The sequence below is a fragment of the Brienomyrus brachyistius genome, unplaced genomic scaffold (assembly GCF_023856365.1).
Source record: "Brienomyrus brachyistius isolate T26 unplaced genomic scaffold, BBRACH_0.4 scaffold118, whole genome shotgun sequence".
NCBI lineage: Eukaryota > Metazoa > Chordata > Actinopteri > Osteoglossiformes > Mormyridae > Brienomyrus > Brienomyrus brachyistius.
This window is the reverse complement of record NW_026042393.1, coordinates 61,636-290,723: the sequence shown is the minus strand read 5'-3', so window position 1 is coordinate 290,723 and position 229,088 is coordinate 61,636. Positions and strand designations below refer to the sequence as shown.

At 48.2% G+C, this 229,088-nt stretch overlaps 26 protein-coding genes and 4 long non-coding RNA genes across 76 annotated transcripts; 9 read left to right on the top strand and 21 right to left on the bottom strand.

The window, feature by feature from the left end:
* Positions 1-2,642: 2,642 nt before the first annotated feature.
* bsdc1 (BSD domain containing 1) lies at positions 2,643-7,410 on the top strand. The gene is made up of 11 exons (XM_049004755.1): positions 2,643-2,725; positions 3,060-3,117; positions 3,202-3,318; positions 3,476-3,643; positions 3,868-3,922; positions 4,102-4,217; positions 4,335-4,403; positions 5,404-5,503; positions 5,755-6,162; positions 6,259-6,362; positions 6,462-7,410. The coding sequence occupies exons 1-11, from the start codon at positions 2,715-2,717 to the stop codon at positions 6,492-6,494; spliced, it is 1,239 nt and encodes a 412-aa protein (XP_048860712.1). The 5' UTR covers positions 2,643-2,714; the 3' UTR covers positions 6,495-7,410.
* A 14,155-nt stretch (positions 7,411-21,565) lies between these two features.
* LOC125727802 (histone deacetylase 1) lies at positions 21,566-30,275 on the bottom strand. Its single transcript, XM_049004746.1, has 14 exons — positions 30,130-30,275; positions 29,506-29,618; positions 29,313-29,430; positions 29,152-29,226; positions 28,934-29,072; positions 28,704-28,845; positions 28,154-28,246; positions 26,749-26,857; positions 26,466-26,606; positions 24,570-24,678; positions 24,259-24,389; positions 23,884-24,027; positions 23,761-23,812; positions 21,566-23,656 (listed from the first exon to the last, which is right to left on the bottom strand). Exons 1-14 carry the CDS (start codon positions 30,176-30,178, stop codon positions 23,629-23,631), a joined length of 1,443 nt encoding a protein of 480 aa, XP_048860703.1. The 5' UTR covers positions 30,179-30,275; the 3' UTR covers positions 21,566-23,628.
* Positions 30,276-31,130: 855 nt separating this feature from the next.
* Positions 31,131-47,231, bottom strand: lck (LCK proto-oncogene, Src family tyrosine kinase). The gene is made up of 13 exons (XM_049004741.1): positions 47,024-47,231; positions 44,002-44,111; positions 43,032-43,092; positions 41,700-41,790; positions 40,013-40,114; positions 39,638-39,741; positions 39,363-39,512; positions 38,626-38,778; positions 37,066-37,242; positions 36,171-36,247; positions 34,776-34,929; positions 32,811-32,942; positions 31,131-32,706 (listed from the first exon to the last, which is right to left on the bottom strand). The coding sequence occupies exons 2-13, from the start codon at positions 44,104-44,106 to the stop codon at positions 32,501-32,503; spliced, it is 1,512 nt and encodes a 503-aa protein (XP_048860698.1). The 5' UTR covers positions 44,107-44,111; positions 47,024-47,231; the 3' UTR covers positions 31,131-32,500.
* A 2,104-nt stretch (positions 47,232-49,335) lies between these two features.
* Positions 49,336-57,656, top strand: LOC125727794 (myotubularin-related protein 9-like). 9 transcript variants are annotated; one of them, XR_007388854.1, is made up of 12 exons: positions 49,336-49,752; positions 50,118-50,180; positions 50,645-50,753; positions 51,633-51,758; positions 52,145-52,318; positions 53,460-53,677; positions 53,771-53,932; positions 54,305-55,466; positions 55,592-55,733; positions 55,811-56,031; positions 56,258-56,409; positions 57,124-57,262. XR_007388854.1 is itself a non-coding variant. In XM_049004733.1 (11 exons), the coding sequence occupies exons 1-11, from the start codon at positions 49,568-49,570 to the stop codon at positions 56,315-56,317; spliced, it is 2,622 nt and encodes an 873-aa protein (XP_048860690.1). In that variant the 5' UTR covers positions 49,336-49,567; the 3' UTR covers positions 56,318-56,469. The 9 variants fall into 9 exon arrangements, 7 of the variants coding, with proteins under 7 accessions (XP_048860690.1, XP_048860692.1, XP_048860691.1 ...); XR_007388853.1 differs by having other exon boundaries at positions 49,337-49,752; positions 57,111-57,249; XM_049004733.1 differs by lacking the exon at positions 57,124-57,262 and having other exon boundaries at positions 56,258-56,469.
* Positions 52,870-53,361, bottom strand: LOC125727797 (uncharacterized). Its single transcript, XR_007388855.1, has 3 exons — positions 53,259-53,361; positions 53,034-53,183; positions 52,870-52,958 (listed from the first exon to the last, which is right to left on the bottom strand). It is a non-coding gene; the product is annotated as an uncharacterized LOC125727797 (long non-coding RNA).
* Positions 57,657-57,976: 320 nt separating the features above from the next.
* eif3i (eukaryotic translation initiation factor 3, subunit I) lies at positions 57,977-61,246 on the bottom strand. Its single transcript, XM_049004742.1, has 11 exons — positions 61,087-61,246; positions 60,573-60,665; positions 60,404-60,491; positions 60,086-60,151; positions 59,856-60,005; positions 59,396-59,523; positions 59,134-59,244; positions 58,887-58,976; positions 58,692-58,765; positions 58,509-58,601; positions 57,977-58,268 (listed from the first exon to the last, which is right to left on the bottom strand). Exons 1-11 carry the CDS (start codon positions 61,087-61,089, stop codon positions 58,187-58,189), a joined length of 978 nt encoding a protein of 325 aa, XP_048860699.1. The 5' UTR covers positions 61,090-61,246; the 3' UTR covers positions 57,977-58,186.
* Positions 61,247-61,299: 53 nt separating this feature from the next.
* Positions 61,300-63,261, top strand: tmem234 (transmembrane protein 234). Of its 3 annotated transcripts, none has more exons than XM_049004788.1 (5): positions 61,300-61,366; positions 61,867-62,018; positions 62,212-62,278; positions 62,463-62,495; positions 62,584-63,261. In XM_049004788.1, the coding sequence occupies exons 1-5, from the start codon at positions 61,354-61,356 to the stop codon at positions 62,667-62,669; spliced, it is 351 nt and encodes a 116-aa protein (XP_048860745.1). In that variant the 5' UTR covers positions 61,300-61,353; the 3' UTR covers positions 62,670-63,261. The 3 variants fall into 3 exon arrangements, with proteins under 3 accessions (XP_048860745.1, XP_048860744.1, XP_048860743.1); XM_049004787.1 differs by having other exon boundaries at positions 62,460-62,495; XM_049004786.1 differs by having other exon boundaries at positions 62,403-62,495.
* Positions 63,090-67,258, bottom strand: dcdc2b (doublecortin domain containing 2B). Of its 3 annotated transcripts, none has more exons than XM_049004785.1 (12): positions 66,727-67,258; positions 66,462-66,519; positions 65,823-65,893; positions 65,568-65,699; positions 65,339-65,482; positions 65,232-65,271; positions 65,084-65,149; positions 64,841-65,003; positions 64,654-64,763; positions 64,449-64,526; positions 63,811-63,915; positions 63,090-63,712 (listed from the first exon to the last, which is right to left on the bottom strand). In XM_049004785.1, exons 1-12 carry the CDS (start codon positions 66,999-67,001, stop codon positions 63,632-63,634), a joined length of 1,323 nt encoding a protein of 440 aa, XP_048860742.1. In that variant the 5' UTR covers positions 67,002-67,258; the 3' UTR covers positions 63,090-63,631. The 3 variants fall into 3 exon arrangements, with proteins under 3 accessions (XP_048860742.1, XP_048860740.1, XP_048860741.1); XM_049004783.1 differs by having other exon boundaries at positions 65,084-65,152; positions 66,727-67,134; XM_049004784.1 differs by having other exon boundaries at positions 63,811-63,912; positions 65,084-65,152; positions 66,727-67,125.
* A 402-nt stretch (positions 67,259-67,660) lies between these two features.
* iqcc (IQ motif containing C) lies at positions 67,661-69,452 on the bottom strand. Its single transcript, XM_049004795.1, has 5 exons — positions 69,088-69,452; positions 68,703-68,846; positions 68,293-68,554; positions 68,092-68,213; positions 67,661-68,002 (listed from the first exon to the last, which is right to left on the bottom strand). The coding sequence occupies exons 1-5, from the start codon at positions 69,223-69,225 to the stop codon at positions 67,961-67,963; spliced, it is 708 nt and encodes a 235-aa protein (XP_048860752.1). The 5' UTR covers positions 69,226-69,452; the 3' UTR covers positions 67,661-67,960.
* A 238-nt stretch (positions 69,453-69,690) lies between these two features.
* Positions 69,691-74,413, bottom strand: ccdc28b (coiled-coil domain containing 28B). 3 transcript variants are annotated; one of them, XM_049004779.1, is made up of 6 exons: positions 73,631-74,413; positions 72,606-72,901; positions 72,268-72,437; positions 71,761-71,915; positions 71,521-71,543; positions 69,691-71,368 (listed from the first exon to the last, which is right to left on the bottom strand). In XM_049004779.1, the coding sequence occupies exons 2-6, from the start codon at positions 72,839-72,841 to the stop codon at positions 71,314-71,316; spliced, it is 639 nt and encodes a 212-aa protein (XP_048860736.1). In that variant the 5' UTR covers positions 72,842-72,901; positions 73,631-74,413; the 3' UTR covers positions 69,691-71,313. The 3 variants fall into 3 exon arrangements, with proteins under 3 accessions (XP_048860736.1, XP_048860737.1, XP_048860738.1); XM_049004780.1 differs by lacking the exon at positions 73,631-74,413 and adding an exon at positions 73,454-73,611; XM_049004781.1 differs by lacking the exon at positions 73,631-74,413 and adding an exon at positions 73,454-73,611 and having other exon boundaries at positions 72,606-72,896.
* On the bottom strand, positions 73,688-76,028 carry LOC125727798 (uncharacterized). Its single transcript, XM_049004743.1, has 3 exons — positions 75,977-76,028; positions 74,349-75,135; positions 73,688-73,801 (listed from the first exon to the last, which is right to left on the bottom strand). Exons 1-3 carry the CDS (start codon positions 76,026-76,028, stop codon positions 73,753-73,755), a joined length of 888 nt encoding a protein of 295 aa, XP_048860700.1. The 3' UTR covers positions 73,688-73,752.
* A 587-nt stretch (positions 76,029-76,615) lies between these two features.
* On the bottom strand, positions 76,616-82,925 carry tmem39b (transmembrane protein 39B). Of its 2 annotated transcripts, none has more exons than XM_049004776.1 (9): positions 82,816-82,925; positions 79,810-79,994; positions 78,943-79,162; positions 78,788-78,871; positions 78,547-78,701; positions 77,970-78,282; positions 77,483-77,670; positions 77,158-77,278; positions 76,616-76,962 (listed from the first exon to the last, which is right to left on the bottom strand). In XM_049004776.1, exons 2-9 carry the CDS (start codon positions 79,938-79,940, stop codon positions 76,729-76,731), a joined length of 1,446 nt encoding a protein of 481 aa, XP_048860733.1. In that variant the 5' UTR covers positions 79,941-79,994; positions 82,816-82,925; the 3' UTR covers positions 76,616-76,728. The 2 variants fall into 2 exon arrangements, with proteins under 2 accessions (XP_048860733.1, XP_048860732.1); XM_049004775.1 differs by lacking the exon at positions 82,816-82,925 and adding an exon at positions 80,430-80,559.
* On the bottom strand, positions 80,655-88,808 carry LOC125727814 (KH domain-containing, RNA-binding, signal transduction-associated protein 1-like). Of its 2 annotated transcripts, XM_049004778.1 has the most exons (11): positions 88,404-88,808; positions 86,623-86,744; positions 86,379-86,495; positions 86,161-86,307; positions 85,930-86,060; positions 85,660-85,846; positions 85,295-85,356; positions 85,093-85,148; positions 84,743-84,922; positions 83,176-83,248; positions 80,655-82,924 (listed from the first exon to the last, which is right to left on the bottom strand). In XM_049004778.1, the coding sequence occupies exons 1-9, from the start codon at positions 88,495-88,497 to the stop codon at positions 84,804-84,806; spliced, it is 1,035 nt and encodes a 344-aa protein (XP_048860735.1). In that variant the 5' UTR covers positions 88,498-88,808; the 3' UTR covers positions 80,655-82,924; positions 83,176-83,248; positions 84,743-84,803. The 2 variants fall into 2 exon arrangements, with proteins under 2 accessions (XP_048860735.1, XP_048860734.1); XM_049004777.1 differs by lacking the exons at positions 80,655-82,924; positions 83,176-83,248 and having other exon boundaries at positions 83,991-84,922; positions 85,930-86,063.
* A 116-nt stretch (positions 88,809-88,924) lies between these two features.
* Positions 88,925-100,122, bottom strand: zbtb8os (zinc finger and BTB domain containing 8 opposite strand). The gene is made up of 10 exons (XM_049004782.1): positions 99,416-100,122; positions 96,376-97,285; positions 95,991-96,258; positions 94,221-95,873; positions 93,295-93,319; positions 92,745-92,866; positions 92,228-92,310; positions 91,732-91,784; positions 91,575-91,611; positions 88,925-90,777 (listed from the first exon to the last, which is right to left on the bottom strand). The coding sequence occupies exons 4-10, from the start codon at positions 94,438-94,440 to the stop codon at positions 90,691-90,693; spliced, it is 627 nt and encodes a 208-aa protein (XP_048860739.1). The 5' UTR covers positions 94,441-95,873; positions 95,991-96,258; positions 96,376-97,285; positions 99,416-100,122; the 3' UTR covers positions 88,925-90,690.
* Positions 100,052-126,029, top strand: LOC125727812 (nascent polypeptide-associated complex subunit alpha, muscle-specific form-like). Of its 4 annotated transcripts, XM_049004771.1 has the most exons (9): positions 100,052-100,115; positions 100,293-100,407; positions 105,045-105,307; positions 115,346-115,489; positions 115,585-115,628; positions 115,734-115,872; positions 116,004-116,111; positions 116,263-121,407; positions 121,996-126,029. In XM_049004771.1, the coding sequence occupies exons 3-8, from the start codon at positions 105,079-105,081 to the stop codon at positions 121,383-121,385; spliced, it is 5,787 nt and encodes a 1,928-aa protein (XP_048860728.1). In that variant the 5' UTR covers positions 100,052-100,115; positions 100,293-100,407; positions 105,045-105,078; the 3' UTR covers positions 121,386-121,407; positions 121,996-126,029. The 4 variants fall into 4 exon arrangements, with proteins under 4 accessions (XP_048860728.1, XP_048860730.1, XP_048860731.1 ...); XM_049004773.1 differs by lacking the exon at positions 100,293-100,407 and having other exon boundaries at positions 100,065-100,115; XM_049004774.1 differs by lacking the exon at positions 100,052-100,115 and having other exon boundaries at positions 100,142-100,407; positions 105,045-105,289.
* On the bottom strand, positions 111,213-111,877 carry LOC125727818 (uncharacterized). 2 transcript variants are annotated; one of them, XR_007388862.1, is made up of 4 exons: positions 111,605-111,877; positions 111,491-111,547; positions 111,377-111,433; positions 111,213-111,262 (listed from the first exon to the last, which is right to left on the bottom strand). It is a non-coding gene; the product is annotated as an uncharacterized LOC125727818 (long non-coding RNA). The 2 variants fall into 2 exon arrangements; XR_007388861.1 differs by lacking the exon at positions 111,213-111,262 and having other exon boundaries at positions 111,353-111,433.
* A 6,414-nt stretch (positions 126,030-132,443) lies between the features above and the next one.
* LOC125727776 (CD276 antigen-like) lies at positions 132,444-135,025 on the top strand. The gene is made up of 5 exons (XM_049004698.1): positions 132,444-132,653; positions 132,872-132,966; positions 133,668-134,018; positions 134,268-134,549; positions 134,646-135,025. Exons 2-5 carry the CDS (start codon positions 132,891-132,893, stop codon positions 134,807-134,809), a joined length of 873 nt encoding a protein of 290 aa, XP_048860655.1. The 5' UTR covers positions 132,444-132,653; positions 132,872-132,890; the 3' UTR covers positions 134,810-135,025.
* Positions 135,026-135,169: 144 nt separating this feature from the next.
* Positions 135,170-140,791, bottom strand: si:ch211-67f13.7 (uncharacterized protein LOC565426 homolog). Of its 4 annotated transcripts, none has more exons than XM_049004696.1 (9): positions 139,299-140,791; positions 139,095-139,189; positions 138,908-139,011; positions 138,450-138,624; positions 138,081-138,180; positions 137,903-137,988; positions 137,744-137,832; positions 137,428-137,642; positions 135,170-135,477 (listed from the first exon to the last, which is right to left on the bottom strand). In XM_049004696.1, the coding sequence occupies exons 1-9, from the start codon at positions 139,659-139,661 to the stop codon at positions 135,451-135,453; spliced, it is 1,254 nt and encodes a 417-aa protein (XP_048860653.1). In that variant the 5' UTR covers positions 139,662-140,791; the 3' UTR covers positions 135,170-135,450. The 4 variants fall into 4 exon arrangements, with proteins under 4 accessions (XP_048860653.1, XP_048860652.1, XP_048860651.1 ...); XM_049004695.1 differs by lacking the exon at positions 135,170-135,477 and having other exon boundaries at positions 136,853-137,642; positions 139,299-139,620; positions 140,223-140,791; XM_049004694.1 differs by lacking the exon at positions 135,170-135,477 and having other exon boundaries at positions 136,853-137,642.
* A 123-nt stretch (positions 140,792-140,914) lies between these two features.
* Positions 140,915-146,418, bottom strand: LOC125727777 (transmembrane protein 54-like). Of its 2 annotated transcripts, none has more exons than XM_049004701.1 (7): positions 146,400-146,418; positions 145,450-145,487; positions 144,367-144,563; positions 143,028-143,087; positions 142,721-142,912; positions 142,288-142,440; positions 140,915-141,977 (listed from the first exon to the last, which is right to left on the bottom strand). In XM_049004701.1, exons 2-7 carry the CDS (start codon positions 145,460-145,462, stop codon positions 141,852-141,854), a joined length of 741 nt encoding a protein of 246 aa, XP_048860658.1. In that variant the 5' UTR covers positions 145,463-145,487; positions 146,400-146,418; the 3' UTR covers positions 140,915-141,851. The 2 variants fall into 2 exon arrangements, with proteins under 2 accessions (XP_048860658.1, XP_048860657.1); XM_049004700.1 differs by lacking the exon at positions 146,400-146,418 and adding an exon at positions 145,583-146,393.
* An 842-nt stretch (positions 146,419-147,260) lies between these two features.
* gjb3 (gap junction protein beta 3) lies at positions 147,261-154,821 on the bottom strand. Its single transcript, XM_049004702.1, has 2 exons — positions 154,685-154,821; positions 147,261-149,858 (listed from the first exon to the last, which is right to left on the bottom strand). Exon 2 carries the CDS (start codon positions 149,797-149,799, stop codon positions 148,984-148,986), a length of 816 nt encoding a protein of 271 aa, XP_048860659.1. The 5' UTR covers positions 149,800-149,858; positions 154,685-154,821; the 3' UTR covers positions 147,261-148,983.
* On the bottom strand, positions 149,865-154,678 carry LOC125727773 (putative uncharacterized protein DDB_G0290521). Of its 2 annotated transcripts, none has more exons than XM_049004692.1 (2): positions 153,041-154,678; positions 149,865-152,932 (listed from the first exon to the last, which is right to left on the bottom strand). In XM_049004692.1, exons 1-2 carry the CDS (start codon positions 154,108-154,110, stop codon positions 152,386-152,388), a joined length of 1,617 nt encoding a protein of 538 aa, XP_048860649.1. In that variant the 5' UTR covers positions 154,111-154,678; the 3' UTR covers positions 149,865-152,385. The 2 variants fall into 2 exon arrangements, with proteins under 2 accessions (XP_048860649.1, XP_048860650.1); XM_049004693.1 differs by having other exon boundaries at positions 149,865-153,253; positions 153,569-154,678.
* A 2,241-nt stretch (positions 154,822-157,062) lies between the features above and the next one.
* Positions 157,063-159,747, bottom strand: gjb10 (gap junction protein beta 10). The gene is made up of 2 exons (XM_049004703.1): positions 159,650-159,747; positions 157,063-159,394 (listed from the first exon to the last, which is right to left on the bottom strand). Exon 2 carries the CDS (start codon positions 159,243-159,245, stop codon positions 158,529-158,531), a length of 717 nt encoding a protein of 238 aa, XP_048860660.1. The 5' UTR covers positions 159,246-159,394; positions 159,650-159,747; the 3' UTR covers positions 157,063-158,528.
* A 7,919-nt stretch (positions 159,748-167,666) lies between these two features.
* pabpc4 (poly(A) binding protein, cytoplasmic 4 (inducible form)) lies at positions 167,667-182,016 on the bottom strand. Of its 7 annotated transcripts, none has more exons than XM_049004758.1 (15): positions 181,390-182,013; positions 177,837-178,030; positions 176,983-177,098; positions 175,209-175,348; positions 174,910-175,004; positions 174,491-174,628; positions 174,243-174,338; positions 173,845-174,114; positions 173,660-173,750; positions 173,478-173,573; positions 171,603-171,736; positions 170,458-170,548; positions 170,187-170,317; positions 169,397-169,517; positions 167,667-167,934 (listed from the first exon to the last, which is right to left on the bottom strand). In XM_049004758.1, exons 1-14 carry the CDS (start codon positions 181,583-181,585, stop codon positions 169,416-169,418), a joined length of 1,890 nt encoding a protein of 629 aa, XP_048860715.1. In that variant the 5' UTR covers positions 181,586-182,013; the 3' UTR covers positions 167,667-167,934; positions 169,397-169,415. The 7 variants fall into 7 exon arrangements, with proteins under 7 accessions (XP_048860715.1, XP_048860713.1, XP_048860714.1 ...); XM_049004756.1 differs by having other exon boundaries at positions 173,451-173,573; positions 181,390-182,011; XM_049004757.1 differs by lacking the exons at positions 167,667-167,934; positions 169,397-169,517; positions 170,187-170,317; positions 170,458-170,548 and adding an exon at positions 170,557-171,467 and having other exon boundaries at positions 171,513-171,736; positions 173,451-173,573; positions 181,390-182,016.
* A 1,810-nt stretch (positions 182,017-183,826) lies between these two features.
* Positions 183,827-188,134, top strand: zbtb8a (zinc finger and BTB domain containing 8A). Of its 4 annotated transcripts, none has more exons than XM_049004726.1 (4): positions 183,827-184,026; positions 185,520-186,310; positions 186,821-186,990; positions 187,164-188,134. In XM_049004726.1, exons 1-4 carry the CDS (start codon positions 183,962-183,964, stop codon positions 187,479-187,481), a joined length of 1,344 nt encoding a protein of 447 aa, XP_048860683.1. In that variant the 5' UTR covers positions 183,827-183,961; the 3' UTR covers positions 187,482-188,134. The 4 variants fall into 4 exon arrangements, with proteins under 4 accessions (XP_048860683.1, XP_048860684.1, XP_048860685.1 ...); XM_049004727.1 differs by having other exon boundaries at positions 183,860-184,181; XM_049004728.1 differs by having other exon boundaries at positions 183,860-184,891.
* Positions 188,135-188,896: 762 nt separating this feature from the next.
* On the bottom strand, positions 188,897-191,609 carry LOC125727793 (uncharacterized). The gene is made up of 2 exons (XR_007388852.1): positions 190,964-191,609; positions 188,897-190,363 (listed from the first exon to the last, which is right to left on the bottom strand). It is a non-coding gene; the product is annotated as an uncharacterized LOC125727793 (long non-coding RNA).
* Positions 191,610-192,845: 1,236 nt separating this feature from the next.
* Positions 192,846-198,237, top strand: hmgcl (3-hydroxy-3-methylglutaryl-CoA lyase). 2 transcript variants are annotated; one of them, XM_049004730.1, is made up of 9 exons: positions 192,846-192,962; positions 194,084-194,167; positions 194,752-194,859; positions 195,019-195,114; positions 195,419-195,567; positions 195,720-195,783; positions 195,955-196,143; positions 196,488-196,613; positions 197,128-198,237. In XM_049004730.1, exons 1-9 carry the CDS (start codon positions 192,864-192,866, stop codon positions 197,227-197,229), a joined length of 1,017 nt encoding a protein of 338 aa, XP_048860687.1. In that variant the 5' UTR covers positions 192,846-192,863; the 3' UTR covers positions 197,230-198,237. The 2 variants fall into 2 exon arrangements, with proteins under 2 accessions (XP_048860687.1, XP_048860686.1); XM_049004729.1 differs by having other exon boundaries at positions 192,864-193,040.
* LOC125727792 (uncharacterized) lies at positions 192,977-202,072 on the bottom strand. Of its 2 annotated transcripts, none has more exons than XR_007388851.1 (3): positions 201,474-201,708; positions 199,153-200,593; positions 192,977-193,055 (listed from the first exon to the last, which is right to left on the bottom strand). It is a non-coding gene; the product is annotated as an uncharacterized LOC125727792 (long non-coding RNA). The 2 variants fall into 2 exon arrangements; XR_007388850.1 differs by lacking the exon at positions 192,977-193,055 and adding an exon at positions 201,989-202,072 and having other exon boundaries at positions 198,141-200,593; positions 201,474-201,899.
* LOC125727788 (piggyBac transposable element-derived protein 4-like) lies at positions 201,975-203,849 on the top strand. Its single transcript, XM_049004724.1, has 2 exons — positions 201,975-202,653; positions 202,908-203,849. The coding sequence occupies exons 1-2, from the start codon at positions 201,975-201,977 to the stop codon at positions 203,828-203,830; spliced, it is 1,602 nt and encodes a 533-aa protein (XP_048860681.1). The 3' UTR covers positions 203,831-203,849.
* Positions 203,850-204,643: 794 nt separating this feature from the next.
* On the top strand, positions 204,644-210,934 carry gale (UDP-galactose-4-epimerase). Its single transcript, XM_049004731.1, has 11 exons — positions 204,644-204,790; positions 205,980-206,109; positions 207,093-207,208; positions 207,622-207,735; positions 208,162-208,338; positions 208,443-208,556; positions 209,193-209,259; positions 209,386-209,471; positions 209,782-209,859; positions 210,006-210,120; positions 210,519-210,934. Exons 1-11 carry the CDS (start codon positions 204,779-204,781, stop codon positions 210,581-210,583), a joined length of 1,074 nt encoding a protein of 357 aa, XP_048860688.1. The 5' UTR covers positions 204,644-204,778; the 3' UTR covers positions 210,584-210,934.
* Positions 210,350-227,478, bottom strand: LOC125727786 (disks large-associated protein 3-like). Of its 11 annotated transcripts, none has more exons than XM_049004719.1 (13): positions 227,128-227,240; positions 222,325-223,399; positions 222,241-222,282; positions 221,975-222,198; positions 221,367-221,578; positions 221,135-221,237; positions 220,867-221,050; positions 220,303-220,772; positions 220,140-220,210; positions 219,664-219,995; positions 219,472-219,563; positions 216,205-216,327; positions 210,350-216,011 (listed from the first exon to the last, which is right to left on the bottom strand). In XM_049004719.1, the coding sequence occupies exons 2-13, from the start codon at positions 223,370-223,372 to the stop codon at positions 215,787-215,789; spliced, it is 3,126 nt and encodes a 1,041-aa protein (XP_048860676.1). In that variant the 5' UTR covers positions 223,373-223,399; positions 227,128-227,240; the 3' UTR covers positions 210,350-215,786. The 11 variants fall into 11 exon arrangements, with proteins under 11 accessions (XP_048860676.1, XP_048860678.1, XP_048860673.1 ...); XM_049004721.1 differs by having other exon boundaries at positions 221,975-222,072; positions 227,128-227,239; XM_049004716.1 differs by having other exon boundaries at positions 222,241-223,399.
* Between the last annotated feature and the right edge of the window lie 1,610 nt (positions 227,479-229,088).

The window sequence follows — 229,088 nt, the reverse complement described above, 5'->3', positions numbered from 1 at the left end:
TAAAGGCCTAGCACCTGCTTAGAAGGCATATGAGACAGGCTGACCGTGCACTGGTGAGGCCGAAAGGGCGTTGGTAAGGCTGAAAGAGTGTTGTGAGCCGGAGCTCAGGGTGTGTACAGCTAGTCGACGGACACAGTAAGGAGCTCACTTGCATCACTTTCTACTGGGGGATCGATCAGTAGGGTTAGCAGACCTCTCCCAAATGAACTTCTGACTATGGGCCTGCAGGAGGTGTCTGATGACACCCTTTATTCCTTGGTTTGCTGTGCCAGGTGGGTGGAGTGCTCTCTACTTGACTGCATCCTTTCTCTAGTGGAGATTAAAGAGGAAGTGACTGGCTCTCTATTATAACTTCTGCTGCTGCCAAGCTCAGTAAAGCGGATTTAAGGCTGTGGGGGCAGGCAGGCCATCCACCCTCCCTAGCCTCCTGTTTGCTGACAGCAGATTGCTGGGGGGGGGGCTGTTCTCCACAAAACACCCAGTGAGCTTGTGCTGACAATAGTGAATCCAGAGAGAACGAATCAGATAATGCTTAAGAGATGATGGCTTACCTGCCCCACTGCTGGCTGGGGGCTTCGTGACCTGTGGGGGGGTCAGAGAGAAGCTAATGCTGACTTGGATCACGGGAGGGGGGATGTGGTGAAGGAGGCTGAGCTACAGAAGATGAAAGTCTAGCAGCATTCAGCCAGGCGTCCTTCAGAGACCTCGGCGGGAGCATTAGGTAGACTGATGGTCAATAGGGACTCTGACAGTCAATACTGAGGGACCCTGATCCCATTAGCCAGTTAACTGTGGTTGGGTGTTGGGGGTCCAGATTTTGGGAACATAGACAATTTATGCATCGATAAAAGGATGGGAATGAGCGTTATCTCGGCGCCGCTGTGCCCCCCCCCGCCTTGTACGAACTACAGTACTTAGCGATTGAGGGGGGCCAAACTTTGTACTGAACTTTGTCACTCTAAAAAAGGGGAACCAACTTGCAGGCAGGCAGGGGAGGGGGCCTAACCCCTAGAGTATGGAGTAATTATAATTAGAAAACTAGAAGGTGTATTACAAGGGTAATGGTGACATTGTGCTTTTGCTTGACCTGCTGGGCCTAACAAGGGAGGGTCGCTGATGTTACAAAATGATATTAACAAATAGGAAATGGCAAAATCAAGGTGGGTGGGGGTATTAACAAATAGCAAATGGCAAAATCAAGGTGGGTGGGGGTATTAACAAATAGCAAGTGTCAAAATCGAGTTGTATGTCAAAATTGAGTTGTATGTCACGTCTGCCACGGGAGTGGAGAACAACAACCAGACCAGCAGACGCACCAGACGGGCTATACAAGCCAGACACGGACAACAGAGTTTGAGCTTCCTTGGTATGTACTGCTGTGCATATAGGTTGGATCCCAGATCGATCTGAGCAACAAATAAACAGAGAGCTGACTTGCAACCATCCTTCGCCTCCAGTGTGCATCTCTTTCCTCATCAACGGACTCGGTGGAGTCGAACTCCAACACGATATACGAAGCTTTCGGGAAATGCACCCCAGACTAAGTGCAGGTGACCTTTCTCACCACTAGGGGGACTACCGCTTTAGAAACGGAGCAGGTGCAAGAATTAAAACAACATAATTAAATCGTTATCAAAAGAGGGGGGCGCCAATCACTTGTGTGCTGCGTGTACGACCATGTTGAAATAATATAATATAATATAACTAACAATCTCTGTTCACATTGCTCTCCCATTGGAACACCTGTTTTATAAGTACATACCCAGACAGCACACATATGTTGAAATGACACTGATTCCATATTAGACAAAAAGGTTGAAACAATGTTTATCTTCAATGTTTTACTTTATATAAACACTGAATCAAGGTTTTGCCACCATCAGTTTTTCAATATTGAAAATCTGACCAAAGATCAATTCAGTTTCAACGTTGATAATTTAACACTGACCATAATTCAACGCATTTAACTATAATTCAGCGTTGAAACAATAACGTACTGCTATCTGGAATAATTATTATTGATTGTATTTATTTATTTATTTGCTTGATTATACGCATGATATCATTCATTGCGGTATTACACAAAATTCCACAGTATTAAACAATGAAGAATCGTTATTTCGTGCGCATTTATTTTGGCATTGGCTGCGGTGGAATCCGGATCAAGGTTTTGTTTCAACCAACCAGCTGAGTATAAAGAACAAAAGTCACAGAGAACTCAACTAGCAGGTTGAAACTTCTCACTTTCTGGACTTGAATTATCCACCTGTGACCGGTGGTAATTCTTACCTGGGGCGCCACACAGATTAAGACCCGTGCCATGTCGAAAAATTGCTGCCTTATCGAATTTTGCTACCATAGCGCGATTCCACACCAAAGTACCATAGATTTATGCACGTGGAAAAATAAACCCGAGATTGTCCAGAACCGCTTAGTAGCACACTTTGATAAGCAGTATGTATCAAAAGAACATCGTTCTTGATTATTAGGGGTCTAAGCAGCGTAGCAGCTGGGTCATTGTAGCGTTTTTAAAACCATTATTTTTATTATTATTATTACTACTACTATCATTATTATTTATTTGTTGTTGTTGTCTCAGTCAACAACAACATCAACGCGAGGCCCAATACCGACCTCGGACAGTATGGCCCTTCCGGGAACCCGTACTCAATGACGACAGCGTTTGTTTTACTATGTGACGTTGTGCCCTGAAGATGGCTGACGGGTAAGTCCGGAGCTCCAGCTTGCCACGGCTCGGCCCCTTGCATGCCTGCGTAGGGGCTGTGCATCTGAAATGCAGCCGTGTGGCTCGCTCCGTGTGTCAGTCCGCGGTGTCTGCTGGCCGCCGGGCTCGCTGCTTTTGGGCCGTCGCGGCCGGAGGAAACGCTCCCGGGTCTGCTTACTGATAGCCAGGGGGGCAGGAGGCCGTAACCGCTACAGGGGTATCGGCACCGCGACGGGATGTGGCTTGAGGGCCCGAGCCACGGCTCCGGCGGGTTAATGGGCGACTTCACAAGCTCTGTAGCGCTCTTATTCCGGATTAATGTCTCTGGCTGTAGGGAAGAAGGTTGGTGGGGAGGCTGGTTCCAGCAGAGCTTCCAGGCGGTCCGGGATAAGGTAAGCCCGGCCACCTAACCTTAAGTCTAAGCCTCTCGCGATGTGTAAGCACCCTGTGACCGTGTGTGCCTGCGTTCTGCCCAGTCCGCCGAGGCCTACGAGTTTCTGAAGCGGGATTTGTCCGAGTTCGGCAGTGTGGTGCAGCATGATACTGCCTGCTCCATCGCGGCCACGGCCAGCGCTGTCCGGAGCCGGCTGGCGGTGAGTGGGGGGCGACCAGGGGCGGCGCGGAGCAGCGCGTGACCGCGGTATAAATAACTCTGCTCTGATTACTGTAATAGATAAAAGCAGTCAGAGTAGACATTGAGCAGGCGCTGTGTAATGCGCCATGTGGATAAGCAGCTGAAGCTGTTCGCAGGTGGAGGGCACCTCAGAGACCACAGAGAAGGTGAAGAAGAGCCTGTCTAACATTCTGGGGGTGATTACGGACACCCTGGCCCCGCCCCCTGACAAAACCATTGACTGTGACGTTATCACGTTGATGGCCACGCCCACTGGGACCACGGAGGAATATGACAGCGCGAAGGTGATTGTCATTCGTTGAGGTCCTTACTGGCCTTTTATGCACTTTTCCTCTGATACTGACAGTGAGGCAGAATCGGCCAGTGGGTGTGGTAACCTGACCCCTGGCAGTGCATAGTACTGCCGACACGCTGAGTGTCATCTTCCTGGTTGTAGTGTGTTTGTGAGAGAAAGCGTCTCCCTGCTGTGTGTGAAAGCTCTGCCCCCAGCACGTGTGTTTGCCCCCAGGCTCGTCTGTACAGCCTCCAGGCCGACCCAGCGACCTACTGCAATGAGCCTGACGGTGAGCCCCCCCACCGTGTCAGGTGTGCATGCAGTGGTGGCGATAATTCGCTGCTCATTCTGGGTTATGAGCAGGCGTGATGTAACTGTCAGGCGGCCTGCTGGATGGCAGAGTTACGGGTTCGAGCTGAGGCGTACCTGAAAATGGCTGCATTCTCTATCCACTCTGCTTTTCATCAGGTCCTCTAGAGCAGTTTGACACCTGGCTCTCCAGCTTCCATCTGGAGGACAAGAAGGGCGAGATCTCAGAGCTCTTGGTCAACAGCCCCTCAATCCGGGCCCTGTACACCAAAATGGTACAACCCCCCCTGCTGTGTCGGCTCTCTTGGGGAGTTTTCGCAGGTGTAGCTGCTTTCTCTCTTATGTGGTGTAATAACCCATGTGATGCTGGCTCTTTGCTCTTTAAATGACAGGTTCCCGCAGCTGTGGCACACAGTGAATTTTGGCAGCGTTACTTTTATAGGGTTTTTCAGCTTGATCAGGTAAAATCCTTTGGGGAGGGGAGGGGAGGGGGGTGGGGGCATGTGGCCCTGCAGGTTAGGACATATCTGGGCTGACTGAGGGATGGGCCCAAACCTCATGGCTGGTAATTTAAATGTAAATCCTAAAATGTTGTTGTTATTGATAATGATTACTGAGGACTAGGGCTGTCGCAGTCACGTGTGCATGTGATCGTGGTTATATGGCCCCAGCGCAGGCTATTTGCTTCGTTACGGATATTTACTTGCACCCGACAATTTGATAAGCAGAGTAGTGGTGCCTCAGATATTAGTGAGATGCATATTGACACCCAAAATGTAATAGTCTTTTTAAATTCAGCTAGTGGAGCCACATGCTACTGTTTTAGTAAATGATGGAAACGATGTGCGGCGGTGAAGAAAGGGACAGCTCAACAGCTACAACATCTTTTGAAAAAGAAAATATTATGGGTAAATGGGGTGTGGTGTTGTTTTTGCAGCGTAAAGTCCTACACATTTATTAAACATAAAGATAGGTAGATTTTATACAGATCACTAAGTTTTGGGCGTCACAGCACATATCTTATTAATATTTTAGGGACACCACTAATCTGCTTACTGAACTGTGGACGCAAATAAACGTCTGTATAGTACCAGAAAGCCAGCGTACTGACAATGTTTCACCCGTTACCTAAAGCCCTGGTGATTATTGCACATGCGCCATATAAGCACGATGACATCATGACATGATCGCAACAGCCCTACAGAGAACTGATGTATTCCTTTACAGTACAGTCAAACTGCCATCTAGTGGTCAAGTCTTGAGTCACGCCTGTCTGCTGCCTGCAATGTTGGCTGTCCAAACCTGCCATGGCTGTAAAACTTGAAAACTGTAAGAACTAAAAGAGTCTGACTTGCTCTTGGTGCCGGGAGCCCTGCTGCCTGGGACAGCCTGTTCCTGCGTGTGATGCTGAGACTGACCTGGGTTCAGCTGGAGTCTTTTAGACTTTGACCTTTTGGACAGGAGGAGGCCAGGAGAGTCGCACTGAAGCAGAGAGCGGAGCGAACTGCCTATTCAGAGTCCCCTAGATGGGAGGAAGATGAGGAGGAGGAGCGTGCCCGTGGTAGGTCACATGTGCGATTTGGCTCAGCAGTTTTGAGGTCTTTGCTCGTACAAATTATGGTTTTGAATCCCAGAGTAATGATATCACTGTTGGACCTTTAAGCCCACGCGTCGTTCAGAAGGATGTTCACTATTCACATGAGGAGTACACATGAGATGCACCTCGTTCTGATCCTTATTGAACTTGGCTGCGCAGTCTGACCATCTGTAGACAGAAGGTGCTCACAGCCTAAACCCCTCCTCTGTTCTCAGACCAGTTCTGTGGGGCAGCTTCTGCGTCCCGGTGGGAGGAGCCTCTGCTCTCGTCCCCAGAGCAGGCTGAGCCGGCCAGCGAGAGCTGCAGCCTCCCGACCCAGTTGGAGAATCTGCCAGAGGAGTCTCCGGTTCAGAAGACGACCAAGGTGCCTGTTGAGGATCCCCAGGCTCCAGGCGACCCTCTGCAGTCCCTCCAAACTCCAGCGCCCAGCGTGGGACTCAACGCGATTGCACCACCCACCCAGGATGCAGCAGCAGGAGCTGGAAAAGCAGAAGACGAGGCCACGGGGCTGAAGGTGCCCCCTAGGGGCCAATCTGGTAGAGAAGAGGGGCCCCAGGACCTTCGGGTATTTGAGCTGAACTCTGACAGTGGCAAGTCTACTCCCCCCAACAGCGGCGAGAAAGGTGAGAAAGGATGGAGCTGCTCTGTCTGTGGTCAGGGGGTTGGGGCCAGGTCTAGTGAGCAGTGTTCATTAAGGCTCTTTTCTCCGTCTGGCTCAGGTTCCAGTACAGATGTCAGTGAGGACTGGGAGAAGGACTTCGACCTGGACATGACTGAGGAGGAGGTTCAGCTTGTGCTGTCCAAAGTCAGCGGCCCTGGGGAGGTATCAGACGCTCGTCATTCCTGTGAGGCGAAGGCTCCATGTATGAGAGGCAGCCTGTATGGTTGGCCTGAGACTCTTGGGTGTATTTCTGTCTCGCAGCTGGAGGAGGAGGACTGGGAGAGCTGGGACTGAAGAGGAGACCCAGAGCTGCTGTCACACTGTGGATCTCCTGGCCCAGGGCGCCCCCTGGCGTCACTCCTAGTCCATGCCGTCACCATTTCCCTTGCTGCCTCTGTTCTCGGGTCGCCGGCGGGTGGCTCTGCCTGGGACTGTGCGCTGTCGCTCAGAGACCAGCGCTCGGCACATGCAGGCCGACATGCCCTCCGCTTGTGATTTCTGGCTTCGGGGATAATCTCGTGTTTCTGTGGGAGCTTTGAGCCGGTGTCTGGGGCGGCTGGCCCTCCGCCTGCTGGAGGAGTGAGCGGCCGCCCGGGGATCAGAGGCGGGGGGGGGGGGGGGGGGGGCCAGGCTGCGCACCATTTAATGTAATATCACCTTTGCACTTTTCCTCCTGTATAGGGCCACCATTCATAAATCTTTCTGGGTGTAGGATTGTCATAAAGCAGATTATTAATATTTGAAGTGTAAGATGATATATATTAATATTTTTGTGTAACTAATGTATTCTCTTCTTGCTTTGTATTATCTGGACTTGCTGAGCACCTGCTGTCATATGCAAGCTGAAATAACTGGGTTAAGTAGAAAGTTCTCGGCCATGTCCTAGGGCACTGAAAGCCGGATCTCTGGCTGTTGGCCCTCACTCGGCCTCGTGGAGCCCCCCCGGGCTGAGGGAGACGGCTGAGCAGAACGCAAAGCTTCGTGTCCCACGTCACGTCCCCACATCCCCAGCAGCATGTTCGTGACAAGAGTGCGACAGGCTCTGTTGATTGGCCCATCAGACAGTCACATGACCAGAGCTGGACACAGCTGGGAATAATAACCTAAGGTTTGCTGTACAGCGCATGTCTGACATTTTCTCCTCGATGGAGGCATATGTTTATCCATTCCTGTTTATATTTTTTGCTAATTAATAAACATAGTGCTGTCATTCCTGTGAGCAGGAGAGCGTGTTTGTAAGCGATGTTCTAATATTTCAGAATTATACCGACTTTACAATTAAACTATATGCATGTTAGCAGTCTTTAGGACTCTTTCGTAATTAAGGCAAATGCAAGAATAGTCTTACTGTTACTTGCGGGTGATGTAGCATCGTGGTATGTTGTGCTCACTTTGGATGGGATAGAGGGCATGATGGGTGACGTGTGTGGGAATAAGGGTGAGTAAGGGGGCCGTCCTGGTGTTGCTGCTGGGGAACAAGCGACTCCCCACAAAGGCTTAAAAAGTACAGGCAGGCTGTGTCTGTCTGTATGTCTTCCTGCTTGCCCGTGTGCCTCTGTCTGTCTCTCTCTCTGTGTGCCTCTGTCTCTCTCTCTGTGTGCCTCTGTCTCTCTCTCTCTCTGTGTGCCTCTGTCTCTCTCTCTCTCTGTGTGCCTCTGTCTCTCTCTGTGTGTGCCTGGTCTTGTTTTGTCTAATAACCAGGATAGGATTGGAAAATTAGAGGTTTTAGAACCATTGGATAGTGATCATAGCATGCTTACATTCGAGGTTAATTTTAGTGTCCGAAGTGCAAAGTCCAAAACAAAGGTATACAATGTTACTCTCCCTGGGGGGCTGGGTCCCTCGTCCTGTTAGTTAACATCTAGCTTAGCTACCAACACTAAATACTAAGCACTAACTACATGCCCCAAGGAACGAGACCCCCGGTGGCCTGAGTTTGCCGTTACAGTTTGCAGTGTCACCAGCACAGTGCCATTTCCTTAATTAAACAGACACTTAACACACGGTTTTTCACAGGCCAGTCTCCCAGTGCCTCTTCTGTTTTTTTTACGCCCCGCCCCCCACATTAAATATATGCACTATATATGCAGCACTATTGTGACTCGGACGCACCAAGAATGTGAAACGTCCTCAGGGTGGTGGGGGCTGCGTCAGCTTTCAGGACGGTCCTCGTCGTGGGGATTGTGTGGTGCTGTTGGAGGGTTCGCTTTGCTTTGTGTGCAACAAACATTCATGTAATGCGACACACATTCCGTTCGGGAGATCGCAGCTTCGAACCTCACTCAAGTTCTGCTTTTGCTGTCGCTTCAACCGGCAGAACTTTATAGTGGCCTTAAGGGACAGTGGGTCGGTGGACAGATGGGTGGTGCTACCCACCGAGTGTCCGTTCCTCCAACTGTTCTTGCGATTGGCAGATTTAGCGCAGGTGAGTTTGTAACACTTTGCACAGGTAAACCTGCTGCGATTTCTGTTGCAGTTCTCTTGTACCTGGCACTGAGTCCATACAAGTCCTGGCACAGCAGCAGCCATTCAGTGATCATTCAGTGTGCTTGAGGGCTTGCCCTGTAACTATTCCGCTGAGGTCAGGCTTGAGCACACTGACCTGATCACAAGCACAGAAATTAGCCACTCACTACCCTTTTTTTGAATAAAAAAAAATTGCAAATAATTTTTTTGTCACCTGTCTCTGTGTGTTACTCTGGCCCTTCTTCTACAGTCTGCGCTGTGACTATTCTGCCAAGGCTGGGCTTGAACCAGCAACCTTCTGATCACACATAAAGAGATTCTGTTTTCCCCAAAAACAGAAACTCTACTGAGTGAGGTTCGACGCTGCGATCTGCTGATCGCAAGAATCTCTGTGTCCGTTCCGTCATGATGATCGCAAGAATGATGACGGGACGGACACTCTGTGGGTAGTGCCACCCAACCAACCCCGACCCACCGTCCCTCTTAGGCCGCGTTATAAGGCTCTGCCGGTCGAATCGACAGCAAAGAGAAACAGCACTAAGCTGCGTGTTTGAGAGTCAAAATAACGAAAAGATCAATGCCAAATGGGAGTGGTAAGTGGCTCAGTGGGCAAAGTCGCTGTGCTTGTGATTGGAAAGTTGAGGTTGGTGGTTCAAGTCCGCCCTCAGCAGGATGGTTACCGGGTGGGTCTTTGAATGCACTGAGTGACCCTGGAGAGTGTCTGTGTGTGTGTGTGTGTGTGTGTGTGTGCGTGCGAGTGTGAGTGTGTGAGAGAGAGAGAGAGCAGGATCATTCAGTGTGCTTGAGGTCCTGCCCTGTAACTATTCTGCTGAGGGCAGGCTTGAGCACACTGACCTGATCATAAGCACAGAGATTAGCCACTCACCACCCCTTTTTTTTTTTTTTTAAGAAAAAAAAATTGCAGATAATTTCTGTACCACCCATTTCTGTGTGTTACTCTGTTTCTATGGCCCTTCCCCTAGGGTCTGCGCTGTGACTATTCTGCCGAGGCCGGGCTTGAACCGGCAACCTTCAGATCATACATGAAGAGGCTTAGCCTGCAGCGCCACTTGCCTTCCCTGCTTGTGTGCTGTTTTTCGTATATGTGTTTTTTGTGTCGACGCGACAGCGAAGAAAGAAACTTCACTGAGTGAGGTTCGAAGCTGCGATCTGCCGATCGCGAGAATGATGACGGGACGGACACTCTGCGGGTAGTGCCACCCATCCATCCCCGACCCACCGTCCCTTATAGACCTTGTTTTATAACGGTCGTCGCGACAGCAAAGAGACAAACAGCACTGAGTGAGGTTCGAAGCTGCGATCTGCCGATCGCAAGAATGTTGACTGGACGGACGCTCTGCGGGTAGTGCCACCCAACCAACCCCGACCCACCGTCCCTTATAGACCTTGTTTTATAACGGTCGTCGCGACAGCAAAGAGACAAACAGCACCGAGCGAGGTTCGAAGCTGCGATCTGCCGATCGCAAGAATGATGACGGGACGGACGCTCTGCGGGTAGTGCCACCCATCCATCCCCGACCCACCGTCCCTTATAGACCTTGTTTTATAACGGTCGTCGCGACAGCAAAGAGAGAAACTGCACCCAGCGAGGTTCGAAGCTGCGATCTGCCGATCGCAAGAATGTTGACTGGACGGACGCTCTGCGGGTAGTGCCACCCAACCAACCCCGACCCACTGTCCCTCTTAGGCCGTGTTATAAGGCTGTCGAATCGACCGCAAAGACAAACAGCACTGAGTGAGGTTCGAAGCTGCGATCTGCCGATCGCAAGAATGATGACGGGACGGACGCTCTGCGGGTAGTGCCACCCATCCATCCCCGACCCACCGTCCCTTATAGACCTTGTTTTATAACGGTCGTCGCGACAGCAAAGAGACAAACAGCACCGAGTGAGGTTCGAAGCTGCGATCTGCCGATCGCAAGAATGATGACGGGACGGACGCTCTGCGGGTAGTGCCACCCATCCATCCCCGACCCACCGTCCCTTATAGACCTTGTTTTATAACGGTCGTCGCGACAGCAAAGAGACAAACAGCACCGAGTGAGGTTCGAAGCTGCGATCTGCCGATCGCAAGAATGTTGACTGGACGGACGCTCTGCGGGTAGTGCCACCCATCCATCCCCGACCCACCGTCCCTTATAGACCTTGTTTTATAACGGTCGTCGCGACAGCAAAGAGACAAACAGCACCGAGTGAGGTTCGAAGCTGCGATCTGCCGATCGCAAGAATGTTGACTGGACGGACGCTCTGCGGGTAGTGCCACCCATCCATCCCTGACCCACCGTCCCTTATAGACCTTGTTTTATAACGGTCGTCGCGACAGCAAAGAGACAAACAGCACCGAGTGAGGTTCGAAGCTGCGATCTGCCGATCGCAAGAATGTTGACTGGACGGACGCTCTGCGGGTAGTGCCACCCAACCAACCCCGACCCACCGTCCCTCTTAGGCCGTGTTATAAGGCTGTCGAATCGACCGCAAAGAGAGAAACTGCACCCAGCGAGGTTCGAAGCTGCGATCTGCCGATCGCAAGAATGTTGACTGGACGGACGCTCTGCGGGTAGTGCCACCCATCCATCCCCGACCCACCGTCCCTTATAGACCTTGTTTTATAACGGTCGTCGCGACAGCAAAGAGACAAACAGCACCGAGCGAGGTTCGAAGCTGCGATCTCCCGATCGCAAGAATGTTGACTGGACGGACGCTCTGCGGGTAGTGCCACCCAACCAACCGTCCCTCTTAGGCCGTGTTATAAGGCTGTCGAATCGACCGCAAAGACAAACAGCACCGAGTGAGGTTCGAAGCTGCGATCTGCCGATCGCAAGAATGATGACGGGACGGACGCTCTGCGGGTAGTGCCACCCATCCATCCCCGACCCACCGTCCCTTATAGACCTTGTTTTATAACGGTCGTCGCGACAGCAAAGAGACAAACAGCACCGAGTGAGGTTCGAAGCTGCGATCTGCCGATCGCAAGAATGTTGACTGGACGGACGCTCTGCGGGTAGTGCCACCCAACCAACCCCGACCCTTATAGACCTTGTTTTATAACGGTCGTCGCGACAGCAAAGAGAGAAACTGCACCCAGCGAGGTTCGAAGCTGCGATCTGCCGATCGCAAGAATGTTGACTGGACGGACGCTCTGCGGGTAGTGCCACCCATCCATCCCCGACCCACCGTCCCTTATAGACCTTGTTTTATAACGGTCGTCGCGACAGCAAAGAGACAAACAGCACCGAGCGAGGTTCGAAGCTGCGATCTGCCGATCGCAAGAATGTTGACTGGACGGACGCTCTGCGGGTAGTGCCACCCATCCATCCCCGACCCACCGTCCCTTATAGACCTTGTTTTATAACGGTCGTCGCGACAGCAAAGAGAGAAACTGCACCCAGCGAGGTTCGAAGCTGCGATCTCCCGATCGCAAGAATGTTGACTGGACGGACGCTCTGCGGGTAGTGCCACCCAACCAACCCCGACCCACCGTCCCTCTTAGGCCGTGTTATAAGGCTGTCGAATCGACCGCAAAGACAAACAGCACCGAGCGAGGTTCGAAGCTGCGATCTGCCGATCGCAAGAATGATGACGGGACGGACGCTCTGCGGGTAGTGCCACCCATCCATCCCCGACCCACCGTCCCTTATAGACCTTGTTTTATAACGGTCGTCGCGACAGCAAAGAGACAAACAGCACCGAGCGAGGTTCGAAGCTGCGATCTGCCGATCGCAAGAATGATGACGGGACGGACGCTCTGCGGGTAGTGCCACCCATCCATCCCCGACCCACCGTCCCTTATAGACCTTGTTTTATAACGGTCGTCGCGACAGCAAAGAGACAAACAGCACCGAGCGAGGTTCGAAGCTGCGATCTGCCGATCGCAAGAATGATGACGGGACGGACGCTCTGCGGGTAGTGCCACCCATCCATCCCCGACCCACCGTCCCTTATAGACCTTGTTTTATAACGGTCGACGCGACAGCAAAGAGAGAAACTGCACCCAGCGAGGTTCGAAGCTGCGATCTGCCGATCGCAAGAATGTTGACTGGACGGACGCTCTGCGGGTAGTGCCACCCAACCAACCCCGACCCACCGTCCCTCTTAGGCCGTGTTATAAGGCTGTCGAATCGACCGCAAAGACAAACAGCACCGAGCGAGGTTTGAAGCTGCGATCTGCCGATCGCAAGAATGATGACGGGACGGACGCTCTGCGGGTAGTGCCACCCATCCATCCCCGACCCACCGTCCCTTATAGACCTTGTTTTATAACGGTCGTCGCGACAGCAAAGAGACAAACAGCACCGAGCGAGGTTCGAAGCTGCGATCTGCCGATCGCAAGAATGATGACGGGACGGACGCTCTGCGGGTAGTGCCACCCATCCATCCCCGACCCACCGTCCCTTATAGACCTTGTTTTATAACGGTCGTCGCGACAGCAAAGAGACAAACAGCACCGAGCGAGGTTCGAAGCTGCGATCTGCCGATCGCAAGAATGATGACGGGACGGACGCTCTGCGGGTAGTGCCACCCAACCAACCCCGACCCACCGTCCCTTATAGACCTTGTTTTATAACGGTCGTCGCGACAGCAAAGAGAGAAACTGCACCCAGCGAGGTTCGAAGCTGCGATCTGCCGATCGCAAGAATGTTGACTGGACGGACGCTCTGCGGGTAGTGCCACCCATCCATCCCCGACCCACCGTCCCTTATAGACCTTGTTTTATAACGGTCGTCGCGACAGCAAAGAGACAAACAGCACCGAGCGAGGTTCGAAGCTGCGATCTGCCGATCGCAAGAATGTTGACTGGACGGACGCTCTGCGGGTAGTGCCACCCAACCAACCCCGACCCACCGTCCCTCTTAGGCCGTGTTATAAGGCTGTCGAATCGACCGCAAAGAGAGAAACTGCACCCAGCGAGGTTCGAAGCTGCGATCTGCCGATCGCAAGAATGTTGACTGGACGGACGCTCTGCGGGTAGTGCCACCCATCCATCCCCGACCCACCGTCCCTTATAGACCTTGTTTTATAACGGTCGTCGCGACAGCAAAGAGAGAAACTGCACCCAGCGAGGTTCGAAGCTGCGATCTCCCGATCGCAAGAATGTTGACTGGACGGACGCTCTGCGGGTAGTGCCACCCAACCAACCCCGACCCACCGTCCCTCTTAGGCCGTGTTATAAGGCTGTCGAATCGACCGCAAAGACAAACAGCACCGAGCGAGGTTCGAAGCTGCGATCTGCCGATCGCAAGAATGATGACGGGACGGACGCTCTGCGGGTAGTGCCACCCATCCATCCCCGACCCACCGTCCCTTATAGACCTTGTTTTATAACGGTCGTCGCGACAGCAAAGAGACAAACAGCACCGAGCGAGGTTCGAAGCTGCGATCTGCCGATCGCAAGAATGATGACGGGACGGACGCTCTGCGGGTAGTGCCACCCATCCATCCCCGACCCACCGTCCCTTATAGACCTTGTTTTATAACGGTCGTCGCGACAGCAAAGAGACAAACAGCACCGAGCGAGGTTCGAAGCTGCGATCTGCCGATCGCAAGAATGATGACGGGACGGACGCTCTGCGGGTAGTGCCACCCATCCATCCCCGACCCACCGTCCCTTATAGACCTTGTTTTATAACGGTCGACGCGACAGCAAAGAGAGAAACTGCACCCAGCGAGGTTCGAAGCTGCGATCTGCCGATCGCAAGAATGTTGACTGGACGGACGCTCTGCGGGTAGTGCCACCCAACCAACCCCGACCCACCGTCCCTCTTAGGCCGTGTTATAAGGCTGTCGAATCGACCGCAAAGACAAACAGCACCGAGCGAGGTTTGAAGCTGCGATCTGCCGATCGCAAGAATGATGACGGGACGGACGCTCTGCGGGTAGTGCCACCCATCCATCCCCGACCCACCGTCCCTTATAGACCTTGTTTTATAACGGTCGTCGCGACAGCAAAGAGACAAACAGCACCGAGCGAGGTTCGAAGCTGCGATCTGCCGATCGCAAGAATGATGACGGGACGGACGCTCTGCGGGTAGTGCCACCCATCCATCCCCGACCCACCGTCCCTTATAGACCTTGTTTTATAACGGTCGTCGCGACAGCAAAGAGACAAACAGCACCGAGCGAGGTTCGAAGCTGCGATCTGCCGATCGCAAGAATGATGACGGGACGGACGCTCTGCGGGTAGTGCCACCCAACCAACCCCGACCCACCGTCCCTTATAGACCTTGTTTTATAACGGTCGTCGCGACAGCAAAGAGAGAAACTGCACCCAGCGAGGTTCGAAGCTGCGATCTGCCGATCGCAAGAATGTTGACTGGACGGACGCTCTGCGGGTAGTGCCACCCATCCATCCCCGACCCACCGTCCCTTATAGACCTTGTTTTATAACGGTCGTCGCGACAGCAAAGAGAGAAACAGCACCGAGCGAGGTTCGAAGCTGCGATCTGCCGATCGCAAGAATGTTGACTGGACGGACGCTCTGCGGGTAGTGCCACCCATCCATCCCCGACCCACCGTCCCTTATAGACCTTGTTTTATAACGGTCGTCGCGACAGCAAAGAGAGAAACTGCACCCAGCGAGGTTCGAAGCTGCGATCTCCCGATCGCAAGAATGTTGACTGGACGGACGCTCTGCGGGTAGTGCCACCCAACCAACCCCGACCCACCGTCCCTCTTAGGCCGTGTTATAAGGCTGTCGAATCGACCGCAAAGACAAACAGCACCGAGCGAGGTTCGAAGCTGCGATCTACCGATCGCAAGAATGATGACGGGACGGACGCTCTGCGGGTAGTGCCACCCATCCATCCCCGACCCACCGTCCCTTATAGACCTTGTTTTATAACGGTCGTCGCGACAGCAAAGAGACAAACAGCACCGAGCGAGGTTCGAAGCTGCGATCTGCCGATCGCAAGAATGATGACGGGACGGACGCTCTGCGGGTAGTGCCACCCATCCATCCCCGACCCACCGTCCCTTATAGACCTTGTTTTATAACGGTCGTCGCGACAGCAAAGAGACAAACAGCACCGAGCGAGGTTCGAAGCTGCGATCTGCCGATCGCAAGAATGATGACGGGACGGACGCTCTGCGGGTAGTGCCACCCATCCATCCCCGACCCACTGTCCCTTATAGACCTTGTTTTATAACGGTCGACGCGACAGCAAAGAGAGAAACTGCACCCAGCGAGGTTCGAAGCTGCGATCTGCCGATCGCAAGAATGTTGACTGGACGGACGCTCTGCGGGTAGTGCCACCCAACCAACCCCGACCCACCGTCCCTCTTAGGCCGTGTTATAAGGCTGTCGAATCGACCGCAAAGACAAACAGCACCGAGCGAGGTTTGAAGCTGCGATCTGCCGATCGCAAGAATGATGACGGGACGGACGCTCTGCGGGTAGTGCCACCCATCCATCCCCGACCCACCGTCCGTTATAGACCTTGTTTTATAACGGTCGTCGCGACAGCAAAGAGACAAACAGCACCGAGCGAGGTTCGAAGCTGCGATCTGCCGATCGCAAGAATGATGACGGGACGGACGCTCTGCGGGTAGTGCCACCCATCCATCCCCGACCCACCGTCCCTTATAGACCTTGTTTTATAACGGTCGTCGCGACAGCAAAGAGACAAACAGCACCGAGCGAGGTTCGAAGCTGCGATCTGCCGATCGCAAGAATGATGACGGGACGGACGCTCTGCGGGTAGTGCCACCCAACCAACCCCGACCCACCGTCCCTTATAGACCTTGTTTTATAACGGTCGTCGCGACAGCAAAGAGAGAAACTGCACCCAGCGAGGTTCGAAGCTGCGATCTGCCGATCGCAAGAATGTTGACTGGACGGACGCTCTGCGGGTAGTGCCACCCATCCATCCCCGACCCACCGTCCCTTATAGACCTTGTTTTATAACGGTCGTCGCGACAGCAAAGAGACAAACAGCACCGAGCGAGGTTCGAAGCTGCGATCTGCCGATCGCAAGAATGATGACGGGACGGACGCTCTGCGGGTAGTGCCACCCATCCATCCCCGACCCACCGTCCCTTATAGACCTTGTTTTATAACGGTCGTCGCGACAGCAAAGAGAGAAACTGCACCCAGCGAGGTTCGAAGCTGCGATCTGCCGATCGCAAGAATGTTGACTGGACGGACGCTCTGCGGGTAGTGCCACCCAACCAACCCCGACCCACTGTCCCTCTTAGGCCGTGTTATAAGGCTGTCGAATCGACCGCAAAGACAAACAGCACTGAGTGAGGTTCGAAGCTGCGATCTGCCGATCGCAAGAATGATGACGGGACGGACGCTCTGCGGGTAGTGCCACCCATCCATCCCCGACCCACCGTCCCTTATAGACCTTGTTTTATAACGGTCGTCGCGACAGCAAAGAGACAAACAGCACTGAGTGAGGTTCGAAGCTGCGATCTGCCGATCGCAAGAATGATGACGGGACGGACGCTCTGCGGGTAGTGCCACCCATCCATCCCCGGCCCACCGTCCCTTATAGACCTTGTTTTATAACGGTCGTCGCGACAGAAAAGAGACAAACAGCACTGAGTGAGGTTCGAAGCTGCGATCTGCCGATCGCAAGAATGTTGACTGGACGGACGCTCTGCGGGTAGTGCCACCCATCCATCCCCGACCCACCGTCCCTTATAGACCTTGTTTTATAACGGTCGTCGCGACAGCAAAGAGAGAAACTGCACCCAGCGAGGTTCGAAGCTGCGATCTGCCGATCGCAAGAATGATGACGGGACGGACGCTCTGCGGGTAGTGCCACCCATCCATCCCCGACCCACCGTCCCTTATAGACCTTGTTTTATAACGGTCGTCGCGACAGCAAAGAGACAAACAGCACCGAGCGAGGTTCGAAGCTGCGATCTGCCGATCGCAAGAATGATGACGGGACGGACGCTCTGCGGGTAGTGCCACCCATCCATCCCCAACCCACCGTCCCTTATAGACCTTGTTTTATAACGGTCGTCGCGACAGCAAAGAGAGAAACTGCACCCAGCGAGGTTCGAAGCTGCGATCTGCCGATCGCAAGAATGTTGACTGGACGGACGCTCTGCGGGTAGTGCCACCCATCCATCCCCGACCCACCGTCCCTTATAGACCTTGTTTTATAACGGTCGTCGCGACAGCAAAGAGACAAACAGTACCGAGCGAGGTTCGAAGCTGCGATCTCCCGATCGCAAGAATGTTGACTGGACGGACGCTCTGCGGGTAGTGCCACCCAACCAACCCCAACCCACCGTCCCTCTTAGGCCGTGTTATAAGGCTGTCGAATCGACCGCAAAGACAAACAGCACCGAGTGAGGTTCGAAGCTGCGATCTGCCGATCGCAAGAATGATGACGGGACGGACGCTCTGCGGGTAGTGCCACCCATCCATCCCCGACCCACCGTCCCTCTTAGGCCGTGTTATAAGGCTGTCGAATCGACCGCAAAGACAAACAGCACCGAGTGAGGTTCGAAGCTGCGATCTGCCGATCGCAAGAATGATGACGGGACGGACGCTCTGCGGGTAGTGCCACCCAACCAACCCCGACCCACCGTCCCTTATAGACCTTGTTTTATAACGGTCGTCGCGACAGCAAAGAGAGAAACTGCACCCAGCGAGGTTCGAAGCTGCGATCTGCCGATCGCAAGAATGATGACGGGACGGACGCTCTGCGGGTAGTGCCACCCATCCATCCCCGACCCACCGTCCCTTATAGACCTTGTTTTATAACGGTCGTCGCGACAGCAAAGAGACAAACAGCACCGAGCGAGGTTCGAAGCTGCGATCTGCCGATCGCAAGAATGATGACGGGACGGACGCTCTGCGGGTAGTGCCACCCATCCATCCCCGACCCACCGTCCCTTATAGACCTTGTTTTATAACGGTCGTCGCGACAGCAAAGAGACAAACAGCACCGAGCGAGGTTCGAAGCTGCGATCTGCCGATCGCAAGAATGATGACGGGACGGACGCTCTGCGGGTAGTGCCACCCATCCATCCCCGACCCACCGTCCCTTATAGACCTTGTTTTATAACGGTCGTCGCGACAGCAAAGAGACAAACAGCACCGAGCGAGGTTCGAAGCTGCGATCTGCCGATCGCAAGAATGATGACGGGACGGACGCTCTGCGGGTAGTGCCACCCATCCATCCCCGACCCACCGTCCCTTATAGACCTTGTTTTATAACGGTCGACGCGACAGCAAAGAGAGAAACTGCACCCAGCGAGGTTCGAAGCTGCGATCTGCCGATCGCAAGAATGTTGACTGGACGGACGCTCTGCGGGTAGTGCCACCCAACCAACCCCGACCCACCGTCCCTCTTAGGCCGTGTTATAAGGCTGTCGAATCGACCGCAAAGACAAACAGCACCGAGCGAGGTTTGAAGCTGCGATCTGCCGATCGCAAGAATGATGACGGGACGGACGCTCTGCGGGTAGTGCCACCCATCCATCCCCGACCCACCGTCCCTTATAGACCTTGTTTTATAACGGTCGTCGCGACAGCAAAGAGACAAACAGCACCGAGCGAGGTTCGAAGCTGCGATCTGCCGATCGCAAGAATGATGACGGGACGGACGCTCTGCGGGTAGTGCCACCCATCCATCCCCGACCCACCGTCCCTTATAGACCTTGTTTTATAACGGTCGTCGCGACAGCAAAGAGACAAACAGCACCGAGCGAGGTTCGAAGCTGCGATCTGCCGATCGCAAGAATGTTGACTGGACGGACGCTCTGCGGGTAGTGCCACCCAACCAACCCCGACCCACCGTCCCTTATAGACCTTGTTTTATAACGGTCGTCGCGACAGCAAAGAGAGAAACTGCACCCAGCGAGGTTCGAAGCTGCGATCTGCCGATCGCAAGAATGTTGACTGGACGGACGCTCTGCGGGTAGTGCCACCCATCCATCCCCGACCCACCGTCCCTTATCGACCTTGTTTTATAACGGTCGTCGCGACAGCAAAGAGACAAACAGCACCGAGCGAGGTTCGAAGCTGCGATCTGCCGATCGCAAGAATGATGACGGGACGGACGCTCTGCGGGTAGTGCCACCCATCCATCCCCGACCCACCGTCCCTTATAGACCTTGTTTTATAACGGTCGTCGCGACAGCAAAGAGAGAAACTGCACCCAGCGAGGTTCGAAGCTGCGATCTGCCGATCGCAAGAATGTTGACTGGACGGACGCTCTGCGGGTAGTGCCACCCAACCAACCCCGACCCACTGTCCCTCTTAGGCCGTGTTATAAGGCTGTCGAATCGACCGCAAAGACAAACAGCACTGAGTGAGGTTCGAAGCTGCGATCTGCCGATCGCAAGAATGATGACGGGACGGACGCTCTGCGGGTAGTGCCACCCATCCATCCCCGACCCACCGTCCCTTATAGACCTTGTTTTATAACGGTCGTCGCGACAGCAAAGAGACAAACAGCACTGAGTGAGGTTCGAAGCTGCGATCTGCCGATCGCAAGAATGATGACGGGACGGACGCTCTGCGGGTAGTGCCACCCATCCATCCCCGGCCCACCGTCCCTTATAGACCTTGTTTTATAACGGTCGTCGCGACAGAAAAGAGACAAACAGCACTGAGTGAGGTTCGAAGCTGCGATCTGCCGATCGCAAGAATGTTGACTGGACGGACGCTCTGCGGGTAGTGCCACCCATCCATCCCCGGCCCACCGTCCCTTATAGACCTTGTTTTATAACGGTCGTCGCGACAGCAAAGAGAGAAACTGCACCCAGCGAGGTTCGAAGCTGCGATCTGCCGATCGCAAGAATGTTGACTGGACGGACGCTCTGCGGGTAGTGCCACCCAACCAACCCCGACCCACTGTCCCTCTTAGGCCGTGTTATAAGGCTGTCGAATCGACCGCAAAGACAAACAGCACTGAGTGAGGTTCGAAGCTGCGATCTGCCGATCGCAAGAATGATGACGGGACGGACGCTCTGCGGGTAGTGCCACCCATCCATCCCCGACCCACCGTCCCTTATAGACCTTGTTTTATAACGGTCGTCGCGACAGCAAAGAGACAAACAGCACTGAGTGAGGTTCGAAGCTCGATCTGCCGATCGCAAGAATGATGACGGGACGGACGCTCTGCGGGTAGTGCCACCCATCCATCCCCGGCCCACCGTCCCTTATAGACCTTGTTTTATAACGGTCGTCGCGACAGAAAAGAGACAAACAGCACTGAGTGAGGTTCGAAGCTGCGATCTGCCGATCGCAAGAATGTTGACTGGACGGACGCTCTGCGGGTAGTGCCACCCCACCGTCCCTTATAGACCTTGTTTTATAACGGTCGTCGCGACAGCAAAGAGACAAACAGCACTGAGTGAGGTTCGAAGCTGCGATCTGCCGATCGCAAGAATGTTGACTGGACGGACGCTCTGCGGGTAGTGCCACCCAGCCAGCCCCGACCCTCTTAGGCCGCGTTATTAAGGCTCTGCCGGTCGAATCGACAGCAATACGCTCTTGATAGGCTCTGGCCCCCCGCAACCTGGACTGTCGTACCTGAATGTCACTGGCACCCAGATTTAAGGAGTTGCAGGTGGATCTGGTCCAGGACCAGTTGCTATTTGGGGACCCTGAGGAACATCCCAAAGGTACAAACAGCATTAATGTACCATCAATGGTACAGAAATGTTCCTCCATGTCCTTTTCTGTAGCTTAAAAGGTACAATTAGCAACAACTAAGGGTAAATTTGGCAGATCCTTGAGGGTACACTAAGGTATTTGGCCTACCTGAAATTACATTGGTCGCCACCTTTACAAAACTCAATTGTGATTGGATAAATGTTGGTTGGGTTTGTAAGGAGGGAGAGACTAAAGTCTTTTGCTATTAAACATTTTTATTTAACAGCTGTGTACAACAAGAAATAGAACTCAGAATGGTGTTAAATCAGACTAAAAGACTTTATTTAAAATACAGACCCAAGTACAGCTGGGTGGACAAGATCTCTCTTTGATACAAACACCTCAAAAACCATGTGATTAACAGCGACGGTGTTGCACCTCGCAGCACAGGGGACCTACACCGATGACTGGCACCACACCTGAACCGAAGCTACGCTGCATTCGCGAAAAATAAGAGAAAATGACCTACTGGCAATTAAATGCAATTTGCACTCAATATCAGAAAACCTGAAAACAAAAAACAGGCTGAGGCCCCACTGTAGCATCACAAAATCAGCAGGTCTGATGCCAAGCTCTTCCGTGCAGAGTATCATTAACACACAAACACACTTCTGCATACTAACACAAATGCAGACACCCACTTGCCAATCCACTCTCCTTTGCGCACCTGTGCACACATACCCACATGTGCATTCACAAAACATGTGCATGCGTGCAAACACAGGCAGGCACACTTGTAGAAACACAAGAACCCATGGACTCTCACACAAACACACTCACCTGCATGCACACCCACCTTCTGGTCCAGTTCCAGCCAGAGAGGCTCTTGCCCACAAGGTTGCTTGGAATGTCAGGACCAAAATGAAAAACAGTCCAAATAGCATATTTACTCAAATAAAAGGCAGGCCTCAAATAATGCTAGGGGTGTGGTCGACAGGAGGCAGCACAGGCCAGGGGAAAAGGCAGGATCCTAATGATGTTTAATGTATCACAACACATCCATATAAAGAACCTTCGGATGATTGTGGTGAAAAGTGCTATATAAAAATAATAATTGAAGGTGTATGCACATCTATACGAAGATTATGGGACTTACAAAATGAAAGATGAACAGGCTTGCACATTTACAAACGTTCAGAGCAGTCTGGAGTTCAGATAGAAATGTGCATCTGGGCTGCATTTAGTCAGTGTCAGTGCTTCGTGAAATGCGCGTTAATAAAAGTTTAACATCCTTATATCTGATGGACAATGAACATTCAGCACTTGTTCGGTTTTAAATGACTTTCTAGGTTTCATTTATCATACCTAAGCTGCAATATTTGTATTTAAGTAAGATCCTAGTTTTTCAGTTCAGATTTTGCTTGCAGTTAAATATGATTGTTATAAGACATTTGATTGTGCTGTGAAAAGGGAATATATAACGTTCATATTTGGAGTAAGGTTTTGGTCATATTCTAGGCGTACTTACAATAAATTCTCGTACATGTCTGGCCATACTTCACACAAGTTAATCGCGTGTATGATTTAAACGGCATTCAAGTTAATTTCCACCCTAAAACACATTTAGAAGGCAATCACTGGTACACTCAAAATTTCAATGGCCCTGTTACACTAATCTATCATTAAGAGCATATTTCCAGTAAATGTATGCACTTTGTTTTACAGGGTTCAAATTGACACAATGGTGGTGTTTGATCCATTCATATACAGAATCTATACTAACGGCAGAATGCAGCAACAGAAGGAATTAGAAAATAAGGGCTACCAACGGCGGTCCCATTATTCCGCCAGTGTCTCTAAATACAGGCCGGCCTCTAATTCAGGCCTGCCTGAAGTAAAGGCCCATTACTTCTGCAACTCTGTTAAATAAAGGCCCCACTACAACTTGAAGAAATATGATAGAGTAAAAGCAAGGAACCTCATGGCAACCTGAAGGAAGTCTGATCATGACTCAAACAAAAGCCACACAGTGAAAACCAGCCATTCTGATTCATACCCATGGGGGTGGGGGGGGGCTTCACAAGCAAATTTAAATTTTAAAAAAGTAAAGTAACGGGGAGGAGGGCGTCAGGGGGCTGGGATGAGACGGGGCATCGAATGCCAAGCTGCTCGTACTGGTGTTACCAAGAAAAGCCCATCAGGCACATGGCCGATGTCCAGAACAAAGGAAAGTCACATGGGAGACGTCCACATCCCATCTGCCATGTAAAAACCAACAAATCTCAGTTCCTTCTGAAAGGTCATTAAAGGTGAAATGGCTTGTCTTCTGCATGCAGGTGGGCCAGTGCCTTTGGGGGGGCGGGGGGTGGTGGGGGGGCAGGGCTCACGCCGTTTTCAGCTCCTCTTTTGTACTGGTGTCACAGAAAACAAGTAAACATCCAGGTCAGGGTGCAGGAGGCCGTGCAGAGTGACCGTCAACGTAGTTCCCTCTTCAGCCACTAGGAGTTCCACTCACCTCTTTGTGTCCATTTTTTCTTCAACTGTCCCCTTGTCCTCCTCTTTCACCTCTGCAGGACATGAAAAGGCACAGTCATGCCATGGTACAGGGAGCCCGCGCCCCCCTCGGGGCCCCACTCACCCTTCTCCTCCCCATCCTTCTCCTCCTCTGTCTTCGCCCGCTTAGCCTTCTTGTAACTGGTGGTGTTCCTGCGGCCACCCTGTCCTTCATCCTCAGAGTCTGAGAACTCCTCATCACAAGCAATACGTTTGTCATGGGCGAGGACTGTGAACATGATACAGGGGGGGGGCAGTTCTGTGTTACTAAGAGGGGGTCGGGATACAGGGGTCACCCTGCACAGTCACAGAGACAGAAATAAACCCAGAAAAAAAGACAGACAGACACTCTGTGGTGTGAGGGGACAGGGGCACAGGAAAAGCAGCACTGAGCAGTGCCTTTCCTGTGACCCACCTACTCCAACCCAGGAAGGGGAGAGGCACTACAGTCTGCACTCACTGGAGATCCGCTTGTCAGGGTCGTCTTCGTCCTCGTCCCCACTGTCCTCCTGCACGGCGTCCTCTGGGATGGCCTGAGTCTGCACACCGGGGGCATGAGGCAGCATGCGGAGGTTCTCAAACAGACGCTGCCTGCGGGGGGTGCAACAGAGCCCAGGGGTCGTTCTTGGATTAGGCTGCCTCATAGGCCTCATTCAGCATCTCTTTAGGGAAAGACGAGTCTGACCTTTGACCCTTGGCTGACAATTCCCCATGTATATAAACCACATCTGACCACAAAGCAGGGCAAAATCACAGAGAGGCTCTGCTCACTTGATCTTCTCCAGGTAGTCATTGGTGTTCTGGTTGGTCATGTTGGAAGGACTGATGTGTAGCTTAAAGTCAGGTCCAAAGTACTCGAAGTAGTCATTATAGGGAAGCTCTGTAGGGGGCGACACGGAGAGAACGTAGTCATTATAGGGAAGCCCTGTAGGGGGCGACACGGAGAGAACGTAGTCATTATAGGGAAGCTCTGTAGGGGGCGACACGGAGAGAACGTAGTCATTATAGGGAAGCCCTGTAGGGGGCGACACGGAGAGAACGTAGTCATTATAGGGAAGCCCTGTAGGGGGCGACACGGAGAGAACGTAGTCATAGGGAAGCCCTGTAGGGGGCGACACGGAGAGAACGTAGTCATTATAGGGAAGCCCTGTAGGGGGCGACACGGAGAGAACGTAGTCATTATAGGGAAGCTCTGTAGGGGGCGACACGGAGAGAACGTAGTCATTATAGGGAAGCTCTGTAGGGGGCGACACGGAGAGAACGTAGTCATTATAGGGAAGCCCTGTAGGGGGCGACACGGAGAGAACGTAGTCATTATAGGGAAGCTCTGTAGGGGGCGACACGGAGAGAACGTAGTCATAGGGAAGCTCTGTAGGGGGCGACACGGAGAGAACGTAGTCATTATAGGGAAGCCCTGTAGGGGGCGACACGGAGAGAACGTAGTCATTATAGGGAAGCTCTGTAGGGGGCGACACGGAGAGAACGTAGTCATAGGGAAGCCCTGTAGGGGGCGACACGGAGAGAACGTAGTCATTATAGGGAAGCTCTGTAGGGGGCGACACGGAGAGAACGTAGTCATAGGGAAGCTCTGTAGGGGGCGACACGGAGAGAACGTAGTCATTATAGGGAAGCCCTGTAGGGGGCGACACGGAGAGAACGTAGTCATTATAGGGAAGCTCTGTAGGGGGCGACACGGAGAGAACGTAGTCATAGGGAAGCCCTGTAGGGGGCGACACGGAGAGAACGTAGTCATTATAGGGAAGCTCTGTAGGGGGCGACACGGAGAGAACGTAGTCATTATAGGGAAGCTCTGTAGGGGGCGACACGGAGAGAACGTAGTCATTATAGGGAAGCTCTGTAGGGGGCGACACGGAGAGAACGTAGTCATAGGGAAGCCCTGTAGGGGGCGACACGGAGAGAACGTAGTCATTATAGGGAAGCTCTGTAGGGGGCGACACGGAGAGAACGTAGTCATAGGGAAGCTCTGTAGGGGGCGACACGGAGAGAACGTAGTCATTATAGGGAAGCCCTGTAGGGGGCGACACGGAGAGAACGTAGTCATTATAGGGAAGCTCTGTAGGGGGCGACACGGAGAGAACGTAGTCATTATAGGGAAGCCCTGTAGGGGGCGACACGGAGAGAACGTAGTCATTATAGGGAAGCTCTGTAGGGGGCGACACGGAGAGAACGTAGTCATTATAGGGAAGCTCTGTAGGGGGCGACACGGAGAGAACGTAGTCATTATAGGGAAGCCCTGTAGGGGGCGACACGGAGAGAACGTAGTCATTATAGGGAAGCCCTGTAGGGGGCGACACGGAGAGAACGTAGTCATTATAGGGAAGCCCTGTAGGGGGCGACACGGAGAGAACGTAGTCATTATAGGGAAGCCCTGTAGGGGGCGACACGGAGAGAACGTAGTCATTATAGGGAAGCTCTGTAGGGGGCGACACGGAGAGAACGTAGTCATTATAGGGAAGCCCTGTAGGGGGCGACACGGAGAGAACGTAGTCATTATAGGGAAGCCCTGTAGGGGGCGACACGGAGAGAACGTAGTCATTATAGGGAAGCTCTGTAGGGGGCGACACGGAGAGAACGTAGTCATTATAGGGAAGCTCTGTAGGGGGTAGACCTGGAGAAGAGAGAGGCAGGGTACGCGGGGGCCAGTACCATTGGGGATGGCAGTGTCCAGGGCCACAGCGGTCTCATAGGTCCAGCAGCGAGCCACATTGCGGATGGTGTAGCCGCCACCCCCCAGCATCAGCAGCGGCAGGTTGAAGCTCTTGATGTACTCCACACACTTAGCGTGCCCTAGATGCAGAGACATCTTAGGGGGACAGAATGGTGCAAAGATGCAGGATGGAGGGCAGTGACAGAGATATGCAGGATGGGGCATGCCAGGGGACAGGGGTCAGCCCACAAAGAAGCAGGACAGGGCAAGGGGGGGGCTCACCTTTGATTGTGACGTTGAAGCAGCCCAGTCTGTCTCCTGACAGGGAATCTGCCCCACACTGCAGCACCACTGCGCTCGGCTGGTAGGTCTCCATCACCTTGGCCATGATCTGAAGAAGCAGGTCAGGGACGGAGTCAAATAGGACTGCACAGTAAACCGCACCCGAAAAAAAGCAGTACGGGGGGGGGGCTCGTGCCTGCCCACAGCAGTAATATACACATTCATGCATAAATCTACAGCCATGGTCACCAACTGGCAAACGCCGGCTCACATCCAGACCAAAGCAAATTACTTGTCAGAGAATACTTTAAAAACTCACACTAGATTTTGAAAAGTGTCTGTTAAAATTTGTCAATTTTGTTCCCTGACTGATCAAAAACACTTTAGCACAACATATTGGACTGAACCCAGCATACTATTGTGGCATGGGTGATGCTGCAACCGCAACGTCCACATCAACATGGCACATGGCGTAAGCCGCCACACGTGGAAACCTCACGGGCTCTATAAGGTTGCGGCGGGTGAGAGTGGATGGCTAAAAATGGAGAATGTAACTGATGTCATTTATTTTGTTATATATTCGTGTTTGTTCTGAGCCATTGTATTAACTGATGGTGTTCAGCTAGTTCAAATGTATTTCTTTGAAATAAGGCTGTTTGTAATAATGTGATATTTAAGCATTTGTTGTATAGATTCGGTTATTGTTTTTTAAATAACATTTTTATTTGCACATCTGATTAGTGTTTGGGCTCAGTTTACATTTATTTGCTATTCAAAGTTGAGAGTTTTGTTGAATTCGTTTTATTTATTTAGTTCTTGTTCTATTGGAATAAAACATTTAATGCATATAAACTTATTTCACCATACAGTATCTCCGTTTGTGGGTCTGCAGGTGTGGGCGGGATTGTATAGAAATTCAGCAAGTGCGGGATTTAAAAAAAAACAGTCCCGCGCAGGGCGCGTTCACACCCCCACCCAATGTGGACGGGGCTTTCCCGCAGGGGCTCCCATTTCCTTCCGCTGTCCAGATACACAACTTAAATTAGTTGGTTCCTGTGTTATACCAAATTCAATGTATCAATATTACTCAAAGAATTAGATTAGTACAGGTAGATTATTGGATTATGGATATAAAATTGATAGCGACACCCCTAATGGTTATTTTATTGTAACTGAACTGCACACATACCATCCAAACATTTTCAAAAACATTTTGTTGAGTAGTAGGCGCCAGGCTCAGATCCATTACAGAGCCCAGGAGGGGTCTGGGGAGGGGTCAGGGGAGGGAACGAGAGCTTTTCCCCTTTCTAGGGGAGATGAAGAGTCACTGAAGCTGAAATTCGATATTGAAGCAATACTTTTGGTATCGTGACACTAGAGCCACAGACAGAGAGAAGGAACCTACAGGTTTGAAGATGGCTTCATAGGATTCGTCATCGATTCCGTCTCGGAGGGGGTAGTTTACAGCGTAGTACTTGCCCTTCCCCGCGCCGATGTCCTGGGGGGAGAAACAGTCAGGCTCTCAGACACAGATTAACTGTAAGGAACTTAAAAAAAAAAAAGAAGAAGCAGAAAGTTAATTCTTTTCACCCTAACAAGCTACAGTAGTGACAAGGAATCATAACCAGACAGGAACTGATCAGTGCAAGGCTTTGCGCCCCCTGCTGAATGCAGACATAATAGCCATGTATTTATTAGGCAGTTTTGTACAAAGTGACGTCGAAGAGACATTACAAGCGTACAGCTAGGCCATGGAATTGGGCATAAATGCTGCCAGGCTGAGCATGAAATGAAGAAAAATCAGTAATCCAGGAGCTACACAATACTCGGCAAACACAGAAAGACACCCACAGTCCTTGGGGGGAGCTATCCAGACCTGGCAGACTATAATCAAACGACCGTAATCAAGGCGGCGCCAGTGCAGAGCTCAGCACTCCGATGGGCGGAAAACGCACCCTGAGGTCCCCAGTGCCTGGAAAGTACTCTCCGTACTTGTGGAAAGACACGGTCATGACGCGATCAGTGGTGTAGAAGGCCTCTTCCACACCGTCTCCATGGTGAATGTCGATGTCGATGTACAGCACCCTCTGGTGGTACCTGCCAGGTATGCAGTGACACAGCTGGAGGTCACCCTGTGTCGGCAGCACCCCGGACATTCCCCCACATGCCGTTCAGTCCTGCTTACTTCAGCAGCTCCAGAATGGCCAGGACAATGTCGTTGACATAGCAGAAGCCAGAAGCCTCAGATTTCTTGGCGTGATGAAGTCCTCCCGCCCAGTTGATGGCGATGTCTGTCTGCTGCTTGTTCAGCTTGACTGCTCCAGCTGTGGAGGGTGTTTGCAGGAGATAAGACTCGTTGACACCCTCCCCCCACTGCCCCTCAGCAACAGCACCCCCACTCACCGACAGAGCCCCCAGTGGAGAGCTGGCAGAACTCAAACAGGCCATCAAACACTGGACAGTCCTCACCCACATTAACTATGCAGAGAGAAAGGGTGTTTAAACACAGAGAAAGAGCAGGAGTTGAGGCTGGAGGCGTGGGCCTCCCCACATCATCCACTCACATCTCTGCATCTGCTTGCTGTACTCAGACATGTTGTCTGGGCGGATGGAGCGCAGGAACTTGATGTAGTCGTCACTGTGGTATTTGGTCATCTCTTCCGCATTGGCCTTATGGGGGCGCTGTGGAGGGGATAGGCAGATCACACACACATGACCACAAAGAAGTACTTATGGCCGGATCCCCTGCATACATACATAGATCTCCATCTTGCGATAGAGGCCGTAGTTGAGCAGGAGGTTGTGGGTCATGCGGATGCGGTGCGGCTTCATGGGGTGCCCCTGGCCGTAGTAATAGTTACCGACGTCACCTGGAGTCGGGGGCAGGGAGAAGACCTGAGCTCACACTGTCAAAACGGGGAGCAGCATAAACCGCAGCGCACAAGCATGCAGCCTCGTCAAAGCCGAAATATTAATGGTACATAAACATGGCCCTGAGAGTGGCTGCTGAAGGCCCCGTCCGCGAACAGCCCGGGATGGACAGATACCGGCCACTGGGGAGATGCCAACGTGACGGTCCGGAGAGCGCGCTCACCCCGCCGCATGCAGTTCCGTGTCAGCTCTACATGTCTAACTGCATAAACAACGGATCTTCAGAGAAAGACGCGGAGCAGCGGTCACCAGGAACCCAGCGGCTCCGTCCTTGGCAACATGCAGCCCGGCGAGCGGCCCCCGCGAATTGACGGCGGCCCGCCCCTGCAGCCCGTGTCGCCTCGGCCGCTAAAAACACGCAAACGACTTCCCTCTCCCTCCAGCTCATAGCGCAATCCACGTCCCAATACCCCCAAACCGAGCGGTGGTGCACAGCGTGCCGGAGCTTACCGTCATAATAATAACAAACTTTCTTCTTTGTTCCTTGAGTCAGCGCCATTTTACCTCCGGACTAAGGCACGGAGCGTCGGCACAGGCGTCTGGGTGCAGTAACGGGGACTGTGCTTTGAAATCCGATTCAGCCAATAGTCGTGCGCAGTCCGGCTGGAGGGCGGGGCTTAACGCTCTGCTTAGCCAATCATACGACGGAAAATTCGATAACTGGCGATTGGGGAAAGGGACCCCTCTGCTCGGCCTGTGGCCGAAGTGTGCGGTTCAGTTAAATTTGCAGTTTTTACTGATGCATAATGCAGCAATAAGATAGACTCCAAAATCATGTATCGATAAATAAATACTAATAAGTTAAACATTTCCAGCCATTTAGGGTTTTCCATAACTTTACATACATCCTTTAAGGTGTAATTGCAGTTATATTATTTACCTACTTACTGAATGACACAATTCACCGTCCCAGCTGTATGTGTAACTGCAGTAGGACACAGAGAGGGTGGGGCTGAATCTGACCCTGGGACACCTGTTCTGTCACCATTTTTACGGTAGCATGAGGAGCCACTGTCCAATGGCATAGGAGAGAGTTTGATATTGGGGAGACACAACTTAATATTTTAAATATGAATGCTTGTTTGTTGGAGGATATGAAACCTATTTCTTCAAAACAGTCATATACATTCCTCTATGAAGCTGTTTGAGCTACTCAGAACTTTTAAAAACCGCGTCTCAGATTTCCCATGAAGCTGAACAGCCCAGTGTCTGTGAAACCGCGTCTCGGAGCCCCCAGTGAAACTGAACAGCCCAGTGTCTGTGAAACCGCGTCTCGGAGCCCCCAGTGAAGCTGAACAGCCCAGTGTCTGTGAAACCGCGTCTCGGAGCCCCCAGTGAAGCTGAACAGCCCAGTGTCTGTGAAACCGCGTCTCGGAGCCCCCAGTGAAGCTGAACAGCCCAGTGCCTGTGAAACCGTCTGTGAAAAGTTGAGTGTAACTGTGACACATCACCTCTTTGCTCAGATTTAATTTTCTTGCATGTGTCCTCAAAGGCATCATATAAAATACATAGAAAAGCTCAGAAGTGATAAAACACATTTTTCCCATACAAAATCCCAAGCAAGAAAGACAATAAAAGGATAAAGGATAAAACAGTAGATACATGGGCAGCGTAAGGAACACAGGTTCTGGGATAGCATGTGCTGTGGGCACGGTGATCCTGCAGGGGGCGCTGGGGTGCTAATCAGATATACAGGTAACCTACACGTGGGGTTTCATGCCATCGTCTGACCTCAGCCTTTACTGGTGTGGGTGATATGTCTTTGTTAAGGAGGAGCTACTATCATTTACCAGGTGAGCGTGACCCTCAGCTCTCTGGGAGTCCACAACGACCTCCCAGTGAAATTCCAGAAGTGTATGTAGGTGTGAGCGTGGGGGTGTTTACCTCACGTCAGTCTGGCATGTATGTCTGTGTGCATTAGTGTGAGTCTGTGTGTGCATGTGGATTGTGTTTATATTACATTGTGGGGACCAAATGTCCTCCACTATGTAATAAAATCCTGTTATTCTGACTCAGATCATTTTTCAGGTCCCCACAAATATCTGTGGATGCAATCAAAAAACTAAAAATGGCAAAAGTCTTGTATTTAGTTTGGTTATTTATGGTTAAAGGTAGGGCTGGGTGGGGGTTAAAGTTGGCATGTTGGGGTTACAGTTTTCCCCATAGAAATCAATGGAGAGTCCCCACAAAGATATAATTACAAACCTGCTTGTGTGTGTGTATGACCTCTGAATAGTTCTCTCTGTCTCTGTGGTTTTTCATCTCCATATCTATCACAGTGATTGCACCACCTGATTGTTCTCTCTGTCTGTCTGTCTCTCCGTTTTTCAGTAAGTCTATCAGTCTCCTTCAGCCTGTCTCTCTGTCTCTCAGTCTGTCTATCTGTCAGTCTCCTTCAGCCTGTCTCTCAGTCTGTCTCCGTCTGTCTCTCACTCCTTCTGTCTGTCACTAAGTCTGTCTGTCAGTCTCCTTCAGCCTGTCTCTCAGTCTGTCTGTCTCCGTCTGTCTGTTACTCCTTCTGTCTGTCTGTCTGCATCTCAGCTTGTCTCTCTGTCTATGTCTGTCTTTCCCTCTGTCTGTAACTAAATCTGTCTCCCTCAGTCTGTCTGTAACTAAATCTGTCTCCCTCAGTCTGTCTGTAAGTCTGTCTGTCTCCCTCTGTCTGTCAGTAAGTCTGTCTGTCTCCCTCTGTCTGTCAGTAAGTCTGTCTGTCTCCCTCTGTCTGTCAGTAAGTCTGTCTGTCTCCCTCTGTCTGTCAGTAAGTCTGTCTGTCTCCCTCTGTCTGTCAGTAAGTCTGTCATTTCTCCCATTTGTCTGGATCTCAGCCGGGCTGGCTCTGGTACTGTTGCTCTGTGGCAGTAAAGAAGTCCTCCAGAACACTCCGCAGGTACTCGAATGTGGGCCGGTTCTCTGGGGTCTCCTGCCAGCACATATTCATGATGCTGTACAGCTCCTGTGGGCAGTTGTCAGGCTGGGGCATGCGGTACCCCCGCTCCAGGTTCTGGATCACCTCAGAGTTGGTCATGCCTGATGGGGGGAAGATGGCACATGGGACACCCTCAGCCATCAGTGCCTCACCTCATTGAAGCATTGTTCTGGAATGTTGTGGACTGGCAGGTCGGCATGGGTACCTGGGTACGGGATGCGGCCGTACGTCACAATCTCTGTCAGCAGGATCCCAAAAGACCACACATCCGACTTGATGGAGAAGGTTCCGTAGTTTATGGCTTCAGGGGCGGTCCATTTGATGGGGAACTTGGCACCTGAAAAGAGGAAGGAAAGCAACAGGTGATTCACTGTGATTTGCCATGATGCTGCGGAGACCCTTTCCAATGCCGACATGTAGCATCACGAAGTTACAGCATGCAAACCCCCCATCCCAACCGTGCATGTCAGCAGTGCTTTCTGAGTTTTTCAGTCCAAAGCCTCTGATATATAAACAAATCCACCTAGGAAAACAGCATTTTGGTGCTGAGAGCTCAAATAAACACTAGGTGGTGCTATACTAAAGCCATGGATTCACAGGAGAGCAGAAGGGCTCTTAATTCTGTCATAATCAAAGGGACATGACAAAGCCACATGTCACAGTCAGAGGGACGTGACAAAACCACATGTCACAGTCAGAGGGACGTGACAAAACCACCTGTCACAGTCAGAGGGACGTGACAAAGCCACATGTCACAGTCAGAAGGACGTTACAAAACCACCTGTCACAGTCAAAGGGATGTAGCAAAATGTCACCTGTCACAGTCAGAGGGACGTGACAAAACACCACCTGTCACAGTCAGAGGGACGTGACAAAACACCACCGGTCACAGTCAGAGGGACGTGACAGAACCACCTGTCACAGTGAGAGGGACGTGACAAAGCCACATGTCACAGTCAAAGGGATGTAGCAAAATGTCACCTGTCACAGTCAGAGGGACGTGACAAAACACCACCTGTCACAGTCAGAGGGACGTGACAAAACACCACCGGTCACAGTCAGAGGGACGTGACAAAGCCACATGTCACAGTCAGAGGGACGTGACAAAACACCACCTGTCACAGTCAGAGGGATGTAGCAAAACGCCACCTGTCACAGTCAGAGGGACGTGACAAAACACCACCGGTCACAGTCAGAGGGACGTGACAAAACACCACCGGTCACAGTCAGAGGGACGTGACAAAACACCACCGGTCACAGTCAGAGGGACGTGACAAAACACCACCGGTCACAGTCAGAGGGACGTAACAAAGTTGTCTGTCACAGTCAGAGGGACGTAAAAGTTGAGTGCACAAGTATAAATGTAAGTCAAATAAAACACGTTTCATTTATAACATGGAAAGAGTATGTATGTAACAGTGCATGTCTGACATCCTATTAACAGGTTGTGTGGTGATGGCATAGTCAGGTTTAGGCTGTCCTTTAACTTTAAAGGCACTAGGTTACTGTTTCATCCCAAGAAAAAGAGCAGTTTTTAATGTCTCTTGCAGAGAGAATGCCTTTAATCTTCTAAGCTATTCTAACTGCTAGAGGAGGTAACTTTGATGAATAAAAGATTTTTCTGGAAAGATGACATTTTCTTGCTAATAAAGGCACTTAAATGGTGAACATATGATAAATTTATTTGTTAGAAAAGAATATTGAGTGTATTTTTGGTATGGACGTCGCCGCCATTAAATCTGAGGGGGACGTGTTTGCTTGGACATAAAATATTAGTTTTATGCCAGTGTGTCCCCCTCACATTCAAAATGCTTCTGACACCCCTGATTTTTAGTAAATGTTAAGTAACATACAAATGTAGAATATCTTAGTGTGTGCAGAAATTTGTGACTGGTAGTGTACATGCACGGGATTTTCAAATGAATTCTCTGAATCGCTTGTTTTTCTTTTTTGGATTCCAATTATCTGACTTTCCACTCATCTTATCAAAGAAACGCGTATCATTGTAACCAGAAAACCAAATTTACGGATCTTTCTGAATAAATCGCATTGATTCGTGGGTTAATAACACCACCACCACCAAACAGAGGCTGTCCTGAGTTTTGCAGGTTATATTTTTGGTCAGCAAAAGAGAGAAATGATTCCAAAAGGTCCAGCACGACCCAGGTACCCTCTCTGGCTGTGTACTCATTGTCCTCGATGAGGCGGGCGAGTCCGAAGTCAGCGATCTTGCAGATGAGCTCCTCAGAGACCAAGATGTTAGCGGCTCTCAGGTCCCTGTGGATGTAATTCCGCTGCTCAATGAATGCCATACCCTCAGCCACCTGGAGGGGGAGACAAATCTTAGAGGAAGCATTCAGCTGGGTGGGGCACTCGCCCAAAGAATCTCTCTTGCGTCCTATGTTGCTCTGCTCCACCAAGCCCCCCTGGCAGAGGGGAAGTGCCTCTGGGTCAGACACATGCTCCTGCAGTGCAATATCAGACTCGGTTAAACATCTGAAGGATGTCAGCTAGCCTGAGCTAATCTGCTTCATCTCTTCTCACGTTTGTACATTTCTTGCCTTCTTATGTACGTCTTGGAGTCACCTGTTGCTTTGAGTTGTTCCAATACGAGTCACATGATGCCCATTGTAGATCAGGCGGGGGGAGAATTAGTGGAGTCCCTTCGACCGGCTTGACTGAAATTTAAGGTCGTGTGACCCAGGGAATGGCAGCACCGTGCTGTTTGGGAGCTGAATGGGTGAGCCTCCATGGGTGATCAGGGTCATTATTGACAGAGCAGGCTGTTGTCTGTTAGCTGCCACTTTAATTGGCTTTTAGCTCCAGCTGGCATCCGAGCCTCCGTTTAAGGAACGGCTGTCTACACACGTGGTGCTGGGCTGCGGTCCGTCATGGACCGTCACCTTCACAAAACCTCTTACAGCATTGTGCTCAGTCTCTGTCACAGTCACTGTGACAGCAGACAGAGCCAGGGGACCAGGAGCACTGGCCCCAGGTGTACGACGAGCTGGTGGGACGAGCTGGTGGGGGTAAACTGGCGGGACAAGCCAGGGGGCTAGCTTGCGGGAATGAGCTGGCTGAAGATTCTGAGCAATTTTCAGGAGGGGCAGAGTCACTGTGACAGCAGACAGAGCCAGGGAACCAGGAGCATTGGGCCCGGGTGTACTACGAGCTGGCGGGTTGAGCCAGGGGGATGAATTGGCGGGGAGAGCTGAGACAGACACAGGGACACACAGAGACATGGACAGCAACAGACAGAGGGACAGACAGAGACATGGACAGCAACAGACACAGGGACAGACAGAGACAGTTACAGAGACAGACACAGGGACAGACAGAGACATGGACAGCACAGACACAGGGACAGACAGAGACATGGACAGCAACAGACACAGGGACAGAGAGAGGGACAGAGGCACAAACAGGGGCAGAAACAGACACAGACAAAAACAGAGGTCGACACTGAGACAGAGACAGACACAGTATCAGAACCAGACAAAAGGACAGGAATAGAAAATGAGAAGGACATAGGGACAAAGATAGACACAGGTATGAGCAAACTCACCTGGGAGGCCATATCAATCAGGGTATTAATGGTTAAATTCATTCCTGCATTCGTCTTGAGAAAATCCACCAGGCTTCCTGCAAAAAGGAACAGCACGCAAGTTAGACTACTAGTTTATCAAGGTTAATCAGATACGCAGCTGGATTAAGGGTCTGATAGGATGATCATCCCTCTTCATCTTTACTCAGTTTTGACCTTGCTGGACTGCACACAAGTAGCATGAGCTTTAGTGTCCCTCAGAGTTGGAGATGAGCCTCCTGCCTCCTATTGGTGCCCCAGGACTTCAATGAGGAAACGGGGGCCAGCCTTTATCCCATGTGCGGGGGCAGGTCTCCATCTCCCAACACACCCCGTTATTACCTGAGGCTTTGTGTCCACATAAAGGAGCAGGTACACAGAGAGTCAGGTGGCCACGCAGCAGGGCGGAGCCTCCACCACACCGGCAAGATGCTGCTCAGCGTTGATGGAACAGCCGAAGATCTCATCAGGAAAGGAGGCAAAGCGCGGAAGCTGCCGTGTTTCTATCCAAGAATCGACCATTTCTGACAGGTGTGTGAGCTCCCAGTCCTCAGAACCAGTTTATTATAAACATCTGCTACCACACCCACCTTCACTATATCACTGGTGCAGCTTAACCACTGAGGGGGACTTTGGTTAACAAATTAAATAATTTCACCTGGCTAATGTGGGGGGTGAGGGCAGTGTTTGTACTTATAAGGATCACAGGAACCCACGATTATGGCATCTTATGGCTACTGGACTGTCAGTCAAAAAAGCCGTTTTGCACTAAACTCAATCTTTGCAGAGATACTAACAGAGACCACAACATCATCTTAAAGACGTCCATTTGTCTAGACTGTTCTCCTTGGGTGGTCTTGGAGCGAGGCAGGCTCACCATTCTCCATGTACTCTGTGATGATGTAGATGGGCTCCTGCGTCACCACAGCATAGAGCCGCACCAGGCGTGGATGCTGCAGGAGCTTCATGAGGTTGGCCTCCGCCAGGAAGGCCCCGGGCGACATGGTCCCCGCTTTCAGGTTCTTGATGGCCACTTTGCGCTGGTTATACGCGCCTGTGGAGCAGAGAGATTACAGGTATCCATTGGGGACAGTATGAATACGCTGTCTCACTACAAACCCAAAATCAACGGGATCCTCACAGTCTCTCAAGTCAAAGTCCACCTCCCCAAACTGTCCCTCACACTCACTCACCCACACCTCCCCAAACTGCCCCTCACACTCACCCACCCACACCTCCCCAAACTGTCCCTCACACTCACCCACCCACACCTCCCCAAACTGCCCCTCATTCAGCCACCCACACCTCCCCAAACTGCCCCTCACACTCACCCACCCACACCTCCCCAAACTGTCCCTCACACTCACCCACCCACACCTCCCCAAACTGCCCCTCATTCAGCCACCCACACCTCCCCAAACTGCCCCCATTCAGCCACTCACCCACCCACACCTCCCCAAACTGCCCCCATTCAGCCACTCACACCTTCCCAAACTGTCCCTCATACTCACCCACCCACACCTCCCCAAACTGCCCCTCATTCAGCCACCCACACCTCCCCAAACTGCCCCTCACACTCACCCGCCCACACCTCCCCAAACTGTCCCTCACACTCACCCACCCACACCTCCCCAAACTGTCCCTCACACTCACCCACCCACACCTCCCCAAACTGCCCCTCATTCAGCCACCCACACCTCCCCAAACTGCCCCTCACACTCACCCACCCACACCTCCCCAAACTGTCCCTCACACTCACCCACCCAAACTGTCCTTCACACTCACCCACCCAAACTGTCCCTCACACTCACCCACACTCACCCACCTACCCACACCTCCCCAAACTGCCCCTCACACTCACCCACCTACCCACACCTCCCCAAACTGCCCCTCACTCACCCACCCACACCTCCCCAAACTGTCCCTCACACTCACCCACCCACACCTCCCCAAACTGCCCCTCACACTCACCCACCCACACCTCCCCAAACTGTCCCTCACACTCACCCACCCACACCTCCCCAAACTGCCCCTCATTCAGCCACCCACACCTCCCCAAACTGCCCCTCACACTCACCCACCCACACCTCCCCAAACTGTCCCTCACACTCACCCACCCAAACTATCCCTCACACTCACCCACACTCACCCACCTACCCACACCTCCCCAAACTGCCCCTCACACTCACCCACCTACCCACACCTCCCCAAACTGCCCCTCACTCACCCACCCACACCTCCCCAAACTGTCCCTCACACTCACCCACCCACACCTTCCCAAACTGCCCCCATTCAGCCACTCACACCTTCCCAAACTGCCCTCACTCACCCACCCACACCTTCCCAAACTGTCCCTCACACTCACTCATCCACACCTCCCCAAACTGCCCCTCATACTCAACCACCCACACCTCTCCAAACTGCCCCTCACACTCACCCATCCAGACCTCCCCAAACTGCCCTGCCCCAAGGCGGCGCTCCAGTTTCAGTGATTCCCGGGGGATCTCCCACTCATCCTGCCACCATGGCTTCTGTGGGGCCCGTGTCTGGCACGGTTTGAGGAGGCGGAAACAGAGGCCATCCGCTTCACCTACGGGGGGGCAACAAGCAGATGGACTAAGAAACACTCAGAAAGAAGGAGAGCGAGAGCCTCCAAATAGCTGCATGTCCACCCGTAATGGTGAGGGGCTGGAGGCAGGGGATCATGACCCTTTCAGTACTCTACAGCCCCACCCCCCCTTCAAATCCGAGGGGGGTAGAGTTGCAGCAGGATGGCTCCCTCTTCATTTTCATGATGCATTATCTCCAGAAGGGAGGAACAGAACCTCACAAGGATGGAGGCGAAGCTGGAGGAGGCGAATATGGAAGAACCTGCATTTCAGAGGAAGAACAAAGTGCGACATCCTCCCCACTTAGAGGCGAGGCTGCAGCTCGGTTGCCACAGCGCCAGCACACTGCTCTGACATCACACTCGCTGCATTGCAGCCCGCGCAGGATGTGGCCTCAGTGAGCAGCCTGTGCAGCCCACCGCACCCTTGCCGGAGCCAAGAGAAGTGGTAGCACAGCATCCAGGCGCCCAGCTGCCATAGCATCTGGACCCGCAGAGCCACACAGCAGACATGTGTGTCAGACAGTCAGCAAGTACATGTGAACATGGGCTCAGAGAATACCCACAGGAGTAATGCTGCACCAGGTCCGAGAGGCAGTTGAATGAGATCCGGGGCGTGATGTAAAAGCCGCCCTTGTCTAGGTTCCGGATCTTGTAGTGCTTGACGGTGTCGCCACATTCAGGATCCAGGTCCCGCACAGACAAGGAGTATGAGCCTTGGGGTTGAAGGGGTCAAAAGTCAATATGGACCAACCAGACGCACAGCAGCCAAACACAGAGCAATCACACTGTGCTTAGATACAATCACACTGTGCTTTAAGCAGCACAGAATGCAGAGCACCTTTGCTGGTCTCACTCTCCCGGATGAGGAAGGAACCCTGGGTGTTTCCTGGGGCCAGCAGCAGCCTCATGGCATCGTTTCTGGAAAGATCTTTGAAGAACCACCTAAGTGACAGAAGAGTTTAATAAAAACCTGCTAGGGTGCCACTGTGAACCTTTTTGAAACCTTCCACAATTTTCTTTTGTAATTTCTAGTGATGAGCATACAGAGGAATTGGCAGTGCTCTGTCTGTAAAATACGTTGGTGTTTCAGTATGTCACTGTGGGACTGGCCAGTGTCCCCTGCACACTGTCTGCACACACAATAGCCAGGGACACATCAATGTCTGCTTGTGTACACATTCTTGAGATGGTCCTCAACACTCATCTGACTCACGGTTCGGTTTCCATGGTGTCCATCTTGGCCACAAAGTTGAAAGGAATGAAGCCCTTCTGGCCAGTGGTCAGGGACTCAGCCCAGTACCATTCCGGGTCATCCCTGGGAGAGAAGGTTCCAGAATCAAGATGGTTTATTGTCATTCTGAGAACATAGGGACAGTATGTTCGGTACCTAACTTCATTCCCTAAGTCCCGTGAACAGCACTACAGTCCCAAACAAACATTCACTTCCAGTAAGAAACACTGGTTCCAAGCAATTTACAGTGCATTTGAAGTGCATAATAATCACTACTTCATTGAAAACGTCTTTATACCTCCCACAGCTACCTCTTTTTTTGTAGAGTAAGTTGTCTTTGAAGGGCACACAAGCTGGAGGGTCTGCAGGTGTGGTGGGGTTTGAACTGGTGACCTTCTGGTCATAGGCGCACAGACTTAGCCCACTGAGCCACACGCCACCCCCACCCCCATAAATACAACAGTGTGAGTATAAATAAAAACTAGCAGTTAAAAGTTTTTGACATTTTTCCATTTATTTGATAAGCTGCAGATTTTTTATTCTCGTTAAGCACTGGAAGGTTGAGCGAACAACTAAAAATGAAAATATACATCAAATAAAATGTATGTTCCTTTATAACATGGAAAGAATATGTAACAGTGCATGCCTGACATCCTGTTAACTGGTTGTGTGGTGATGGCAGAGTCAGGTTTAGGCTGTCCTTTAACTTTAAAGGCACTAGGTAACAAACAGCAGTATTTAATGTCCCTTGTTGAAAGAATGCCCTGAGTTTTCTCTGCTGTTATAACTGCTAGAGGAGGTAACTTTGATGACCTTTTCTTGCTAATAAAGGTCCTCGAACGGTCCTCCTCCCTGCTGGTGACCATCTCACCTAGCGATGTGTAAATAAGGACTCCTCCCTGCTAGTGACCATCTCACCTAGCGATGTGTAAATAAGGACTCCCCCCTGCTGGTGACCATCTCACCTAGCGATGTGTAAATAAGGACTCCCCCCTGTTGGTGACCATCTCACCTAGCGATGTGTAAATAAGGACTCCCCCCTGTTGGTGACCATCTCACCTAGCGATGTGTAAATAAGGACTCCCCCTGCTGGTGACCATCTCACCTAGCGATGTGTAAATAAGGACTCCCCCTTGCTGGTGACCGTCTCACCCAGCGATGTGTAAATAAGGACTCCCCCCTGTTGGTGACCGTCTCACCTAGCGATGTGTAAATAAGGACTCCCCCCTGTTGGTGACCGTCTCACCTAGCGATGTGTAAATAAGGACTCCCCCCTGCTGGTGACCATCTCACCCAGCGATGTGTAAATAAGGACTCCCCCCTGTTGGTGACCGTCTCACCCAGCGATGTGTAAATAAGGACTCCCCCCTGCTGGTGACCATCTCACCTAGCGATGTGTAAATAAGGACTCCCCCCTGCTGGTGACCATCTCACCTAGCGATGTGTAAATAAGGACTCCCCCCTGCTGGTGACCATCTCACCTAGCGATGTGTAAATAAGGATTCTCCCCTGTTGGTGACCATCTCACATAGCGATGTGTAAATAAGAACTCCCCCCTGTTGGTGACCATCTCACCTAGCGATGTGTAAATAAGAACTCCCCCCTGTTGGTGACCATCTCACCTAGCGATGTGTAAATAAGGACCCCCCCCTGCTGATGACCATCTCACCTGTTAAGGACTTTCAGCTTGTCCCCCTTGTGGAAGCCCAGGTCATCGTTGTGGTCAGGTTCATAGCTATACAGGGCAATGACCAGATTGTCTGGAATGCAGGAAGTGAGTTGGCTCAGGGTACATGGACAGTAAGTCATACACTGGGCAGAACATTCTAGAAGGAAGACACACATCACTCTCAGTCTTGCAACAGACTTTGACTTTAGACCTGTGGAGAACCAGCTGTGAGGATCCACAGACCAGTGGCAGGCAATCCTCTGCTAATCCGCTAACTGCTAATTAACTGCTAATTAATCAACTTTTTCGTTAGCAGATTAGCATTTCTTCTTATAACTTCTGCTAAATTTAGTTTCACTAACTGTAGATCTGCTAACATTTTTTTGCAGGTAAAGTGAATAAAGTTTAATGGTTTAAAATGTTAGTACACCTTAAAAACATACACATTTGACCCTGCCTGTTGTTAGCGTGTCAGCAGCAGGCTGTCTGACATGCCGTTAGCTAACTATGTGTAAACACAAGATGTGATTGGTCCATAACTTGTCGCATTTAAGATAGTTTGGGCTAAATGTAAGTGCACGAAAATAACGGCCATTGAAACTGGGGCACCCTGAACTCAGCAGAGAACAGGGGCCTGTAATTCTTGCTTAGCCGGATAACTTTTTGGATTGAAGGTACCCTAGTTTGAATTCAGTTTATCTTTGTTCACTTACATATAGCCTGGACTGCCTTTAATCCAACAAATTATCTGGCTAAGCAAGAAATCCTCTGAAGAAATCCAGCTTCATGATACAGGCTCCCAGTATTTTCTGCATTCTGATTGACAGAGTCATAGACCAACAAAGAGCTGAAACCCTCCTTTCAAGTTCCAGGTAAACAGCGCCATGTTTGTAGTCCCTAATGGGCTTCACTGAGGGCAAAATGGCAACATGGGCCAGTTGCAAAACAGGGCTTCTCCAACAAAAACGCATATGTCTAGCAAATGGAGTATCTTACATTTAAAATATCAATGCAGGTTTATTCCAGAGAATTCAATGATACCCAACTGGTTAAGTCCTAAATATCCCCTGATAATCACTCCAGTCTGACAAATGGACCTTCAGTGTTGAACAGGTTAAAATTTAAGTTCTCCAAGTAATATTTTTCAGGGTGTGAGAGCCAAAAACCAAATGGAAGCTAAATCCATATAATAAAAATTAGAGGTTAGCAGTTATGATTAGCTTCTGCTAAATTTATCAGTGGTTTATTGGTTTAGCGTTGGACAGATAGATAGATAGAGAGAGAGAGGAGGAACTGCAGAAAAAGACAAGCAGACTGCGGGTGCAGACTCACCAGGCGCTGGAGAACACGGCGGCGTTTGCTGGGAGGGGTAGGGGATCCTGGTGTCCGTGTACTGAAATAACACGCATGTCAGTGGGAGAGCACCACACGCCGCCACACAATCACTCTAAACTGGAAACAGACCAGAGTCCTCTAACACATAATGATTCATGAGAACATCTACACCTAGTACGCTGTTCCTGAAAGGACTTCAGAGAAGCATCACCAAATGAGGAGGTTTGGCAACAATTCTGGGTTTGACCCTACTGTCCCACACGATTATTATGGGATGTTTCAGGGTGGACTCTGGTTGCTGTTCCCACTGAACCGTCAGGAAGCACGGAGAAGGAGCAGGAACAGTCTCCTGCCTTTCAGGGGGGCTGAACTAAAAACCAGATCACACATACAGAGGCTTAACCCCCTCAGCAGCCCAGACAGCATCTCTGTCTCCGCTACTTGTAACAGCATCTGCCCTGTATATCAGTAACGCAGTGGTAAGGAAAATTCTGCCTGATAACGACAGCTGATTATTTAAAAACTACTGATAGAGATTGTTTTGATTTCGCACTGTCTACACTGACTTTTCTTTTGCTATCACATGCTTGCCTTACTGACGGACCTGCATTAATCGCCAGGACTGCAGCCTTCTGTACTGGAAAGGGTTTGTTTGTCAGAAACTCTTCATTGTCTCACCTTAAGGTGAGCAGTCAAATTAGATGTTTATTAGTAGATCATCTTTATGAAAATTTAGCAGATCAATTTGCAAAATGCATCTCTAATGTAGCTTTCGTTAATATTAAAATAATTCCATACAGCAGAAATTATTCAAACCGTTTAGTATGCAGGTGTGCAAGGCATTATAGGTCACCATTTTAAATAGCATCCATATTGAGGGCATGAGGTCTGAGGGCATCGGCCAGCTGGCTGCGGTTGGCACCTGAAGGGCACATCAGCAGCAATTGATTCAATTCCCCCACCTTACCTGGTTTGCTGTCTGGGGTGGCAGCGGGCAGTTGCAATGCTCACAGACTTCGTCCAGGTTCTCGATCCAGTCATCATTGTAATCGGAACTGCAGGTGCACCCCATCCTGCCTGCGGAGAGAGCATGTCGTGTTAAACAGAGAAACCACACCACAGACTGAGATACTCTCCTTGTTTAGAGAAACACAGCACTTCGTAATGATTAAGCTCCTCCAGTGACTTAAGAATGACATTATGAGTGAGAATTTATCATGGTTCTCTGTGTATGCAATGTGTACGCACCCTAACTTTCAATATACACGCCATCTCCGTGTACGCACCCTAACTTTCAATATACACGCCATCTCCGTGTACGCACCCTAACTTTCAATATACACGCCATCTCCGTGTACGCACCCTAACTTTCAATATACACGCCATCTCCGTGTACGCACCCTAACTTTCAATATACACGCCATCTCCGTGTACGCACCCAAACTTTCAATATACACGCATCTCCATGTACGCACCTTAACTTTCAATATACACGCCATCTCCGTGTACGCACCCAAACTTTCAATATACACGCCATCTCCGTGTACGCACCCTAACTTTCAATATACACGCCATCTCCGTGTACGCACCCTAACTTTCAATATACACGCCATCTCCGTGTACGCAGCCAAACTTTCAATATACACGCCATCTCCGTGTACGCACCCTAACTTTCAATATACAAGCCATCTCCGTGTACGCAGCCAAACTTTCAATATACACGCCATCTCCGTGTACGCACCCTAACTTTCAATATACACGCCATCTCCATGTACCACCCTAACCTTCTTCATACACACAGTCGTTTTTGAGCATGTGCAGACCTACATGTTTCATGTGTATTAAGCACATGTCTGTAATTCCTGTGTTATGCTGTTTTATTTAAAATGTGGTTCAGACCCTAACAGGACATTTCAGTGATATGCAGTGATTGACATGGTTCCGGGTGCAGCTGGTTCTCTGCGACGTAGGCAGGGACACATCCTGAGGAACTGAGATCAACAGCTGAGGAGACCAACCCTCCCCGCTATGGATGCGTGAGTCTGGGGCATGCTCCAGCCGAGTGGCAGCATGAGACGCAGAACACTGCACAATCACAGTGTAGTCAAACAGCACATTTATTCACGGTGACTGTGTACCGCAGTGTGTGGCTCCTCGACCCAGCATGCAGATGACAAAAAGTGCTGCATTTTGTTTTCTGCTCTCGGTTACTGATGCTGACATAATCCGCATAATTCATTCATGTTCCCTCTGCGTCAGTGAAACCGAAAGCTCTGAGGGCGGCCATTTTGAGACACAGGCAGAAGGAAAATGTCCCGGCGCTCGGAGAACAATAGCCAGGCCTCATGGGGCTGTCCATGCCCCGCGGTCGTCTGCAGCTTTGGCTATGTGTCACTGCAGAGAGAGGCCATGTCCCCATCAGTGCTGGGGTGAGACATCGCTCACTGCTCTCTACAGTCTGACTCCCGTCTCTGTGTTGTTGAATCCGCTCTCAGATACAGCTCCGGCTGCGCCCTTAAATACCCCAAGCGACCCCTAACCCTGCTAAGTGTAACTTGGTGCTTGGTGATTTGTGTGGTTCTTTCAGACCAGGTGCCTGCAGTGTCCGGGGTACATTCATGCTTTGGTGATCCCAGACGTGGGGAAAATGAAACAGTTCAACACCACCTGACTGTCCTTGTTTATGTCGATCTAGGGCCCCCAGAGCAAAGCATCCACTCCTGGCCATATAGATCATCTTTTTGCCTTTGCTTGCGCTGCCACCGCATCCCAAAACAGCACTAGATCATCTTGTCATATTTTTTTGTGATCAAATTTTATTAAAGAAAAATCACAGGAATGAAAGATCAGATCATCCAGACAGCAAAGACCTTCAGTGCTGGATTTTCAGGCAAGCCCGGTCTACGGGCAAGCCCGGTCTACGGACAAGCCAGATCCACGGTCCACAGACAAGGCGGATGAATGATCCAGCAGAAAGAGCAGCATCAAACACCAACCTACGTCACTATGCAGGATGGAGAGGGCAGTGGGTGATCGGGAAATCACAAGGGACACTGAGATGACAGCGAGGGACGACTGAAGAACAGCATGAAGGACAATGAGGAGTGAAAGCAGAGAATGACAGCAAAGAAATAAGAAAAAAAAAATGGCAGAACTGTAGGAAGCAGAGACAAAAGCGAACAACAGGGAATGATAGATAGATAGAGACAGAGAGATAGAGAGATTTCAAAATGTGTTTTTTAAATGAAATATAATTCATTTTGCTTTCTCTGATCTTAGATCCATCTGTGGCTGTTTCTCTGAAGACCCTTGCAAATGTCACTAAAAATGTCAGCAGTTTTCCAGGCTGAATGCCAAAAGGCAGCCCCAAGCGGGTCTCACACCTCTCCTCCCAACTTGGGAGTCACTTCTCATGTAACCATCGTGTAACTCAGCACAGTACACAGAGCAGACATGCCATTTTGTGGGTTCTAAAGAACACATGGACTGACTGACAGATCACAGCAGCCTGGGGCAAAGCAGCAAAACTCATAAGAAAAAGCACAATGGATCTGGGCCAGGACACACAAACCAGCAGACTACAGATCAGCACCTTGGCAATTCTCAAGAGTTACTACATCAATAATAAGTAAGTAAAAGAACAAAACAGAGGTTGAATTCTAGACCTTTGGGAAAGAAATTCCATTTCACCAGCCGGATGTTTAGTATTGCTAGTCTGCCTGATATTAGCAGGTAAGATGTGGGGTAAGTGGGAGACCCAGAATGGAGAAGGTTCTCTGTGTCCTGCTGATGCCCTCAGTGTCCAGGCCAGCAGGCTGCTTAGGCTGGGCACAAAATCCCAAGAGTTTCCCCCCTCCCACGCCAGACACCCCTATTGAATTCCTGCTGTGTTGATTTTTTGGGTCCAATCGGCCTTTTGGCCACAAAAATCTTTCCTCTGCTGAAAACCACAGAGCCCCAGGCGGACAGGGATTGACCCCCTCACCTACCTGGTGGCCCTCAGCGCTGTCCGGGTGGCGGTTCAAGATTCTATTGATTCCCGGTCCAGGTGGACACGCCCATGGCGGGGGATGCTGATCCTTGATTAGAAAAAAAAGCACCAAAAGAAAAAATGGTAAAAGCGGAAGAGAAAATGGCCGTGTGGAGCTCTGCAGGTGCGAGAGAATGCCTCTGGTTATGAGGCTTCCTAGCCGTTCAGAAGAATCGCATCAGCTCCTCCCCTGCCTGCCACCACTGCGCAGCCGCACCATGGCAGTGCCGGGGCTTCCTGTCGTTAGGAGTGCCGAGAGTCCTCACAGGTGTCACCTGTGCCGCGGGGTCCCAGGAAATGTCAGGCCAGGCCACAGGGTCTCGGAACCTCGTCTGCAGGGTTGCTTACAGGCTCAGGATTCCTGAAGCCTGTCACATGGAGCACAGTCACATTTTTGGGACACGGTGGCAGCGTCGGTGAAGGCAAGCCTCAGACCTGGTGCTCCTCACACTGACAGGGAGCCCCTGCAGAACTTTCCGTGGTGGAGAACAGGTGTTCATCATGATAAGATCATGATAAGCTAGTGCAGAAAAGAAGGCCATGAACACGGAACACACAGGGCTGGGGGCCAAGGGGGACAGGCTGCTGGTGTCATGCATCTCTGTCTCACTTTGTAACTAGCTTCACCAGCCATTCCTTCTGACAAATGTAGGTCCTTTGAAAACACAGCTCTGTTCTGTCTCTACCCCAAACCTGCCAAAAGCAGCCAAGTGGGAGCTTTTGCTCAGAGAGAGAGACATGAGGTCTCCTACAGAGCCAGCTAGGCTCTGCCTTGACCAGTCAAGTTGCTCATCTGGCATCGGGCCTGGAGAGGCCCTGAAGATGGTGGCTTATGTTTCTTCTTTTAATGCTGCTTTTGTTCAAGGGAGCGGTTGTCCCATTGTAGCTGCAAATGCCGCAGGTTTTTGTTGTGGTGGCAGAGAGGAGCCTGAGAGTGCGATGACAGGAAGTGGGGCCTAGTTCGCACACAGGAAGTGAGTCACAGAGCACACAGGAAGCGAGAAACTGCAAACACAGCACGGGAGAAGGCAGAGAGGGTCCTGGGCAGGATTGCAGCTGCCTGTCGCTCCCCTCCGTGGTGATTCTCAGGTATGTTGAGTGCATGTTTCTCACACCACCTGAAGGAGGTGGATGGAAAGCAGGCCAAGGCAAAAGACACCCCCTCTCTGAGCAGATTCTGCTACGCTCTGCTTTCCTGTGCTGGTGGAAAACCAGCGTCATTGCCGGTATCTGGAGTGGAGAGAGGTGATTCACCAGCAGGGTGGGAAGAGCAACCTGGTCGACGTCACACCAAGCTGTGATAGTGATCATTTCACATTCATTCATGCTGCTCATGCTCAGACTGATTTCAGGAGACTCTGCCTCCCCTCGGACGTCAGGCCTTCAGTTGCTACTCAGGGATAGTCACCGCTTATGCTCCCCAGGCAGTGCTCTGGAAACTGCCCTGCCCACGCCAGTCTAGTGCATGGGTGCATGCCAGGTTTAAAGGTTAAAGATTAGAATGTTACAAACTAAGCATCCACCACCAGCATGTCAGTTAGGGATACGTGGAATTTCGCACTATGTGTATTAGATTCGGTCAGCGGAGCACACCACATCCTACTGTTTTACTAAGTTTAAAGCGGTAATCACTGAAGTAGCACTGAAGAAAGACACAGCAACAGCCACAGCATATTTTAAAAGGGGAGAGACTGCAGATAAATAAGACAAAAAGACGTCTGACCCCCACCCGACACACACAATACTCCTACAATCATCACCAAGACGGCAGGAAAACCCATCACTCCCACCACAGCGTCAATTATTAAGTTAAGCATTCCTTGTGGAAATATTGGCATTTTGAGTATATAACGCCACCTGCAGGCCTGCCGGGGAGCTTCTCCAAACATTACGAAGTCTTAAATTATTACTACTTTTATTTTGGCCTAGTATTTTTGAACCTTCTGAATAAAACTTATACAGAAATACCTCATGTTTAACTTCTGGCACGCCCTTGGTGATGGCAAATACCTGTTCGTTCAAAATTATCCTTATAACCGTGTTTTATGAAACCCAAGCTAACACATTTACCGAATTTTCTGGCATGAAATCCCATACAACATGAGTGCATAAACAGAATAAGTACTTGTTCGGATAGGTGTGGGTTTTTAATATTCATTTTAGTCAGATGAATACGCTGTAATGAAGTTAACGGTCACAGATAGTGCACTTATATACGCATCACTTCACACCCATAATTAGCTTAAAACTCATAAAGCTGATTGGAGAAGCTTTAACTGGTGAACAAACGGAAACGGTCATTTGTGAAACAGGAGAAGCGCTTGCTGCGTCTTACTCAACTTAACACCCCGCACATGAAAGCGAAAGCGAGAGCCGCCGACAGTTCGGCTGCATCCAGCTGACGGTGCGAGTGTCGCCTCTGAGAGCCATAGGGCGGCGCCCCGCCACAGCCGGCACTCGGGCACCATAAGCCCCTGGCACCCATCGCTCCGGCGATAGTGTGATGGAGTTCGCCGAGCATATCAGGACCGCCAACGTAGAAAACGTGGTTCTCACACAGCAGCTCGGAGCGCCGCTGAAGGGGACGCTTTGTGTTACCGGCCACCACCTGCTGCTGTTCGGCAGGGACGGCGACAGCGCCGCACAGCTTCTGCTTTTGCTCCGGAACATCGACGCCGTCGAGAAAAGGCGAGTAGAGTCGTTTCTGCTCCGACTCCGTCATTTGACCAACCCGCTTTTCTCGTGCAAGGTCGCATTACCCCCATAGTAAGATAAATAGCCTGTTATAGGTATTTCTTAATAAAGCGCAGCCGTTCGGAATCACAAATCCTATAAGCAGTCTGATCACCTTAATTGGTGATTTATCGTAGTTACAGAGCTGTGACATAATAGGGATCCTGTCTAAATCACAAAGACACTCGACTTGATCTGCACCTGCATCTCCCGCACTCCTGAAGGAGATTGAGAGCTGTCCCGATGGCCTCAAACTGCACGGAGATGCCATGACACTGCCCGGGTGCTCACCCTGACTGCCCTGCTGTTTCTCCTCTTAGCAGTGTGGAGAACCTGATGGAGTTCTCGGGCCTGCGCTTAAGTGCATGGAGCCAGAGTGACAGGTTTGGCACAGGGGGCTGTGCATGTGCTCCTCCCGGGCAAGCTTGCTGTGTGCCATGCAGGGACAGTTTGCTTTGCTTTGGCCTGTGTGCTCCAGAGTATACGAGGACAGTGGAGCGCTCAAACGTGCAACGTTCGTCCGGAAGAAGCTAGCTGGAGGTTGAAAACACATGTTTCACCTACCGAGCAGGACAGGCTGACTGTTCTAGTGCATGCAGAAGGCGGCAGACAAGAGCACCCACGTGGGGCATGCTTGGGGCACTCTCATGCTCGGGACACTCTCATGCTCGGGGCACTCTCATGCTCGGGGCACTCTCATGCTCGGGGCACTCTCATGCTCGGGGCACTCTCATGCTTGGGGCACTCTCATGCTCGCTCTCGCCATGATGTCTGGTACGCGAACTGTGTTAGAGGTGGCCCAGTGCACTGTGGGTAGCACTGACCGTTGTGTCTGCTCTATGTAAAGGGCCATCGAGTCCTCTGGAACCATCACTATTAAGTGCAAGGACTTGCGGATTCTGCAGCTGGATATCCCAGGCATGGAGGAGTGCCTGAATGTCGCCAGCTCCATTGAGGTATGGCCCCCAGCCTGAATCCATGCTTGGACACCATGTAGCCATCCTCTAAGGGAGGCCCTGCCTCTAAGGGAGGCCCTGCCGCTAAGGGAGGCCCTGCCGCTAAGGGAGGCCCTGCCGCTAAGGGAGGCCCTGCCGCTAAGGGAGGCCCTGCCGCTAAGGGAGGCCATGTTTCTAAAGGCCAATTCACACATCATTTTTCTGCTTTTAGTAGCGGACAAGGGAAACTGACATAAAATTTGTCATCTGGGGTTGGCTGTGGACGGCTGCTGTCGGTGCCCAGGTTTTTATGTGGAAGTCAAAACCATTGCACATGTGAAAGATAATTGATTGGCCAATATCCAGTAGGTGGCAGCGAGGATTATGACAGATTAGCAGTCAGTGATGAAAGAGTAGAGGAAGGATAGTAGTTGCAGCTTTGGGGGGGGGGGGGGGTCGGAGGTACCCGCCCATCTATGGCCAGACATTATACTGAGGTGTACGGTATTTTAAAAACAACACTATTCCGATATAAATTTGTCAAGCCGATGAGGGGGGTTGGGGTCCCGGCTAATTTTGTCGTAAGGATTTCAAAGTACTGGGGCATGCCGTATTACCATAATACCGCCCAAGCCTTGCCAAACAACTTTAACCCTATTCATAAAAGTTTACTCGTATTACGATACTGCCTGTACTTGTATCTGCCCTCTCCTGGTCTGGTGGAATATCTCTGCTCTATGCAGCACGGACTGCAACCATCCGATTCCACAGATGAATGTAGCATGAACACAAGCTGCCCCGCAGATGACCGTCCGCAGCCAGAAAGCACACGGGGAAAACTGAAGTATGAACTAGGCTTAAAGATACGCTCCTTCTCTAAGGGAACCCCTGTTTCTACAGGCCCTTTCCTCTCTGGACACTGTGGCGGATCTATACCCATTCTACTACAGACCCTCCCACCTCAGTCTGAAAGGCCCCTGGGGGCTGTCTTTGCCAGTACAAGACTTTGCTGAGCTCAGCGCACAGGTGAGCCCCCCGACACGCTGGCAAACAGCCCTTTTGGAATCAAGATGAACACGTGAAAAGGTAGATGTATTTCCAGTACAGCCACCCTGCAGCATGAGACAGGAAGTGGCAGAGGAGGAAGAGGAAGTGCTGTGTGTGCGTCTTTTAGACTGCGAGGAGAGGAGAGCAGTACAGGCAGGAGCCCCCCTCTGCCAGACTTCACTGACCTGGAGTCAGCTGCAGACAGAGGAGGGCAGACATGTAGACTTTGCAGTTGCTGCCGTTTGTAGAATGTGTAATAAAGTGAAATATAAATTTATCAACTAGTTTGTATTATCAGTTTCTTCTTCGCTTACCCATGAAGACAGCAGCAAGACTTTGATGGCGGCTGTGCTTGTCCTCCCCAGACTGGAAGGTGGCGGCTGTCGGAGGTGAACAGGGATTATTCAGTCTGCCTCTCCTACCCCCCTGCTGTCATCGTGCCACACACTGTTGATGACAATACCTTGAGGAAGGTTGCCAGGTTTCGGCAGGGGGGCAGATTTCCCGTCCTCTGTTATTACCACAGACCGAACAACACGGTGAGAGACACACACACACAGACCTGCACTCATATCTTTGTGGGGACCATCCATTAATTTCTAAGGGCAAAACCCTCATCCTAACAATGACGGCCTTAACCAAAGTAACCAAACAAAATGCAACTCTTTCGGCATTTTTCATTTTTTGAATGCAGTCACAGATTTTTATAAAACTGAATTTCCCCTTGTGGGGACTGAAAAAAAATAAATGGTTTTTATCACACTGCTCGGACAGTTGGTCTCCACAGTGTATCATATATCTGACCCCCCCACCACACACACACCCTGAATCAGACGGATATGTTGGTGTGAGCAATCGCACCCCCACTGGCACAGCCAAGGACACTAAAGCACACATTAATACAAAGGCAGCAGTGCACACAGTTTGCAGTACAATGACCAATCACAAGCACGGTGTAGGCATAGGCGCCCCTACAGGCCTGCCTTTCCTCAGCCTGCCACATCGCTAACTGCAGGACCGTATGCTCACCTAAATCCACAGCAGCCCTACAGGCCTGCCTTTCCTCAGCCTGCCACATGGCTAACTGCAGGACCGTATGCTCACCTAAATCCGCAGCAGCCCTACAGGCCTGCCTTTCCTCAGCCTGCCACATGGCTAACTGCAGGACCGTATGCTCACCTAAATCCGCAGCAGCCCTACAGGCCTGCCTTTCCTCAGCCTGCCACATTGCTAACTGCAGGACCGTATGCTCACGTAAATCCGCAGCAGCCCTACAGGCCTGCCTTTCCTCAGCCTGCCACATGGCTAACTGCAGGACCGTATGCTCACCTAAATCCGCAGCAGCCCTACAGGCCTGCCTTTCCTCAGCCTGCCACATGGCTAACTGCAGGACCGTATGCTCACCTAAATCCGCAGCAGCCCTACAGGCCTGCCTTTCCTCAGCCTGCCACATTGCTAACTGCAGGACCGTATGCTCACGTAAATCCGCAGCAGCCCTACAGGCCTGCCTTTCCTCAGCCTGCCACATGGCTAACTGCAGGACCGTATGCTCACCTAAATCCGCAGCAGCCCTACAGGCCTGCCTTTCCTCAGCCTGCCACATGGCTAACTGCAGGACCGTATGCTCACCTAAATCCGCAGCAGCCTTACAGGTCTTTGGGATGGCACGTTGTCTCCTAGGTGATCATGCGCAGCAGTCAGCCTCTGCAAGGGGCCAATAGGAAGCGCTGCAGAGAGGATGAGTCCCTGCTCCATGCTGTGATTGACGGCTTACCCCAAGGATACATCATTGACACTCGTTCAGCACAGCTGGCCCAGCAGGCTCGAGTGATCGGTGGAGGATTTGAATCCAAGGCCAACTATAGCAATTGGAAGAGGCTCCATCGTAATCTGGAGAGGTATGGCCCAGTCACGAGGCTCCACCCCCACACAGAGGAGTAAGGCTGCATCAGAGAGGCGTTCCTCATCCACTCTCTGTTTGCTCTCTGTAGAGGGAAGCCGCTTCTGGAGGCCTTTGTCAAACTGGTAGAAGCTTGCAGTGATCAGTGGCAGAGTGTGGAGCGCTGGCTGAGTCGTCTGGAGAGCTCCCGCTGGCTATCCCACGTGCAGAACACACTGTCTGCTGTAGGCCTGCTGGCTGAGTGTGTCGAGAGGTGAGGCCTGGGTAACCACTTGTCCGGATTTCATCAGGACAGTCTGCTTTTCCAGCTCACTCTCCAGACTGTTGATGGGTTTCCGCTTTGTAGCCCCCTTATCCTCCTTTTCTCTTCCCCCTACCCGCTCCCCGTCAACAACTAGCGCCACTCTCCTCTACCCCCGGTTGCACAAAAACGTGAAACACATGAACAGACACACTACAGAAGTCGAGAATAACTGTGCTAGCAATTATGTTTTTATGCCTTTCTCTCATGACAATGAGATAATTACCTTGAACGATATGCCGTTCTTAGACTCTGTAGTATATGCATAATATAGCCAACCCACCCACTCAAAAACTTCTCATGGGTGTTCTTTTTGAGCCTTAGTCCTCATGCTAGTGGTCACCCTAAGAGAGACACTGGAGATAATGAAGCTAACACCATAAGGAGGGCAGGGCCTGATGCTGTAGCTAATGAAGCTGACGCCATGAGGAAGGCAGGATATGACGCCGGGAGGAAGGCAGGGCCCGACGCCGGAGATGATGAAGCCGACGCCGTGAGGAAGGCAGGGCCCCACGCCGGAGATGATGAAGCCGACGCCGTGAGGAAGGCAGGGCCCAACGCCGGAGATGATGAAGCCGACGCCGTGAGGAAGGCAGGGCCCGACGCCGGAGATGATGAAGCCGACGCCGTGAGGAAGGCAGGGCCCCACGCCGGAGATGATGAAGCCGACGCCGTGAGGAAGGCAGGGCCCGACGCCGGAGATGATGAAGCCGACGCCGTGAGGAAGGCAGGGCCCGACGCCGGAGATGATGAAGCCGACGCCGTGAGGAAGGCAGGGCCCGACGCCGGAGATGATGAAGCCGACGCCGTGAGGAAGGCAGGGCCCGACGCCGGAGATGATGAAGCCGACGCCGTGAGGAAGGCAGGGCCCGACGCCGGAGATGATGAAGCCGACGCCGTGAGGAAGGCAGGGCCCCACGCCGGAGATGATGAAGCCGACGCCGTGAGGAAGGCAGGGCCCGACGCCGGAGATGATGAAGCCGACGCCGTGAGGAAGGCAGGGCCCGACGCCGGAGATGATGAAGCCGACGCCGTGAGGAAGGCAGGGCCCCACGCCGGAGATGATGAAGCCGACGCCGTGAGGAAGGCAGGGCCCGACGCCGGAGATGATGAAGCCGACGCCGTGAGGAAGGCAGGGCCCCACGCCGGAGATGATGAAGCCGACGCCGTGAGGAAGGCAGGGCCCGACGCCGGAGATGATGAAGCCGACGCCGTGAGGAAGGCAGGGCCCGACGCCGGAGATGAAGCCGACGCCGTGAGGAAGGCAGGGCCCCACGCTGGAGATGATGAAGCCGACGCCGTGAGGAAGGCAGGGCCCGACGCCGGAGATGATGAAGCTGACGCCGTGAGGAAGGCAGGGCCCGACGCCGGAGATGATGAAGCTGACGCCGTGAGGAAGGCAGGGCCCGACGCCGGAGAAGATGAAGCTGACACTGTGAGGAAGGCAGGGCCCGACGCCGGAGATAATGAAGCTGTTGAAAGCAGGGTATAGTACGGTACAGTGTAAAGGCACACTATAGCGAGTAAACTTGTCTTGAGTGATACCATAAGCCTAACATACATTTGCACTACTGAGCCATGCTCTTGGTTTTGTCACTTCCTTTGTCCCAGAGAGGGCTGTCCGGTGCTGGTGCACGGCTCAGAGGGCACCGACACCACTCTGCTTCTCACCACCCTGGCCCAGCTCATTCTCGACCCTCGCTGCCGCACCCTACCTGGCTTCTTGGCCCTGCTGGAGAGGGAGTGGGTGCTGGTGAGTCCCCCAGACCTTATCTACGCGCCGTCTGCTGTGGTCTGTTTACAAGTAGTTTCCCCCCCCCCCCCCCCCAGGCTGGACACCCTTTCCAGCAACGCTACACCCATTCGGCTTACTCGCATGCCCGGCCCAGGCAGGAGGCTCCCGTGTTCCTGCTGCTCCTCGACTGCGTGTGGCAGCTTCAGCGCCAGTTCCCGCTGGCCATGGCCTTCGGCGAGCCGCTGCTGCTTCGCCTGGCCCAGGAAGCCTACGCTTCCAATTTCGGCACCTTCCTCTGCAACAGCGACGCCGAGAGGTAGGGGGAGACGGCCACCATGGCCCAGCCCAACAGGCACACCGGCCACACACTGCTTGGATTGCTGAGATTACCTGTAGCAAAGGTCCCACAGCAGTGTCCTGTCCTACATTTGAACGTATCACTTATACACCCAAAACGCCCTAAATGGTGTGCAGCTCCCTGGGTGGCAGCAGAGAGCCAGATCCTACAGCCCTCACAAATTTGCTCCTCTCCTCTCATGCAGGTGCTATCAGGCAGTAAAGGAGAAGACACACTGCCTGTTCCAGTTCCTGCTGAGGCCTGAGGAGAGGGAGCGGTTCGCTAACCCCCTGTACCAGCCCACAGAGCTGGCCATCTGGCCGTCTGTGTACCCACAGTGTGTACAGCTGTGGCAGGGTAGGCGGCAGGGGCAGATTAACAAACGCCGGGCCCCTGTTTCTGCCACACTCCTCAAAACCACATAATTAACTATAAGGCTATTAAATTAGTAACTATAGAATTATTTCTACAAAGTCAAAGAGAATGTGATGGTGTATCAAAGGAGAGCAGTGACATTAGAAGACAAACCAGCAGGCTTTACACTTTCACCTTCATATGCAGCAACCTGAAAAAGCATGAGACGTCACTGAATAACCATCTCAGCTGTGCTAACCTTACATTACACTCTGACCCAGTGCGCATTAACTGCATCCACAATGTGTGCTAAATACGCATTTACCATAGTAGAGAGCCAATTTCTACATCCAATAGTTTGTTTTTGGCTAATAAGTGGCATTTGTGTTTCATTTCACTGGGAAGAACTTGTATGATGTACAGGAAGGTCATCCAGATAAAATTTGGCTCTTGGGAAAATATATCAACAACAAAAAGCCAAGATGATCGTTACCTCTAGTTTTGCCAGATGGTAATGGCGCCTCTGCCAGAATGCAGTGATACACACGTGTTTTGCACGCCCCAAACATTCTGACAGGCTGCTTATCAGGGAACCCCGCAGTAGAGGGTGTGGTTATGCTCTCTCGTGCACCTTGCTTAGGAGAAGGTGCTTTTGGACAGCTGAAGCCTGTGTCTGACCTGCATGGCCTCTTCATGCTTTTCAGGGCTGTTTTTCAGGTGGACTTACAGCACCAAGTACCTGCAGGAGGCCATGGAGGAGATGCAGAGCCTGCTGGCCAGGAGCACAAGCCAAGGCTGCAGCCCAGATTCGACAGAGCTGGAGGCAGAAAGGTGTTCGGCCCCCACCCCTGTGGCTGACTGACGAGAGACTGGCCATGACAGCGGCAGCATCTCCACAGCGACTCTGCGGCACCTCGACTTGCACACGGAGGACAGTGTGAAGCTTTGTGTAACATGAAGAATATGCGGACACTATGCTTATGGGTAGCTATGGCTAGCTAACAGTGACACTGGGGGCTTGGTAGGCACCTAGGTCAGGCCTACTGTGAGAAATGAGATGGGTACAGGCCTCGTTGTCCATCTGGACAGGCGTGCAACTGTGAAGTGCCCATTAAGCAAACTGAACTGATCATTGTAAACATGCCACAGTCCCCTTAGAACAGCTGGTCAGTTACATATAGCAGCAGCATTTCTGTAAAGTGATGTCATGATGTACTTTAGAACAATGAGAATAAACTTTTCAAAGATTAGCCGTCAAGCTGGATATTTAAAGCCCGTACCCCCAACTTCCCCACCCCCTTTGTAATCGGTCACATTATCTCACACTACAAACCCACTCAAGTGACACGACGCACCAAGTGAGCAGGCAACACAGGGCAGAAACTTAAGCAAAACGATGCACGGCCTGCAGGCAGCCGCAACAGTGCCCACTTCAGCTGGGAAGAGCTGCCTTCCCTGAAGCTCTACTGTACATGCAGAGGAACAGCAGCTTCAAGAGATTCCATTCCAGTACGTCTTACTGTGTCTCCCCGGAACATAAGACATGAACAAGATTGCAACCAACAGCACATTAAGCTGAGATTCCCTTTATTGTGAGAACTGCATGAATCACTGCTCAGCATTTGAGGGGGGGGGGGGGGTTAGCACTTAGCAGTATCCACAAAACCAGACAGTCCAGACCCTCAGCAGACTGGTGCTGCAGCTAAGGAGAACAGCTGTCCTGACACGCGAGGGGCAGAGCTGCAGGGTATCACTGAAGGTGGCAGGGGGTCCTTCTCCTTCACCCCTCAAATTCAAACTCAAAGTAGTGTGGGTCAAAGTAATGTATCCTGACGTAGCCATCCTCCCCTCCGCTGCTGTAGCTGCAGGAGAGATGAGACAAGACCGTGTCACACGCGCGCGCTCCATGTCTCTCTCTCACACACACACACACTCACACACACACACACACACACACACACACACACACACACACACACACACACACACACACACACACACACACACACGCTCCATGTCTCACACACACACGCTCCATGTCACACACACACACGCTCCACGCGGCCGCCGCATACTTCAGTCAACGAAGGGGAGGGGCAAACCTCTTTCCATCTGGATGGAATGCAACGCAATTGATGGGCCCGAAGTGACCTTTCACCCTTCCAAACTCTTCCTCATATGCAGCATGAAAGAACCTGGGTAAGGAGACGCCATTGGGTCATGAGCCCGGTTCTGACACCCCAAACCCGATACTGACCCCCACCCCACCCCAGCTGTACACCTACCTGGCCTCGAATTTGCCAATTCTCGTAGAGGTGGTGGTGACCTCCATGGCCTCCTGTCCACCTCCCATGACCACCTGAACAGGAACAGAATGACACTCACACCAGTGTCCACTGATGAAACATATATGCAGTGTGTGTGTGACATGAGCCCACGGGGCAGAGGCACATAGCGGACTGGGGGGAGTCAGGCCTTACATGATCCATGATCGGGGAGATGGCAGCAGAGTTCACCGGTCTCTCTGTCTTGAAGGTCTTGATGTGCTCCAACGAAGTCGAGTCAAACAGCTACAGAAAGTGGCAGCCAATCAGCTCCAATTAATGTTCTGGGCAAACAAACCTCTATCTGTGAGAATGAAAAAATGGTCCTGCTCTTCGACGGACGGTCAATGATCCTGCAGTCCCCCAGTGGAGTCACCGTGAAGCCCAACACTGTGCTGCATACCTTGGCAGTGTTGTCCTTAGAGGCGGTGATAACCATGGTGAGATCCACAGAGGACTGGATGTCATTGATTTGCTTGGTGTGCTCTTTGACCTTCTTCAGTATCTCTCCAGACTGTGATGATAGAGCATACAGGAAAAGGCTTAGCTCACTGCAAGCCCTACCTGAACTTGGAATGGTACCATTTTAAGGCACATCAGATAAACAGAGCCACAGAAGGCAGACTTTGTGAACACCACCCATCATAGATGGACGGGATCAGTACCTTAGCACTGAACTGATTGATCTCTCCATTCTCATGGCCAGCGATGACAAACTCCCCCAGTGGCCCCCACACGGCACTGGTGACTTTAGATTCGCTGCATGGTACTGACACGTAGGGCTGGTTTTCCTCTGGGGAGGGATGCAAACATTAAGAGATATGATCATTTCCACAAGGAGATGAATCCAATCCTGGATCTACAACCAGCACTACAGCCACATCCCAACTTTAACATCAGTGCTGCAGCTTTGGGGTTCAGCTATAGCCGAGTGGGGGAGGGGTATAATGGGAGGGGCCATGAGAGAGGATCGCATGCTGCAACATTCCCTGAAGACAGCAAACCTTTAGATTTACATTTGCAGGGAAATCAGCCAACGGTACATTAAGTTACTTCTGGATCACCATTACAGCACTGGTCAGGGTTCACCAGCGGGGGGAGGGGGTCAGTCTGGCATATGCCTACCGATCTGTTGGGGGTCCCGAAGATCAAAATAGTTCAGGTAGCACTGGTAACCCATCTGCTTGTCTGTGGAAAACATGATGATGTTCCCACTAAAGTCAAAGCCGCAGGTCCTCACTGCAGAGCTGGTCTTCAGTAGGGCCAGCTGTCGGCCTGAGAGCAGAGAGACACGTCAGCTGGAAGGCGAGAAGCCGGTGGTGCCCAACCCAGACCCCCACACAGGTGCCACTCACCCGTCTGGCAGTCCCAAAGACGGCATGTGTTGTCAGCTGACCCTGTTAGAACATGTTTGGTATCCCCTGAACCAACCATTAAGGAAACTAGAAACTTGGAATGCCAGGAGATATTAGCAAAGGCATTTTTTCTTGGTGTTTGTGGCAATCAACATAAAAGTTTTATATGGTAAGAATCACCAGGAGAAGAAACAAATTAGTTCCATATTCCATTGAAAAGGGCAGATGACACACTTTTGGGAACACCCCAGGAAGATCAAAAAGGGGTGGTTTCCAAGCTAACAGACCAGCGCGTAACGGTATGCAGCATAAGGATACAGTCAACATCGACACACCAGACGGCGCCCGTGTGGCCGTTGTAGGTGCCCAGCCTCTCGCCGTTCACCGAGTACCACACATTCGTCACCTGCGTCCATGACAGTTGTATCACAATCACAGCTTTTCTTTTTTAAACAAAAATTCACAATATACAGTCAAACGTCCCTACCGTGTCCTTAGCCACAGAGAAGAGCAAGTCTCCTTCCCGGTTGTACTTGATCTGGGTGATGGACCGTTCATGGCCCTGCAGGAGGATGGGTCTCTGGGTACGGGGGGACAGGGCAGCTGAAATCCTCGACAAACATTAAGGCACGGTTTCTATGCTAAAAACGTACAATACACGTTATATAAAAGCAACAGGACTCTGACTAAAAGTTGCCGCTCGACATTAAACAATGACCAAAGGAAAAAGACTTGGATCTAAGACTAAACAGATGTGATAAACTGGGGAACTTTAGGTCCATTTAAGCCATTAAAAATGAACGTTTATAGATGCATCAGCACTCCAGCCGCGTCGTCACTATGAGAAACCTCAGAAACAGAAGCCGGCTTCCTCCGCCGGTTCCACACGCATTTAACGGCGTGCTTAATTACTTACGAGGAACACTCAATCATAACGGAATCCCGAAAGATAAGGACAGTGATTAAATTGAAATTTTTATTATCGTGTGTTTAACACTCACCATAACACCACGACACTGTAATACAGAAAGTAAATCTCTTTAACTTTTAGGATTATTTGTCTATAAAACAGAAACGAGTAGGCCTGGCTACAGCATGCAGATAAGTACGAGCGTAAAAAGAACAACCGCTTCCGGGTCAAAGCATTAAGGAAACGCGACCTTTTCCTCTAACAGACTACATATAGTATAGCGCCCTCTATCGTTGGTATTAAGTATTACTACCGGGTCAAAGTGATTGTTTTGGTCATGTGATATGCAACGTCTGTTATGGTGTCTTTGAGTAAGTATTGCAAAGGCTGTTTGATTAACAAACGAATTGTTACGGTTTAAATGTTGGAAATGCACCTCTCCCCGTTTTGAGCCGTATAAAACGAAATGCCTTTCAGACTATTTATTGTTTTTTAACATTTGTTTGTCAGACGTTTTTATCCAAAGCGATGTACATTTTGAGGAAGCAGGTCAGGAGTGATTGGGGGTTACATACTTTATTCAAGCGCCCAACGGAGATTTAAACCGGCAATATAATGATCCTGGGCACGGCGGCTTCACCCGCTAAGCCGAACACCGGGAAGCCATTTAAACGAGAAAAATACTTAATTACTTTTCCTCATTTCTAGTTAAAACTGCGAAAATAAAACAAAAGAAGACTGACAAGAATGATTGTCACAAGTGAATGGCTTCAGAACATTATAGCGACACCTAAGGCAAATAAGTTCGGTGGGTTAAGGCATATAAGTCCGTCATTTGAAAATGAATTTGCCCTCTGCCCTCTCCTCGCAGCAGAGGTCCTGAGCCTGCTGCTGGTGGCTCTGCTTTGGGGAGCTACTAACCCTTTCCTGAAGAAAGGAGCAGAGGGGATAGAGGATGTCAGAGGGGGCAGAATGGTCTTTCAGCTTATAGCTGAGGTCAAGTTCCTCTTCATCAACATCAGGGTGAGTATAGAGCACAGTGCAGGTGATGAGAGCAGCAAAAGATGTGTAGTATTAGTGCTTCGGTTTAGAGATTGATTTTGGATATATGGTGACCTAATGTACACAGGATTACACACGAATTGCACAGTCATCCCTGAGCATTATGGAGCTCTGCAGAGGTTGAAATTTCTCTTAGCTGATCCTCTCTTCACAGTACCTTGTGCCCTTCCTGCTGAACCAGAGTGGCTCCCTTGTATACTACCTCACTCTTGCCACCACAGGTGAGCTAGCCAGCCTGTCATGTCAGCCTTGGCTTGCCATTTCAGAGTCTCTATCTTATGTCCTGATGCTGTACTAGATCAAGATCAGTGATTAGATGCTCTGGTGCTCTGTGACTTAACTCAGACCTGTCCCTGGCTGTGCCTGTGACGAATTCCCTCACCTTCCTCTTTACGCTGCTAGCAGGGAAGCTCCTGGGAGAGGAGGTCGGTGGGAAAGGCAAGTGTCTTCTGGGTCTTTGAGTACTGCTATGTGCACCCTGAGAGAAATGGCGCCGTAACTTAGAGCAGCTTCCTTGTGCCCTCAGGAGCTCTGCTGGGGATGTTCCTGACCATGCTGGGGGTCACGCTGTGTGTCACCAGCTCCATCAGGGAGAGCAACACTGCAGGATAGAACTGAACCTCGACACAGAAGCCTGTGTGCGAGGGTCCTTCTACACCACTGACTGGAATGAAGCCTCTGTAATCTTCACAGAGCTCAGCCTGGGACAGGAAACTGCTTATACTGGAGTTCAGTGAATTTAGCCAGAAAATGAGTCTCTCACCCACAGTTTAAAAAAAAAAAAAGCTTGTTAGTTCAAATATACAGCTGACCTCATGTGAATTTCCAGAGTGTAGCCATAAGTAGGGAAAGACCTTCATGTGCACCTACATGGTGTGCAGAGAATAGGCCCTTTACAGGTCAGCTCTGTGATTATGGTTCATTTAGCTGTTGTGGGGTTCACTGAATATTGCAAGCTCTTAAATGGATCCCTTTGTCTTAACCTCAGATGGAACTTCAATTCCGTGTTTACAGTAAATCCTTCCAAATGTGTGAAATTATTCAGTTTTCTTTTTATTATTCCAAGTAAAATAAGAAAACATGGCTACAAGTTATTAAAAATCCCATTTTTTATGTGAAAGGATTTTTAGCTGTACATTTCTTAGATGTGTTAATGAATGTAATCTTAATTAAGTAGTTAATAAATGTACTCGAATGATTGTCACATTTGATGTTGCTCCTTTGGAACAGGGCATCTAAGAGCATTGAGGCTTATTCAATAGCTGAATTTGATGAAAGATAACCTGGAGTCAATTGCAGAAATTTTCTGGTCTTTCACACTGCACTGTACTTGGTGAATTAGGTCACGTGACACCCACGGTGGGTAAAATATGTGATATTACTTTCAGGCTGTTGTGCAAGTTTACATATTAGTGATTATAAACCCTAAAGTTTAGAAAGATTGGCTGGAAATTTCACCTCCTCCAGGCTTGGGCTGCAGCTCTGTCCTGTGCTGCCTAAACTGAACATCCAATCACAGTTATGTGTACTATGCTTGTCTCACACAGTAATTATGCCATCAGGTAGTTGGTCTCTCAATTATACTTGACTTCTTGGTGGGTCAGAGAATTCCCTGATGTCCTAGATGTTGGTCTGGATCCATGGAAATTTGTTTCCTGAAACAGATTACCGATCAAAAGGGTCCTGTGCATTAATCTGAAAATTAAAATGGAATCAGAGCAGTTCTCCACTGGCTCACTGGTCCTTCACTCACTTCTTGCTGGGTGGTCTGCAGGTCTGGCCTGTTGGCTCCTCCAATGTGATCAGTTTGTAGATCTGAACTTGAGGATCGAGCTCTCCAGTTCTGAGTGGCCAGCTGCTTAAACACAGGTGAAAACAGCAATGGGATGGGCAGATTCAGGCAGAAGTGCACTCAGGGACAGCAGTGTTCAGGTACAGAGGCAGGAGTGTTCATGCATGGGTGCACTCAGTGACAGGAGTGTTCAGGCACAGGTGTGCTCGGTGACAGGAGTGTTCATGCATGGGTGCACTCAGTGACAGGAGTGCTCAGGCACAGGTGTGCTCAGTGACAGGAGTGTTCAGGCACAGGTATGCTCGGTGACAGGAGTGTTCAGGCACAGGTGTGCTCGGTGACAGGAGTGTTCAGGCACAGGTATGCTCGGTGACAGGAGTGTTCAGGCACAGGTGTGCTCGGTGACAGGAGTGTTCAGGCACAGGTGTGCTCGGTGACAGGAGTGTTCAGGCACAGGTGTGCTCGGTGACAGGAGTGTTCAATGCCAGTGTGGGTCACAGCTCTCACCTCGTCCGGGGTGCCTCTTCTAAACACCGCTGGACGCTTGGAGGGTGACAAACAGGAGAGACGGCTGCAGTCAGATTCTTTCACATGCCTACCTGCGGTCTGTGATCCTTGGGGGAAGCGCTGCCATCATCTTCACGAAGAGCTTCATCCTCCACCGTCTCTGCCACCCTCTTAGACATTCAGAACAAAAGATGAAGTTCCCCCTCACCAGAGACAGCAAAGCGGCAGGATCAGTGCATTCTGTGAAGCTTACAGACCATGTTTACAGACCATCGTCACACCCAAACCAGAGGTCACCTGATCAAGAGGAAGTTCTACAGCAGTGTCTTCATCCTCGGCCACTTGCTCAGCGCCCTGCGTCTCCTCCCTCCTCTTCCTCACAGCACCATTGAACACACTGGACTGGGCTGAAATGTAGTGAGCATGAGTCAGAGCCTCAGCGTGTGTGTGATTCCATACCTGGACATGTGGGGGCTCCACTCACCCTGTCCCCCCTTCGCTGCTGGGACTCTGGGTCCAGCTCGGTTCTTGTGGACCCTCATGGGTTTGGCATAGAAGAGAGATTCTTCCTTTTTGGGGCTCCTACCCTCCCTGGGCCCTCCGCCCTCTGCCTCATCACCAGTGGATCTGACTCGCCGGCTGTCGCCCTGCAAGGGTCCAGGATATTAATTCCCTCTTGACGAGGGAGCTGCAGCACAGGCAGGCTGCCAGCAGGAGGCGCTCCTACCTCTGGGGACACCAGCAATGCCGAGTCGCTGTACCTATCCTGTGGGACACTGACGGGCTTCCTGGTCTGCTGGAGAAATGGATAGGAAATTACATCAGTGTTGTGAGTCAGGAAAGCAGTGGATTTCTGTTCCTCCATTGATTCCTACCTGCCGATGCTGTGGAAGCTTCCGGCTTCTGGGGTGGTTCCTAAAAGACCTGAGAGTCAGAGCCCAGGTTGCACACCCCCTCCTGTACCTCGCCCACCCCCCTGTACCTGAGGCCTGGGCCGGGTGCTTTCGGGACGAGCATCTCAACATACGGCAACTTCTTAAACTTCTCCGTCCCCACGGCAACGTAATACTGGCCGCTCACCAGCTCGTCCACAGATGACACAGTCCCACCTTCCAGAGTGCACAGCCTGGGGGGGTCAAACACGATGATGTGAAGGGCCCCAGACCTGCTTTACTTCCCCAAGGCCTCTGTTCAGACCCCCGGACCCCCACCTGCGCACAGCTCCGGTGCGGAGGTCAGCCTTCTCAGTGAGCAGGCCCAGCACCTGCTCCAGGTCCCACTGAAGGCTCCGGGGGATGAGGAGGCGCAGTGGGGGGGCCAGAACGTCGCCATTACGGAACACACTACACAGAGACACCGGGGGGGGGGGGGAGTCACACGGCTGTGAGCACACATGGTATGAATATCCATGTGTAAGGATGCACAGGCTAATATGCGTGTGTGAGGGTGCACAGGCTGTTACCCACTGCACAACACGGGGAAGGTGCACAGCCTTCCTCCACCTGGCAGACACACTGGGCCTCTGGGGGGGCTGTACCTGAGAGAGAACCAGGAGTCACCCATGGATACCACAGGGCCTGCAAAGGGTCCAGCACAGCTAACACAGACGACTAGAGAGGAACAGAGACGGGGAAAGTGGCGCACAGCCAACGCCTTCAGGCGGGGTGTGTCAGTGTGCCAAGTATGAGGCCGAGAGCATGGACCCCTTCCCACTAGCCAAAGGATCAGTGAGGTTAGACCCAACACAAGCCTGGCCCAGGGAATGCTGGGACCTGGAGTCTGCTGCCCATCAGCCAACGATGTTTCAGCCTCAACCGTGCGGCTCGATTTGATTCACGGCTGTGATTCGCAGCCACACCCACCAGCCATCCACCTGCCCAGTGGTGTGACATTCCAGTTGCTCTTACTGAACAATGGCCTGAGAGTGGCTGGCATTCCCCAAACGTCTGACTCACACACTGCCTTACAGGGCAGGACACAGATTGTCACAGGTGAATGAACCGGTTTCCATGGCGATGACATGACTGACAGTCTGGGAGTAGGAGGTTACCACAGCTTTCCTGATTAATGAGTAACGGGTCTGGACTGAGCCAGAGGGGACCCACCTGCGGTCCAGCAGCACCTCGGCCTGCTTCCGGCCTCCTGGCTCCTGTGTTCAAGTAACTGAGAGGAAGAGAAGACCGATGAGACGCCATGACAGACCCGGACGACACCGCAGGGGGTCTTCCTGAACCCTCCCCCCTCCCATTTAACTATTAACTCGCATGCAGAACATTCTGGAAAGCCCAGGCTCGGTGGCCCTCCCTCTCTGTTCTGCCGCTTGCACATACCCACCCCCCAGTCGACAAGCTGCCCACCAATGGCACTCACTCCAGCTTCTTGAACTTCTCCACGCCGGTCGCTACGTAGGCCCCCCCGGGCCGCAGCTCCTGCAGGTCCCGCACGCGGTGGCCGTGCCGGGGGGTGCGCAGGGCCCTGACTGCCACCGCCGCCCCGATGCTCTGCGTCACTTCGTTGAGGAAGGCCTCCAACGTGGCACCAGCCCTTGGTCGCAGCAGCAGCCGCTGGCCTGTATGGAAGGGATCACCGTTCCTGAACACCAGCATACTCTTGGCCGCCGGCACTGACATCCAGCTGGTGGCCATGTCTCTGTGGAGCACGATCGCCCTGCAGAGCCTCAGCACCGCCAAGCGCACTGCTCCCAGTGCTGGGTCTCACTCGCACAACTGCCTTCAGCGTCACTGTTGCTGGTTGCCATGGCAGCAGAGCCAGGCACAATTGGCTGCATGGGCCAGAGAGACAGAGAGAGAGAATATGACTGGCGATAACCTGACACCTGGTCCCCCAATCACATGCAAGGCCGGCCCCTCATGACATCAAAGCAACAGGAGGCTAAGGAGCACAAACATTAGCAGGAAGAGAACAAAAACAATCCAGTGCTTTGGGAAGAGGGGAGGCAGAGGCACACAGCACCCACCAGGGGGCACACTTCTGCAGCAGCTGACTGAAGCTACGCATTTAAACAGGTTTAAGTACATAGGTTACACGTCACTCTTTACTTACAGATCTGATCTTGCAGAGATATAGTACAATGAAACCCCAAATTCAAAATCATTGCAAATTCCTGACCTTTACGACTGAAATGCAATGAAAAGAAAAAAAACTGGAGCCACGTCATCTCGTCTATGTACCTGTACAGTATATAGCAGAGATGACAAAGTTTACTTTGACTTTGAACACCGTACAGCGCATGTGTAGAGCAATCACATCACTCTGCAGATTAATAAGACAGGACGAAACACACTACAAAAATATGTCTTTATTACTGGTTATTAATTACACACAGAAACAAAACAGATCCATGTCACATTTACAAATTTAGCAGATAGTGGCAATGCATCAGGCCAGACCTTTATAGAATCACAAACACCAGGGTAGCTTATCAAGCTCATGTTCTTCACATAGGAGGCCCGGGAGGTCAGGAGGAGGCCGGGAGGGGGGCGGGAGAGGGTCCGTGTGCGCCTGGACAGCTACACGACAGAAGTGCTCCCACACTGTCCAGCGCGGTGTGGTCAGTGTAGAACAATCCAGGCTGGGGTCCCTGTCACTGTACAGGAGCGGCCAGCCCCTGCTTCAGCATGAGGTACTGCAAGGAGAGCGGTGACAGCACACATTAGCCTCACCCTACACGAAAGCTAACAGCAGAGCAAAATGCACGGCCCGTGGGGGGGGCACCTTCTTGCGGCTGCCGATGGCTTGTTGAACCCACAGCAGCTCCATGGCCAGGCTTCTCCGCTGTAGGCGCAGCTCCTCCCATCTTCCAGGCAGCTCCTGGGCCCAGCTCTGCCGATGCATCCCTGAGAACACAGCAGCCCTGTGCTGAGAGGCCACACAGCCGATGCCTGGCACTGCGGCGCTTTGGGCAGCTGCCCTTACCCATCTGCCGCAGTTGGGTGGTATAGTTGCAGTCCACAGCCACGTTGTGTGACACAGTCTCGTCCCTGCCATCTGATTCATGGAGGCAGGGCGCTGCCTCGCTCTCGCTCTCTGCAGGCCCATCGTCCTCCACTGTGGAGAAGAGCTGGGATGGTGCACCTGGGTCATGGTCTTTCTCTGGTGTGTGGGTTTCCTGCTGTGAATCTCCACACCATCTTCCTGGGCAACTGGCACTCAGTTCCCCAGCACTGCCCGCACTACTCTGGTGATGGGACACGATTCACAATAACAAAGAAAGACATAAGCAGGGCAGTGCTTGGAATTCTCCTTCAGTGTTTTATGTTAAATTCAGCAGTCATCCTGCAATGCAGCACTAAGCCGTAAATCCACATCAGACTCCGCCGGCTCACCGGTGCAGGGAAGCGCGGGGTCGGCATGACAGCTCCCCTCCACAGCAGGCCGCTCAGCTCCCCCTCGATCTCCCTGACGATGTCCTCATAATCCCGACGCGCCAGGCCGAGCTCCCGCCGAACCAGCCACCCTCGGCTGCTGGCCTGCCACGGCACGGTTCCCGTTTAGCACGAACAGCCTTTTACACACCGCGGGGGTTGTTTACAGGACGTTAAACCGGAAAACGGCACCCATTCGGGACCGTATGATTACTACGGCCAGCGATACAATTGGCTTTTTATTGTATCAACCAACGGCTACAACCGGTTACTTAAGTATTACATCACAGAATAAAATAGCGAGATACGCGCATAAAAATGCGACAGTGCGACGAGCCCTGTTCACCTGAAACGCCGTTATCCGCCGCTCGAAGTCCCGCGTGCTCATCTGGCCGCGTCTCCAGATCCGCGAGCCGGAAGCGCCCCTTCGTGCTTCCTTAGCAACGATTGTCACGTGAACGCTTTTTCTTGTGCGTGTCGCCATCTGTGTTGTGGTCGTGCGGAATGTGAGAGCAGAGAGGCGCTTTCCTTCTGGCCTGAACAATCGGCGTGCATAAGTTGTTGCGCCTTGGTCCTCACCGTAGCCCCAGAGATACCGGAGCTGCGACTCAGACTGTTACTCGCGCGCTGTGAAATGCATTTTAAAGCAGAATCTGCCAGCTACGTGTTAGTTGTATCATAACAGGATAGGTGGTCAGTCTGCGTATCAAAGAGCCAAACACCCTGAACAGGACATACTGGCCACTCTAGAAAGGCGTGCCTCAATATACTTTTTAGTTAATTTAGTTAGTTACCCAAACTGTATTGCATTAAACACATTAAAATAGACTTTGCTTGACAAAGAAGTAGGAGCAGAACTCGCTAAGGGTGACGTTGTAGTGTAAAGAAGAAAGAAAACACATAAACTTGTAAGTAAATTTTATTAAAAAAAAAAAAAAATCTTGTTAAATAGACATAAATATTGACAGCATACAGTAAAAAGAAATCCCACAGGAGTCAGAGACCCCTAAACGACACCTATCAGGCGACAAGTGGTCATCACTTCGTGACGGGCCACTGCCACTTTGTGGACCTCCACCAGTACCACCGTCCAGAACCACAGAACTGAGGCCTGGCTCCAGAAGCATACAGAGCTCCAAAGTTTGTCATGCTTGTCATGCAGTTGTATTATGCTGTCTATAAAGATGATATCAGCTTTTAGTGGAATCTAAATGCTCCTACCCAGCATGCAATATGTCATGGAAGGTTCTGTTATCACCGCAAATATTTGGGCACATTATAAATCAAGGATGTAAGACCCCCCCTCCCCAACTATTTCAAAACATGAACACTGCTGTGAAAAGGCATCAGAACAGATGGGAATTACTGAAGACTTACTTTTCTTGCTGTTGCTGGAGGTTTGTCATTTGTTCCTTGAAATAGCTTGTTAATAATATGCTGCTTCCAGCATTAGCACTGCTGAGAAAACAGCGTAGCGAGACAGCAAGCCCAAGTCCCAGAAACAGGACTTTACCTCCAGGCAGGAATATAACCAGAGTCACTTCAGCAGAGACGCTGTGCTGCACTATGTCGCCGAACTCCGAGATGCAGCTAAATCCTAGTCACAGCATCCTATGAATGTAACGTGTTGCTGTGCCTCTGGAAATTCCTTGTGCTTTTTGACCAGGATGATGAACCAGATCAGAATCAGCTTGTTTCCTGTCTATAAAAACTAAGGGTGTTTTGGTGGTTAATGCAGCACTGGCAGACCCGCTGTGAGAAGCATCTTCCATTTCAAGACGCTCAAGTGATCTCATGAGAGTTTCTCAGAAAAGATCTAGGGCACATTAGCAGCATCATGGCAATATGTGTGCTCACTGACTAAAAGCTGATCCCACTTAAAGTATGTGCAGCCCCACGAAGAGATGGTGGGATGGGAGGAATGAGAGAAGGATGGAGGAAATACAAAGTAGGGGACAGAAGATGGGAAAAGAAGGAGGTCAGGCAGAAAACAAAATCACAACATGCCCAGCCAACAAGGCCTCAGAGCACCCTGCCACCGCGTTGCTTCTGGAGAGTATAGCAGATGCTGGACTCCTGACACTCATCCTGCTGTGTTGCTGCAATGCTAATGGACAGCGCCCCCACCTGTCTCCACTGGTGTCAGGAGGCACCAAGAAAAAACCAGGACAGATCTGCTTACAATGTGTGCGGACTGGTCCACGGCGGAGGGCTGGCTCAGACGCCCGGGTTCCTCTTGGACGCCCAGGTTCCTCTTGGACGCCCAGGTTCCTCTCAGATGTCCGGGTTCCTCTCTGCACTGGGCTGTGCAGTCTGCTAAGCTGAAGACTTTCCCAGTTTTCTACATGTACTTCCACATTTAACCATGTTACTGTAAAGGTCAGAGCTGCGTACTTACACAACACGGAATTCTACACATGGAGAGAAAAGGAGCTCATCACATTGGTCCTGTGTCTGGCTGTATTCCCAAAGCAGCCAATCACAGCTGCAGTCACTTCATCGCTTGGACAGTCACATGACTGTCTTTAGCCTTCCTCGTGAGACTGCTCCTTCCCATCAGCTGCATGCTTCCTCATGGGTTGGAGGTCTTGGGCAGGTCCTGGTTCTCAGCCAAGTGTAACTTCTGTCTGGAAATGTCCACGTTAAGGTTAAGTAATAGCAAACCCAAGAAAGACATATCTGAATGACAGATGAACAAAATGCACCAGCCTCACTCAGGGCTTGGTAGTTATTAGTGAGTCTTCTGATGTAAACTCGCATTTCTCACTGCCAAGGATACATGGAGTTGCTGAGCTCTTCCAGCTGCGGATAGAACACCAAGAGGAGCAAGTCACTGAGGGAACGCTTGAGCATTCACTGCAGAAAAACCCTGCAGCTGCCACCAGCTGTGCTGGTCTGCTGCTACCATGGTGACACATGTTGCTATGGAGACTAGGCGAACCCACAACTTTTGCATTATTAGCCCATTTGTCTACTTGCTACAGGAACAGCACGCGGTGGCTGAAGGTACAGATCTTACATTGGACAGCAGGTGTTCCAAGTTGTGATCGGAGACAGACTTCCTCTGGTCTTCAGACAGCTCCTCCACGTGACTGTCGAGGCTGAAGTGCAGCCTGGCTAGTTTCTCCTGCATCTCCCGCACATGCTCTAGCTGCTCAAAGGAGCACACTTTACCTGGGGAGCAGATAGACAGCAATGGCTACAGAAGGCCACAAAGACACCCTCTTCATCAGGACTCACACATGCTGCATGCTCCTTCCTAATGTCCCTGTCAAGCCGAGACCCTCAGGGCTGTGACGGTGCCCTCTTAAATGTGACAAAGTCACAAAGGTCATGTAGTATGACAGACTCTCAGCTGTTCAGGTTTGCCGTTTATTTGTGTCTCTCTCTGACTGACGTCTCCAGCAGGATCTCATCAGTACCGGGTGAGACCCGTCCCCCTACACTGAAAGTCTGAACACTGCAGTCCCCCCCCAACCCCCTAGTCCCTACTGAAGGTCTCAGCGTTGAAGATCCGCCCCCTCACCAAAGGCCTGCAGCTTCCCGGAGTGGAAGTCGTTGAGGAGGTTAAGGAGCCCCCCCTCCATCTCGCGCACGTCGGACACATCTGTGAGGAACGAGTGCTGCAGGGGGGACGACTGCGCCGCCCTGCTGGGGCCAGCAGGGAATGGCACCCTGGGCCTCTCCTTGTGCGGCCTGCAAGAGATCAAGTGTAAGGAGGGGGGGTTACTGCCAGCACAAGCTGCTGCCTGTCTGACTGGTTTTACAAGCAGAGGAAGATAGAAAACTGAATGCAGCAGATATTAAATACAAAATTCACAACGTAAGCATGGCCCAGACTGTCCACACCAGCTCAGATCTTACCTGGTGGTCTTTGGGGGGGGGACAGTCGCACTGAGCCCTTCTTTAGACTGTCCAGAAGCTGCCACCGATCTCTTGACCTTGCCCCGGGGCTTGGGGGACGGCGGCTGGGGCAGGCCGAGGGAGAAGCTTGTGCTCTTACTGGCCGGGAGCACAGAGAGCTTGCGGGGGTTGACGGGGGGTGGGGGCGGCTGTGGCAATGACACTTTGGGGCTCCTCTTCTTCCGCTTGTCTTCCATGAGTCGGTCTGTCCACAAAGTGGTGAGTGAAAGAAGGAAGGAGGGGCACCTCCTGCTGGTCTGGAAAACAACAAGGGACAGAGGAAGTCAGACACAGCTCTGTAACAGACATGCATTTCAGGTTGCCAAACTCCTCCTCACACCATGTGCATATTTAACAACCCCACGGAAAAGAAGGATACCCCGAGGCTGCCCTCCTCTGGCCAAGCGCGCGCACCCACCCCATTCTGTCCCAGCAGTGAAATGAAACAAGTGTTAGAACCACGAAAAAGATTCAGTAAGCAGAGCTCAGATATCCCGGGACATGCTGCATTAAATGCACAGAACCTATGTATATTTATTAATAAAATTTGCGGATTCGTATTTATCAATAAAATGTATGTAACAAAATACTGTAACAAACAGTAAAAATCGAGCATTACTGAGTGTGACGGGCATCGCTGCAATGACGAGCAAAAGCAGCGGGGGGGGGCTCTGAGCTCCTGCCTCTTTTATACAGACGTGTCCCTTTTCGAATTTTACCAAGCCCCCCCCGTATCTGCACGGTGGAGATGTTTGCTGTTTTATTTAAGCGATTATTATCATTACATTAATATTATACACAAATCATACCTGACAAATCAAACGTGTGTCGGTAAGATCCTGCGACTCGCCACACGCTGATGCCCGAGCTGGTTAGCAGCGTTAACGATAAACTGTGTGTTTGTCTGCAGCACACAAAGCTCGATCGCTACTGAGAAGGGTGATGCGCGGCCGCGGCGATGCGCGCTCCCGTGCCCGTGTCCTTACCCTTGCGGTAACGTCTTTTAGCGCCGACCGTTGTCCCAGCGCCGCTTTCAGACCCCGTAGTGTCGCCCTGCTCCCCCTCGGCGTTCACTGATGGCCGGTGGGCCGGACACCGGCCGCTGTTTTTAAAGAGACAGAGCAGCGATTCTGGCAGCTGCTCCCTCCACTATGAATCTGCACGGAAAACGGGACAGTAAGATATTTATCCCAACAAAGATCCATGCATTCGGATCTCTATCATGTACATGTCTGCAGCAATCATCATAACGTTTTTCAGAATATGTGATCTGCTGAAAGCCTCTCTGTGGTTACAATCCCCATCTACAGCGATGAGATGAATTTTATATATATAAAGTTCTCGCCCTATACAAGGTGTTTGCATTAGTCTTAGCCGGTCATAACCGTGTAGGGCGTCACATGGTGAACTCAGCAATTACAACCCCTTGTTTTCGGTCTGTATGGGAGTGGAAAATGTTTTACCTACAGTGAGGCTGACATTTGGCTAACAACGGAAACAAACATAAACGTATTGAACAGAAAGATGCTTTTACCCAAAGCCACATAAATACGAAGGGAAACAAACCGATGTGGTCAAATGGTTATAATGAGCTTAAGGTGCACTGCAAGGCTATATTTATATACCAGATACAAGTGCATGACTGTTGATACATTATAAGCGGTATAAAAAAAATGCAAGTAAACACTAATCGCAAACGCGCACCTCCTGCCAGCCCTGATGACTCCCCCTGGCCTCCTGCCAGCCCTGATGACTCCCCCTGGCCTCCTGCCAGCCCTGATGACTCCCCCTGGCCTCCTGCCAGCCCTGATGACTCCCCCTTGGCCTCCTGCCAGCCCTGATGACTCCCCCTGGCCTCCTGCCAGCCCTGATGACTCCCCCTTGGCCTCCTGCCTACCCTGATGACTCCCCCTGGCCTCCTGCCAGCCCTGATGACTCCCCCTGGCCTCCTGCCAGCCCTGATGACTCCCCCTGGCCTCCTGCCAGCCCTGATGACTCCCCCTTGGCCTCCTGCCAGCCCTTATGACTCCCCCTGGCCTCCTGCCTACCCTGATGACTCCCCCTGGCCTTCTGCCAGCCCTGATGACTCCCCCTTGGCCTCCTGCCAGCCCTGATGACTCCCCCTTGGCCTCCTGCCTACCCTGATGACTCCCCCTGGCCTCCTGCCTACCCTGATGACTCCCCCTAGCCTCTTGCCAGCCCTGATGACTCCCCCTGGCCTCCTGCCAGCCCTGATGACTCCCCCTGGCCTCCCCTCCTGCCCTGTCTCCTTCTGGCTTCCCGCCCGCTCTCAGACAGGATCTCTCCAGCCCTTTCTGGGCATCTCTGACTGTGAGCAGGTGGTAGCAGGTGATGCAGCCCAACTCCAGCAGGTATCTGCAGGAAGAAATGGTCCATGAGGGAGCAGGAGAGCCACCAAAATCCACACGCTCTAATCCAGGGTCACTCTGGTTATCAGGCTGACTTACAGCACCACACCTGCGTACCACACCTCATTATGTAACTGCTCCATCCCCCACTTCAGCATGTCATAATATGCACAGTGGAGGCGCTCTTCTGCAGAGCAGCCACATGGGGGCACTCAAGGCCCATATCCCTCCTCACCTGCTCTGCTTTGCAGTATTATCCAACACGTCTACACTGCCTGTTTTATTGAAATAAAGGGGCCTGCAAACCTGATGCAGTTACATTACCTGTTAAGAGGAATGGGGCAAAATCCCAGCACTTTATTGTAAGACACTTGTGGAAGGCCACCCAAAATGTTTATCCCAAGTTATATTGTTTAAAGGCAATCCTACCAAATACTTACAACGTGTATTCACATTCCTGACCCACTGGGATTGTGATATAGTCAATTAATATGTAAATAATATGTCAAACAATTGTTGGGTAAACGTCATACACAAAGTACATGTCCTACCCGACTTGCCTAAACTATAACTTGCTGACATGAAATCTGTGGAGTGGTTAAAAATTAGTTTTAATGACTCCAATCAAACTGTAATCTTACGACTTCAACTGGAGATTTGGAGAGCTATGTTGTCGGACATCAAACCTTTCTTTACATGAGCAGTGTGTTAACACAGGGACATATTGTCATATTCGTTATTTCATTGGTCTCACAGTCTCAAAACGTGATGTCTGGTGTCCGTTTGCCTTTGTGAGCCAAAGCGCATCATAAACCCAAAATGGCCCTAATATAACCGCCATTTGTAGCCTATTAAATCAGAGCACCGCTTCCGAGCATGTAGCGTTCTAAACCAAACCGCGATTAGAACGGTTCACGTCTAAATGTGGGCTATAATACATCTATTAGTGGGAATTACAAGTACGTTCCACAACGGGGTACGTTGCAAACTTGGTTTGTAACGCCACGCATATCATCCCGTGACCTCTGTCTCCCTTCGGGAAGACATCACCCCGGAAGCGATACAGCGCAAAACAACGGCAACCGGAGGAGTTCAAACGTCATTGCCATGCAGGATGTTTCGCTCGAGTTACCAAATGCTCGTTGAAATGCAAAGGACCGAAACCCGCACTAGAACACCTTCCATACGTTTTCATTTCGTTGCTTATGCAGGTAAAGTGTTAGTTTTAATTCCTTATAACCGAAGCAAGTTAGAATACTCACCCTTCTGATTGTTTCTTTGGTAATTTAAACAGAATTTTCTACCCTGTACGTCTTCCCCTTTGCCTCTATCACCCCCTACCGGTAATACGTATTCAAATGCTTACGAGTTTTCCGAGGTAAAGCGCGAGCGTCATATCAGGGGACTTTGGCAACAATATTTAGGTTAATAAGGATGGTGGTTACATTTCATACACCTGACTGGGATGACGTGTTTTAAGTACTGCAACATAACACACTTGCTTAATATCCCCTCTTTTTCAGTGAGAGTCAGACGGACTGTAAGCTGAGTTCAGACCACCGGAACTAGTGTCATGGAGAAAAGGAGGACAACATTAAAGAATACAAAAATATGATTCTTTATAAGATCCAAAACAAAAACACAAAAATGCAAGTGTAAAAAAAAAAAAAGAAAGCTCCTATGCCAATTGGCTGACCGAGGCCGAGTGGAGCAGCTTAAGTGGCCTTGGGATCCGCCGAGCTGTGCGAGTACGAGTAAGCTTTGCCCAGGACGAGTCTGTCCCTCAGCAGCTTGAAGAAAGCATAGTAGTTACTAAAGAGGATCAATGCCAGCGATATGGTCTGGTGCCATTTCTCTGAGCAGATCAGGGAGTACAGCTGGTAGAAGATCATGGCCCCCTCCAGGATGATGAGGATGTTCAAAATCCTCAGAGGCTTGTTGAAGAAAAACTGGGGAAGGAAAAGAATAAGCGATAGACTTAATTAGTTGCCTTCAGTCTTAAAAAAAAAACTCAGTTAAAGCCACAGCCAAGCATGTTACAGGTTACACTGCCGGACTGAACAGCGCATGGCTTAGGAGGCAAACAGGCATCAGCCCCCCCGCACCCGATCAGGTGAGCCCCTCCCTGCCCTGGCAGCACTCACATAGAAGCGGTAGTGTGACACGTCCGAAGGTACAGCCACATTGTAGTGGCCCATGGCCTTGTACACATTCTTGTTGTGTTTCACCAGCACACCCTGTGGCCACATGTATTCCTCTGTCCACCTACAGGGGGGGGGGCAGAGAGGTAGGGAAGGACTCTTAGGAATGACAAAAGGGAGCAAGTGGGTAGGAGCACACAAAGGTGCCCACAGGAGGCTCGCCAGAAGGAGGAGAAAGACAGCAGGAAGCAGCAAAGCAGGGGGGGAGGACACCATCCTGACCATGAGCACACAAGGCTGACTGCAGTGTAACGGGGTCACTACCTACACGTGCTGCAGGACGTTGGAGCAGAGCGCGGGGTCCACCCTCTGCCAGCAGCCCAGGTGGGCGGCTGCCTTGTGCAGTAGGTCGCAGTAGCGGGGGGGCAGCAGGTGTCGCATGAGGATGACGGATGTGCTGATGGCCACCAGAAGAAACAGCTCACAGGACCAGCGCTTGTCCACATACTGCGTGCTCTGTGGGGCAGGATAGAGGAGGAGTCACACAGCCACCCCACTCACACAGCCACCCCACTCACACAGCCACCCAACTCACACAGCCACCCAACTCACACAGCCACCCAACTCACACAGCCACCCCACTCACACAGCCACCCCACTCACACAGCCACCCCACTCAGGGCGTGAGCCCTGCCCACGCACCTCAAAGAAGCGGACTGCCGGGGGGGGGGGGGGGCCCACACAACTCAAGGAAGCGGGTGGCTGGGTGGGGGACACACCTCAAGGAACCAGACGGGCAGGGGGGGGGCACGTACCTTAAGGAACCAGACGGGCACGAAGGCAACATAGTAGGCGCTCAGCATGGAGCTGAGCAGCACGTCCTTCATCCTCCAGTTGAAGTCCATCTTAAGGTACTCGACCTCCTTTCGCACCAGGTCGGGGGACAGGCAGCAGGCGTGCGTGGGTGTGGCCTGCACCCCGTACAGCCGGCTCGTGTGCTGCTTCCAGGTGTCTTTCAGGATGCTCAGGTAGTCTCGCCCCCCAACGCCAGTGCCCGACGCCAGTGAGCCGCCCCCACCTCGACGCACGTCGCAGCTCAGCCGGAAGAATGGGATGTACATGCCGAAACTGCGGAGAAGATGGGCGTCAGGCGCAGAGTCAGCGAGGGCCTGGAGCCCATAGTAGCCACGGCCCGAGGGCGTGTGTACGGCTCATTTGCACGCACACACATTACAGTGCTGCACTTACACTTCAGAGTTCAGTGCAAGAACAGAGGAGCTGCAGTCAGCCTGAAACTGAGGCCCGTCCCTCATTTCCACAGCTAAAGCTCTGACATTGGCGGGGACAGCTGCTGATGTTAAGCAGGAATGGCCCCGGACGAGCCCCACTTACGGGTAGCAGAGGAAGAGCAGGCTTAGGGCGGAGTACGTCCTGAAAAGATGGATGAAGCAGCGGCAGAGACTCCAGCCCGTGAGCGTGAGAACAGCAAAGCGGCCCGTCACCAGCACCACGGAGTGGGGGAAGGATAACTTGCCGCTCTGAGAGGCCTGATGGGGGAGGGGAGGGGTTTAAGATCACGCTTTCCTTTTGTGTCCCAGTGCTCGTCGGCCACAGAGCCTCCTCAAACACTGACCTCTTTCACCACAGCAGCGATGAGGCGACGGGCCAGCACGATGACGGTGAAGACCAGCATGTTGTAATCGATGAGATGGAAGTTCTGAAGAGCAGCAGGCAAATGCTGGTCACACAGTCCAGATACACTCTGCGGCCTGGCAGCACGGTACTCACCAGCGAGGTGTGTGAGGGTGGGTGCGAAGACGGGTACCACCACACCGTCCGGTAGATATTGATGTAGTGGACGAAGAGGGCGATCAGGTGGCACAGGAGTAGGTGCAGTTCAAACAGCAGGTGGCGCTCCACTGACAGATCGGGGATCTTGTAGTGCTTGAGAGGCACCACGGTCTGGGCCGCCAGTGGGGGACTGCTCATGCCAGTGCCAGCGTTGCTCCTAAGCACAAAACCTGCATGTCCAAAAGGAGCTCGGTACCTGATACCACGTTAATCAAAGACACCTGACACCGTCCACTGTGATGGTCAGCGAGGACGTCACGGGCAGGCAGCACCGGAGACTGACATAAGGCTCATTCCATGTCAAATCATCACAATTTCGGATCTCATCGTCACGGATTTTAATGAAACTTTGCATGCTGATTTGGTCACATGAGTAACTCCAGGAACTGAAATTGGGCGAGTCTTGCATCAATATTGAAGGAGATTTAAGCAAACAAAGTTATAACTTTTTTTTTGGGGGGGGGGGGATGGCTATTACTTTAACTGGCTATATTTACCTTAACATAAGCTGCATAGAAGTGGCCCTTATATTGTTTTAAAACTATTGTCCAGCTCTGTAGATTCAAAAGTACTAGTCCACTAATAGTTTAAAGTAATACCCCCTCCCCCCAAAGTTATAACTTTGTTTGCTTAAATCTCCTTCAATATTGATCAAAGTCTCGCCCAATTTGTTTCACGAGTTACTCATGTGACCAAATCAGCATGCCATGTTTCGTTAAAATCCGTGACGATGAAGTCCGAAAGTGTGATGATTTGACATGGAAGGAGCCATAAAGGCTGCGAAGCGCCGGCATCCCCTCTCACCTGGTCCGCGACCGCACGCCCGTCATTGGCGAGCTGCTGGAGTGGCCGCCGTTCCCCACAGAGCCGGACTCGCCTCCCAGAGGCGAGCGGCAGTACGAGGTGCGGTTGCCCCCTCTGCGCCCGCCCGCCATGCCAGGTGCCGGCGCGTCAGTCGAGCTTCAGGTGCAGGTTAGCTGCTCCACCACCTGGCCGGGCGACAGAGATCAGGCCCCGTCAGAGGGCCGAGTCATCGGCTCGGTTCGTCCCGAGATCCGCGGGTCAGCGCCGCTCAGTACCGAGCTCTTCCCGCCGTGTCGGAGATCTCCAGGCTGAACTACACAGGGAATGGCTAACTGGCACTACCCTCGGAAGCTAGTTAGCAATAACCCAGGAAGCTAGTTAGCACTACACACTACACCAGGAAGCTAGCTAACATTATCCCGGGAAGCTAACTGGCCCTACTCAGGGACGCTAACTAACACCCGGCGTGCAGCGACGCCGGGGTCTGGACAGCCTCCGACCGACAGGAGCGGTTTTATTGTAGCTGTAAAGCGGCGACACAGCCGCCGGGCGCTCGATGCCAAGCGTCTCTTGGACAATAACGCAAAACGGAAGCCAGCGGCGCGCGAACGGCGGCCTACCACAGGGATCCCTCCGGCGGCGCCACGCTTCCCGAAGCGGCTGTTTAGGCGACGGGCGATTCGCAGCGAAGAGCGCGCCTCAGGCAGCGCACGCGCGGACAGGATGAGCTGCGGCGTGGAGACGGGAACGCCCGTCGAGAGCGCGCGCTTTTAAAGGGACCTCGGCGTCGTCAGGTAACAAGACAAATCACCAACGTCTATGAAATTCACATTAAGCAAACCCTCCACAATAAGATGGACTTTATTAATCCCATGAAGAGAAATTTCAGTGTTACAGCAGCAGTCAGAGAGGATCAGACAGAACACACAACAAAGAGCACAACGCGGTGTATTTGTGGTGTATTTCATAGAGCAAAGGCTGCCTTAGTCACAAAAATTCTATTATCACCAATCATTTTAATTTACATTTTTTAATTTCATTAATACAATTTTCGTTCATTCGATTTTTAAAATAATATACAGATCAAGCTCATAGATTATGCATTCATAAGCACGTGGACAGATATGATGAACAGAGACACCAACTGTGACGTCATTTTTCACGTCAACACTACATGAAGCAGATGAATAATTTTCCCGGAGTGACAGCAGTGGCCACTAAAATACTGTGGCCACTGCCAATGGCATCACAATTACTGGGCATTTTCGAGAAACTTAAGACACTCGGCTGCTGAGACATTTTGCAATGGTATGTAATCGATAGAGCCTGTCGATGCAATGGCCAAAGTCAATGACACAATAATGCACTGAGACAAGACTAGACAATAGCTAATTAATATACACACTCACCAGCAATTGGACAGGGTATGAATTAATTAGGCTATATTTTAATTTTTAATTGTAAACAATCTGTATCCATACCGTTTATGATGTAGCTGTTAGCATATGTGCATCAACAATGATGGGTAAGTGAGCTGCTTTGTGAACAGACATGCAGCAGTTACACGGTGTATCGTGCTATTTACCTGCATATAGGTCAGTAACAGGGTAGGCACCACTGAAAGTGGATCCCAATATTCATCATGTTGGAATACAGGTCTCCCCCGCTATCCGAAAGTGGAGCGTTCCTGTGAAACCTTTCGTAAGCCAAAATCAGGTAAAGTGAATATGTTATTAACATTAATCTGTATGGGAAATTTGAGTGTTCCCAGAGCCAAAAGATAACTGACTAAATCACTAAATAACACATAAAACCTAAAATAAACACTAACATGTAAACCACGTAAACGTGTCGTACGTGACTGTATGTCGTACGTGACTGTATGTCGTACGTGACTGTATGTCGTACGTGACTGTATGTCTATGATGACGGTTGGCCTTCAAAACTATCCATTGTGAAAAATACTCAATGATGAAAAACAGAGCATTCCGGCTAAGAAGCAGCCTGAAAATGGCCCACGAACACCCAGGAGTCCCCCTCACATGGCTGAGCCAGAAGGCCCCAGCTGAAAGGACCCCCACAAACCACTAGTACTTTAGCTCTTATGCAGTCTTAGTGTCACACCTAGGGGTGCGAATAGAGAACCAATTCCACCTGAAAACCAGTTCCAAATTTTTGCATCCCCTGGAATCATAGGCCTCACATTCGGCTGGAGACGGCATTTAAATGTTGAGGTGCAAACGGTCGAGAGAGGAAGAGAAACAGGTGGGTCACAGCCAACATTATTCAGCATTATTCAACAGATAATGAAGAACAGTATTTTAAGTTATTTAACTTATTTTTCCAAAGAATAATTTTATTAGTCCGTTTTATATTTATTTTCCAGGTTAGATCCTGTTCTAGCTTTGCTATTTATTTTAATATGTTAAAATGTGGGGGTGGCATGGTGGTGCAGTGGTTAGCACTGTTGCCTCACACCTCTGGGACCCGGGTTCGAGTCTCTGCCTGGGTCACATGTATGTGGAGTTTGCATGTTCTCCCCATGTTGTCGTGGGGTTTCCTCCGGTTTCCCCCCACAGCCCAAAAACATGCTGAGGCTAATTGGAGTTGCTAAATTGCCCGTAGGTGTGCATGTGTGAGTGAATGGTGTGTGAGTGTGCCCTGCGATGGGCTGGCCCCCCATCCTGGATTGTTCCCTGCCTTGTGCCCATTGCTTCCGGGATAGGCTCCGGACCCCCCGCGACCCAGTAGGATAAGCGGTTTGGAAAATGGATGGATGGAAACAATGTAGATTGTCTAGATAACATTTTCAGACGAACAAAACTGTTACGTTGACCCTGAAAACCTATGCAAGCCGATGGTGAATCGGACTGATAAGTAGAACTGATAATAGCATCAGTATTGATAAAAACATCAATTCCCATCCCTAGTCATGCCGAGCTCGTGAGCGTGCCGCTCTGGTGCCCAGTCCTGTACAGCGGCCACTTGGAACCCGGCCAGACTTACCAGTGCTGGGTGCCATTGCTTCTTTCATGCCTCCATCCATGACGTGTCTGCACATCTTCTACCCTCTGAGTCGCTCAGTTTGATGGCATCGTGCCAGCCTGTCTCCTGCCTGTAAGGGGTCAGCACACGGTATGTGCCAGTCGGCCTGCGAAGCACAGCTCACTGCACAGCTGTAGACATGCAGAACAATCTGTGGGCCAGTTCACCATGGAGCCACTGGAGGCTGGCTCCCTGCTTTCCAGGCCATGGGCCCTCTCTTCTACCACAGTATCCATGGGGGACGGCAGCCTGACCCCCCACCACCCCCAAAAACGAGTGGCCTCAAACTCAGGGCACATTCCTTCAGTGCCACCAACCTACCGGAGGAGGAGAGTGCAGATCCCTCCTGAGGAACAGCTGTGATCCAGTGGGACTCTCTCACCTTACAAAACTCCTGCAAGAAACAAACAAGGTAAAAACATCTCTAAAACCAACACCAGCAGAGGCGGGAAGGAGATCCAACTCAAGGCTCATGTAACATTCCCCAAACGTGAAGGCAACATTTGAAGGCAAGAAGCAACTCTCAAAATCAATGAGGTAAAGCGGTTTATCATCCCTCAGTGTGGCTTTCCATCATGTTCTGAGGTAAATATGTAAAACTATTAGCAGGAGTTCATTTGAGACAGTAATTCACTTTTACTCTAGTATTTTTTAATTCACTGATCATGCACAGTCAGTATTAATGACCCAGTGAGAGACGGAGTTGGGGTTAAAAAGGCTCCTTTCTTCATTTTACCGAAACCAGCCAACATGACTTAGTCGAGGGCAGGAAGCTGAACTGAATGCTGTTCCAGATCGTGATTTCAGAACGACAGACTCTCTCATGAAATGAAAACATGGTGACCTTCACTGTGGCTGGTACTCAAGCAGAGTTAGCAGAGGGGCTGTGAGCCCCAGACTTGCTTAGAGGACGGGAAACATATTTTTAAATGTGCTGAGGATGATCTTATGCACAAGCTTCACTACTCATTTTGGAATTGTTTTGTATTCCTTTAGATACCAAGTCTTTAGACTACATAAAAATGTTTAAACTCCATATTGGCAGTTTGACCTTCTTGAGAAGCTGCTAATGGTAACTTAAATTTGAAAAAGCAATTTTTTGGTTATTTTATGGCAACAGATAGAAACGTACCAAGTTTAGTTTGATAGAAAAAAAAACTAGGCTTTATTGACAAGCGACTGAAAAACATTTTGGGACAGGTTTGGTGCCCTATTTAGACAAGTGTACAGAGGCAGGGCTCTGCTTTATGGAGAGAGTACATTGGGTGTTTGTGTTGTACAGAGCCCGGGATCAAGCTGCAGGAACTTCTGTGTCAAGGGGGGCAGTCGCAAACCTCTGCAGAGGTGTAAGGCAGCAGCAGCTGTCTGGGCCAAAACACCCCCCTGCAGTGGCCAGGCAGAGAGAGGGGCGCTTCCAGAGCCCTTTGGGACAAGACGTCTCCAGCCTCTACAGGGCTAAACTTCAAAATCCAACATAAAGCAAAACTTACGAAGTCTTTTTTATACCAGCAGTAGTAGTCAGACTAAACTTCCCCCACATTGTTCTTCAGTCAGTTTGATTTGACCAATATGTAAGAAATTAACATTTACTTTTGAAATTTTAAGATGCAGCATAAGTGGGAATCTGTAATTTAGTAAATAATTTTTGTAAAGCAACATTTTATCCAACAGTATGCTGAACTACACAGTGAAGATTTTTGTTTTTCACAGATTAAATGTTTAACCAACCACTAATTAATGGTTTTTTGTTTTATTCAGATTGAATAAATAGCAGTAAATGGAGTATGTTTTTAAATGCTGGCTAGCTATAAGTTAGAAGAACTGACGTGCACATGATCCAGTTTTCAGATTAAAAGTGTCCAGCATGGGGGGGGGCATGGACAATTACTTTAAAGCTGCTGATAAAAGCAAGAGCTGTCGTGGGGTGCAGTTGCCAGGGTGATGTGGTGTCAGTATCGGCCATACGGATGCTCCCTGTAGGAGCCCTTGGCAGGACGCGCTGCGGCCGCTTTGCCAGGGGGCACCGCTGCCCATGTTCCGTTCCAGTCGTCCTGGGCTGCAGAAAGATCTGGGGGTGTTGAGGGGCACAAACATTGTCAGAGTTACAACTGAGGAAAGAGCACGGGCAAGGGGCCGGGCACGAGGAAGGAGCCGGGCAAGGGCACGGGGTCGGGCAAGGGGCCGGGCACGAGGAAGGAGCCGGGCAAGGGCACGGGGTCGGGCACGGGGCCATCTTACCGTAAGCCTCATATGGCTCCTGTGTCTCTCCGTGACCATAATCAAAGTTCATCTCCCTGGTAACAAACAGAGACCAGGCCTGAAACGCCACAGGCTCATAAACCCCCCCGTTCAATCAGCACCCATCTCTGTATGGAGCCAATCAAAGCTTTCAGAGCATATAAACAAGGCGACAGACACGTTGGAGGGAGAGCACAATTACCCCGCAGCCGACTGGCTGTAGTAGTGGTCATAGGTGGACTCTGCATAGCTGTCCTCATAGGCCTGCAAGCAACATTACAGGCATTAAGACAAGGAGCAGCTGAGAGCACCACACACACACACACACACACACACACACACACACACACACACACACACACACACACACACACACACACACACACACACACACACACACACACACACACACACACACACACACACACACACACACACACACACACACAACATGGAATCGGGGAGCAAGACCCAGCGAAGGAAAAGCGGAACGAACCCAAAAACCCCAATGACACCCAGGCAGCAGTCTGCAGTGTTACTGTGTCACCGAGGCCACGCCAAACTCACATAGCCCTCATAAGTCTCCAGCTCTGGGGGGGCCGTGTGCACAGGAGGGGGCAGCATCCGCTGGGCTGGCCCGGGAGGCCGACTTCTTGCAGCCACCGCCCCTCTGACTGCCGGACTGGGCCTGGATGCTGGTCCTCTAGATGCTCCCCCCCGTTGGGTTCCACTGCGAGCAGGCAAACCCCGGCCCCTGGGAGAAGAGCAGACCACAGCTGGTCAGCCACCACGGCAACCTTCTCTTTCAGGCGGAGCTCATTGGGGGGCGGAGCTCACCTGGATGATGGCAAAAGGGCTCCTCTGCCACGGATAAGGGGGGTCCCTCGAACCCTAGTCACAGGCTCCTGAGCCCCATTCAGGAAGCCCCTTTGAACTAACTGCTCCTGACAAAGGTCACCCTTTGTGTCCTGCTTAAGAGAGAGAAACAAGCAAACGGAACTTAAATGCCACTTTGCAGACAGCAACGTGCTGCAGAGCATGCTGGGGGATAGGGGCGGAGCTACTCACGGGTATGAGGAACTTCTTGACCTGCTCCAAGGCACGGGCCATGCGAAGGTATGCCTCAGGTACAGGCGCAGACACCTCGACGAACACATGGAGCTCCATGGAGAGGTGTGCATATTTGGCTTCACCACTTTTGCGCAACTGCTCCTCCTGCAGGAAGAGGAAGTACTTCAAGCGAGTGCCACTGTGACGGACAACTGGCCAGGAGAGGGAAGGCTCACCTTGGATTTGTCCCGCATGGAGCCCTTCCCCAGGATGGAGATCTTGGCCCCGGTCTCCTCCTGCAGGCGCTTAATGGTGTTTCCCTGAGGACCGAGGATCTTCCCCACAAAGTTACACTGAAGGTAGAGGGTCTGCGTCAGGTGCTGCTACTGTCGCCCCTGAAAATCACAGGCCAGCCCCCTCACACCACCCCAGACCGACTTTGCACCCATCATCCCGGGAATCTCAGGCTGCACGCCTCACCTTGGGATGCTGCTTGACTGGAATGAGGACTCGCTCCTTCAGCTTCACGTTCTTGGTGGCAAACAGGTCTAGGTAGGCATTGTCCCCTTGCTTTGACTCACCTTTCTGAATCCTGTCGATCTCTGATTAAAGAGAGAAAAATCCATTGTTTGTGTGTGCGGATCTTCAGTAATTCCATTCTGCCAGTATGAGTACATATCAGCCACCCCTGGAGAGGAGATGGCTGCGCTTCAGCAGGGTCAGCAGCCCTTGAGCCAGTGGGTGAAATGACTGCGCCAATGACCTGCAATCACGAGCCCCAACCCAGAGCCACACAGCACCCCACAACACTCTAACCCTAACCCATCTCAGGATTGGAAGATTGTGCCAGTAACTGAGGGAGGCGCATTTTGGATCTTAGAGAAGTATGCAGTCTGCATGTAAAGCACAGCACCAAAAGTCAGCCTCAACGATGCTGGACTGAACAAAGGCTGTGAATATGATCATTTCACACGGCATCATCAAAGAGCGGCAAACAACAGAGATAGGCAGCGCGGGGCACAGAGTGAGAGAGCGGGGACAGACGGGCAGCGCGGGGCACAGGGTGTGACAGCAGGGACAGACGGGCGGCGCGGGGCACAGGGTGTGAGAACGGGGACAGACGGGCGGCGCGGGGCACAGGATGAGAGAGCGGGGACAGACGGGCGGCGCGGGGCACAGGGTGAGAGAGCGGGGACAGACGGGCGGCCCGGGGCACATGGTGAGAGAGCGGGGACAGACGGGCGGCGCGGGGCACAGGGTGAGAGAGCGGGGACAGACGGGCGGCGCGGGGCACAGGGTGTGAGAGCGGGGACAGACGGGCGGCGCGGGGCACAGGATGAGAGAGCGGGGACAGACGGGCGGCGCGGGGCACAGGCTGAGAGAGCGGGGACAGACGGGCGGCACGGGGCACAGGCTGAGAGAGCGGGGACAGACGGGCGGCACGGGGCACAGGCTGAGAGTGCGGGGACAGACGGCGGCACGGGGCACAGGCTGAGAGTGCGGGGACAGACGGGCGGCACGGGGCACAGGCTGAGAGAGCGGGGAGACGGGCGGCACGGGGCACAGGCTGAGAGAGCGGGGACAGACGGGCGGCACGGGGCACAGGCTGAGAGAGCGGGGACAGACGGGCGGCACGGGGCACAGGCTGAGAGAGCGGGGACAGACGGGCGGCACGGGGCACAGGCTGAGAGAGCGGGGACAGACGGGCGGCACGGGGCACAGGCTGAGAGAGCGGGGACAGACGGGCAGCACGGGGCACAGGCTGAGAGAGCGGGGACAGACGGGCAGCACGGGGCACAGGATTAGAGAGCGGGGACAGTCGGACAACCACATTACATTACGGACCTTCCTAGACTGATGAAACCACCGACAGCCAGGTCAGTCCAGTCCCAACGCTATGGAGGACCATATGTGGGATGTGTCGATCCAGCAGCATCCACAGGTTGGGTGCATCCACAGTTTTATCCTACAACAGTAGCCGGCTACACACAGCGCAAGCCGAACCATCCCGCTACACGAAGAGCACAGAGATCACAGCCGCATACTAAACGCCGGCACGTGAGCAGACAGCGCGACACCAGGCCCGCGAACTCGGACCGACAAGCAGAGAAAACGCAGCTAACAAGTGGGCTAAACAAGGCGCATATAAGCGATTAAATGCTTCCGTGGAATCCGCGGAACCAAAAGTAGAACTAACAGGCGGAGGGATGGTGAGCCGAGTGGGGCGCGCCTTTCGCCGCATCTCGCGAACCAGCCTTTACCTGCGGATATAAGGTTCGTAGCGTGAGTAAAGGAGGCGTCCAGACTGTCCTTCTCTGCTAGAAGCTCCGGTAAATATTTGCTTTCGTTCTCCATTTTGTGAATTACTATAACACACTGCCAAGTTAAGTTAATGTCTGGCAATAAATCTAAAAAGAGCTTAATTTCTGACGAATACACCACCGAACAGTCGTCCCTGTATCAGACTTCACAAGCCGAAGTAGACGGTCCGGCTGTCTAGGTCTTCGTAATGGCTTCCTTCTACTCAGCCAATGAAAACCTTTCGCCTGGGGAAACGGCCTGAAGCGGAAGTGACGTAATGGGTCTTCGTTTTTTTCAAGGCACCGGGAGCCATGCTCACTGGCTTTCCGCTGCGCCCGGTACCGTAGTTTTGACTTTACCTTTTCCACTGATTTCAGGGCAGGTACCAGTACCTGAAGTACAAACGTGATTAGTTACGAACTCAGGAAACAATTACAAACGATGTTTTAAAACAATAAATAATAACGGTTGCAAAACCAAATGAGGACACCAAAGTTTTAATTGCAATTTGGTCGGAATAACAGATTTAATAAGCGGATGGCATGACAAGAACTAAAAAAGTATTTGCCACTAGGGCTGCACAATGTTGGCAAAATTTAAAATATCTCGATGTGATTTTGATACAGTAAACATTGTAATATTTATAAAAAAAAATATCAAAATAAGTTTCTGACAGTTGTCCAGGAATAATTCAAACTGTAAAAATGAAAATGATTATGATCGGCAAGCAGTGCTCAAGCAAACGTAACGGTATTAAACTTTTAAGTTAAAGTGGTTGTTTAAATCAAACCATTTTTGCAGTTTAAGCAATAAAAGTAAAATGTGACATTTGAGGACACTCAAATTTCATCCAGTGACACCAATGCTTACACTGAAGTATTTCAGACATCAGTTAATTTAATATTGTTGACAGTGATTAACAAGTTCTTTCCTAAATACAGTACCATATTCTTCATGACAATGGACATTATTAAAGTTACTGGTGTTACAAGCTGTAATGATTCCAGGAAAAGCACAGTTGAGTAGAGAACACATACCTTGACACGTACTCTCTTTAGGTAGTGTGTTTGGATTGTCAGAACACACAAAGGAGCGGCACAGCCCAGATTCTTACTTCTTTAATTAGTGGTTCATTCAGTTTAATTACCAGATTAAAGCTACCAGTCTGGCAGCGCACTGTGCAGGGCGGCTGATCGAAACTCCCGCAGGGCAAACAAATCTGAAAAAGCCAGACACAGACCTACTAGCGACTGCTGTTCCCACTCAGTATATATACAAGTCCGGCCGGGTGCTATCAGCTTTGGTACAAGAGCACGGGCTACGCAGAAGCTCAGGTCTGCTACAGACACTACAGCCCAGCTCAGCAGCTCGCCCATCCCCTGCTCCGTTTGGCTGGGGCCAAGGGACTGCTCTTGCTGTGTACCCAGGCATTGGTGTCAAACAGCAAACCAGACATAAATTTTACCTTTACTCTAAAGAACCCAGCCATGGGCCAGGTTCTGCAAAGGACCATGAGCTTCTGCCAAGGTAGCCAGAACCTTCTTTTGTTTGAGGAAACATGGATAAATACGAGTTAGATCAGGTGAACCTCCAAAGATATGATGTGCTGTAGCAGACACACCCACAAGTATAGATTAGTCAGACCGGGTTTGCATTCACACAGATGTGGGCCTTTACTGCCTGGCTAAGCTACACACTGCCTTTCTCAAAAATTAGGAAATTTAAATACATTTTAACACCTGCAAGCTAGTGACCCACACAGAAATGTTAATGAAAACACAAAGTAGCTGTAACTCAGGTTCGAGAAAGACCAGAAGCAAAACAAGCACAGCTTTCTGTTAGAGGTCATATTCTCAATGTGCTTATTATGAATAAGTATAATAACATGATTCAATCCCTGCCAGTGAAGCGAAGTCAGGTAAATTACGAGAAGATTCTAGTGGTAAACTTTGGTTTTAGTCCAATGTTGAATTAACACGTTAATGCAGGATGGGTTCCGGAACCTTCTGAGGCTCATTATGGTCTGCCCAAAATAGAACACAAACAGCTGCCACCACCTCCTCAGAAGCCAGCACAGTCCAGTTCATTTAATTACCAACTCTGCTGAGGAACATACTTGCTATATTAATCTAAACAAAATGCTTACATTCAAAGTAAATTCTGGACTGTGATATTCTTAAATGTAAAATGTGTATCCATGGGCTTCCACTGAAGCCCAACCATGGCTGAGATCCAACATCCCCCCAATCATATATCGATGATGACCAAGATTTCTGGCTTGTCCTCATCACGGATCTGCATGGCTGAGTATGTGATCGCCTTCACCTCTGTCCCCTGCAACACAGAGGACAGCAAGCCGATATTTTCAGAGCGATACCTACGTCTGCTGGCTGAAGCAGCCCCACCTGACCCTTTGCGGGGGGCATTCAAGGGCATGCTCACGCTCGAAACTGCGTGTTGGGACCTTGCCTGTGTGAACACCAAACCTAGCAGTAGAACTTAAGTGGACTAGTTAACAAGTGGACTTTACGGCCCTGTGATGATGGTTGCCGTGAACTAGTCACTGGTCATGTGATCATGACACTAACATACCACTTACGAGGAGATATATGGAAGAGTTCTAGAAATAGTGAAGCAAAAACTAAGCATTATTCTTGTACCTCATTTAATGCATTAATGAATAAGTTTTACCAGCGTTACTGTAATTCTGCCTCAGAAGATTCAATCACAGTTTCTGTTGCAAAACACACAAGTTCCCAGTATAGACAGGCCAGGGACGTGGAACCAGGTACTAGGTTCCTGAACTTAGGTGGGAAAGTGCCTAATGACCACAAGGAGCAGGCTTACGGGCTGGATCTGGCGTGAGTTGTGTCCTTCTCTCAAAGTGTTATACCGACATTTCAGTCTTCCGTCTTTCGCATTGTTTTTGTTGCATAAATTGTTTCAGCCTGTTTCTATTTGTTTCCATTCCACGCAAAATATACGTTGCAAAGCATTGGATTTCCTGTGGTTTTATCAATGACTACACCAGCGCCTAGTCGGTGTCCACTCCACTTTCATGACAACTGCTGACTTAAAAAAATCCAAAGTGGTGGTGCAACGCCCTCAAGCCTGAAGGTACCTGCGCTTACCTGTGGGTGCTTGGACACACTGAACTCCTCTCCCCACCTGTAGAAACAGAATTGTCACTTGTTTCAAATTGCTGTGATTGGAGTTTGGGGGAGTCCAATCACACCACAAGACTAACACATCATCCCTCCAGGCAGGGAAGGTTGATGAGTCACCTACCCGATGGACCGGACCCGGAACCGCATGCGGTCGATGTTCAGCACTTTGACCTCCTGGAACACACAGACGGATGGTCACCTCTACCTGACAGTGACTCCTGAGTTTGTTACACCATGTACATAAGAGGAATGTAAATACTGTGCTTTTTGGTAAGTCAGTCTGCGGAGATCGCCAGGGACTGTATGTGTGTGAATACAATGGTGGGCATGTTTATAAAGAATTTCACTTTCCTTCCTGGACCTGCTGCATGAGCAAGATATTCCAGTACAAGGACCAAAAAAAGAAGGAATCACAGAAACAAGGTGTTTATTTCTCCATCACAAGAATCTTGTGTTCGGTGCCAGAACAGGATTAAGCACAAGCCACCTTTAATATAAGGGCTATTCCAAATATGAAATCCCTTTGCTGCATGACAGTCACATAATGGCATTTTGAGCACAGAATAAGAAAGGTTTCCAGTGAGTGTCCAGTGAACACTGCAGACGGTGATGCCTACCCGTGGAACAAAGAAGGCGTCAGCACTGAATTTAAACAGCCAGTCATCCAAGAAATGAAACAGCAGAGACTCCATGTCGTCCCCTGTGTGGTGGCATGATGGACAGAAAATGACTGCCTGTTTGCACACACTGCACGCTCTTAAGTCCCTGTGAACATGAGGTGACACACAGGTCCCCATGTGGGAGGCCACTTACAGTTGCAATTTACGTGGAATGCAAATTGCACAGTGCCTGTGATTTCTCACACTGCCATGCTGCCCATGTGTCTCTGTGTACCATCATCAATCTTAGCATTTCACTTGCCATCTGACCATTTTGTCTTAGAACACCCCCACACTGCAAAATGTTACCAAGGGGGACTGAAGAGAGGGACGGGGGCAGGCTAGCATCCCATATTTCTTCTGATTGTAGGTGGCATCAGTACTTAGCATGCTGTGAGCACCTAGACTACTGCCGTTCCTTAGCCCTGTTTAATCGATGTGCACTTTTGTTGTGTTTATGTGCAGTTTGCCTCACCTTCAGACTCCACCTCAATGGTGTCAATGGGCTCCACCGTCTCTGTATCTGTCATGTACCCAAACATGGCCATTGCACACTGCTCAAACGCCTCCTCCAGTGAATTCCCCCAAGCATGGAGCCTTGAATCATGAAAACAGGCAGCTTTTTGTCCACTGCAGGGAACCTTTCAACACTGATCAGCCAGACCATACTGCCAGGTTTCTCTATGTTTCTTCTCGCTAAACTCCACATTATAGTTAAAGCTTTCATTTCCTGTCATCTAACGTCCATGTAGCCTGTAACGGTGGGTTATGGCAGCTTATGATAATGGATCTGTGTCCTTAAACTTGTTTATGGCATTGGTGCACTTCCCATCATTGTTTGTCGTGGACCTGGCTATTTCCTTAATGTCACTATTATACTGCAGTTTGTCTGCAGTCTACTGCTTTCCACATCATACATTTTATCATCCGTTTGTCATAAGCAGCTTACCCATGTGATTCCTCTCACCCATGGCTTTTATTAATTACCAAACTGCCTCAAATGAGTGCAAGACTCAAACACTTACTGTACATCAGCTGTATGGTCCAAATCTACAAAGCACACAAGAAAGTAAGATAAGACATACTTTATTGATCCCAGCAGGAAATGTTTTTACAAAATTCTTGCCAAGTGTTCTTTAGCTGAATTTAAAAACTGCTCTGTTCGTGTCACTGCCCCTGGTCATACACACATTCTAGTATTAAGTTCAATAATTTCTTAAACTCTTTAGACTGTGCGACATAAATCGCACTGTCTGTTGCAAAGATGGCTGAAGATGGCATATCGCCATCTAACTCAATGGTGGGTAATCTTATACAGAAAGGTCATTGGGTATGCGGATTTTTGCAGCACCTCCGTAATTAGACTATTAGACTGATTGGCTGACGAGTCCCCACACCTGGGTTTGACCTAAATAGCTGACCTAAAGGTTATCCCAAAAACCTGAATACACACTGGCCTTTTGCGCATAAGACTGCCCAACCCGGTTTAGCTCTACTTCAGATTTATTAGGACTGATTAAGAGATTCGCTGAGTCACTTAATACATTACGAATTTTAAACTGTACCATGTAATCATAAATAGCTTCCCATTATATAAAAAACGCAACGTTTATTCAATTCATTTGATTTAGGTAGGCCTACGTCAGTCCTTAGTCGTTAAGTACAATAAACGAGAAATAACACTTTAAAAGGCCCTGAAATATAATTGGAAATAAGATGGTTAAGTGTAATCATTAAGGAAAATACTTTGATTTAGCTTAGATAAATTCAGCCCCCCTGGAAAAAAAAGTAAGGAAAGAGAAGAAAGGGTGCGCTTAACTCCTATTACGAGCGCTTCTACTGAACATCGCGTAAATAACTTTCAGACCAGAAGTGCACAAACCCAGAAACACCACCGCTTCGCCCTCCCGATCGGAGCGGCGTTAAAACACACCGAGCAGATGCCACTCACATTCATATTTCTTTTCGATTGGTGGGTATTTTGATTTTATCGCCTTCTGTGCCTCGGTAAGATCAAGTTCTCGGTGATTCATGATTAAAAGCTTCTGTTTCACAGTCGACCGAGCCGAGATGCAGTTCATAAGCCGGTCACTGGGAATAAACATAAAGCTGGTATGTTTGACAACGGAGTCCTCGTTTCTTCCGGGATGTTTAACCCGAGCGCACGACATTATTTCCGCTCACGTGACTCAACAGGCACCGTGTGGTGCTCTCGGTCACTTCCCCGCCGGAAACCACTCCTATCCGAAGGATTAACTGGTAGAACAAGGTACATCTTGGCTATTTTAGTCGGGGGAACTGAAAAACAAACGATTATCTGTTGTAAACTGAATGTAGTAGGACAGCTTACCAAAGGTTCAGTGAAACATGGTCATTGCTATGTGGCCAGGAACCGGCTTTCCTGACATTTATATGTGTACTCTGTGCATCTTCCTTTAGCGCGTCATTGCACTGGGACTGACTCACTTACCGATCACTTTCTCTTTATAAATTTACTGTGTTTTTACTGTATATTGTATCTTTGTCATTCTTTTTTTTCATTATTTTGTTACTTTGTTCCATTTCTAACTAATTATGTCTTCCTCGGTGTCTTTGTGCTTGTTCCTTTACGTTGCACAATGTGTTGATGTATAGGAATGACAATAAACCCTTTTGAAACTGAATTGTATGAATCTGATCTATGCCTGGGAAGTACACAAAACAGAGCCCAAAGGTATGCGAAAAGCTTGAGTACTGTGAAGCTAGCCAGAATAATGAACTACTCATGTTGTCTCATAGCGAAAAATTATACATATTTTTTCCCACATATTTACAAGTTAGAACAGGACAAACGGTTTCAGAAGACGGATGGATGGAAGAAAAATAAATTTCAGATATTTCAAATAAGAATGCATTTCACATGGGTAATGTACAGGTATAACACAAATATAAAAGATTGTTCCAGCTTTAAGCCTATTTAAAACACTCCAGTATTCTAGTAAATGTGCTTGAATAGAAAACACTTCTGTTTGAAAAATAAACTTTGAGTGACTGCACTGCATTTCAGCTTGTCACCTAATGTTTAAGACACATAAGCCTGTAGCACATTGTGGAGGCAGAGGCAGATTGTGGGACGTTGCGGAGGCAGAGACATATAAGATTGTGGGACATTGCGGAGGCAGAGACGCTCGCTGCCGGCCCTTTCAGCCAAGGCCATGTTCTGCTTCTGTTGGGAGGCCTGGACTACTGAATGCCTCGATGCAGTCTGTGAAACACAGAAGAGCGGGTCCTCACCTCTCCCCCTGCAGGGCGGTGGAGTCCTGCTGGACCTCATTTTGCGTTACTGTACACATCGTACAGTGGTTCTGTGGTGAACTCTGTGACATAGACATACAGACAGACAGACAAACACAGACAGACAGACAAACACAGACAGACAGACAAACACAGACATACACACATACAGACACACATAGACACACACGCACATACAGACACACCTGTGTGCATTTGCCTCCACATGCAGTTACTTCCTCAGGTCCTCCAGCTCTTCAATTTTTCTCCTCTGAACCTGAAACTCTGTCTTCAACTGCCTCACCATCTCCTCTAGGGCCTCCATCTTCTCCTGATGATGTGTGGCAGAGAGACAGGTCAGGTCAGCCCTCCTTTCTCAGGCCCTTTTGCATCAGCAGCCCTTCCTTCTGCATTAAACTGCACCTCTGTTCTGGCCCCTCCTCCATACCTGGTACTCTCTCAGGTCCTGGGCAAACTCCCGGGTCCTGCATGGGACCTCCTCCCCCGCCTGCCACCTTCGCAGCAGTCCCAATAGCTGTGGCTATTACCAGGTCTCCAGCGTACTCATCTTGACCTGGATGGATTGCTCCATCTCCAGGGAGGCCTGTCGGCCAGCTTGCAGGTGGGGCTCGGAGCCTGTTGAGCCATTTTTGCTGGGCTTCCCGTAGCTGCGAGGCCACCTGCATCAGCTATAGGATTTGGGCCTGGAGCTCTTCCTAGGTGGGTAGTGAATATGGAGAATCGCATGGCGAGACAAAAATACATTTCAACACAAGAAAACAAAAGGATACGAAAATGTGAGTAACAGCAAAGAGATTATAAACCCATGTTACCTGAACTTATTAAACTGCATGTGGGAGGATTTCTCTTGACGAAAGTGAGGGCAGATTGGGCCGCCTCATGTCATATGTTACACATGAGCATGTGCTGCGTGTGGGAGGGTCTCTCCTGACCTGAGTGACGGCGGACTGGGCCGCCTCTTGCCATATGTTGCACATCAGCACGTGCTACATGTGGGAGGATCTCTCCTGACCTGAGTGACGGCGGACTGGGCCGCCTCTTGCCATATGTTACACATCAGCACGTGCTACATGTGGGAGGGTCTCTCCTGACTTGAGTGACGGCGGACTGGGCCGCCTCTTGCCATATGTTACACATCAGCAAGTGCTGCGTGTGGGAGGGTCTCTCCTGACCTGAGTGACAGCAGACTGGGCCGCCTCTTGCCATATGTTACACATCAGCACGTGCTACATGTGGGAGGGTCTCTCCTGACTTGAGTGACGGCGGACTGGGCCGCCTCTTGCCATATGTTACACATCAGCACGTGCTGCGTGTGGGAGGGTCTCTCCTGACCTGAGTGACAGCAGACTGGGCCACCTCTTGCTGCTGCACAGCCAGGAGCACCTGGCACTGGATGCAGTCCCTGATGATGAAAAGCTGTCTTTTCAGCAGTCGTACTCCCTCCTGTAACTGCAGCTGGTCCAGCTGCACGTGGGACAGCTGTCTGCAAGCCTTCAGCAGCTGCTCATGCACTGTCAGCACTGACTGCGCCATGGGCTGCTCCAGCTGCAGGAGCTCCTGCACCAGTTGTGCATGCTGCCGCCTATTCTCTCTACGCTGCCGATATGGCTCTCAAAGCACCTCCCAATGGCCACCAGCTCCCTCTCCACCTGCCCCACAGGCCCGCTTATGCCTGGGGCCTGCTGCACCCCCCTTGCAGCCCCATTGCCCTCCATACAGGACCTGAGGAAGAGGAAGATGAAGAGGTAACAGCTTTCCTTCATGCCGTAGTCCATTTCCACTTCACAAACTATCACATCACTGTACCCTAAACAATAAAAATGCAAGGAAAGGACATGTCAATTAAGCACAGACTGCTGTATTCAATATTACAGTATAGTGTTAGCATTTGCAATATACTAAGAGTATTACTTTTTATGCATATAATACATACCAGGTTTCAGAAAAAGTTAGGATATTTTCTAAAATGCAATAAAAACTAAAAATTGCAATTTGTAAATCCTTTTGAACTTTCAACTGACTAAAGTAAAAAGAATTTGCTTTTAAAGTTTTGGCTGGCTAATTCAAGTATATTTTATAAATATAGACAAATTTTGAATCTGATGCCTGCAACACTCAAAAAAAAAAGTTGGGACAGGAGCAAAATATGGTGAAAAGTTAATAGAACATTTTGAAAGGTTCCACAATAAGCAGGATAAGTGGTAAGAGGCGAGGCTGTCAGGCCTGGGTATAAAAGGAGCATCCACCAAAGGCTCGATCTCAGCCAGCAAGGCTGGGTCCCAGCTAGGGCCTGTGTGCCAAGCTGCATGAAAGAATTGTCAATCGGTTAAAAAGATCGTTTATTTAGAAGCAAGATTGCAAAGAGTTTAGGTCTTTTACCATCTGTAGTACATAATATTCAGGGAACCCCGAGAAATCTGGAAACCGCTGCTGAATGTGTGTCATGTTTGAGCCCTCAGGTGGTGCTGCCTGTGAAACTGCCACACTGCTGTGATAAATGTAGCCACAGGGGCTCAGGAGCAGTAGGAAGCCATATGTGAACTCTATGCAGAGAAACTTCTGCATTCTCTGCGCCTGAACTCATGTCAGACGGATCAAAACACATTGGAAATATGTGCTGTGATCAGGTGAATCCACATTTCAGCTTGTGAGAGTGTTATCAGCGAAAGGTGCAAAAGCCACCATCTGTGATGGTACATGGGGGGGGCACCAGTGCCCATGGGTGTGTGAAGGTAAGTCCATGTTTATTTCAGCAAAGCGATGCTAGGCCACATTCTGTATGGGCTAAAACAGTGTGGCTTCATAGCAGAGAGTGTGTGAGCTTGTCAGCAGTCCAGACCTGGCTCCTACTGAAAATGTACAGTGCACAATGAAGAGCAGGATCAGAAATGGCCACCACGGCCTGTTGAGCAGCTTAAGTCCGGTATCAAGCAAGAATGGGTAAAAATCCATTTGCAAAACAGCGACAAATAAATCCTGATTTCTCAAACAATCAAAAAGTGTAGTTAACAGCAAAGGTGATGTAACAGTGGTAAACATGCCCCTGTTCCAATTCTGAGTGTGTTACAGGCATCAAATTCTTAATGTGTTTACGTAAGTTGGTCAGCAGGTAAGCAGGTGGGCGCAGGTCCCGGAACGCATACAAAATACGGTGCTGAAACATGCTAGAAAAAAAAATCCAAACTACTAAAGGACATGAGACTGCATGGAAACTGGTCTGTGAATTAAAATACATACATACTCAGGAGCTGCCAAATCGCTGATAGGAACATGTTCCGCGGGATCGGGCACAAAATTAAACCCTGTGTTTGGACTTTGGGGGTCAAATGTGCTCTGCCACGGTATGGATCGGCTAGTGTGTACTAGCCGATGAATACTCCCATGAGTCTGTCTCATTGTGTCCAGCTCACCAAAGGATGTGACAGTGTGTTTCACGCCAGATCTTACATCAATTCAGGCCCGGAGATTTGTCACCATAGAGATTCGATCGTAGACAGGAGGTTGCCGAGTCTCTCACTCTCCGCTTAGCTATACCGCTCTGAGCCGCCTATATGCCAGTCGTCCAGCCGCATGGTCATGGGCTCCGGCATGCTTCCGACGGGGCGACGGTATGAGCCGCAAAACGCGAAAGGGATCCAGCAAACTTTAGCAGTGTGATCGTAACACAACTTGTATAAAGTGGTGGATGGCTGGCAAGTTATTGGCCCGATTGTTTCACTTGGGGTAGAATCGGGTATCGCGTCTTGCTCGTATCAAAGCTCCATAGCGGTACCTCCATAAATAATGTACTCCCTCGCCCATTCCCCAAAACACACACAAATTGAAAATGAATGAAAAAAGAAAAAAACTCACTTTCCACTTGGACTTGCCGGCTGGTCCGGACTCCACATTAACGGCGTCCCTTTTTGTCAACATCGGGTTATATTCATGGAATTAACTGGTGCATCAGATTTTCAGTAGGATTGATTTCACCCAACGCAAAGTATGTCCGTGACTAGTTTAACACCGTGTATACCCTAAATACTCCGAATAAACAGACTGATTATTCTCGACGGTTTTTGAACTTCAAGCGCTAGAATTTGTTGGTGGTGTTTGGCTCTGCGCGTCTGGACATGTTTATGTGATTAGAAGGTCGCCAGTTCAAATCATAAGGCTGGCAATGTAATATCGCCGCTGGGCTCCTGACCAAGGTCCCTAACCCTCAGTTGCTCAAAGGACTAGCTAACCCTGCTTCCTGAATTGTATGTCACTGTGGGTATAAAGCATCTGCTAATAAAATCAAAATGGTGTTATTCGATATTTCTAATGCATTGTTTTGAAACTGTGCCCGCGTACGTTTATTCTAAGAATGAACAAAGGCAGGCGTACCAAAATATTTATGTACACTTTACTCATAAATACATTGTTATTGAGACTATTTTGACGTGAGAAATCTAGTGCCATTGGTGGCCAGTTCTGCCCCTGCTCCTAGATGGCGCTAAAGCGTCACTGAAGGTAAAACGAGAGTTTCCTGAGTGACTTTTCGTGTCTTCACCTGTCCAGACACCGACGGGTAAGTGATTAACGTCGTCCTCGGTTTTTCTTTCCTCTCTGTTCCGTAAAGCAAAAGGATGTAAATGGCAGTAGATCTTTCGGTTAAAGATGGAAGCTTGGCTTGTCTCTTAACTTTCCGATGTTTAAGCGGTCATTTTGCGGGAATGATTTACCTGGAACTGCGAATCGCACACAGTCCGTCATGGAGCGACATTCAGAAGCGCGTATAACTGCGCCAAGCGGATGAAGAAGACTTTCGATTCGCCAGCGAAGCTCTGCATCTGCACAAAGTCAGCGCACCGAGGAGAAAGGTACATACATTCAGGTGCATACACTCAGGTACATTCAGATACATACACTCAGGTACATATACATTCAGGAACATAGCTACATATACATTCGGGAACATACTCTCAGCTACATACATCCACAGTAAGATTTTTTTATAGTCAGTATTTTTTTGTACACTGCGTTTTGGATTTTGAGAATCATTAATGTAATAATGTACCGAACAGTCCGGTTTTGCTGGTAAAATTAAATAAAACGAATATAAAAATAAAACGAAGCAAGGCAGTAGTAAAAAGTTGGTCAGTACTACAGAAACCGGAGAAGTAATAGTTTCCAAGTATAAGACTTTTTAATACCAAGTTAACATTTAGTTTATGTTAAAACTGTAAGGGGGAAGGGACGTTTTTGCCTTTCACAAGACAGTAAACGATTCTTTAGAAAGACTGACAACAGGAAACAGAGCCCCACCTATATGTCAAGCTGGAGCTGACTGATCCACACGCGGCCAGTGTGCGCACCCCCGTATTGGCAGGCGTGTCCCGGGTTTCCTCCTCCACGACATGTCCCTGGGTGCAGGCGCAGAACAAACAACTCAAGAGCTTTTGGAGTTTCTTAAAAGTCTCATGCGTGAGATTCAGCCCTCAACCCAACTTTGAATATGCATTGTGAGTGGTGTTGTAATTACAAAAGGTTGTTCACCTAGGAAGGTTTCTGTGATTGTAGATCACATGGAATGACTGATATAAATGGACCTTGTGCAATTGTACAGTGTATGAAAATGGCGAGAGAGTAACCTCAAGGCAGCTTTCAGTCAATAATCAGTGACGCTGGCATAGACATCTTTATCTAAACCTATTCATCTGGCTATTGATTAACAAACTTAGAGAAAATACACCAGACCCTGGGACCCCCCTCCCCGGGCTGTATTCAGCACCTGTGCTTTCCCTGACATTTCAGATGATGGCCCATCCAGCTTGCAGTGCCAGTCAGTATCTTTCTGTACTTTGACAAATCATGTTCTTTAAGCAAAATACTGAGTGAAACTGAGTGATTAACAGGGTGAATGATGACATGACTAGCAGAAGGTGAAGCTGTTTCTGAAAAGTTACCACATTGTCCAAATCTACTCCCCATTTCTCCATGCTGTCCACATCTCCACACTGACCCCTGCTCCTTTTTTCTGCATTCTGACCACATCTCCACACTGACCCCTGCTCCTTATTTCTGCATTCTGACCACATCTCCACACTGACCCCTGCTCCTTATTTCTGCATTCTGACCACATCTCCACATTGACCCCTGCTCCGTATTTCTGCATTCTGACCACATTTCCACATCCATCCATCCATTTTCCAAACCTGGGTCGCGGGGGGTCCGGAGCCTATCCCGGAAGCAATGGGCACAAGGCAGGGAACAATCCAGGATGGAGGGTCAGCCCATTGCAGGGCACACTCACACACCATTCACTCACACATGCATACCTACAGGCAATTTAGCAACTCCAATTAGCCTCAGCATGTTTTTGAACTGTGGGGGGAAACCGGAGTACCCGGAGGAAACCCCACGACGACATGGGGAGAACATGCAGACTCCACACACATGTGACCCAGGCGGAAACTTGAACCCGGGTCCCAGAGGTGTGAGGCAACAGTGTTAACCACTGCACCACCATGCCGCCCCTCCACACTTACCACTGCTCCTTATTCCTGTACCATGTCCACATCTCTACACCTACCCTTGCTCCTTATGTCTGTCCATTAATCACATCTCCACATTTCTGCACAATGACCTCATCTTTATGCTGATCACAGTCTCAGGTCCCATGTGGTGTGGGCTGTCATGGGCCAGGCAGCTCGGTGGGGGGAGAGCAGGCTCCGGGCCAGAAGTACCACAGGCTTTTACTGCAGAAGAAGGCTGATAGCTATAGTCCCAATGTTAGTCACAGTTTCCTAAGACAAAGATTACCAGTCAAACCTGGGAACTACCTTTCTTACTCCAAAAGCCTAAAGGGATGTCTGATGTAATATTCTTCTCCAGATACTCCCAGAAAAGTCACGACGTGCAATATCCTGCTGTTTGTCTTCCAGCTGAGCATTTTGTGAAAACTAACTTTTTTTTATTGGTTTGTTCTCAGAACAATGGTAAGAAAATTCAGTGTTTTATACTTTCAGTGAAAGAAAGCAGTGCGTACATGAGGCAGTTTAGCATGACACTGTCCTCTTGGGAAACAACGGATCCTGAGGTGTGTTTGTATATTGAGTTTCCTGCGGTGCAAAGAGTCCTCAGGTCAAAGAGGGTACCTGAGGAGGGTGAGGCGTAGCATTGAGGGCAGCAGGTGGTCTTGTGGCTAAATGGAGGTTCATAGCCTATAAATGTAAGCTGACTGGCTTTGGATAACAGAATGAGTGCAGGCTCATCTGAGTGCTGACCGCTCCTTAGGTTGCCACAAGGCCTGAGGAAGAGTGACGTAGTTCTGAAGGACTTGGTCATGCTGACTGGTGCTGACTCAAACGTTGTGCTTTGGAGCTCCTGTTAGGGAGTTCCTGTGACTGAAAAGCCGGAGTCTCAGGGAACAGGAGTATGTCGCATTAGCTGCCTGGTGGGAGTGGTTAGACGGATTGTTTGAAGGGAAGGGTGTGGTTCCTTGGGCATGTGTGCACATAGAGCAGGAGGGTTGCTATGGTAACACCACTTGTTTGTAGATTCTGTCCTGTCATACAAGTGCTGTTCTCCAGTAGGAAAAATGAAACAGTCACATGAAGCTGTAAAGTTGAGACATTTTTCACAAAGGGTCTTAATGGACATGTATAGATTTTCTCCAGTTTTGGAAGCTGTGTCCCCTGTCTAGAACTGCTGGAGAAGCATTTCCAGGACAATGAGTTTTAGGGAAGTCAGGGGTGGTCTGAAAGCCCCAGTGTGTCTTCTGACATTCCTCAGTCTCCTTGACAAATCGGAGGTCCACTAGATTTTTTGTAAACTTGGTTTGTCTGCCCAGTTTATCTTGCCATTCTTTGTTATTCGATGTTATTTCCTCGGGGCTCCGTGAGTGATGGCATACGCTGAGAGATAGGTAGACGGAGTCTTCAGGAAGCTGGCTGTCCCAGTCTGAACACCAGGAACATTGTTTTAAGTTACTGTGTGTAGTGTGAAAGTTTATTAAGATGTTGGTGCACACTTCCATTAGGCTTGGCGGTCCATTGTTCAGTTACTACTGTAGTCATAACTAGAGCTGTCATGATTACTGCATTAAACTCAATTACTCAATTATTAAGAAGCATCACTTAAAAATTCCATGCTGGTGGTCACTTGGCGGTTCTGCTGGAGGTCGCTCGCCTGTGTATTCCCCTAGAGGCTGCTCGCCTGTGTATTCCCCTGGAGGCTGCTCGCCTGTGTATTCCCCTGGAGGCTGCTCGCCTGTGTATTACCCTGGAGGCTGCTCGCCTGTGTATTCCCCTGGAGGCTGCTCGCCTGTGCATTCTGCTGGAAGTTGCTCGCCTGTGCATTCTGCTGGAAGTTGCTCGCCTGTGCATTCTGCTGGAAGTTGCTCGCCTGTGCATTCTGCTGGAAGTCGCCTCACCTGTACAATCTGCTGGAGGTCGCTCAGCTGTAATTTCTGCTGGAGGGTGCTCCCCTGTACAGTCCGCTGGAGGTCACTCACCTGTGAATTCTGCTCGAGGATGCTCCTCTGTACAGTCCGCTGGAGGTCACTCACCTGTGAATTCTGCTGGAGGATGCTCCTCTGTGCATTCTGCCAGGGGTCGCTCGCCTGTGCATTCTGCTGGAGGATGCTCCTCTGTGCATTCTGCCAGGGGTCACTCGCCTGTGCATTCTGTTGGAGGTCACTCACCTATATGCTCTGTGGTGACAGTAGTGTCTGTAGTGACTGTTGGTATTCTGAGCTGAGAGTTTATCTGCAGGTGCAGAAACAAAGAATGTGAAATGCAGGAGAAAACTCAGGCACCATCAGAGACATGGGGCAGTATTTTGCACAGGGTGAAGCCCAGGTAAGGTTGGTTTGTTCACATGCCGGGGTGGAACCATTTGTGCTATGACTGTTTATTCAGGAATTAAAGGTGCCGTGCTAGTTTAACACTGAGTGTTAATGACAGGTGCAGCAGGACTTTGGGGGGGTGGGGAGGTGGAATGTGGGGGCAGTACGCATGCGGAACCCTGAAAAAGCTAGACCTTTTTCTGTCTTTAGGCGGCAGTGTGTGGCTCAGTAAGCTGGGCCTCTGTACCTTTGATCAGCAGGTTTATGGTATGAACCTGGTATGAGCCTGGTATGAGCCTGGTATGAGCCTGGTATGAGCCTGGCATGAACCTGGTATGAGCCTGGCATGAACCTGGTATGAGCCTGGTATGAACCTGGTATGAGCCTGATATGAACCTGGTATGAGCCTGATATGAACCTGGTATGAACCTGGTATGAGCCTTGGGAGAATAGTCACATCTCCCCTGGGTCCTTAGCCCCCTGAAGTGCTCCAGGGGCGCTCCATGAATGACCAGACCCTCTGGCTGTGTGTCTGTCTGTTTCTGTGAGTGTGTGTGTATGTGTGTGTCTCAAAAGAGAGCAAGATGGCATGTGTGAAAAGAAGCACATAATCAAACCTGTACTTGAGCAAATGGCACTAAAGGCACCATTTCCTGTCGTTTCCCGCAGGCCCTAGGATAGCGCCAAACCAGCACGTGGTGGGATGTCATTCCGAAGTGCCGGTGGGGACCTTGTCCCCCGGGATGTGGCACAGGTGGTGGCCCAGGTGAAACAGGCGAACCGAAGCAGGAAGCCACGTATTGGCTCCATCATCCGGGCCTTCAGCTGGATCAAGGGCAAGAGGAAGAGGAGGAAGAAGAAAAAGAGCAGTTTGCAGCACCGTAGCGGGGGTCTGGCTGAAGGTCACCAGCAAGGTCATGACATTTCCAAATGTACGAGTTTGCACTTTCATTTCAGCTTCATACCCTGCCAGTGCACATTCCCATGAAGGCAGCAGTCCTGCTTGGCTTAGAGTGTTTGGCCTGCATGCTTATGAATGGTTTGGGCCGCGGTGAGAAAACTGGTGTGTTGTTTGTGCAAACTGATGCGGAGTCAGACGGTGAAATGTTACCACATTCTGTACCCACCATCCTCCTAAACTGAGCCTCGGCTTCTCCGTCTGATCTGCTGGGGTACCAGGTCACTGGCTAGAGGGTAGAAGGGGCTACACTAACTAGCCCAGTGGCAAAGGGATGCTCTTTGAACGTCACATAGGGTCAGTCTGGGCAGCATCCCCATTCCTGCTGCACATGGCTACGTGACTCTATGTTTTCAGTCAGACATCCTTGCCTTTGCACCCTCTGTGTCAGCTTGGGAAAGTGCTCTCCAGTTCATGGTGAAGAGTCCCCTAGATGGGCAGAGACTGTGCTCTTCATGAGAAGGGGGATGGCTGTTAGGGGGATGGATGCATGTGTTCCTCACTTGATTGGATTCACGTGGGGACACCTGTGAGACACCTCAGGTGGCCCTCATGTTGTCAGGTAACCAGCAGGATCCCACAGCTCACCATGATTAGAACGTCTCGCTCTTGCCCAGGCTGTAGTGTGGTTTAGGTTTAATTTAGTTTAGGTAGAATACAGAATCAGAACCCTGTAACCTGCCATAGTCTCAGATGCAGAGCCAAATCACACAGGCAGTACAGTGTCCCTGTGGCCTTGTCCACACGTACAAGGGTCTTTTATAATTGGGGTTTGTCCTCCTCCGTTAGAAAAAAAAATCCCAGCCACACAAACAATGTTTTTAAAAAATCTTCATCTACATGAAAATACTATAATACTTGCTTAATGTAAACAATGAATGGCGCACGTCAAACAGCGTAGACAATGGTGCATACTCTGCCGTTATAAGCCAGAAATTCAATGCCTACAAATCAAAGCAGAAAACAGAATCTATGAAAATCTTCAAAGTTTTGCAAAAGCTCTGTTTTTGGTGACCTAAAACATCATTTTCATGAGGACGAAAGGCCAAAAATGCATAGAAAAAGCTACGTTTTGAAAAATACTCATGTATGTGTGGGCAAGGCCTGAGCTCTGGAAAATCTACAGATGTAGTATTTGGTGGGGTGGGGACCCTGGAAACATGGGAACAAGTTTTAGTCACCAAGGCTCAACCATCTCCCTGTTTCAGCTGACAGTGGGGGTTGGATTGTAAATATGTTTTATATCAGTTCTTTGAATATTAAAGTTTATAATTGCTAAAGTCACTCTGTGGCATGGGATGTGTGAGTATAGACAAAACCTTGGGTCTGTGTGTTTTGAACCCTAGAGGAAGTCCAGTCCATTTTTCCTCTCTGCATCATAGATAACAGGAAAGTAGTAACTTCAGTAACAATGGCCCTCTTTCCTGTCTTCAACCAGACAATAGCATGTCTCACACGTAGTGAGATTTTTAACGGCTCAGTAAATGTGTTTTATCAGAGCCTCTTACTTTTCAAATATTACATTATGAGATCCATGTATTATGCTAAAAGGGCTCCTCAAGGGCTTTCATGTGACCAGGGTTACAGGTAAGGTGCAGTGCAGCCCATTGTGTCAGTTAGGCCTAAGCCTTAGCCTTAGCCTAAGCCTTGCCCCATACGTCCCAGGCTTGTGGTTGGCAGACACACTGCCAGTTGGGGTAGAGATGTGACCTAAAATCTGCTCTGGTAAGCTACCCGCATCCTGCGACTCTGCATGTCTTAGTCTCAGTTCTAACTACACGACAGAGAAGAGTGGAGGAACAAGCAGTGATACAGCATCCCACCCCCTGATTAGGTCACGCTATACCCCCGCCCGGCACTTCAGTCTGGGAGCAGAATCACAACCTCGTTGAATGGCCTGGTTCTGTGGCCTGCATGTGGCCCAGATGGCTGCAGGGAGCTTTATGATGCCTCCATAAGGGACCATCAGCAGAAAGATTTTCCTTTACTGGCATTCATGTCGGGTTTGACGTCAAAACACGGTCTTTCTCAGCTACTTGGTGACTCTAGAACAGAAGGACCAAAGCAGAGGATGTCAGTAACACCTCAGAACACCTGTCAGCAGCAAGGAAAGAGTCTCAGGCTTGTTGACTTTGTTTTCCTTATACCCAGACATGTTGAACATCCCGACAATACTGTATCTCTTTATGGAAAATTTAACAGCTGTGAAGCCCTTCCAATTACATATGGCAGGTATCTGCTATGACTTTTCAGAGAGACCTTCCTCTTTGTACCGTTTAGACAGATGGTGTTTGAGTTGTCTTTAGTCTGTGTTTGTTTCACTGAGCACAAATTGAGGCGTTGCTGTGGGAAAACTGTCTCACACAGGACGTTCCCTGTGAGACCAGAACACCCAGGCTGCAGCGATACTGAGTGGAATAAATGGCCGACGGCATAGCGATGTTTCAGCTTCTGTTGTTCTGTGGAATACAGGAGTGGCTACTTGTTTCCTGATTTTCAGAAGGAAGGATGTGAATTATTGTGAACTGGGACCATTGTGTGTATATCGGAAGATCCAGCACACTAGTCTTTAGCCCTCGCACAGAAGTGGTTATAGTTATGCAAAAATTATGCCTGTTTCCTTTCCAGAGAGTTTTGAAAACAGTGAGCATTGTGAGTTGGGTCATATGACCAGGGCATGTGCAGACGTGAGCTTCTTCAGGCAAGGTGTGCCGAGGCTGAGGTTCCAGGTCTGGGCATGTTCTTGCTTGGGTTGTGATCAGAAAGGCATTCAGATGCTTTGGTCCTGTTCTTCACCAGTGGGATGGTGCTACCTTCCTGAAGCTACAACTTGGGGGTGTCCAGCTATACCCTGGAGATATGAAATGAGTTACTTGTGGCTTGTATCCATGAATAATTAATAAATATTTTCCAATATAAGTCAATTGTTAATATTTCCATTCCAGAGTTTGAGTACTCCTCAGTTTTTTTATCAGTAAATTTCATAGCTGCCTAGTCTGGGTGTAACTTCACTGGATGGAAATGCAGTCACAGGCTGAGCCAGGCTGAGCTCTGCACAGCTGATAGACCACATGTACCTTCCAAATAGCCTTGGCAGGTATTCTGAGGATCCTTGGCTTTAGAACAGTGAGGCTTCCAAGCCCAAGTTGTGTGCAGTTACTCACCCTGTTACCCAATAACCAGATTACATCCTTGGGGACAAGCAGCAGTGGGGAATGATGTGATAGGTGACGTGTGGAATATACTACTGCATTCATTCGTGTGCCAGTCTTCCTTCTCTCTTTGGTACTTGAAGCCTCGTTTCTCATTTCTGTACTTCAGAGTTATTTGCCCATGTTTCATAAAGGCAAAATGCCACCAAATACCAGTTCAATCCTTATGTCCCTCTACCTCGAGCCTGGAGCAGAATAAGAAGAGAGAAGAGCACCAGTGCTGCAGGGCTAGGAGTGAAAGTGACACTGCCTGTTGGAATTTCTGTGGTTTCCAACAAGAAATAGTTGTGGGGCATGTCAAACACTCCGACAGGTATAGAGAGAAAGGTTCTGGGTAATGTTACCGGACCCCTCATTATGGAGAAATGGGCAGGACTGCCAGGGATTTTGGATCCCCAGAGAGTCACTTTGCACATCACTTCTCTGACCATTGGCAGCCAAGATGAAGACCAGCTTGGGAAGCCTTAGCTGCCCTGTTCCATGCTGACTCTGGAGGTTTGTCAAAGGCACAGACTTAGGTGAGATTACGCAGGACACATACCAAGGATACGCCCTGTATTCTGGTGATAAGGTGCCAGCAGTTTGCCACCTGGAGTTTAATGGGCAGTTCAGCAGCAGCTGAAGTGCTGTGTGGGTGCGCTGTGTCTGCCTGTGATTTGCATGCTGGGCGTGTCTCTCACTGCAGCCCTGGCCCGGCTAGCCCGCGGCCTTCTTGTGCCATGCTGACGTGTGTGTTTGTGTTCGCGCATGTCTTCCTGTAATCCCCCGCCTGACTCGGAGCCGCTGCAACACGTTCCTTCATATCCTATGTTTGTGCCAGGCGCAATTCAGCGAGTGATCTCCTGGGGGTGAGGAGGACACTGAGAGTAGGCAGCTCATGGACAAAATCCCTCTCCCCACCCAACCTGCCTCCAAAGGTTGAAACGTTCCCTCATTCCTAGCTCTTCTGTGGATCATTTGAGACTCCATTGGATTGTGTGTGTGTGTGTGTGTATGAAAAGAGGAAGTGTTTATGAGCATCTGCGTGTGACTGGTAGACGCGTAAAGGCATGTTATGAGACTGGAGGATTTTCCTTGTTCTGTCAGACTGTGGTGACAGAAGATTTTTATGAGAACAATGGAGGCTGTGAACAGCAGCTCACCATTAGGTTTTCGTTGGGGGTCGCCGTCTGGGGCTTGAGTTAACAGCTGTTAACAGCTCATTTTTGCACAGAGCTTGCTTTGCAGGGTCACAGTGCTGCTAATGATGAAGGTGGTCATGAAGGTGTTAGTAGTCTATATTATTGTTAGTTCATGGTGTTATGTGATAGACTTTATACCTGCACAGTCTTACATTCATTACCATTCCTTATTTAGTTATGTATCAAAGCTGGCCTTTTAGCACATTAATTATGACAGAACGTGTCCCTCCAGCGGGCTGCACCTGCCAGCCTTTGAGCACAGCTCCAGCCCTTCAACCACTCTGCTACCTTCATTCCTCCTCTGTCACTGACATTTATAGCTGTGGCAGGTTAAGCTTCACAAAAATCTTTGGCATGTCCCCTGTGCTGCCTACATGGGGGGCCAGGATGCCAGGGATTTTGCTATGGACCCGTTACTAGGCTGGGTTTGATCAGTACAGACTACAGGCTAAGATACAGAGGGATGTCTAATCCCTGTCTGTAGTTCTTAGGTACATAGCAAAGCAATGTGTACAACAACTTTTTTTACCACAGGATGAGCACACACACACAGGTTTGTAATTATATCTTTGTGGGGACTCTCCATTCATTTCTATGAGGAAAACCCTAATCCCAACATGACGACCTTAACCCCCACCCAGCCCTAAACTTAACCATACTCACTACCAGACTTTTGGTATTTTTAGTTTTTTGATAGGATTCACAGATCTTTGTGGGGAAAAATGGTCCCCACACCGTCAAAATAACATTGTATGTCAACACTGTCACAATTACATTGTGGGGAACATTAGGTTCACACACACACACACACACACACACACTTGTATACAGAGCTTTCCGGTTCATCTCGTTCCACTCTGTCCTCTCATTGTTTGAATTTTGTTTGCTTGGATCTGGTATGTTCTCCATCACAGAAAGGACTGGTTGTTGATGATGCACAGTTTCCAGGAAATCCTCTGCAAAGTGACAAACCCTAGTGTTTAGGTTCTTGCGCATGTGTGTGTGCTTAGCTGACTGCTGTGATTAATGGCAGGTACTATCAGGCACCTCTTATCCATACATCATTCGTGTGAAAGATGTTAAAATTACTTGTGGTGTGCTTTGTGCTTTGTGCTTTGCTTGTGCCATTTTGGCACTTTTGGGCAACACAGCAAGTTCTGGGCAGGCGGAGTGGATCATAAATGCGGAGACGGTGCCCTTGTCTGCAGAAGTCCTGCAGCCTTGTTTGGACATCAAACATCAAGGAATCAGAGAGCAGTGCCCACTGAAGTCCGGAGGAGAAGAATATTGTGTTCTAGGGTGATATACAGCAAAACAACAGGCTGAAGAGTGTGTAAGAATAGCATGCAGTAGCTCCTGAGATGGCGAGTGGAAGTGAACTGCGAGCAAAGGCGGCTGCGGGCAGATCCCCCGTCGGTCCACCTCGCTGCCCCGGTACGGGCAGGCAGGGCCTGACAGGCAGATCCCCCGTCGGTCCATCTCGGCGCCCCGGTACGGGCAGGCAGGGCCTGACAGGCAGATCCCCCGTCGGTCCACCTCGCCGCTCCAGTACGGGCAGGCAGGGCCTGACAGGCAGATCCCCCGTCGGTCCACCTCGCCGCTCCGGTACAGGCAGGCAGGGCCTGACAGGCAGATCCCCCGTCGGTCCACCTCGCCGCCCCGGTACGGGCAGGCAGGGCCTGACAGGCAGATCCCCCGTCGGTCCACCTCGCCGCTCCGGTACAGGCAGGCAGGGCCTGACAGGCAGATCCCCCGTCGGTCCACCTCGCCGCCCCGGTACGGGCAGGCAGGGCCTGACAGGCAGATCCCCCGTCGGTCCACCTCGCCGCCCCGGTACGGGCAGGCAGGGCCTGACAGGCAGATCCCCCATCGGTCCACCTCGCCGCCCCGGTACGGGCAGGCAGGGCCTGACAGATAGATCCCAAGCACCGTCAGACATGATGGTTCTTTAAGTAAAAGTGGGGGGCCCTTCTGCTGACCGTGACTGGCTGCTGAGTCCATGTTTCAGCTGTCAGGCAGCTCCTGTGCTGAGGTCTCAGGCTGTTCTGCTGCAGTGTCAGTGATGCTCTTAATGGGGGTGGTGGTGCAGTGCAAAAACAAACCACAAAAGACTGAACGCAGTGAAGAATTAAGGGCGGCCATTTCCACATTTCTCAGCGGGACTCGTTTGTCAGGTGCAGGTAAGCAGCTAATCTCCGGCTGCCGTGACGACTGTTTGAGGAATGCTGGGAATTTCCAAGCTGACCTCGTTGTTCGTTCGGTTCACAGAATGACAGGAGAGTGAAAATGAGCTGCTTGTTCCTTCAGGAGAACAGAGGACCACAGCACCAGGTGCTGCAGTATACAGAAATGGCTGTGCTCCATAGTGCTGTGTAGGGATGGCACTGGCCCCCAAGTTAACCTCCGTAAAAGCAGCAGACTGCAATGTGTCTGGTTATTCTGAATGTGGGGGCACATCCACACATTCATGCACAGAGTGGGAAATGTGAATAATGGACAGCTGCCCTGACGGCAGCAAAACTCACCATCTGCTGGAAGTGGAAGTGCTGCCGATCTATAGTGGGATCATTTCCGGTTCTGGGCCCATCCAGAAGGAGCACAACTAGGTCCAGACCGCAGTTTGTGTCTGCCAGCAGCCCTGCTCTTCCTCAGCATCTCCCTGTGGTAATGACAGCTTTAGCGGAGTTAGTGAATACTTCTTATGAAGCCGGCTCTGAGAGTGGTCATTAGCACCTGGGCTGTTACAGTGAGCGTGAGCAATTCTCCCTAATAGCTCACAACTTCCCCTGCTGGTACAGTGCTGCACTTCATATTGACATGCTGACTGTCAGCCCCTGCTGGCCTTCACTGGAATTTTATTTCCTAGCGTGGGAGCAACAAAGTACTTTAGGTTCATACCAAAGTCCCCCCTCCAGAACCACGCCACACCCAATTAAAACTGCTTCACCTTAGTGCTGCTTCTCAGGCTCTTTGTGTTTGCATTGAGGGTCTGCGTTGAGTAACCTGAATGAGTGCTGTTGTAACGCCCCCTTCTGGATGCCTCCCTGGGCACCAGCCCACTCTGCCTTAACGATCAGTGTTAATTGCACTAAGATGTTTTCTCATTTGCCCTCTGGCTTCCATTGGCCTGGTTTCAGACGCTGCTGCTGTTGCTGTTCTGACATTTAAACATGTCGTATCACATCCAGCGGCTCTGCATTCAGTGGCAGTTATTTGAGTGGCACATTAACATGGCAACTAGCACTAATGGGTGGGGAAAGCCAGCTACCCCCTAAACCAGGGGTGGGCAATCTGCAAATGGCCAGTGTGTATGCAGGTTTTTTGGGGTAACCTTTAGATCAGCTGTTCAAACCCAGGTGTGAGGACTCTATAATCTAATTAGGGAGTTTGCATGTTATCATAATCGAAAACCCTCATACACAGAGGCCCTGTGCAGATAAGATTGCCCACCACTGCCCTAAGCAGTCAGGGTCACTGCTGATCTCTTTCAGGTAACAGAAAACCCTCAGGTAAAAAAAAACAGCATCACTACTTCCCAAACCTTTTGGTTTTAGCACGTTTTTGTTTCATGTTTCACTTGCCACTGTAGAGAGTATTTTATTAAATCACGAGTGGAAGCTTTGACCGGTTTGGGATGTTTGCTGTGTGTGCAGCTCTTCTGCATAGTATGTAATGTTTATCTGTTGCCATGACAGCAGGGCCTCCACCCTCATTGAGGAGAAGGCGGCCTGCATGTGTGTGTGTGTGTGTGTTTGTGTGTGCTTTTTTCCATGTCTGTGTGCATGTGTGTGCAAGTCTGTGTTTCTTTCCATGTGTGTGTGTGCGTGTGCGCGCGCGCACATTCAGTACTGACTGGGTTTGTGTTGCTCTACCTGCCTGTTCCTGCTGCTGTGTCTTCACTTGCTGTTCCTTCCTCTGATTCCCACCACACCCCATATTGTTTGCTTTGATTTATTATCTGGGAGGAATTGCCAGGAGCTGGGGAGGGAGGTGGATTGTGTATGTCTGTGTGTGTTTGTGTAGGTGTCGGGGGGAGGGTTCCATGCCCTTGTATGGTGACTCAGATTCAAACCTCCAAGTCCCATGCTGAAAGGAGATTCTGCTAATTCAACAGCTTGGGTCTTTCCAGTGAAGTTCCAGTGTGCCCCTTAGTGGGCAGTGCAGTGCTTTACAGCAGGTCATTAAAATCAGTTGGAGAGGAATATTGTGTTCTAGGGTGACATACAGCAAACCAATGTAGGGTGTGTCAGAATAGCGTGCAGTAGCTCCTGAGATGGCGAGTGGCATAAAATGTAAACACAAACAGGGATAACATGCAGACTGCAAACACACACCGGGATAACATGCAGACTGCAAACACACACCGGGATAACATGCAGACTGCAAACACACACTGGGATAACATTCAAATTGCAAACACACACCGGGATAACATGCAGACTGCAAACACACACCGGGATAACATGCAGACTGCAAACACACACCGGGATAACATGCAAATTGCAAACACACACCGGGATAACATGCAAACTGCAAAAAACACACCGGGATAACATGCAAATTGCAAACACACACCGGGATAACATGCAGACTGCAAACACACACCGGGATAACATGCAAATTGCAAACACACACCAGGATAACATGCAAACTGCAAAAAACACAGCGGGATAACATGTCAACTGCAAAAACACACTGGGATAACATTTAAACTGCAAAAACACAGCGGGATAACATTTAAACTTCAAAAACACACCGGGATAACAAACAAACTGCAAACACCGGTGCAGACACTGTTGTAATACACAACTGGAAGTACAAGGCAACAGTGTTACGCCCTCAGTCATATAATTAATATGTAGCCACAAATACCAATAAGCAAAGGACTGTTTAAAAGATTGTCCAAGTTGTATCTCCTCAGTGAATATGAGGGGAATCCTTATCACCATCCAAAAGGCCCACGTGTGGCAGGACCTACTTGCTGGTTGTTGCAGGCATTGAAAGGTATAGTTCAGTTGGTCACCTTGGCACTGCACAGACTACAGCATCACACACATGATGTCTAATGCACTCTGAAAGACACTGGATCTGTGTGTGTATGTACAGCCGTGGAAACAATTAAGAGACCACGGCACAATTTTTCGTTTCACTTATTTCTCAATTTATGGGTGTGTGTACTTTTTTTGCAGACTGTATTCGGGTTCTTCTCTGTTTCTCATTATTGAAGGGCTTCACTCCTGCTTCTAGGAGCCTGATACAAACTGTCCTTGCAGTGCACTTCGCACCTGCACTTAATGTTTCCCATTACTTTTGAAGGTCACTTGATGTCATCCTACAACTCATGAGAAAATCTGATAAGTTAACGGTCGTCTCTGGCATTAGACTGTCACTTCCACCCTTTACCTGGCTGGATTCTGGCCATTCCCTCTATCTCCTGCTACTCCTTGTTCTTGTTACTGCTGTCTTAGAAACTTTGAACCTAGAAGCAACCTGTTGGTCAGTGTAGCCTCTTCCAGCAGAACCACAATTAAACCAGGTTTTCAAAATGCAAATTTATTTAAAAAAAATAGATTTGTCTCAATTTTCTTCAACACCTGTATGTATGCTTTGTGTCCCCAGTATCTCCTGGCAAGGAGGATGCTCTTCATCCCACAGCAACACAGCACTTGCCAAAGAATGTCTTTGTGGAAGGCGTCCGACCACAGCACCTGGAGGAGCTACATAGTGAGGCTCAGGAAGGGCTCAAGATCCAGCAGCAGGAAGGTCAAGCCTTAATGCTTTGCATACTCTTCACCTTTAGTCAATATTTACACTGTGATGTCAGTCTTAAAAGCATGTCTTCCTCATGCACTTCTCAGAGAAAGAGAATGAAATGGACTTCCAAGATGACCAAAGTGTCAGTGTAAGTGCATTAGCTCTCTTCCCGTCTACACTGCGTATTATAGCGCAGCAGGCAGGGCTGATCCTATTCTTAAAGGAATGAAATGACTGGTTCCCCATCCAACAGTCATCTGTGGCCCTTCAACCAGAGAATGGCAGTTTTAGCCAGAGGAGGGATTCACTGCAGTCCAGGAGCATCGCTGCTGAAACAGCATCTACCATCTCCACGCGATCCATAAGGTCAACACGCTCGATACGGTCCCAAGGTAGGGAGAGCCTGCATAGTACTGATCAGAGCAGAACATTCCAGATTTTTACACTCTTGTTCCTTTAGCCTGAACTGTTTAATGTGATAGGAAATAAGTAGTACAACTGAGACACATAGTGTCTGTAACAGGATCTACATTCCGACCACTCAACTTGGGGAAAGAAAGCCCAGGAGAAGGCCCCCAGAGAAAAGTCCAGGGGACCACAGTCATCCCCCAACACATCCAGCAGGAGCTGGGTAAGCACTCATTCACACAGCCAGAGCCTCAGCACATATTATGCATGCATCAATCTTGTGTTAACACCTAATGAAAGGGAACCACCACTTCTTGTCATTTGTCATTTACTTCCTGTATGCTTGATTCATCCTTTTTGTTTTCAAACTGAAGGTCTGGATCGTGCAGCATTTCCACAGCACGTGGTGGACGGGCGGCTCTCAAATGGAGGAGACACATCCTGCTGCCAGCCGTTGGCACATGTTCACCTGCCAGGAGAGGAGCACCAGCTGCAAAGCCACAACCTACAGACAGCGCATGAGGTGGAGGGGCAGCCTACGCATGAAGTGGACCCCTACCTGTTAGCGATGCTGAGGCCTCAGTCACTGGCTGCCCACGGAATCACCAATGACGGCCTCCTCCAGACACCCCCCAGCCCCGTTATGTATATCTCACCACAGGCCACCTATCTGTCCAAGATCATCCCCAATGCCGTGCTGCCAGTTGACGTGGATGTGGTGGAGATAAGCCGCACACGGAGTCGCAGCAGCTTGCGCACACTCAGCAAGAGCAGCTTGGTTTCAGCCAGCCCTGCCCCCTCGCGCGCATCTGAGCATTACGACCGCTACGACCGCTATGAGCTGTCCTCTCGTGGCTCCACTTGGAGCAAGTCTGGCTCTTCGGACACTCTTGTGTCCGATTCCTCCAGTGTCTCCTCCCAGGGCAGCGGAAGCACGCCTCGCGCTCTCAGCAGAGGAAGCAGTATGCCAGAGAGGCACTATAAGCCAGCCATGGATCAGGTGAGCATCATCAGTTCCATCAGCTGTGTCAGCAATACCTCTGGAACCCAGGTTGTCAATGGGAAGAGGCCAGAGCTGAGAGAATTCGCCAGAGAGATGCGGCAGGACCGTTCCTCACTAAGAAGCCTGTCAGTGACCAAAACAAAAAGGGCGCCGCCCCCACCACGAAGAACTAACTCACTGCACCAGGAAAAGTTCAAGTCACACAATCAATATGCAGGGAACCTGGAAGGTTTATTAGCAAAAACCGTGTCTCCCTACAGTGGTTACAGCAACCAAGATGGCACACCCACCAAGGGTACAAACCCTGGGTGCCCGAGAAACCAAAAGTCACAGCCTGCTAAGCTACCGCCAGTTAAGCTATCATCTGCGATATCAGAACCCATTCAGGACACAATAACATGTTGCCCCTATATGATCCCATTGCCAGAAAATAAAGCTGCATCTCCCTCAGTTGCTGTGACACTCAAGGATTTATTCGACATCCCGCAACCGCCACAGGTACAGGCACCTCTGTGTCCCCCCCCAGAGACATGGCTGCACAACGGTCACATCGTGAGCCTGTTGTGTAATCCTAGTGCCGGGAGGCCATCAGCACAAGAGGAATGGCAGCAGCAAAGCAGTGCTCCCTCCCCCCAAAATGGAGTACTCTTCCACAACGGGATGACAGCTTTTTCTTCAGGAGAAAACAACATCTCCTCTTCCATCAAAGGGGACCTGACACTAATACTTAGAGATTCAAACAGTGTCTGTGAAGAGAAGCCCAAGAGTACAGATATGCAGGAGATAGAGCAGGAAAAGTCAGTGCTTCAGAAAGGGAGCCAGTCACAAGTTTCAAAAGAGAGCAGCTTAAAAGTACATGAAAAAGAGCCCGAAGCAGCTCAGGCTCAACCCAGAACACCAAAGAAAGGAATATTCGGCCTGGGTGCACAGAGAAAGGAAAAGGTAGATCGACAGTCACACAAGAAGGAGTCAGCGATGAAGATGAGCAAGAAAGGTAGCCCTTCTTCTCTCAGAGGGCAGTCAGAGAAGGTGACAGAAGGTTCAAGACATAGGATGGGGATGAACATACTTCCAGGACCAAAGGAGTCCTCAGTCACACTAACAAATGTAGACACTTTAGATTCTCTACAGGATGGAAAGTCCATGCAGACTCTCTCTGTTGATGTTCCCAGGCCAGTCACAGTCTCTCCACCCCCTTCTCCTCCCCCAGCTCATCTGCCCCCTCCTCCTCCTGCTCCTGGGCATACCCCAGTGTCCTCAGTTGTGCCCCTGCCTCCCGAGACCGTGCAACAGCAGTCTGGGCCTGACATCTTCACAAACAGCTTAACTGCCAGAAAAGATGCTGTATCACCTCTTCTGGAGGATATTCCACCCCCACCAAAGCAAGCACCACCCCCACCCCCAGTTATGATCCCACCCACACATCCTCTTACTGTATTCCCTGAAAATATCCCACCGCCGCCAAAGCAAGCACCACCTCCTCCTCCAGTTTCAATGCATCCAACACCACCCCTTAACATCACGCAGGAACATATCCCTCCTCCTCCAGTTTCAATCCCTCCAGCACCACCCCTTAACATCACGCAGGAGCATATCCCTCCTCCTCCAGTTTCAATCCCTCCAGCACCACCCCTTAACATCACCCAGGAGTGTATTCCTCCACCCCCAGTTACAATCCCTCCAGCACCACCCCTTAACATCACCCAGGAGTGTATTCCTCCACCCCCTGTTACAATCCCTCCAACACCACCTCTTAACATCACACAGGAGCATATCCCTCCACCCCCAGTTACAATCCCTCCAGCACCATCCCTTAACATCACTCAGGAGCATATTCCTCCACCCCCGGTCACAATCCCTCCAGCACCACCCCTTAACATCACTCAGGGGCATATCCCTCCACCCCCAGTTACAATCCCTCCAGCACCATCCCTTAACATCACTCAGGAGCATATTCCTCCACCCCCGGTCACAATCCCTCCAGCACCACCCCTTAACATCACTCAGGGGCATATCCCTCCACCCCCAGTTACAATCCCTCCAGCACCACCCCTTAACATCACTCAGGAGCGTATCCTTCCACCCCCGGTTACAATCCCTCCAGTACCACCCCTTAACATCACACAGAAGCATATCCCTCCACCCCCAGTTACAATCCCTCCAGCACCACCCCTTAACATCACTCAGAAGCATATCCTTCCACCACCAGTTACAGTCCCTCCAGCACCACCCCTAAACATCACTCAGGAGCATATCCCTCCACCCCCAGTTACAATCCCTTTGGCACCACCCCTTAACATCACTCAGAAGCATATCCTTCCACCACCAGTTACAGTCCCTCCAGCACCACCCCAAAACATCACGCAGGAGGGTATCCCTCTGCCCCCAGTTACAATCCCCCTAGCAGCTCCTCTTAATGTTCTCCAAGAGGGTTTGCCTCTACCCCCAATTACAATCCCTCTGGAACCACCCCTTAACATCCCACAGGAAGGTATTCCACCTCCATCCCTAATTACAATCCCTGGTGCATCACCCCTTAAAATTCCACAGCAGGGTACTGCTCATCGATCACAGGTTACAATCCCTCTGGCAGCACCCCATGATCTTCCCCAAGAGGACATCCCTCCTCCACCCCCAATTACAGTCCCTCAGGCACCACCCCATGATCTTCCCCAAGAGGACATCCCTCCTCCACCCCCAATTACAGTCCCTCAGGCACCACCCAATGATGTTCCCCAAGAGGACATCCCTCCTCCACCCCCAATTACAGTCCCTCAGGCACCACCCAATGATGTTCCCCAAGAGGACATCCCTCCTCCACCCCCAATTACAGTCCCTCAGGCATCATCCCACAATGTTCCTCAAGACAGTGTCCCTCCTCTACTCCCAGTTACAATCCCTCAAGCACCAGCCCTCAACATCCCACAGGTGGGTACCCCTCTTCCCCCCCCACTTACAATCCCCCCCTCATTACCCCTTAACGTTTCACAAGAGAGTATCCCTCCTCCACCCCCTGTTTCAATCCAGCCAGCACAACCTCCTAACGTCTTACATGAGGGTATCCCTCCTCCACCTCCAGTTATAATACCTCAGGCACCCCCCCTTAAAATCTCACAGGGAGATATCTTTCCTCCAGCCCCAGTTATAATCCCTCCAGCACCTCCCCTTAGTGTTCCTCAACAGAATATCCCTCCTTCACCCCCAGATTCAATCCTGCCAGCAGCACCCATTAATATTTCCCAAGAAGGTAGCACTTCTTCACATTCAGGCCAATCAGCACCATTATCAGACATGCACCTTGCAACCCCTTTGGTTGAAGAGGTGAAAACTAGTCCTAGTGATCAGACGGTGCCTCTAGAGAATGACTGTAAGTGCAAAGACTTCCTAACAAACAGCAAGAGCATACCTCTTCCAAAGGAGGACGGTAGCCTTCCCATCTCTTCCTCTCTCCTCCAGAAGATCCGACTGAACCATATTCAGTTTTCAGACAGCCCAGAAGGAGGTGGCTCTGGAGTCAATGGAACTGTTCAGGAACAGAGCAGTGCTGATGGTCAATGTGCACCTAAGAAGCCAATCTACAAGTTCCTGTCTGGAACATCACCACTGCCATCAATTTCATCTCCCCCAATAGCAACTGCTGTCACTGTATCTACGCCGCAAAATATAATATCTACAACAGCCATCAAAAACTCTATGATGCCCACTGATATGCTCACACCGCCCGCTGTAACATCCTCCCCACCCTCAATAGCTATACCTCCCATGACTTCAATTCTGCCCATCCATACCCCAACCACCACAACACAAGTGACTGTCTCTTTGAATGTGACGCCTGCAGCAATCGTTTCTGCTACAAATCCTGCCCCATCTAATGGGACACCTGTTCAGTCCAACATAATGCCGGCTACATCTGCACTTATCTTGCCTCCAACATCTACTCCACCCACCAGGACATCTGCAAAGTCCTCAATAAAATCTAACCTGCCAAGGCTGGTACCTACTCAGTGCTCTGTGATGACTTTAGTATCTGCAAATAAGTCCACTGCTGCTACAGCCAATACCCCCTCAATGCGGCTTCAGGAAGCCATCCGCATGAAGACGGCGGCCATGTCCACAAGAGATGGGCCTATGGCTCGACTCAACCTCCCAATACCCACCTCCCCATCATCTCCACGCTCACCAGAAGGGAATGACCTGCACAAGGCGCCAGCCTCCACTGCTAATTTCATCTTCTCTAAGTCCACTAAGAAGGTCATACAGGCACCGTCGTCCTCTAAGGAGCAGTCAAATTTAGATAAAGCAGGGCTGGGCTCTGACTTCCCTGGGGAGCATCTGGGAACCAGCAAAGTGCCGCCACCTGTTGCCAAGAAACCAGCAGCACATTTGCCCTGCAGCTCAGACAAGCTGGGGATCAAGATGAAACCTGACTTGGCCTCAAATGCTGAGGTCAGCAGGGCAGAAGATCAAGAGAAAACAGTCAAACTGCAAGGATAACCAAAGGGTGGCAGCGCAGGAAGTGAGTATGGAAACATTCAGCTTTCTAGTCCGCTGAAGACCAGTGTGTCGCCTACAGTACTTAATCTGGGAAAGATTTTCTGAAGAGATATTTATTTGCGGGTGGCACAGTGGTAGACCTCTGGGGCCATGGTTCCATGTGTGTGGAGTTTGCATGTTCTCCCCATTTCGTCTCCTCCGGGTACTCCAATTCCCCCCCACAGTCCAAAAACATGCACAGGTTAACTGGTTACCAAATTGCTCATAGGTGTGCATGTGTGAGTGAATGGCATGCAAGTGTGCCCTGCGATGGGTTGGCGCCCTGTCCTGGGCTATTCCCTGCCTTGCGCCTGTAGTTTCCGGGATAGGCTCCGGACCCCCTGCAACTCAGAATAGGAGAAGCGAGTACAGGAAATGTATGGATGAAAATGTAATTCCTCACATGCTATTGGAGTGGAAACTGTAAAGTGAGTGAGTGGTTTATGATATTTTCCTTTGGAAATGGTCATCTGAAAAGGTTTAGAAGTGGGAAGAAGCCACATCTTACAAAAGAGATGCAGTTATTTCATCTACTATTATCCATGAACATTAATGTGACGTCTGCTCACAGGCAGTGCATCGCCTACAGCCGTGATTCAGGCAGTCATTGCAGTGGACAAGCACAAGTAGAGGGAAAGTCTCCGTGTCCTGAATAAGGAGCTGGAACTGGGGCTGCCTGTGGCCTAAGAAGTGCAGGTGGCATTTTCATGCTGTAACTTTATTTTGGAGCATTTTCTGAGATGTATAGAGCAAGTTCTCAATAATAACTTAACTTTAGTTCCTCCGAATTTGGGTCTTATGCTTGATTAGGTCACTGTAGTGGTCAGACTGTGAACCACTGCAGGTATTTTCTCTGTCTATGTGTCCTTTAAATAACACAAAGCTGTTTTTCTTGTCACAAATATGCACTTTTCTTTTGGGCTGCTGCTGAAATGACTATTTACATTGTTTTCCCTTCAGCAGTTGTACATATTAATGTTTATGCTGATTAAACATAATTAGCAGACCCAAAAAAGAACACAAAAAGAAATGATCATCCAGCATTTTCTTTCTTGGCTTTAGTGGAAAAACACTTTGTACTATGGGGTAACAATAATAATAATGATAATGTATGTGACACAGGACTTCAGCATACTAAACCAAATGAAATATGTTAAAAAATAAAAAGGCATTTTGTGTAGCAGAACTGCCTTCTGTGGAAAATGAGCTTTTGCAGATGAGGCTTGTTGGTTTATTGTCTATTTATATGGAATTAACTGCTAATTTTTCACCTGTACATAATTGTGCTAATTGGATTTTGGAATGTTGTGTGTGTGGTGGTGGTGGGGATTGTTGGGTTTAAATCTGGTAGCTGACACAGTACTCATGTCACTGAGGGGCCCTTTAGTGAGGCCCTAACTACACTGCTACAGTGACTCAGGTTGGCTCTGCTCTCTGACCCCAAACTTTCTTTACTTGTGTGTCTGTTGAATAAGTGTGTTGTCATGTCTGTCACTGATGTAGATCAGGGGCGGAGCCAGACTCTGTAAACATTCAGGCAAAGACAGGGTCCAGGGGCAGGCTCCACTGTGGAAACTTTTCCCCATTTTCAGCAGCAATATGCACTATTTTTCAAGCCATTTCACATAAAAGACTGATAAAAAAATCTGTGCATCATTTGGGAAAAACATGACGTTATGGCATCTACTGAATCTGCTGAAACACAGTCAAATCAGCTAACATTAGCTAGCTAGCCAACAGAAATCCATTAGGCTGGTCAGCTCACAACTCACTGCTACTGGCCGAAGTGTTACAGCTGCAGATTCATAAACCTGAATCACCATCTGTGTTTTTGATGCTGGTGGCTGAGGTTGACTGCTCTTACAAAAATATGCCCATGTTTCTTTAACCCGGAAGCTAATTAACTAGCAAGCTTGCTTATTGAGATGACTGAATGAAACAACATACATAAGACAACTCCTCCCCCTTGAAAATAGTAGGGAAGACCTATAGATGGCAATATTTCCCCAGTAATAGAACCTTCGCTCCATTGATTTTCCAGTCCAGTCAGAGAGACTGACGGGGAATTACACAAAGTTGAAGCTATTTTAAAAGCCTCAAAGATTCACGGCTTCTGATTTTAACAACTCTGAGCTATTAGTTAAGTTCTCCCCAAATGAGCTTGATGGGCTGAATGGCCTCCTCTCGTTTGTAAATTTCTTATGTCCCCCCCCCCTCCCCTTAGTCTAATATTCTCAATATTCAAGGTGGGGTCTTACTAAGGAATTATACAATTGTAGCATCACCTCCCTCGACTTAAACTCCACAAACCTAGAGATGTAACCCAACATCCTATTGGCCTTTTTTATTGCTTCCCCACACTGGCCAGAGTGGGACATGGAAGCATCAACATACACACCGAGATCTTTCTCATAATCAGCTACCTTTATTTCAGTGGAAACCATAAAATATCTGTACTTTTACTTCTCCCTGCATGGATTACATTTGTCTACAATAAATTTCATTGCCCAGTCACTAATTAAATCAAGATCCCACTGTAACCTCTGCGCTGCTAGTTCAGTATCAGCTACATCACCCACCTTGGTGTCGTCTGCAAATTCAACCAGTTTACTGTATATATTGGTGCCAATATCTTTAATGTAAATTACGAATAACAGTGGCAACTGTGACATTGTGCCTCCAATAACTACCCGCTGGTCTGTTAACCAGTTTTCAATCCAATCTGCTACAGTTCCTAAAATCCCTGCAGCTTTGACCTTAAGGAGGAGCTGTTTGTGGGGGACAACATCAAAGGCCTTCTGCAAATCTATGCAGATCACATCATAGGCCTTTTTGTGATCAATTTCAAGTTTCCTCAAAGAACTCAAGTAGATTAGTTAAACAGGACCTACCTCTCCTGAATCCATGTTGGCTATCCCTCAGAATGTTATTTGAATCCAGGTAATCTACCGTTTTTGCATGGATTATAGCTTCCATTACTTTTCCAGTTATGCAAGTTAAACTGATTGGCCTATAGTTTGATGGATTACGTTTATTCCCTTTTTTGAATTTGGGTGTTATATTAGCATGCTTCCAATCAGAAGGTACCACACCAGGAGATACGGATTTCTGAAATAGTAAAGTTAAAGGTCAGCAAATAATATCCCTCATCTCTTTTGAAACTATAGGTAAAATGTCATCAGGGCCCTGCGATTTATTTATTTTGAGCTTAGCTAAGATTTGTAGCACGTCAGCTTCAGTTATACATACACTGGTCACGACGCTGGATTAGTAATAAGAGTCCGTATGTTACTTGTATCCTGTACAGTAAATACCCATGCAAAACAATCATTAAACTCATTAACTGTGTCAATTTCATTTTCAATCACAAGACCCTTACTATCCTGCAGAGTAGTGATTTCAGCTTTTAGAGCTCTTTTTAAGTTCAAATACTGAAAGAAACTTTTAATGTCATGCTTAGCCTCCAATGCAATCTTCCTTTCGACATTCCTGTAAGTGAGTCTAATATTATTTAACTCACGGGTCTCAAATTGCAGTCCTGGGGGGCCGGAGCCCTGTGCAGTTTAGTTCTTTCCCTTTTCCACCACAAATGGTTCAGCTCAAGAGCTGTGTGGTAATTAGCGCAAGGAGTTAAATCAGGCATGTTAAATGAGGGGAAACCCAAAAATGTGCAGGGCTCCAGCCCTCCAGGGCTGGAGTTTGAGAGGCTTGATTTAACTCAAAATGTAGACTTGGATACTCCTGCTTTATTCCAACATCACTAGTTATTTCCCATTTTTGGAACAGAGCTCTTTCCTACATTTACATTTAGCTGCAGTTTCCTACATTTAGTTTTGCTGGAAACAGGTATGAAGTCCGGTTGGGCTTAAAATAATGTGCATTAAAAAAATTCCCACGCCTCTTCAACAGTTTTATTTAGCTCCATACAATTTCCAGTTTCAGTCTCATACCATTAAAGTTAGCCTTCCTAACATTGTATATTTTTGTTTTGGACTTTGCTCTTCAGACACTAAAATTAACCTGAAATTTAACCATGTCATGATCACTACTGTCCAGTGATTCTAAAACCTAAAATTTTCCAGCTCTTTTCTGGTTATCACAGAAGACAAGATCAGGAATGGCTTCTCCCCTGGTCGAGGTTTTAACAAACGGAGTAAAAAAGCAATCCTGTACTAATTCCACCATTTCAAGTTCATTTACAGTAAAGCCAGAGGCTATGTCCCACACTGTCCCAGATAAATTAAAATCACCTATAACTACCACATCATTATTATTACTCATAATCCTGGTATCGTTGTATAACATTCTGCTTTCCTCCACAACTACATTAGGTGCTCTGTAACAAACACCAACAATTAGGCCATTTGAATTTTTAGCATCTGGTTTTATCCATACAGCTTCTGTACTTTTATTATTATCAGTGAGCTCCTTTGCCTGCAAGTTTTCTCTTACGTATACCGCAACACCTCCTCCCTCTTTGTCTCTACGGAACAGCGTGTAACCATCCATATTATATTCTTGTCCATCATTATCACTCAATCCATGTTTCTGTTATTCCTATAATGTTGTAAGAGTCTGATGAAATAAAAGCCTCTAAATCATGAATTTTGTTTCTAATACTCCTAGTGTTTGAATACAGACCGCAAAGGGTAGGCCTTTTACAGGGCCCACTTTCATTATTATTTAGGGCTTTCCATCTCCCCTGACCCATATTCTTAATTAATCTGCCAGCACCCCCAGCCTCTAGTTTAAACATTACTCAACTAGTCGACACATACGCTTTTCCAATACACTGGTTACCCTCTGGTTCAAATGCAACCCGTCCGGCTTGAACAGGTCCCATCTGTTTCAGAAGGTCTTCCAGTACCCCATAAACCTGAACCCCTCTTTTCTACACCAGCCTTTTAACCACAAATTTAATTTCCTTATCTCAGCTAGCTTAGCCTAGCTTGCACGTAGCACGGGAAGTATTTCAGAGAATACCACCATGGACATTGTGTTTCTAAGCTTAACTGTGACAGAATTTTTTCCTGCAGTATGTTGGTGCGCCACAACCACTCGATCCACCCCAGCTGGGTCCAATAGCCTGTGCCCACAATCCGGAAGGTCCCCTACCTGGTCACCAGGCAGGCAACACACCATACGGGACCCTCCATCACATGTGCACACATAACTGTCTACGTCTCTAATAACTGAATCCCCCGCTACTACAACCTCCCTCTTCCTGGGGCGAGGGGGCTCCTCAGTGCCCAAGGGCCCACTTGCCTCCCCAGTCTCTTCCAGCTCCAAAGCACCTGAAAGTGGCGAGACACAGTCACTTTAGTTGATGCCACCTCTGTAAACTGTGTACGCCCTTTGTTATGTCTATGACCTACGGCTCTCTCAACCTATTTGTTCTTCATTCTCACCCCTCATGGCGCACACACCGTCTTCCAAAAAGGCGTAATAACTCTCTCCTCTAACTCCGTGTTGTGTCGGATGAGAGCCAGTTGCTCCTCAAGATCACAAACCTGGACCATGAGTGAGTCCACTTGCATCGCTGACAGATGAAGTCCGACTGGACGCAAACATCCAGAATATATAGTTAATACAATAAAGTGCGAGGACAATAAAACACTGAGTTAGCACTTACGTTAAAACGGAACTTAATTTTTCCGATAGGGTTAGAGAGATTAAAAAAACTAAAAAATTAAAATTAAACTTTAAAAATAACCAAATTAACTATTACTTACCAGAGAATAATTTCCTACTGAACCATGTAAAGTTAAAATTAAGCGAAGTTGCTCTAGAGAGGCCGAAAAACCGTCCGAGCAAAGCTAAGGAGAAGCTGTCCTTTTCCGAGTTAACGTTACCAATGTTAGATAACGTACGGATGTTAGATACAGTGAGCCCTTGCCTAACGAACGTCTATATTAACGAAAAACACACTTAACGAACATTTTTTCTCATACTGAACAACGAACACAAACGCGATTAGCGAACCGTCGGCCAGTCACTCAATGGCTGGCTGAGAGGCTGAGCACCGTCCGCGAGCGCTTTCTGGGTGGACTAACTGAACGCTCCACTCTATAGCCTCATAAACGATACCCACGCTTCGTTTTGTTTACATTTTTCTTTTTCAGATTACGTAGTTTTTATTTTATAGATTGCTTAATTCATAATTTTACTGATCTGTTGTGTTTTTAAACAAACCTTTCCATTCATTACATTTAGCCAAACAAGTTATCCTGTGGTCGTGCTGCAGAGCCGCTTCCTCCCGTTCAGTTTTGTTTTTTACGTGGAAACTGGGAGGCTGCCAGCCAACGCTGATTTATGCGAAGAGCTTACCCATTCAACCGGGTTAGCCGATGGTTGCCCAGCAGAGCCGCTTGGTCCCGTTCTGTTTTGTTCTTTACGGGCAAAGACGGTGACCGCCAGCCAACGCTCATTTATGCGAAAAACGGTTTAGCCGTGAAGTGTTGGGAGGGGATTCCTGTCCATTCCAGCAAGCCCCTGATGTGAACTTTATTATGCAAAGTAAAAGAATAGTTTTATATATATATATATATATTATTGTTTTTCGTTTTTAAACAAACCTTTCGTGCATTATTTACCAATAAAAGTGGGCTTTTATACTAGACCTGGAACGGATTGTTTAATTTCCCATTATTTCTTATGGGAATAATTAATTTGATTAACGAACATTTTGATTAACGTACAGAATTTGGAACGGATTATGTTCGTTATCCAAGGGCTGACTGTATTACCACCCCACAAAGCTACGCGGACAGAAACGCCGCTCACGTAACACACGCAGTTGCAACTTACTATCCGTGCCACTCGCGCTGTTTATTAACAAGGACACATCGGAAAAACAGCCACGCACGTAAACTGTACTATCACACAAAAACAAAAATACATTCCCAAACAGCTCCAAACAACCAGTGCAACACGCGCACAACCCAAGCGTACACCGCGTGCACACCATTCTCTCTCAGTGCCGCAATCCCAGCAGCATCTGCCTCAGCAACCACCACAGAGCTTCAAAAGATGGTCAAATCCAGACTGGTGCCAGAAATCTGTGGTGTGAAGGGTAAACGGGCACGGGTTCAGTATCACCCTTTCATCCAACAGGTGCTGAGCGTCGCTGTGTCTGCGCGGAGTTATTCATGTTAGATGTTAGATAAAGGGTCGTGCCAGATCATTCACCGTTTGTGAAAAAATACACGCAAGGAGCTCAAATCCCAGATATGTGGTACCCAGTCATGATTTAAGCAAAACCATGTGTAACACCCAAGTCTTTGCTTTATTCCAGCTAATGACTGGATCACGTGACTTAAATTTTAACGGAAATGAACTATGACATTTGCATAGTTCCGTGAAAGTCAATATCTTCTAGCCTACTTGGCGTGTCTAGTCAGCTATCTTTTAGAATACCAGCAGGAGGCACCCCTACATCAAATGTCAGTAATAAAGACATGCACAAGAACTGTGTTCAGATGTTAATAACATTTTAAGGCCTGCATAAGACATGTAAGTATACATAAGTATAAATCACCCATTGATTTTCATTCTATCAAGTAACGTTCCGTCATACTTGCGTCCCATTAAACCCTTCATAAAATGTTCCAACAGACGTCTAAAGCAAACATAGTGGACATTGGCGGAAGTATTTCACCCCCTGGGGCGGCATGGTGGTGCAGTGGTTAGCACTGTTGCCTCACACCTCTGGGACCCAGGTTCAAATCTCCGCCTGGGTCACATGTGTGTGGAGTTTGCATGTTCTCCCCATGTCGTCGTGGGGTTTCCCCCCACAGTCCAAAAACATGCTGAGGCTAATTGGACTTGCTAAATTGCCCGTAGGAATGCATTTGTGAGTGAATGGTGTGTGAGTGTGCCCTGCGATGGGCTGGCCCCCCATCCTGGGTTGTTCCCAGCCTTGTGCCCATTGCTTCCGGGATGGGCTCCGGACCCCCCGCGACCCAGTAGGATAAGCGGTTTGGAAAATGGATGGATGGATGGATTTCACCCCCTGTGTGGTATGTGGCAAGAACCGAAACAAACTAATTATGCTGCCACTATAGAGGTTTAGTTAAATACATGTCTTATTGCATGTCATGTTCCACAGTATATTTGACCTCTCGGCTATAATGATCAAGGCACGCTGAGATTGACTAATGTCCTCCATCAAGAAGATAACCCCAGATGTAAGTTGATAACACAAGCATTAGGGCCGGATCCCAAACCATGCTCTCGATACTCCACCTTCATTACCGGTTAATTTCATGCTGAGTCACCCTCATAACAGGATCTATGCACTGAACCAGAAGGAATTTTCTCAAGAAACATTTTAGACGGCCTCACCCTTTGTCAGTCTTCTTTAAAGCAATTGCAGTTGCTTTTAGTCTTGAATTAATTTTAGTCTGGGACAGCAGTCAGCATTAACATTGCATAGTCTTATTAGTTTCTTACTTTGTTAATAGTTATATGTGTGGTTGTACAGCTGTTGTGCAGCTGTTTTGTAGCTGTTTTGCAGCTGTTGTGTAGCTGTGCAGCACCGTTTACACTGTATCTGCCTTCACTGGAAGCTCAGCCAAGCTGCACTTATGCCTAGTTACCTTCCCAACAGCTGTATGTTTGTAATGTGCTATTTGCCTCAACTGTACGTTGCTCTAGACAAAACTATCTGCTAAATATGTACATATAAATGTAAAATAACCACCTTCAATAAAACCTCAAAACAGGACATATTCACACTTAATAACTGAAAGGTTATAACTGAAGGTACATTTAATTATGTTGTATGCTGGAAATGGTTTGTATGATATTTGTGGGGAAATATGTGTGTAAACAGCTCACATTATTATTACTTATTACCCATGTGCCTGTTTAGCAGCATATATTCTTGGTGAATACTGACTCCTTTGAACTTCTCAGTCATACAAGTTCTTTTGTTGCCGACCTGTTCCTTAAAACCCACAAAAATGTCACCCTATTACAGCAAGTAAGTTAACTTGGTTGACTGTCACGATGTGGTCTGCGTGTGAGCTGTGTGGGTGGGCGAAAGGGTCGCAAGGCTGACAAACGGACGGTTATACTGAAAACAGTGGTAACCATACGCATCAAGCAAATGGACAACAACGCAGCAGTGATGGACTTCAGGGTAGTGAAGTTGTATGAGTCTATCACTGCTGACTTGCCTCATAAAGGCTCGATGACAGGGCTGCCAATGCTCACGTTTTCAGACTCTCATGTTCACGCAAGAAATCCATCTATCCATCCATCCATCTTCCAAACCGCTTATCCTACTGGGTCGCGGGGGGTCCGGAGCCTATCCCAGAAGCAATGGGCACGAGGCAGGGAACAACCCAGGATGGGGGGCCAGCCCATCGCAGGGCACACTCACACACCATTCACTCACACATGCACACCTACGGGCAATTTAGCAACTCCAATTAGCCTCAGCATGTTTTTGGACTGTGGGGGGAAACCGTAGAACCCGGAGGAAACCCCACGACGACATGGGGAGAACATGCAAACTCCACACACATGTGACCCAGGCGAAGACTCGAACCCAGTCCCAGAGTCCTAGAGGTGTGAGGCAACAGTGCTAACCACTGCACTACCATGCCCCCCCCATGCAAGAAATGTTTCCATTATGAGCCTAAAATTAGCTACATCAAAAGCGTTGTGGTAGCTTGCAAACCCTACAGACTATTTGCCCACCCGTACTTTACTTTACCCCGCTGGGGTGTTTCTCAATAGCAAGGATGTGAAGATCGTACTTGTGGTCTTGGCAAGAGCTGTCTTGATAACTTGCCTCCCAAGATTGAACTTGGGGGCAATGAATCATGGGATTGGTCTTTTTTGGCGAGGATGCAACTAATGTACCCTTGATATCTGGGGCGGAGCTAGATCAACATCCGGGGATTTTTACTGTTCTCAGTACTTCTGTTCTTAGTATCGGAACTGGCCTTCAGCAATGGAAGATGACATGAAACGGTTACACAAAAACATAAGTACAGTGAAGTACGTATATTGAGTAACACGTGTTTTGCAATCCAGGTGAGCGATCCTATAAGGATGTGACATCGTATGAAAACTAAGAATATTGTCAGGATCAATCCCTGCCTTGCCTGTGGTTTCCCTGTTTGGCCAGCAGGCTGTCAAAGGTCTGAGATTAAAAACTGGCCTGCTTTTTTAAAAGATATCACAGCCGGAAGAGCAAATACCAAACATACGGCTATCTTTAGGGTATTCACAGGATTCTCATGGACACGCCCCTTCGAGAGTCTGAGAAAGTCCATCAGGTAATATATCCTGATCCTGAACGCTAACGTGCCCTGGAGCCATTTAGTTCTGTGGTGATGTACAAAAGAGAACCATGGTCGTGATATTGAAAAGCTACTTATTGTCAAAGTTATCTAGCTAAGCATGGAATCTGGCTTCGTGATATAGGACCCAGGTAACTCATGTAAGATATTGTCTTTTTTGCATTTCGACCTCATACCGGCGACGGGCGTACGGCGATCCCCAAAACACATCAGTTGCCAGCAGAGTTGTTCCTCTCCTGAAACTAGGGACTTGGAAATTTTTCACCAAGGTGTCTTGATTAACTTCACACCTATTTTAATGGAAAAAGATTAAAAAACCATTAAAATGATACCTCATTTGTCAATATATCTTCAATAGAACCAGAGATATCGAAGATTTAATATGCCTGAAATCGGATTTTTGTTCTAATGTAATTACAATTAGAACTGCAGAAAAAACTGTGACTACTTAGAACAACTTCGCTCTGCATAGGCGGAGGGCAGCCTGCGCCTCATTCAATAAATGTAAGAAATTGTAAATAGGGTATGGTGCACTTAAACAACCATAACTTTGCCAATATCTAACCAATCTTAGTGATTTTTGTTGTTGAATGTTGAAATGAAAATTTACTTGGGGGTCTCTACATTAACTGGCATGATGTCCAACCAATCAGGACCAGATCGGTGGTCACGTAGCCACCGCTGAAAAAATGATGACGTCATCACACGGAATATTACGCCCGAAGCAGGATTTCCAAGTCCCTACTGAAACACACCAGAGCCGCTTATCTCGGACCGACCGGTTCACCTATCTGTCCCAGCCCCCCTTTTAATAAGCACATAGCTCCGCCTCATCCAAAGGAGCTAAAGCCCAGACGACTGACGTCTGTCCGCGGATACACAGTCGTTGCTTGCTGCCCTGCGCTACGGCATCGCGGTTTGTACTGACTTTCTTGTTTACTAATCATTCAATCGAACTTAAATCTGCTTCAATATCTGGTAGAATTTACTAATGGTTTAGGGTCAAAATTCGAACGCGGACTTAAAATGTTGTCAGTAGTATTGCACGCCGTCAATGAATTGAAGTTCACAGGATGTAATCTGGACAGCAGTCCTAATTAATGTATGGAATATATGTCGAATTCTCTTTTTAAGACTGCGGACCAGCTACCAGATGACTGCTATCGGCTATATGTATTCACCCGTCGGTGTTGTACTCGTTACCCTGGCTTTGACGACTTCGGTCTCCGGTAAGCTGGGGCTTCTTTGCCGAGTCTATTTCACGTAGCTTGGCTTCCACCTGGGGCGATTCTCGGATCTGACTCTTAGAGGGGCTCAGCCCCCCGAAGAAATCCGGGACGCCCAACTACCATCATTAACCTTTACGAGCAAGGTGATGTCCTTCCCACGATAATGTTTGGTTAGCCGCGGTACTATATGAAATGGATACAAAAATACGAGATAAATAGCTAAATGGTGTTAAAAATGTATATTTTAGGGGGGATGAAGTCACACTAAATACGCTTAGTTCTATGACTGAAACGACATCGTGTAGTGATACTATGGGGTTTGTGCGTATCGTTCATGCGTCAGTGCTTGTTCATGTCTAAGGAATTTCTACTATGCATTCGAAATGCATTATATAACAGGTCTTCCTGCTGTCTTTGAGGATTTTCTTGCTGACTATCATAATGCACATATACCACGATACAGAACTTTTGTTAGAGAACATATGGAATATTTCATCCAAAATCTTGTGTAATCATTATCAGACCATTTTGCAAATGCATTTGAAAAAGACCACATAGTAAATCAAATTCTGACCCGTATGTGTTGTGGGGGGGTCAGGGTGGTGATGTAACACCCACTTTGACTGAAGCATGATTCTATCCTTCCCCCCCACCTTTAAGAAGGTTGACCTGCCCTGATCTTCCTTTATCTTCGTCTCCAGGGCATTTCGAAATCACTGTGCCTATAGAGCCGCAGCTAGCAGTCTTTGGGCACTTCATGGTTCTGTCCTGCAGTTTCCCAGTGGGACCTGGAAGCTTGGACTCTGCCAGTCTCATTGTCACCTGGCAGCGAGGTCTGGAGGTGGTCCATAGCTTTTACCACAGTCAGGACCAGTTGGACAGGCAGAGCCGTCGTTATGCCAACCGCACCCACCTGTACCTGTCGCAGCTGCATCAAGGGAATGCCTCACTCAGACTGGACAACGTGAGCCCGGAAGATACTGGCTATTACTCTTGTTCTGTCAGCACGATGATGGGAAGCCAGAAGAAAACATTTTTGGTGGAATTTGCAGGTACTGGCATCTCTCATACCTTGTATCTTTTAGGGGGACATGGTTCAAAATGAGTCCCTCAGTTGTGGGATTGAACCTCAGTATCGGCAGTGTACCCTCATCAAAAGCCGCTGTAGCAGCTGGTCTGGTGCTGTACACAATACTATCTGTACCTCAGCAAAGTCTTCTATCAAGATGCAGTCAGCTGTAGTGGAAACTTACTCTCCAGACCTGACATCAGTTGTGTGACCTGGCCTTTGTCCTCCTCAGCATTCTACAGTGAGCCACATGTGCAGATCACGGTGTCCAGGAGTGGAGTAGAACTATTCCTGACATCCAGGGGATTCCCCGAAGCCACACTGGAGTGGCATGATCAGGAAGGGCAGAACCTCGCCAACAAAACAGTGACAGAGGTCCAAGTGGATCCCCAAGGCCTTTACACTATATCCAGCAGGTTCACACAAGGCCCAGCCGCCAACACCTCGCTAAGGTTTATACTAAGGAACCCAGTGCTGCAGCAGGAGATGAGGCGGGATCTGGCTCTCTCTCTAGGTCAGACCCTTGTCTGCTTCCTATCTTGGCCATCATTTTATTCTCAGTAGCAGATGTTACCTGTAGATAACTGCTCCTGCCTTTGTTCCCCTGCAGCACATGAAATGGTTCCACAGGATCATCACAGATGCCGACACCTTTTCTACCTTTCTGTGGTCTTGTTCACAGTGGTGCTTTTGCTGCTGTTAGCAAGTTTAGCACATAGGACCTGCTGTATAGCTGCCAAGAAGGGACACGTCATTTCCAAGTCACTACCCTAACTCCCACAGTCAGCAGTCCATGCTGCTTTATCAAGGCTTATTTGCTATTTATATTTTATTTTTCTCTATATTTTTGTATTTTACATGAACTATTTTTCTTCTATTTATTTATGACGCCATGCTGTCGACTAGCATTTCTGTTTCAGCATCTGGAGCGAACATCATTTCATTGTGTACTATAACAAATGACTGTTAGTAAATGCCACCATATTTCTACATCTTGACTAGTTGGTGATCTTATGCGACTTGCATAAAGTGTCAAGTAAAATATGATATACTGGGTTTTCAGTAACATTGCAGCATCAGACTAATTCTCTAGAAAAGGCCTGAATGGAGCAGTGAAAGATCAGGTTGTAGGAAAATCCATGTAGCTATTTGCCCAAATTTACTTCAAAATGCCTGCAAATGTCGGCACTTGATTACAGTTTTACTTCCCATTGTACCATATTAGAGCCATCCAGCCAACCTACTCTATCAGTCCAAAGCAGAACTTTCCTAGTCTTTTTTCCCCAAAAACTGTAAGCTGGCAGAAGAGTGCTCGCCCTGAGTGTGTGATGGTAGAACTACCTGGACTCAAACTGCTGTCACAGGTTAGATCCTGGCAACAGGTTGCTTCTCAGAACCAGCTTTCGGGCTGCAGATCAGTCACGTTCCGGCTCCTTCAGAGTCTTAACGGAAAACAAAATACATTCTCTGTTACTGCTTCACACCAAACTGACACTGTTACAAGGTATTTTTTCTGTTTTTTTTTTTCCTTGGTTAATGTGTTCTGTAGACATGCTACTGCAGTGAGGTAACCAGAGGCACCAGGGCACCTGACACACATGCTCAGACTGTGGGAGCAAAACAAAATCGCAAACAGAATTGCTGCACACGCAAAACCATCCCGATATGTCAGACATACAGTATGTATTAAAAACTCGATCCATCGTGATATCATACATACAGTATGTGTTAACTCGATCCATCCTTAAGCTGGCCAGCCACTGCTGCTGTCTTCACACACAATAGCCCCACAATTAGCCTGTCACTCTTAGTAGGTTGATGCTTCCATGTCCCACTCTGGCCAATGTGGGGAAGCAATGAAAAAAGGCCAATAGGATGTTGGGTTACATCGCTAGGTGTGTGGAGTTTAAATCAAGGGAGGTGATGCTACAATTATACAATTCTTTGGTAAGACCCCCACCTAGAATATTGTGTGCAGGTTTGGTCACCATACCTTAAGGACATTGCTGCCTTGGAAAAGGTGCAACGTAGGGCGATGAGAACAATTCCTGGTCTTAGAAGAATGTCTTATGAGGTTAGCTGAGCTGAATCTGTTCAGCCTCAAGCAAAGGAGACCAAGGGGGAACATGATCCAGGTATATAAAATTCTAACAGGTCTGGATGCTGTTCAGCCAAATGGCTACTTTTATATTAGTTTAAATACTATAACTCGTGGCCATAAGTGGAATTTAGCAGGAGAACATTTTAAAATGAATCTGAGGAAGCACTTCTTTACACAGGGTGTAGTTAGAGTATGGAATCGTCTTCCTGCTAGTGCAGTGCAGGCTAAAACCCTGGGTTCCTTCAAAATCAGAGTCAGATAAGATTTTAACAGCTCTGAGCTATTAGTTAAGTTCTCCCCACATTATCTTGATGGGCCAAATGGCCTCCTCTCGTTTGTGAATTTTTTACGTTCCTATGTAGGCTGCCCTCTCGGTTGATATGCTTCCAATAGGAGTCTCTGAAAGTGGTACAAGAAGTCGGAAAGCAATTTAGCAGTACCAGAGACCCGTTTCAAAAAGCAAGATTTCTTGCTTACCTGAATAACTTGTCGGATTAAATTTATTCCAGTTCAAACGGCTTTTCTTTGTTCACTTACATTTAGGCCAGACTACCTTAAATCCCAAGTTGTCTACTTAAGCAAAAAATCCTGTTTAATGAAATGGGCCCCAGTAGCTAGCCTGGTTAAGTGCTAGTTATTCTCAGCAATATTAGTGGATAACACCTTACATGGTATTTTGCGCAGCAACCCGTCCACAGATAGAGTTTGGACATTAGTGTGCGTACGACTGATTTAATGAGCCGAAAATAAGATGCAAGTGCTAATAGACAGTAAAAATAAGAAATAAACTACAGCTTTAACTTCTGTTGCTAAAGAGCACAACCATCTTGAACTTGGAGCTCAGGGTCATGTTGATACCTCCAAGTTCAGGCGCCGCTCCAGTTCAAATTCCCCAATTTACAGGTTGATTTCAATGCAGCATTAACCACAAATATACATGAGTTTTATTACTAAGCTGGTAGGTAAATGAAGAAAATGTGAGGTGGGTTTGTTTTACCATCAGAACTGAGTAGACAGTCACCCAGCCTCAGCACCAACACTCCCTATGGCTCTACCCCCCACACCCCTGTGGACCCTAGTAATCGCTAAGAAACATGACCTCTCCCACCCCAGACACAAGGCCATAGTTACTATAGTCATCCTCCACCCCCCCCTTCACTGAGGAAGGTGCCAGCTTGTCCAATAACCCTGAGGATGATATTGGACCACAAGACACATCAACACTTCCTTCCAACCTCTGAGGAGGCATCAATGCTCTCAAGAAGCTAGCCTCCTGCCTCTCCCGACTCACTTCCGCAGGGTTTAGGTCCTTGTTCAGAAGAATCTCAACCTTTTCTTTCCCTTTGTCTTCATAGTTATTCTGCCACACCAAGTCATCGTCACTCGATGTGTTGCTCTTGTCAGTGACGTCCAATGTTGTGAGGCGAGAGGACATGTTCGATGCTGGAATAGTGCCTAGGGACCTGGATTTTTTGCTGAACACAAACAACCCACTGCTATGGAATCCTGAGAAAAGTGAATTGGAAACTAATCAAGCAACCAGCCTGCACAGCACCATCAGTATTTGTAATGTTGATAGTGGAAAAGATGAGTAGAAAAGCCCTTACCCTCAAACATTTGGTTCTTGCCCTTGGATGGGTTACAGTTGGAGTCACAGCAGTCGCACACAGAGTCAGGACCTGTGAGATCTTGCCACCTACAGGGTCATAAGGGGCTTGAGGATCAGAGGCAACTGCCAAGTCCTAACTGAAGGCAGACTCTCATACCTCCCCTCCTGCTGATTGTAGGAACAGGACTTGGCAGTAGCACTGGGATCCCCGGCCATAACAAACAGCCTGCAGTGCAGAAATACCTAGGGGTGCCAAATAGGTCCTATCATGAGGTAGGGGTCTCCAATCTGGAGTTCCACCCAGAAGAACAGAGCACTCACACAGCATGACTTACCTGGGCAGAAGGCCCATGACTCAACTGGAAAGCTCTGAAGCTAAAGCTGACACGCCCACAACTTCTGGTTTCAAAGATCCCTGTGGTTTCTACCATACAACTGATAAAGACAGAAGGATTTAGTTCATCCTGACACGAACAAATCCAGAGCTAAAGTTGGAGTAGGAGCCAAGTAACAAACAGAAGGGCCTCAAATCTTATACCGCTGTGCAAAACCGACAACATCCACAACCGCAATGTCAATGTTTCACAGCTGCAGCTTAAATCGGCCCATTCCTTTGGAAGTTTGCAAAATGAGAAGCTTGTTTAACTGCTCACATGCTGCATGCCCAGCCCCATTAACATGTTCCTGCAGACACAGACACGCACCCAAAGTTCCCCACAACCATATGACTGGGTGTGGACCAGGGGACCTCAGAGGCTGTAGCATAGCAGTAATCAACATAGAGCTTCCCCCCAGCAGGTATGAAGTCTGCAGAAGCCCGCAGATTGACCTTCTGACCAAGGAAGTATGTGCTGGAAGTACGGGGTGCAGTCCAATCAGCTGGAAGTCAAACAGCTCTGGTCAGCATCTAAACAGAACATTTCAGCTGAAAGGTACCATTTACAAAGAGTTATGCCAATTAAATCCACACTACCCATTTAACTAAAACAAGTCCCCACTACATATGAGAAGCTGGGAAAAAACTGAACTGAAGACCTTCTGATCACAGGTTCAGCATCCTTAACGCACTGAGCTGCACACCGCCATTAAGACCTAAGATAACCCCAAATCCAGAAAAGATCCATTTTCTATCCAAGTGGTATCTTATTTTAAAACCATTTACCATTCATTTGCTGTATCTGATAGCCGCCCAGCTGATTTCTGAGCACCTTGCTTGTAGCTGTTCGCCAGGTCGGTTTCACCGCCAGCTGGTGCACATGATGGTATCTGTACGGGTGGGATGTCTAGCTCACCGTCATATTTTCTATGCATATTAGACATCAAACACCAGGACTAGTGAGAAAGCTCACCGATTTAGACGGCATTCTAGGCGGTGACGGAGGACGCCAGCTTTCTGGGAAGAGTACCGCAGCACGAATCGATACAGAATATGTGCCGGTCCCAGCTGCGGTGCCCACACGGTAGCTTTTGTTAGCAAAGTACAAGAACAGTTTCCTTCCACAAGCCGCGGTTCTGTGTGTGAATATGACTGAGCAACAAACCCTGCAACTCACCTCTCGCACAACATCGCACGCCGTTACCGGGTAGCGGAAAAGCAGGTCACCAGAGAGCCGGTCGGCGCCGTTACTCACGCAGGAGCGCCCGAGCCTCAGGCGCTTGGTATCGCTGGAGAGGCGCTTCTTAACGCTCACTACAACCTCGCTGCTTGAACAGGTTATGTGCACGCCGGGCAGGAACACAAAGCGCCCTGGGGGTACGCGTTTTGAGACGGGGGAGGGAATCCTGAAGCCCGGCCAGAGACTGGGTCCGAGGCCGAGTCTCCGTCCCGCACTGTCGGTCACGGAAGTACCGGGGCTGCGCACTGCAAACGCCCAGCTTAAGTAGGTAACACATACATAGAGTGTGAAAAAGTTCATCTGGATCAATTACTCTAGCGTATTAGTGAGAAACTAAATTTCATAAACAGACCGAGGTCTGTGTGGATCCGGTGGCAATTTGATCTTGCAAGGAGCCGGTTTGCGCGCTGGATGAAAGGCTTCGCACCTCCACCCAATTAACCCTAATCGGAAAGTTATTAACAAAGATTATTCTATGTATAAAACCAAGCAGAATCTGTTAAACAGGTTAATTACTGTACATACGCGTTTACATCTGAAATGCGAATCATTGCGGTTCATGTGTTTAAAAAGTATCGACTGCAAAATGCATGTGGTATTAGTAAAGGCGCATTCAATAAATACCGTTTTAATGGTACCACATTAAATTGAATTTGTTATTAATTATTCCATAAGCCGAAAGTGGCATTAAAGGTTTTGTATAATTTTACTGCTATTTTTATTCTTGTGATTTGAAATATATGGCCCTGAAGGACTAGCAGGTATGAAAAATTAATACGTACGTGAATATGTTCAATCATCTCATATCCCACACAGAGAAAAAAAGCATAAGATTAAGAACAGAAGAGTTAGTAATCTTACTCTGCCAATAGCCAAAAATCCATCAGATTACCGTTGTAAAGAACTCATTAAAACAAAATATGAACTGGATACCATCATAAATAAAAAAAAAGCCCAATTCCTTATACAAAGATATATACAAATTAAATAATAGTAGTAGATCCCTGTGGGGAAATTCTCTTTACACCTTCCCCAAGTTGCTCTTTATAGGCAAGAGTAAGCAGGCTGTGAAGGGCTGCCACCTGTCGTGCTCAAGGGCCTGAAGATGTGCTGCAGCTGGGTTCAAACCCGCCACCCTGATCACAGGCACACTGGCTTAGCCCACCGAGCCATGTGCTGCCCTTCTTATAATGTACAAATTATACATGATGATGAATTTGCGTTGTGTTTAAAGTCAAGCTCTGTTCAGGTATTAAAAGTAAAAATTTGGTTTTCCAAGCTTGGAAAAGTTTTGCAAATACATAAATTATGCATAAGAGGAAGCAAACATGGGCAAATATTTAACAGCAGCTGGTTATGTGATATACATCAATCTTTGTTAGCCATAGGTGTTACTTCTGCAAGTATTATTGTTGCATTGTTGACTAGATAACAGAAATGCTCATTTATGGACTGTTATGAAGCTAGTAAAAGCTAACGCTAGTAAAAGCTAACAAATGTAAGCGATGCCTTTACAAAAGTTTATAAATAAGCAAGTGACACTTACTGAAAGATTTTCTAAATTAAATTTTTTTATTTATTACTGAAGAGATATTTTTCAGTGCCAGTGAAACAGCAGTATGTAGTTATGGTTAAAATTAGATTAAAAAAAAGAATGTTTTTGAAAAGTGAAAAAATTAAATTGGTTGTGGAGAATTTAATAGGGGTGGAAAAATGGAAAAGTTATGCAAAGCCACTCATTACAAAGTGTATAAAGCCTGCATAGCACACTCCACTTCTTTAACATTTTATATTTGTAGGTCATTGATGCATTGATCCACCATCTCATTACAAAATAAGAGGCAAGTTAAAGTTGTTGATGTACTAATGCTTCACCAAATTGCAAGCGTGCTTCTTTGCATACTTACTTATGTGAAACCAGTATAGCACCTGTGTGTAGCTGTGTCTGCTTCGCTATTTTCTGGAAAGTTCGATGCCTCTTCAAGGTACTCAAGTAATCAAAAAGGTAAGTGGCTGCATAACAGAGGAATCACTAACTTGCCATACAACTCACACTAAGAACTTCTACAGGAAACTTCATCAAAGTCGGACTTTTGTATGAATGTGGGTGTGAAGGCGAATCGATGAGGTTTTAACTGAGGACTGTGACAGTTAATGAATAATGAATGAATGAATTTGTTGCTGCATTACCTCATTTGCCTTTTTAAAGATTCACAGAACAGTCACGCAGTGTGTATGTGCGATGTCCGTGTGCAGGCACATCCGTGTCGGTGACTGTGAGCTGCACCATCACCCCACCTTCACCAACCAGGAGAAACATCAGGTTCTGCGGCTTCTTGGCTTTTGTCACCTTTCATAGCAGCATTGATGCTAAAATGAGGAAAGAGAGAGAAGCAGGAAGCATCGAATATCCTGAGTGGCAGGCAACCCGAGACACCTGCCCCACCCGAATCTTCCAAGTGTCAGAGTTCAAAGGTAGGTGTTCCTGCTTCAGAGCTGGAGAAGAGTAGAATCCGCCTTGAGCAGGTCATACTCCTGCGCCTCAGAGTCCTCCTCCTGTGTAGATGGCCTGTCCTGAGACAGTGATGTCATTTCCTGTGGGAGCTGCACAGTCACCTAAAGAAGAACATGGTCAGGAAAGGGATCGAAAAGGACAGTTATGCAGGGATGAAGGTCGATAAGGAAAAGTCAGCCGCTAAGGAGTCGCTGAACAAATCGTCTGCCCATACGAGCAGGGGGTCTTTCAGCGCCCTTGGCATTAGCTACCTGCTAATGGTGGTAACAGCTTGTATACATGATGTTACATTTATTATCATCTGCTGTCTAGCTTGTAGTAACTCCATCTAGCAGTATTTCCCTATTCCACAAAAAAAAGTTCTCCTATTGGTCCAGCACTGACAGCATGAGAGAAGCCTCCTTCACTCACCTGTTTTTTGCCAACCCTCCTCCTCCTCTTCTTCCTCCCACATGGAGGGGACAAGGACAGGATGCAGGCAGAGGCTGCACAGCAGCGGAAGGAGAAGAGAATCTCCACCACGCATATCAAGATGAGAAACAGCCAGAGAGCCACAGTGGTACCCTGGGAGGGGACACAGCGCGAGTGTGGGTGTGAGTGCCAGTGCGCGTGCCAGTGCGCGTGCCAGTGCGCGTGCCAGTGCGCGTGCCAGTGCGCGTGCCAGTGCGCGTGCCAGTGCGCGTGCCAGTGCTGCACATCCGTGTTGCAGGTTAAAGCTGCTCAGAAGATGATTCCCTGGCTTCAAGGCTAAGCTTATGGCAAATGAGTAAGATGAAGGATACAGTCAAACACTGTTCCTGGATCAGTATCTTTCTGTGCTGTCTGTTTGCAGCATTAGACTCACATAGACACGTGTTGGGTCAAAGGGGCACTCTGTGGTGATGCTGTAGTAGCTAATGGTGTCCAGAGATGAGCAGTGTGTAAAGAGCTTCAGCCCTTTGTTCTGGATGGCGGTCACCAGGCTGACAATGAAGCCCACCATGGACGCAATCGCCAAGAGTCCGGCCAGCAAGCTGACGAGCAGCAGGATGCTCATCTGTAGGGGGAGCACACACCCAGACTTTACTCAGACCAGAAGATATCTAGGGAAGTTTGCTGCTGGGGGCAGGCACACATGCTGGTTCACACAACCCACGCCTTGCCACACTCACCCACAGCCCGCTCTTCTTCTTTTTGGACATGACAATGGCCAGAATCCCAGCGATGACAGCCTGCACAGCACATGTGGGAAGAGGGGTGTAGCGGGACAGCAGAGCAAACAGAAAGCAGGTGAGAACTTTCCCTGGAAACCTGCTGCTGAAATGGTTGGAAATAAAACACAAGAAGATCCCCACAACCCTACAGTTAACTAAAGAAAAATGTTAAGTGCAAAAAGTTTTACTTTATACCAACATAGGAGTCATGAAGAAGACTATTGGACTGTTTCCCCAAGACTACATTTGACGAAGGAGGCTGAGAACATGCTTAATGCTTGGCACATGGTCCTCACACCCTACCTCACACCATAATGTGCGTGCTGAACATTCCATTCCACAACCATGGATACTAATATGAAGTAGGTCCCCCTTTTGCTGCTCTAACAGCTTCCACTTTTCTGGGAAGGCCCTCCACTAGATTTTAGACCTCACTCTGTGCACAGTGGCACAGTCCCCAGCCTGTTGCCTCAAAGTTGGAAGCATACAATTGTCTAAAATTGTTGCCAAGTTGTCTAAAATTGAATGCTGATGAATTGAGATTACCCTGCAGTAGAAAGAAAGAGGTCTACACCAAAAACAACCCTAAACCAAGGGGCGTTGTCACATTGCAGGAACCAGAACATTTTCCTAGAACATGTTCATGCTGCAGAAAGTCAGCCCGATTATAGTCTCTTGGAGGCAGTTCTGGAAACCTTTACCATCCATACTCCAGGCTGAGCACTTTTCCTTCAAACACAGTGTCATGACAGCGATAACTTGCTGACTGGTTGGTCACAAACACTGACAATATTTATGTGGAATTGCAGGGAAGAGAGAGATAAGCAGCAGAGAAAAAAAATTGAGCAGGTGGGATTATTTTTGTATCTCAATTACATTTAATGCATCAATTAATACATTTTTTGTTTATGTTTCCATATTTCTGCAATGTAAAATTCAACTGACAAGCGATATACCTTTCCTATTGCCAGTTCCAGCAGTGAAACATGCCACAGCTTATTATTGGCCCAGGAACTAACAAATGGCTAACAAAACAACTAGTGCATCCTCCATTTTTTCAGGTGGTGGTGTAGTTTTGCATGAAATTATGTGTGAAGTTTAACCTATGAACATTTTGTAAAGGTCCCAGTTCCTATTGTGCAGTGTGAAAACGATACACGAAAGTGGCCAGAAGCTACAAAAGATCCAGGTCGAGACAGCTTAGGAACTCATAACCAGGGACCAGGTTCCAGAACTCTGGTGTGAAAGCGCCTACCCTCCACCAAACATTCCACTGCCCCCTGCCACCAGGGCTCACCAGTAAGCCGGCAATGATGACCACGACATTGGCCACCGCGTATTCCGTGACCCGAGCCTGCTCATGCAGACTCACGTGCCGCAGCACCGCACCGTGCAAAAGCGCCGCCAGCAGGAAGTTCATGTGCCCCACCAGCACCAGGCCTAGCCCTGTCTTCATGAGGGCTCTCGAGTCTTCCAGACTGTCACGCCAATTATCTGCAGCCATGTGAGAAAGGCATTGATAGAGTGGGTTAGGGTTAAGGTTAGGTATGTGACATTCAGATCGGCCCATCTACTGACACTCGGATCGGCCTGTGACACTCGGATCGGCCTGCCCGTCTACTGACACTCGGATCGGCCTGTGACACTCGGATCGGCCTGCCCGTCTACTGACACTCGGATCGGCCTGCCCGTCTACTGACACTCGGATAGGCCTGCCCGTCTACTGACACTCGGATCGGCCTGCCCGTCTACTGACACTCGGATCGGCCTGCCCGTCTACTGACACTCGGATCGGCCTGCCCGTCTACTGACACTCGGATCGGCCTGTGACACTCAGATCGGCCTGCCTGTCTACTGACACTCGGATCGGCCTGTGACACTCGGATCGGCCTGCCTGTCTACTGACACTCGGATCGGCCTGTGACAGCCTACAGCTTGTCTGCCTTCATATTTCGAGGAACTTTCCCCCAGATTCAAAACATTCCACCCTGGGTTTCACACAATGAAACCCTGAGGAAACAGGTCGCTCTAGATCCCAAATTAAAGAAATTAAATTCAAATCTGATTAGACCCTGAACCTGCAATAGGTCCTACAGTTTTATTTCTGAACAATATCATCTGCCTTTCCTGTAATCTGCCTGATCGTTGGGAATGTAAGCTAATTATTTTCCAAAAGAAAGGAGGAGCCCTGCGTTTGTGCCCAAGAAACATGATTACGGACAGCCATACTTAGCCAGTCCGGCCGACGCACCGCGCCACCTGTCGGCGAATCACCGCTTCCTGCTCCACCCAGAATAACAGCCAGCCTTAGCGTCCGGATACCAGCCCCTTTAATCCATTACATACAGCGCATTTATTGCGAAAAAAAAACTTTACTTACCCAAGTTCGGCATATTGATTGTGGTCTTGCTCAGGTCACTAAAAAGGAGAACTTAATGAAACGAACTTTTTACTCATGGCCCACGCCTGTCAGCTCTGCGGCCGCCACACAGAGATGCCCCACCCCGTTGTACCTGCCCGGATCCGACGTTTCGACCAGGACGCCCCGCCTCGAGTTTCTCCTTCTTAAGGGAGCACTGCTCATTTTATTCAACTGGGTCAACATTTAAAACTGTTAGTGCTCAAATCACATCAGATAAGTCACCCGGGGGTTTCAAAGTAGTACTTGACATTGTTATTCAGTTTCTTTTGTTATTTAAATCATATCCACGTACTGATACTGTACCGTTCTTGTGACTCTTATTGCAGTAGCCTAGTAGCTACAGGTGCAGTTACTACAGGAGCCGTATTAGAGCTACTTATCTGTGTACATAGTTGTTGAGGAATAACCTAACTACACATTTGGTTTCTTTTTTTCCTGACTTCTTATGGTAGCATATACACAGGGATTGACATAACTGCTACGCAAGTACGCATTCGCCTTTAAAAGCGATACGTGCAGCAATCGATTTATGTAACAGCGCAAATACGTATTTTATGTGCATTTGCGCCGATATGGCAAGAAATTACCGTGCATCCTAACCTCTATACCGCAAATGAAGTACGAACGAGCATGTAAAGGATAAAATCTACGATAATTTCTTGTCATATCGGCGCAAGTACGCATTCGCGCTGTTACAACAATCGATTGCCGCACATATCGCTTTTAAAGGTGAATGCGTACTTGCGTAGCAGTTAGGTCAATCCCTGTATATACACACATTCTAAATACTACCTTAAGACATCGGGAAAACACACATTTATAATAAATATGTAAGGCGTGAGGGTTCAGGAGACTGAAGATACATTTTCCAGAAAAGAAGGAGGGCTCCACATTCAGATTACCACAACCTTAATAGCCGAAGTAACATCCCATCCAAAAAAGAACAGCCTCGAACTTGGAGGGGGCGCGCCAAAAAACGCCAAAACTCCCCCCCCAGAAGCCACTCCTACTGATTTTCCCCAAGTTCCTCACTGTCTTGGGTGCTGTGCCAAAATAAAAGTCAAAAGAGATGTACAACCCTTTTCCTCTAACCCAGGGCTCACCAACATGTTGCCCCCAAGGACCACAGGAGTCGCCCGCGGACCTGTTCTAAAAATAGCACAACTCTCCAGTGAGCAACGTATAAAATTTAGTTTTATCCTGTTGCTGTTCTTCTTTAATCACATTTGCATTTATATAGATTAGAAAATGACAATATCTAAAAAAGCATTTAAAACATGTGTATTATACATGATTTAAGAAGAGGGTATCAAACTGGTTGCCCTTCGTATGGTTCAGTACCTGTGAAGTAGCTCTCAGTTTCAGAAAGGTTGGTGACCCCTTCACTAACCCATTTTGACGTAACCGAAACTGTGTGCTTCACGATATATACACACACAGGCTTGCAACTTGCAAGTAGTATCTTTGTTGGAAATGAATAATCTCTGCTTCACAAGTTTAAGTTAAACCATTAAACGTGTAATAAAATATGGGTCATTCTCATGAACTTGAGAATTTTTGGGGAAAAAACTATGTTATAGTAAAATATGGTGATTGTGTTTTGTTTTGAGCAACTGATACTGACGTACCTTATCTGCGGATATACAGATGTGGCCAAAAGTTCAGAATGACACAAGAATTTTTTTTCACATCCAGTAGTTTGTCGATTTAGTGTTTGTACATCGTTTTGTTAGATGTTTCTATGGTATAGTATAGTTACAAGCACTTCATAAGTATCAAAGGCTTTTATTGACAATTACAAGTTTATGCAAAGAGTCAGAGTTCAGTTACAATTATAACATTTAAAACATATATATATATTTACAAACATGTGACTTAGGGAATTTGTTTCATTGGAAACCTTCTGAATGTGTTGCTGAGTTTTCTGTGAGATGTATCTATCCTCACTAGCTGAGTCTCTGACTGTGACATTTTCCATGCAGAGGTGTACAATATATCGAGGCCCAGTTTAAAGTTAGCCGTGAAGTAATGAGAGTTAGAGGTATTGGTTTTTTGTCTCTGATATCTTCTTCAAAAAGATCCCCATTGTACTAGCTAAGCCGCCCAGGACGGCAGCGTCCTTAAGCTCCAGGGTCTGTCCCAGCATGCTGCCTCTTGACTGTTCACACTTTGTTCTCAGCTATTTACTCTACTTTAGGGCTTGTCGACGCACGACTGCCAAATACCTTAAATTTCCTTGTCTATTGTGAAAACAAATTGGAACACATTGCTCATATATGAACCACCCCCCAAGGAGATAAATCTGCAACTTCAAACTCCTGTATTATCTGATATGTGACATGTCTTCTGTGGCTTCAGGGTTGGCCAGTCAGCCTTGTCCTTGACGCAGCCGATCATCAGGCAGTGAGTAAGCCCCTCCACGCCTCCGTTACAGTGTGCGTGTCACAGTGCACCTTGCGTAAGAGTTCCAGTAGCAGGAGTGCATCAAGGTGGCGTGTTCAGGGAGGGGCAGGAGTTTTTGCTGTTTGTGCTACCTGTTCTGCTTTTGCTGTGGACACCTCCTCCGTGTCTTCTCAGAGGCAGCACACCTGGGGAGTTCAGGACTGGCAGAGCCACTTAGGCACTCAGGCTGTCTTCCCCCTGGAGGGAGCATCACACATCCCTTTTGAAACATTGACATTAAACTGCTTTAGTACCTTTAGTACTCCCCATGTGCATGTGGGCTCTGGGTTCTCCAGCTTTCTCTGGTCGTCCAAAGCCATGTGGTTTAGATGGATGTGCCTCTGAGTTGCCCTCAGCATGTGCTTGGGTGAGTGCCTGCCGTACAGTAGACTGCTGTCCCACCCAGAGTGTCCCGTACCTTGTGCCCTGGAGTTTCTGAGATCATTACAAGTCTCCGTGCCAGAGAGACTTTTCTTTCTGTCACCTTTTGTAGTTGATGGATTTTAGTGCTCATATGAAACAGCAGAATCATTTCCCAACTCAATTTTTTAAAACAAACTGACAGCAAAGTAATAACGATAGTGAAGTTTAATGTAAAAAAAAAAATAAATCTTAAAAAGATGCTTTTGTACAATACTACAGTTCTTGAAAGGTGTCCATGTCAGAATCACATGGAAATTCCCCAGAGAATGATGTCTTTCCAGCGCAGACAGCGTTTCCGACCCCACAGAGGGATGCAAGTGCACACACTCAAATTAGCAGTTGTCTAAACGTTATGGATAATGCATACATTGATGGATGAATTCATTATGACAAATATTAAATAACCAATGAACTCCATTCGATTGTAGGTTATTTTTAATTAAAAGTCCCTAAAATGGTGTACTTTTCAGAGCGGATGGCCACTGCACCGTGCAGCCCACCCCGCCTGCTGCCCCATGATAGTCCAGCCCTCACAACTCCCTGCCATGTGGTTGTGCTGCTCGCAGGTCAGTCAGGCCATCGCTGTGATACTGATAGTCCTCCAAGTGGTGAAGGTTGCTGAAGCTCCTAGGGAGTCCAGGACAGATTGGGAGCGGAGGCTCTCATGTCCTCCTTGATGCGGAGGCTGGGCTTGATCTCGAGTAGGTTCATGGGCAGGTGACAGTTGCAGCATGCATTGTTTTTGCAGTCGTTATGATGCGATACCGTAATGCGAGTCTGTCTCTTCACCTGGCGGGCGACACGTGCAATGCGCTTGAAGATCAAGTACATGATCTCACAGATGTTGAGCACAATGCAGAAGGCTGAAGCCCCCACCATAAAGTATGTAAAGACCTTCTTCTCAGTGGGGCGCCCAATGTAGCAGTCCACCTGGTTGGGGCAGGGCTTGGAGTTGCATTTGACCAGTCTTGGCAAGTAGAAGCTGTCGTAGATGAAGTGTAGCAGGTACAGAAAGGCAATTTCAATTCCTGTCTTGAAGAACAAGCTGAGCAGGTATGTCCACCACAAACCACCATGCTTCTTGCCAGTATTCTCATAGAGTTTGGCCTCCTTGCCGTACTTGACACGGTACTTTCGCTCGCGCTCCTCGCGGTATGCTACATGCATCACCACCAGCAGCGAGGGGCAGGTGACGAAGATGAGCTGCAGTGCCCAAAGGCGCACGTGGGAAATGGGGAAAAACTGGTCATAGCAGACGTTGGGGCAGCCAGGCTGCCGCGTGTTGCAGTCAAAGTCCTTCTGCTCATCACCCCAAACGCGCTCAGCCGCCACCACATACACAAGCACCCGGAACACAAACACCACTGACAGCCAGATGCGGCCAAATGCTGTGGAGTACTTATTGACTCCGCTGAGCAGTGCCTGGAAGGTCTTCCAGTCCATGGCAAGCTGCAGAATATGGATGTATGCTGCCTCCTCTTTCTATCTTCTAGCCAAGGACCCTGTGGGAACAACCGCAGAGGGCAGATTAGCTGAGCAGTACAGATCACATGTAGTAGGTGTAGGAGCATGGGTCACATTGGGCAGGTACAGGAACACGAGTTGCATGAGTGCCTCATTGTAGGTTATATGCGGCACCCTGTCCCCCCATGGGCTCCTCCTTTACATTTACAGTGGCACCCTGTCCCCCCATGGGCTCCTCCTTTACATTTACAGTGGCACCCTGTCCCCCCATGGGCTCCTCCTTTACATTTACAGTGGCACCCTGTCCCCCCATGGGCTCCTCCTTTACATTTACAGTGGCACCCTGTCCCCCCATGGGCTCCTCCTTTACATTTACAGCGGCACCCTGTCCCCCCATATGCTCCTCCTTTATATTTACAGTGGCACACTGTCCCCCCATATGCTCCTCCTTTACATTTACAGTGGCACCCTGTCCCCCCATGGGCTCCTCCTTTACATTTACAGTGGCACCCTGTCCCCCCATATGCTCCTCCTTTACATTTACAGCGGTACCCTTTCCCCCCATGGGCTCCTCCTTTACATTTACAGTGGCACCCTGTCCTCCCATATGCTCCTCCTTTACATTTACAGCGGCACCCTGTCCCCCCATGGGCTCCTCCTTTACATTTACAGTGGCACCCTGTCCCCCCATATACTCCTCCTTTACATTTACAGTGGCACCCTGTCCTCCCATATGCTCCTCCTTTACATTTACAGCGGCACCCTGTCCCCCCATGGGCTCCTCCTTTACATTTACAGCGGCACTCTGTCCCCCCATATGCTCCTCCTTTACATTTACAGTGGCACCCTGTCCCCCCATGGCCTCCTCTCTTATTCACCATGCCGCTACTGGCCCTGCTGCAAGGCACTGCACTGCCTCCACTTGCTGTGATCGCCCTCACTCCCAGCCATAGCACATGCCCAGACAGCATTCAAAAACACCAATGACTCCTTACATAACTATGCATGACTACGTACATGACATAAACAACCCTTCTCATGTTTACATCCCTTCCTTTATCACAGCCTTGTTAGCACTATGCACAGTGCCAGACAAACCACAACCCTCCAGCAGTATAACCTACTGCACCTGCTGTGTCTCACCACACATCAAATGCACAAACAAAGACATGAAGACATGGACACCTTTCATGTACAAATGCCCACCATTTTTCTGCGTATTCCTATACATCGTTTTGTACTGTGTGTTGTGTTTAGGCATATATATATATATATATATATATATATATATATATATATATATATATATATTTAGGCATACACAGTGGCTCCTCTACTTACAAACTTTCAGATATATGAACGTAGAGGATTGCATGTCCAAATTATGTTCATGTTTCCTGTCCGCAACATCAACTTTTTTTCCTACACGCCAATTCCACCTAGTACGACTTCTGGCCGCTACTCCCGCCGCGCAGCAGTGTAGCGTGCGAACTCCCAGCATCCTAGTTCTTTGTACTTGCGTATACCCTTAAAAAGATGTTGAATAACGACTTACGTACATTTCACATTATGAACGGCCATTCAGAACGTGTCTCATTCGTAAGTAGAGGAGCGTCTGTGTGTGTGTGTGTGTGTGTGTGTATATATAGACACACACACACACACACACACCTTGGGGATCATTTTGGCACCAGTGGGGATTGTTCTTAATGTGATGTAATAATGTAACTACTTCCCAATAATGTCATAACTTTTATCTTAACTATTATCGCGAAAAATTATTTTGTTATTGGTTCAGTAAAAAGTATTACATTGGAAATATTATGTTATTGCCCGTTATTACATTATTGCCTTCTACAGAGGTACCTAGGGGAACAAAACAGTTCCAGGACTGTACAGAACCTTTTTTTCTGACAGTGCAGAAATGGACAATACTGGGCCCCATTACCACTCTCTAGGAATGACGCCATACAATGATAAGTGTAAGGACCCAAGGAAACAAGTGATGACGAACTTAGAGTGACCGCTAAGGATCTACAGGTTTAATTTGCACAATGTTTGTTTTTTTGTTTTCCGTAAGAAAATTAACTACAAAAGAACTACAAAAGTGCCCATTAGGTCACCACGTCAGAAACCACTGCGCAAAAGAAAACAATTGCTAAAGACACCCTGAATAGTTCACTACTGGGGCAATTTTCTGTGGACAGATGACATAAAAGTTGAACATTTTGGCAAATACACCCTGTGTTGTGTTTGAAGAAAACAAAACAGCAAACAGCATAGCAACAGCAAAGGCTTGTGCCCAGTGTGAAGCCTGGTGACGGGAGGGTCACAGTGTGGGGCTGCTGTGCTGGCTTAGGGCCTGGGAGCTGCAATAGGTGAGGAACCAATGAAAGCTGCTTCAGGATATTCCACAGCAGAATGTCAGACAGCCTGTCTGGGTTCCAGAACTGAGAAAAAGTCGGGTTATGCAATGATCCCAAAAACAGCAGAGAAGTGGACAAGAGTGTAGTTCAAACAGAATAAATTCCCTATGTGAGAACAACTGAACTCAGTCCCACTGAATCACTCTGGCTGATCTGAAACAGGCCCTTCAAGCAAGACATCCCAGAAATATACAGGAACCAAAGCACTTTGTGTAGAGGGATTGGCAAAATGTTTGGCTGTGGTTATTGCCAATGAAGGAGATCTGATCAGACACTGCAAACACTGGCTGTGGTTATTGCCAATGAAGGAGGTCTGATCAGCTACTGCAGACGGTGTTTGGCTCTGGTTATTGCCAATGAAGGAGATCCAATCAGCCACTGCAGACGATGTTTGGCTGTGGTTATTGCCAATGAAGGAGGTCTGATCAGCCACTGCAGACGGTGTTTGGCTGTGGTTATTGCCAATAAAGGAGGTCTGATCAGCCACTGCAGATGGTGTTAGGCTGTGGTTATTGCCAATGAATGTCTGATCAGCCACTGCAGATGGTGTTTGGCTGTGGTTATTGCCAATGAAGGAGGTCTGATCAGCCACTGCAGACACTGTTTGTCTGTGGTTATTGCCAATGAAGGAGGTCCGATCAGCCACTGCAGACGATGTTTGGCTGCAGTTATTGCCAATGAAGGAGGTCTGATTAGCCACTGCAGACGGTGTTTGGCTGTGGTTACTGCCAATGAAGGAGGTCTGATCAGCCACTGCAGACGGTGTTTGGCTGTGGTTACTGCCAATGAAGGAGGTCTGATCAGCCACTGCAGACGGTGTTTGGCTGTGGTTATTGCCAATGAAGGTCTGATCAGCCACTGCAGACGGTGTTTGGCTGTGGTTATTGCCAATGAAGGAGGTCTGATCAGCCACTGCAGACGGTGTTTGGCTGTGGTTATTGCCAATGAAGGAGGTCTGATCAGCCACTGCAGACGGTGTTTGGCTGTGGTTATTGCCAATGAAGGAGGTCTGATCAGCCACTGCAGACGGTGTTTGGCTGTGGTTATTGCCAATGAATGTCTGATCAGCCACTGCAGATGGTGTATGGCTGTGGCTACTGCCAATGAAGGAGGTCTGATCAGCCACTGCAGACGGTGTTTGGCTGTGGTTACTGCCAATGAAGGTCTGATCAGCCACTGCAGACGGTGTTTGGCTGTGGTTATTGCCAATAAAGGAGGTCTGATCAGCCACTGCAGACTGTGTTTGGCTGTGGTTATTGCCAATGAAGGAGGTCTGATCAGCCACTGCAGATGGTGTTAGGCTGTGGTTATTGCCAATGAAGGTCTGATCAGCCACTGCAGACGGTGTTTGGCTGTGGTTATTGCCAATGAAGGAGGTCTGATCAGCCACTGCAGACGGTGTTTGGCTGTGGTTATTGCCAATGAAGGAGGTCTGATCAGCCACTGCAGACGGTGTTTGGCTGTGGTTATTGCCAATGAAGGAGGTCTGATCAGCCACTACAGACGGTGTTTGGCTGTGGTTATTGCCAATGAAGGAGGTCTGATCAGCCACTGCAGACGGTGTTTGGCTGTGGCTACTGCCAATGAAGAAGGTCTGATCAGCCACTGCAGACGGTGTTTGGCTGTGGTTATTGCCAATGAAGGAGGTCTGATCAGCCACTGCAGACGGTGTTTGGCTGTGGTTAGTGCCAATGAAGGAGGTCTGATCAGCCACTGCAGACGGTGTTTGGCTGTGGTTATTGCCAATGAAGGAGGTCTGATCAGCCACTGCAGACGGTGTTTGTCTGTGGTTTTTGCCAATGAAGGAGGTCTGATCAGCCACTGCAGACGGTGTTTGTGTTTTTGCCAATGAAGGAGGTCCCATTACTTACTAAACATGAGGGTTCATACTCATTGTCCAATGAATGACTGTTATTCTTTAAACCACTGGTTAACTTAACTTTGTGTGTATTTATTAAATAAGACTGTCTTTATTATAACTTATCAAGGTCATTCATGCAGAAATCCACATAATTCCAAAGGACTCAAAAACATTTTCTCTGTACACTGTACATATATACTGATAGATTGCTGCTGCCTTGTCACCTGATGTAATGATTACATTTAAGGGTCAGTGGCCTGGTGATGCGTGTAGTTTCTGCCTGTAGTGGAAAATATCTTATTCTTCCTAGGATTTCCACACATTTTCCAGTCATTGTTAAATGAATATCCACCTGTCCCAAAGACACAACAGCATGTCCTGCCCAAACACATAAGACACAGCCAGTCTCTGACCAGTATCCACCACGTACACGTTTCCCAGTTTCAGTGACTCACTGCCACATTGTCACTGTCCAGCCTACATTTTCTCTCTTCTACAAATAAAAAATGACAATGCTACTTAAACAGAAAACTCACTAAATATATAAAAACAAAGACACGTTGAAAACACAACTTACTTAAATGTGCCAGTAAAGTTTGTCAGTGTTCTGTCTTCCTCCACTTTCCGGAGTTTCTTGCTGTACCTGTGGACCAGGCAGGTGAGGCAGCCCTACTGTGGATTACAAGCAATCTGTGGGCTGGATTTTGAGAGGAGAGAGGCTGGTGGGCGTGGCGCACGTCTTTACATGCCTTTGCGTACATGTTGGACCTTCCCCCCACCTGCGTGCCTGATGTGTCGACATCTCTGGCTGGGAGACCATGTTCCTTCTCAACAACTTCTAGCTAGGAACCTTTGCTTCCGCCTGCAGCTGGACAAATACCAGAACAGGTCTCTACAAGAGGATTGCTGGGTAAGACAAGCGACAGAAGCAAGAGGGGCTGAAGCAGAACATCAGTGTTTTAAAGCAGCATAAAGCATATTTTGAAGCTGGAATAGACCTTGCAGGGTCATGTTCATAATAGAAGATTCTCTTTTGATCTCTGAAGGTATTTTACTTCTGTGTAGCAAACAAGGCCTCTTCCCACTCCCCTTCCATGCATGCAGCTTCCCCCGAGATCGCCCATGCAACCCGGCCACACCCACCATGAAAACCTTTGGCTGCCAAAGATCCTCACACTTGATTGTTGGGTTTTTGTGCAAGGAAGGAGGGGCATGGGCAGGGGGGAGGGTATTTTTAAGCCAAAAAGAATATTCATTTTCTGACAAACACAAAGATTTCTTTATAAAGGCAGCACAAGGTGAAGCGGCTTTTGTTCTCCTTACTGCCTCAGCTTCCTTGTGAATGCGGCTCCTTCTGAGACACACCCTTCATAGTCATAAACCGAAGGTGGAGCAAACCCTTCAAACGCAGCACTAATCCTGCAAAACATTCTACTCAAAGGGAATGAATGCATGGCTCAGATTGTACACAGGTTGCCTAGTTTAAGGCCAGCCTATTCAAGCGAAACCCTTAACAAAGCCAGAGCAGTAAAGGACTTCCTGCAGGCTGGCTGGGTGTGTCACCCGCTGTTGCGTGCAGGACATGTTTCGGCAGGTCGTTGCGTGCCGTCCTCCCTGCGGTTCTCGACATGTCTGTGAGGAGCAGTTGCAGCTCTGCCTACCTCACATCTTTCAAATCTCCTGCTGTACATGAAACAAGGTGTTCAGCTTCACAAGAGAGATGACCGCGGCACTGCGCTGTTACAGGCGCAGGAGGGACACAAGGGCTCTGTGACGGTGGCACCGTCGTTTCCAGCACTGTCTGCTGCCTCTGAGCATGTCCTCTCGCAAAAGGGAAAGCTGGGTTCATCCACCCTCAGGCGGGTCCCTGCAAAGCCGGTCCTTTCAGCTCTGTCTTGGCTTTGAGGCTGTTTACTCTAATGCCGGGGGGTGCACATTCCTGAGGCCTCCTGCCCAGAGCTGTTATACATGCTAAACAAGAAATATAAAAGTCAAATCCCTCTGTGAGAGGGTACCTTGTGAGCATGCCGAAACCAGCCTCACATTCCGCTGGAGTGGGAGCATGTCCCAATACTGCATACCTGTCATCTCTTACAGCATGAAACTGTAGCCCAACCTTCCTCCTCAGCCTGCTCAGCAGTACTGGTCAAACCCTACACCTCTCCCTCAACTGACTCAGCAGTGCCGGACGAACCCTAACCATCATGCAGCATGACCTGCACCTGTTCTTCTTCAGCACCCACCAAAGGCACGGAGGACACATTTGGGAAATCGGGCTGTTTTCCTGGGTATTCCTGCAGTCCAAGAATATGTCAGTAAATTGGTGTCACTTAATAGCCTACAGTGTGTGCTTGTTTTTTTCACGAGAGGCCTAAACTGGATAAGCAATCATAAAAAATCAAGAATGTCAGCAGGAAGACAGACCTGAAGGGCACAGGTGTCAGGAGCCTTTTCACTGGCAGGCTGAGGGGGGGACACCCAATGGGCACAGGTGTCAGGAGCCTTTTCACTGGCAGGCTGAGGGGGGGACACCCAATGGGCACAGGTGTCAGGAGCCTTTTCACTGGCAGGCTGAGGGGGGGACACCCAATGGGCACAGGTGTCAGGAGCCTTTTCACTGGCAGGCTGAGGGGGGACACCCAATGGGCACAGCTGACATACCGATGACCACGCTACGCAGACTGTATCAGCACTGTTACAGTACAGAGAAAACCCAGAGCAGCAATGACTGGGGAGACAGGAATGTAAAATCACAGATTTGAGATATCAAACAGAAAACATCATCTGTGATGGACAATGTTCTACCAGCAACATTTTAGAAGCCCTGCAGTTTCCATGAAGACAAAGACAGCAACACAGAAAAGGAGCAAACACATGAGTCACACAGAGCCTCTCTCTACCTCTACAAAGAACAAAATGAATGGCACAGAATTAAATGAAAATGAATGAATCTCATGTTTTTATTCATTGCTTTATTTTGTGTTTGTAAACAGGACAGATATAAGCACCACAGTAAATGCATTTTGACAGCACTGATCAACAGGAATTCACAACTGCAACTTACCCCAAGATAAAGAAAGCTGAAATGGCCAATTGTTTCACCCTCGTTAACAGAACTGGCATTGTGTACTGAAACTTGTAGCAAAAAGACAGTTCATTACCTAGTGATATACAGTTTATACAAAAATCATATACATTTTATAAACAGAAAAAATGTACAGTACTGTGCAAAAGTCTTAGGCAGCCAAAGATAATTATGTTGAAATGATCTTTATGTTCGTGTAAAACTCTGCTATTATACCTGTCAAAGTGTGTTAGCTTAGCCATTTTGAAACCTCTGCTAACATCACCCCAGTATTTGCAGCAACCATCCAATACACCCGAGTATTTTTTGACTTGACCACTAGGAGACTTGGTAAAGCTAATCAGTATCTCACTGACTTTTTAACTTATTAAGTGAGCTGGTGGTGAAATTTAACAAACACATGAAATGGCTGAGGTGCCCCTGAGGAGAGGTTTGGGAACTGGAGGGGTGATTGTATAGCTGTCCAACTAGATATCAGTAACTTTTGGAGAACAGAAAACATTTTTACAAGTATTTATTGTGTTACTCTTTTTTTCATATGTCCTAATGCTAAAATGTGATTTTTGTTCTGAGCAAATGTGCACTAACAAACAAACTAACTAAAATGCCAATGCTACTTTTGACTGCTTAAGACTTTTGCATAGAAATATACATGTGATTCCTTAGCTGTTACACAAGTCTGGTCACATTTAACAATGACATGGGGTAAAGACAGAGTTTATGAAGTATTAGATGTTGATCTTGATGTTCAACAAGTCCGTGAAACAATCATAAAAGTCACAAAATGATATGTGAAGGGCTCCAGTACCCAAACCCTGAAATAAACCCCTCTGAAAAGTGACCCCGAATACAGTGGAATGAACACGCATACCCCTGCCCAAAACATTCAGCACAAACACTGCTTTCTAAATCCTCAGTATTTCCAAACCAAAGCACACCAGACGCTCAGAACGCCACACTGGCAGTGGTGCAATGCTGGAGACTTCTTGAAATGTACCCATTAACTGGAATCTTATCAAAACTCTTTTCAATCCAGTTTCATACTCACTCTCCTCACTGTAAATCCGTTTGCTTTTTCGGCTGAAAATATGCAGGGCTTCTTATGAGCACGAATGAAATGTTACAGGTTATGTAGCCCTGCTTTCCAAATTCTCAAGGAAGTTGAGAGGGAGTTCAGCACCCTGATAACAGCAGTCAGGCTGTGATGCTTATGCCCACCTGCCAACGCATTGTGCCTCTGCTTGTTCACGCAGCCTTGAGCCCTCCCTGCCTGAGGCCAGAGTCAAAACAGGCTGCAGTGCAGGCGAGCACCAAATCGGCCAGCCGATGGACGGGCCTACCCCTCTTTGCTGTTGACCAGTGTGGTCGTCACCAAGAGCTGCCGAGAATGTTGAGGTGAGAGCACACACTCACAGCAGCGTTTTCCCACAAGGTAGAAGATTTCCAGCAGGGACAGGAACACACACACCAGGCTAGTGACCACCATGAAGATGGTGAAGATGCGCTTCTCGGTAGGCCGAGCAATGAAACAGTCCACCACGTTGGGGCAGGGGTCTTCCTTGCACTTGATGAGGGCAGGGAAGGTGTATCCCTCATACAGGTAGTATAGCAAGAAGACGAAGACCGAGTCCACGAGCATCTTGAAGATCAGCGTCAGGATGTAGGTCCACCAGAGGCCTCCGCGCTTCTTGCCCGTGTCACTGTAGAGGCGACCGCAGCCCTCGCCATGCTTGGCACGGTACTTTCGCTCACGGTCCTCACGGTATGCCACGTGCATCACCACCAGCAGCGAGGGACAGGTGACGAAGATGAGCTGCAGCGCCCACAGGCGCACATGCGACACGGGGAAATAGAAATCGTAGCAGACATTGTGGCAGCCGGGCTGAATCGTGTTGCAGCTGAAATCCTTCTGCTCGTCGCCCCACACCTTCTCCGCCGCCACCACGAACACCATCAGGCGAAAGAGGAATACGACAGACAGCCACATGCGACCGAACGCCGTTGAATACTTGTTGACCCCACTCAGGAGGCCCTGGAGGAATGCCCAGTTCATGTCGACGCCAGATTCAAAAGTGTTCCAAAGAACAAAGCTGGCAGGGCAGCACCACTGGGAGAATAGCCTGCGCTCTCTGAAGCTTTCAGCTCTGCAGACTCTCGCTGAGGACAATCAAGAAACACCAGTCCCTGGTCCCCTTACACGAGCTGGGAAAACACAACGGGGCTTTGCCATTATTAATATTAACAAGTTTTACGACTGCAGGTCATAACCCAGACAACTTTTACAAACTACACCTTCACTGATGGTTTTAAAATCCCGAGACAACACTTAATCAAAGTTATGTTCCCCAGATGTACTTGAGGATATACAAGCTATGTAGTGTACAACAAAAATGCAACATAACTTATGGCAAAAGAAAATATGCGGATATAACAAAAAGTCAGTCATTTATTACTTACACTCGCAACGGGAATTACGCGGCTGATGGCAGCCGGAGTCGCGACTCTAAAGGTAAAACAGCACCATTCGGGCTATCCCCGGGTGAGGGGCGTGGTCTGCAGGCGGTGGGCTGAGTCGGGCGGGCGGTGGACTCCCATGGGGTGTGGCTGTGACGCAACTTCAAAAGTTGTATGACGCGAATATACGCATGTTGCTGGTGGTTGCTAAAAAACATTAAGATCATAAACCCTTTGCGTCATGTTACTATAGAGGTTGCCTACCTGACTTTCTATAATTTCTTGTAGGGTTTTCACTTTCAATCGGAAGAAATGCGGAACCCCACCACAGACTCCAAATTTTCATTTTTTTTTTTTTAGACCAAAACAGGACAGAGCATATCTTTCAATATGGGGAAATGCCATAAACCAATTTATTCTATCAGCTAGTCTTCCAAAAAGATAAAATAGCCTATTATATACTTATCAAAGGCGTCAGATGTAACAAGACCACAGGCGGACAAAGTGTTTCATTACTTGAGTCCACGGTTCGAATTATCACAGTGGCTGTCGGGAGAGCCATATTGTACGGTGCGCACCATAATTTCCTATGTCACATGAACGCGCACACTATAAGTGCGCGCCAGCGCGGTCAATACTTGGGTTGCTGTGAAAAAAACATTCCACTATTATGAGCGAATATACACACATTGACATATTTATACTTTTTTAATTTCAGGAACCTTAATGTACGAAAAATAAACCGTTTTTTGTTTTGATCATATATCTAAAAAACAGTTTCTTCTTTAAATTTGCGCATGTTGCAAGAATATTCGACGGAGAGTAACCGATTATACTTTCCCGTTTTTATGTGTGGGTATAGTTATAACTGTGTATATGTAGCATCTATGCTGTTTCTCGAATGTAAGCTAGTACATAAATTAAACTCACTGTTCCAAAAATACTCCAGCTATCTATCTGTCATACACGTTCTTTTATTTTCTTGCATAGTCCGTTTTTGTTCATACTCTTTAATATTCCAAACAAAGACAATTTCGGGCAGCTACAGGAATAATGAGGACTCTCAGCTCCGTTCCATGCTATAGATCTGCTTATCTGATGCCACACATTTCCTTATCAGATTGTTATCGCTGTTAAAAACCTCGGGATTTTTGTTCTATTAGCATACATTTCCCTCTTTAAAATATGTAGGTATGTTATTTTGATCTGCAATGGGCTGGCCCCCCCATCCTGGGTTATTCCCTGCCTCGTGCCCATTGCTTCCGGGATAGGCTCCGGACCCCCCGCGACCCAGTAGGATAAGCGGTTTAGAAAATGGATGGATGGATATTATTTTGATTAAGTTTGACTGACCGATAGATGTAGCAATACATTTGCACTATCCGTATGCTATTCTGATGAAATCAGAAAACCGACACCCCCGTCAGCCACTACCACTAATTCTGTGGTAAGCACTGGGTATAAATTAAGGGTGTAACATGTGTGAAACCGAGATCAAAACCGCGATACAAACGTTCATGATTTCATATCGCAATACGTACTACATCAATCTCAATTTGCGTCTGCAGGTGCAGCTTGTTAAGCTCTCATTACGTTACTAATGTTACAAAAATAATTTTTCATTTACAAAAAAACATTATCACACTATAACAAAAAAAAATATTTAAAGATAGGGAAAGCTGTATATTTTGTAAGTATTCCTAGGCCTGTAATAGTACATATATTTGTTGCGTTCGTTACTTTTTCACGTGTATTTTTATATGTTCAAATGACAAATTACTTATATTTTAGTTAAATATATTTCGTCACTCCAACATTTTGTATTTTATTTTGTTACATGTTACAACATGTTGATGAACAAGTTTTTTGTAATTTGTACCAAGATACCTTTTGATGTATTCGTGCGCACCTCTATGGAAATTCTATGCTTCCGCCTTCATGGGAACAGGAACAGCCTTTTCTGTTCCAGCATAACTGTGCCCCAGTGCAGAAAGCAAGGTTCATAAAGACATGATTGGGTGAGTTTGCTGTGGAAGAACCTATCTGACCTCAACCCCATCGAGCACCTTTGAGATGAACTAGGATGGAGGTTGAGGGCCAGGCCTTCACATCCAACATCAGTGCCTGACCCCACAAACGCTCTTCTGGATGAATGGGCAAAAACTCCCACAGCTATGTTCGTGTGCTCCAGGTGGGTCTGCGCTGGATGGAGAGAAATGGATATGGCGCCCTCTGTGGGTCAATTCTGGGAGTAGGCAAACTGGAGGCGATCTAGTGCGGTGAGGAGGCAGCCTTTGATATGGATCATGACTAGTCTTTCAAAGCATATAAAGAAAATAGATGTAAGTGCCAAAGGACAGCAGTGGTTTTTAGTCCTGTGACTGCTGACGTTTTGTGGTACAGGAATGATCGTGGCTGTTTTCAGGGATGCAAGAACAACTGCCTGGCTCAGGGAGATGTTGAATGAAACAAGAAAACTATGCTATGCTTTCATTACACCCAAGATTGCTGCTAATACATAATGAACAAACAGCCACACCTCTCACCAGGATTATTGAACTGGGGGGGACTAAACTTAGCCAGGCAAGCGCCGCTCAATTTCATTGACCTCTAGGAACTGCGTCAGAGAGCTGGGCCAATCAGCAGAGGAAGGGCTGAAAGCAGTAATGGTGAATTCAAACGATGCACTCCAGCACATGTTATATACTGTAGTGATTGGCTGAAGCAGAAAGTATCTGCCACCATATAGTGAACACGTCTAGGGTTCACAAAGTGAAAACATTTGAAAGGGGCTGATGCATCAGGCTAGATCAAGCTGTCAGCATTTCAACTGTACCATAATTAGAATTAGTGCTTACACGTGCAATAAAGGCCTTAACTTGCGCTTAATTAGTCTATTTCTGTAATTTGGGCCAATGGTTTGCAATAAAAAACAATAAAATTAGATACTTATTTGAAACCACAAAGCAACAATGAACACTGTCAACAAAGTCCTACTTCATAAACGCTACTCATACAGGATAAACCTTTCATTTGTTAGTGTGCCAATCAATCACCAACCAAATCCTTTTGCCTTATGCAAAACATGTTTTATTTAAACATTAACTGATTTTCAGCATACTAATTCTTTGAGAAAATAGAATGTATAAAAAACTAAACAATAAAACAAATAATTCAATCTCCATTTAGCGTGCCTTGCAAACACGTTAACAACATATTAACATAAAACTGTAAATAGAACAGATGTCTCTTCGCTCATTTTCCTAACGAAACGTTGCTGTGCTCGCTTGATTATGCACGGAGAGTAAGATTTATCTGCGTCAAAACTGCCGTAACAGCACCAGTTTTAACCTTAGCATAATATTGATACCCTAGAAAGACATTCATATTTAGCCTGTTGTAAGTTAAACAGGCAACAATTAAGGGACAGCTTACTTATCTCGTTTGGTTTTTGAAATAACGCTGTAATTGTTTTTTGCCTGTTGTAAATGAAACAAGCAACAAGTAAGGGATAGCCTACTTACCTCGTTTGGTTTTTGAAAAAACGCTGTAATTGTTTTTTTTTTTTGCCTTTTCGTTGGCTTCATCCTTCTATTCAATCCATCAGATGGGCCTAATGGTCACTATAGTTACCGCTACAACTTTGACAGGCACCGATGAGGCAGCTCGTGCGATTCAGGACCCCTTAACGATAACAAAAATACAAGAAGTGCTGCTATAAGCCTGAAGGTAGCCGTAATAAAGCATGTTCAGATTTTCATTTAAGATGTGTCAAATAAAATGTTTCAGTCCCTAAAACAGGAGTGTGAGTTATAGCCATCACTCTGTGCTTTAGCCTGTCCTGTCCCTGAATGGTCCATCAGTGTTGCGCACATGTGGATTGATGCTTTCCTTATACAAAGACGGCGGATGCTATTTTTTTTTTGTCCTGTAAGTGGGGGGGACGGATCGAGGTCACTCTAAATCTGAAGGGGACCGTCCCTGGTGCTAACTGCGCGCCGGGCTGTCACGATGCTTTATGGTCATAAACTCATACACACCACAGGTACACTTATGTTTATTATCTATTTATTAACAGTTTTATTATGATAGATATTAAATCATAAACAGAGATATAATTACATCTCTGCCACATTTCTTTGGAAATTGCAAATCCTATAGAGGCAAGTTTTCATCTGAGATAAGCTAGAGTGGTGCGGTCAACCCACATATGGAGCAATATTGCACTTAAAACATGTACAAACCTATTACTGCACATGAAATATGCAGTGTTTGCTTTGTATTCGAGGGATGTGCTAGACTGCATCTCTGGGAATGTTATTGAAATGATGCATTGTTCTGCGGAGATTCACTGTTCATACAGACACACCTGTTTGCTATACAAACATGCAATGTACATATTGCAAAGTCATAAAATATAACGCAGTGCCAAGATGGTGTGTTGTCTTGGTGGGATGCAGGGGACCTGTTACAACACACATGACACACGCACACAGGCTGGATCTAGAAAGCCACTTTAGCAACAATGAGCATGTTTTTCTGAATGTATTTCTCAGCTCCACAAATTATGTTGTAAATTCTGAACTGCAAATTATGGTTGTCCCCAGAGGTGTAAAGTAAGGAAGTACATGTACTATTAGAAACTACCTAGATCAGTATGAAATCACTACAGCACCTGTTTGACACTCCTTCACACAAATCTGCAATCAGGAATCAGTCAGTACACCAGTAAATCAAGGTTGGATACAGCATGCAAGGAGGTCTTTCCCTCTGTGCATCGCAAGGGAGATTAGAGATGTGATGTGGATGAGAAGATGTGGCCCCATCGTCGTGAGGCACTGTGCCCACCAATAGACATTTTTCTTAGTTTATGACATTGTTCTCAAAACAGATGGTGAATGTTTATGAACAAAAACTAAAATCTAAATCTAAGACCTATTTGGCAAAAGACTCTAAAAGCAGAAACCTGACAGCTATTAAAAGTACACTTAATAACCGGAAAGACCCTGATTTTAAGGTCTTTCATTAGTCTTATTAATCTAAATAAAACCAATATTGCAAAATACAGCATTTTTTCACTTATGAGCCATTTGGCAACGGTTTAAAACATAATGAAGAAAGCAACAATGATCGCCGTTCCACTCCATCAGCTTCCCTGTGAGATGGTGCTAACTCATTGCTTTGATATTAGCCATGAATTCTGGGATTCTGTGCAATGTCACAACTAAAGCACTTATGCTATTTACGACTATGAAGTAATACTGTTGGTGTCTATTAAAAATGTCTATTAAATAGTCCTTCATAGTCATAAACAACGTAACCCTAATAACCCTCATTTTAACATTCAGTAAAAGCTCATCCACATAAATGGAATTGTGTCATCCTACATCCCATTTTCAAAATATATCCATATACAGTAAAAATTCAATATTCTGCCTAGCAATACAGCAGATGAATATTCAAGAGGAGTGATATCGTTCCAAAGATGAATGAGCTGTGTACTAGTCTCAAGGGTGAAATTATTATGTCACCATATCCTGGCCTGTCACCCACACTCACGATTGGTGCACTGGAGTCCCCTCATTATTTGGTAAAGGAATAAAGATGCTTACTTCCTCGCATGTGCTGCTGTGGCTGCTGCCCCTGCTGTTGTGGGGCCGCTTGTGCATGTGCGGGTGTGGCTGCTGGGTAATATGCTGTGTCCATGATGTCAGCTGCTGTGGTGGCCAGTGGTGCTGCTGTTGCTGCCGACAACACCGTTGCTGTTCTGCAGAGCATCGGTAATTCATCAGGATTTATGTGTTAAACTGCTGAGTCTTAAATCCTGTCATCCCCTTCCTTAATAGTGAGGAAGCAAGAGATAGTGACAGTGACAATGAGATATTGAGAGAGTTTAGACTGTGAGAGTGAAGTACTAGATGCCCCACAGGAATACTAACATTGTAGGAAATAGAGAGACTGGTCTTGCTTGCTAAAAGTAAGGTGTAAACTGTGATCAAGGTCAAAGCCAATGAGTCAATTCTCTATGCAGGCCAGTGCAGTGTGGCAGATTGAAGGCTGCACCCACAATCTTGCAGTTCATAGGTCACATCCACAATGTCACCCCTCCATGGGACTGAACCAGGACTCCAGCTCAGATGGCGCCCAGCCCAGGCACCATAAGGACATGTGGGAAGGAAGGGAGAGAGCTTGGGTGGTCAGAACATGCATAGTCAAATTAACCTCAATACATTCAGAGCAGGCAAGTTTTTTGACACATCAGAGCATCATTAGGATATTAGGACATGTAGATATTTAACACTGTGAGTGAAACAAGGATAAAGAACAAGCCAACTCAGGCCACAGGGACTCGTCCTTGACCCATGGAGCGAAACATGTCACGACACATCAAGCGGGTTTTCCCCACCCTTACAGCTTACTTCAGTCTCCGGTCTGCTCTCAGGCTGCATGTGTCACTGCACATAATGTTTAAAATTGGTTTTTCAATCCAGGCAAATACACGTGAGGCAGTTGAACATAGGTAAGGTGGTTTGGGCTTTGAAGTTATTACGCGAAATTATTATGTCTTTGGGTCCTGCTGCCCTCTAGTGTCATGTCATTGAAATGCAGAGATTGTTGTGTCAGAACGGCCGTTCGGAACGAATCTCATTCGTAAGTAGAGGAGTGTCTGTATTAATATAGTATTAATCGGCTTATTAAGCAAATTATTACTAGTATTAAATGGGGCAAAGAATGACCTTACAGAGAGTGGAAATAAACAAAATAGTGAAGCGCCAGTCAGAGGGATGTGAAACAAAAGAAATTCCCAAACTTTTAAAATGCGTTCACCAAACAATCAAGTGTTTCGTGGCCAAAAGTCGAGGAGGATGGTGGGAAATAGACAAAAATTAAATGCAAACGATTTGTGTCAAATTAAGGGGAGACTTCCAGAAACTCTTCAGCACCAAAAATCTCTATTTTTCAAAACTAAAATCTGAATGGACTTTCCGGTAGTACTAGGCGCAGTGTGCTGTTATGGTCACAAAGGCTGTCACGTGACCTCCACTCAGTAAGACACGCAAGGAACACATAAAGAATGGCCACAGACCTGTGTCAAGACTGATGTTAGAGGTTTGGTGGATAGATGAAAGTGACTCGATGGATGGGCTAGTGGATGGACATCTTCTGGAGGAGTGATGGCGTGGGCTGCAGTTATCAGTGATGAACTCGCCAGACCTTTCTGACTTGCAGATGGCATAAAAATTAACCCCAAGATCTACTGCCAATATGACACCTTCTTCCAACAGTAGCACAAGAAGAAGTCAATAGCGTTCTAAAAGGTGATACTAATGCAGGATCTTGCCCATTTCCATGCATCAAAGTATGTATTCTATAGATTGCATAAGGCTTGAGAGGTGACTGAATTATAACTAGGCCCCCTTCATCGCCTACCTCAACTGCCACTATGACCTACTTGTCCTTACTGAAGTGTGAGGTTTATCAAGGTGGCAAGCAGTACGTTTCTCAGAGCAGCGTCTGGGAGGTGGGTCTAGCTCACTCAGCTGATATAGGACAGGTTCAAATCAAAATCCTGACCGGTTCAATGGAGCACAAGCCCCCAATGATTGTTGAGAAGAAAGATGGCCACTCAGAACACTTAGCTTGGTAAAGTGGACTGCATAGAACAGCCTACAGTTTGTTATTCCTAAATTACACTCTAAAACTGTTTTTAATTTCTTCTGTTGATGGTGAAGAAAGAAAAATCCACTTAGTTTCTGATTGCTTAATAATTGTGCATACTGCTAATCAAGTCTAATAATTCTGAACACAGTGTATATTAAATACATATTAGATAGCAGCATGAGGGCCCTTCGACCTTTGACTTAGTTGCAGAGCCTCTTACAGCAGGAAGCCTGCTCTTTCAGAGCTCCATGGGGACCTCATGTGGTCAGTATGTGGTACAGCCGCAGAATCACAGCTGCACTTGGTAGCAGTCATATTACTGTTAGTAGGATGTGAAATGAAGGAGACCCACCAGTGATTCTGCATTACTTGAATCCCTTTTATTGGCCATTCTGGGTAATATGGGAGCAAGAAGCCCCAGTCAAAACATCAGACATTCAAAAAAATCATCAATTTTTCTTATAGAAAATTGACCCATCTTGGCCTCAAAGCCATTTTCAAATTAAGTCCACTAATCCTTGTTTTTATGAAGACTGAAAAATATTTTAAAATACCTAACTACTTCTGTACAAGTATTACTTGCTTTCACAATTTCTATGTTCACCCGTCTTTCTGTTCCAGGGCTCCTGAAAGAGAAGAACAGACTTAGACGTCTTTGCAGATGGGCTTTTCAGGGCAGGACCCCCTAATCCCAACAGACACTCATTTCAGCTGCGGTTACTCTGACCTGCTGGGCATCAAAAATCTTTAGAAGAATATTTTGCATCATATTTCATATAATCTATATGGATTCATATGTTGAGAAATGGTCCTGAAGTTTCCAAAATCAGAAATATTGGGGTTCCCTCACAAACCATTTTTAATAAGTCTGTGTTTGTGTCTGTGTTTCATGGAGAGCAAGACTGGGCGGCAAAAAGATCCCCACTGGGATCTATGAAGTGTAATTTCTTACTATTATTATTATTATACGAAATTTCTATTTAAATCCCACTGACGCAGCTTTCGCAAATATTCCGACATCAATGTTTTCTTATTGGGAGCAGAATCTCTGCACACACAAGAGCACTTATGCACGTTTGAGTGCCGACAAGTTTGTGCAAAGTAGTTGTTTGTTGTGTTTAGTTCCATTTTTTAGTTATATATAATATAATATTACAGGATTAAAATTACAATAATACTTTAAATCAATTAGTCATTATTATTAGTACAATTGTTTAACAATTAATAACAAAATAATAGCATCTCTTTTGTTAATTTATATTGACTGACTGATACTGATGCTGCTAAATACGATGCGTTTGCTGCTCCCTTCCTGCTGCGGTGCCTTCAGAAGGCCTGAAGAGTCGGCTGTTCTAGCGTTTCTATTTGGGCATCGCTGACTCTCTCTCTCAGCCTTTTGTCTTAATTTCTGTGTGTGCACACGGCCAGCAGCATGCGGACAGTTTGTCGGTTAGGGTTTACAATAGTGTGACTGCATTAATTACTACATTTTTCTAACTTTTCTAAAGCTCAAAAGTATTATCCCCTCAACATCCCCATAATACACATAGGCATTTAAAATGAAAAACTGTATGCACCAGTACTAATAAATCAAATATGATCCAGACTCAAACATTAGGGGGCGCTGCAGCACCCTCAGCAGCTCTCTTCCCACACCCTTGCACACAGCCCTGCAGTCTCCTGCCCTTTTATGGGCATTGGTGAGGCATTTACCCTGGTAATTAGTAACAACTGGCACACACTTTCAATTCACAAGGACAGTGGGATTCATCGTAATAAGAACACATCTGCAAATGATTCTGCAGTTTAAGAACATGTCATGACTCTGACGTAGACTCTTCTTATGACCTTCTTGAGATCTTTGTCAAAAACAAATTTAAGAAAAAACTTGATATTAGTGAATGAGGACCATTGTCACCATGTCCTGAATACTCAATGTCTGCCCACGAACCCAATGGCAAACAGCACATGGTCAGGGGTTGTGTCCCAAAGAGCAGTATAAACAGAATCTCCACAAGATAAAATCATGATCTGAGACTGTCAGCCAGGTGAGTACGAACTTGTGGACAATGTGCAGGAAATACGCACCTCCACTGCCAGAGCAGCGTCATGAAGGGGGAGCCGTGCCAGCTGCAGTGAGGACCCCCGCTTTCTGGGTGGCATCCTTCTTGGCTTGGTGAGCTTGAAGTACAGCAACAGCCTCCTCCACCTGCACAGCATGAATGCAATACGGATGTTAAACACACACACCTGATAATCTGCAGCAGGAATCCATGCTGACTTGGAAACCCTACACATGAATAATCACCTCCTACATATGGCGTCCGGGTAAAGACGACCCCTCACCTCCTACGCACGGCGTCCGAGTAAAGCCGACCCCTCACCTCCTACGCACACCGTCCAGGTAAAGCCAACCCCTCACCTCCTACGCACGGCGTCCGAGTAAAGCCGACCCCTTAACTCCTACGCACGGCGTCCGAGTAAAGCCGACCCCTCACCTCCTACGCACGGCGTCCGAGTAAAGCCGACCCCTCACCTCCTACGCACGGCGTCCGAGTAAAGCCGACCCCTCAACTCCTACGCACGGCGTCCGAGTAAAGCCGACCCCTCACCTCCTACGCACGGCGTCCGAGTAAAGCCGACCCCTCAACTCCTACGCACACCGTCCAGGTAAAGCCAACCCCTCACCTCCTACGCACGGCGTCCGAGTAAAGCCGACCCCTCAACTCCTACGCACACCGTCCAGGTAAAGCCAACCCCTCACCTCCTACGCACGGCGTCCGAGTAAAGCCGACCCCTCAACTCCTACGCACACCGTCCAGGTAAAGCCGACCCCTCACCTCCCACTCACAGTGTCCGGATAAAGTGTTGCTTTTACCTTGGAACGTAGAGATTCATGGGACTCGAGCATATGTAGTAGCTCAGAGTTGTCAATCTCCAGAAGCATTCCAGTAATCTTCCCGGCCAGGCTGGGGTGCATCGCTTGGATCAGGGGGAACAGGCGCTCACCTACCAGGTTACCGAACGGGGCAGAAGAGACACCGTTAGAAATAAACCGAAATAGAAAGAAGTTGTACTACACGCCCTTCATATGGTAGTTTCCACCCCCTGCTCATACCACAGCCTTTATGGTATCTGCTGTCACTCACCCAGCATCTGTTTCTGTTCCTGAGGTGGGGCTGCAGCCAGCATGGAGGCAGTTAGCGGCTCCTGGCCCTGAACATGAACGGCAGCTTGCGGCTGAGGACAGAAGTCGCAGTCAGGTTCAGTGTGCTCTCTGCGAACGCCACTAAAGGCTAAAAGGTCATATTATACTCCTATGCTGTAGCGAGTATTTATATTTGTGCACTGGTCTGTCTGTCAGTCAGTAATTACACTGCCTCTGCCGCTAGGTGATACATAGGTTTGGATGTCGCATTTATTGTCTTCCCTCCCTGCAATGTATTCAATTGTTGAATCATGCAACTGAAACAGAAAAAAAAGCTTTTAACAAAGTATCCATTTATCGAGTCCTGATTACATCTGTGTTGCTCCAAACTTCCGACAGACAAGTTTGTGGAAATACTGAGCTGCAATAAAGTCACTTGTTATGCATTTTCCTTTCTAAAGGTAGTATCTATACTAATTCTTATTTTCTTATAATTTTAATTTTGTAAATTACTATTAAACTTAATGGAGGTTAGTGAAGTCATCCTGAGTGTTTTGTACATCTGTTGCTGTGATGCCTAGGGTGGCTTATTTAAGGCTAGATATAAATAATGTTTGCGTTTCAATCAGCAGTATAAGTACACCTGGGATGTACACTGTCTTTGCTCCAATGCTACCAAGTGGACCAAGCACATTTCTTGTGGTCTGCATCACCATGACATTTCTGGGGAGCTGCACAGTGTAGGGTCCACAGCTGTGTCGTACTTACGGCATGGATTCGATACAGGAGAATATATCAGCTGGAAAGCCCTACCTGGCCAGGTGTGCTCACCTGCTGCAGGGCCCCAGGCTGCACCACCTGGTTCTGTGTGCTCACCTGCTGCAGGGCCCCAGGCTGCACCACCTGGTTCTGTGTGCTCACCTGCTGCAGGGCCCCAGGCTGCACCACCTGGTTCTGTGTGCTCACCTGCTGCAGGGCCCCAGGCTGCACCACCTGGTTCTGTGTGCTCACCTGCTGCAGGGCCACAGGCTGCACCACCTGGTTCTGTGTGCTCACCTGCTGCAGGGCCATAGGCTGCACCACCTGGTTCTGTGTGCTCACCTGCTGCAGGGCCCCAGGCTGCACCAACTGGTTCTGTGTGCTCACCTGCTGCAGGGCCACAGGCTGCACCACCTGGTTCTGTGTGCTCCGTACGCTGCTGGCGTACTTGTAGGGTGGCGCTGCGCGTGGGCTGGGGACGCCCATGCAGGGCCGCGGACCCAGTGGCTGACTGCTCCCTCCTAGTGGAAAGGAAAATGAGGCTCAGCCAGGATCAGTTCTCCTCTTTTTCATGATGGTGGCAAATATGAACATTACAGTGGGTACATTGAGGAAAAAACAGTAAATGTAAGACTGTAGACATCTTAGTAGCTCTACCAGTGGAGCAGTTTCCTCTAGGTTATTCTTTATGTCCACAGTCACAACCTACCCCAATCTCTGTAGCTCCTTTTTCCACCCTATGCCAAGCTAGTTTCCCTGTACTTCCTACTCACCCACTCTCTGTGCCAAGCTAGTTTCCCTGTGCTTCCTTCTCACCCACTCTCTGTGCCAAGCTAGTTTCCCTGTGCTTCCTTCTCACCCACTCTCTGTGCCAAGCTAGTTTCCCTGTGCTTCCATCTCACCCACTCTCTGTGCCAAGCTAGTTTCCATGTGCTTCCTTCTCACCCACTCTCTGTGCCAAGCTAGTTTCCCTGTGCTTCCTTCTCACACACTCTCTGTGCCAAGCTAGTTTCCCTGTGCTTCCTTCTCACCCACTATCTGTGCCAAACTAGTTTCCCTGTGCTTCCTTCTCACCCACTCTCTGTGCCAAGCTAGTTTCCCTGTGCTTCCTTCTCACCCACTATCTGTGCCAAGCTAGTTTCCCTGTGCTTCCTTCTCACCCACTCTCTGTGCCAAGCTAGTTTCCCTGTGCTTCCTTCTCACCCACTCTCTGTGCCAAGCTAGTTTCCCTGTGCTTCCTTCTCACCCACTCTCTGTGCCAAGCTAGTTTCCCTGTGCTTCCTTCTCACCCACTCTATGTGCCAAGCTAGTTTCCCTGTGCTTCCTTCTCACCCACTCTCTGTGCCAAGCTAGTTTCCCTGTGCTTCCTTCTCACCCACTACCTGTGCCAAAGTAGCTTCCCTGTGCTTCCTTCTCACCCACTCTCTGTGCCAAGCTAGCTTCCCTGTGCTTCCTTCTCACCCACTCTCTGTGCCAAGCTAGCTTCCCTGTGCTTCCTTCTCACCCACTCTCTGTGCCAAGCTAGTTTCCCTGTGCTTCCTTCTCACCCACTCTCTGTGCCAAGCTAGTTTCCCTGTGCTTCCTTCTCACCCACTCTCTGTGCCAAGCTAGTTTCCCTGTGCTTCCTTCTCACCCACTCTCTGTGCCAAGCTAGTTTCCCTGTGCTTCCTTCTCACCCACTCTCTGTGCCAAGCTAGTTTCCCTGTGCTTCCTTCTCACCCACTATCTGTGCCAAGCTAGTTTCCCTGTGCTTCCTTCTCACCCACTATCTGTGCCAAGCTAGTTTCCCTGTGCTTCCTTCTCACCCACTCTCTGTGCCAAGCTAGTTTCCCTGTGCTTCCTTCTCACCCACTATCTGTGCCAAGCTAGTTTCCCTGTGCTTCCTACCCACCCACTCTCCGTGCCAAGCTAGTTTCCCTGTGCTTCCTTCTCACCCACTCTCCGTGCCAAGCTAGTTTCCCTGTGCTTCCTTCTCACCCACTCTCCGTGCCAAGCTAGTTTCCCTGTGCTTCCTTCTCACCCACTCTCCGTGCCAAGCTAATTTCCCTGTGCTTCCTTCTCACCCACTATCCGTGCCAAGCTAGTTTCCCTGTGCTTCCTTCTCACCCACTATCCGTGCCAAGCTAGTTTCCCTGTGCTTCCTTCTCACACACTCTCTGTGCCAAGCTAGTTTCCCTGTGCTTCCTTCTCACCCACTCTCCGTACCAAGCTAGCATCCCTGTTCTTCCTTCTTACCCACTCTCTGTGCCCCAGCTGGCATACCCCGAGGGCTCTGTGAATTAGTGCTTGGTGTGAGGTGCCGCAGGTTGGCACGTGGACCAGCCTGGCGCAGTGAATTGGGTATGCCCTGAAATCCACCTGTGAAATACAGACACATAGATCAGCGCCTCTGCAGCCTTCTGGGCATCTGCAAGCATCCTCAGAACGAAGGCCGGCCCTCTCACCTTGGGCTCGACCTCCTTGCTGCTGCCAGCGGGGGTTAGGTCGCATCTGTGCCAGCTGATTAGGGGCATAGTAAGTTGTCCTGTTTTGTGCCTGTAAGGGAGTTATAGGAGGGAACATTCTCTTTTAAAGACACTTGTTAACAGGCTACATAAAATGGCTGAACCATGATTCAAGTTTAGCTCACCTGTGGAACAGCAGGCATGAAGTAGCCACTGGCCGGCTGGAACTGGTTGATGATGGCATTAGCAGGCATTGCCCGCATTCCTGCAATGCGCTGCATGTATTGGTTAGTGAGGTGGGCCTTGCGTTCCTCTTTGCGCTGTGCCAGAGCCACATACAATGGCTTGGAGCCCACGATGCGCCCATTCATCTCTGTCACGGCCTTTGTGGCTTCCTCAGGAGATGAGAAGCACACAAACCCAAACCCCTTGGACCGGCCGTCTTCCAGCATCACCTAGGGTGAGGCAGCTTGTGAGACAAGGAGCAGCTGACTGAAATCTTAGCTCTGTCTGGGCTACTCTACCCTGCTTTCTTTAGCCACCAACTCAGACACATGCCTGCAGGTCAAACAGTTCACCTCACCTTAGCACTAGTGATGGATCCAAATGGGGAAAACTCTTTGCGCAGTTTCTCATCATCAATAGTGTCATCTAGGTTCTTGATGTAAAGGTTGACACCCTAAAGACAGAACGAGATCATAGTCAGACATTTGTGAAAACACACACTAATCACAGTCTTGCCAGGCAATTGTGACATTAGAAGATGAAACCCATTCTGGGTAATATTTGCCTTTTTAATGTGTATTAAAATGCTAATGTTTAAGGTGATACCTGATAGCGACTGAGCCTCTCCTGCTTTAGTTGTTCAAATTTCCTCTTCAGTTCTGCCTGCCGTTCCATCTTCTTCTGGGCACGGCCCACAAACACAGTCTTGCCATTGAGTTCTGTGCCGTTCATCTCCTCCACAGCCTGCACCCTCATTGAAGACACACAACCATCTGGGTCAAGCTGTGGAGCCCTGTTTCTGCCACCTAAATCACCATTCTTTGCACAGCTAAGCACCAATTAGCACCCACCCGCTTACACACATTCCCTATCTGAAATAATACCATCAAAGCCAAACAGCCATCAGATTTATTGACTATGGATCTGGATTAAGAGTCAGATTTGAAGCTGTGCTGTTTGGTAGCAACGCCTTCGTCTCCTTAGCCCACAATCCTCCTTCAGTAGGTACAGTAAAGCTAATGTACCTTGTTAGCATCTTCATGCTTCTCATAGCTTACGAAGCCAAAGCCTCTCGATTTTCCCATTGGATCGGTCATCACTTTCACACTCAGTGTTTTTCCTGGCAAAGTACAAGTGGAAGGTTAACAAGGGCATCGAGCAGCAGCCTATGTTTGGCCTTTCTCCTGCCGGGGAAAGTGAATGGTGTGTCCTGCCACTTCAGCTGATAGCGATACCACATTATACTGCATTCATGAGCATATCACTGCGGTGTGGGAATTATTCTGAACCGGTCTCTGCACTAGCTGCTCCCCCCAGGACTTACCATACTTGTCAAACAACTCCTTCAACCTGCTGTCATCCATGTCCTCCCCAAAGTTTTTTATGTATACGTTGGTAAATTCCTTGGCTTTGGCTCCCAGCTCGGTCTCCCTCTCCTTTCGAGATTTGAAACGTCCCACAAACCTGGATATTGGAAAAACGATCCAGCTCAACAGGATCAATTTCAAAGACTGTGTCTATTTTTTAAAGGAATAGTTAAAAAAAAAATGTCTCAATAAACCATGAGGGCAGCTGCTGCACTGCGGCTGTAGTGACTTTAGTCTTAAGAAGGACTAATTAAAGTGAATTCACATTCACGCAAGAAAGGACTGGAACGGCGGCTGAACATAAGCATCACAGCAGCACAAACAATGCAGATTCTGGCAAACGGAATGTCAGGGTAACATGCTGCTACATACAGACTGACAACGCAGCCCACAGAAAAATCCTCCTCTGATGCTTGGGGTGATGAGACAGGGAGACATAAAGATCTGATATTAGGACCACAGTAAGGTTCTTTAGAGAGACTCGCTGGGGTCAGACTGTACCTGCTATGCAGGCCTTTCCCATTCCGTAACTCCAGCATTGCATTTCTGCACTCCATCCATCACTAAAACACACAACTGGGATTACACACAGACAGGCAGACAGAAGGGCAGCTTGAGGATTGCTGAGGGACACCTCAACAAGCAGGACCTTCTGCTGCCTCCATACAATATGTAAAACCATGCAGTGCAAATGAGACAATGGCATAACCATGCTGACACCATGCTGAGTACCACACACTCATCATTAAGGCTCACAGACTTGCATGCACCGGCTGTTGTCCATTTGCAATTGTTTTTGACATTACTGATTGGGAGATAGAAGGAATGATCCACATTATAAGCACATAAGTGCAGGCCTCGAGCCCCCCAGTACTCAGCTGATCCTCACAAGTGCAGGCCTCAAGACCCCCAGTACTCAACTGATCATCTTAAGTGCAGGCCTCGAGCCCCCCAGTACTCAGCTGATCAGCGTGAATGCAGACCTCGAGCCCCCAGTACTCAGCTGATCCTTGTAAGTGCAGGCTTAGAGCTGCCCAGTACTCAGCTGATCAGTGTAAGTGCAGACCTCAAGCCCCCCAGTACTTAGCTGATCAGCGTGAATGCAGACCTCGAGCTCCCCAGTACTCAGCTGATGCTCGTAAGTGCAGACTTAGAGCCATCCAGTACTCAGCTGATGCTTGTAAATGCAGGCCTCGAGCCCCCCAGTACTTAGCTGATCAGCGTGAATGCAGACCTCGAGCTCCCCAGTACTCAGCTGATGCTTGTAAATGCAGGCCTCGAGCCCCCCAGTACTCAGCTGATCAGTGTAAGTGCAGGCTTAGAGCTGCCCAGTACTTAGCTGATCAGCGTGAATGCAGACCTCAAGCCCCCAGTACTCAGCTGATGCTCGTAAGTGCAGACTTAGAGCCATCCAGTACTCAGCTGATGCTCGTAAGTACAGACCTCGAGCCCCCCAGTACTCAGCTGATGCTTGTAAGTGCAGACCTCGAGCCCCCCAGTACTCAGCTGATCCTTGTAAGTGCAGACATAGAGCCCCCCAGTACTCAGCTGATCTGTGTAAGAGCAGGCTTAGAGCTGCCCAGTACTCAGCTGATGCTCGTAAGTGCAGACCTCAAGTCCCCCAGTACTCAGCTGATGTTCGTAAGTGCAGACCTCAAGTCCCCCAGTACTCAGCTGATGCTCGTAAGTGCAGACCTCAAGTCCCCCAGTACTCAGTAGCAGGACACTCACACCTTGCGGTCGTTGAGCAGCATGCCGTTCATCTTCTCAATGGCGCGGTCAGCTGCATCCTGTGTCTCAAAATGCACGAATGCATATCCTTTTGATCCATTCTCATCACACACGACCTTTTAGGAAAAACGAGATCTGTTGGCTTATAAGTCCTGTTCTGTGTTTGAGAACAAGCACAACTAAATAGTGGTAAAAGATCAAACACGCCACTACTAAGGGACAAGAGAGGAGCTCAACCTACCCTCTGTCATCATCTCATCACTATTCCAGTCTTCCAGTAAAAACCTGACTATGACATCATTTCTCAAACCCAGCACTAATGTGTTGTTCTAATATTACCCAATTTCTGGCACTGAGCCGTCTGGGATCACAAAGTGAGATAAGTAGACAGTCTGGCCACATTTTCATGTGGCATCTGCTTGTCACTGAAGCCACATACAGCTGCAGACCTCAATCTAACACCACAGAGACAATGGTGCTCCAATAGCACTGCTCACTTGTGGTCAACACAGCACAAGATCGATGATTTTACCTCCACTTTCAATCCCAGAATCACCATTTTCAGAATGGTCATCCAAGAAATTTTTCGGCAGTATTATTAACTAATATGCCCTCATATGCTAAACTTATAGCAGGTGTTCTGAAGCTCCAGTAAGGGTACTCAAATGGTGGACCACATTCAAACTGAAATACAATGTGGTCTGGACCATGGGACCCCCTCGGTTGGTGAAATTTACTGAATACCGCTAAGAATTCTGATGGAATGTGGACCTCAGGGGGAAAATAAAGTCAGCTTTCTACTGTCTACTGTCCAATCCACACTAGCAGAAGTGCTCCTCAACTCAGTGACCTACCTTGCAAGAAAGGATGTTCCCAAAGGCAGAGAATGTGTCATAAAGTGCCTTGTTGTCAATTGACTTGTCCAGGTTTTTGATGAAGACGTTTCCCACCCCAGATTTCCTGAGCGAAGGGTCTCTTTGAGACCACATGATTCGAATGGGTTTCCCTTTGACCACATCGAAGTTCATGGTGTCCAGGGCTCGTTCAGCTATGGGAGGGGAGTGGGTGGGCACAGTCAATGTAGTGGTAGAAAAGAAACATGTCACTCAACTGCGCAAGTAGGAAACATCGGCAAATATGTCATCATGCACATGCAGAGCAACCCCAACTGAGCCAACCAACCAAAACCATGTCATCCTAATCTAACCCTAAAATAATTCCCCTCTGGGATCAATAAAATTAATCTTAATCCATCTTAATCTTGCGATGTGCTTGTGAGAGTTTAACGTTACATTACACAAAATGCTCTGAGGGCAGAACGAAAAATGTTAAATGAAAAAAAGGTTCAGAGAGATAACCAGATTGTAGGGTAGGCGTGTCCAAGCAGCTAGAGGAGCCAGGACTCAGACATCTGACTAGTTGGTCCCGCCTCCAATCTGATTAGTTATCTCTCTGAACTAATCATTTTTCATTCTGTTCTCATAGCATTATTGTATAAGTAAAACTCCCATAAGCTTAAGACAGTTGCTCAAGTTTAATGTCCATTTGCAACCAGTTCATGTCTTCTAACACCTGTTTTCAGGTATCCCTAACAGGAGTGTTGTACACCAGCCGCAGCGGCAGCCTGTCCCAAGCCCTTGCAAAGAAACGCATCATTGCCACCTGCTTTGAATATCAGCTTCGACAAGAGCTATTCTGGAAAACACAAGACAACAGCTGTTTGTTAAAAGCAACAAACACAGCTGTAGTATGAAATACAATTTCCATGAATTTTAAGGCAGAATATCTGCATTTATTTGTAAAGTTCACCTTTAGCAAACTATGATTCTTGTTTCAAAGTATTTTTTTCTTACTTTACATGGCTCACGCAATATTCTCTGCTTAGAATTCTCCATATGAAACTCTGCTATGGAGGGCAAACCGCCCTGCGACTGAGGCTCAGCACTGACTACAGGTGCTGCAGCTAAACAAGGCTGAGACACAGGAGCCACTGGCAGTGTGTGCTGACATCAGCAGAGTCCACAGCCATTGTGCTTCTCATCCAGCTGGCAGTAGGTGCAGTGATCCTGGATTCTTTTCCAGAACATTCTGAAGGGAATTGTAGGAGAGCACATTTTGAGAATATGTGACATTGTTGAAAGGAATAAAAAGTAACATTGACCTTGTGCTCCAGAAATTAAAGGCCTTTGAGTAAAAATGTAGAACACAAATCATTTGTTTGCTCGACAGTAACCGCCACTGGTGGCTGCTCTGCTCTCTGAGAATATAGCTAAAACAATGGGGCTTGTTTTATGAGAAGTGCAGTTCGCCAAAGACTTCCTGCTACATTTTAGCCTTGTTCCCCTCTGAAAGCTCAAGCTGACAGCATAAATGAACTGTTTTTCACATTCAGGCACGGCCAGGCCCAACATTAAACTGCACCTATATTTAGCCAGTGAAGACACTCATAGCTATGTGCTGCCGTGGGCAGTGCCTTGAGTTTTCTCTTCCGTTCATGGGGGTGGGGGGCAGCTGTTGCAGGCCGCAGTCCAACATGGCTGGGGCTGCTAGGGCCAGATCATTCGGGAGGCAGCAGAAGGTCCGGGATCCACATAGTCACAATTGCAGGCCTCCTACATTTGTAAGCATTGAATTTACAGCCAATCATAGTCACTTCATACAGCTCGCTGCCATAGACAAAAAACCTCAGATTATATCTAAACGTAAGCAAATAGCCTTCTGTATAATAATTCTTCATTCAAAACACCCATGTTTTTTTGTATGTCCCAAGCCTTATGACCAAACTTTATGTTTTTGTGATCCAGTGAAAAGAGGGTCATTAAGGCAGGCTTGAACATGGGAAACGGCAGGTTTCTGCAGCTTTAGATCACAACGTTCGGTAACGCTTTACATTAACTGCACCCTCATAATACCTTTATAATGCATTCGTAAAACATTCATAAGCAACATGTAAGTATATCAACATACTAACATACCTTAACAGCTTTAATATACATCAATATATGGTAAAGCTTTACTTTAACTGCACCTTAATAATGCCTTTATAATGCATTAATGGAACATTCATAAGCAGCATGTAAATTTACTACAACATCCTAACATATCTTAAGAGTTTTAATATGCATTAATAACAGACATTATATGATAATAAACTTTATAATTGTATAATGTTTGTCATTAATGTATACTGAAGTTGTTGAGATATGTTAGGATAAGGTGTACTTACATGCTGCCTATGAATGTTCTATGAATGCATTATAAATGCATTATGAAGGTGCACTGGATGTTCGATGGATGCACAATGAGGGTGCAGTTAATGTAAAGCATTACCCAACGTTCACACAAGTTAGCGACGCCATTCTGAGATACTGCTTTGAGCTGGGAGCGTAGCACAGCAAACCAAGAGCATGGCAGCGCACACATGCAGATGCGGCGTAAGAGAACCATCAGCCAATCACAGGTCAGCATGCTCATGGGCTGACAAAGGACACAGGGTGAAGCAGCCACGGCTGTTGCTGAGCTCCAGTCACTTGCAGGCAGCTTGGAGCTGGGAAGGCCGGGGAAGAAAGCTGAACTAAAAGTGTCCTCGCAGGCCGTCCTTTAAATAGGCACAGAAATAGGTCACTTTGGGTTACCAGTCAGATATGTGGAACAGAGCCCATTACAAGCGTGTGTGTCTGCAGATCAGGTCCAGAGAGGCGCTGAGGGTCACTGAGCGTGGGACCGATAAATATGCAAGTTTTGACTTGTCAGATTGTGCCATAGAAGCAGCAGGGCCAACTTAAATTACACATGGGGCAGGATTGATTCTGCCTTTTTCATTATACAAAAAATTTGTGCACTTGGGTTGGACAGGATGCTCTTGAAAAAAATTGCTGAACTTATGTAAACTGTAATGAGATTTGCTTCTGGGTGAGAGAGACTAAAGTAAAAAAAAAAACAGACCCAGACCAGGTGTTCTTCATGAAAACTGGACAAAAAATGTTGCATTCCTACAGTGATGGCACACGTTTAAAATTGCAACAGCCTAGATGAATATGGCTTACCTTAAATCTCTGCCTATACTTAATGCTATAACTTCTGTAAGGAACTGAAAGACGTCTTAACATGCGAGGATGTGCTCACATGACAACGTGCTGCAAAATAAAAACACGTCGCCTATTTCTGCACGATGCTCACATCCCGGCACCGTTTACTTTATCCTTGACAAACGTGACGTGAAGCTTCGTGACGTGCCTGTGACCCCCCCACACACTACCTGTCCGGCTGCGATCGGTCACCGCCTGCGACATGCGTGCTGCACGTGTGGGGAGACGGACACCGGCAGCGCGAGCCAAAGACAGCGAGGCAGGCAGGCACGCGGGCGCGGTTCGGTTCTGACGGCCGGGCTCGCCTCGCGCCGCTTACCGTCTGCGGGCTGCTGGAAGTTCACATAGGCGTAACCCAGCGAGCGCCGGGTGATCATGTCGCGACACACACGGATGGACAGCACCGGTCCCGCAGGGCTGAATTTCTCGTACAGCATAGCCTCCGTGATGTCGGGGTGCAGGTCGCCCACATAAAGGGAAGCCATGGGGTAACTGCCTGCTGCGGCTGTATTCATAACTCTCAAGGGACGGCGGACCACGCAGCTTACAGCCGAACGCCGGGTGCCTCTGTGCAATCCGGGGTAAAATCGTCTGCCGAGTCAGGTCGCAGCTCCGAAAATGGGATGCTGCGTCGCCTCGCAGGTCCGCGGCTCTCCTTCTCTTTTAAATATTTGTTATTATCCGTCATAAAACGTCAGGCTTGCGGTGCCCGAGGCCTTCTGTTGTCTTTAAGAAAGAAAAAATATATATTTGAGAGCTTTTTTTGTTTGTTTTTTAAAGATTTTTCTGTTCAGTTTTCCAGTACTTAATTTTTATGTTGGTTTTGCGTATTTTGTGTTTTTTTATGATTTTTTTTCCTTTTTAAGTTATAAAAGAGCGGTGAGTGAAGCACTCACGTTTGTTTGTGGCCGGGAAAAGAGACTGCGTGGGACACGCGTGGGGACTTTATACCCGGCCGGAGGAAATAGTAACTCGGGTCAAACTCAGGATAAAAAAAGCAGGAGCGTACGGCGGAAAGGGAAGGGCGTCGCAGCGACATCTGGGTGTGGTTACAGACACTAATGCACATCGACTGGAAAGGAGAGTTTAGTTTGTATTATTACGAGGAACTAATCAGTGCCATATTTGGTATACGAATTTTATTTAATTAAAATATATTTTTAAATGTTGCTTTTAAATACTTACTCATTTGTCAAATTATTATGATTAATATAAATAATAAAATTGCGTTCATGTAGTTCATTGATTACATGTTGGCCATTACCAGGGGCATGTCAACCGAGTATCTGTAAGCAAAGTTGGCGACATGACGGTGAATGACACCTATTTTAACGCAACGTTTAAAATTCCCGGATGAAGTCTTCCTGGACAGTCACCAGGACCTGCCGCTTTTAGGAATATCCACAAATTAGCTGAAAACTGTCACACTGTCTGTCTCTTTGGATCCAGTAGTCAGATAATAGTAATATTAATGTTATAACCATAACATATGGATTTGGAACTGTTCTGCACTCGGATGAACTATGCGAAGACTTATAGTATATCCCATAGCGCAATGCATCCCACATGCATGGTGCTGTCAGTTTAGTCCTGTACCTTCCCAAATTCAATTAAAGGCAACGTACAAAAAACACGAAGTCCATGGTGTACATATAGTACGCCTCTGTGCGTGCATGCGTACCTTGTGTGTAGGTGCATATGCAGTATACACAGTGCATGCGTAGGCTACTTGTACCCCTACTGCAGTAGACGTTCGGGTGTCAGAGACATTACAAGTGTATATGATTGTCTGAAAGAAAGCGGAGACTTGAACTGATTACTTGGATCCCAGACACTTATATCATCCAGGTTTAGTATACCCCCTTGTATTCAAACTTTTATCCTCCTGGGATATAGCGCCCTCTGCTGACGGTATTGCTCCTCACTTCCTAACCAGTGCAGTTGAAGGCTATTCCATTCCAGCGTGTCTGTATATGTCATAACACTATCCGTGCTCTTTTCCATGCATAACTTAGCTTAGCTCAGCAGACGAGGTACAGTCATGTGCTCTACCCACTCTGGTGTAGCCTATACACTCAATTTCCTGTATCAGATTTCTAATGCGTCGTATTTAGGTGTCTCTCAGACATGTTTCTTTGTTTCCTGTCAGTCCTTCCTAGATAAACTGTATTTTGCCATTTTTATATGTTTTAATTGATTTACACGAAAGCCCAGTACAAAATAGTCACATAGGTCTAATTATCGAAATGTTTTTTTCTGTTAATGAGCGGACCATTTTGGGACACCACCGTGTATTTTGCCAGTCCCTGCCGTTGAGGGCGGCCTATCCCGCGGTGTCATATCCTCACTTCACTCTCTCTCTCTCTATCCCAGGGCTCGTTTGTACACATTTCATACGCTCTCTCTTATGTCAGTGACCCTAATTCTACCTTACAACGTTTATGCTTTAACAATAATTATTTTCCCAAAAATGTTGTAATTATTAGTCTTTAATATGTTCAACGTTTGCGTGAATTGTTTACCTTTTGTTTACGAGTTGTGGAATTTTACTTATCTTTTAACAAAAGAAGACTGATAAAGTTTATTTTAAGATTAACCGGATACGATGGAGAATATCAACAATCCTTGTGCTATGGAGTCACCGCAAAGATGGGTCGTTTCTATACAGGGTTTAAAAGACACTGGCGGGTCCAAAGGCGGGCCACGCTAAAAAGGGACACTGGTGCTTTAAATGGCTCCCGGCCCCCGGGCGCTCGGCTGAACACCCACGTCAGCACAGCTCCTTTTGTCCAACAACCGGGTTTCGGTCTTTAGGGCTGAGCAGGAACTGAGCGAATGTGTACCCTGTGCAGCCGAGCAAGAAGCACCTAGACCCAAAAAGCGACGCAAAAATGGAAACGCTATCCGAAATTAGAGCAAAGGGATCTTCGGGGACACCCGGCGATCCAGGGCACCAGTAAGTATTGATAGCTATTGAGACTGTTAGGGGGGTGAGGATCTGCGGCAGGGCGGAGGGTGTCATTGCAGCCTGCAGGGCGTCAGCGAGCGGGTCCGGCGGATGTCAGGAATGCGCACCCTCACTCCCCCTCCCCGGAGCATGGTACCCGAAAGGTATCGTTGGGCGTCAAAAGCGGGCGTACGTGTGACTGAGCCCTTGCTTCTTAAAGGGGGTAAATCTTGCAGCTTCCAGTGCATGCTTGACTGTTTTCTGGCATACTTGTGTTTTTTTTTTCTTTAATCGTGGAAGCGACCCAAGTGGGCGTATCTGTAAGACCTACAGGGCTGCGCTAGAACTCACTCCGCCAGCCTCACACCCACAGGCTCGTGGGTGTCCATGCCTACGGCGTTGCTTCCTCAGACAATTAAGGGCGTGATAGCTACATTGCAATAAAGGACAAATGTGCATATGGTGGGTTGGTTTTATCTGTAATTTGCTACCAGTGAGTACAAGTTCTGCATGATAAACTGAAACGTGAGTTTAATTCATTATCTGATCTTAGGAAACGGGCGTGTATTGCCCACCTGCTTGTGATGCAGTCTGGGCCGCCCGCGTACGTTTTCCGTCGGGCGATTTTCCGCTGTGTCCCTCGTTGCCCGATCCGCAGAGTCGGGTGTCGCTTCTCTGTGTGCACACGGAATTAACGGACAGATCGCCCAGCCAATCATGACGCAGAGCATTTACGGGGCGGGGTCTCCGAGAAACACTTTTTATTGTCCTGCACAAAAAGGAGATTAGAGACAGAACAAAGAGGATTCGTGGACACAACGAAGACGTCCCACAGACAGAAGCAACTGCCCACGAGCTTCATAGTGACCATAATGTAAGATATTACAGCATTTCTAATAGTAATAACTGCAAAACAACAAGACAGTACTAATGAAACCCAACCCTTTCTGAAAAATATGAAGTTGTTAATGCCATAACACATTCATTTTTAAATACCTAATAATATCAAGAGAGGTACTCATTTGTTTCTTTTCTTTTTTATATAATTATATTTGTTTTACCTTCTCTGGCCCTGCCAGTTTCACACTGCCAGGCATGCTATGACATCTAATTCTCACTAAGGATGTTATTCACATTAATGGTGGTGCAGTGGTTAGTACTGTTGCCACACTTTGCTGGGACCAGGGCTAGTCTCCGCCGTGGCTCCCCACGTTGTTGGGGGGTTTCCTCTAGGTAATCCGCTAAGAAAACATGCAGAGGTTCATTACAGTTGCCAAACTGCCCGTGTGCGTGTCAGTAAATGGTGTGTGAGTATGCCCTGTTATGGGTTGCTGTTATGCCTTGCACCCGTAACTACTGGGATAGGCTCTGGATCTCGGCAACCCTCAAAAGGACAAGAGGTTACAGAAAACTGATAGATGGATGAATAGGGTTATAAAACAATCAACAGCCCAAAGCAGAAACACACTGCTACTGATACCCCTTTATCTCCATCCACCCAGACAGTTGACGCGAACATCTGGTGCAGATATGATGGCCGAGCACCAGAGCCGCCTGCTGCAACAGCTGGATGAACAGCGGAGACAGGAACTCTTCTGTGACTGCCATGTGTTGGTGGAGGGACAGCTGTTCAAGGCGCACCGCAACGTGCTGTTTGGCAGCAGTGGCTATTTCCGCATGCTGCTGGGGCGGGGCGGAGCAGAGTGTGGCAGGCCTGTCTCCGCCACATTTGAAGCCTTCAGTGCCGACACCTTCTCTGTCATCCTGGATTTTGTCTACTCAGGCCGTCTGGACCTTACCAGTGTCAATGTCATTGAGGTGATGTCAGCTGCCAGCTACTTGCAGATGAATGATGTCATTGGGTTCTGCAAGGGCTTCATCAGGTCTTCTCTGGATATCAGCGCTAAAGAGACTGCAGATCAGTGCCTCAGCCTACCAGAGGAGAGCAGCACCCCCGAGGGGGTAGATCACGTCCCCATTGCCCAGGTGGAGATATGTACTGAGCCCAAGCCGGAGGTCTCAAACTTAAGCCAGGGTCTGGGTGCACCTCTCCCACGAGGAAGGCGGAGGGCTCCACCTTCCCAGCCCATCAAAGTTGAGCAGATGACGGATTCCACAGCATACCGCGTTGCCAGAGGATCGGCTAGGCGGCGGACTTGGAGCAGCCTACCTGTGGGGGAGACCACATCCATAGCAAGCCAACAGGGGGCGCCCTCCAGCAAAGCACAGAAGGCTGACGAGCTCTATGCCACTTTACCCACGATTGTCGGAGTTGTTGGTGTTTTCAACAAAGGTGACTAAAGTGATGATGCACATTAAGGTGCTGAAGCTAATTTAGTAGTGGGGATTGTCACTTCCCCATCACATTACTGGTGTAATGATAAATTTAGGCACTGGGCGTGGGGATTGTCACTTCCCCATCACATTACTGCTGTAATGATAAATTTAGGCACTGGGCGTGGGGATTGTCACTTCCCCATCACAATACTGCTGTAATGATAAATTTAGGCACTGGGCGTGGGGATTGTCACTTCCCCATCACATTACTGGTGTAATGATAAATTTAGGCACTGGGCGTGGGGATTGTCACTTCCCCATCACATTACTGCTGTAATGATAAATTTAGGCACTGGGCGTGGGGATTGCCACTTCCCCATCACATTACTGCTGTAATGATAAATTTAGGCACTGGGCGTGGGGATTGTCACTTCCCCATCACATTACTGGTGTAGAGTGGAAGCTGGACCGGGTTAGAGGTCCAATGGTTACCTGCCCTATCTGAGTTTCCAGTCTCTCTGCCCAGACTCCAGCCCTTCAATGCGCTTCAAGTGTCCCTTCTGCACACACACGGTGAAGCGGAAGGCTGATCTGAAGAGGCACCTGCGCTGCCACACGGGTGAGCGGCCATATCCTTGCGAGGCCTGCAGCAAGCGCTTCACCCGCCTGGAGCACCTGCGAAGCCACTTCGAGACGGTGAGAGCCGCCAATGGGCTGCCCTCTGCTTCTCTGAACCAGTGGCATGGCTCAAAAGTCAGGGTGATGCCAAGTGTGAATGTCACTGGGTGTCATCTTAAGTGTTTAAGGCTCTATGTGAAAGTGTGTGTGTTTAAATCATAAGCCCATGCTCTTTGTCTAATTTATGGCAGATCCACCAGGCTAGGAAGCTGGTGTGCCGGAAATGCAAACGTCACGTGACAGAGCTGAGTGGGCGGGTAGTGTGTGAGGGCACCCGGCGCTACAGGCTCTGTAACGAGTGCATCCAGGAGAGTGGCTGCGAGGGCCTCCTGATTGACACAGCCAGTAGTGAGTCGGCACTTCTCATGGGCATGGGTGAGGAAGATGAGGATGACAAGGAGAAAGACTGGCTGATGACGGACGAGGATGACCTGGCGGTGGATTCTGGGACTGACCTCATCATTCAGGAAGTAGATGACAGTGAAGAGGAACAGGAGCTTCAGAATTAAAACACAAACTGTCTACCTACAGCGCCCCCTGTAGGGGTACAAATGCCATAAATTAACTGCAAAATGTAAACACGTTAATTGATGATTTGAAAACCCTTTTTTCTTGGTTTCCAATTGAGTTTGTAACTGTTTTACTTGTATACAGTTTCAAAGGTTTGAATTTATTAGATTATAAATCAAGTCATTAATCAGTCAAATATATGCTTCTTCCCGCACCTGGCCATCTGGGGCTGCTCTGCATTACCATGTCGGATTTCAGATGGTCGCCTAACCTGAAAGGCCTGCATAGTTCAGCATAAAGACAGCAGGAAGAAACCTTTATCTTGGTGTGAATGGCAGCAGAAGGTACAGAAAACTGGAGTCCATTGCTGCCGTCAGTCTGACAGGAAGCAGCCAACACTGACTCCATTTCTATCTAGAAAACTTTGAGAGAAAAGGAGGTTTGGAAGATTGCTGGATGGTTCTATATACTATAGGATCTGCTTTTATTTATTTTACTATGTCAAACTATGTTTTATTAATGGACTTTATACGTGATCCAATTTATTTTTGATTGTAAATATTAGCATTTCTTCTTTGGAGTATTAATGTTATTCATATTTATTAAACTTTTTGTATTCATTTTCTACACATTAAATATATTTTTATACACATTTCTTGGTTTAGTAGTGTAAAGTTGACAGTTATATGAAACTTGAAATGTATTTTACATATGAAGGACAGAGTGGGACCATTACACTGGTGTAATTCTCCCATGTTAAGACGCACATCCTGATTTTCAGTTGTCATGGCACCAGCACCCAATTCATTTCTCACAGTCCATTTCTGGAGCAGCCTTTGCAGAGATGAAGGGTACGAGTAAAACAGACTCCTCGGGGGTCCTAAGAGGGACATGCTCGAGGTTTTAGGAGCCTCCAGTATCCTCATGGTTTTTTTCCCCACACAGGAAATGAGAAGCTGGCTGAAGTAGCTGCTTTTCAAGTGGGTGGGGGGGGGGGGGGGGGGGTGGCAGCAGCGGCATGTACCCATCACCTTTACAATGAACCGTGCGCCATGCCAAACCCGCAGCAAACCACAGGCATTGTGTAGCCTGGTGCATGCTCCTCAAAGGGGGTATGCAAGAGCATACAGACACTAATGATAAAAGGGGGGATTCCATGAAGAACCCTTCAAGCAAGCTTAGGCACTACTGGTTATCTTTTTCACTATTCATAACTGAGTAACAGAAAATCAACCTCCCACAGAATGATTACATAAAACATTGATAACTTCATTTAATCTTATGTTAAATCAATTATTGAATCAACTGATTACAAATCTTAAAAATTCTGATCAAATTTTAATTCATAAAACTACAACTTGCTTGTAACGACCTTGGTATTCCGACGAGAAGGAAGGCAAGGCAGTCCAGGATACGGGGAAAAACCCGGTGTTTAATAAGAATAGGATATGAGCACAAGACACACATCAACAGCTAGTAACATTAATGACAGGACAAGGGAAACACACTCGAACGTGGACCGAAATACACAGAACTTAAATGTAAATAATACGAAACAGCTGGTCGTTGGGATTTCATACGAGGATGAGGGGGTGTGGCACACGAGAGGGTCAAACAAGTAGGTCGTGACATTGCAAAAATGTGACATTCCTGTGTAAGGTACAAAAATGCCTGCGACAGCTTGGTATCCCGTCCTGGGCAATTGCCTGTCTAGTGCCTACAATGTCTGGGATTGGCTCCAGATCCGTATGACCTTGCATAGGACAAGGGGGTACAGAACATAGATGGACAGATTGGAACTATAATACATAGTTACTGGTTAATTAATTGATTAAGTAAAACTGTACTACTCCAGGGGGTGGCATGGTGGTGCAGTGGTTAACACTGTTGCCTCACACCTCTGGGACCCGGGTTCGAGTCTCCACCTGGGTCACATGCGTGTGGAGTTTGCATGTTCTCCCCATGTCGTCGTGGGGTTTCCTCCGGGTACTCCGGTTTCCCCCCACAGTCCAAAAACATGCTGAGGCTAATTGGAGTTGCTAAATTGCCCGTAGGTGTGCATGTGTGAGTGAATGGTGTGAGAGTGTGCCCTGCGATGGGCTGGCCCCCCATCCTGGATTGTTCCCTGCCTCATGCACATTGCTACCAGGATAAGCTCTAGACCCCCCGTGGCCCAGTAGGATAAGCGGTTTGGAAAATGGATGGATGGATGGATGTACTACTCCATTATTTGTGTCCCCTCAAGTAAAGTGTTACAACAGTTTGTTTTTAAATTTCAATAAAGTCCATTTCCAGAAAAGTTAAAAACAATAAAAACTATTTGTCATCAGGATAAGGCCAGACCACATTCTGGATGGGTACAGAGTGCATGTCCTTGACTGGCCTGCTGCCGGTCCAGATCTATTTCCTGTTGAAAATGTATGGAGAATCAGACAACGGCGACATCAGGCAAGGATGGACAAAATTTCCATTTGCAAAAATTTGTTTTTTTTCAACTCCAACACAATTAAAATGTCTAATTAAAAGGAAAGTTAATGTAAAACAATGATAAATATATCTGTCTCAACTTTTGCAGAGTTGCGTTGCAAATATCAAATAACCTCACATATATTTACAAAAGATAATTAATCTTGGTAGGGTGGTAGTAGCCTAGCGGCAGATGTCAGAAAATTGCACTAAATGATGAAAAAGTGGCAAGTACAAAAATGTTTACTACGTTTACAAACTGCGCCCCATAGGATTAGGGCTAGATCTTAAGAATATTTATTGGTTTTATTAACAATCACGACAAAAACTCGATGCCATTGGGTTCTGCCCCGGTTGACGTTCACTGGTGGAGTACATCCCTCAATGCAGTAGTCCGAACCTCCAGCCGGTTCCACTGTGCAGCCAGAGATATCCTTACATCAGGCTGGGACACTATTGCTCTATTATCACCCCTAGTCTAAGAAACTCAAAATACAACGCACTCAAAACAAAGAAATAGTCCTCACTACTAGCAAACTAAAAACAAGAAACAAAAACAGCGCACAACAAATCCACTCAGATACACACACCAGCGTCACCAGAGCACTAGTCAAACGTCCCAGTGAATAAACCCAGGGAAAGCCTGCTAGAGGGTACTGAAAGGATCACCAGATATAGTCAACGGTATCAGCAGTGTTATACATGTTTAAATTGCACAGACAAATTACAAAGGCAGAATATAAGTTGCACCCTAAAAGAGGGGAAGAGAAACAGTGGCTACTACTCCCCCAAATGTTGCAAACAGAATTTATAAAACCCACACTCTATTCCTCGTAATAAAAACAAAAACAACATGTATCTCACACAACAAAAGCCTCTATACGCTTCCATAGAACCCGAACTCATACCAGCCGATCCGGTCGCCATATATGTACTAAAATCACATACGTCAATAGCTAAAACGCCGTCCTGCTCAACAACAATTAACCATGTCTGGGAAAAATAAGACCCATACCTTGTATTTGTGGACGATCTTATTATGGATGCACGACTTCCCCCACGTTTTCATACCTCACCATCAATGCACCAGAACTTCACGATGAGCGTTCCACATTATCCAGAGGAATACTACACCGCCAAAGTTTAAATGCCACACTCCCTCCTCCCAATAAACCTTCAACGAGACAAAACAGTAATTCTGTTCAAATCGCGAGACTATACGGGTATAAATATGGTGGGATACAGTGCCCCAATGTCAGTATAAAAGTCCACTCGGGGTATCAAAATAAAAGTCCCCTTTTCAGCTATGTTGTAGGTACTCGTACCGGTTACATATTGAGCAGAAACTCGGTCTCTAAATTCGATCCCCAAACCGTGGCTGAGGAGACGTGTTACACTGCACACCAAGGAACACACACTGCTGTAGAGGGTACTTTGAGTATGTGGAATAAGTGATTCTGGTGCCTACACAAGTCTCTGGGAGTTCTAAGATTTCTTCCTGAATGCTGTGGTGCTGTTCTTGTTATGGGTAGTATGCTCCATCCATCCATTTTCCAAACCCCTTATTCTACTGGGTCGCGGGGGGTCCGGAGCCTATCCCGGAAGCAATGGACACTTTTTTTTCCCATTGCTCTTTTTTTTTTTTTTTTTTTTTTTTTACAAGAAAGTAACATTATATTTTAAGCCCATTTTATATTTTCAACGAATATGTTAATTTATTTTGGACTTAATTTTGGTAACTTTGGTAAGTATGCTTTTTTTGTGATTTTCTAATTAGTTTATCTTTTACATTTGTGTGTCTGGTGAGGCAATCATTGTAATACGTGGGATGGATGTTCCTGCTATCGACAATCTGCTTTTCCCACTCGTTCTGGAATAATGAAGGGCTATGGGAAACACTCGTTCTTTACCAACATCATTCGTTGTGTGATCGTTATTCGCTAAGATCGATCGCTTTCGGAAAATGCACCCCTGGTAGGAGAACATATACCTGATCAGGATGGCTTGACAAGAATAAAATGTATTTTGTATTACGGCATGTTCAAATGAATAAAACAAAAATGAATTAACTTTGCTCCTTTTTAAAAGTGTGGGTTGAAAATTAAAAAAGCACCAAACGTTTTTATGAAGATTAAACAGAACAGCACACGCCTGAAGCTCCTGCGGCTGGCTCGGTGGGATTCCTGCTCGTGGCACGGAAAATTACAAATGAAACGTATTTCAGTATCTGTAATAAGTTATCATCCTCTGTATCGCCACCCATTTTCAATGTTTTTCTTAAAAAAAAAAAAAAAAAACTAATCTTATCTTTGAACATGGAGGCAATGCGCGATGCTGCAGTCATCACGGAATATGCAGCGCGCGTGTAGTCCCGGTATGAAATTCGTTTTTTTCCAATTGAGGTGGTCCCGCAAAACCCAGGACTGGTGGCAACCCTATTCTCAACAGGAGCTGACTTAGTGGAGGCTTTAGGAGGCAGAAAACGTCAGTTTGAAGAAAGCCTCCAACAGAGCAACATGAAGTCTACTAAAACCGAAGCAAGAACTAACATCAAATTCATGGTGAAGCTTGGGTAGAAGAACGGTGACATCATTGATATTTTAGGAAAAGTATTTTAGGAAAAATTATGAGGATAATGCCCCCAGACATCCAAATTACAATCTAGATTTACGTCCTTCTGACTTATTTTTGTCTACAATGGACATAACGTTTTTTATGTTGAACATCCACATGTGAATCTGGATCCCACTACTGTCAGTTTTTTTTTTTTGTCACCATTTACCCTCCGGACTGTAAACAGCTGACATTCCCAAATTGGTACGTCCGCGCAGCGTGATTGGTTGTGAAACTCTGTGCTCAGCGTGTTTATTGGTTGACAGTAGCTTGCTGCCACTTCCGGTTTGCGGATAAAGAAGATGGCGGCGTTCATGATGCACTGGTCCCGGAGTGTTCGTTGCAGCCCGAGTTTCGGTGCGCGATCGTGGGCTTTTGCCAATTCAGCCTCAGCGCAGAGTGTGAGTGCCCATGGGGTACACGTCCGAGTCGCTGATGCCTGGTCAATGTCTTCGGTTCCGAAGGCCACATCTTCCCAGGTGGTGTTAGTTACTCTGTCATAAGACATAAACGCAACTTATAACTTTTCCTATAATAGAAGTCAGTGAAACGGAGGTTAAGTGGCGATTTGGTCAGTTATTTGTGCTCGACCATACGTCCTCGAATTTGTGAATGAAGTAAAACAGTTACAGCACCAGTCCTACCCGATGTGGGAGCTTAAGGGAGCGTCACCAACCCAAGGCTTACAAGTCGGCGCCCTAGGCGGTTGCCTATAGGATTGACTGCCCCTACATAATAAAGTAGTAATTCACAGTAAAATCAGACCTTGTGTTATACGGCTCTGTGTTGGGGGACCTGTCCGTCTTCTACGTTTCTTCTCACCAGCTTCACAGTGCTGCAGGGAGTTTGATCAGCTTGCACTGCATATTAGTGATGTTGAAGTATATGTGGAGCTAGGTTTCATTTTCCAGCTGGTTTGGAGAACATTAGCACATTAATATCTATTACACCTGCACGTCCTGTGACCACTGAGGTCAGGAGCAGGGATGACTCAGCATTGTCAAATATAAAGTCTTTTTCTGTATGGAAATATTTTGGATTCCAGAGAGAAAATCGAGCAAAAGCTTAATTTGTCAGCATTGCTTTGTGTCTGTTGGCACAACTTAGTAATAATTGTAACAGAATCTGCAAATGCTGCTACTATTGATTTAAAATCAAATTGAAGTTGTTGTGGTTGTCATAAAAAATGTTCTTAAAATTTATGTTTTGTGAAATTAGTTCTTAATAAAATTTCAAAAGACTTTTGCAGCAATGAGTGATGTCTCATTTCGTATACCAATAAGTAAGTGTAATTTTGATCCGTACTCCATGCATGCTTCTCTGTGTGTATGGTGTTGGTTCTGTGGCGGGGGGTTAATCCATCCATCCATCCATCCATCCATCATCTTCTGCTTGGGGGGTTAATCCAATGTTATTCAAATACTCAATGGCCAAATCTGATTAGTAATTCTGTCTGAAATGCCCATCCTTAGTCAGCAGGAAACCTGACCCACCTCTCTGTGTCTCTATCTGCCCCCTGCAGGTGGGGGTGCCAACTGTGAAGTCTCTACCCGAAGAAGTTAAGATCGTTGAGGTTGGGCCCAGAGATGGCCTGCAGAATGAGAAGGTGAAGGGCGGAGTGTAACAGCACAATCTTCCATGGCAGTGTCACCTCCACGGGGCTCCGCTAATGACTGCTAGGGTTGGGTATCTCCGGTTCTGATTTGATTCAATATTGATTGTGACTCCCAAAAGTTAGTAATCTGTGTAAATTTGACAAATCCTTATGTTCATTAGATTTGATTAGTTGAGCAAAGCCTCATGCCACATGGGACAGCAGTGGCCTAATGGTTACGGAAGCTTACTAGTGATTGAAAGGTTGCTGGTTTGAATCCCCATGCAGCAAAGTACCACTGAGGTACCTTGAGCAAGAGCACGAAATAATAGCTTCCCCCTGCAATGTCACATACGGGTTAAATGCAGAGGCCCCATTTCATTGTTGTGCTGTGGTGTGACAGTGACTTTCACCATTTTGGTAAATCGTGGAAGCGATAAGCACTGAAGTGGCGGGGGTCTGGCGGGTCCCCCACACCCCATGGCTATGGGCTGACGGGTCCCCGCGTTCCCCATGATTGTGGGTGGCAGGCCCTTTGCACCCGGTGACCCGGGCAGGCAGGGCCTTCATGCTGCTCCTGGGTTTGTCTCTCACAGACTGTAGTCCCTACTGACATGAAAATCGAGCTCATCAACATGCTGTCAGATGCTGGACTTCCTGTCATTGAAGCCACAAGTTTTGTCTCCCCAAAATGGGTCCCGCAGGTGGGTACTACTGGGGGCATTTGATTCCCTCATTGACTGTGTTGTTGCTGAGATGGTCCTAAGTAATCGCAATCAGTTTTAATGCCCACCCTTCATCATTAAACGTTAGTGTTTATCCTAAATTCAGCCAGTGGCCCTGTTGTTATTTGTGTGTGACAGATGGCAGACCAAGCAGAGGTGATGCGAGGCATCCAAAGACGGCCGGGAGTCCGCTACCCTGTGCTCACTCCTAACCTGAAGGGATTCCAGGCAGCAGTGAGTCCCCTGTCTTAGCCTCTGCCTGCTCAAAGCCAACCTTTGTCTTACTAGTGTCTTACTCAAGGACACTTTGATGGGGTCAGGAGGAACCAGGGCTTAAACCTGCAACCCTCCAATTGTCGAACGATAGCACTATCTCCTGTGCCACCATCTTCCCCAATTGTTGCTTCATAATGTATCTGCACTTGGCACCCATTTTTCACATAGACTGTTATAATTAACTTTCGGAGCAGTAAAACGTGTAGTTTATATAGATGTGATGATAAACTTTGGAGTACTCTGGCTCCCCCTTTACCCCCAGCTGAATGCCGGTGCTGAGGAGGTGGCTGTTTTTGGAGCAGCATCTGAGCTATTCAGCAAGAAGAATATCAACTGCTCAGTGGAAGAGAGCCTGCAGCGCTTTGAAGAAGTCGTTACAGCAGCAAAAGCAGCCAACGTGACAGTGCGGGGGTAAGGAAGCAGGGCCCCAGCAGAGCAGGCCAACCCAATGACCAGAGCAGGCCAACCCAATGACCAGACCGATCCCTCCCGGGGCCAGAGAGATGAATCTGTCCCTGCTCATGAGGACTGATTTTTCTATTGACTGTTTCCTTATGTCACAGATATGTATCGTGTGTACTTGGATGCCCATATGAAGGACAGGTGTCCCCAGATAAAGTGGCTCAGGTGAATTCTCAACGTCCTGTGTTTTCTTTCTTAAATAAAAGCTTCTCTTGCTTTGCTAGCAGGAACTAAGGCCATGAAATGTAGAGGAAGATGAAGAAAAATCTGACATAAAATGAAAGGGATAAGTGACACCCAACTCTGCCAGTGTGTAACTTTGAGTGCCCCCTGCAGGTAGCCAAGCGCCTGTACAGCATGGGCTGCTATGAGGTGTCTCTGGGTGACACCATCGGGGTGGGAACTCCAGGCAGCATGCGGGCAATGCTGAGTGCCGTGAGCTCCCAGGTGCCGCTGGGTGCGCTGGCTGTGCACTGCCACGACACGTACGGCCAGGCGCTGGCTAACATCCTCACTGCCCTGCAGGTCAGGCCCCTCCTGCATGTGCATGTGTCAGGTCTCCTGTTTGTTTGTCGCATGGACAAATGTGCAACGTGCATGAGTGTAGAGAAATACTTGAAATGACTGCTTAGAAAAAAGACCTGATAAGTTAAAAAGATAAAATGGCACATAAAATAATGAAATGTATGAAAGCAATAATATTAAATATGTACTTGCAGTCAAAAAGATGTAAAATGAGAGATGCCTATAATAGTGCAAGAAACTTTTTGGCCATCAAGCGGCATTCTCACCGAATATGCAGACAGCCTGAGGGATAAACCTGAACCTGTACCTGTATGACTATGTGTCTCACTGGCCTTCTGCTCCAGATGGGGGTGAGTGTAGTGGACTCCTCTGTGGCGGGACTGGGAGGATGTCCGTATGCCCAGGGGGCTTCTGGGAACGTGGCCACTGAAGATGTGGTGTACATGCTGCATGGCCTGGGAATCCACACTGTAAGCTTGCTGGCACACACACATACACGCAGGCACACACAGTCCATGTCCATGTATTCATATCTTTGTGGGGACTCTCAATTCATTTCAATGGGCATAACCCTAATCCTGACTATGGCCCTGTTCACACCTGGTATTAACATACATCCCGGGTGACCCGATCACAAGTGGACGGGGCTAATTACAGGTGTGAATGCACCCAAGACCCATTGAAGACGCATCAAGATGCGATCACTCAGACCACATTTGCAGGTGGTCTGGGCCACACATGGCCACATTCTTATAGAATGAAAGCGAATGCGTTCCGGGCTACATTGAAGGACCACCTACTCAACCGACATCACAAGTTAAAAACAAAGAGGTATTACCACATTGTGGGTACACTTGGTCCCCAAAATGTGGTAAATACAAACCCATATACCCTTTCACACAGACTACCTGTCTCCTCCATTTCCCTCCTCACATTCTGTCTCCTTTCTCCATTCACTCCCTCCTCACATTCTCTCCTTCTCAGGGTGTTGACCTAACCAGGCTTATGGATGCTGGAGCCTTCATCTGCCGCTCACTCAACCGCAGGACCAACTCGAAGGTGGCCCAGGCCTCCTGCAGACTCTAAGCCTCCCCATCCATGGGCACCACCACCTTCTGCCCTGAACTTATTCTGTATAGAAAGGGAATATAGGCGTCAACATTTAAAGACATCAGACTTATATGATAACCAATGAAGGCTTGCGTACATATGGAGATATTCAGGCAAATACCATGATTTCTGCAGTGGTCGTCTCAAATTTTCCAACACAAATTTCCAGATGTAAATATATTTTGTAGGTCTGTCATTTTATTGGGAAATATTAGATGTCATGCATTGATATTTATGCTTGTGAGTGGATTTACCGACAGAAATCGTTCAATGGTGAATTTGGTGTCTCAGTAATCGGTAACTATAAGCCCATATCAAAACCTTCCTTTTTTAAGGAAGATTGGCGAAAAGGTTGTTTTTCAGCAACTTAGTTCTTTCATGGTGCAGAAAAATATCTGTAATGCTTTTCACTCTGGATTTCAATAACACAGCACTAAGACTGCACTTGATAAGGTTTTAAATGACATCTATCTGAGCCGTGGTGACTCAAACATCTCCGCTTTGGTATCACTGGGTCTCAGTGCTGCATTGAACATGGTTGACTATAAGATAAGTGAGAAAAGTGGGTGGGACTTTTTGGCACAGTGTTAAACTGGTTTGAATCATATTTACGAGACAGGGACTCCTGCGTGTCAATAGGTAATTATGAATCTGAGCAAACAAAAACCACATGTGGAGTTCTGAAGGGTCCATCCTTGGGCCTCTTCTACTCAACATCTACATGCCCCCCCTTGCTCAGATTATGGAAAACTATAACACCTCTTATAAATACAGATGACGCACAACTCTACATTACAGTCACCACATGACTATAGTCCCTTAGAGTCACTAAATACTGTATGTGCATTGAAGGAGTCAATGAGTGAATGTGCCAGGATTTGCCACCATACAGAAAAATCTTTGTATTTGACTCCAAACAGGGAAATTAGTACTTAGTGCTCAGTTTGAATCCATGACAATAAAACCTACAAATCAAGCCAGAAATCATGGTGTAGTTCTGGACTGAGACCTGAATCCCAACAGCCACATAAAGACATTTACAAAACCAGAATATTGCCAGCTTAAACATGTAGCAAGAATTAAAGGATTTATGTCTAAACAAATACAGAACATCTTGATTCTGTGTTTATCTTTAGCAGGCTAGACTATTGTAACAGTATGTTCACAATTATTTGCAAAATATCAGTCACACATCTGCAGGTCATCCACTCTGCTGCTGCCAGAGTCCTCACTAACACCAAGAAAGAGCATATCACACCGGTCCTTAAACAACTGCACTGGCTTCCTGTGCATTACAGGATTGAATTAAATATATTATTACTAGTGTACACAGCACTACATGGTCTCGAGCCGAAATACATTTCTGATTTACTTGAACATTATGAAGCATCCAGACCCCTGAGCTTATCTAGGAAAGGTTTACTTAGTGTTCCCACAATCAAGACCAACCAAGGTGAAGCGTTCAGATTTTATGCTCTCTGCTGCGGAACAAGCTTCCTGAAGACCTGAGCTCTGCTAAAACTGTTACCGTTCTTTCTGGTTAGCTACGTTTGTCTGGGCTCTTGGGTTTTTTGTTTTATCTTTTAAGTGAGATTTTAATAACAACAACAACAAATTTATTTTTATATAGCGCATTATCACAACATTACATTGTCTCAAAGCGCTTTACAGTATCCTCACCCAAAGCCCCCAGTGAGTAAGCCATAGGCGACAGTGGCAAGGAAAAACTCCCTAGAAGGAAGAAACCTTGAGAGGGACCAGACTCAAAGGGGAAGCCCATCCTCCAGGGGCCGGCAGGGATAGTCAAATAGAGAGAGGAGAGCAAGGAAGATAAGCCAATGCCGAAGCCGAGTCTTCTTCCAATTGCCAGGCAACCAGAGGTAAGGCAGCGGGTCATACATGGAAGATCAGAACGGCGAGCTGGATGCAGGGACGTCACTGGTGGTGGTCGGGTGTGCTGGATATCTTGATAGATTGAGGTCTCCAGGCATCACCCCCAGGAGGAGTAGGGGAAATAAAATGTACAATTAGGCATAGTAGAGGAGGCTATTGGCAGTGCTAAAAGCTAGGTGAGTACAATATGAAGTGCAATCTGCAAGCTCCGGCAGATATGGCTATGGCAGCATCAGTAGGAGGGAGAGGCAAGTGGGAATGCCGGCATGGGGAGTCCCTGAAATGTCAGCACTCCAGTTCCACAAGAGATTGCAAAGCTAGAGTGACAGCACTGACAATCCAGTTCATCCAAAGCCAATGGCACCGATCCCCACCCAGCTCTACACCTCACACTACAGGTCTGCCTGGGAGTGAAGAGTTAGCTAGGGCTAGAACTAGTGTCCCTATACGCTAAACTAAACAGGTGTGTTTTTAGTCTGGACTTGAATATTGAGAGTGAACCTGAAACCCGCACATCCGGTGGAAGACCATTCCACAGCAGAGGAGCTTTGTAGGAGAAAGCTCTGCAGCCTGCCGTAGCTCTTTCTACCCTAGGCACTAACAGATATCCCATGGCTTGAGAGCGAAGCAAGCGTGGAGGGTTGTATGTGGTCAGCAGTTCACTAAGGTATTCTGGTGCAAGGCCATTTAGTGCTTTATAAGTTAATAGCAGTATTTTATAGTCAATTCGAGACTTAACTGGCAGCCAATGAAGAGAGGATAAGACCGGTGTAATATGATCAAATTTTTTAGTGTTTGTTAGAACTCTGGCTGCAGCATTCTGTACCATCTGAAGTTTATGCAAGGATCCAGACGGGCAACCCGATAGGAGGGCATTACAGTAATCCAGTCTGGAACTTACGAAGGCATGTATTAGTTTTTCTGCATCATTAAGTGAGAGCATCTTACGAAGCTTGGCTATGTTCCGTAGATGATAAAATGCAGTTCTAGTAATACTTCTTATGTGAGCATCAAAGCATAGATCTGAATCGACAAGAACGCCAAGATTTCTAACTACCATGTTAGGTTGGTAATCTCTTCTATTTAATGTATACCTATGCCTCTGTAAAGCACTTTGAATTGCTTTGCATCTGAATTGTGCTGTATTAATAAACTTACACTGACTGTTTCCTGTTCTCTTGGAGAATAACACATTGATAGCAATGCACCATCTTTTAAAGCATGACATTTAATAAAAATTATATTGAAGATCGAATAAACCTTTAATGTCATGAATATGAAGTGGCAGGTTCACTGAATTTATTGACGTTGTACAGACTGACTAAGAATCTACTAGAATACTAGTACTGACTAGGACAACCACAACCAGGAGAATTATGCAATACTTAACTCTTGTGTCGACCGGAAAGTACGGTGCACCAACCATACAAACATGGTAATCTGGACACTGCAACAAAAAAGATCTAGATTATATTCACTAATAATAAAAAAAAATAAAACTATTCAGTCGTCCCTTATTTTTAATGTAATGCATATTTTATTTACCAATGGATGACATAGAACATGGAAAGCCGTTCTGAATCGGCGCGACACCTAGCGGGACTTAAAATATACAGATTTCAGCCAAAGGATTATTTCATGCCTAAAAAGTGATGACTTGTGCTTTCGTTATATACAAGTTTGGATCTCTTCGGGACAAACATATTGAAATTCCAGACTTTTGTAACGCTCTAACAAACTCTGCAAGCCCCTCACAGGCTCCTTGGTTTCCCTCCCTACATTAATTTCAGTGGGCGTTCTCTGCATTTGGGGAAGTGTGTTTGATCGAAATCCATGAAAACACCCTGAACTTTAATTTGGAGATCAGTGGTCATTGTTGACACACCACAGCACATAGTGCACAACAACGAAATGTGTCCTCTGCAATTAACCCTTACATGACATTGTGACATGGCAGGGGGCAGCTAATTCAGCGCCCTAGGAGCAGTGCTTGGGGGCGGTACCAGGCAGGTTGGGGATTCGAACCAGCAATCTTTCAATTACAAGTGTGCTTCCCTAACCATTAAGCATATATAGCACATATAAAATTTGTAATTTGTTGTATAAAATGTGCTGACTTCTTCTAAAAAGAAGTTTAAAGAAAATAAGATCATGTACAACATGCTATCATACTTGTGATTGCCTTTGGGAACAGCTTTTGCAATCAGTCACTGTAGTTAGTCCTTGACTGCTGTGAAGCTGTTTTTAGTATCTATTGTTGTTGTCACTTAGCAGTCAGCCAGTTAAATCAAAGGAAATTGTTTATGAAAGAATAAAGGGGTACTTACTGTTCTACATTGGGGGTGTTCCTCGAAGCAGGGTTAAGGGAAAGTCTGACTTATTTCGACAAGTTCTACTCATTTAAATGGGAGTTCCGTTCCAACAGCGCGTCTCAAACAAATCCCCGCTGAGCTACCAAGGAAACTTGGGTGAGTGAACAAGTCTGTTCCAACCCAGGTTAATTGTCTCGCTCAGTTATTGCTAAGCGTTGTCTCAAAGAAGGTCCGACGTGTGGGACAGATTCCCAAAAGATGGTTCCGCCAGACGAAATTCCGCGTTCTCCGTGTCCCGCGGTCGCTCAATATGTTGCGCGCGTCTCCTTTCCTCCCGTTTCCCCGTTTCCCACTCTGAGCGCGTGTGCGCCGTTTGTCCGTATCGCCGCCCCCTCCCACTCAGTGCCGGCAAGCATCCTGCAGTTGACCAATCCCGTGCGGCTTAAAAAAAAATACATAAAGAAAAGCTGCTGCTCCGACTCTCAGGCAGTTTAGTTCGCGAGCGATACATCGCTAATGGAAAGACATACCGAGAATCAGATGGAAGGAATGGAGAGCAGCACTTCCGAGGTGGATAGTATAGAAGTTGGCAATACCTCCTTTGAATCATCAGAAGAGGACTATTCAGAAGATGAGACGTTTATGTCAAGAAATGGTGAGATAAAGTGGTCAATCAAAGCACCGGACCGACAAAGAGGCAGATTGTCAGCGAGGTATGTGCTGAAGAGAACTCCAGGACCAACGAGGCTGTGTGTCTCGCAAGCAAGCGACATATTGTCTACGTTCAAAGCATTCCTGCCGAAATCAATAGAGGGGACGATCGTCACAATGACTAACGTGGAGGGGCGAAAACGATTCTCCAGCAACTGGACTGAATTCACACCAAAAGAATTCGATGCGTTCATTGGTATTTTGATTCTGGGTGGATGTTTTACATCCAGAGGCGAGAATTTACTAAATCTGTGGGATCTAAAGACGGGTAGAGCAATATTCTCGGCAACCATGAGTAGATTACGGTTCAGTCAGTTATCATCGGCAATTCGTTTTCATAACAAAGGATCAAGATCAGAGAGAAGAGACACGGACGAGCTGGCTGGAATGCGAGAAGTCTGGGACACGTGGTCGGCAAACCTGCCCCTTATGTACAATCTCGGCCACGATGCCACCATAGATGAGCTACCGGTACCATTTACAGGTAACTAACACGTTATTACTACTTTGCATTGCTATACATTCTTACAGTTTTATAGTTCAAACATAGATCTCATGGTCATTGCCAATGAATCGTAGTGGATTGTTTCAGGCAGTTACTTTATTCATGATTTGTACCCGAGTAGTTGCTCTGTTAATTAGGAATTATATTGTAAGGTGTTACTAGAAATTTGTATAATTTGTCTCTGATTACTTTACTTGACAATAAATTAGTACTCTTTCGATGTGTTCTTGCAGGACGCTGCTCGTTCAAGCAAAAGACTCTTCACCCCTCGGCGAGGTGTGGACTGAAACTATGGGTGCTTTGCGACGCGAAGACCAGTTACTGCTGGAAAGTCGACGTACATACGAGGAAGACTCCAGAGGAGGCAAAGGAAAACAGTTTGACCAAACGAGTGGTGCTGGACCTATCTGAGGGGCTCAGAGGGCAAAACATTACTGCTAATAACTTCGTTACCTCCTTTGATTTGGTACAGGAGCTCCTCAAGCGTCACATAACGATGGTAGGGGCTGTTCGCACAGATCGTCCAGAGCTGCCGTTTGCCCTGGTAAGAACTAAGGGCAGGCGGGTGTACTCTTCCAAATTCGCATTTGCACAAAACACTACACTTGTGTCCTACACGACCAAAAAAAAAAAAAACGTAGTGCTAATGAGCACATTCCACAAGAGTGCAGATGTCGTCGATCGGCTGGACAGAAAGCCACAAATTATACTTGATTATAACGAAACTAAAGGGGGGGTTGATACAATGAACCAGCTCGTTTCACTCTACAGCTGCAAAAGACGAACATCTCGCTGGGTCACTGCCCTGTTTTATAAGATTCTGGACATTTCGGCGCACAATGCACAGGTCGTGTGGAAAGAGATCAATCCAAGCTGGAAGGCAGAGAAAAAGACGAGACGCAGGCAATTCCTGCAGGAGCTGGGCGAAGCCCTAATCAGCCCCACCATTAAGGAGCTAACCCGTCTTCGCCGAGGCTTCCATGCTGCTGCAATTGTGAGAGCACACCCGCCTCCCCCGGTGGAACAATCAAAAAGAAAGAGGTGTGGCATTTGTCCGTACACCACTGACCGGAAGAGTGGCGTTGTGTGTTGTGAATGTGGGGTGACAGTATGTAAAGCCCATTACGATGTCATATGTAAAAAGTGTAGAAAATAAAATTCTAATGGTAACATTTTATTGATAGTTGCAGAACTTTTATCCGTGATGATCTTATGAATTGTTTTCATGTAATACTTTAGTGTGGCCGTATATGTGTTCTGTGTTCCCTTTCCCTCGTTGTTTTCATGTAATACTTTAGTGTGGCCGTATATGTGTTCTGTGTTCCCTTTCCCTCGTTGTTTTCATGTAATACTTTAGTGTGGCCGTATATGTGTTCTGTGTTCCCTTTCCCTCGTTGTTTTCATGTAATACTTAAAAAAAATCTCTAATTCTTAAAAAAAACGTGTTGTTTGAAAAGGTACATGGGGCATTAAATCTTGTATTTCTTTTAGTTTAAATAAAACGCAAATTCCCCACCCGTGGGACTCATAAAGGCAATCTTAATCTTAAAACTATGACTAAGCCTTGCATGGTAAATTCCCTTCTTGATCCCAGGAGGAAATTCTTGTGCATGCAGGAACAAACATACAGTGCAAAGACAGCACACACAAGCAAAAGCAGAATATCCTGAAAACTGATTATAAGATGTATACTTTTATGTATACTTTAAAAATCCGTTTTTACTACGTTTACTTGTTTGCATGTCTTTGCATTTAGTTTTGCACTACTATCTGTTTGTCTCTACTTTATGATTGCCGCGACTGACATTGTTTAGTAGCGTCACGACATAAGCTTAATAAGCTAAACACGAATATGTGATTTTTTTTTTACTAAAATATATAACCGGAAGGTAGTTCGGGACTGTTAACATGAAGCGACGCGTGACTGATGACGTCATGCGGATGGCTCCCAATGAGGATGTTGCTTCCGGGTGCACCTCCGCGGGAATGCCCGCCCCTTTTCCACGTCCGCGCTCTGTCCCTCAAACCGTCCGGCTGCCCGTCTTAGCGCCTCCTCGGTTCTGCACAGGTGGTCGCGGAGAAGAAGCGCTGCCGATTGTAGCCCATGGACGTAAAGGTAGGATTTGGGCTATGGGCTTTCAGTCCGCGTTAAGTGAGTAAGCGGTGCGACTCATTTCGGGTCGGCAGTTTTGCTTCAGCCACATTTTAATAGAGTGTTTTATGGGAACCATTGAAAATTAAATTCTGCATATATGGCACAGTACATTACTGGCTTTTCTGTCAACGAGAAGCGGCTGTGGGGCGCTCATGCTCGCAGTGCTGTCTGTGAGGCACGTATTCCACGCCTGGTGTGCGGGGAAAGTGCCCCTTTATGAATGGTTCAGGGAAGATACGAACTTCAGCTGCTGTACTGGTAGGTTGCACACATAGGAACCCGGCAACAACCCAATGTGCCACCGTCTAGGGACCCAACTTAAGTTTTAGATAATCTGGTGTGGGTCTACGGACACCTTTTACTTTGAACACTGATCTGGAGTTGTTTAGGTAATCATGTAATTCCACAATTTCAGATGAATGGCCCGGTTCAGATATATAACTCGGCAAACTGGTTTTAAACAAGGGATCGTAAGAAGTGACGTCAGAGCTCAGGTTAAGCCTTGCAGGTTTGTCCGATGGGGTGTGTCCATCCGTTTGCCACATCATAAAGCAATACTTAGACTGTCTACCTACGCGATACTGTCATAAGGTGGTAAAACAATGACCAAGCTGAAGAAAGAAAGACGATCACATTGAAATAAGACAAAGTACCTGTCATGATATAAAATATATCCATTTACCTAAAAATGTATATGTACGATTTGCAACAGAATTGTAATTTATATCCCCTCATACATGATTATACTCCGTGCAGTGTGCTGTGCAGTTGCTTAGTCCCAGACTGTGAAAAGAGGACATAAGTTTAAGCGACGACATGATGTATCAATGGATCACAGGACACCTTACTGATGCCTGCCCTCCTGGATTTGCTGTAGTTGCCATACAGCTGGGTGACTGGCTTTCTGTATTGGTGGGTTACATTAGAGTGGAGACAGGGAGGGTCTGTATGGAGGGGGCTAGGCCAGACAGCATGGCTGCTCACACAGGCCTTCTTTGTCTGCACGCTCCCCCAACTTATGCCAAAAAGCCGTTCCATCCAGAAATTGTGCCATTCGGGGCAAACCTATGACGTTTCTATGCATTCTGTCATGACTGGAATTGTGAGAGAGAACTCCTGCTCTGAGCTCTGCCTTTAACACAACCCACAGGTGGAGCAGGTGGGCCTGAAGGTGCTGGTGACTGGGGGCGGCGGCTACGTGGGCAGCCACTGTGTGCTGGAGCTCATCCAGGCTGGCTTCCGCCCGGTCGTCATTGATAACTTCAGCAATGCGGTCCGAGGTGAAGGAGGCCCAGGGTCCACTCTGTGACCTTCAGTGTATGAATGAATGAATGAATGAATGAATGAATGAATGAATGCCTATGTCATTGCACAAGGCATAATGAAACTGGAAGACTATCCTTGTCGTGTAAGAAAGAAAAGAAGATAGATACATCATTACAAAAGAATAAGATATATAAAAATAAACCGAATATAAGCAGAATAAACAGACAGAATATAAGTAAATGGAATATACAACTGAATATAAAAAGCATACAAATACAAACACTGTAAAAATGAACAGAAGAAATTACAAAAATAGGTGTTTACAGCCAACAAACTGTTATGCGCATTCCTCTCCTTATGATTCTCTTTGCCAACAAATTCTAAAAATATTGCACATGCTAATAGGTGAGGTCATAAATATGTAAGACAGAGTGTTCAAAGTTGGCCTGAATCAAGTGTGATAATCTGTCTGTTCTTGATTTGGTGGCCCAGTAGCACCTAGGGTTCCATTTCAAACAGGTGATGTCCCAAGTGAGATGAGTCTCTGAAAATGTCGGTGGCTCTGCTGAGACAGCAAGAGCTGTAAATGTCCTCAAGAAATGGAAATGGGCAGCCACTGATTTTCTGTGTGGTGGAAATGACCCTCCAGAGTGCTCCCCTGTCTTCTGAGGAGCAGCTGGCCAGCCATACAGAGATACAATGTCTCAGCACACTCTTGATGGAACAGCGGTAGAAGGACACCAGCAGTCTGTTATCCAAGCTGTTCTTCCTGAAGATCCTTAAGAAAGAGGGTCACTGCTCGGCTAGACCCTTTCTCCATAGTCCTCATTGATGTGGACAGGATCTAGATTTCGAGCTTCCGTGATTTCCATTCATTAGCTGAGTCTCTGCTGTACTACAGAATGAGGAGAAACTGAGTGGGATAGCTGGTCATGTAAGCACAGGAAGGCGTCTGAATTGTGGGCCACATGACGATATCGCTGTGTTCCATCTGCAGGAGAGAGGGACGTACCGGAGAGTCTGCGAAGGATAGAGAACATTCTGAACACCAGCATTGAGTTTCATCAGCTGGACCTTCTGGACCGACCAGGCCTGGAAAGGATTTTTCAGATGGTCAGCATTCTGCCTCTCTCTCTGTCGGCCTGCCTTTCTTTCTCTGTCTGCCTGCCTTCTGTCCATCTGCTCCTTTCTGTCAGTTGGCCTGCCTGCCTCTCTGTCTGTCTGTGTCTCTCGGCCTGCCTGCCTCTCTTTGTCTGCCTGTCGGTCTTGGTTTTGATTGTAGAAACAGATCTCTGTTTCATTTGCTTGGAGAAAACTCCATGAATGACTGTTGACCTCAGTTACACAGATGCACCATGAACATCTATGTCTGAAACCTTGCCGCCTTTGCAGCCTTGACTTGTATCTGACTGCTTATCATTCCACGTGTGATGTCTCCTCTGAAATGAGCATGGTCATGTCCTCTGGCTCCATTTCCTTCCTCTCTATATCTCTGTCTGTTTCTCTGTCTCTCTCTCTCTGTGCAGCACAAGTTCTCGGCAGTGATGCACTTTGCGGGGCTGAAGGCCGTGGGCGAGTCCGTTGAGCAGCCTCTGCGATACTATCGGGTCAACCTGACTGGAACCATGAACCTCCTGGAGGTGGATAGGCAGGAAAACCCTGCTTCCTTATATTAACGCTTCTAACTGTGTAACTGTACACAAGATCTGTGTTTGGCTTTATGCTGTAACACTAAACTATTTTGGGGTGAAAAGTAAATGTACTAATTACATTTTTGGCAAAGTGGTGCCCTGTTATTTACCATTCCAGGGTTCTGCATGTGATTATTGTGTTTGTGAGCGTCCGTGTCTGTGTGTGTGCATGCGTCTGTGTGCTTTTGTATGCGCGAGTGTGTGTGTGTATGTGTGATAGTCAGATAGTTACATTCCTCCAGTGCAGTGTCTGTTGCACCAAACTTCATAATGACTGAGCTTTGCTCTAGAACAATGACAGTCTGTGAATATTCCCCAGCACTTGCTTTGCATTGGTTGATTGCGCTGCCATTAAGCTGCTGATGCATCTCCCAGGTGATGCAAGAGTACGGTGTGCACAGCATCGTTTTCAGCAGCTCAGCGACCGTCTATGGGGAACCCCAGCACCTACCCATTGATGAGGCGCACCCTGTGGGGGGCTGCACCAACCCCTACGGAAAGACCAAGTACTTCATCGAGGAGATGATTCAGGACCAGTGTAGATCCCAAAGGGTACTAGTGTGCTTCTCCGGAGAACATGCTGTACCATGAACCATGAAGTAACATTCTTTTGACATCAATTGTGGGTGTCTATATGTGTGCTTATGTTTGGACAGGACTGGAATGCTGTGCTGCTGCGGTATTTCAATCCAATCGGTGCTCATTCCTCGGGAGAGATTGGCGAAGACCCCCAGGGAATCCCCAATAACTTAATGCCCTACGTTGCCCAGGTAAGCACCCCTGCTTGTCTGTTACAGTAAAACAGATCCTGATCCTAAAGCTTCCAAACTGCTTCGTTTCCACCAACACAGAGCTGGTGATGGGCTGGTTCTCACTTGAGGACTAGCCTGCGTTTCCACCGGTTTAAAAAAAGAACGCCACTCAAACGTTGTGTGTGTGTGTGTGTGTAAGTGACTATTCTCATCCGATGTTTTACCACTGTCCTCTTACATATTGCGCAACGAAAGCCTCTGCTGAAAACTGAACTTTGCAGTCCGCTTCATGATCTCTTCGCCTCTCAAGCGTCAAAATTTTATATTTATTCCGCCTGCAACATATTTATACTTTGTTGTTAAATCTGGCCAGCAGATCAGTCTTTAGTTTTCCACAGAATAGAAAAACAATGTAACATTATGCTGCTTTCGCTGATGTTATGGTGTCAAATTCGGTGCCAAAACTTTTTTGTGGTGCCGTGCTGGAGTCCTTTTTTTCTGGCCTAGGGCCAGTTTTTTTTGTGGTGGAAACGTATGCAACCAGTGCCGGATTGAGAAAAAAAACCTGGTACTAGCACCGCGTTGGTGGAAACGAGGCACATGACTCTGGACAGAGTTTGCTAATAACACTTCTTGGTATGTATCTGTTCTCAGGTAGCTATTGGCAGAAGAGAACATCTCCATGTGTTTGGGAATGACTACGACACACCTGATGGGACAGGTTAGGCTGCAGTGTGTGTCTGTGTGTCGTGATGCGCAGACCAAAGGAGGTCAGATCGTCCCATAATGCAGTGATGCAGATGCAGAGGCGGGGCTGACCAGCATGCCCCCCCCATGTGCCCCACAGGAGTCAGAGACTACATCCACGTGGTGGACCTCGCTAAGGGACACATCGCTGCCCTCAGGAAGCTGCAGGGCAATTGTGGCTGCAAGGTACAGCTTTCTGATTTTGTCAGATTTTCTGGTTCCTCTTCCTCCAGCTTCTTCTCTGTCTTGCAAATACATGAATAAGGAAGCACAACGATCAATAGCTGAATCGTTTGTTTTTTAGTGTGCTTCAAAGTGCTGCTTTTGTATGACACGCGGTTATGGTTATAATCTGTAGCTTGTGTGCCAGAATTTCCCTGTTGGGAGAGGAAGTGCTTAATGACTGTAGGCATCCATGCTTGGACCTCGGGAAGATACCTGTCAGGGTGTGAATCAGCACCACAACCTGCTCCTCAGCTTCCTGCTCCTTCTGCAGGTTTACAACCTCGGCACAGGCACTGGCTACTCAGTCCTTCAGATGGTGAAAGCCATGGAAAAGGCTTCTGGACGAGAGGTGAGTAGCCCCCTGGCCATGCAGGGGCCGGGTCTCCTGTTGGATCTGGTGTGAAAATGTGATGATCTAAAATATGGCGAAGCTCCCAACCTGCATGGTCTGCGCACTGACGGTGATGGAAACTCCGGTCTCTGTGGTCCCTGCAGATCCGCTACCAAATCGCACCACGGCGTAGCGGGGACATCGCTTCCTGCTACGCTGACCCCCACCTTGCTGAAAGCGAGCTGGGTTGGAGGGCAGAGTTTGACCTGGACAGGATGTGTGAGTCTCTCTGTCTGTCTGCCTGTGAGTCTGTGTCTGCCTGTGTGTGTGTATCAATCTTTACCCGTGTGTCTGTGTGTGTCTGCCTGCCTGTGAGTTTGTTTTGTCTACCTGTATGTGTATTTGTGCTTGTATGCCTGTGAGTCTCTGAGTCTATTTGCATATGAGACTGTACTCAGCCTAATCTATTCTTAAACGTACGTTTTATTCTTTTTTTTTTAGAAACAGGACTTGTTTGTTCAACAACAGTAGACAAATCCGAAAGACATGTTTATCGTCACAACATTTTCAGATGATGTAATCTCTTGTTTGAAAGTAGCCGATTTTAAGTGAACTACAGATTGTGTATTGCATGCAGGGCAGGGCCTGTGACTCACGCCCGCTTCTTGTGTCCCAAGGTGAGGACCTGTGGCGCTGGCAGTCGAAGAATCCCAGTGGCTTCAGCCATACTACAGGCCCATGAAGCTGGCCTCAGCTTTGACCCCAGGGATCACCTGACCAGACCAAATCTAAGGAATAGTCTGTGTGAGCATGGCCTCTGTCCTCAGGCCAGGATGTCCACACCCATCTGTTTTTGTGTTTTTTTTTTAACTGGATATATATTTTAATTAAAGAATAATAGAAATTTGTATGCCATGTTTTGGCACTGGAGGCCTCTGTCTTTACTGAAGACACTCTTAGGGTAAGATGAAGGAATAAACTGCATCCTTTCTTTCATGGCCTCTATCTTTCCTGGTTCTTTACTACCCACAATCTTCTCTTCACACTCAGATGATGACAATAATCAAAAAATAAAATAAATTTCTTTAACTTACTTTTGAATCTGTGGTTCCATAGATCCAGCTTTAAGGTTAGGGTCCCATCCCTTCCCTGAACGTCTGAAGTAGTGAAGTGTCTGACGGACCTTCCCGATGAATGTAAAACTTCCACAGCAGCTCCACTGATGTGGATGGTGACCCTTCTGCTTCCTGGAGTCGGTGACTAGCTTCTTGTGTTTAAGCACCAGCGTGCCAGGAACCTAACCGCCAACTCACTGTCATTTTTGATCATTGTGATTGGTGGTGCTGTAAGCAAACTTTATGATAGAATTGTAGCTATAGCTGAACTTTGACTGTGGCAGTAAAATCAACCCAGTGCCATGTAGGGTGTCAGTACTGATGATGCCTCACTGAGGTCTACTACTGATGCGCTGAACTCCAAGTCTTTGAGTGATCAGTCTGCATGGTGTCGCACAGATGAACTACGAACAATTATAAAATCATCTACCAAATTTGATGTTCATCTAGTCGCTACAGCCATACAATTACGTCACATGAGTCAATTATGGTATTCAGCTGAAACCTATGAATAGCAGCCTTATGTAGCAGTTTTTATTGTCCAAGCAATACAAGGTCAGGTGGTATGCATGCAATATGGTGTCCCCTGTGGACCTGATACCTGAAACTCTACGTGGCCATGGTGGTCAGCTCTTGATGCACTTTGGCATCAGAATACCCCAAAGCTCTTCATTGAGAATCCACAATGATCTTTGCTGGAAATGGGATAATTGTGATGATTAAAAGTAGATTCTACCATGCTATTATTTTACCTTTACTGCCCAGTTAAAAATACCACAGAGCAATAATTCATCACAGTCAACTCTGTGCGTCCTACTGGTTCTGACTGTAGTGATATCAGCAACTGTCTTACCGTAGGCTGATCAGGCCTGCAACACGCTGACCCTGGGCTCACCCTGTCTTACCGTAGGATGATCAGGCCTGCAACACGCTGACCCTGGCTGCACCCTGTCTTACCGTAGGCTGATCAGGCCTGCCACACGCTGACCCTGGGCTCACCCTGTCTTACCGTAGGCTGATCAGGCCTGCAACACGCTGACCCTGGCCGCACCCTGTCTTACCGTAGGCTGATCAGGCCTGCCACACGCTGACCCTGGGCGCTCCCTGTCTTACCGTAGGCTGATCAGGCCTGCAACACGCTGACCCTGGGCTTACCCTGTCTTACCGTAGGCTGAGCAGGCCTGCAACACGCTGACCCTGGGCGCACCCTGTCTTACCGTAGGCTGATCAGGCCTGCAACACGCTGACCCTGGGCTCACCCTGTCTTACCGTAGGCTGATCAGGCCTGCAACACGCTGACCCTGGGCGCTCCCTGTCTTACCGTAGGCTGATCAGGCCTGCAACACGCTGACCCTGGGCTTACCCTGTCTTACCGTAGGCTGAGCAGGCCTGCAACACGCTGACCCTGGGCTTACCCTTTCTTACCGTAGGCTGATCAGGCCTGCAACACGCTGACCCTGGGTGCTCCCTGTCTTACCGTAGGCTGATCAGGCCTGCAACACGCTGACCCTGGCCGCACCCTGTCTTACCGTAGGCTGATCAGGCCTGCCACACGCTGACCCTGGGCGCTCCCTGTCTTACCGTAGGCTGATCAGGCCTGCAACACGCTGACCCTGGGCTTACCCTGTCTTACCGTAGGCTGAGCAGGCCTGCAACACGCTGACCCTGGGCGCACCCTGTCTTACCGTAGGCTGATCAGGCCTGCAACACGCTGACCCTGGGCTCACCCTGTCTTACCGTAGGCTGATCAGGCCTGCAACACGCTGACCCTGGGCGCTCCCTGTCTTACCGTAGGCTGATCAGGCCTGCAACACGCTGACCCTGGGCTTACCCTGTCTTACCGTAGGCTGAGCAGGCCTGCAACACGCTGACCCTGGGCTTACCCTTTCTTACCGTAGGCTGATCAGGCCTGCAACACGCTGACCCTGGGTGCTCCCTGTCTTACCGTAGGCTGATCAGGCCTGCAACACGCTGACCCTGGGCTTACCCTTTCTTACCGTAGGCTGATCAGGCCTGCAACACGCTGACCCTGGGCTTACCCTTTCTTACCGTAGGCTGATCAGGCCTGCAACACGCTGACCCTGGGCGCTCCCTGTCTTACCGTAGGCTGATCAGGCCTGCAACACGTTGACCCTGGGCGCACCCTGTCTTACGGAGCCGAGGAGGACACCCTTTACCTGGCTGGTACGTTTCATCCCGTCACTTGCCTAGCTGCAGAGTGCATCAATATGTGCTGTTATCAGGATTCAGGGGTAGACTTGGCTGTTTTAGCACCGCCTTGCTTGTAATGCTTTGCTCCCACATGTCCTTCCTGACATTACTGCCTGGCATTTTCCTGGGCTTTGTGTGTTCATACAACTTTGGGCTTGTGGGCACAGAAGACACCTTGCCCACCATGGCAGCCACCTGCTCAGCAGGGCTGCCTGTGCTGATCCGCTGCTGCTTCATCAACATCACGCTGAGTAGGGCAGATCCACTGCTCTACCACTTCTCCATGCTGCAGCTCCTAGCTTTGATGGCTGGCATCTCCACAGGAGCCTCCTGGGGCAGCAGATTCTCATCACACACAGATGCATCCGCTGTCGGTCCATGCAGCTAGAGCAGGCCAGAACATCCAGTCTCACACTAGGGGCTTCTTAGCCATAACCGTGAAACCGAATAAGCTGCTACCTAAACTGTAAGCAAAAAGCCCAGGTCATGCACAGCACAGGTTAATCCTGATCATACCACTGCCTGCATTGACCTACTGATCAGTAAGGAAAGATCAGAGACCATCATTTTGTAACTAGACTGACCTAATTTTTAATTATTGATTCCCAATATCCCCATTTTCGTGACCTACAACACTCATTGTACAAACTATAATCTGCTGTGTAATAGGTGATGTGGCAGCAATGTGGACAGGATTTAAAATCCAGCTGCCCACTAACCCCACATTTGCACTCTCTCACAGGGCATGAGGGTACAAGTTCATCCTTTCATTCTTCTTCGCATCTGCTGCCATACTCAGATAATTAAGAGAGATTTTTACAAATATTTGGAAATAAGATAGAGACTCCAAGAGCTCCTGCTAGCCACACAGATGAGGACTGAGCAGACCTTTCAGGATCAGGGCTCCGCATCTTGCTTTTGTATGGCTCATTGTTTCCCAAAAGGCTGTAGTTCTGCACACATCTGATTTAAAAGAGAAACAAACTCCATTGTGATGAGCCCAAATCCCTCCCTGCTACATACACACCAGACCACAAAATACAGGTGACCTCAGGTCTCTGAGCAGAGCAGAAAAAGCAGCATCATCTCAGTATCCTTACATGCCCTTTGTCCCCAGTTTGCGGTACAGGCACAAGGTGCAGAATAAGTTGGTTGTGTGAACACATTTCTATCAAAGCAACACCAATGCATAGCTTTCTTCCAGGTGACAGACAAAATGGCAAAATGAGTGCGACTGGATTAACTTTTATGTGACTTAAACATGATCTTAATTCAAAGCCATAGGTTTGGTTTCAACACTGGTAGAGGGAACAAATCAACCCCAGCTCCTGCCCTACTATACACACATACTACTCCCACAATTTTAGTAAGGACATGTCCCTACCATACGTACACGTTATTGCCAAAAGTATTGGGACACCCCTCCGAATCATTGAATTCAGGTGTTCCAATTACTTCTATAGCCACAGGTGTATAAAATCACCTAGACATGCAGACTGCTTCTACAGACATTTGTGGAAGAATGGGTCGCTCTCAGGAGCTCAGTGAATTCCAGTGTGGTACCGTGATAGGATACCACCAGTGCAATAAGTCCATTTGTGAAATTTACTCACTACTAAATATTCCACGGTCAACTGTTTGTTATAATACCACTAAGTGGAAGCAATTGGGAACAAGAGCAAGTGGTAGGCCACGTAAAAATCACAGAGCGGGGACAACGCATGCTGTGGTGCACAGTGTGCAAAATTCACCAACTGTCTGCAGAGTCAACAACTTTGTGAGAGCAACTTTGTGAGTCCCTTCCTATTCCAACATGACAGCGTACTAGTGCACAAAGCAAGATCCATAAGGACATGGATGAGCGAGTCTGGTGTGGAGGAGCTTGACTGGCCTGCACAGAGCCCTGACCTCAACCCGACAGAACACCTTTGGGGATGAATTAGAGCGGAGATTGTGAGCCAGGCCTTCTCATCCAATATCAGTGCCTGACCTCACAAATTGCTCTCCTGGAAGAATTGTCAAAAATTCTCATAAACACACTCCTAAACCTTATGAACAGCCTTCCCAGAAGAGCTGAAGCTGTTATAGCTGCAAAGGGTGGGCCAACTCCATATTAATGTCTATGTATTAAGAACGGGATGTCATTGAAGTTCATGTGTGTGTAAAGGCAGGTGTCCCAATACCTTAATATAGTGTAAATATAGTGTACGCTCTTGCCATAATTTGTATACCAGATATGTTTAAAGTCAGACACATGACAATTCCAAACTGACCCCGTTCATGACATAGGTGTAAAGCAGGTTAACACAGCATAGGATTCAGAACTTTCAGCCACATCAAATTTCTCAGAAAATGTTGCCTTCTACTTTAAGTGCTCACAAAGGAGAATCTAAAATGCAGCCATTCTTGACAATGAGGGACAAGGATTCATTTCAGCCACCAGAGGGCAATGTTTCACAGTGAAATAGTTGCTGATTTGAGGTCACCATACACACAAAATCCAAACAAGTTTTATGCATGTGTTCTTGATTCATAAATTGCTGCCAGCTTGTAAACCAAACAAAACTCAGAAAGCATCCTGGATCAGTCTACTGGCTTACTGCAGTGGAGATGTAGGTCTCAGAAGCGGGTCTGTCCCTCTGTGATGAAGCGCTCGACATCATCAGCACTCTCGGTGGCAGAGTCCTGGCGCAGGGAGGAAGTCTGCCGAGTTGGAGATGGCTTCCCGTGGGCTTCAGGGTGCTGCTGGCCATCGAGAGATCTCTCCCGTCTCACAGACAGGGACTGTGCCTGGGCCACCCCCATGCCTCCAGCTGGCTTCTTTGGTAAGGGTGGAGGAACGTCCTTGGGGGCACAGGGAGGAGGTACCATTGCAGGAGGAGCATGGGGGACAGAGATGGACAGGAGAGGTTTGGTGGTACAGTGAAACCAGGACGCAAGCCAGAAACAAAAATGGAAACTGGAACAGACCAGATGAGCAGTGATACAGAAGGAAAAGGTATCATTTGAGCTTTTGCTGGTGTTTCTCATCCCTCACCTGGGCAGAAAGCTGCCTCCAGCCCGAGTCCCGAAGCGTCTGCAGGTCCAAGAATGTGAGACGTACCTCCTCCAGACCCAGCTGCAGCAGCTCCCACAGCTCAGCCAGGGCCTCAGCGCTTACCTGGGGGGGGGTACACATCCCTGGGTGGCTATCACTGGAAATCTGACCTTGAATTTGATTCCAGTACCTCCCAGGGTACATTTTGGCAAGTTCATTTCTACACTGTTTTGCCTATTAATAGTCTAGAAGAGGTATTATTACTGTAAAGAGAAGGTAGAGTGGCGCAGTAGTTACCACTGTCACCTCACGTCTCTGCAGTCTTGTATAAAGTACCCGAAAGTCACACTGAAGTACAAGTACAGATGTTTGTGGGATGTCTGCTCAGCGCTCACATTAACAGACAGCCAACATGTACAGTGTGGAGGTATGCATGTGCATGCCGCGTCATGTGATTCATAGAACTATGACAAGTCAGTTTCCGCAAGCTTCTGTTGCGGTCACCTAAACTAAGAGCAACAGAGAAAACACCAAATCTAATTTGATTTTTTAACAAGTAACGACATTCCGTGCCGAAAATGTATCGAAGTAAAAGTATGCAGTTAAATTAGGGAATGTAGTGAAGTAAAAGTGAAAGTTGACAAAAAAAAAAACTCAAGTAAAGTATAGATACTCCCAAAACATACTTGAGTATAGTAGTGAAGTATTATTACTTCGTTACTATACAACACTGCTTCTCTGTGACCTGGGTTTGAGTCTCCATCATGGCTCCTTGTGTGTGAAGTTTGCACGTTCTCCATTTGTCATCCTGGGTACTCCAAATTCCCCCCACATGCAAAAACATGCCGAGATTAATTGGAGTTACCAAATTATGTGTAGGTGTACCTGTGTGATTTAATGGTGTGTGACTGTGCCCTGCGATGGGTTGGAGCCCCACCCTGAGCGGGACAATAGTGTCAAGATCAGTGCCTTTGCAACCCTGCCCTTTGTGTTCCCTCCCTGTTTGGCCAGTAGGTGTTGCTGGCCATCCCCTTCTCCACCCTGTCTCTTGCCCTTCAGCTCCAGTGTGCTCTCCCTATTTCCTGGCCCAACACATGGCTCAATAGGGTGAGCGTGCAGCTTATGGACTGCACTCCTCAGTCATGAATTAGAGGCTAGCTAATGATCAGCCTTCTCTCTTTCTTTGTATTTGAGTTTCTGTTCCTCAGTGCTTTACACTTCCTTTTGAGTTTCTTGTTCTAGGTTTGCCCTCCTTGTGTTCAGATTTATGTTGTGCTTCGTTTTCCTGTTTTGTTTCCCCGTGTTTCCTTAGTTTCATTGATTGGTTGTTTTTGACGATTCACACTTGCCTTTTGTTAGTCCTTCTCATCAGCGTATTTAAGTCACTTTCTTCTCGTTCATTTTCCCAGTCAGTCATTGTTCATGTTCCTGTGTGTTGCTGCCCTGTGTGTCTGTGTTCCCTGTTATTATATATGGTTTCTTTAGTTGGTTCTTATTTCTCTCTGTTAATTTGACCTCTCATGGTCCTTTTAGTTTGTATTTTTCCCCCAGATTGTTCTGTTTAATAAATCCTTGTTTGCCTCGGAGCTGCAAGTAGATCATCACAGCCTTTATATAGATATAAATCACATTCTTTTTTGTTTCTTTACAAACCAACCAAATTGTAGTGCATATCGTAATGTACTTACAAGAAACACTGCTTGTAGCCTGTAATAAACCTACGGTATGTAAAACTTCATTCATATAAAAGAAATGGACTCATTGTAGCAAAAGTGCTTTTTAATGTTTGTAATACTAAAGTTTCTAAACTTTTGATTACAAATGAATATTACTTTGGTCAATTTGCTATAATGCTTGAAATTTAGTCGAGGTGCATCCCATTCCAGTTTATCATTTCTAAATATTCTTTTTGATTCAACCCATTCAGGGCTCTAGTCTGACTTTTCCAGTAGTGGCACTGGTGCTACCAGTTTTCTCCATTGATTGCTGAACCCTATATTTGGTGTTATGGTTGAATATGGTGTTATTCCTTTTTTGCTGGTGTCTGTCTCAGGATGAAGGCTGGGCGGTTGGACGATGCCCACGATGTTGAGTCAGCATTGTGATTCATCGCGCACATAAAAATATTCAATCTACCTGCTTTGCAGCTGCCTCAGTAAATCAGAATATGTCTTTATTTGTATCACAAAACTGAGGGTTAAAACTTACCTTCAGAGCAAATTGTCCTTCTTACACTGTCAAAACCAAATAATTCCTAATTGTTATACAATTAACCCCTTTTCACCATTTCTCACTCTGTACATTTAACAGAATGGTAAAAATATAATCATTGAATTGTTAATATCGTAATGATTAGAGGGAACAGGGCAGGATGAGCTGTGAATGGGCTCAAATGTGCAAAGATCAGAAATAGTACTAAATCAATAGCAATTAAGTACTAAATGAATTTATGAATAGTGATTTGTAACTAACTATATAGAAATGTACAGTACCAGCAACTCAGCTATCCCCCCCCATCAGCTCAGGATTCCCACTAGTGCTACAAGCAGTGTTTCTTGTAAGGACAGGATTGCCGGTTAAAAGGTTAACATTACGACATATGCTACTCAGCCCAGCTACACTCATGTCTTGCTGAATCCTCAACAGCCGCATGTTTGTAATGTGCTATTTGCTTCACTTGTACGCAGCTAATGGATAAAACTGTCTACTAACTAAACGCAAACGTAAATGTGTTGCTTAATCACAGTTTTTGAGGTCTAATATGCTTATTGTGGAAACAGTTGCAAATCTTCGTGATAAATTACTGCCATATATTTTACCACTAATATGATGTGATGCTCCATGCTACAGTAAGACAGACAGCTTAATTAGAAACCAGAAATGGATACATTTGGTAGCTCGAGGTTACGGGGAGAAGATGGCTGACTCCATGTGTTTCATTCCAAGATACTACTGACATGATGTGGTCACCTTTCTGAATGTACCCGCTTTTAGAAAGTAAGCCAGTCACACTCCAGGTCACATGCATCGCAGACCCCAGTAGACTGGGATTAGGGTTGAAAAGTTAGGACTAAAGGGTGAGATTTAGTGGCAAGAATGTTTCCTGCCTCCCGCCTCATTAGAGATGACTACTGAACAGACAGCAGCACTTTTCTGGCATGGTAAATATCTGTAGTCATTCAGCAGTGGACAATGAGGTGATAACATTTCAAAAGGTTTTCTAAGTGATTCTGATGCATGAAAACATTTAAGACTCAAAAAACTCACCAGGTTTTTCTGACAGAGCTGGAAAAAGTGCTGGACTTTCTGAGACATAAACTGCTGGGCATTTTCCACTGCATTACGTATCCGGTAAAGTGCTGCAGAACACAGGAACAGGTCATCCAGCCTGTAGTCCAGGGCTACTCACAGGCAACATAACCCCGACAGCACCCCCTGCAGGTAGAGCTAGGTACTCACCTTCTTCGGGCAGCTGGGTGTCCTCAGTCTCCTTCTGCATGCCCTGGCACCAGCCCTGCATCCTCTCCACCTCCACACAGAGCAGACGCATGTAGAACTCAGCATCATTTTGGCGAGAGCTTCGGCCCAATCCCAAACCAGGATCCAAACCCGTATCAGAACTGCTTCTCAGCCCAGTGTTGGAGGTCTGGTGACAGTTGGGCTCACGCCAATGAAGGCGATCCAAACAAGTCTGCTGGGGGGAGTTACCCCAGCCAGGAGTCACACTTCTTTGGGAGAAGCCAATCTCCTCCTGATCCATCAAGCTGGTGGAGCAATGGAACCACATGGGCCTGAAAGGGTGTCAGAACTTCACATTTGTAATTAATCTACATCAGAAAACAATGGATGGATGGAGAGAAATGGAAGAGAGTAGGAAGAAAAAGGAGAGGCATGGGGGGGGGCAGTAGTTGGGCAGAGAGAATGCTGCTATGTACCTCCTGTTCTCCTCGACCTGGATGCCAATGGACTGAAGCTCCCTCACTGCTCGGCTCTCTGAACTGTCCACCTGCCACACATGGAAACCAGCAGCACAGACATCACCATAAACACAATGCTAACACCACATCGACATCAACACTGACAGCAATACAAACTCACCAGCATACTGATGCATGATCTGCAGTTGCACTTGTGCCCATCCGTGCTACAGGACAGGCTCTTCTGTGGGAGAGAAGCAGGTCTCCTCTGAAGAACGTCACCCAGCAGACTGTCTGCTGCGCCACTGCCCTTGGCTTCCTGAAGATTGCAGTTCTTATTCAAGATGTCAGCAGACCCGACATGCTGCTGAAGGCCTGGGCCCTGAGGGAGGCTGCAGCTTGCTGGCCACTGCCCATCTGCCGCTGCTCCTAACTCGGAGTGGTACCTGAGCCAGGTGGGGTACCTTGCGCTGGCCCCCAGGCCATCCAGGGAGGGGGCATGCTGTGTGACCCCACGGGGCCCCACCGCCCCCCTGCTTTGTGTGCTGGTCTCCTGTGTGGCATCTGTGCTGCTCTGAGATGCTACTCTGACTTGAGGCTTAGACTTTCGGGGTGGAAGAGGAGGAGGAACCTTTCCCTGGGCCTGCAGAGCTGTAAGAGACAGAAGCACAGTGAGAGAAAGCAGGAGAAAAAGAAAAGAGAATTGCAGCTTGATTAGATAATCTCACTCAGATCCGAACCTCACCGACTCCGCCCCTAAGTCCACCAGTTTCAGGGTCATTTCGGGCCACGCCTGCCTGGATAGCGCGTATGTAGCTGTGGCTTCTCACCCGGAATGCTCCCGGTAAGTCCAAAGCCTCCAGTGATTGTGAGTCCCCCCACCCAGACTCACATACCCTCTGGAATCCACTGTCCAGCACACTGTGCCCCTGAAGCACAAAGTAGGTCACATGGTTAGGCTGCAAACAGACCTCAAAAACAGTGCACAGGGTGGGGGGCGGAGTGAACCTCACCTGAGCGCTGCACAGTGAGTGTGAGCAGATACGATCGTGGACATGTTTCTTTGGTAAGGAATGGCTTTTGGTGCAAAGATCATGGCAGAGTTTACAGCAATACCTACAGATACAATCAGTCAGTTACTTGGCACATGCTGCCACCCCAGTCCCATCACACAGAGCACAGCTCCATGGCTGATACACACAGAGCATGAATAACTGCCCAAAGAAGCAGAAAATGAAATGTTACCTGACACCTGGGTGGGTGTGATCCATACTAAGCTCTCTCTGGACTGCAGCAGCATCTTTGGTAGGGGCTTTAGCCAGGAAGCCAGGTTCTGCATGGATCTCCTCTGCCATAGCTTTGATATAGCCGCTGTGCTTCATCCTTTGACAGGAGACCTCCCTGGACTCGTAGGGATATGCACCAGGAAGCATCCTGCACTGGACATCCCTGAGAGCCTGCCAGACAGAACAAGATTTAAACCCAGAAATGGAAAGGTCCAAACCCAGAAAGGGAAAGGCAAAGGTCCAAACCCAGAAAGGCAAAGGTCCAAACCCAGAAAGGCAAAGGTCCAAACCCAGAAAGGCAAAGGTCCAAACCCAGAAATGGAAAGGCAAAGGTCCAAGCAAGTTCAAGTTACTTTATTGGTACCCGAAGGTAAATTTGGTTTACAGTACAGAGTCCACACACAAACCCAAATAGGAAAAAGGTCCAAACCCAGAAAGGTCTGGACGGGATAGACAGAAAAGACAGGCACAGAAGAATAAAAAATAAAAAAAGAATAGAGAGAAAGGACAGACAGAGCAGTGACATACAAGGTTCATGTTAATGTACTGAAATTTGCTTCACTTTACCTTTGACTGTAGGACTTCCAGTGGTGTGTCTTTGGCTGTCCTGGGGTGTGGGTGACCTCCCAGTAGCTTGTCATTGGCTGCCCTGGGGTGTGGGTGACCTCCCAGTAGCTTGTCATTGGCTACCCTGGGGTGTAGGTGACTTTCCAGTAGCTTGTCATTGGTTTCCTTGGGGTGAGGGTGACCTTCCAGTAGCTTGTCATTGGCTGTCCTGGGGTGTGGGTGACCTCCCAGTAGCTTGTCATTGGCTGTCCTGGGGAGTGGGTGACCTCCCAGTAGCTTGTCATTGGCTGCCCTGGGGTGTGGGTGACCTCCCAGTAGCTTGTCATTGGCTGCCCTGGGGTGAGGGTGACTTTCCTGTAGCTTGTCATTGGCTGCCCTGGGGTGTGGGTGACCTCCCAGTAGCTTGTCATTGGCTGTCCTGGGGTGTGGGTGACTTTCCTGTAGCTTGTCATTCGTTGCCTTTCGAGGTGCATGACTTTCCAGTAGCTTATCATTTGCTGTTCTGGGGTGTGTGTGATTTCCCAGTAGCTTCTCACTGGTTACTCTGGGGTGTGTGTGACTTCCCAGTTGCTTGTCATTTGTTGTCCTGGTACGTGTGTGACTTTCCAGCAGCTTCTCACTGGTTGCTCTGGGGAGTTCTGGTGCCTGACTGACTTTTGTAGAGGTCCAGGCATCTCCATAGGCAGAAGGTCTGGCCTCCTTACAGAGAGCCATGCTGCTGCAGACCAGGCACCCTCCTTTGGGGGCTCTCAACCTCACATCCCTGTCCAAGGTTTGGCAACCCCGGGAGACCCCATGGGACCCTCTACTATCAGCATCTATGTTGTCATCAGAGCTGAACAAGCCCAGGTCCCTGTCCTGGTGATGCGAGTCTTTGTTTTTGTTGCGCTCATGGCTTCTACTACGCCGACTGGAACGCAGAGCATGCTGCGAAGCAGCACAATAACCCTCACCATGCCCAAGCTCCTGGCTGGACCTGACCCCATGGCCTCTAGAAACCCTATCCTGGTGCTCGGGGCCAGGGTAGCTGTAATCAAACCGTGTTGCATTGTCCTCCAGGGAGTGGGACTTGTTGAAGAGACGCTGGACAGAATGAACCAAATGGCGAATGCGGTTGGGGCTCTCACTGCGCTGTGCCCTGCAGGTTGACCGGTGATACTGTAGAGTACGAAATCCATCTGGATAGAATACATCCAGCTGGCTCGGCAGACCTTGTTTCACTTGCCGCAAGGAAGGGGTACACTTATGGCAGGAGTCACTGGGTAACAGGACGGCTTGAGCATGGGGGATTGCGCCCCCTCCTGGACGCTGAAGATGGCTGCGCTGGTCCCCTAACACACAGTGGCATGAACTGGAGGCCTGCTGGGACAGGCTCTGGTTCACGTGATGCCCTTTCATGGGCCTGCTGAGGGGTGGAGGTGTCACCTGGACAAGATTGCCAGCATACAAGCGTGTTAAATCTGCTGTGTAGATGCTAGAAAACACCAGACAGCGTCGGCCTGTGGGAACAACTCCTAACTTCACACACATAAACTTCGGGTGAGTCTGAATCTGATCATATGACATTCCAACACAACACACATGTACCATACATGCACCCACATATGAAACACACAAAGACATGTTTCAGTGCTGTATAAGGGAATCACAGTTCAAAATGGTAAAGGTCCTTAACTGTAACGTTATCACATAAATATGAATGGTAGCAGAAATTCTCTCCTAGTGCGTCACTCCTACTAGTGGCAAATCCTAGAACTGTAACTGAAAGTCAACATGCCATAGCGCTTCAGAGCAGCAGGGTCTCCCGTGAGTATGGAGCCCGAGCCATCAGCAGCTGCCTCCAGAAGTCAAGAGGCAAACAGGATCATCTGTCCATGTGCACCTGCACCTCTCTGTCCGTCTGCACCTGCACCTCTCTGTCCGTCTCCACCTGCACCTCTCTGTCCGTCTGCACCGGCACCTCTCTGTCCGTCTCCACCTGCACCTCTCTGTCCGTCTCCACCGGCACCTCTCTGTCCGTCTCCACCGGCACCTCTCTGTCCGTCTCCACCTGCACCTCTCTGTCCGTCTGCACCTGCACCTCTCTGTCCGTCTCCACCTGCACCTCTCTGTCCGTCTCCACCTGCACCTCTCTGTCCGTCTCCACCTGCACCTCTCTGTCCGTCTGCACCTGCACCTCTCTGTCCGTCTGCACCTGCACCTCTCTGTCCGTCTGCACCAAGTCGACCAAGCAACGCGAGCAGCATGTACCAGAGAAAAATGCCGTGTCCACCATTTGGACACATTGTAGCTTTAATGAAGACAATACGGAACAAAAAGAGGTCCAATGTAAACGCTGCGAAGAAACAGTGTGAGCTACCAAAGGTAATACCATCACACGGTTTCAACACTAGCAATATTTAAAATTCAGTGGAAACCATTTATAGTGATCAACTGCTTATATGGATTAAAAAGCTTGGGACAGAATCATTCCTGTACAAATACTGTTTCAATAATTAGCTTATATTTTTTATATATAAACATATGGAAAAGAAGTACAATTACGTAATTTTTTTTTTACTTGCCTACTTTGCCTTGCAGTAATCCATCTATCACATCCTGTGTGCGTGTGTGTGCATATATACTCCTGCTCTGTATGTGTGTGTGATGTTCCTTTTCTTGTGAGCCCAAATCATGTCACACTTGTTCAGTGCATCAGAGCTACAGAGTTGAACGCTTTCCTTCACCTCATTAAAAAACCCATTAGAAGGCAGATTTCAGCTGGGACAGACCAGCTTCTCACTTGGGACCTGAAGTCATTAAGCCCCACTTGGTCTCTTATGCACTTTAATTGCTGTGTGTATTGGTGCACTGCTCACTAGCACCTGCAGTAGCAGCAGCATTCCTGAATTTGTTTCTGAGTGTGGAGAAGCAGGTATGTAGTATTAGTCAGTGAGCCTTGGGCGGCTCATGCATTGCCCGACACACTAAATGGCGCCAACCTGATGACATCATTCCCCTCCAGCTGCCACTCCCTTAACCTTTGCCCCTAAGTAGCTTTCATTAACTTGTGCCCATGCCACTTTGTTCAACCTTCTCACTGCTCCAGTCCCCTAAAAAAGGGTTTAATTTAAATCCCAGAAATTCCCTGAGGGCACATCAGTCCATTTCCTGACAACAGAAGTGCGTGAATATAAAGAGAGAGGAATACAGTGCAGAGACAGGAATGTAGTTCTTATCCTATCCAGAAAAGAGACATAAGCAAATTAAAACATTTCCTAACCCTTAAGGAGTTGAGAGAGGCCTGCGAGTCAGAAAGAGACCACATAGACCACTTATGCTACATGGCACAGAACAGTAAGTAAACACCACTCACTCTTGTTCTGTAACGCTCTGTACGACAGCACCCGTCTTCTGTAATAATTCTATAGCCAGGAACAACCTTGACCATCGTGATTGTGATTTCTGTCATTAGACAGCAGACATCCATGCGCCTCACAGGTGATAATTAGACAGCAGACATCCATGTGTCTCACAGGTAATAATTAGACAGCAGACATCCATGCGCCTCACAAGTGATAATTAGACAGCAGACATCCATGCGCCTCACAAGTGATAATTAGACAGCAGACATCCATGCGCCTCACAAGTGATAATTAGACAGCAGACATCCATGCGCCTCACAAGTGATAATTAGACAGCAGACATCCATGCGCCTCACAGGTGATAATTAGGCAGCAGACATCCATGCGCCTCACAGGTGATAATTAGGCAGCAGACATCCATGCGCCTCACAGGTGATAATTAGACAGCAGACATCCATGCGCCTCACAAGAGATAATTAGACAGCAGACATCCATGCACCTCACAAGTGATAATTAGACAGCAGACATCCATGCGTCTCACAGGTGATAATTAGGCAGCAGACATCCATGCACCTCACAAGTGATAATTAGACAGCAGACATCCATGCGTCTCACAGGTGATAATTAGGCAGCAGACATCCATGCGCCTCACAGGTGATAATTAGGCAGCAGACATCCATGCGCCTCACAGGTGATAACCACACATCTCATCACCAGACTGTAAAAATGCTGTAAAAGCACATGTTTCACAGATATATGCTTGAGAAGATGAAGGGACAAATGTGACTTAATAGTTTCAACTGACACCAACTTACAGCATTTCCTGGCTTAGTTTCAGCAATATTGAAATCATGGGCAAAGGTCTACAGCAGGATACAATTCGTTTGTGATCATTCAAGGAGACAAACCAGGCAACAATGCCCAAACACTGACACATTCCAACACCGACCACACATTTCAGCCTGCTGACTCGTGTTAACATGGAGGATTAATAGCAAACCAAGCATGTTTCTCTTTGCGCGTTAGCTTTAAACGAGCACGTAAATGGTCTGTAATTTCCTAAAACATCGCGTGCTATTAAGTTTTACAGGTAGTAGTTTTATCACAGTATGAACGCCTGCAGTACAGTGAAAATACTGAGGTTAAGCAAGAGTAGCAGTGCAGAGATTTTGGAAATTTTGCGCGCGCGCGCACATATATATATATATATATATATATATATATATATATATGTAATGTAATTTAATTACGGTCGTGGTGACGCACAGCTTCCCCCAGGAACCACAGGACCGATAATATATCCTGGACAACATCAATACAGCAGCGAACCTTGACGCCAAGACGAGTCTGTATTTGGACCGCAGGAAGGGCCACGCCTGTGCCAAAACTGCCTATACGATCATGTATCTGGACCGTGTGAGTGCAAATGATTATGAATCATAAATCTGGCAAATTATATGTGAACAGTCAATTTACAAAGCGATATGTAAAACTTATTGTCCTGAATTAAGTGAATAAAGGGAGCTTTCTTTCCAGCGAACAGGGATCAACATCACATCTGACTGACTATTCATTAACTTTAACAAGCCTGCTAAACATGAATAACTAGAGTGCATTTGCCCACGACTTCACAGCAAACCTAGGAATTACTGCCTTTGTACTCTTTCTGTAAGCTGGAGGTTATTAAAGAGCACAGCAGAGCCGCACTCTCTGCTTATTCAAAGGCACCAACTTCACGCACTAAAATAATCTGAGTTTACGCACTCAGAGGCACGGATTTATGCATTGAGAGACACGGATATTACGCACATAGAGGCATGGACTTCACTCAATGAGAGACACGGACTTCATACACTCAGAAGCACGGACTTTATACTGAGAGGCACGGACCTCATACATTGAGAGGCACGGACTTTACGCACTTACAGCTACGGCGTTTACGCACATGGAGGCTAGGTTTACGTGCTTCACCGGTCTCTCAAAAGAAGTAAAAATGCTACGGAACCAGCACGTCCATCGTTCTATTGCCTTACCTCTTTCGGTTCGTTGGTCACACGCAAAGCGGATGGCAGTGGCTCTCCTGCGGAATCACAGCTTACAAACAACCGTTAACCGTTCTCAATATTAAATCCCTCTGTTGCATCTCACTTTCACGCAACGCGGTGCAATATGCCTGGTCTCCTCTTGGGCAGCTCGGATGCTCTGTTGGCCCGCCTCCCTCTCCGGTCGGAGGAGGGGCGAGCACCGTCTATCCACTGCGATTGCAGCTTGTATGTATGCTAATAATGCGCAGTTGCGGCCCAATCCTGAAAAGGGCAGGACTTCAATTAAAAATCATCTCTAGACTTTAGGGTCCCCTATGGCCCCACAGTAGCCTAAATTACTTACTGAGCAGGGGTGGGAGGGTTAAATTTGGCCGTCAAACCTATCTGTAGGCCCTGCTCACAGTAAACGGGGAGTTGCCAATCGTTTGCCCCCCATCCACTTATGGGCCGGCCCTTCCTGGTAATAGTTCGTGTCCTGCTGTAGTATAATGGTATATAATGTACAACAATGGAAAAATGCCAGCTTAAAGACTATCAATATTTTAATGTTGGAATCAATTCTCAAAATGGAAACATTCAGATAGAAGGAATCTATATTTCAGCATTGATCCAAACATCCTTAATACATCCATTTCAGACCTGAAGTAACTTTGCATGGTTTTATTCCTCAGAAAAAGGTAGAAAGTCCTTGTATTTCTTGTGTGAACCTGACCTGCAAAATGAGGTTGCTGTCTGCCTTTATATTACACAAATCCTCTTACATCAGTAATGCTAATATAATAATAATAATAATAATAATAATAATAATAATAATAATAATCATAATAATAATAATAATAATACATTTTATTTATAATGCCCTTTACATCACAAGATCTCAAAGGGCTACAAGTTAAAATAAAAGAGATGAAATAAAAGGGCACACAGGACAAGGGCTACACAGGACAGTGGAACACAGGGCACAGGCACACAGGACACGGGCACACAGGGCACAGGCACACAGGGCACGGGCACACAGGACAGGGGAACACAGGGCACAGGCACGCAGGGCACAGGCACACAGGGCACGGGCACACAGGACAGGGGAACACAGGGCACAGGCACGCAGGGCACAGGCACACAGGGCACGGGCACACAGGACAGGGGAACACAGGGCACAGGCACACAGGGCACGGGCACACAGGACAGGGGAACACAGGGCACAGGCACGCAGGGCACAGGCACACAGGGCACGGGCACACAGGACAGGGGAACACAGGGCACAGGCACACAGGGCACGGGCACACAGGACAGGGGAACACAGGGCACAGGCACGCAGGGCACAGGCACACAGGGCACGGGCACACAGGGCACAGGCACGCAGGGCACAGGCACACAGGGCACGGGCACACAGGACAGGGGAACACAGGGCACAGGCACGCAGGGCACGGGCACACAGGACACGGGCACACAGGACAGGGGAACACAGGGCACAGGCACGCAGGGCACGGGCACACAGGACAGGGGAACACAGGGCACAGGCACGCAGGGCACGGGCACACAGGGCACAGGCACACAGGACACGGGCACACAGGACAGGGGAACACAGGGCACCGGCACACAGGGCACGGGCACACAGGACAGGGGAACACAGGGCACAGGCACGCAGGGCACAGGCACACAGGGCACGGGCACAAAGGACAGGGGAACACAGGGCACAGGCACACAGGGCACAGGCACACAGGG

What these genes read in the sequence shown, in the direction of transcription:
- bsdc1 (XM_049004755.1), top strand. An exon ending in CTGTCCGGAGCCGGCTGGCG is followed by an intron (nt 3,319 to 3,475) that starts GTGAGTGGGGGG and finishes AGCTGTTCGCAG; the next exon opens with GTGGAGGGCACCTCAGAGAC. An exon ending in GGAGGAGGAGCGTGCCCGTG is followed by an intron (nt 5,504 to 5,754) that starts GTAGGTCACATG and finishes CTCTGTTCTCAG; the next exon opens with ACCAGTTCTGTGGGGCAGCT.
- LOC125727802 (XM_049004746.1), bottom strand. Translation starts at nt 30,178, where the DNA reads ATGGCGCTGACTCAAGGAACAAAGAAGAAAGTTTGTTATTATTATGAC. An exon ending in CAGGCACTGGGGACCTCAGG is followed by an intron (nt 28,247 to 28,703) that starts GTGCGTTTTCCG and finishes TTCTCCCCCCAG; the next exon opens with GACATCGGCGCGGGGAAGGG. An exon ending in CCCTGACAAGCGGATCTCCA is followed by an intron (nt 24,028 to 24,258) that starts GTGAGTGCAGAC and finishes TCATGTTCACAG; the next exon opens with TCCTCGCCCATGACAAACGT.
- lck (XM_049004741.1), bottom strand. Translation starts at nt 44,106, where the DNA reads ATGGGGTGCACCTGCAGTTCCGATTACAATGATGACTGGATCGAGAAC. An exon ending in GCCGTGTTCTCCAGCGCCTG is followed by an intron (nt 41,791 to 43,031) that starts GTGAGTCTGCAC and finishes CCTGCATTCCAG; the next exon opens with ACAATCTGGTCATTGCCCTG. An exon ending in TGATTGATATGGCCTCCCAG is followed by an intron (nt 34,930 to 36,170) that starts GTGAGTTTGCTC and finishes CTCCCCCTCCAG; the next exon opens with GTGGCTGAGGGTATGGCATT.
- LOC125727794 (XM_049004733.1), top strand. Translation starts at nt 49,568, where the DNA reads ATGGAGTTCGCCGAGCATATCAGGACCGCCAACGTAGAAAACGTGGTT. An exon ending in TTGCTGAGCTCAGCGCACAG is followed by an intron (nt 51,759 to 52,144) that starts GTGAGCCCCCCG and finishes TGTCCTCCCCAG; the next exon opens with ACTGGAAGGTGGCGGCTGTC. An exon ending in CTGGCTGAGTGTGTCGAGAG is followed by an intron (nt 53,933 to 54,304) that starts GTGAGGCCTGGG and finishes TTTGAGCCTTAG; the next exon opens with TCCTCATGCTAGTGGTCACC.
- eif3i (XM_049004742.1), bottom strand. An exon ending in TCTTTGGGACTGCCAGACGG is followed by an intron (nt 60,006 to 60,085) that starts GTGAGTGGCACC and finishes CTCTGCTCTCAG; the next exon opens with GCCGACAGCTGGCCCTACTG. An exon ending in TTCCATCCAGATGGAAAGAG is followed by an intron (nt 58,269 to 58,508) that starts GTTTGCCCCTCC and finishes TCTCTCCTGCAG; the next exon opens with CTACAGCAGCGGAGGGGAGG.
- tmem234 (XM_049004786.1), top strand. An exon ending in CCTCACTCTTGCCACCACAG is followed by an intron (nt 62,279 to 62,402) that starts GTGAGCTAGCCA and finishes GACTTAACTCAG; the next exon opens with ACCTGTCCCTGGCTGTGCCT. An exon ending in AGAGGAGGTCGGTGGGAAAG is followed by an intron (nt 62,496 to 62,583) that starts GCAAGTGTCTTC and finishes TTGTGCCCTCAG; the next exon opens with GAGCTCTGCTGGGGATGTTC.
- dcdc2b (XM_049004783.1), bottom strand. Translation starts at nt 67,001, where the DNA reads ATGGCCACCAGCTGGATGTCAGTGCCGGCGGCCAAGAGTATGCTGGTG. An exon ending in CCAAGGATCACAGACCGCAG is followed by an intron (nt 63,916 to 64,448) that starts GTAGGCATGTGA and finishes CCTGTGTTTAAG; the next exon opens with CAGCTGGCCACTCAGAACTG. An exon ending in TGCAGACCACCCAGCAAGAA is followed by an intron (nt 63,713 to 63,810) that starts GTGAGTGAAGGA and finishes AATCTGTTTCAG; the next exon opens with GAAACAAATTTCCATGGATC.
- iqcc (XM_049004795.1), bottom strand. Translation starts at nt 69,225, where the DNA reads ATGGCGACACGCACAAGAAAAAGCGTTCACGTGACAATCGTTGCTAAG. An exon ending in GGCGGATAACGGCGTTTCAG is followed by an intron (nt 68,847 to 69,087) that starts GTGAACAGGGCT and finishes GTGCCGTGGCAG; the next exon opens with GCCAGCAGCCGAGGGTGGCT. An exon ending in CACCCAACTGCGGCAGATGG is followed by an intron (nt 68,214 to 68,292) that starts GTAAGGGCAGCT and finishes CTGTGTTCTCAG; the next exon opens with GGATGCATCGGCAGAGCTGG.
- ccdc28b (XM_049004779.1), bottom strand. Translation starts at nt 72,841, where the DNA reads ATGGAAGACAAGCGGAAGAAGAGGAGCCCCAAAGTGTCATTGCCACAG. An exon ending in CCCCCCCCAAAGACCACCAG is followed by an intron (nt 72,438 to 72,605) that starts GTAAGATCTGAG and finishes GATCTCTTGCAG; the next exon opens with GCCGCACAAGGAGAGGCCCA. An exon ending in CGGGAAGCTGCAGGCCTTTG is followed by an intron (nt 71,916 to 72,267) that starts GTGAGGGGGCGG and finishes TCTGCTCCCCAG; the next exon opens with GTAAAGTGTGCTCCTTTGAG.
- LOC125727798 (XM_049004743.1), bottom strand. Translation starts at nt 76,028, where the DNA reads ATGATATGCGTGGCGTTACAAACCAAGTTTGCAACGTACCCCGTTGTG. An exon ending in AACGTACCCCGTTGTGGAAC is followed by an intron (nt 75,136 to 75,976) that starts GTACTTGTAATT and finishes TTACATAATGAG; the next exon opens with GTGTGGTACGCAGGTGTGGT. An exon ending in GTCATCAGGGCTGGCAGGAG is followed by an intron (nt 73,802 to 74,348) that starts GTGCGCGTTTGC and finishes TTTTCCGTGCAG; the next exon opens with ATTCATAGTGGAGGGAGCAG.
- tmem39b (XM_049004776.1), bottom strand. Translation starts at nt 79,940, where the DNA reads ATGGCGGGCGGGCGCAGAGGGGGCAACCGCACCTCGTACTGCCGCTCG. An exon ending in CACCCTCACACACCTCGCTG is followed by an intron (nt 78,872 to 78,942) that starts GTGAGTACCGTG and finishes GCTGCTCTTCAG; the next exon opens with AACTTCCATCTCATCGATTA. An exon ending in CTGCTCTTCCTCTGCTACCC is followed by an intron (nt 78,283 to 78,546) that starts GTAAGTGGGGCT and finishes TCTTCTCCGCAG; the next exon opens with TTTCGGCATGTACATCCCAT.
- LOC125727814 (XM_049004777.1), bottom strand. Translation starts at nt 88,497, where the DNA reads ATGGAGAACGAAAGCAAATATTTACCGGAGCTTCTAGCAGAGAAGGAC. An exon ending in TACGAACCTTATATCCGCAG is followed by an intron (nt 86,745 to 88,403) that starts GTAAAGGCTGGT and finishes CTCTTTAATCAG; the next exon opens with AGATCGACAGGATTCAGAAA. An exon ending in TGGAGACTTATGAGGGCTAT is followed by an intron (nt 85,357 to 85,659) that starts GTGAGTTTGGCG and finishes TGTTGCTTGCAG; the next exon opens with GCCTATGAGGACAGCTATGC.
- zbtb8os (XM_049004782.1), bottom strand. Translation starts at nt 94,440, where the DNA reads ATGTCGTGCGCTCGGGTTAAACATCCCGGAAGAAACGAGGACTCCGTT. An exon ending in AATCGAAAAGAAATATGAAT is followed by an intron (nt 93,320 to 94,220) that starts GTGAGTGGCATC and finishes TGTGCTTTGTAG; the next exon opens with ATTTGGACCATACAGCTGAT. An exon ending in GACCATACAGCTGATGTACA is followed by an intron (nt 92,867 to 93,294) that starts GTAAGTGTTTGA and finishes TCATGATTCAAG; the next exon opens with GCTCCATGCTTGGGGGAATT.
- LOC125727812 (XM_049004771.1), top strand. Translation starts at nt 105,079, where the DNA reads ATGTCATTCCGAAGTGCCGGTGGGGACCTTGTCCCCCGGGATGTGGCA. An exon ending in CAAGATCCAGCAGCAGGAAG is followed by an intron (nt 115,490 to 115,584) that starts GTCAAGCCTTAA and finishes TGCACTTCTCAG; the next exon opens with AGAAAGAGAATGAAATGGAC. An exon ending in ACGCTCGATACGGTCCCAAG is followed by an intron (nt 115,873 to 116,003) that starts GTAGGGAGAGCC and finishes TGTCTGTAACAG; the next exon opens with GATCTACATTCCGACCACTC.
- LOC125727776 (XM_049004698.1), top strand. Translation starts at nt 132,891, where the DNA reads ATGACTGCTATCGGCTATATGTATTCACCCGTCGGTGTTGTACTCGTT. An exon ending in TTTGACGACTTCGGTCTCCG is followed by an intron (nt 132,967 to 133,667) that starts GTAAGCTGGGGC and finishes CTTCGTCTCCAG; the next exon opens with GGCATTTCGAAATCACTGTG. An exon ending in GGATCTGGCTCTCTCTCTAG is followed by an intron (nt 134,550 to 134,645) that starts GTCAGACCCTTG and finishes GTTCCCCTGCAG; the next exon opens with CACATGAAATGGTTCCACAG.
- si:ch211-67f13.7 (XM_049004694.1), bottom strand. Translation starts at nt 139,661, where the DNA reads ATGAACTTTTTCACACTCTATGTATGTGTTACCTACTTAAGCTGGGCG. An exon ending in CGTGCGATGTTGTGCGAGAG is followed by an intron (nt 139,190 to 139,298) that starts GTGAGTTGCAGG and finishes TGGGCACCGCAG; the next exon opens with CTGGGACCGGCACATATTCT. An exon ending in TCAGATACAGCAAATGAATG is followed by an intron (nt 138,625 to 138,907) that starts GTAAATGGTTTT and finishes TTTGACTTCCAG; the next exon opens with CTGATTGGACTGCACCCCGT.
- LOC125727777 (XM_049004700.1), bottom strand. Translation starts at nt 145,674, where the DNA reads ATGTTGACCCAGTTGAATAAAATGAGCAGTGCTCCCTTAAGAAGGAGA. An exon ending in GAAACGTCGGATCCGGGCAG is followed by an intron (nt 145,488 to 145,582) that starts GTACAACGGGGT and finishes TCTCCTTTTTAG; the next exon opens with TGACCTGAGCAAGACCACAA. An exon ending in TCATCATTGCCGGCTTACTG is followed by an intron (nt 143,088 to 144,366) that starts GTGAGCCCTGGT and finishes TGTGCTGTGCAG; the next exon opens with GCTGTCATCGCTGGGATTCT.
- gjb3 (XM_049004702.1), bottom strand. Translation starts at nt 149,799, where the DNA reads ATGGACTGGAAGACCTTCCAGGCACTGCTCAGCGGAGTCAATAAGTAC.
- LOC125727773 (XM_049004692.1), bottom strand. Translation starts at nt 154,110, where the DNA reads ATGGGACCTCCTTCATTGGCAAAAACACAAACACCGTCTGCAGTGGCT. An exon ending in TCTGCAGTGGCTGATCAGAC is followed by an intron (nt 152,933 to 153,040) that starts CTCCTTCATTGG and finishes GGCTAATCAGAC; the next exon opens with CTCCTTCATTGGCAATAACT.
- gjb10 (XM_049004703.1), bottom strand. Translation starts at nt 159,245, where the DNA reads ATGAACTGGGCATTCCTCCAGGGCCTCCTGAGTGGGGTCAACAAGTAT.
- pabpc4 (XM_049004756.1), bottom strand. Translation starts at nt 181,585, where the DNA reads ATGAATACAGCCGCAGCAGGCAGTTACCCCATGGCTTCCCTTTATGTG. An exon ending in AGAGGCTCAGTCGCTATCAG is followed by an intron (nt 174,339 to 174,490) that starts GTATCACCTTAA and finishes TTCTGTCTTTAG; the next exon opens with GGTGTCAACCTTTACATCAA. An exon ending in AGCTGGGGCACAGAGAGTGG is followed by an intron (nt 171,737 to 173,450) that starts GTAAGAAGGAAG and finishes CCTTTCCACTAG; the next exon opens with GAGGGAGCAGTCAGCCACTG.
- zbtb8a (XM_049004725.1), top strand. Translation starts at nt 185,440, where the DNA reads ATGAATAGGGTTATAAAACAATCAACAGCCCAAAGCAGAAACACACTG. An exon ending in TGTTGGTGTTTTCAACAAAG is followed by an intron (nt 186,311 to 186,820) that starts GTGACTAAAGTG and finishes CTCTCTGCCCAG; the next exon opens with ACTCCAGCCCTTCAATGCGC. An exon ending in TGCGAAGCCACTTCGAGACG is followed by an intron (nt 186,991 to 187,163) that starts GTGAGAGCCGCC and finishes AATTTATGGCAG; the next exon opens with ATCCACCAGGCTAGGAAGCT.
- hmgcl (XM_049004729.1), top strand. Translation starts at nt 192,864, where the DNA reads ATGGCGGCGTTCATGATGCACTGGTCCCGGAGTGTTCGTTGCAGCCCG. An exon ending in ATGGCCTGCAGAATGAGAAG is followed by an intron (nt 194,168 to 194,751) that starts GTGAAGGGCGGA and finishes TGTCTCTCACAG; the next exon opens with ACTGTAGTCCCTACTGACAT. An exon ending in ACATCCTCACTGCCCTGCAG is followed by an intron (nt 196,144 to 196,487) that starts GTCAGGCCCCTC and finishes CTTCTGCTCCAG; the next exon opens with ATGGGGGTGAGTGTAGTGGA.
- LOC125727788 (XM_049004724.1), top strand. Translation starts at nt 201,975, where the DNA reads ATGGAAAGACATACCGAGAATCAGATGGAAGGAATGGAGAGCAGCACT. An exon ending in GCTACCGGTACCATTTACAG is followed by an intron (nt 202,654 to 202,907) that starts GTAACTAACACG and finishes GTGTTCTTGCAG; the next exon opens with GACGCTGCTCGTTCAAGCAA.
- gale (XM_049004731.1), top strand. An exon ending in ACCAGTGTAGATCCCAAAGG is followed by an intron (nt 208,339 to 208,442) that starts GTACTAGTGTGC and finishes ATGTTTGGACAG; the next exon opens with GACTGGAATGCTGTGCTGCT. An exon ending in TAATGCCCTACGTTGCCCAG is followed by an intron (nt 208,557 to 209,192) that starts GTAAGCACCCCT and finishes ATCTGTTCTCAG; the next exon opens with GTAGCTATTGGCAGAAGAGA.
- LOC125727786 (XM_049004713.1), bottom strand. Translation starts at nt 223,372, where the DNA reads ATGAAAGGGCATCACGTGAACCAGAGCCTGTCCCAGCAGGCCTCCAGT. An exon ending in TGGAAGTCCTACAGTCAAAG is followed by an intron (nt 221,579 to 221,974) that starts GTAAAGTGAAGC and finishes TCTGTCTGGCAG; the next exon opens with GCTCTCAGGGATGTCCAGTG. An exon ending in ACTCACTGTGCAGCGCTCAG is followed by an intron (nt 221,051 to 221,134) that starts GTGAGGTTCACT and finishes TTTGTGCTTCAG; the next exon opens with GGGCACAGTGTGCTGGACAG.